The 250,071-nt window shown below is 37.6% G+C and overlaps 2 protein-coding genes and 1 long non-coding RNA gene across 10 annotated transcripts; 1 reads left to right on the top strand and 2 right to left on the bottom strand.

Moving 5' to 3' along the window:
• Window positions 1–3,896: 3,896 nt before the first annotated feature.
• On the bottom strand, window positions 3,897–28,302 carry MFGE8 (milk fat globule EGF and factor V/VIII domain containing). Of its 4 annotated transcripts, XM_007479360.2 has the most exons (10): window positions 27,976–28,302; window positions 25,093–25,218; window positions 23,655–23,798; window positions 20,432–20,542; window positions 19,582–19,763; window positions 14,292–14,447; window positions 13,418–13,562; window positions 6,946–7,130; window positions 5,552–5,707; window positions 3,897–5,164 (listed from the first exon to the last, which is right to left on the bottom strand). In XM_007479360.2, the coding sequence occupies exons 1-10, from the start codon at window positions 28,046–28,048 to the stop codon at window positions 5,021–5,023; spliced, it is 1,422 nt and encodes a 473-aa protein (XP_007479422.2). In that variant the 5' UTR covers window positions 28,049–28,302; the 3' UTR covers window positions 3,897–5,020. The 4 variants fall into 4 exon arrangements, with proteins under 4 accessions (XP_007479422.2, XP_007479423.2, XP_007479424.2 ...); XM_007479361.2 differs by lacking the exon at window positions 20,432–20,542 and having other exon boundaries at window positions 27,976–28,219; XM_007479362.2 differs by lacking the exon at window positions 25,093–25,218 and having other exon boundaries at window positions 27,976–28,218.
• Window positions 28,303–103,235: 74,933 nt separating this feature from the next.
• On the bottom strand, window positions 103,236–103,973 carry LOC103097476 (uncharacterized). The gene is made up of 2 exons (XR_008913731.1): window positions 103,830–103,973; window positions 103,236–103,525 (listed from the first exon to the last, which is right to left on the bottom strand). It is a non-coding gene; the product is annotated as an uncharacterized LOC103097476 (long non-coding RNA).
• A 23,370-nt stretch (window positions 103,974–127,343) lies between these two features.
• On the top strand, window positions 127,344–249,278 carry ABHD2 (abhydrolase domain containing 2, acylglycerol lipase). 5 transcript variants are annotated; one of them, XM_056806601.1, is made up of 13 exons: window positions 127,344–127,658; window positions 144,984–145,102; window positions 159,509–159,588; window positions 164,858–164,939; window positions 168,471–168,671; window positions 206,019–206,194; window positions 208,294–208,461; window positions 223,371–223,554; window positions 234,106–234,198; window positions 235,998–236,108; window positions 238,991–239,060; window positions 240,059–240,143; window positions 243,162–249,278. In XM_056806601.1, exons 5-13 carry the CDS (start codon window positions 168,478–168,480, stop codon window positions 243,356–243,358), a joined length of 1,278 nt encoding a protein of 425 aa, XP_056662579.1. In that variant the 5' UTR covers window positions 127,344–127,658; window positions 144,984–145,102; window positions 159,509–159,588; window positions 164,858–164,939; window positions 168,471–168,477; the 3' UTR covers window positions 243,359–249,278. The 5 variants fall into 5 exon arrangements, with proteins under 5 accessions (XP_056662579.1, XP_056662572.1, XP_056662566.1 ...); XM_056806594.1 differs by lacking the exon at window positions 144,984–145,102 and having other exon boundaries at window positions 164,861–164,939; XM_056806588.1 differs by lacking the exon at window positions 144,984–145,102.
• The last annotated feature ends 793 nt before the right edge of the window (window positions 249,279–250,071 follow it).

The raw sequence follows: 250,071 nt of genomic DNA, 5'->3' as shown, positions 1-250,071 counted from the left end.
GCATTTCAAGCTGGAAGTGATTATCCCATCCAACTGGTTCGTTTTACAAATTAAAAACTTGAGGCTCACAGATATGGTGACTCCCAGGGTCACCCAGGTAGTAAGTAGCTGATGCTTCCAACTTGGAACCTTGGTGCTCTGGTTCCCCATCCAGAGGCACAGACAGAAGTCAAGATCGAGTGATGACAGAAGTAAGAAGATTCTTCAGATTTGTAAACTCTAGAAGGTTTAATGGAAAGAGTGCTGCTCTGGGAGTCAGAAAACCTGCCAGAGGTTCACCTCTCCCTCCCACCACTTTGTGACCATGGACAAGGCATTTAATGTCTCCAAGGCTTAGCATCCACATATGTAAAATGAGAATAATTCTATTTGTACCATCTCTCTCAAGGGGTTGTAAGGAAAGCCCTTTGTAAGACACTTTAAAGCACTATATAACTGTGAACTAGTTAAACATTAGTGAATTAATTTGAAAAACTACTAGATGGGTTGAATGGGTCCTCCAAAGTTGACTAAGGGAAACCTGCTGCTTCCTCTTCGTTTTTTAAACCCTTACCTTCTGCCTCAGTATCAGTCCTAAGACAGAAGAGCAGCAAGGGCCAGGCAATCTAAGTTAAGTGACTTGCCCAGCTAGGGAGTATCTGAGGTCAAATTTGAACCCAGGTCCTCCTGACTCCAGGGCTGGCACTCTATGTACTGTGGCCCTTACCTGTGCCTACTGCTTCCTTTTCTTGAAATGAAATTAAATAGATCCATCCCTCCCCACAGCAGGACTTTTCTTGGTCGTTTTTGTTGTGAGAAGGTCCAATAGTCTAAACTGCTCTTTGTAGATAAACTTCAAAGAGCCAGTTTCCCCAAGACAAACTGAAGGTCATCCCTACAGATCTCCTCTTCTACCAAGAATACTCTTAGATATCATGTTTGTGAGTTTTTATAAATTTTCCGCTTCAGTCAATCAACAAACATTTTATATACTCACTACATGCCAGGCACTGTGCCTAGTAAGTGCTGGTTCCCCTCCCACAAATGAACAGGAGGTGCTTAGGCAGCCAGTGAAAAGAAAGCAGGGGATTCTAGATTTAGGGGTAAAATGGAGGAGTCCCAGAACCATCATTTTACAGATGAGAACATGGAAGACCAAAGAGCTCAAGGCACTTGCCTCGATTCACACGGATACTGAGCAGCCATCCTAGGTTTTCATTCCAATTCCAATCCAGTGCACACCAAGTCTAAGACTCCAGCTTCAAATTCTGGCTCTGCTTCTTAACATCTATGCAAGACTGACTTCTCTGGGCCTCAGTTTCCTCACATGTAAGATGAGAGTGCAGAACTAGGTGATTTCCAAAGTGCTGTTTACCTGCCTCCCCAGTTTGTCTTGCCTAGTTAGACACCTTTAAGGGGATGTGCTAGATCAATATTCCATAATGGTTTCCTCCAGGGGCTTTGCAATGATGAGAAAGCAGAAAGCACTAAATAACTCAAGATCATTCAGAGTAATATAAATGAAATGTATATGATGATTCTTTCCTCACAGCAAATCATCCAAATAGACTATGTATTGTTGTTCAGTCATTTCAGGAATGTCTAATTCTTCATGATCCCATTTGGGATTTTCACAGCAAAGATACAAGAAGGAAGAGTTTGCCTTTTCCTTCTCCAGCTAATTTTACAGATGAGGAAACTGAGGCAAATGGGGTGAAGTGACTTGTCTAGGGTCACCTTCAGCTTTGAACTCATGAAGATGAGTCTTCCTGACTCCATGCCTAAAACGCTTCCCACTCAGTCTCTTTGCCCAGACTATGTATTAATATTCACATTTGAGGAAACCGAGGCAACAAGAATTTAAGTAACTTGCCCAGGGTTGGAGAGGTAAGAAATTAAATAGAATTTAAACTGTCTTCCTGGTTCTGGCTGATATTTGGAGAAACTGAGGTTAAAGCATTAGGTCATTTCCCCACAGTCCCAGAGTGTTAGGGTAGGAACTTAGACCCAGGTCTCTTGGCTCCAAAGCCAGGGTTATTGCCACATGCAGTGCTGGAAGGGACCTCACAACCCATCTAGTTTCACTCCCTTATTTTAAAGATGAGGAAACGTATCTATAGTCCATGTTAGTTAAGTGACTTGCTCAAAGTCCCACAAGTAGTAATTATAAAAGGTGTGGATTTGAACCCAAGTCCTCTTACTCCAGAACTCTTTCCACTGTATTTCTTAATAGTCCAAGGTAAATTGGTGTGGAGGAAGAAGAATGCATTTTCCCTCACGGAGCCATGGACCACTCCCCCCTTTCCCATTTAACTCCAGGCATTTTACAATTCTGTTGGGCAGGTGAAACTGGCCAGGTCAGTTTCTCTAGGTTTTTTAATAACTGTGTTGCCCCAAGCTTGTTGGTGAGGCTTCAGATCCCAAAGGAAATGGAAGTTCTCAGAAGTTAAAAAATAAATCTGGTGGGTCTGGTATTCTGGGAGCCAGCATTCCCCTAAGGGCTTGGAAGAGAAACAGAGGAGATCCTTGGTATGAAGTGGATGGGGAGATCTGAACTCTTCCTGGTAACCCTCTTCATCACAAGGAAATCTAAAGGCGCTGCTCCCAAAGTATCCCCCTTTCCAATAGGGATCTACCTGCCACCTGCCCAAGGGAGAAGCTGTGGACAGGAGAGTTGGGAGTTATGAGATAAGTGGAAAGCTTGCCAAGAAAATCTTTAGTGTGCAAGCCAAAGGCCTGGGCTCTCCTCCAGCCATCAAGTGGGAGACAAACTGGGTTAATGTACCAGGATCTGGAACTAGCTCCATGATTTTTCTTTCTCCTCACCTGTTGCCCAAATTCAGCATATCCTCTAGCTTCAGTGCAAAGGCTGTCTTCACCCATTCCTAGAGTTCATTCCCTCCTTACTTGTGCCTTTTCATAATGGCTACATTTATACATTATTTTAAGGTCCTTGAAGTACTTTACAAGTACTTTCTCAATTTTATCCTCACAACAGACCTAGGAATTTGTTGCTGTCATTCAATCCTGACTCTTCAAGATGCCATTTGGGATTTTCTTGGCAAAGATACTGAAGCAGTTCGCCATTTCCTTCTCCAATTCATTTTACAGATGTGGAAACTGAGGCAAAGTTAAGTGACCTGTCCAGGGTCACACATTTAGTGTCTCAGGCCAGATTTGAACTCAAGAAGATGAGACTTCCTGATTCCAGACCAAGCACTCTGTCCATTGTGCCACCTCAAGCTGTCCAGTAGGTGCAATTTTTATTTATTTATCCCCATTTTTATAGATGAGGAAACTGAGGCCAATACAAGTTAAGTGACCTTGTGCAATGTCTGAGTCCAGATACAACATTTTATCCTCTGCACTGCCTTTTAGAATCCCTTGCTCTCTTCCAAATAATTCATATATTACATCCTTCTGGGAGGCCTTCCTCATTGTTCCCACTTCATCTCTCCCCATCCCCACCCAGTGCTCTCTCCTTCCTCAAATAATAATGTAAACACATATCTTTCCATATGGTAATTCCCCTAGTAGAATATAAGCTGCTTGAAGTCAAAGAGAGATTATGATTTTTGTCTTTGTGTCTCTAGTGTTCACAGTGCCTGGCACATGATAAGTATTGAATGAAACCTTTTTCGATTTGGATTAGAGCTCTCCAGTTCTAAGTAGGTGAATGGTGGGGGAATAGGACAGGGAAGGGTAGCTCCAGAAAGACTCTCAGCTTCAGAGTATGAGAGCAAAGCACTTGTAAACAAAAACAAAATGGCAGAAACCAATGGGATGGGAGCAAGCAACTAGTTTCTGGGAGTGTGGAGAGATGATTTCTCCCTCCTTTCCACACAACACAGCGGACTGGGGAAACCCAATAAAACACTTCTGATTATGCGCTTCCAATCAGACATGACACCAGGAAATGGAGAAGTTGGTAAGTATAAATATATTTTAGAAATTACCCATCTTGTGTTACAATCACCAGGGTATAGAAAAGACATCAGAGCCCCCACATCCATCTGACCCCTCTCTGTCAGCTTTTTAAAGGTAATAGATTAATCCTTTGGCCCCAGGTGATATTTTTCAGACCTTTTTTCCTGAGCCCTTTAGAAATTCCCCAATCCCATCCCCAGTTCCTTCTTAAACTCTTTTTTTTTAACACCCCTTTCTTCTTGAAATCAAAGCAGAAGACAGAAAGTAAACAGGAGAGTCTATAGGAGATAAAGGGGTGGAGGCAATTGTCTGCCTGTTGGAAGATCCCCTCCCCCTTCTGTCACTCTTGCCTAAGAATGTATAACTGACAGGTCCAGGGAAGACCCCTGCTAGGGGTTATCAGAACAGAAAGTCACTGCAGATTTCTTTTCTTTCTAGACGGCTGGGGGAAGGAATGTTGGGGAGAGTAGTAAGAACTTGCAGAGAAGAATAGGTCCTTCTACCACTGGTTCTTCCTATATTTCTGGCTCTAAAGCAAGCCTTAGAGGGAAAGAAGGGTAGATAGAGGCAGGAAAGCAGGTACCACACACACACATACACACACATCCATTCTCCACTGCAATTTATAACACACGAGCCCTACTTCTACATGCTACCTATTCCCACACATTGAAACACAAATTTCTTCCACACCAATCACGCCCCTCTCTGTAGAACTCTAAGATTTCTGACACTGATTGAAACTAAAGAGATCTGGAATAACTCCCAATGTAGGGGTTAAGGACTCAGGTCCCCAGTGTGCAACAGCTGTGGGGGCCACAGCAGCGTGAGCATGAGGGTGAGGGTCACCCTAGGCAAAGCCTGTCCCCTACAGAAAAAACAGGGGGCCCCGAAGCCCCTCCCACCCCCCCCATCCCAAGTTTCAACTACAATCAGGCGGTGAACCTCCACTGCTCATCCTGTTCCCAGGTCTTAGGGCATGGGACATGCAGGTGGAGGCAAGTGAGGCATAGAGGCTGGAGTCAGGGTTAGGGGGAGGAAGAAGGCAAGCCCTGGTCTTGGACCTCACATCCTCTTCAGCCCCTGTCCAGTCTCTCTCATAAGTAGAAGGGCTCTACCCCTCACAGCCCAGCAGCTCCACCCTCAAGGTGATACGGCCATGCCAGGCAACAGGTAGGATCCGGACAAACCGGGAGTAGAAAGGGGTTTCAAATATATTCTTCTTGTGGGAGTTGTTGTCTGAGTTTCCTATGAAGATCTGTAGAGGGATAAAAGCAGGTGATTAATGGCACAGACAAGCCCAGGGACTCATGCCTCTTCCCTCTTCCCAGGGTCAGCAGCCTCTGTTCATCCCATAAGTCCCACTCCCCATGCCACATACACACACTCCTCCTCTTCTTCCTCCCATTAATAGGATCAAGTTTTCAGACCCCAGGGAACAATGACTCTTCTTTGTTATGGACCACTGTACCTTCTCCCCACAAGCACCACCTCCCACACACCAAGTAGCTCAAATCTAGGGATTCGGTCCATTCTTCATCTCTTCTAGTTTTCCTAGATCATTAGGAGGGACCTACAAAAAGTCCCTGGGAGCAGAGATTTTTTGACCCCTATTCTTCCAACCCATAGTCCCCAGAAGACACACCTTGCTAGTATTTGTTCTTCTGTCCTTGTATTGAGTCCAAGACTTGCCATCATTACTATAGGCCACTTTGTAGGCTGATACATACTGGATATTACCGAAATCCCGGGCCCCTTGAGTGATGATACCTGTCACCCGCTTCGGGACTTCCAATTCAATCTGTAGGAAAAAATCAAATGTATCTTTCTGCTCGCACAGTGGAAAAACACTGGATGTGGGTGGGGTCTGGAGTCCTGGGTTCAAATCCTGACTGCCACTTACTATGTGACCTAGGGCAAATTATTTCAATCCTCTGTTAAATGGGTGGGTTGAACTAAATGATACAAAGGGGTTTTTTGAGCACTAAAATGTATGACTATTCAATGGTGTCATAGGAAACTTTGTTTAAGATAGCCATTGCAACAGATCCCCTCTATGTGGGCCTAATCATAACCCTGCTCTTTTTAGCCCCAGGTTCCTGGGCTGGAAACCTACAGATGCTTCAGGAGGTTCTATATGAGAATCTATCAGGGTAGCTCAATACAGCAGACAAAAGAGTAAAGGAAGAATCAGGAAAATTGACAGGTAAGTCTTTTGTTCATTCTTCTATTGAGTCAAAATTGTTTTCCTTTAATTGTTGTTCCTAATCTTGACTTCGAATACCAAGAACAACAGGGTGTCATCTCATAGATCCATCTTAGAATTCTTTCCTCAGTTGAAGAAATGTAAGAGGAGTTTGGTTAAAGGTGAAGGAAGATACATTAGACTCAGCAAAAACCTCCAAACCTGCCCACTATTCCTCTTCTCTCCTTAAAACCTCCAAACCTGCCCACTATTCCTCTTCTCTCCTATCTCAACTCAGCCCCAGATACAATAGGTCCTGATCAACCCTAAATGTAAACAATTAATCAATCCACAAGCATTCATTAAGAACTTCCTATGTGGCAGGCATTGCCCTAAGTTCCAGAGATACAAAAAAAAAAAAGGCAAGAGATAGTCCCTGTCCTTAAAGAGCTTAGGATCCAATGGGGAGATAATTGACAGAAACCAGGAAATCAGACTCTTCCTCTTTCAGGAGTTTCTTTTTCTTCCTGGAGATACTGGGAGGTATAGGACTGAAGTCCATCCTCTGCCTCCACAGTATCTAGGGAGGTTCAATTTTCTAGGGGCCAGGGAAAGAAAAAAAGGAAAGGAAGCAGTAAAAGGCAGGATAAAGGAGGTAGGAAATGGCAAACTGAAATTAGTTGTGTTTTGTTTTGTTTTCTGAAATTCTCCCTCCCTGAAGTCAGGAGCAATTACTGGAGCAAATGCAACAAGGACAGTGGAAAGCAGATTCCTTGGGGAAAATAGGAAAGGTTTTAAATTATCTCTAGATCCAATGAAGGAACTCAGAAAGTCAAGGGAAGATTAGGACATACCTGCAACCATTCAGTGCCCTGTAAGCGCTGAGCAGTCCAAGCATTGAATTTGCCTGTTTTGTCCAATCTAGCAAAATAGGGATGCCAACTGAAAGCATCCAGGCCAAAAGTCTTGAAGGTGCTAGAAGCTGTGATCTTTTTGTCAGGGATAGCCATGGACTTCATACCCAGAGGCGAAGAACAACCTGCAAAGTTGAAAATAGTGTGTAATCCAATGGCAGGCACAGAAAGAACTAAGGGGGAGAGCAGGTTGCAAAGATAGGAGGAAGATTAATAACTACACCTCACTCTAGGGAAAGGAGAAGCAATGGTGGTTAGGAACAGAGGCAGATCTCATCACATTTCATCCATTTTCTCAACCAAACCCAGTAGTTTCTTGTTCACCCAAACACCTGTGTGGTTTATTCCCAATTTTTCCTATCTCCACAACCACAAACAAACAACTCTTTGCAAAGCTATCAATGATTTTCTTTTTTATATATGTAAAGATATTTACCAATTATATATAATAACAATTTTCCACATAGGTTTCATGAAGTCATAAGATCCAAATTGTCTCCCTTTCTCCCTTCCCTCCCCCTTCCCAGAAATGGTAAACAATTGGATCTGAGTTATACATGTATTATCATGAAAAACATGAAAAACAACCCCCAAAACATAAACCCAAATAAACTAAAGTGAAAAATCATATACTTTGATCTGTATTCTGACTTGGGTAGCATTCTTCATCATAAGTCCTTCAAAATTGTCCTGGATCATATCAACGATTTTCTAATCACCAATTCCAATGGCCTTCCCTCAGTTCTTATTCTCCTTGACCCCTGCAGCATATAAAAGTGCTGATCACAGCCTTTTTTGTAATTCTTTTCCCTTGGCTTCTATGATGGAGAACTACACAGCAAACCAGGTTTTCCTTTTCCCTCTCTGACCACTCTCTCCTTCCCTAATTTCTCGTCATTCCTACACTGGCTAAGTGTGGGTATCCTCCAAATTGGGGTCGTTGGCCCTCTTCTCTTCCCTTTACCCATTATCTTCTTCAAAGATTTGTAGCATCATTCCCTGATAATGACTCTCAAATCTTTATCTTCAGCCCTAATCTCTCAAAACTCTAGGTCTACATCTTCAAATGTTTATCAGGCAGTTTCAAAACTAAAGTTCAACATCATCCCCAAAAAGTATTTCCAAGTCTATTATCTAAGCTTGAAATCATCTTTGACTCGTATTCCAGTTGCCCTCACTTCCACATCTAAATAGTCACCAAATGACTGATATTTCCTTCATGACCTTTCTTCCAATTCATCACATCTGTTCCATCCCTTCTGCTACATCTCTAGATCAGGTCCTCCTACTAAGACAGTTGCAGGAGACCCTAATTGATCTCTCCTCCTCTAGTCTAGCAGTTTTCATTGTGTGATCTCAGGAACCCTAGGAGTCACCAAGACCCCTTCAGGAGGTCCATGAAGCCAAGTTATTTTTATAATAATACTAATGTATTTCAAGTTTTACTATAGTAGACATTGATAAATATAATCCACATAATCAAAAACTCTTTGGGGAAGGGGATCCTCAAGAATATTTAAGAGTATAAAAGGAGGCATCAAGGTGTCTCAATGGATTGAGAGCCAGGTCTAGACATGGGTAGTCCTTGGTTCAAATATGACCTTATACACTTCCTAGCTGTGTGACCCTGGGCAAATCACTTAAACCCATTGCCTAGCCCATACTGCTCATCTCCCTTGGAACCAATACACTATATGGAAAAAGTAAGCTTTTTAAGGTGGAAAAAAGAGGGTAAAGGAATCTTGGGACCAAAAAGTTTAGAAATCATTGGTCTAGCCCATCCTGCCTACCACTAACTCATTCTAAAAGCATTTGCTAATTATTTACTATGTTCCATGCACAATCACCTTAGGAATGACCTTCGTAAAATATCACCACCATATAACATTTCTGCTCAAAGAAAAAACAAAATTCAATAAAAACTCCTATTGCCTAGAGAAAAAAAAATCCAGACTCAGAATCAAGGGGATCTCAGAATCAGAAGGGATCCAGACCTGGTAAAAAAAAACTCTTTCTCTGTACTAGGATATATGTACCTTCCTGACCTTAACCTCTACTCTCTCCTATATGAACCCCAGACTCCATATACATCTTGTGTAGAATTTACTCCATACTATCTCTTACCGATGTTTCTTGTATCTTATCATCTCCCCTTTCACACTACAAAAACTTCAAGGGCAGGAACTTTATGTTTTCATTTCAAATCCCCAAAAACTAAAACAGCAACTGCCCCTTCCATAAATGCTAGATAAATGAAGAGGTAAGTGAATAATTTTGCCCCAGCCCACCAAAGCAAGAGATTATTATCAATCCCAGAGCAGTATTTGGGTCCAGACTACCACAAAAAACAAATATCACAATAAAGTGAGCCACATGAATATTTTGGTTTCCCAACACATTTAAATGTTATGTTCATACTATATTGTAGTTTATTAAATACTCAATAGTATTATGTTTAATAACACAATCTAATTTTAAAAATACTTTATTGCCAAATAAGCCTTCAGTGAGTCATAATCATTTTGTTGGTGGAGAGTCATGCCCCAATGATCAGAGAGGTGGTTGCTGAAGGTTGGGATGGTGGTTAGGGAAATTTAAAAAAAAAATTAGACACTGAAGTTTGCCACTGTGATTGACTCTTCCTTTCACAAAAGATTTCTCTGTAGCCCAAAATGCTGTTTGATATGATTTTACCCACAGTAGAAATTCTTTCAAAATTGGAATAATTCTCTCAAAACCCACTACTGCTTTATCAACTAAATTTATGTAATATTCTTCAATTCTGTGTCTCAGGGAACAGGGAGACCCAAGGAAAGGGAGAGAAATGCGGAAATGACTGGTCTGTGGAACAGTCAAAACACACACATTTATCAATTAAGTTTACTATCTTATTATGAGTGTAGTTTGTGGCACCCCAAAACAATTACAATAGTAATGTTAAAGATCAGTGATCACAGATCACCATAACAAATATAATGACATGTAATAATAATGGGAAGTTTTGAAATATTGCAAGAATTACCAAAAGGTGACACAGAGGCACAATGTGAGCATGTACTTTTGGGGAAATGGTGCCAATAGACTTGCTTGACACAAGATTGCTTTAAATCTTCAATATGTAAAAAAATATATAATATCTGCAAAAAATAAAAGGAGCTATGCCTAACATCCTCACAGCTAAAAGATACTATTTTACATAAAAGTCTTAAGAGATATCTATTTAAGCCAGTTTTACAGTATAGATGTAAAGTGGTAATAGTATATAAAGTACACAGGAATTAGGACATCTAGGGTCCAAGTCCTAACTGTGCCAAAATCTACATGAGACATTGTTTGAGCCACTTCAGTTCTCTAGGACCTTGTTTTCCTTTCCTATTAAAAATGTTAGGTCTCTAAGATTCCTTCCAGTTCTAAGTATAGAAAAGTAAATTCATGATTATTGGCTTAGAGAATATCCATTGGGGGGTTATCTGCAGCTAGTGTTTAAACCTAATTCTCTGTCGATCAGTCAATCAATATTTATTAAACATCCACTATGTACCAAAAACTGTGCTAAGCTCTAGGAATACAAAAGAAAAAAGCTAGAGAGTCCCTATTCTCAAGGAGTTTACAGTCTAATAAGGAAGACAACATACAAAAAACTGCACAAACTATATAGACAGAATAAACATGCAGTTACTTCCTTTTATCTTCAGGCATTCTGTAGAGGAAAGAAGAGTGAATTTTGTGTCAGATAGCCTGGATTTGACCATACACTCCAGCACTTCCTAGTGCCAGGATCTTGGCAAGTTAATTCACCTCGATCACAGCTTTTTAGAACTGAAAAACCTTAGATAGTTTTCTGATTCTAAAGCATTTTTTCTCACTGAAAATCCATGAGACAGGTATAAAAAGCATTATTACCTATTTGACCCAGTGATACTAGAGGCTGTTTTCTGAACAAGACACTCCATCTTCCAGCTCTCGGAATTTTTTCTGGCTGTTCCCCATATACGAAATGTTCTATCACCTCTGTTCTGACTACTGACTCCCCTGGTTTCCTTAAGTCCTAACTAAAATCCCATCTCTTACAGGAAGCCTTCCTCGACTCCTCTTAAATCCTAGTACTTTCCCTCTTTTAATTATTTCCTATTTATCCTGTATAGAGCTTATTTTGTATAGCTTTATCTCCCACATTCTCTTATAAGTTCCTAGAGGGCAGGGACTGTCTTCTGTGTCTTTTGCTATCCCCTTCCCTTAGCACAGTACCTGGTACACAGTAGGCACCTGATAAATGTTTCTTGAACTGAATTGAATTATCTTCATTTAAAAATTGAAGAAATGGAGGCTCATAGAGGTTAAATCAAACAGCTAGAAATTGCTGGGGTCAGGATTCAAACCGAGGAAAATAAGTGGAAGAGGATGAAAAGGAAAAGGAGAATAGGAAGTGGGAGAGATAATCAAGAAACTACATCACCGACAAGAAGGCAAAGAAAGAGGTGGAGGAATAGAAGAGCACAGGTGGTTTCATAGTGTCAGGGCAGGAAACAGGCTGCGGTTCTACTTGTAGCCATGAGGTGTCAGTGTGGCCACTGAGGGAAGGAAATTCTTTCTTCAAGCATGGTGGGGGGGAACACAAGAAAGCAAACTAAATTAAGAGAGGATGGACCAGATGGGTGGGATGGTGGTGGAATGTGGAGAGAAAAGGAAGGATAACCTCCAGGGCAACTCTGACCACCTAGGCACCCACCGCCATCATAAGTCACCTTTCTTTCCAGTTGCCCTCTTCCAACCCAGCACTAATCTTTCATCTTTATTCTATTCTGACACCAGAAGCCTCCTGATTTGGGAGGATATCATCCCCTTCTGGAGGTTTTGGGACTCTCTCTCAAAGGACAGAAAAGAGCAGAATCCAGCCTCATGTCTAGAAACAATGGCACCTTTGGTATCAGAGAACCTAGCTTTGGCAGCCTCAAGCAAATCACTTTTCTTTTTCTGCAGAACCAAAGGGATTGGACAAGATGGCCTTGAGAGTTTTTCCATGCTGATTTTACTTCTTATCCTTCCAAGATTTCTTCACATTCTCTTGGCAGTGTCATCGCAGAAAGGATTTTCTTGGATTATCCCACAGACTATCAGGTGAGCTCTATTGAATATCAATTTTCTCAACTTGTTAGACTTGACCAGGAGTGTGCAAAGTGTGGTCCTTGGACCCAGCACCCTTTCAGAGGGTCCTCAATATCAAAACTATTTTCATAATAATATGACATTATTTGCTTACTAAAATATTCTACTTTCCAACTACACATCTGTGTAAAACCAAATTTTCTTCACATACTTCAACTGAAACCATATTTCATGACAAAGAAAAAGCAAATATGAGAATCCACTTGTCTACTATTAAGTCAGACACTAAATATATTTGTGAAACTATGAAAAACAATATTCTTGCTATTTTTTTTGTTTTGGAAAATATAGTTATTCTTTACAAAAATTTGGTATATTAATAAATGATGGGTTTATTATTGTTATTTTTCATGAATCAACAAAAAATATTTTTAATGTTATTGGTTTTCATTTCCAATGTGGTAAACATTTTAAAAATATAACCCATATATTAAAAAGCTCTTTGAGATCATCAATAATTTCTTCAGCTCATTTTACAGATGAGAAACTGAGGCAAACAGGGTTATGTGACTTGCCCAGAATCACACAGCTAGTAAAGGTCTGAGGCCAGATTTGAACTCAGGGAGATGAGTCTTCCTGACTTCAGGCCCAGCACTCTATCCACTTCACCACCTAGCTGCCCACAGATATAAGCATGGCAATAATGCCTATCATTTATATAGCACTTTAAGATTTGCAAAGTGCTGTATGAATCTTATCTCATTTAATTCTCCTAACAACTCTGGGAGGTAGGTTATATTACTGTCCCCATTTTTTACTGATAAGAAAATTGAGGCAGGAAGAGATTAAATCACTTGACTAATGTCATATAGCTAATAAGTGTCTGAGGTAAAATTTTAATTCAGGTCTTCCTGACTCCAGATTCATTGTGTGCACCTATTCCTTTTATAGTCCTAAGAATTGAGGACCAACATGCCCATGTTTGTCATACAAAGTCTCTCTATCTGACCCAGATTAATTCAATTTATAAATCAATACTCCAAAGGATCAACTATCTCATAATACTTCTGCCACGGATACAAAAAGCAACTCCTCCATATTTCTTTATTCAGTGCATTTCTTGTCCATTTCTTTCTATAAACTCTCTATAGATAGAGGATCTACCCAATAGGCTAGAGGCCTTCCTCTAATTCTTTTAGCATTATTTAGCTAGGAAAAAAATAAAGTATTGAACAATATCTTTTGCTTTTCCAATTCACAAGCCCATACCATCCTCATCCCACCCCAATCCTCCACATTGACTCACCTTCCACTTCACAACCATAAAGTTCAAACCGGAGGGTACAGGCTCTGCGACAGACAATGGGCACGATCCGCACAAACTGGGTCACCAGAGGTGGATCAAAAACGTTGGCCTTTGGGCCATTGTTGTCTATGTTTCCCACAAAGACCTGGCATGATGGAATGAAATGAGTGGAGCAAGTGCAGGACTGTTCATAAGGGATAAACTTCATGGATTTGGTTGGTCCAGATCCCACAACAGCCCTGATACTAATATTAATTCTTATGTTCTTTGCACTTTTCTGGAACTCCCATGTGCCTTCTCCATCTATATAGACACTTTCACACACCACACACACACTCACACAAGTCAGTCCAACACTTCTAGTGCCTTGATTGCTCATTCCCAGCTTGCAAGAAGAGCTCAAATAGACATTTCAGTCAGACACGGATATTCTGAGTTTTCCCAAATGCTATTAAGTAATCATGTCTATGTGCCAGACATTGTTCTAGGTGCCATGGATATAATTATAAAAGCAAAGCAGTCATGTCCTCAAGGAGCTTACATTCTATGGGAGGAAAGAACACATAAATAGAAAAACCAATAAAAAATATTTTCAAAGTAATTTCTTCAGGAATAGAACAGGAACCATCCTAAAGATATGGCCTAAAAACATTTGAACTCCATCCATGCTCCCACTAGTGACTGGCACCTTAGACACCTCTTTGTTCTTCTTGTATCTTTCTCCTTCAGGAGTTGCTTATGTCTCATCAATGTGGCCCCCAAAACTGTCACCTTCATAGTAATAGTCCAGTGTGCTACTCCTCAATCTAAAATGCCCTTCTTCCTCCCATGACAGTATCCCCATCTCTCCTCCCAATACCAGTCTGTCTCTTACCTGGTCTCTGAGTTTACTTGGCTCCTGGATGAATTTAAAGATGTACCCGTCATCGCTATATCCCACTTTGAAGGTCCGCAGATATTCAGAACTCCCTGTCCGGCTGGCTCCCTGTGTCATAATGCCTGTTATTCTCATCTTCCGCAAAAGGTTCACCTGAGGACAGAGCAGAGAACCCCAAGTTTTGGGGGAGATTTCAATGAAGGTCCTTCTCATCCAAGACCCCATTTCCTGGTTGCCATTTCATGCTGTCCTCTGCTGCAAGGGGAACTTGGCTAAGATAGACAATAGCCAAGCTCTTCTATCAGCAAATAAATCCCTTTTTCAGGTTAACCACCCTACCAGAGCCAGACCCCTCACTGGCCTCCTAGCTCCACTTTCTCCAACCCAACCTCATAGAAATCTGAGTTTGCAAGATTTTATCAGGTCCTCCATGTAAAGTCTACTCTCTGAAACCTGTTCCCTGTAGACCATATTCCAGGTCTCTGAACCTTTGTCTCAAAATGCTTTGCTGAATCGACCTCGTTTCCTCTGGTGCCCTCGATAGACATTCCACTTTCTTCCTACTGTCTAGGAAGACATAGCTTGAAGTCTCCACCCATTCCTTAACTAGCCTCCTCTTAGACTTAAACATTCCCATTGATAATCATTGTAACACTAAAACGCATAGTGCCTTGAACCTCTGGGCTCTCCATCTCTATCTCAGACATTCACAGTGGTGTCACATCTTAGATCTCAGGATCATTTGAACTAGTGCAGCTTCAAAGATTATGAACTCTGAAATCCCTCCCCCAGCCCAAACATAGTCTCCTATCCTTCCACTCCCATCAATTCCCATTAAACTTGCTCTTTAGTGACCACTCACCCTTTTTCTCATCGTCTCTCCCTAACTCTGACTTCACAAGCCTCCATATTCAGCCTCTTCCCAGTACCCTATCATTTTAATGAATCACTAACCACTTCCCTGGAATGCCTCACCACCACTCCCACATCCTACCCCAACCTGCCACTCTTAAACTCAACCTTAGATAACCTCCATTGTGTAAATTCTCTGCTCCTACTCCCAGAATACTGAGCATCGCTAGGCAAAAGGTATGCTAGTGAAATGGTTTTACCCACTAGAGATTTATGGTATAACCTCAGTGAGGCCCTCCCTATGGGATACTAATTGCTTTCTTTGCTCAATCTCCACAGCAATTTTTCCAAATCATTCCCTCTCTCCTCAACCCCAAACTGTACTCCCCGTGCAGATAACTTTCTCTCCTTTATTCCCTGCAATCTAGGTTCAGCCTGCAGAGCTACACTCGCCTGGTTCTTCCTATACTTCTCCAAATATCTCCTCTCATTGATAGCTCCTGTTCCTGAACCTTGAAAGTAGGAAATCATTCAAGATACAGTCCTTGGCCTTCTTATCTCTCTTGTCAACCTCATTCGCTCTTACAGCCTTAACTCTCATATTTATATATTTGGCTTCTCTATCTCTAGCTCTTGACCTTCCAAGTATCTGACCCATCATTTTAACTGCTCCTGTCTATCTCTTCCAAATGCCTCAACAGTGCCTGAAAGCTCAAGTCTAAAAAAGGGCTCTTTGTCTTTCTCCCTAAAACTGATTTCTTTCTAAAATCTTCTTCTGATTTTACTATTTCTGCCAGTGGCACTGCCATTAATCCATCTTTTTCTATTGAAATCTTAAACGTTATATTCGACTTTCTTGTTTCCTTCACTTCACACATCCAACCAATTACTATGTTTTGGTGAGTCTACCTTTAAAACACCTCCTATATAATTTTGCATGAAAATACATGTATAACCCAGATTGAATTGCTTGACACCTCCAGGAGGCAGGAAGGAAGGAGAGAGGGAAATCTTATAAGTTCCAAAAACTTATAAAGAAATTTGTTTTCTTTATGCAATTGATAAAAATAAAATAAAATAAATAAACTATCTCCCTTATTCTCTAGTTCTATTATTACCACCCTCCTCAGGTGCTCATTATTATCCACATGGAACTCTGTAATAACTTCCTAATAGACCTTCTTGATTCTAATTTTCACTTCTTCCACCCTGAACCAATCTTCTTACTACTGCCAGATTAATTTTCTATATTTATATAGCAATGTCACTCTTCTGCTCATAAATCTCCTATGGCTCCCTAGTATTGTATACCAAGTAAAAGTCACACTTTTTCATTGGCTTTAAGACCGTCAGCAATATAGTACCACTCTACCTGTCTAGCCACTTCTCATGCCACTTCCCTACCATATATCCTATAATACAGTCAAAATTAACTATACTATATTCCCTGAGACACATCATTCTCATTCCCACCTCCATAGTTTGTCCAATGTTCCTTATGCCATGAATATCCTCCTTCCCCTACCTGTTTCATCTTTAAAAGATCAATTCAAACAAAGTCTCCCTGGGTGGTCCAAGTCTGTCAGGATCTTTCTTTCTCCACTAGTCTCCAATATCATGCAGGGACACTTTTCTTCCCCTCTCAATTTATATTCATTTTCCTTATCGTTATATATAGGTATAGTTTTCAAAAGCTCTTCCAGACTAGGAACTCAATGAAGGAAGGATTTGTGCCTTCTAAACTTTGTCTCAGGCAAAGAGTGCTGAGCCTCAAGTCAGGAGAACTCATCTTCATGAGTTCAAATCTAGGTTCAGACACTCACTAGCTTTGTGACCCTGAGCAAATCATTTAACCCTGTTTGCCTCAGTTTCCTCATTTATAAAATGATCTGGAGAAGGAAATGGCAGGCCACTCCAGTATCTTTGCCAAGAAACCCCAAATGGAGTCACAAAGAATAAGACACAACCAAAAAATGCCTAAACAACAAAAACTCTCCCAGCACTTCATACAATTCTGTACACAAAGTAGGTGATCAATTTGTTGAATTTTATTTGTTGAAGCGAATCATCAAATTGCTTCAGAATTCAGGATTCTGACTTACTGTGCCAATTCATCAAGCTCATTCTGCCCTCGATTCCCTCCCTTAGGGTCAGCCATGCCGATCCAACATTCTCTTCCACACTTGAATCCCCACCCCCCATTTCCACTCTGTTAACCCTAAACAATGAGTTAGAAGAAATCATGAAAACATTTGCCATCTAGCCTCAATCAGGCTCTGACTGATGTACCACACTCCTTTTAGAAGTCTTTTAATGGCTCTCATACTCTCCATCCTAGTATTGTAAATCTTTCTCTTAGTCCTCCAGCCCCCCAAACCACCACCCTTTATTCTGAGCAGATGACATTGCCTGCTACTTCATTGGTAATATTAAGACCATAATCTTTCTAAGCCACAACAGCTCTGATGGTGACACGTCCAATCAAAAAGCTTTCTGTGACTCTCTGTTCCCTCTAGGATAAAACACAAACTCCTCAACCTAGCTTTTAGAGTTCTTCTTGGTCTGACTCACACTTACCTTTCTAAGATTATCTCACACGGCATTTTCACACATTCTATGTTCCTGCCATCCTGAATTACTTGGAATATCAAGGCAGGATAGGAAACAGTTTGAAATGTTAAAATGAGGTATTAGAGGATGAAAACTTAAAAGACCACTGAATTTGGTACTAAGAAAGTGGTCTTGATATTCCTTTCTTTCCCAGATTCCATGACCCCATTCTCAGGGTTCAATTCCTATCCTCTAATTCCCTTCTTGCCTCCTTTGTTGGGTCCTCAATTTTAAGCCACTTCTTAAACATGGATGTTTCCCTAAGTTCTGTCTTTGGTCCTCTTTCTTTTTTAAAAACCTTTATCTTCCGCCTTCGAAAAAATCCTGCGTATTTGTTCCAAGGCAGAAGAGTGGCAAGGGGTAGGCAATGAGGGTTAAGTGATTTGCTCAGCATCATACAGCCAGGAGGCATTTGAGGCCACATTTGAACCCAGAACCTCCCTTCTCTAGGCCTGGCTTTCAATTGACTGAGCCATCTTTTGGTCCTCTGTTCAATACTCTACTTGCTAACCTTATCCACTCCTTTGAGTTCAGTTACCACGTCTATAAAGATGCTTATTTCCAGCCCTGACCTCTCAACAGAGTTCTAGCATCACATCGTTTGCCTAGAGGACTTCTTTACATGGTTATGGACACAGCAAACTTCACAGGAGCAAAACTGGACTAATCATGTCCACCGTGCTTCCCCTCCACCTAGAAAACTGGTTGCTCCCCATAACGTCTTCGTTTCTGTTGATTATATTACCATCGTCCCAGCACTCAGGGTCAAAAACTTTGGACTCATTGTTCCCCTTCGTCCCCCACATCCAATCAATTACCAAATCTTATCAATCCTATTTCCATCGTTTTCCTAACATCTGTTGCTTTCTTTTGCTCCTACCAGCACTATTTTTATTTTCAACTCGAATCCCCTTTATCTTGGACTACTATTTCCAACTCCAATGTCTATCTCTTCTCCAATCCTTTTTCCATATTTCCTGTTCATTTTCCCTAAAGTAATTCCTCAACACAAAAAACCTTCAGTAGCTCCCTACTACTTTCCAAATTAAATAGAATTTCCTTTTCCTGACATTCAAAACTCTCTATAATCTAGCTCTAACCTACATTTTGGACTTAATTTTATATCATTCATGTTCACGTATTCTACATTCCAGTCAAATTGGACTATTTGCCATTTCCATTGTTGTCCAGAATCCTCTCATAGTAACACCTTTGCTCTCAGTGTTCCATGCCTGGAATGGACTTTCTATTCTGCTAAAAGTCTGCATTTTTTTCAAGACCAAACTCAGGTGTTACCTCCCCTGTGAAGTCCTCTCTGATTCGACCCCCCCAATCCTGTCTCCCCCTTCAAAAAATATCTTTCTATTTCTAAAAACATATTTTGGATCTCTCTTTTACATATATTCTGACTGTATTGAAATTCTTTGTGAATACATCTTATTCCAGCCCTCCCCACTTCCCCATATTAGATGATAAGATCCTCAAAGGCATGTGCTAGATCCCATTTCACCCATGTATCACCAGTTCTAAGCTCAGTGTCTTGTACACATCAGATGCTTAATGAATGCTTCTTAAATGCATTAAGCAGATACTTCCCCTAAGTTGTAGAAAGCAGGTAACTTCTAGCTTAGACTCCCAAGGCAAGAAATGTCTATTAATAGCCCCCTATGTGTGCAGGGAGAAGGACTGACAAAAAACTCCTGACTTCCACTTTGATCATGCCAATTCACAAATACCTCCAAACCACTTTTCCTTCAGCCCGAGCATTGGGCCCCCCAAGTCCAGTTAATGACCACCCAGGGGAGTCCCTGGTATTCTCCAGCACCTGTATCCAGGGGTTCTTGTCATAGGTGCTGGCAGTCCAGGCATTGACAATCCCTTGACCATTGAGCCGGGCCAAGTCTGGCCCCCAGCGCTGCATCCCCAGAAAGCTGTAATACGTAGATGAGGCTGATAACTGGAAATCAGCAATGGCACCTCCTTCCATCCCCAGTGGCATGTTGCAAGCTAGGGTAAGGGAAAAAAAAGTCAATCAGGAGGTCAACAATAGCTCAGTACTGCCCATGTGTTGAACCACTAAGGGGGTTGAATGGGACAGTATACCAAAAAACAAGTAATTTTCCCTGCCCTACTCTCAAAGAATATATAATGTAATCAAGATGGGAGATGACATACATACATACACACAGACATAGACCTTAAAGATATTTTTAAAACTATATAAAACATATAAAATGCAAGTTATTTTATAAATAGGAACAGCACACCAAATAAATGACATAACCAATCAGGATTGGTTGGGTAGAACTAATTAGACATGGCCTCCTTGAGGCCTTAAGGAGGTATAGTATAAATGTGAAATGAAAAATAGACTGGTCAGGAGAGCTGAGAAGACATTCTAGCAGGGAGTCATAATATTAGAAAGATGATAGATAAGAGGCCTTGAAGGCCAAAATGAGAGGAAAATGTTGAGATAAAGAAGATATAATTTTAACTCAGTTTATTCACTATCACCCAAACCCCATACTCCTATTCTAGCTAAATTCAGATTCTTTTCTAGGCCCCAGGCTCATAGATGCCCACCTAATTCCTCTTTCAGGATACAGAAGGGTTTAAGACTACAAGACAGGAAAAATAAATGGGACAAAAGAGATCAATGCCAGTCAAGCACTTACGGGACTGGCAAGACTTTCCCATGAATGGGGAAGGACACTCGCAGAAGTAACCTCCTTCCTGGTCAAGACAGGTACCACCATTCTTGCAAGGCTGTTTGTTGCACTCATTCCCTGTTCAGGAATAGATGGGTTGGGGGGAGGGGGAGAGACAACAGAATTGACTCAGCTCTACTTCCTACCAGAGTGAGGTCCACCTCCATTGATTTGTTGTTCAGCCATTTCAGTCACATCTGACCCTTTGTGACCCCATTTGGGGTTTTCTTGGCAGAGATACTGAAGTAGTTTGCCATTTCCCACTGCATCTCATTTTACAGATGAGGAAACTGAGACAAATAGAGTTAAAAAGTGGCTTGCCCAGGGTCACACAACTAATAATTATCTGAGGCCAGATTTGAACTCAAGAAGATGAATTCCTGATTCTAGGACTGACACTCTATATCCACTGCTCCACCTAGCTGGCTCTTCCATTGATTAGAAACATCCAGGAGAACCCAAATTAATCTGACTGGTCCTGGGAATTTTAGAGAAAAGAATATTCAAGTTCATTAGATGTCAATTAACATGTAATTAAATATTTTAAAGCAAATTTATATCTATCATTTTCCATCAAAAGGGCCCATGACAGCAGTTTTGTTCTATTTTGACCCTCTAGCAGCTTCTCTACTAGACCTCACATAAATTAGAACAAACTGAACCAACACTGGGGAGGATATCAATAGGATATTCTCTGTCAAATACTTCCAAAGGTGAGATAGATTCCAAGCTAACACAGGAAATTTTATTTCTAAAATAAATCTTTAGGCTCATGGTATCCTAGATCTATAGTGCCTTGGAACCATCTCATCACTAAGAAGTAGGAATAAGAATTATGAAGTGGAATATCTTTTGGTATTCAAATATGCATAGTTGTAAAAGATAATATCTTAAATACATATCTCATTGGACCCTAAACCGTTACCTAATTAGAGCCCAGATGGTTGTGGTTCATGGGATTATAGATTTAGAACCAGAAGGAATTTACAAGAGACTATTCAGTCCAACTTCCTCATTTTCCAAATGAGGATGAAGGACATGTCCAAGGTCACAGAAGCCATAAATAGCATAGTTAAGATCTGAACCTACATCTTCTGATTCCACATCTTTCCATGGTACCATTTTTACGTTTCTTGTTGTCAAGAAAAGATTCCTTAAGTTTTCATAGAAGGTCCTAGAAAAGCACAGCTTTGCCTCCATTCTACCCCCCAAAATACAAATCAGAAAAAAAAAGAGAGAGGTTAAGGAGGATTGTTGTGGAACCTCTTCTGGGACCTTACAAGTCACTTGCCTGTGTAGCCAGATCTCTATTCTCTGCCTCTATGTGCTTCCTCCAAAACCACTTCCTCTAGGAAGTCCCCAGAGAGACCCAAGGAATGAATAGGGATTTTCATGAATAGGGATATACTGCCAGGGACTCCCAGCTGTAGTTATATTCTGCTGTCACATCTTCCTTAGAGGAGGAGACAATGGTAATCAGAAGCCAACCTCCAGCCTTATCTACAAACTGATATCATGAATAGAATCACAGGATTGAGAGATGATGGGACCATAGAGGTCTTTTGGTTTAAGCCCTTTATTTTACAATTGAGGACCAGAAGTTAAGTGACTTGCTAAAGTTCATATGGGCAATAAGTAGCAGAGACAAGATTATTTGAACCCAGGCCTCCAAATCCAGGGCCCCTTCATGGCCTCAGTAAATAGCCTTTGGCAAGAATATTTAGTGAAATTTGCTTGCTATAAGAGTTTCCAAGACTATCTTGGATCCTGTACCAAATCAGACTGGAGGAGCATCATCTCAGGATCCTTGTTCACAGCCTACCTTCTCCCCAGAGTAAAGACAATGAAGTGTTCCAGATTGCTTTCTCTGGATAGTCAGCCTAGTGAAAAGAATTTGTCTCTCTGGAGATGCTGAAGAGATACTGGTTCATGGAAGGTGGAGGCATCACTATAACCCTCTCAAAGAAAGGAATCCAAGGTATATATTTTGGGCTTTAGGTTACCTTTAGGATTAGTATCAATGGGCCAGCTCTGAAGTGTGAGAGAAGGAACCCTTGAGCTAGGATTGCATGACTGCAAGATTGTAAAGTGGGGATATTTTTAGTAGGGTAGAAGTTTATGAAGAAAACTATTCTCATCATCAGGTTCTGACCATGGCCAAAGACATAACTACTATGCATCCACACACAACACTATCAAAGATGGGGGGGGGGGGGTGAAGTACATAAACATATGACAAATTCATTCAGATAGAGAATCTAGAAATATTAATTGCAGCCAGCTTTCCCCAGACTTCTTCTCCTCCCATCATTATCCCATGACAAGGATATTACAACTTCCTACTATGGGTCCTTGATTTAGGTGCTTCTTTGGATTCATCAAGATTTAGCTTGTTTTGTTTTGTTTTTTTAATTCCTGCCTCCAGCCAGAAGTCTAAGAGAATGAACCCTAATCCTGATCCTTTGGCCTTGGGCTACATCAACCTCATCTCTTTTTAGAAGAGACCTATACAGAGCTCCCAATGACTTCATGTGTCTCCACGGAAACTCACCTGGGTACAGGAATTGGCCTGCTGCCTAGAGACATGGAACAAGCCTGTGGGAGAATTACCTTGTAGAGAAAGGATTCAGTTGAATGGGAACCTTGGCTAAAAAAAGAAACTCAACCACTAAGTCATCCAGAGTATGGCTGAACTAACCTGGTCTAGGGAAAGCCTTTAAAAATAGCTTTAAAATGCCACTATGACTGTTTTCCCTCTTCTTCTTGCTTGGTATCCTGGCTTTCCTGGATTCCTTCCAGGTTCAGCGCAAATTCTACCCCATCCAACCCCCCCAATGCTAGTGTCTTCCCTCTAATTTAACCTGTAAACTGTTCAAGTTGTTTACACCCTTCCCGCCCCCCATTAGAATCTGAGCTCCTTGAGAACAAGGGCTGTTTTTTGCCTTTCTCTGAATCCTCAATGTTTTAGCATAATGCCTGGCATATAGGAAGCATTTCAAAAAACTTATTAATATATCCTCTCTCTACTACTACCAGCCTATGGCTAAATCTAACCAAGTCCTTGCCCTCTTCTTAGAAGACTTATCCAAAATCTACCCTATAGAGGAATCAGCATCATCACCATTCTTAGAAACATAGGATTGCCCTTTGTTCCTTCCCACCCCCCAATAACAACTCTGTTGGTACTCACCAGGAGAAATTGATTTCTGGCAATGAGGGCCCTCATATCCTTCAGGACATTCACAGACATACTGGGCAAAGACATCTCCTCTACGGGACTCCGTCACCACTCGGCACCGGCCATTGTTTAGGCAAGGATTGGGGGTGCAGGGCCCTAAAGAGAAACCAGAAAAGACCCGGTGATTAGGTGGGATCTGGGAATAATCATAGGACTGAAAAATCAGTAGAAACAAAAGCACACTTTTCCTAAGAAGATTCCACACTACCAGCTCGAGTATCTCAGTACCTGGCCCAGAAAATAGAACTAATGAATTCCTCACCCACCTAGGGAAAAGGCCTGGTTGGGAACCAGATGAAGTCAAGCAGAGTTTATGTTAACATTGAAGGCTGACCATACAATGGAGCAGCCACTTGGAACAGAGGTTACAAATGTCACCTCCTGCAATTTGGAACTATGCCCAAAGGGCGACAAAAGAATATCTACCCTTTGACCCAGCCATAGCACTGCTGGGTCTGTACCCCAAAGAGATAATGGACACAAAGACTTGTACAAAAATATTCATAGCTGCGCTCTTTGTGGTGGCCAAAAACTGGAAAACGAGGGGATGCCCATCAATTGGGGAATGGCTGAACAAACTGTGGTATATGTTGGTGATGGAATACTATTGTGCTAAAAGGAATAATAAAGTGGAGAAGTTCCATGGAGACTGGAACAACCTCCAGGAAGTGATGCAGAGCGAGAGGAGCAGAACCAGGAGAACATTGTACACAGAGACTAATACACTGTGGTATAATCGAACGTAATGGACTTCTCCATTAGTGGCGGTGTAATGTCCCTGAACAACTTGCAGGGATCCAGGAGAAAAAAACACCATTCATAAGCAAAGGATAAACTATGGGAGTGGAAACACCGAGAAAAAGCAACTGCCTGAATACAGAGGTTGAGGGGACATGACAGAGGATAGACTCTAAATGAACACTCTAATGCAAATACTATCAACAAAGCAATGGGTTCAAATCAAGAAAACATCTAATGCCCAGTGGACTTACGCATCGGCTATGGGGGGTGGGGGGGGGGGGAGGAAAAGAAAATGATCTATGTCTTTAACGAATAATGCTTGGAAATGATCAAATAAAATATATTAAAAAAAAAAAAAACAAATGTCACCTCCTCTCTTCCCCCAAATAATTTTCACAACAAAGGTATTAAACCTGGTCCCAAATTGATCAACAACTAATCAATACTTATTAAATAACAACTATTTGCAGGCACATAAATGCAAAGGATACAAAAGAGGCAAAAGGCAGCCTGTGCCCTCAAGGAGCTTACAATCTAATGGTGGTATGCCAGTGCCATCTGAGAGAAATTTAAAAAGGAAAAAAAAAAGCCCTTAAAACCTAGGACTGATTTCAGAGAAAGCTCAGCCAATCAACCTCTAACAAGGTACCTTGCTCAGTCTCGCTGCAATTCTGCCCAGTGAATCCATCAGGGCAGAGGCAGTAGAAAGTGGAGCTCTCACTTCCATTCAGGCAGGTACCTCCATTCAGACAGAGGCTAGGATCACAATCCTCACCTGGAAGGCAAACTCTCTGTTAGAGACAACTTCCTGCAGGAATTTTGAAACAAGACCCTCCATGAAAACTGTTTCCTGTATATTATGATTCCTGAACCCTAGAGGAACATGATCATTTCAGCTTAAAACTGGATTTAAAACAATAACTTAGCAATAAGAAGCCTCAATTTGTTAAATGCCTTGAACAAGTTTGCTCAGCTATAAAAGGAACAATTTAGACTAGATGATTGTTAAGGTCCTTCTAAGCTCAACTGATTTTAAAAACCCAGATTCCAAATTCATTCCATCCAAGACTGGTGTGATCTTCCATGTTTTCTTTTCTTTATTATTCTTTTGAAACCCTTACCTTCTGTCTTAGAACTGATATTAAGGATTAAGTTATGAGACAAAAGAGCCATAAGGGCTAGGCAACTGGGGTTAAGTGACTTGCCCAGGGTCACACAGCTAGAAAGTATCTGAGGCCAGTTTGAATCCAGAGCCTCCTATCTCTGGGCCTGGGTCTCTATCCACTGAGGCACCTAGCTGCTCCAGTCTTCCATATTTTTAAGGGCACCAGAAAGAGAGCCCTGGAGTAAGAGGAATAGAGGATTAGAGAGGTATACTGTCCTGAAGAGCAGAACTCTCTCAGCTCCAGCTCATAGGGCACTAAGCTCAAATCAACTCTTAATAAGCTATTAGTCATTGTTCTTTAAATAGCAGGTTAATCCCATTTCCTAACCCTCCAGAGGGTTAAGAGACTGTAGCAGATGGGCACTAGACTATAAAGAGACTAGCAGGGTGACCAAAGAGATCCTTAAGGTTTATATCAAGGAAGCTACAGCCAACCAAATCCAAGTTCTCCTCAAATACCTGGCCCCAGGGCAAAGGCATTTACTAGCAGGTAATGAAAGTGAAAGAGAAAGATTTCTAATACACCTGGATCACATAGCTGAGAAGGAAATAAAGTATTTGATCTGGCCTTTTTTTTCCCAGCAGATGAATTAGAGATTCTTGCCTTTTCTAGCAAAGAGGAAGAGGGACATTCTACTGCACAGACTTCTTCTCCTGACCTATGAAATTCTATGGGAAAGAATCAGAATTTGATCAGGATTTCTCATCTCTCCTATTTTGCATGGCAGTGATATCTCACTTATTAGCTGTGTGATCTTGGATAAGTTAATTCATTTCTATGCACTTTCCTCCTCTTGTTTTTAAAATAAAAAAAAAATTGGAATAGATGAACTCTAAGGTCTGTTTCCAGGTCCTAAACTCTATGAGCACACTTTAAATATTTAGCTCAAGGTCACAGAGGTTCATGACTTCCTGATTTATTTTTCAGGGACAGATTCATCCTAAATAGTCAGAGGAAGATAAAGCTCCAAAATTCAGAGGTTACCTCCACTGGGAACTACGGGAAAGGAGCAAGAATTTCAGTCTTTTACTTCCTCTCCTTCCCTACCCACTCACCCAAATCCTTTCTATGACATCCTTCACAAATATTGGAACATCTAGTGCTTTCCTTATATAACTAAACTCTAGGCCCTTGGGACCTCATAAAGTATGAGACCTTCATGTAACTTAGACAAGGGCTGGCCTGAAGCCAGCCTCAGACTCCCTCCTATCTCACTGGGAAGTAGCTAGGGATATCAGCTGGTCTTCAACTCAGGAAGTCCTGAGTTTTATTTCTGCCTTATCTATTAACAACTCTATGGCAGGCATACTGAGCCAGACACAATTTCTCAGCCTCAGTTTCCTCATCTGTAAAATGGGGCTGATAAACAACACTCTCCTCACAGGGTTGACAAAAGGATCAAATGAGAAAATATATGTAAAACACATGGTAAATTTTAGAGTCCTGTATAAACAAGAGCTATAATTATCTTAGTAAACCTTAATCCTAACCCCATATCCATTTCCCTCAGAAAGAAATGGATGGGCTAGTGATTGGAACTCTTGTCTCCCTTTTCTCTTCCTCTTCACTTTCCCATACACACCTTTCCCAAACACATGAGTTTATCCTTAACAACCATCTGAGCACACCCATATATGACTGATCAATTAGATCAGCAAGGCAGGGGAATGGATCAGCACAAAAAAAGGTGAAGATCAAGAGCCTCATTCACTCCTTCTAACTCTGGGGACCAGCACTCGACTTACCCTATCTGCAGAGTCTGCCCAAGATCACCCAGGAAACAAATCAGAATTCCTGAGCCAACCTCCCATCCAGGAGCTCACTCTTTTTTCTAGATCCCAGCTCGGGATTCACCCCTTCCTCCCCCTGGGCTTCACCTCTTGCTCTGCCAAATCCCTGGATCATGCCCTATTTGACTGCGCCCACACCACAACAGACCTGTCTCTGTCGGGCATTCTTGATGGGGGCGATGGAAAACTTTGGGGTAGAGTTGAAATATACACAGTCTGACTCACTCTTCTCAAGAGAAATATAGTTTGGGAGGGACCCTTACAGGGCACATCGCTGCTCATTACAAAAATCAAACTGGAAAAGAAAAGTCAGGACCATTGCACTGCGTTAACTCCTCTTCCTTTCTGGGCAAGATAAGATGGTGAAGGAGGCTAAGCAGGAGACCGAGTCCTGGCTAGAGTAGCAGGAAAGCAACTGGGGATCTACAGCCTGGTGCTTCTCCTCCCACCCCAACCCCACCCCACCCACCCAGCCCCCCAGTAGCAACTGTTTTCCTAGAGAGTCTCCAAAGCGTCCAGAAGTCGGGAACATTTCACAATAGGGACAGAAAGTTAGAAGAGAGCAATCAGACTCACCAGAGGCAGCCAAGACCACAGACAGGGAGAATAAGAGTCTCCAAAGTGTCTGGAGAACGCTGAGGCCCTTCATGCTATCTAGCAGGAGCTGAGAGAGCAGCTCTTGCCTGGGCTTGTGCTCAGTGGCCCCGCTGGGCTGACTCTGCAAGCTCTTCAAGCCTGTTTGTGTTTTGACTTCTTCTCCGGGGACGGGAGCCACAGAATGAGTCAGTCAACCGGCTACTCCCTCCCCTACTGAATGCTGAGCCTGAATATTATAGGGCCCCCGGTCCCGCCTCCTCCCTAGATGGACCAATGGCCGGAGGGTGCTGTTAGGATGGGCTCAGCCAGCTGGAGGGGCTGGACTGCCTGCTGCTGTGGGGGCAGGGTGGGGGCACGCCCCACTTGTGCTGCTCCTGCTAGGCTAAACTCCAGGGCTCTGGGAGCAGCAAGGGTCCTGGGGAAAGAGGGGCACTGGAGCCTGCCAGAAGAAAAGTTACTCTCCAAGTGCAGAAATACAGCGGGACACCCCCACTTCGGAATTAGATCATCAGCAATTCCAATCATGGACAAGCACCCCCTCTCGGCTGTTGCCCAGTTCTGGGCAAGAATAGAAACAGAAGTTCTTGTTAGGAGGGTCCTAAAGAAAATGCAGATTGGGAAAAGGATGTGCGAACGCTTTAAGGAGGGGGTCCTTGGACAATGGATTCCCTGCCAACTAGTGTGGCCCATCAGGAGTTGCCCAGAATTCAGTTTAAGATTTCTCATCTCTTTTCTCTTCTGCCTTATCTATCATCCATCTGACTAGCAATGTACCTCTCTGTAGATACAGAGATGCAAGGCACTTTGCTAGGTACAATGTAGGATACAGAGATGGATAACATCTAGTATCAGCCCTTAAGGAGTTTACAATCTCATTGGGCAGCAAGCTCAAAGCACAAGGCAGTGAATCAGTGGTAATGAGGGGTATAAAAGTTAAAGAGGTTGATCTGTGGGCTGGTGGTGATCAGAGAAGGCTTCCCAGAGGACACAGGACTTAAACTAGGCCTTGCAGAATGCAAAGAATGTAGATAGCTGGAGAAAGAAGAAAGGAGGCAGAGACTGTGTCCTTGGCTCCGGGCTGACGGTTTTTATCAGACTTGGATGAAGTCATAAGTTATACTTATATTTGTAAATAATGCAGAGCTGGAGGCCTAGCTAATATGTTAAATAGAAGAAGTAAGATTCAAAAAGATCTCTGGCAGGCTGGAATACTGATTCCAAACTAGCAAGATGAATTTAACAGCAATGAATGTTAAGTTCTGGTTTTAGTTCCAAGAAATCAACTGTATAAGTACAGGGTGTCTGAGACCTGGCACATCCTGAAAAAGTCAAGCCAAGCAGGTGATCAACAGCATTTATTAAACACTTACTATTTGCCAAAGACTATGCTAAGCATTTGGAGACACAAAGTCAAAACACAAAAGGGCCTCTGAACTCAAGGAATTCAAGGGAGACAATAAGCACACATCTATGCACAAACAAGATATTTATTTATTTTTGAAAACACAGAATTTAATAAATACTTTTCATTTTACAAAATCACAAGCTTCTTCCCATTAAATATTGCCCTCCATGTGTACCTTTGTATATATACCAGTCCTGTAATGGGGGCTAATCTAACAAAACTGACAAAACAAGATATTTAAAGGATAAATAAGAGATAATCAATGAAGGCACTAGCATTAAGGGGGATCAGGAAAGGCTTCTTGTAGAAAGTTGGTTTTAGCTGGGACTTGAAGGAAGCCAGGGTCATCTGAAGGCAAAGGTGATCTGAGGAGGGAGAACATTCCAGGTATGAAGGACATCCAGTGACAATGCATGGAGTTAGGAGATAGAGTGTCCTGTGGGAGGGACAGCAAGGAAACCAGTGTCCTTGCATCAAAGAATCTTCAGAATAAGTTGTGAGAACACTGGAATGGTAGGAGGGTTTCAGCAACTAAGTGGATAATTTTATATTTGGGTCCTGGAAGCAATAGGGAGCTACAAGATTTGTTAAATGGAAGGATGTGGGGGAGGGAAGTGATATGGCCAGACTTGTGCTTTAGAAAGATTAATTTGACCACTGAATGGAGAATGAACTGCAGTGGGGAGATAATTAAGGCAAGGAGATCAACCAGCAAGACATGGCCATTTTTAATGGATTAAACCATTCTATTTCAACTTTAACCATCTCTGTAGAAGAAGAAAGGAATGGAGACCTTCTAGGTGCTCTTCTTTCAAACATTAAGAAGTTTTGTTTGAATTGAATCGAACTTAATTTTCCTTTTCTCCCTCCTCTCAATCCTTTCTAGTATGAAGAAAAGCATTCATCACATGAAATTTTAGCAAGTGCAAAAAGACTTGACATATACCTCCTCCTTTGGTGGAAAGGTGGGATACTCCTTGGATAGAATGTTATATAAGTTGCCAGACAAGGTTTCTATATTGGATATTTTTCCTTAATTGTCTCTTTCATAAGGAAAGTTTCAGTGGAGGAGAGAAATGAGAAATGATTGTGATGGAAAGGCATCAATTAAACATTACATGTGTTTGTGTGCTTTTCTTAAATGAACCTCAGATGTAATATAAGTGAATAAAGTGATGATGCCCTCTCCCCCCAAAACTACTGAAATCTTTAACTGTACTACAAGTACATGGTGTCCCAAAAAGTCTTGGTGCGCTTTTAGGCCATTAACACTTAAGCTTTGAGTAAGTAGTAATAGATTTGAGATATCGGAGAGACTGTGCTTGTATGCGAAAATCTCATGTGATGAATGCTTTTCTTCATACTAGAAAGGATTGAGAGGTGGGAGAAAAAGAAAATTAAGTTCAATTCAATTCAAACAAAACTTCTTAATGTTTAAAAGAAGAGCACCTATAAGGCCTTCATTCCTTTCCTCTTCTACAGAGATGGTTAAAGTTGAAATAGAATGATTCCATCCATTAAAAATTTAAAACTGCTCTAAAATTTTTGGAACTCATGGCATACTGTCCAGATTAGAGGATCATAGGATTTAGAGTTAGAAAGAATCACATAGTAGCACCTCTAATAGGTAGCCTACTATAGTGGGAAGTATATGGACTTTTGAGTCAGAAGACATTAAGTTTGAACCCCAGTCCCCACTATTCACTGCCTACTTGGGTAAATCTCTTAAACTGTACCTCATTTCCCTCATCTAAAAAATCAGGGAGTCAGACTAAATCATCCCTAAATTCCCTCTCAGCTCTATACCACATGGTCTCCCTCATCAACCAAGAGTAATAAGCCCACTGTAAGCCTGTTTGCCTCAGTTCTTTCATCTGTAAAATGAGCTAGAGAAGGAAATGGCAAACCATTCTAATATTTTTGCCAAGAAAACTCCAAATGGGGTCACGAAGAGTCAGGAATTACAAGTCAGGCACAATTGAAACAACTAAACTACAAGAGCAACAAAAATTCTGCACCAATCAGACTGCATCTGAAAGAACTGAATTCCATTTGGGACACTTCACTTTAAGGGGGAGATTGAGAAATTGGAACATGTCCAAAGGAGCATGACTAAAATGACCAAGGTTCCAGAATCATGTCAAATAAGGAATGAAGAAATTGCTGATGCTTAGCTAGGGAATAAAATACTTTGGGGGGAGGGTATGCAATGGTTGTTAAATGTTTAAAGAACTGTTGGGTACAAGAGGGATTTGACTTACTATGTGTAGCTCTAGCAATATGTTGAAGTCCAGAGAGGTAAGTTTTAGCTCAAGATAAGGAAAAACTTTTTTACAAGAAGTCTTATAGATGAGGTAAAGAGGGTTGGGAGGGAGGAGATAATATAGATTGCAAAGTGTCAGAAAATTGTATATACATATAATCTGGAAAAAAGAAAACTTTTTGAAAAAAGAAAAAGAATGAGTTGTAATTCCGTATGACATAGCAAATTTCCTATCCCTAGAAGGATTTGAGCAGAAACTAGATGATAGACTATCCATCAAGGATATTATAAAGGGAATCCTTATATTGGGTGGGAGATTCACTAAGACCACTAAGATCTCTTTCAAATCCAAGATTCTGTTTCAAATGTAACCAATTCTATAGGACAGAAAAGGAATTGAGACCTTCCAGGTGCTCTTCTTTCAAATGTTAACACAGTTTCCTTGAACTGAATCAAACTGAATTTTCCCTTTCTCTCTCCCTCCTCCCAATCTCTTCTGGTATAAATGAAAGCATTCATCCCATGAGCTTTAACATGCAAGCATAGACTCTCCCACACCACAAATATAGCACTACTTACCCAAAACCATACTCTGACAGCACACATTAATCCACAAGCAAATATATAAACTCATGACCAAACAGCATCCTTTTTGTCCCCAAGGGCTAAAGATTTTGCTTTCCAAAGAATTATGTTTCCTTAGGCTAAAAGATTTTTCAACCAGACTCCATGTCAGTTAATTAAGTATTTACTTAGGCACCTCAATTTCACTTTTCCTGTAATAATCAAAGTTTGTGTTCATCCTTCCTTCCCTAGACCTCATTGATATTCCTTTCCATGATTTTCATTCTATACACAATTCAGCACTTATTTAAAGGCTATCTTGAATTATCTGATGTTAGTCTTGCCTCCTCAAAGACAACAAAAATTCTACATCTTGGTTTTTCTGTGTCCCTAAATAATAGTACTCCATGCTCAACAAAACTGTTGTTTATTTGTCTGATTAATAGTGTCATTATTTACTTGTCCTTCTCCCTTTATAATAAAGAATGGGGGAGAAAGAGAAGTGAAGGATTCCAAATAGTCCATTGTGGGAAGAAGGGGAAAAAAGGATAGGGTCACCTGGAACCCATTCACAAAGATAACATTCAATTGAAACAATGTCTGTAGACCAGCACATGGTTTACAATATTTGGCTCCCTAAGGTTATCATAGAACAGCAGACAGAAGTTTTATAACTCAGCAGTCAGCCTATACTTCAAAATCTGGGGAGTAAAGAGACCAGGAATTCTAAAATCCAATTAGACTTTAGTGAAAGAAGATTTCTGAATATCCAGTATTTATTGGACCAGTTCTGATGTATCTTAAGTAAGACATACTAAAAGTAAAATTCTGCCAAAGAAGTCCATGGAGTATGGAGAGAGGAGGGCAGAGAAAGGCCGAGTTCCTTCCAAACAAAGTATTCCCTCTTTTGCCTGTCTAGTAGCAATAAGTGACTAAGGTTCTATTGAATTATTTGTTATCTCTTGGTTGTCAATGAGCTTTCTCTCTTTATGGCACTTATTTCTCTGTGTAAATGTTGCATCCCCTGGTAGTATATATGCTCCTTAAGAGCAGGGACTGTTTTAGTGTCTTTGGATCACACAGTTGCTGGTCACAATGCCTTGCAAATAATAGGTGTTTAATAAATGTTTACTGAGTTGAGCTGAATATTTATTAAAGTTTTTTGGACATCATATAATTCAATGGTTTCATTTTAGAAATGAGGAAAATGAGGTCAAGATTCAGAGAAAATTTATTTGTAATTTATTTTATTCTGTATCACTGCTACTGTTGTGTAGAATTGCCTAAGCTGTGTTTCTTTGTCTTTGAATAAAGTTAAAAAATTATCTTCCTCTCTGAATTAAGTTTAAAAGTTCAGTTGTCCTAGAAATCACTTTAATTAAAAGAAATCTGTTATCTCTATACCATTAGCTACCACCCTTATGCAATTAGAGCAAACCTGTTATCTACATATTATTGGTTTTTCTTAAAGGTGGACTAAATAATTTGGAATTTCCTAGTAAGGTAGAAAGAAGGTTGTTGCCAACCCTATATCCCCAATTTCTGACCATTCATATTTTCTGCATGCCTTTGATGTCATAGGATTTTTAATCAATAGTATTATTTCCCCCATCCATGAAGCTGCATTCTAGTATTGTGATACTTCTCCCTTTTGTCTATAAAAATGATCTGTTAGCCCTCATTTTGGCTTGCCAAGGAATTTAAAAAAACCTTTATTATTATTATTATTATTATACTAGCTTTTATGAGTAAATTGAGCTTATTCAGAACTTTGTTGATTCCATTTATATTCATTTAAGTTGTGACAATTCCCACCTGTCAGACTGCCCCTTCTTGAGCCTCCTTTGCTGGATTGTCATCAAGGTCATGCCCATGGCTCCATCCTTGGCCTTCCTCCCTTCTTCCTATATCCTTTTTCACTTGATGATGCCATTAGCTGCCATGAATTCAATTATCATCTCTATGTTGAAGATTTCCAGATATATTTATCCAGTCCTAACTTCACTCCTACTCTCCAGAATCATATCTCCAGTTGTCTTTGGACATCCCAAACTATATGCCCTATAGACATAGTAAACTCAACATATCCAAAACAGAATTCATTATCTTCCTTCCCACTTTGCTCCCAAGCCCTCTCTTCCTAGTTTCCTTGTTACTGTCCAGGGTATCACATCCTTTCAGTCACTCAGACTCACAACCTAGGTATCATCCTAAACTCTCACTCCTCCCCACTGCTCTCCATCTATTCCTATCTGCTGTCAAGTCCTGTTCATTTTATCTTTGAAATATTTTTATATATGTCTCCTTCTCTCCTGACACTGCTGCCATCCCAGGGTAGATTGTCATCACCTCAGTCCTGTATTATTGTGAAAACTTACCTGTTGACCTCCCTGCCTCAAGTCTTTCCCCACTGGAATCTATCTTCTACTCAGCTGTCAAACTAAGCTTCCTAAAGTATATATTTCACCATATTACCCCCACTTCATCCCATTCAATAAATTCACATTACTCCCTATCACTTCCAGGACCCAAATATAATTTCCTCTATTTGGCTGCTAAAACTTTTCATAACTTCCTTCCTTCCTTCCTTCCTTCCTTCCTTCCTTCCTTCCTTCCTTCCTTCCTTCCTTCCTTCCTTCCTTCCTTCCTTTCTTTCTTTCTTTCTTTCTTTCTTTCTTTCTTTCTTTCTTTCTTTCTTTCTTTCTTTCTTTCTTTCTTTCTTTCTTTCTTTCTTTCTTTCTTTCTTTCTTTCTTTCTTTCTTCCTTCCTTCCTTCCTTCCTTCCTTTCTTTCTCTATCTTTCCAGTCTTTTTCCCAATCTATCTTTCCAGACTTCTTATACTTTTCTCTGGAGACTCCATGATCCAATAACACTGGTCTTTTTGCTGTTCTTCCCCCGGGACAGTCCACCTCCTGATGTCATGAATTTTCACTTACTGTTTTCTATTCCTAGTATGCTAGCCTTCTTCATCTTTGTCTCCTGACCATTCAGGCTTCCTTCAAGTCCCAGCTAAAATTCCACCTTCTATAAGAAGCCTTCTCTGATCTTCCTTAAAGCTAGTGTCTTTCCTTTGTTGATTATTTCCAGTTTATCTTGTCTAGATCTTATTCATACATAATTATCTGAATTCTTTCTCCCCCATTGGATTGTGAACTCCTTGAGAGCAAGAATAGTTTGGGGTTTTATTTTGTTTTGGTTTGGTTTTTTGCCTTTCTTAATCCTCAGCACCTAGCATTGGCACATAGGAGGCATTTAATAAATGCTTATTGACTGATTAGATAGATAAAATGGTTTTTCTCAATTCACCCAGACACTAGTTCACATAATTTCTTCTGATTTCAAATTGTACTATATTTAATAAGATTTGGGTACCTACTGAATACAAGACAATCTATTCAATTTTATTCACATACACTAAAAATATTTACTTTGGCATTCAAAATTTCTATAGAAGTCACCATCAGCTATAGAACAGGAGAATGCATAACCTCAGACATAGGAGAAACTGGTGTGAAGAGTTAAAAGTGTCATGGAAGAAATTTATTGTTAAATCTATTTTTGAAAGTTCCATGGTTAGAGGCCTTCTAACATGGCCAGGTGGACATCTGGAAAATCCATTTCACTACTGTAGTCTACAGAGAAGCCATTTTGGAAAGAAATCCAAGTTCCTTCAAAAGATCACAGCCCTGGAAAAGGTTTAGAGAGATACTTTGGTCTGTGTAAAAAAAAGTTTGGGATTAGGGCCTAGGTTTATGGGTGTGGAGAAAAGAGTGATGAACCAAGTAAAAGTCCAAAGAGGCACTTGAAATAGGAACAAGCCTTTGAGGGAAGTAATGCAAGTTAGGAAAGCACCTTTTAAATTGCAAAACTTTACATAAAAGTGAGCTCTGATTACTGGTCTATGCCTACTCCCCAGCATAGCCACTGTGCCCATGCATCTCGACTCTCATTTCATAGACCCAAAGAATGTCAAAGTGAGTATCAATACAGTCAAGAGAGAAGGGCGGTGTGGGATGAAGAAGCAGAAGGGGGGAAAAGTGACATCTTGCCCAACCTTCTAGAGAATCTCTTGCTAGGATATTCCCATGACTTCAGAGCTACTGGGAATAAATGAATAAAATAGAGGGTGGTTGTGCCAATGTTTCTACCAGGGCATTTAGGGAAGTCAGAGAGTAGTAATGTAGCTGGTGTATATTGATCTGACTATAGTTCAGCCAGTGGAGGTAAACAGAAAACACAATGGTATTGATACTAGTGAAACTGGGAGGAAACTATCACTGGTGTGTTCATATTGTAAGGGTCAGTATCTTATGATTTTGTGGGTGGGTGATATGTACACAGGTGTCTCTGCTGGACCTGGATCACAGCCCCAGGTACTCCATACATAGCATGCAGCAGGACCAGAAAGCAAGTGATTAGAATATCCAGCCTGTATTTCCACCTAGTTTATTTGTATCAGCTGAATTTATTCCCTATCCTTTGTTATTAAAGAAGGGGTGCTCAGATTAGGATGGGGATCAGAGTATAATAGATGAGGGCTTAGAAGTTATGTCCAATCCTATCATAGTTTCAAGAGATCTGAAAGGCTTCTCTTGGAGCTTTTTATGCATGAGGAGAAAAGGCTTCTAACCCTTTTTAGAGAAAGTAAGATTTTTCCCTACCTCCCGCTTTTAATTCTCATTACCCTAACTACTGCTGGGTAGAACAGTGATTTGTATTTTCTGACATATTTTTTCATGTTTTTTCCTAGCTCAAACCAGTTCTTCTTGTGGATTTCTTCTTTGAGTTGATCGAACCCAAGACATTGGGTTTTCAGAATCTGAAATATTCTGATTCTGCCAGTGATTTGCTCCAAAACTAGAGCACCTCCTTTACTTGTTCCATGTGACAGATATTCCTCTGCAAAAATGGGGCAGGACAGCTAGGGGGCTTGGTGGATAGAGAGCCAGGAGTAGAGACAGAAGATCCTGGGTTCAGATCTGGTCTCAGACATTTCCTAGCTGGGTGACTCTGGACAAGTTACTTAATCCCATTGCCTTAATCCCTTACTTAATCCCTACTGCTCTTCTGCCTTGGAACCAAGTATTGACTCTAAGTATTGACTCTAAGACAGAAGGTAAAAGTGTTGTTTTTTTTAAATGAGACTAGAAAAAAATAGTTTATCTCACAAAGTGAAGACTATATGCCAATAACTGAATGGGTCCATGATCCCATATGCTAAGGATAGTCTCTTAAAAGTATACACTGTAACATATCCACATGACTTATCCTATCCAATTCCATCCATGTCCTCCTTACATCTTCTGTAGGGGATCTGCCCAGTGTGCTAATGGTCTTCCTTCATGGGGGTGAATAGGTGACAGCTTCTAGTGTAATCCTGGGGCCATTCTTCTGTTATCCATTGCCCAGATTATATGATCAGTTCACCTTCGTATCTGATCATACATTTCTGAGATAAGGTCCCTCATTCTCTGTGGAGAGCCATCATACCCCTACTATCTGACATAGTTGCAGTTCAGGAAATGAAGTCTGCAGAGCAGCCTTCAGAAAAGATGAGGCGTCCACTCAGTTCCCTTTTTGTGACTTCTCCCTCTAACTTCCCTTACTAATGGATTTGTTCTCTTCCTAGTACAGGAGAAATAATATAAGAGCAAATACTTACAGGGTTAGCACACATATGTCCCATGTTAACCCACCCCCCCAGATTATTACCCTAAAAAGATTACATTCACAGAATTAAAACCTAAAGATCATTACCCATTACCCCTCCCTTTTCTCTCTCAGCAGAGGTACACTTAGATGCCCCACACCCACTGGTAGCCAAACACATAAGCACCATAATCAATCACTCCTCTGAAGTACAAGCTACTGACATACTTCACTAGTTCATTATGTTTATGATAACCAGGCAACATTGCTAAGGTGTTTTGATGCCACACAAGAAAAATGTTACTTAGAAATTGAAATTCCTGATTTTGGTCTGTCTTAAATTACCCTCCAACCCTGTACCTAGCTACAAAATGCTTTGTTACCCATCTTCTAAGTTACTGTGATTGATTGTTAAAGCTGATCAAAAGCAACAGTGATTCTCCTAGTTGGTCATCCCACAGGTCAGGGGGAACTAACCTCCAGATCACCCTATCTATATCATTCACCATCACAACTATTTCTGTTGTAGCAACATGGTAAATGATCACAGAATATTGATTAAGTGATTTGTTAATGTGTGACACATCCAATTATCTATAGAACATGTATGTTGAAAAATGATTATGTTCCAGAAAAGCATATACTCACTGAAGCTATATAATAAATGAAAACTCTGTGCCAAGGCAGAACAACTGTCTGACACCTAAGCACAGGTCTGAGCACTCAGTTGTCTCTCATCTCTTCATTATTCACCTGACTGCTCCAACTAGACAGAAGGACCTCCAGCTTTGAGAGACCGCAGGCTCAGCTCTCAAAAATTCTCCCCTGCCCCTTTTTAAAAAATCTTTTGTTTTAGTATCAGTCCTAAAATAGAACTGCAGTGAGGGCTAGCCAACCAGGGCCAAATGACTTTACCAGGGTCACACAGCTAGGAAGTGTCTGAGACCAGATTTGAACTCAAGTCCTCCCTACTCCAGGCCTGCTTCTATATCTGCTGTGCTACATAGATGTTCCCCTCATGCCACCTCTAATGAAACCAAATGAATATATGATAACAAAAAGAATTATAAAATAATTTTAAGTGGAAAATTGGATGAAGTAATTATATGTGTATATATGTATATGTATTGTGCCAAAAACAGATCTAAACCTGTCAGTCAATGCTAAACCGTGGCACCATAATTTCTAGACCCTGAATCTTGGCTGCCCTGATACTTGATTTGAAATTGACAGTTCTTTGATTCCTTGTAAATGAATGAATCAAAGGAGCCATATACAAGAGCCTAATCTCACTTCTTATACCCCCTCACTTGTGATCTATGGCCTTGGAAAAAGATTCTAGTCCTCTCATTCCTCTGCTACATTCCTCCTTGCCATTACGCCATCAATAATGCTACATGCCCAATTTGATTGTTTAGACTACACAGAAACTTTTGTTTGTTTTAGACAGAAAGACTGATCAGCATGAAAATAGCATTCAAATGGTTGTAACACTGTAATAGTGGTGGGCATTTCTGTAGCACCTCATGGGCAATATATTTTATTCTCACGGCAACCCAGAGAGAGAATATAGTACAGTGGCCTGAGAGCAGGCACTGCAGACAGGAAAACCCATGGTTTAAGTTCTGCCTCTCACATATACTGGCTGTATATAACCCCAGGTAAGCTATGGATCCTCCCAGTCCTCCAGACAACTCTGAATGACTAAAAGTTGCAGAGAAGGTATTGGACTTTCATTGGGAGAAAAAATTATGTCCCTCATCTATGAGTTCCCCATATCACTGAAACCCCAAAAAGTAAGCATAAGAGAAAAGACTCAAGCCCTCCACATCTTGAAGGACTGTCCTTCATTGCCTCAGATAAAGTGTTGATAACAAAAGTCCTGCCATGTACAATTTAGAATAAGTCCCTGTAACACACAATGACATTCTTCAATTCTGAATATTGCGGTTCAGGTTCCAGAGACCAGACTTTCTGGAGCTCAAGTATTTTGGTGGCTTATAAGAAGTCTTATGCACACACACACACACACACACACACACACACACACACACACACACACACACACCCTACTCCTTCCCTCTGGATCAGTGAGTCAACAATTTCTCTGAGCTTGGTTTTACAAATTTTACTACCTGGATCAAGAAAACAGATTTTTTGTCCTCCCTGCCTCACTTTATCTCCCTCAACTCAAAGATCCAATATAATAAATATTTATTGAGTGTTGTAGGGCTGCAAGGTGGTGCAGTGAAAGAGCCCTTGGCCTGGATTCGGGAATATCTGAACTCAAATATGAACTCAAATACTTACTAGCTGTGTGATTCTGGGGAAATCACTCAATCCTATTGGCCTCAGTTTCCTCATCTGTAAAATGAGCTGGAAAAGGAAATGGCAAAGCACTCCAGTATCTTTGTCAAGAAAATCCCATCTAGGGTAATGAAATTGGATACAACTAAAAGCTACTGAAAACAAGCCCAAAAGTCCCTACTATGTGCCAGGTACTATGCTAAATACTGAGATGAGTTCTTTGGAGACTCCAATCAGGTCTAAGTTGGAAGAGAACCCAACTGGCTAGATCTTGTAAGAGAAGGGGAAAGATTCCCAGAATCTTTTGGAATTCATATACCACCACCCCCACTTCAGAAACAGCTTTGCTGGCCAGGAAGGATCTTTATTATCTTCAAATGTTTAAAATTTTTGATTGGCATCCCTTTATTAAGGTCTGCTTATCTGGGCACAGAGAAGGGAATGGCTTGCATATCATCCCATTTTCTGAAAATCATAAGTCCTGTCTCAAGGACATAGTTCTAATACCCTTGACCTACTTGAAGCTTCCAGTTTTGTTGGTATTCTCCATTTGTCTTCCTTGAATTAGAAAACTAGATAAACAAGCTAGTGCCCATAGGCTACCACAAAATTATTATAGATAGTACTTTCTAACAAATAGTTACACGGTTGCAAAATTGTGACTCCTGAAAGTTACAGATAGAGGCATGATTTATAAAGCAGTTCATAACAATTTGTATCCAGCACTCCCTCCAGCTCCCTCTACTTTCCATTACAGGAAGGCAATTTTGGTTCTATTTTTTCCCCTTAATAGTTGAAAATTCATCTCATTCAAATTTTATCTATTTTAGGGAGCTCTTGCAACCACACCAGCCTGTTAACTTGGAAAAACACAGAACCAGTAAGATGGTCACAAAAACCAAATCTTTAATCAGGTAAGAGACAAGCTCATAATATTTAGCCTCCACACAGAGTCAAGCTCTTAAAAACCACACAGAGCCAAGGGCCCTGGGACTCTGGGAACAGGGTCTCCGAGAGAATGCATCACCCCAGATGATTCTCCAAAGAGGAACAGAACTTGGGGGTCTTAAATACCTTTTGGGGGGACAAGGACAGGGAAGAATGATTGACTAGCACTACACTGGATACAAGGAACGGGTTGACTGACAGGAAGAGGCTGATATTTTGCACTAGCTACAAAAAGATGTTTCCAGCAAGGGGCCTGACTACTGGTCAATGTCAATAAACTTTTAAAACCAAACAAGGATACCTAAGGCTTGATTGACTTCTAATCTTATCCAAACTGGAATCATTAAGTACCTCAAAGTCTATTGTTCAGTTCAGAGGTAGGGTCAGTCAAGCCACTCAGGTCAGTCACGTGCTTCCCCCAGGGAGAGTTCCTAAAGGACCAGGGACAAAACTTGGGTTTTCCAGAAATAGAGTTGACAAACCAAAGGACCTTTATACCTCCCTTCCTTCTCTCCATCCCTTCCTCTCTCTCTCTCTCTCTCTCTCTCTCTCTCTGTCTCTCTCTCTGTCTCTCTGTCTCTGCCTTCTTCTCTCTATGTCTCTCCATCTCTGTCTCTACATAGCTATCTCTGTCTTTCTGTGTTTCCCTAAAGTTCAATGGCACTTTGGGACATCTGTCATCTGTGCAGTATACCTTGTTTTCAGTCAGAATAGCACAATGGAAACAATAATGAATTTAGAGTCATAGTACCAGAATGAGTCCCTATTCACCCACTTACTACTTCTGCCTTCTTGACAAGTCCCTTAATTTCTCTGGACCCTTGTTTGCTCATTGGTAAAATAAAGAGTTGAACCTACATGAACTCTAAGGTCTCTTCCAACAGTAAATCAGTGGTTAACCTTCCTGGATCTCAATTTTCCTACCCTGTAAAATGAAAGGTTTGTCCTAGGTCACCTCTCAGGTCTACAACTTCCTGGGTGTCAATTTCCTGATCTGTAAATTAGGTGATTGAACTTTATTACCTCTAAATTCCATACAGCTTTAAATCTATGAACTTGAGATTTTATGTCATCTGAATTAAATGGTTGGCTTTTTTTTTATTCATTGTAACAAGAATTTATTAAGTGCTTGCTATGTTTCAGGCACTGAGAATACAGAACAAAAACCATGTCTTGAATTTCTTTTCATTTCCATCTAGTTCCTGAATGTAGGAACTCAAAAATAAATATTGATAAAAATAAGAATGAAATCTGATCATGTATACAACAGAAAAGGCCATTGGTAAGCAAAGGAGCAAATAAAATACTGTGTTCATTATGTGGTCACATAAATGTATTTGTGCCTTAAAATGAGGCTTGGAGTTTTTTATATTGCATAAGATTTACTTTTAAAATATGGTTGTACAAGGAAATCCCCAGGATCTACCAGGCTGGGCCCTTGCCCACTTGAGTCCTATAGGGTTTGATGTTTCTTTAAGTGTCCATTTTACTGAGTTACTGACTATGTAGTAAGGCAATATTGATATTCAAATTAAAGGTGAGAGATAATTAAGTGAAACCATAGAGGACAATATTAATGATGTCATTCTAATTGGAAATAAGCTAAAAGAAGTAAATGCCTTGTGCAGAGGAAGTTGAAAGAACCAGGGAGCAGAGTTTACTTGATTTGGCCTAATGGATAAATGAAAGAAAGAGGATCCTGCTGATGCTTCTGTGAGTAGGAGAACTTCAAAGGCATGCAAACCCTTTGGTTTCTCCAGCTGGAAATCAGTCATTAGCCTAAATCAAGGCAATCATCCTTAGTGGGAGTGAGATTGAATTCATGGGGGCTCAGAAACAGTATAATAGAAAAGAAGAAAGCAAGTATTTTTTAAGTACCTACTATGTACCAGAAACTGAGCAAAGCACTTTACAAATATTATCTTGTTTGATCCTCACAATAATCTTGGGAAATAAGTGCTATTATTATATCCATTTTACAAATGAGGAATCGAGGCAGACAGAGGCTAACTTGCTCAGAGACATGTGGCAAGTTACTGATATTTGAACTGATTTTAAAAATAATCAAGTCTTTCTCATTTTACAGAAGATGAAACCAAGATCTAAATGACTTTTCTAAAGTCACATGGTAAATGACAGAGAGAAGATTCAAATCCAGATCTTCTGACTACAAACCCAGTGCTATGTCTATCCAAACATGAGCCCTTGAAGATATTTTTTAATTCAATAATTCAATTTGAGTCTTTTGTGTGCATAGAACTATGGTAGGCATTGAAGCATTGTGTTGGGTTCTCTAGGGAATGTCTTACACACAATCCCTACAACTGAGTCCTTCTGGGGGGGAAGTTTGGAAATCATGGTCATAATAACTGCTCAGATTTATCTAAAGCTTTAAGGTTTACAGAGTACTTTTCTCAAAACAACCTTAATATTCACAAGCATCCTAAAATAGAATGGTTTCCTGCCAAAGGAACTAGTGTTTTCTTTCTTCATGGGTTTTAATCTAAGGTTGGATCTCTAGTTTTGAAGAATGTTGTAATGGGAAGGCTTAGATAGTATGGATTAAGCTAGATGGTCCCTGAGGTCCCTTTCAACCCCTGAGGTTCTATGACATAGGCTTTGCAAGCTAGTGTCACCCCTGAGACTTCAGTGGAAGTCTACCTCCCATTGGTATTTCTAGGATTTGGGAATCCTAAAATTTAGAATTGAAAGAGAGCATAGAGGTCATCTAGTCCAAGACTCTAATTTTTATAGATAGGAAAAATGAGTTTTACAGAAGTGAAGTGAAGTGACTTTCCAAAGTGACATGAGTGGTAAATGGCAGAGCTGGGGGGGGGGGGTAGATCTTTTTCTAGGCTCTGTTCAAGAGGTCAAGTCAGAGTTCTTGAACTTGTGGCTGTCCCCCCACCAAATGTAGAGCCTCTGCTAGTAAGGGAGTTTAGCTCAGGAAGCAGACTTGGGCAGCACAGGTGGCCATTCAGCCTGAACTGTTAATGAGAGAAGCAGAGTGACAGGGAAGCCCAAAATGAAACTCATTGCTGGGGAAAGCATAAATAAAATTTTCACTATGAATGCAGTCTCCTAATTAGTCAAAGCTAAGCAGTCCCCTATCCCATGCATTAACACATCAGAGCTGCTAAGCTCCCAGAGGACCTGGTTTGAGGGTTGGGTACAATGGGTCTTTTCCCAGAGCAGCAATTAAATCCAGCTTGAAGAGCAGATGAGCATTCACTGAGAGGCAAGACTTCCTTCATCCCCTGGCAGGGGTCTTCCCCAGCTGCCCATCTCCCAGCATGAACAAAAAGGGAAGCCTGAGAGCCAGTTCCTTGGAGGGGAATACCAACTGGACAGGCCTGGCATCAGGACTTGGCAGAGAGTCTCTTTTTGCTCTTTGCAGAGGAAAGAGAAAGCAGGCACAGCCAGGCAGCCCTGCTCCTGCCAGCCATAGGGGGAGGGAGGAAACAAAGCACTCTTTCTCTGGGTCCCCAAACTGACTGTTGAGCCAAACCATTGGTCAGAGCTGTGCCACCTTCCCTTGGCACTTCATGGTCTATAGATCAGAATTTCTCCAGGGCCTATCAAAGAGCTACCACTAGTAAAGACTTAAATTTTCTATGGATGTTAATCTTATATCCTCAGCAGATTCATTCGATTACTGAAATAATCTGATGGTGGTTATCTAGGCATGAGTTTCCCTTTCTTTACAACATTTATAGAGTTGTTGTGCTATTCTATGAAAGACTACATCTTTTTTTGAGACTTAAAAGGTATACAGGGCAGATGTTGACCTCCATTTTATAGATAAGGAAACTAAGGTTAAGAGAGATTAAATTATTTGCCTACAAATATGGCAGTGCCACTCCATCTCCTGCCTCCACCTTGGGATCCAGAGAACATTTATGGAAATAAATAATATTACTATCTTAATTAATATCATAACCAAGCTTCAAATGAAAAGCAACTCAAATCTGATATTCAAGATTTGTGAAGGCAGTGGAGAGATAAATTTTTAGGAAGTGAGAAATCTAGAAAAGGGATGAAGTATTGGCATGATGGCACTTGAGGCTAGACATAAATAATCCTATGCCAGCTAGCTCAAATCCCAGTAGGGTCAATTAATACCATAACCAGATTCCTCTCATACAAGTTTTCTGACTACCTCCTCCAGGTTAATCCCCTACTCCCAATTACTTCATCATCTAAAGATGATTCCCAGATGAATGGCTTTCCACCACCAATTACACATTACTTAAATATATAAACACTTGCATGTAACAAATGTGTGTTTGTATATATATATATATGTGCATATATATCTCTAATTAACAAGAAGAAGTTGATTGGTTGATAATCCAACTATTTATTTTGCCTTTCCAAGATTCCTCTTCTCATCATTATCAACAACATCATGCTTAATTGAGGATCACATGTGAGTCATTGAGAATACAAAACAATTATTAAGACCTCATCTCTCCCCTTGATAGACTTAGAGTCTAGTTGGGGAGAAAGGAAGCAATCAATAATAGTGCAAGGAATCTTGTACCAAGTGTCAATGACTACTATCAACAATGTATACTCTAGGACTTCAAAAAAAGGAAGAGATCATTGAGAACTGGAGAGATCAAGAAGATCCCACAGAGAAGGGAAGACTTGAGCTAGGGCCACAGGTCAGCTGGAGTCAGCTCACACTGGTTCCTAAGAACCTATTTATTGTTAGGGGCAACTAGGTTCCTCAGTGTATAGAGCTCTAGGACTAGAGATAGGAGGTACTGAGTTCAGATTTGACCTTAGACATTTCCCAACTGTGTGACCCTGGGCAAGTAACCTACCTCCAATTGCCTACCCCTTACCACTCTTCTGCCTTGGAACAATACTTAGTATCAATTCTAAGACAGACGGAAAGGGTTTTAAAAAAAGAACCAATTGTTAAATTTTCAGTGTGAATATTTATGCCTCAGAAATCAGAAAGCATTATAAATCAGGGTGTGATTTATTGTTTTGTTGATTTCTAGACCTAACAAAATGATGGAGAAAGTATTAGTAGATTAAACTTAAAAGTATTCCATAAATACAAATTTCCTTTCTATTTGTCTCTTCATGACCCCATTTGGGGTTTTCTTGGCAAAGATGCTGGGAGTAGTTTGCCACTTCCTTCTCAAGCTAATTTTATAGATGAGGAAACTGAGACAAATAGGGTTAAGCAATTCATCCAATGTCACACAATATGTATCTGAGGCCAGATGAATCTTCCTGACTCCAAGCCCATCACTCTACCCACTGTTCCAAATCTAGTTGCCCATTTATTCTGGAGAGCCAGTTGTCACACATTTGCCAACATGCCACTAGATAGACCTTAAAAGAAAGCCTTGATTGAGATAAGAAGAAAATAGGAAATATACTCTAATCAAGGGGAACAGGAAGCACAAAGATAATATAACATTTATAGAGATGAATAATAGGAAATAAGATTCAAAAGACAGGCTGGTACCATATTATGAATGACACTGAATTCCAGACTAAGAAATTTTATCCTGTGGGCAGTAGAGAGCCATGGAAGATTTTTGAGCAGGGAGTGACATGTACATGGTACTTTAGGAAGACTAATTGGTCAGTAGAGTAGAACAGAGGTACCATACTCTTCACCATTGGCATTTAAAGAAGGGGAAATTCACAAATGTGGCCCAGATTAAAATATAAATGAGAAATGTTTAAATAAATAAAGTTATAATATAGAATAAGATAAATTAAAATGTAATACAACTTAGATAATGCTAATTTGTAGTTTTCTAAGTCAATATGCAGTCTATAAATATCATTGCTATTTGAGTGTGACAACATAGGTATAGAGAATGGATTGGCATGGGAAAACTGGAGTCAGGGAAACTAGTTAAAAGATCAGGAGACAATGGGAAAAGGAGCAAGAACATTCTGTGGTATTACATGGAGCTAACTCAAGTTTGCCAAGCACATACATATATCTATATCTATATCTATATCTATATCTATATCTATATCTATATCTATATCTATATCTATATCTATATCTATATCTATATCTATATCTAATCAGCATTTTATTTGCTTGGCACTTGGACATGGGAAGCATTTGTGAATGTAAACATCTCTGGAACTGGAATTCTTGCCATCCTTGATAACATTAACCTCCACTCCCCTACATCCCATCTGTCCTTAAAAGGCTTCTTCAAACCCCCCAGCTTCTTTCTTAGTTCTACATGTGCCCTCTGATATCCGGTGCTCACTTGGCATTAGCACTTTATTTTCAGATTGCAAAACAGTAGCTAAAATCAAAGTAGCCTAGTGAGTGAGTCCTGTGTTAACTAACCTATTATCCACAACAGGGAGAAATGAAAACTTCTAGAACATCAGAAAGGGCCTTGTCGAGGAAGGCCAGGGTGGAGACCTGGGGTCTTTAGAGATTTCAACTCCATCACTGTCTGCAGGACAACAGGATGTTCCTGCCCACGTCTGTGTTCAGAAGTCAGCAGCTGTAATCATTCTGTACAGAATCTCCCCTGACCACTAATTTCTGGTTGATAACAAGCAAGAAAATCTCACAGAAAATATTATGCAAGGAGGCAAGCTATTATATTGCTAATAGAGCTAGGAATTGGTGTTATGTTTTTTGAAAGTAATGTGGAATTATACAATAAAAGTTACAAAAGTGGAATACTTTGTGAAGATGGCAGCGTAGAAGCAACGAAAGTTCAGACCTCGGAAACCCTTCCTTACCGATCGCAAACAGAGTGCTCCTAGGACACCGAAATTCAAGCTGAACAACAGGATAGACCTGGGGAACCCTCCTCCTGGACCTGTATCAAAAGGTACCACACCCCAAAAGTCAGAACCGTAGATCACTCGGATCTAAGGGGTAGGCAGAAGGAAGGTCCCAGGACCCACTCCCCCCCCAACCCAGAGTGCTGAGCCCATGGCAGCAGCAGGAACCTCAGGGCTCTGAGAACTCACCTTGAAAGCAACCTGAGCCAGTCTCCAGGGCGCCCAAATTAACAGCATCGAAGATGAAAAGGGGGACATCACCTCTGATGAAGAGGAAATTAAGGCAATCATTAAAAATTACTTTGCCCAATTATATGGCAATAAATACACCAATTTAGGTGATATGGATGAATATATACAAAAATACAAACTGCCTAGACTAACAGAAGAAGAAATAGAATTCTTAAATAATCCCATATCAGAAAATGAAATCCAACAGGCCATCAAAGAACTTCCTAAGAAAAAATCCCCAGGGCCTGGTGGATTCACCAGTGAATTCTATCAAACATTCAGAGAACAGTTAATCCCAATACTATACAAACTATTTGACATAATAAGCAAAGAGGGAGTTCTACCAAACTCCTTTTATGACACAAACATGGTACTGATTCCAAAACCAGGCAGGTCAAAAACAGAGAAAGAAAACTATAGACCAATCTCCCTAATGAATATAGATGCAAAAATCTTAAATAGGATACTAGCAAAAAGACTCCAGCAAGTGATCAGAAGGTCATCCACCATGATCAAGTAGGATTTATACCAGGGATGCAGGGCTGGTTCAATATTAGGAAAACCATCCACATAATTGACAACATCAACAAGCAAACCAACAAGAACCACATGATTATCTCAATAGACGCAGAAAAAGCCTTTGATAAAATACAACACCCATTCCTATTAAAAACACTAGAAAGTGGGGGCAGCTGGGTAGCTCAGTGGATTAAGAGCCAGTCCTAGAGACGGGAGGTCCTAGATTCAAATCTGGCCTCAGCCACTTCCTAGCTGTGTGACCCTGGGCAAGTCACTTGACCCCCATTGCCTAGCCCTTACCACTCTTCTGCCTTGGAGCCAATACACAGTATTGACTCTAAGATGGAAGGTAAGGGTTTAAAAAAAAAACACTAGAAAGCATAGGAATAGAAGGGTCATTCCTAAAAATAATAAACAGTATATATCTAAAACCATCAGCTAATATCATCTGCAGTGGGGATAAACTAGATGCATTCCCAATAAGATCAGGAGTGAAACAAGGATGCCCATTATCACCTCTACTATTTGACATTGTACTAGAAACACTAGCAGTAGCAATTAGAGAAGAAAAAGAAATTGAAGGCATCAAAATAGGCAAGGAGGAGACCAAGTTATCACTCTTTGCAGATGACATGATGGTCTACTTAAAGAATTCTAGAGATTCAACCAAAAAGCTAATTGAAATAATCAACAACTTTAGCAAAGTTGCAGGATACAAAATAAACCCACATAAGTCATCAGCATTTCTATATATCTCCAACACAGCTCAGCAGCAAAAACTAGAAAGGGAAATCCCATTCAAAATCACCTTAGACAAAATAAAATACCTAGGAATCTATCTCCCGAGACAAACACAGGAACTATATGAACACAACCACAAAACACTCGCCACACAACTAAAACTAGACTTGAGCAATTGGAAAAACATTAACTGCTCATGGATAGAACGAACCAATATAATAAAAATGACCATCCTACCCAAACTTATTTATCTATTTAGTGCCATACCCATGGAACTCCCAAAAAATTTCTTTACTGATTTAGAAAAAAACATAACAAAGTTCATTTGGAATAACAAAAGATCAAGGATATCCAGGGAAATAATGAAAAAAAAACACAAATGAGGGGGGCCTCACAGTCCCAGACCTCAAACTATATTACAAAGCAGCATTCATCAAAATAATTTGGTACTGGCTAAGAGACAGAAAGGAGGATCAGTGGAATAGACTGGGGGAAAGCGACCTCAGCAAGACAATATATGAAAAACCCAAAGATCCCAGCTTTTGGGACAAAAATCCACTATTCGATAAAAACTGCTGGGAAAATTGGAAGACAGTGTGGGAGAGATTAGGAATTGATCAACACCTCACACCCTACACCAAGATAAATTCAAAATGGGTGAATGACTTAAACATAAAGAAGGAAACCATAAGTAAATTGGGTAAACACAGAATAGTATACATGTCAGACCTTTGGGAGGGGAAAGACTTTAAAACCAAGCAAGAAATAGAAAGAATCACAAAATGTAAAATAAATAATTTCGACTACATCAAATTAAAAAGCTTTTGTACAAACAAAACCAATGTAATTAAAATCAGAAGGAAAACAACAAATTGGGAAAAAATCTTCATAAAAACCTCTGACAAAGGTTTAATTACTCAAATTTATAAAGAGCTAAATCAATTGTACAAAAAACCAAGCCATTCTCCAATTGATAAATGGGCAAGGGACATGGATAGGCAGTTTTCAGATAAAGAAATCAAAACTATTAATAAGCACATGAAGAAGTGTTCTAAATCTCTTATAATCAGAGAGATGCAAATCAAAACAACTCTGAGGTACCACCTCACACCTAGCAGATTGGCTAACATGATATCAAAGGAAAGTAATGAATGCTGGAGGGGATGTGGCAAAGTAGGGACATTAATTCATTGCTGGTGGAGTTGTGAACTGATCCAACCATTCTGGAGGGCAATTTGGAACTATGCCCAAAGGGCGACAAAAGAATATCTACCCTTTGATCCAGCCATAGCACTGCTGGGTCTGTACCCCAAAGAGATAATGGACAAAAAGACTTGTACAAAAATATTCATAGCTGTGCTCTTTGTGGTGGCCAAAAATTGGAAAATGAGGGAATGCCCATCAATTGGGGAATGGCTGAACAAATTGTGGTATATGTTGGTGATGGAATACTATTTTGCAAAAAGGAATAATAAAGTGGAGGAATTCCATGGAGACTGGAACGACCTCCAGGAAGTGATGCAGAGCGAGAGGAGCAGAATCAGGAGAACATTGTACACAGAGACTAATACACTGTGGTATAATTGAACGTAATGGACTTCTCCATTAGTGGCAGTGTAATGTCCCTGAACAATCTGCAGGGATCCAGCAGAAAAAACACTATTCATAAGCAGAGGATAAACTATGGGAGTGGAAACACCGAGGAAAAGCAACTGCCTGAATACAGCAGTTGAGGGGACATGACAGAGGAGAGACTCTAAACGAACACTCTAATGCAAATATTAACACCATGGCAATGGGTTCGAATCAAGAACACATGTGATACCCAGTGGAATCACGCGTCGGCTACGGGGGAGTGGGGGGGAGGAAAAGAAAATGATCTTTGTCTTTAATGAATAATGCATGGAAATGATCAAATAAAATATTATAAAAATTTTTTAAAAAGTTACAAAAGTGTTCATACCCTTTGATTCAATGACCTCACTAATTGTACTGTACCCCAAGAATATTATCAATGGGTAGTGATGGAGGGGACCTGTTGGTACAAAAGTATTCTTACCAACCTCATTAATAATGGCATTATTCTAAAACTTGAAAACAATACATGAGCCCAATGATTATGATATCTGAAAAATTTCAGTATACGAATGTCATAGAATGGTGAATGTAATTAATGCTTCATTAGGGCATCCAGAGACCTGGGTTCAAATCCCAGCTGTACCATTTACTATTTATGTGATCTTGGAAAAATCATTTCTCTCTATGGGCCTCAGTTTCTTCATCTTTAAAGTGAAGAGGTTAATTAGATGACCCCAAGGTCTGTTACCACCTCTAAATTATGATTCTATAAATATTCTTGCAACATAATAAATGACAAGAGGCAGCATAGAGGAATGCTTAAAGGAAAGATAAGGGCACAGTGGGCATTCTAACCTGGATTCAAGTCGTTCCTCTAATAGAAACTAACCCCTTGATTGCTTAACCTTCCAGCCACCCAGGCAGTCATCACCATACATTACAGATAAGTTTCTGGCCTTCATCTGTAAAGGGAGTATCTACCCTGGGAGTTCCTCACACTGATGAAATCATAGATCCAAATACTCCACCAAAAGGGACAAAGTTAAGCAATTAAGAAAATGGAAACAAAGCAATAATGTACCAACACATCTACTACTTCCACACTTTGATGAATTTATGAGCTCATCAATTCAGTTATCACCTCTAGTAATTCAGATCACAACCTATCTACATTTTTAGACACTATGCAACTTTTATTTCTGTCTTCTCATAAATCCTCCATGGGAATCTTCCATACCATCTGAAGGCCTTTCTTGAGGTCAATTAAAATTATGGGGGTTCAGGTACAATACTTGAGCTATCCATTGTCCCATGTTGCTATGTGATCAACCTCCCACCTTTTCTCAACATATATTTCCAAGATCATAACTTTTGCACTGTTTCTTGTAAGTCATTGTTGGAAGCATGCAGCAGCCTATTTGTGCCCATTATGTGCCTGTACCTTTAGGTCATCCATATTTGTGAGTCCTTGGAGATTGTTCTATTCCATGATTTGCAATCCAAGGCTTATATTGCAAAAGATGTGGAGGATTTTGTTTGTTTTAGGAAGTAGATTGGGCTCATTGAAAGCATCATGCTAGTTCTCCAAAGGAATCCCATTCACTTTTTCTCGGCAATTCTTGTCCCTACCTCACTATTTCCAGTGTCTGTCTACAGCAAGGGCTCTCTTAATCTTCTTAGTGCCACAGACTTCTAAAAAATCCTATGCAAGCTTTGGATCAATTCTTGAAATTATGTTTTTAAATGCAAAAATAAGTTACATAAGATTATGAAGGAAATAAAATATGTTGAAATAGTTATCAAATATTTTAAAATAAGTTTGTAGACCCTCCAGTTAAGAATCCCTGATCTAAAACAAATATATACACAGCTGTTGTTATTTTTAGTCATGTCCAATTCTTTGTGACCCCATTTGGAATTTTCTTGGCAAAGATACAGGAGTGACTTGCCATTTCCTTCTCCAGTTCATTTTTTCCAATTTTATTTTTTTTTCAGTTTCATTTAGAAATAATTTTTATAATTTTTTTGATATTTTAAAACTCATATTTTCTCCCTGACTGCTTCTGCCCCCTCCCCAAGGCAGTAAATAGTCGGATATAGGTTATACTCATACTTTCATGTAAGACATATTTCCATATTACTCATGATAGAAGACACATATCACACATACAATAGAAATCTCAAAATGGCAACATAGTGGAAGATGGCATACTTTGATCTATACTCAGATTCCAACAGTTCCTTCTTTGATTGTAGATAGCATTTTCATCATAAGTCCCTTGAAATCTTGGAGACTTGCTTTGCTGATAATGGTTTAGTATTTCATAGTCAATCATTGGATAGTACAGTGATGGCAAGCCTATGGCATGGATGCCTAAGATGGCATGCAGAGAGTTCTTGTGGGCTTGTGGTCCTCCCTCCCCATTTCCACTGCCCCAGAGTTCATTACTAGAAAGGCAGAGGGACTCATGCACAGTTGCTCACTTCCCCCTCTCCACTGTGCCTGATAACATTTTTTCACATCATCCACCCCTTGGCCCAGCAGCCCAATGGGAGTGCATAGGGGGTAAGGTGGTTGGCTCACAAGTAGCAGAGCTAGAGAGGAACAGAGTGTTCAGGCCACTCTCTGCCCCCTCTCTACTCTTGCCAAGGAAATTCCTCACTTCACTCACCTTTTTCTATTACTGTATACATTCTGGTTCTGCTCACTTCACTTTACATCAGTTCACATAAGTCTTTCCAGGTTTTCCTGAACTCATCCTATTCATCATTCCTTATGGTATAATAAAAATATTTCATTACAAACATATACCATAACTTGTTCATCCATTCCTCAAGTGATGAACAACCTCTTAGTTCTTTGGCACTACAAAAAGAGCTGCTAAAAATATATTGTACATCTAGGTCCTTTCTCCTTATCTCTGATCTCTTTGGGATATAAGCCCAGTAGTGGTATTTCTAGGCCAAAACATATGCATAGTTATGTGGCTCTGTGAGCCTGGTTCCAGAATGGTTGTTATCAGTTCACTGTTCCATCAACAGTTTATTAGTGTCTCAGTTTTCCCACATGTCCTCCAACATTTATCATTTTCCTTTTTGTTCATGTTAATCAATCTGGTAAGTCTGAGGTGATATCCCAGAGTTGTTTCCATTTGTATTTCTCTAATTAATAGTGATTAAGAGCATTTTTATATGACTGTGGGTAGTTTCTATTTCTTCCTCTTACAATTGCCTGTTTACTTTCCATTTTCCAATTGGGGAATGCTTTGTATTCTTATACATTTGATTTAGTTCTCTAGATATTTGAGAAATGAGCCTTTTGTCAGAGATACTTGCATAAAATTTTCCCAAAAATTTGTCATTTCCCTTCTGATCTTGATTGCATTGGTTTTATTTGTACAAAACGTTTTCTTTAATTTAATGTAATCAAAATTTTCTTATTTCATTTTTCATAATGTTCTCTGTATCTTGTTTGAGTCATAAATTCTCCCATTATCCATAAAGATGTATGGGTAAACTTTTACATGTTCTCCTAATTTGTGTATGATGTCACCATTTATTTCTAAGTCAAGTATCTAGTTTTACTTTATCCTAGTGTATGGTGTGAGATGTTGGTCCATGCCTGCTTCCCAGTTTTCTGCCATTTTACTTCCCAGGTTTCCCACCAATTTTTATCAAATAATGAGTTCTTGCCCCAAAAGCTTGGATCTTTGGGTTTATCAAATATTAAGTTGCTATGGACATTAACTACCACATGTTTAGTACCTAATCTATCCCATTGATCTACCGCTCTATTTATTACCAGTACCAGATTGTTTTGAAGATTATCTCTTTATAGCATAGTCTGAGATTTGGTAGTCAAGTCTCCTCCCTTCATATTTTTTTCATTAATTCCCTTGATAGTCTTTGCCTTGTGTTCTTCCAGTTGAACTTTGTTGTCATTTTTTCTAGTTCTTTGAAATAGCTTTGGGTAGTTTGTGTAGTATAGCACTGAATAAGTAAATTAATTTAGGTAGGATTGTCATTTTCTCTGTATTGACTCAGCCTATATATGGGCAATTAATGTTTTTCCAAATTTTTATGTCTTGCTTTATTTGTGTGAAAAGTGTTTTGTAATTGTGTTCATAAAATTGCTGGGTTTATTTTGGGCCAGATCATTTTACCAATGAAGAGCCTAAATCAAACAGGGTTAAGTGATTTGCTCAGTATTACACAGCCAGTAAGTGTCTGAAGTCAGATTTGAACTTGGGAAGATGAATCTTCCTAATGCAGGCCTGGCACTCCATCCACTATGCCACCTAGTTGCCCTTCTACAGTATACACCAAGTCAATAGGATGCCTCTTCAACTACACATGATAATTAAGAAACGTCCTCCATATCTTGGTTATATGTTTAAATCCTTTTATTGTTTGTAGATAACTTTCCAGTAGTGTTTCAGGTCTTGTTGTGATTCACAAACTGAAAAGTCTGGAAAATCTCCCTAGTTATCTGGAATCCCACCTCCATTTTGATTCTGTGTTGGGAATCCTCTCTGACAAAGATAAATGGTTTTGGTCAACATACAGATCCCTTTGGTAAATATACATCACCTTTGATTATGCTATTTAGAAATCCATGAAAGAATCATATAAATGTGTATGTAAATATATATGTGTATGTATGTTCATGTGTATGTATATATGTACAAAATAGTAGAAAAAGAAATGGGGGCCTCACATGTATAGAGGGGTTCCACATGTTGTGAGGGCATGTATTTGTGTGTGGTTCTAGGGAGGCAGGATTTATATCTCTAGCCTTTTCTCCCCCAATGATTGTCCAATGGAGACTTTCATTCCAGCCAGAAGGGGAAGCAAGAGATTGGGGCCCGAGAAAGAAGGAGATGCCAGACTAGAATTATATCTATCTGCTCCTTTAAATATTATTACTCCTGGGGATATGATTGGGTTCCTTTTAACTTTTTATCACTGTCATTTGGGTGGGGGAGGCAAGAAGATCTCAAGCACTATAGCCAAGGCTTGACTTCTTCTCCCACCAAATACCAGAGCCACAATGAACACACAGAGCAAATAGCAAAGAAACAGATTCATCCAAATCAAGCAGAACAGAAACCAGAGAAGGTATAGACAGGAGACAATGTACCAGATGGTACAAAATGAAGGAGCAAGAGAACTCAATTCAATCAAGAGAGAGTCATGGCTCTCACCTAAAAGGAATAATCCCCTAAGTCTCTAGAATAGCAAACTGGGAAAAGGGACATGAAGGAGATGGCCCACTCCTCTTATGTCCTTCCAGAGTCTTTTCCTTCAGCAACCTGAAGTGAGGTTATTCTCTTCCATCTTGTCTCTAGAAACTGGAAGTCAGCACTGCCTATTGAAGAGTCCCCAAAGTGAGGACTGGCTCAGAATTGAAGCTCTCCCCAACGGCATCCCACCTGTCAAACAGGACAAAGTCTTCATCTCCACCAAGAGAGTTCCATACCAATGGACTTTGGAGCAAGGGTTATCTTGCACCTTGATTGAGGCAAGTCCATAAGGTTGCATTTTTTTTCTATAGAATCAAATGATTTTCAAGCCATTCCCCAATCAACAAATGTTCAAGGGACATGAATAGGCAGTTTTCACAAGATGAAATCAAAACTATCATCAATGAGCATATGAAAAAGTGTTCTAAATCCCTCCTGATTAGAGAAATGAAAATTAAAACAACTCTGAGGTACCACCTCATACCTAGCAAATTGGCTAATATTACAGCAAAGGAAAACAATAAATGTTGGAGGGGATGTGGCAAAATTGGGACACTAATACATTGCTGGTGAAGTTGTGAATTGGTCCAACCATTCTGGAGGGCAATTTTGAACTATGCACAAAGGGCTTTAAAAGAATGTCTGCCCTTTGATCCAGTCAAACTACTACTGGGTTTCTACCCCAAATAGATAATAAGGAAAAAGAGTTGTACAAAAATATTCATAGCTGCACTCTTTATGGTGGTAAAAATTTGTAAAATGAGAGGGTGTTTGTCCATTGGGGAATGGCTGAATAAATTGTGGTATATGTTGATGATGAAATACTATTGTGCTAAAAGGAATAAAGAAATAGAGAAATTCCATGTGAACTGGAACAACCTCCAGGAACTGACGTGGAGCAAAAGGAGCAGAACCAGGATAATATTGTACACAAAGATGGATACATTATGGCACAATCTAATGTAATGGACTTCTCTACTAGTAGCAATGCAATGACCCAAGACAATCCAGAGGAACTTAGGAGAAAGAATGTTATCCACATTCAGAGAAAGAACTGTGGAACCAGAAATGCATTAGAAAAAAATATGATCGGTCACATAGTGCAATAAGGATGTGATTGATGTTAAAGAATCACTCTACTGCAAATATGAATAACATGGAAATGGGTTTTGAACAATGATACATGTATAACCCAGTGGAACTGCTTGTCAGTTTTGGGAGGGGAGAGGATCATGAATCATGTAACTATAGGAAAACATTCTACATAAAAGTTTAAAAAAGAATCAAATGATTTTTCTAAATAATGAACAAGCCATGAACCCAATGGAAGTTTGCATCTTTCAATCTGCCTTTTGACCATGAAAATGTGACCTGATGTAAAATTTTCATTTATGAAAATCTATCTGTTTACTTCTCATGCTTTCATTAAGGATACTTTCAATATAAGGAGTTCCAAAAGTCTTAGCTTCAAACTAAGCTTAAAACTGTTGAACACTAAGACCCTTGAGACACCCTGTAAAGCACATCAATTGTTATTATGAAGATTTTAGAGATTAAATAGTCCTGTCAGCTAGTAACAATTATAGATATCCAGTCAGTCACTACTGACTGTAACTTTGTAAATAATAATAACAATAAAAACACGTGAGGAAAAGAAGTTAAAAGGGGGAAGGATGTGAAAGTAAACAGGAAAGCTTTGTTACTAATTTGTTAAACTTAATATACATATTTTTAAACAAATTGAATAAATATTATAATTTTATGTACAAGTTCTTGTTCTTATATAATGATTAAATTAATAGTTTTAAACTTCTTATTTTTAAGACGAGAAAAGGAAATTCCTTCTTTGGGGTTTACTGACATCTTTTTTCTTACCTCTCTGTATTCTAAAACTAGGCTAATACTGTCTAAAAGACTCAGATTCAAATTATAAATGCCACTTATTTCATCCTGCTTCAGTTTCACAGAGCAAGACCGGAATGGTGATGAAAGAGGCAAAATAGATGTTGTAGAACCCCTTTGCCTTGAGGTTTATTGAATCTACCAACTCAATCAACTAACAAGAGTTTATTTAGCAAATATCTTGTGCCAAGTACTTTGCTAAGTGCTGGGGATACAAAAAAGGTAGAAACACAAAAACAGTTCCTGAGTTTACATACTGATCAGGAAGACAAGATGTGAATAAACAGGTACTTTCAACCAACCTGGCATCCAAATTCTGGGCTCTACTATATTGCCAACCTATAATATGATAGCAAAAAATAATTTTTCTTAGATGGATGGATCTCTACTTCTTTCTTTAGACTTTAGAAGTGATGACGTTTGTTCCATTCTAACCTTAAGGGTATGTTTCCCTTTAAGAAAATCCAACTGACCTTATTCAAACTTCATAAAATATATACACTTAGGGATAATTTTACAAAGTTGTCTATTGCAAAATCTTGCTAGGGCAATTTAAATTTCCATTTTAATTACAAAAAAATCTATTTCTCAGGAATTTTGTAAAGTGAGACAATTATATAGCACTTTGCAATTTTTAGAGAAGAGGTTCTGAGAAAATATTTTTTAAAATAATGTGACAGTCCATGTATTTGGATTGGTGTGCAATTGATTATGGGGCAGGGAAGATGATTGGATCCAAAACTTCAGTAAAAACATGGGACTAATTGGAAAACTCTGTACCTCACTATTTAATCCCTAAAGGTCACAAGCCCATTCCTCATATTCCTAAAGTTCTCATTTTCTGAAACCAATCCCTCCATTTGGGACTTCCTGGAATTCCAGCCTGAGTCTATCCAAAGAACAAGACACATAGCAAAACTGATCAGAGCCAGAAGTAGGAATTTCCTGTCTAGGCCTTTCTGGACAGGCTGAGAGACAAATTGAGACAAGATGAAAGTAAGGAGACATGGAATAAGGCATTCCACTAAATCTCAGAAAGACCGATGTTCTGCCTAATTGATCAAATAACTTAGATCATTATGCATGCTGATGCTGGCAAAAATCAAACAAGCAAACAAACAAACAAAAATCAATAGGAATAAAAATTGTCAATATAGTTAAGATTTCCTGATGCCCAAAGCCTGGGTCAATGCTTGGACCAACAGGATGGTCCCCAAAGCCAAAGTAGGCTTCTGGATGATATACCACAACAATAACCTTGCATTGGTACCAGTTAAGTGGTTTCCAGGATGCTGGGAAATTTTTAGAATTTCCTTGAATGAGTTAGGAATGTCTTAAAGAGAAAATAAGATTGACTTTTTTTCCAGAGAGGAAATCCCCTGCAAGATATTTCTACATATCGCCCAGAAATGAACTTTGGGTATTATTTCTGCACAAAGAACTAAAATTATTTTGGGCTTCAGAAGTTTGGACCAGAAGTCATTCATGGCCCAGCACTCACTGAAGAAGTGCACAGAGGTCGGAAACATCAAGATTAACTAGTAGTCAATAATGTAAACTGAAAAATTCAGTGCCTCTCTAGGAGACACTATAAGGTCCAAAGCCATGTTTCTTGAATAGAATTGAACAGTAGCTAACCAAAGGAGAAGCAATGTCCTAGGAGACATGACCTCCACATCTAATATTTCCAAACTGGTGAAATCAGGTTAAAATGAACATCAAAAAAAACTTCAAAAGGGAAAATACTTCTAGCCCAAAACAGGGAACAGAGAAAAGCAATATCTTCCATATTGCTTTGGAAGTATTTGGGAAAGGAATTAATTAATTGTATAAATTGAAAGTTGATTATCTGTTCTAAGGACAGGTTCTCCCAGGGAGAACAAGTAGATGAAAATCACAGAATCCTGAGATCTTAAAGTTAGAAGGGATTTTGATGGTTATCCAGTCTAGATCTCTGAAGAGAAAAACCCTCGTTATAACTTCTCTGAAAGATGGCCATCCATTTCTGCATGAATACCTCCAATGACAGGAATAATGATGATAACATTATTAGACAGCTCTAGTTTATAGAAAGCTCTTCCTTAAAGTAAACCCATCTCTGCCTCATTATATTTTCCATTCATCAATCCTCATTTTACCCACAAAGTCATTATAAAGTAATTCCAATCTCCCTTCCACATGACAGCTCTGCAAATATGTGAAGATGCATATCATGTGATCTCTAATTTTGCCTTTTCTAAATTAAACATCTTTAGTTCCTACAATAATTCCTTATATGGCAGTTAGGTTCCACTGTGGATAAAACACTGGACCTGGAGTCAGAAAACCCGAGTTCAAATTCTGCCTCGGGTATTTACTAACTACACCACTTTGGGCAAATCATTTTATCTTAGCTTCCTCATCTATAAAATAGGAATAATAATAACTTTCCAGGATTGCCGTGAAGATGAAATTATATATAAAGTGTGTGATATAAATATAAGTGTGATATAAATGCTGGGTGGTAGTAGTAGTAGTAGAAGCAGCAGCAGCAGCAGCAGTTAGTAGTAGTAATATATAACAGGTTTTCAGTTTTTTCATCTCCTGGTGACCCTCCTCTGAATCTGTTCCAGTTTTTCAATGTTCCTCTTGAAAAATGATGCTAAGAAGAACTAGATACTGTACTCCAAATATTGTCTGACACTTGTAGAGTACAATGGGATTGTTAATTCTTACATACTGGCTACCATACTTCTATTAGTATAGATGAGATTGAATTAGCTTTATGCCATAGCTGTGACAAAGTGAATACATAGTCAATTTGAAGTCCAGTACAGTTTCAAGTTTATTATATATTAACAGTGCATCATAGCTATAAACTAAAAGAGAGGACTAAGCTGAATATATTGGAATAGAGACAAATTTAGAATACATTAGAAATAGATTTGTGTTAAACTTGGGTTGTGGTGATCAAAAAGGGGGCAGTTAAGTGGCTTAGTAGTTAGAGAGCCAGACCTAGAGATAGGAGGTCCTGTGTTCAAATTTGGCCTCAGACACTTCCCAGCTATGTGACCTTGGCCAGTTACTTAACCCTAATTACCTCATCATTACTGCTCTTCTGCCTTAGAACCAATACTAGTATCGGTTCTAAGACTTAAGGGAAGGTCAATGTGTGTGTGTGTGGCTAATTTTCAAAAATTGCCCACCAGATGATCTTCTCATTGGAATTTAATGGTCATAGCTTATCTGCTGTTCTACCCCACTCTTCTTTTTGTACCTCAAAAAGGCTTTCAACAAAAAAGGAAGGAAGAGGGAGAAAATTGTCTACCCACCTATGTGATGGATGGGAGGAGGGAGGAGAGAAGGGATATTATCTTAGGGTCCCTAAATTTGTTTTTAATTTGTTTTGATAACTCTGTTTCAATATAATTGGTTTCTTCTGTAATCCTATGTATTTTATCTATATATAATGGTAGTCTCTCGTTAACCGAGGATGACGATTGTCTTTGTGCGTTTTCATCTATGGTGTATAGATGAGTGTGCACAAAGACACTTGTGCGTGAAGGAGATTTAAGTGGAAAAGTCGATGCACAGAGACAGTCCCACTCCCTTGGCTTTGGAAGCCTGGGTCCAGTGGCACGAAAAGTCGTTACACCTGGAGACTTCCTCAGCTGCATTGGGTGGCCGTGTTGTCCTTTGTGCTCCAACACACCCTAAGCACTCCACAGTGCTTTGCTGCGTCGCCATCTCAGCCACTGAACCTTCTTGTTGGTTTCTTCCGCCTGTTCCACCAAAGCAGTCTTCACATGCTGGGTGAGCAAAGCCCTGGTATTTTATCTAATGCATTAAAAAAAAAACTCTTATCCTCTGTCTATGTAGACAGTGTTTCTAAGATAGAAAAGTGGTAAAGGCTAGGCAATGGGAGTTAAACAACTTGCCCAGGCTAGGGCTAGGAAGTGTCTGAGGCCAAATTAACATATTTAAAAAATATTATTGAATAAAGAGGTTCATTGTCTTTACCAGATTACCAAAGATTAGTCTCAATCACAGAAAATTAGAATTATAAGTGTACAGTAATTCACAAGAAGAAAAATCTAGGAATACAGGCCAAAAACAAAATTCATGGTGTTGGAGATACGTATATCTCCAACACCATGAATATATATATATATATATATACATACCATATATACATAGATATATAGATATATAAATGCATAAAGAAAAAACAGGAAAATTAGAAATATTAATTCAAGGAGGAAGATTTACTTCAGAGGTGGAGTGGTACTACTGGGGTCCACCTCTGGAAAATTATATCTAATTCAAAAATACAGATACAAATTCAAGTCAAAGGAGAATCTGGGAGAGAATATTTGGGTAAAGATAAAAGGAGGGAGAAACAGAAGCAATATTCTGGTAGGAGTATACTGTCAATCATCAACTATATAGACAAAGAAAATAATGAAAATTTGGGAAACAGATTATAAACTGGACAGGGAAGCAAAATATTTCAATGATGGAGAATTTCCACTATCTGAACACATGCTAGAGTTCTTCCTCTGCCAAAAGCAGAGTGGCTAATATGTTCTAGGCTTGCCTTAATATTTTTATTCATCAAAAGGTAGAGGAATTACCCAGAGGACCCACCATTCTGGACCTAATTCTGACCAACAGAACTGGTTGCTGAAGTAGTGATTCTGAGGACTTTGGGAAGAAATGACTTCTGCATCTTGAAATTTGTGACAGAAGAGAGGAGAACTGAATAATTTTTCAGACATCCTAAATTCTGGGAGATAATACTTTGAAAGTATCAGAGAAAAGATAGCTAGGATTCCATGAACTAAAATTCTAAAGGGAAGTGAGCCCGAGACATATGGAAAACTCTCAAGAATTAATTTCTTTTTCTTTCTCTTCCCCCCCCCCCAAACCTTTACTTTACAATCAATACTGTGTATTGGTTCCAAGGCAGAAGAGTGGTAAGGGCTAGGCAATGGGGGTCAAATGACTTGCCCAGGGTCACATAGCTAGGAAGTGTCTGAGATCAGAATTTGAACCCAGGACCTTCCACCCCTAGGCCAGGCTCTCAATCCACTGAGCTACCCAGATGCCCCCAAGAATAAAATTCTTGAAGGAAGAATGAAATCCTCAATACAAAAACAGGAACAAGTCTGATGAGTAGAAAAAGAGTAGTCTCAAGAGAATGACATGGATACACAGTGAACTAATTAATAAAATTAGGTTTTTAAAAGACAAGCATAGAAGAATGGAAACAAGAGCAGGGAAAGAAGAACTAATCCACAAGCATAGCATGGTCCTGTCAAAATAATGTCACGAAACTTAAAGCTCAAGATAAACTGATGAGGAAACGGAAGGTTAAGGCAACAAAAATATTCTTTCATGTAGTAGATATAGAGTAGGTCCTGAATTAAGAAGACTTGAGTTTGAATCCTGCTCCAGATACTTATTAGCTATGTGGCCCAGAGCAAATCACTTTATCTCACTGCATCTTAGTTTGGTAGTAGTCTCTTGGTAACCGACTATGACAATTGTCTTTGTGCATTTTTGTGCACAAAGACACCTGTGCATGAAGATTTAAGTGGAAAAGTCGGTGCACAGAGACAGTCCCACTCTCTCGGCGTTGGAAGCCTGGATCCAGTGGCATGAAAAGTCGTTACACCTGGAGACTTCCTCAGCTGCATTGGATGACCATGTTGTCTTTTGTGCTCCAACACGCCCTGAGTACTCCACAGTGCTTGCTGCATTGCCATCTCAGCCGTTGAACCCTCTTATTGGTTTCTTCCGCCTGTTCCGCCAAAACAGTCTTCACATGCTGGGTGAGCAAAGCCCTGGTTCACCAGGGGTCGACGACCTGATGGCTAGCCTCACAAGGTTTAGCCGGCCTGTCATGGCCGTTGCCCGAGGTGTGGCCGCTGCTGCATGCTAGCAGCTACTGGGAGCCACAAGTGAGAGCTGGGTGTCAGATGGGGGTCAGAGGCTGGAGAGCTGCCCTAGGAGGGCACAACAAGCCCTCCATACCATCTTAGTTTACTCACATATAAAAACAGGATAATGGTACCTCAAAATAGTACCCTCCAACTACCCTGGGATTGTTGAGCACTTTAGTTGAGTTAACATATATCTATAGCACTTTGAAAACCTAAAAACTCTCTGCATAAATGCTAATTATTGTTTTTTTATACTAGGGAAATTAAAAGAGGACAACCTAGTAGAGTGGAAAGATTGCTGAATTTGAAGTCAGTGGTCCAGGGTTCAAAACCTCATTCTATTATTTACTATCTGTATGACCTTGGGCAAGTCATTTAACATCTCTGAACCTCAATTTCCTACCTATAAAATAAAGGGGTTAGATTAGTTGACTTCCAAGTTCTCTTCTAGTTCTATATCTACAACTTATTTTATAAGAAGGAAAATGAAGCCCCACAAAGAGTAGGAATTTAATAAATGACTGTTGCTTGATTGGTGAAGAAAGGCAGATGTCATGATTTCCTAAAAAAATAGAAAAGCAAGGAGCTACCAAACAATAGGCCAGTAAGTTGGACTTTTAACTTTTGGCAAAATTCTAGTGCTCCCTAGAAAAGGAAGTGATTAATGATTCCTAGAAAAGGAAGTAACCATTGCAGAGATAGCTGATTTCATGTTATCAGTCATGCCAGCCTAACTTTATTTCCTTTTTTGACAGAATAACTAGCTTGAGAAATCTAGACATATTCAATCAAGACTTTGGACAAACATTTGACAAAACCCTTCATACTATTTATTCTTCTCACCATAAGGCAATTTTAGGCTAGGGAATGACAATGGGTAAACTTGGAACTGGTTAAATTACCTAACCCACAGAGCAGTGATTAATTGCTGAGTCCTTATAGAGAGTCGCTAATGTAGTACCCCAGAGGTCTGTTCTTAGCCTTGTGATGTTGTGTTAATCAGTGACTTGGGTAAAGGTATCATCAATGGGCAAATTTGTAGGTGACACAAAGCTAAGAGTGATCGTTAACAGATAGAACAGAATCCGAATCCTAAGACATCTCAAAAGGTTGGATTATGGAGCCAAATCTAATCAGGTGAAATGTAATAAAAATAAGTATAAATCATTTCCTGTAGGTTCAGGAAATATACTTCTCAAGGGTAAGATGGAGAAAATAAGGCAATTGAAGTTTGTCTGAAAAAGATGCCAGGGTCTTAATGGAATATGAGTTCAATATGAGATAGTATTCTGAACTGCACATCAGAAAAACCTAAATTCAAGTCCCTTTTCTGAAATTAGATGTGTGACCTTGGGTAAGTCATTTAACTTTTGTTAGTCTTAATTTTCTCATCTATAATGTGGAAATAATAATACATATAGTATTTACCTTATCAGGTGACTGTGAGATTCAAGTGAAATAATATATGCGAAGCATGTAGCAAGTCATAAAGTGATACACAGGGTGTTCCTAAAGGCTTAGTGCAGTTTTAAGCTCGAATAGCTTGAATTGCTTAAATTTGCACAAATTGCTTAAGTTAAATTAAAACCGCACTAAAACTTTGAGGACATTCTGTACAAATGTCTATTATTATTGTATGATCTGGTTGAGTCAGCCTTCACAATATCTCTTTCATCATTCCCCTTTTCTCTACTCAGTCAACCATTTGCCTTCTTTTGCCTAGACTAGTTTAATAGCCCCCTAATTGGTCCTCTCTGCCTCCAGCCTCTCTCCTCTCCAATCCATTTTTCATAAAACTACCAAAAAAGTTTATGTCAGTACCCTTTGATCCAGCCATACCACTGATGGGTTTGTACCTGAAAGAGATAATAAGGAAAAATACATGTACAAAAATATTCATAGCCACACACTTTTTGGTGGCAAAAAATTGGAAAATGAGATGTCCCTCGATTGGGGAATGGCTGAACAAATTGTGGTATCTAATGGCTATGGAATACTACTGTGCTGAAAGGAATGATGAACTGGAAAGACCTTCAGGAATTGATTCAGAACAAAAGAAGAACCAGGAAAACAATGTACACAGAAAGTAAAACATGGTGGAACAATACAAAGTAATGGACTTTGCTACTGGTAGCAATGCAACGAACCAGGGCAATCCTGAAGGACTTATGGGAAAGAATGCTAACCACTTTGAGAGAAAGAACTCTGGGAGTAGAAATACAAAAGCAAAAGGAATGACATCACTTATCACATGTATATATGGGTATGTGATTTAGGGTTTAGGCCTTAAAAAATTGCTCTATAGCAAAAATGAATAATACAGAAATAGGTATCAAGTGACAACATTTGTACAACCCAGAGGAATTGCTTGTTGGCTCTGGGAGGGGGGAGGGAAGAGGGGAAGGAAAGAAAATGAATCAGGTAAACATGGAAAAATATTTTAAAATAAATAAACCAAAAATAGTTTACATCAGAAGCAGTGTGGTAGTCTGAAGAGTGTTGGATTTGGTCATTTAAGCTGGGATCAAATCTTAACACAATTACTTACCATCTGGGTAACCTTGAGCAAGTTTCTTAATCTTTCTGGACTTCAGTTTCGTTACTTAGAAAATAAGGAGGTTGGCTAGAGGTCTCATCCAGCTCTAAAATGATGATTCTATGATTCTTATAAAATATTGGGCTGCTTTAAGAGGAACAAAATGCCTGATTGAGGGAGGAAGTTATAGTCACAACTATATTCTTCCCTGCTTAAGCCACATCTAAAATACTATGTTCAATCTGGAGTACCACATTTTGGGGAGAATATAAACAAGATAGAGCATTCCAGAAGAAGGCAAAAGAATGGTGAGAGATCTGGAAACCATGTCAAACAAAATCAATTGAAAAAACTAGGGATGTTTAGCTCATAGAATAGAAGACTTGAGGGAAAACATGATGCTATCTTCAACTATTTTATAGATAAAGGATTAAGCTTGTTCCACTGATGTCAAAAGGGCAGAATTAGGAGCAAAACCTCTTGAAAAATGGAATGGACTGTCTCAGGAGGGTGGAGGTTGACCCTTAGTTGAGGTCTTTAACAAAAGTAGATGGGATGTGCACTTGTTGGGGATACTGTAAATAAGATTCTGTTGGCCCCCTTCTCTCCCTCCATCTTGGACTTTCACCATGAGCCTTCCAAGTAAGCACATAAAGACACTTGGACTAAAGTTAAGTTTATCTACATACTTTATCAAGCTTTCATAGTTTGTGGCGTGGGCTTGTGTATATAGCATCTGAACACATGACATTACATTCATTAAATTACATTCCATAGTCCTCCCACCTACATGGTCAGTGTCATTCTTCCCTAAATATTATTCAATCATCTATCCCTGATTTCTCTCATTAGTAGTTGTTTATCTTCATTAAATAGTGATTGAAATGCATAAGCATTGCCCCTTACCTTGTCTCTTGGCAAAAGTTAGTTTCATGTAAACACTTTTCAGCTTTGGGTTCACATTTTGGATATAGTCATAATTTTTGCTCATTATTCTCTTTTTTCTCTTCTTCCTTTTCTAGTTTAAATGATAAAAGAAGTCTTCAATCCTTAGAATGTAGCCACATCTCCTGCCAAACAAAGTTTAGTAAGGGGATGGAAGAACAGTCTTCACAACTTCCTTAAGTTGTGTACATGTACACTATCAGACTTTTTGTCCTTGGACCCAAACCAATTTTTGTCTAGGTCTAGTTTTTAGCCAATTAACTCCTTGGCCAAGAATAATAGATTCTTGGGAAGATATTAATTGGACTAAATGGTTTGGGATGTCCCTTTCAATTTGGAGATTCTTTGAAAATGATATCTCTTTCTAACAAATTCTTCTAGAAACTTGAGGAAGCATTTAAAATATTTAATTTATAAATTTTTCCATGGTTACATGATTCTTGTTTTCTCCCTTCCCTCTTCCCCCTCCCCTTCCCAGAGCTGACAAGCAATTCCACTGGTTGGAATTATCACTCAAATCCCATTTCCATATTATTTATTTTTGTAATCATCTTAAAAACAAAATCCCAAATCATATGCCCATAAAAACAAGTAATTAATCATATGTTTTCTTCTATATTTCTACTCCCACAGTTCTTTCTCTAGAGGTGGATAGCATTCTTTCTCATAAGTTCCTCAGTGTTGCCCTGAATCATTGCATTGCTTTTAGTAGCAGAGTCAATCACATTTGATCATCCCACAATATTTCAATTACTGTGTGTAACATTCTCCTGGTTCTGCTTATTTCACTCTGCATCAGTTCATGTAGGTCTTTCCAGTCTTTCTAGAAATCAAGTAATTCATCATTCCTTATAGCATAATAGTATTCCATCAACACCATATACCACAATTGGTTCAGCCATTCCCCAATTAAGGGACACCCTTTCATTTTCCAGTTAAAGCATTTTTTTAGAATCTTTGAGAAACAGATTTTTGTGATGGTTCTCAATATATACAGGAATTCAAAGGCATGGAAAAATTGAGTTCAATTCAACAAGTATTTATTAAGCATAGAGATACAAAGATAAAAAATGGAAATAGTCCATGACATCAAGGATCCTATATTCTACTAAGGAAAAGCAACACATAAACAAATAATAAAAGTCATTAAAAACCTACTATTTGCCAAGAATTGGGCTAGGTGATAGTGATACAAATGCAAAACTGAGACAACCTATCCTCCAAGGAGATTACATTCTACTGAAAGTATACAAGCATGTCCACAGATAAGTATATAATAGATGTAAAAAGATAGACCAAATTGTGAAGGGTTTTAAATACCCGGAAATTTTATAAATTATCCTTGAGGAACTGGAAAACTACTGAAGTTTCTTAAACAAGAGACTGGCATGATTGGAGCTATGTTTTAGTTTAGTCACAGCAGTATATCAACTACAAGGAGAATTGATCAAATTAGAGGAGAGACCAGATTCAGATATTCCTATTAGGCTTCATATTAATAATGGCAAGTGATAATGAGGGCCTCAATTAGGCTGATTGTAAGAGAGGAGAGAAATAGACAGAGGTAGAATGATTACAGATTGATGTGAGAGATTTTCAGGAGGAGAAAGTGGTAAGATTTGACAACTGATAGAAAATATGAGGATTAATGAAAGTGAAGAATAGAGGATGACTCCTGAGTTGTGAATCCAGGTGGCACTTTAGACAGAAATAGAGACATTAGATGTGAGTTAAAGCCTCTTTGTGACAAGATCAGGCTAATCAGATACTTGTTCCCAGGACAGTTTCTAGAAAAAATAGAAAGGCTCATCTGTTTCAAAACAAATTTTTGAATTAAAGTTGTCTCTCTAGCTATTTTCTTGAAATGTCCTTCTTTTATACATTTTGTTATTCATTTGAGTCAGCCTTTCTCCCCTTTTCTTTCTCATCTCTCTTTCTCTTGTTTATATTTAATCATAGAATGTCTTAGTTGGAAAAGATCAGTTCTCCTTTTTCTTCATTTTCTTTCTCCTCAATTCAACACATGGCTTAAAGCCCTTTTGATTAAGACTCTTCTCAATGGTGGAGATGGATTACTAAATGTTTCCTGTCTGCATAAGGAGACAGAGTTGTTAAGAGCTTGGGAAAAGAGAGATCTTGATCTTTGGGCTTCTAACTTCAAGAGAAAAGACATTTGGCTCTAGATATCCTTCAGTGAATGGTCTCTGCGCTCTCTCTCTCTCTCTCTCTCTCTCTCTCTCTCTCGTTGGCTGTTTCTCTCATGTTTCACTCTCATTAGGAAAATTCATTCACTCTGTGTATTGTCTAATATAGCCTCATCTATATACTATCTCTGATTTTTGCTTGCTGTCAACTTAGATAAATGAGTCTATTTGCTATTCATTATGAGGTTTTTTGGAACGGGCATCAATGGAAAGGGAGTGGAGATCTAGATATATAGCTTGGGGAACTTTTTCTGTTAAAGAATAGGGATTGGGAGCTCAGTTTAAACATAAAAAATTATTTCCTCTAGACTAATAGTTACAGTACAAATATAATTCAGAGAAATATAATTCTACATGGCTACCCTTTCTCTGAGAAGAGGAGAGTGGCCAGCCTAGCCAGAATCAAAGTCTCTCTTGGAGAAGGATGGGCAGAGGAGACTAAAGCTATCTATTCATGCTTCCCTGCAAGCCACATCTAGACAGACACATATGGATATGTATAACCCTCATGGGCAAAACTTAGCATGCATACCTACAGGAGCAAAACTTATGATTTATTCTAATTAAAACAAAGTCCTCATATTGTTTAATATTTCTTTTTTCTAGGGAAATTCTTACAAGGATTCTACTGGATATCCTGGTTGGATGTTCCTTCCCTAGCCATATTATATCTGACAATAGGATGTGTAGGATGTGCAGGGGGGACTAGCACCTCGGGAGAAAGTGATTGCCAAGCCCTTTTCAGGGCTGCTCATCCATCTTTGGTGTCCACATTTCACCTAAATATCACCTGTCACTCCAAAAATAGTATGCATTGCAGTCACATCCTGGTAAAATCATCTCAGCAGACAGGCTAATCTAGGCTGAGGGCAACTGACCCATTGATTGGTGAGTTGAGGGATGTCTATCTCAAGCATATGAAGGCTTCCTCTAGCAGAATGGGCAGATGAAAACAATTTCATCCAATGACAATGAAGGCAGCTGAAGCAGGTGCCATTGAGCACTAAGGGCCTGGTCAGACATCAAAGACACCAAGGTCATCTGCTGCATCCTGGACCGTTGTTAGTCATCCTGACTTTAGTCTTGCCATTAGACTTTGATAACTCAGGAAGAGAGAATGAGATGGCTTTGTGCCTTACTTAAATCCAATTCATGCAAAAGTCAAGACATCATCTCATGATGTCATTGGGCCTTTTCAAAATGAAGGATAAATGACATCTGACAATATTTCTTCATTCTAAGCTCATTTTGGCAAACCTGTGGCACGTATGCCAGAGGGAGCTGCTCCCCTTCCCCTCTCTACTGCACCTGAGGACATTTCTCCCATCACCCACCCCTCTGCCTGGCAGCTCAATGGGAGCACTTCTTCCCTCCCCTGTCTAGGGTAAGGAGGCAGTTCACATGTGGCATGAGGGATGCAGCTTGGGCACTTGATCTCTAAAAAGTTCGCCAATGCTGTCCTAAGCCATATTCTTCACCCAACTCTAACTCTCTAACTTGTGCCCTCTATGCTAAGCATAATATTAACCTGCATTTTGCTGTTAATGAAGAAATCTGTTTACTTTGTCTTAATTCTAGTTCATCCCAACTTCCATAGCCATCTCATAGTCCTTGTGACTTCTCCATTAGGACATAATCGAAGATGCTGGTCTATAATACAATATCTTTCCTCTATATTTTTTGAGGCTCCTTGAGGAATGGAGGCTGATTTATAACCACAGAATGGTTATAAAGCAGGGGCCTATAAAATGCTAAATAAATTGATGAGAAGAGTAGGAGGAGTATTGTTCTCTTAAAATGATGTAGTGACTTTTTTTAAAAAATAACCCTTATTCTGTCTTAGAATCAATGTTAAATACCAGTTCTAAGGCTAGGCATTTGGGGTTAAGTGACTTGCCTAGGGTCACATAGCTAGGAATATCTAAAGTCAAATTTGAACCCAAGACTTCTCATCTCTAGGTCTAGTTCTCTAGCCACTAAGCCACCTAACTGCCCCAGTGACATTGCCCTGGTGCCTTAGAAGAACTCTGAGACTGGGAAACCACTGTACAGAGTAACAGCAATATTGTAGAATGATCAACTATAAAAATTTGGCTACTCTCAGCAATGCAGTGATCTGGGACAATCCTGAAAGACTTATGACAGGGAATGCTATCCACCTCCAGAGAAAGACCTGTTGGAATCAACTTTCACATCAGTGTATTTATGGTTTAATTTGGAGGTTCTGTTTTTGAATGAGTGTGCTCTTACAACAATGACCAATATGGAAATATGTTTTGCATGATAATAAAAATAAGATTAAAAAAAAAGAACTCTGAGCAGATGCATCTTTGGGGCTCTTTGTTGCTCCCCTGTGGAAATATGGTGTGAAGCATTCTTTTCCATCCACTTGTCCCATCTCCAGCCTTTCCAGTTTTTTATAGGACTTCTCAGCTAAGCATACTCAATTTAGATGATCCTATTTACTATTCAAACAGTCTTGATCCTTTTCCTTTTTTGCAAGAGTGAGTCTTGAGGTATATTTTAGGTCAGGACACAGAGCTGGGAGGGACTTTAGAGATCATCTAGCCTTATCTTTCTATTTTACAGGTGAAGAAAATGAATCCCAGAGGGGTAAAAATGACTTGCCCAATGCCACGGAGATCACCCTCCTGTGCCCAACATTGTTTTGAAGGGTTCTATTGTGCTGATCCTTTTTCAAAAAGGCTTATTTTCTTTGTTGGTTTTGATTTTTTTGTTTTGATTTTTTTTTAATAAGATGCTTGTTGTGAGTTCAGAAAGTGGAAAAAAAAAATCACCAGGCTCCTGCCTTTTCATCAAAAATGTCAGATCAAATTATTTTTCACTCTCATGCTCCTAATTGCTTATTTGATCCCTCAGTGGTAGCTAAACTCAGCTAAATAGTGGTAGACCCTATTCCGTAGCCAAGACTGGGATTCTAGGTCTAGAGCAGAAAGGGGCCTCAGAGATCCACCTAGCACAATTTCTTTCTTTTACAGAGGAGAAACCAAGGCCTTGGTAGGATACCCAACTTGCTTGAGATCACACTGGTAATAAAATATCAGGGACAGGATCTGAACCCAGGTCCTGAAATTCCAAAGTCAATGCTCTTTCTGCTCTATTTGTAAGCTGCCTCCCTAAGAGATAGGGGTCTGGCTGGAGAGCAGGGGTTGTTTCCTTTATTTATTGTCTTTGTGTCCCCAGTGACTAGTGCAGTAACTACTCTATAGTAGGTGTCAAATCAGTATTTGTTGATTGATTGAGTGATGGTATTTACATAGACTGGAGACTGCAAACCCTCAAGGTCTCTGGCTCTGCCTGTCTTTCCAAGGTCTTCAACAAAGAAGTCTGAAATCCTTTCCCTCCTCCACCATGCTAGCTGAACAAATGGAATTCCTAATCTTCTGAGACCTTTGAACTGTTGCTTAACCCTTTCCATGCAACAGTGAAGACCAAACTCCACCTCCTGAGGTTTGAAAAAAAGGGGACTCACCAGGGCTAACTCTCCCAGTAAATTTACCTGTCAAAACCAAAACCAAGTAAAAATTTCTTGTTGCTGTTCCTGTGAGATCTTGGCTAGTCGCTGACCTATATATGTCCTTTCAGTTTTTGAAAGTCAGATTTCTAAGGTCCTTTCCCAGCTCTCAGATCCTACAAATTCTATGTTCCTTATTCCTTTAAAAAATGTCTTGTGCTCTAAATGTTCATAGTGCAAATATCAATAATATGGAAATAGATCTTGATCAATGATACGTGTAAAACCCAGTGGAATTGCACGTGGGCTGGGGGGAGAGGATAGAAAGAATATGAATCATGTAACCATGGGAAAATATTCCAAATTAAATTATTAATTAAATAAATTTCAAATTAAAAAAATTAAAATTAAATGAAATTTTTAAAAGTCTCATGTAGGGGTTGGGCAAGGGAGTTGGGGAGGAAGCATAAGACCTAGTTTCTTTTGAATTTAAGGGTTCTCCTCTTCTATAGTTGCCAATACCATCTCCTTGCATCCAGATGTTTGCAGCAAACAGAAACCACAGCACTTCCTGTCTTTTCAGAACCTCTGCCGCCAGCTCATGCTGGGTACCCATAGCCAAAGGAGGAATCATCTCAACAGCTCAGATTCCTGTCCCTGTGATTCCTTTGTTCCTAAAATTTTATAACCAACTAGCCTGGGTCCCAGATGGGCTGTGCCTGTGACCACAGTGAGTATAGGCAGACAGACCTAAAGATAAACTTACAGTAGCCTCACCATTTGCTTATAGAGAATTGAGCGTTAAGTAGGAAACTGCATCTATATAATATAACAGGAGGAATGGGATCCTCAGGAAAGTTTCAAGGTATAATCTAAATGCAATAAAACATTTTTAAACAGATATGGACATAATAAAAATCACAGGTAATTTGAAATAACTGCCTTCCCTCTAGTAATAAAATTTTTATTTATTTATTTTTTTTAAACCCTTACCTTCCATCTTGGAGTCAATACTGTGTATTGGCTCCAAGGCAGAAGAGTGATAAGGGCTAGGCAATGGGGGTCAAGTGACTTGCCCAGGGTCACACAGCTAGGAAGTGTCTGAGGCCAGATTTGAACCTAGGACCTCCCGTTTCTAGGCCTGGCTCTCAATCCACTGAGCTACCCAGCTGCCCCCTAAAATTTTTATTTTTATTTAAATAGAAACATCCTCAACTCAGAACCAGTTCAATTTTGTTATTATTTTATTCTGTACCTGGATGTAGGACAGTGAGTCTGGGAAGGAGCCAGAGAGAAGGAGGTAGCTGGACCCAACTGATGCCTCAAAAGACCTAAGGTATACATATATATACCTACTTATACACACACACACACACACACACATGTGTGCATATGTACACACCTTTATGTCACTACCTAGGACTGAAACTGACTATGATTTCATTAATCTCAGAAGCTCCCAGAAAAGAATTTCCTTTTTTTAGTTCAGGTCTGAACAGTCTACAAAGTGCAATCCCAGAGAATTATTTAAGCCACAGAGAGTTTAAGCAACTTGCCTACTGTCACACAGTCAGTATGCATCAGAAGTGAGACTTCATGCTTTCCTGGCTTCCAGGCCATCTCTCTATCCACTATATTACACTTTCCTTATATATATATATATGTATGTATACATATATTTATATATGTATTTGGCCTGGACCTGTGACTTCATAGATGTTGGGAATTCCCAAAGAGGAAATCCACTCTACCAAGGCAGATCACCAACTGTTCTGTAATTTATGGACTTAGAATGTAGACAGGAATGCTCTTATCTCATCATGCTGTATTGTATGAAGATTGTCTGTTGCCCTGCTCTGATTCATGTTCCCTTCTAAGGCTGAATGAGGTATTTATCCTAACTTTATTTCACCTGCATAAAAGTGTGATTTCTCCTTTGTTGTCTCCCTCTATCTCAAAAAGGGCCCTAAGTCCACCAGTAATCTTCATTTTATTCACTCAATACTTCCTTCCTTCCTCCTTCCTTCCTTCCTTCCTTCCTTCCTTCCTTCCTTCCTCTTCCTCCCTCCCTCCCTCCCTCCCTTCCTCCCTTCCTCTCTTCCTTCCTCCCTTCCTTCCTCCCTTCCTCCCTTCCTCCCTTCCTCCCTTCCTTCCTTTCCTTCCTTCCTTCCTTCCTTCCTTCCTTCCTTCCTTCCTTCCTTCCTTCCTCTTCCTCCCTCCCTCCCTCCCTCCCTCCCTCCCTTCCTTCCTTCCTTCCTTCCTTCCTTCCCTCCTTCCTTCCTTCCTCCCTTCCTCCCTTCCTCCCTTCCTCCCTTCCTTCCTTTCCTTCCTTCCTTCCTTCCTTTGTTCCTTCCTTCCTTCCTTCCTTCCTCCCTTCCTCCCTTCCTTCCTCCCTTCCTCCCTTCCTTCCTTCGTTCCTTCCTTCCTTCCTTCCTTCCTTCCTTCCTCCCTCCCTTCTTCCCTTCCTCCCTTCCTTCCTCCCTTCCTCCCTTCCTTCCTCCCTTCCTCCCTTCCTTCCTTTCCTCCTTCCTTCCTTCCCTCCTTCCTTCCTTCCTTCCTTCCTCCCTCCCTCCCTCCCTCCCTCCCTCTCTTCCTTCCTTCCTTCCAGAGTTCTCCACATATTGAATCCAATGTCCAATGAACTTAGAACATGGCACTATGCTAAGTGGAAGATGGTGATTTAAGAAGAAATAGACTTAGAGGAGGTCAGAACCTGACTGATTCTCTGGTCATACAGACTCACAGAATTTTAGAGTTGGAAGATGCCTTCAGGGTTATCGAGTACAATCCGATCAAGAAGCTCCAATACAATACTTGCAACAAGTGGTCACCTAGCCTTAGTGAGAAAAAAAAACCCACTGCTTTGAAAAAGAGTGTTTCAATCTACTCCATCCTAGGATAATACTGTGATGGGAAAAACACTGACTCTGGGACTCAGAGGGCCTAAATTCAAATACTGCATCTGGCATTTATGACCTTGTGACCTTAAAGAAGTCTCTTAACTTTTCTGGACCTTGGTTTCTTCTACTATAAAATGTGGGTTTTAACTGCATGATCTCTGGGGTCCTTCTCAGCTCTAGAAATGTGAGCCTATGGTTGCTAGCTGCCTTGCTGTGCTGGTCTTCATTGCTCTGAGGATCCTACAGTCTGAGGATTAATAGCCTCCAGAGGACAAAAAGAATCTGTGGGAACTTTTTCAGGGCCAAAGAGAAAACTAAAAGAATTACTATCCAATAATTTTAAAACCCCAATCTAGTCTTCAATTCAACAAACATATTTTAAGCACTTGGACAGCATAGCATAGTGAATAGAGGACTGGCCTTGGAATCAGAAAGTGCTGGGTTCAAATTCTGCCTCTAACACATACTAGTTGTGTGACTATGGGCAAGTCACTGTCCCTCTCAGTACCCCAGGCCATTTTCTAAGATTCAGAGTAATAGAAGAGCTGCCATTTTATACAATTTGCTTGGGGGTGGGAGCAGAGACTTTTTAAACTGGGAATTTCCTACCTAATGAAATCAGAAAAAAAAATAAATAAACTAGGTAGGCATAGTACCAGGAGCTGGGAATACAAAGACAATCCTATTATCTTAAAACAGGTGAGGATAAAAAATGAATTAACTTATCCGATACCTTTCAGATAATATCAGAGCTAAAGCTAGAATACAGGCTTCTGGACTCTTCCTACCAGAATGCTCTTGACCTCAGGAGCATATACCTTTGAGTTTCCTTGGGCCTAGACTGTGCTTTCACCATGGTCCACACTTGATGACACTTCCCATTGCTTCCTTTCCTCATCCTAGGGAATGGTCTATCTGTGGATTAGTATTCCTGAGTCCTGGTCTCATTATTCTAAAATGTTTTTTTTTTTTTTAAAGAGCAGGAAGCAGGCCACATGATCTGTACTCTCTGTCATACTCCTGTTATCTTGCCAATTTCAACATCTTAAGGAACTTGGAAAAAGACATCAAATCCACTGGTTGTAAATACCTTTATGGTCTGGGAGACCAATTAGGGTTGCCATTTTCTGAATCATATCCTAATTCTTTCCAAGCTTCTCTATGGTCAAATCTTGGACAGTCTACTCAGCAAAGAAAGAGAGAGAGAGAGAGAGAGAGAGAGAGAGAGAGAGAGAGAGAGAGAGAGAGAGAGAGAGAGAGAGAGAGAGAGAAAGAGAGAGAGAGAGAGAGAGAGAGAGAGAGAGAGAGAGAGAGAGAGAGAGAGAGAGAGAGAGAGAGAGAACTCATCATTTAAAGGAAAATTTTCAATTTTCCATTTTGTTGCTAACTCAACTTCTTTGCAGTTCAGAAAAAAAAGTCCTTTTCAGGATTAAAAAAAAAAAAGTTCCCTGAGCACTTCTTTCATTAACTAGAGCAGGATTTCCTAATCTGAGGTTTATGGACAGATTTCAGGGAGTCTGTGAACTTGAATGGGAAAAGTTAAATATTTACTTCAAGATAATTGGTGTCTTTTTTAACCTTTTTTTTAATTTTATGCATTTAAAAACCTTATTCTGAGCAGGAGTCCAACAAGGCATCATTTAGACTGCCAAGAAAATGAATTTAACATGTAGCCTTGAATTTGGCCAGAAATGATCAGATTCAGTGGTTATCGTAATGAGAGTGTTTCTATCAGTACCTCATACTGAGGCGGTCACAAGTCCAAACCTCTTCTACCTTCTCAGAAAGGTCCGAATCTTAGTTTGACTAACCTGTGAAGCATCCCCAGAGTCCAAGCTACCTGCCCCTTCTTACTATTCTATAGTAGGGCTCCTATATCTGGTACTTGCATTCTAAGACCTATCACGGATAGCTGAAACCAGGGGTATAAAGGAGCACCTGCCTAAAGGTGGATAACTGAATTAGCATATTACAAAATCAGTGGATACCGGAGCAGCACCTCTACTCTTGTTCTTTGGGGCCATCATTACGGTAAATAAGGGGTTTCTTTAAACAAAGGCACCATGATAACAAATGCTTTCAGATAGAACACTAAAGGCAGACTGGAGGAGAGTTTTGCATGGAAATGTATGGGGACAAAGGGAGATGAGTCCTATACTGGGCTGTCAGACTTCATGTTACATCTGGTACTAGCTTGGTCTCTGCTCTGCCGTACTCCTATCATCTTGCCAATTTCAACATCTTAAGGAACTTGGAAAAAGACATCATATCCATCAGTTGTAAAAACCTTTATGGTATAGAACTGATAAACTGCTTTTTTTATTTTCTGGAATTTAACATTTTTTTCCAATTTGTTCATTTTTTCCCCACAGGTAACCCCAAGCAACTGCATCAGCAGATATGGGAACACAAATGTACTTGCAGCCCAAGAACCTGGATTCAAATCCTAACTCTTCTACTTATTTGTGTATCATTGGACAAATCATTCACTTCTCTGATCCTCTCTTTCCCCACTTTTGCAATGAGAATGTTGGGCTAGATGACCTTATATACATCCCCTTTCTGCTTACACTTACACAGCCACTATCTTAGTTCCAGCCCTCATCATCTCTCGCTTGGACTACTGTAATAGTCTTCTTTTTTTTTTAAACCCTTACATTCCATCTTGGAGTCAATACTATGTATTGGTTCCAAGGCAGAAGAGTGGTAAGGGCTAGGCAATGGGGGTCAAGTGACTTGCCCAGGGACACACAGCTGAGAAGTATCGGAGGCCAGATTTGAACCTAGGACCTTGGTCTCTAGACCTGGCTCTCAATCCACTGAGATACCCAGCTGCCCCCGTAATAGTCTTCTAATTGGTTTTCTTTCCGTAAGACTCGTTTTTTAAAAAAGCTTATCTTCTGTCTTAGAATAAATATAGTGTATTTGTTCCAAGACAGAAGAGTGGTATGGGCTAGGCAATGGGGGTTAAGTGATTCACTCAGGGCCACACAGCTAGGAAGTGTTTGAGGCCAAACTTGAACTCATAACCTTCCACCATGCCTGGCTCTCTGAGCTACCTAGCTGCCTTGTACCTTATCCAATCCATTTATCCACTATGCTACTACTAAAGTGATCTTCCTAAAGCTTAAGTCTGACATGTCTCCCCATCTACTCAATAAATTCCAGTAGCTCCCAATACCTCCAGGATAGAATATAAAGGCCTTTGGCACTTAAAGTTCTTCACAAACTGCTCTCTCCCCTCCTACCTTTCTTTTTTTAATAAAAAATTTTTTTCCTTCCTATCTTTCTAATTTCTTTTTCTTTTTTTTTAACCTTTATTTATTGGTTCCACTGCAAAGGAGTGGTAAGGGCTAAGCAATAGGGGGTTAAGTAACTTGCTCAGGGTCACACAAGTAGGAAGAATCTGAGGTCAAATTTGAATCCAGGACCTCCTCTCTCTGGACCTGGCTCTCAATCCACTGATCCCCCTACCTGCCCCCTATCCTTCCAATTTCCTTATACCCTACTATTTTACAGGCATCCAACAATTCAGCCATATTGGCCTACTTGGATTCCTATCACATAACACTATCCCATGATTGGGATGTTTTCCCTTCTCACCATTCATTGCCTCTTAGAATCCTGAGCTTGCTTATAGACTACTATCTGCAAAAGACATTTCCCAGTCTCCTCAGTTACTAAAGCCTTCCCCTCAAACTGATCCTTCCATCTATTCTATAAAACTTATATGTACCTATTTATTTACATGCTGTCTACCCCATTAAAATATAAGTTCCTTGAAAATAGAGATTAGTTGGGAGGAGTGGGTCTTGCTCCTCTTCTTTTGTATCCCTAAGCATTCAACACGTATAATAGATTCTTAATAAATGATCAAAAATTAATTAATTGATGACCTTTAAACTATGAATTTATGAATGACCGAAGCTATGAAAGTAGAGATAGTTAGACTGGAAGATACCATATTAGATAATGCTTTACATCATCAGCCATTGGACACCACATTTGGTTTCTCCACCTAAAAGGCAGGAGTCCTTGATCCCTAGGCATTGAAATTTTTCAGAAAATTTGCTAGTTTGTTCAATTTTATAATTTCTTGCTACTCAGCTCCCTCTAGTGCCTAACTGAGACCTCAGCTTCTTTTTCACCTGGAGTAAATACCATCTCCAAAACCAATTTCAATCAACCTCACTTCCTAGAGATCCTTCTTTTGTTCTGGAAGTCTCTCAGATTATGCTTAACCCTGCTTAATTTTCATTACCTCTGCTCAAGAAATAGTCCAGTAACAAGTGAGTTGCTAACCAGCCCAGACTCTGTCAGCTTCCACTCTGTTTTGGTTTGTTTTAAGACCTATTGGATGAGCCAACAAGGCCAGTTCCATTTTCTAACTCATGGTGATTGGCTCATTTTTGATGCCTGACAAGCAAGACTCAGAGTTTTCTATGCCCCAGTCACACAGGACACAAGTTAAAGCCCCTGGAACACATCAGGAGCCGTGTTTTCTTTTAGCTTCTAGTTCTGGTCCTGGACTTCTGGCACAAGGATTTCATTACAGTGGGACCTTGTCATCTATCTGACTCAGCCTTTCTGTGGCTTGTTTGTTCCTGATGATCTATCATCATTTGTATCCCTCAATTGTATAATTGAGAACTTTCTAATGCTACCAGTTAATGGATCTTCTAATGGTACCATCATCATTGAATACCTCTTATGTACATCTGAAGCATTTATTTCACTAGCCTTTAGAAGAGATACAGGAAAGCATGATTCTTGACCCCCTCGCACCCTCAGGGACATTCATTCATTTGGTCATTCATCAGGCAATTATGGAGAGCTCACTCCCAACTGGGCTCTCACTGCAGCCTTTTATACCTCCTTAATTAAGTTACTCTCCCACTCCCCATGGCAACTTTTCCAAATGTTTTATTCAAACTCAAATCTCCCATGGCTCCTTCTCCCCTTCCCTCTCAGTTCATGTCTGGAACTCTCACCCTCTTCACCATCTGGCTTCCTTCAAGCCTCTTTTTTGCAAAAAGCTTTTCTCAGTCTTCCTTAATACTAGTGTCTTCCCTCAGTCCATTATTTCTAATTTGCCCTAAATATATCTTATTTGGACATAATTGTTAACGTGGTGTCTCCTCCATTAGACATTGAGAGCAAGGACTGATTTTTGCCTTTCTTTGTATCAATTGCCATGCTTGGCATATACTAGGTGCTTAATAAATGTTTATTGATTTGATTTAGTGGCCTTCTTTGTGCCAGGCACTGTAGTAGATGCAAGGACTACAATGACAAAAGATGATACAGTCACAACATAGCAATTTTGATAGGGAGAAGAGGTAAGAGTAATAATGAGAGTGATGTTTTTTTTAAAAAAGTAATTAAAAAACTGTCTACAAGGTACTTAAAAGGGTCCACAGAAGAAAATAGAAACAGTTTATATAGAGACACAGACAAGACATCGTACGTATCATTTATTTTCTTTTCTTTCTTTTTTTTTTAGCCCTTAACTTCCATCTTAGAGACAATATTGATTCTAAGGCAGAAGAGCAGTAAGGGTTAGGCAATAGGGATTCGGTGACTTGCCCAGAGTAACACAGCTAGGAAGTATCAGAGGTCAAATTTGAGTCCATCTCTAGGTCTGGCTCTCAAATGAGCCACCGGGGTGCCCCTTTTGTTTATTTTCAAAAAGGATACCAGCTGAATGTAATTGAGATTTACTATGCAATCTCCCTTTTCTATTCTTTGTATATGGAAATGGTTACATTTGTTGGTGTTTATCAAATTGAGAATAACAAAAAAATTTTTTAAAGAAAAGAATATATGCAAACAAAAACTAATACCAATTAGAAAGACACTGAATAGGGCCCAATATTTGCTCTCCAAGAGCAAGCCTAGCTAGCTACATTTTGTTGGGTTTTAAAAACAATTTTTTATTGTCATAAAAGAGACACTTTTATGTTGGTCATTGTTGTAAGAGCAAAGTCATATATAACCAAAACCCTCAAATAAAACCAAAATTACATGAAAGAAGACTCCAACAGTTCTTTCTCTGGAGGTGGATAGCATTCCCCCTCATAAATCTTTCAGGATTATCTCAGATCACTGCATTGCTATAAATAGTCAAGTTTTCACAAATAATCATTGTCCAATTTTGCTTACATACATACATACATACATACATATATATATACGTATATATATATATATATATATATATATATATATATATATATATATATGTAATGTTCTCCGGTTCTGCTTATTTTGCTCTGTATCAATTCCTACAGATCTTTCCAGCTTTTTCTGAAATCATCTTGCTTATCATTTCTTATAGAACAATAGTATTCCATCACCAACATGCCGGGGACATCTATGGAGTCGCAATAGGGGACAGTTAGAACTGTCGGGGAACAGCTTAGAGCTGTCGGAGAACAGCTATGGAGTTGCAAGAAAGAAAGACTGGAACATTATCAAAGAGGGATAATGAACGTTTACTGTAAGCAACACACCAGATTTAAAGCTCTTCTCGAGAGACAATCTATCCTCCCCAATCCTCCCCAGAATGTGAACAGGGGAGTTAACCTGTTCCCAGGAGATCTTGGAACTGTTCATGCAGCCTTGAACTGAGATTACTATGTTTTGGCACACTCAGCAGGAATGGTATGTAACAAACACCTGGGAAGAGGAACTCTATTCCATGAAGTCATGAATGGTTCACTGCACCAACATATATCATAATTTGTTCATCCATTTCCCAATTAATGGACATCCCCTCAATTTCTAATTCTTTGCCACCACAAAAAGAGCAGCTATATATATTTTTACAAGTAGGGCCTTTTCCTGTTTTTATTCTCTCTTTGGGATACAGACCCCGTAGGGGTATTACTGGATAAAAGGAAATGTTCAGTTTTATAGTCCTTTGGGTATTATTCCAAATTGCTCTCCAGAATGGTTGGCTCTATTTGTAACTCCACCAATGATGCATAAGTGTCCCAATTTTACCATATCTCCTCCAACATTTACCACTTTTATTTGTTGCCATATTGGCTGATAGGTGTGAGGTGGTACCCAAGAGCTGTTTTAATTTGCATTTCTCTAATCAAGAGTGATTTAGAACTTTCCCCATATGATTATTGATAGCTTTGATTTCTTCATCTGAAAATTGCTTGTTCATATCCTTTGACATTTGTCAATTGGGGGATGGCTAGCTATATTTTGGAAAACTTATCTCTAGAAGGTTGTCCACTGAGTCATTAATTTCTAGTCACAGTAATTCATAGAGGAATTATGATCTATGTAGGTAGAGAGAGTGACCATGGAATACCACAGCTCCTTGAAGAATTGAAATTCATTCTGGAGACATAGGGGAAAGCCAATCAAGTGCAAGCAAAGGATTTGTGGAGCATAGTAGTAAGACCAGAATAAATGGGACAAGGTTAGAGACAGACCAAGAAGCTCCTTTAATCAAGAAGCTCAAAGGAACTTCAATTTTATAGCATAAGATATGCAGAAGACATGTAAGGATTTGAGTGTGTGATGCCATCAAAATTTTAGAATTTTGATTCTATTAGAATTAGAATTAGACATATTAATCTGAAAATTCAGGAAGGTTTGAGGAATGAGAGGTAAAAAATGGAATGATATATTAGAAAACTAAAACAACAATTTTGGTGGGAGGGAATAAGTCCTCAAATTTGTGTGGTGATAGCAAAGTTTTTTAACTAGAAAAAGACTCTTCTCCACAGGCTCTTTGTGTTTAGACATACTTCCCAGACTATTATATGTCTGGAATCTACATTGCCTTTCTGGCTGGGGCCATATCTGGTCTGGAGGAGCAGCATCTCTCCAGGGGGCACTGCTCTCATTCGCTATTTATTCTGTTACTGAATGGATATATTTCACTCCTCTCCCTTTCTCTTCTCTGAATGGAGGACTAGTAAGTACCATTCTCCTTTGCTCCCAAGATGTTGGCATTCTGAGACAAAGCAGCAGTTGCTTTGCCCTAGTTATAGTTATGGTTAACAGTGGGAATAAGAAAGAAAAAGATGACTGTGATAATGTAATGGAAAATGCAATGGAGCTAAGCTACTACATAGATATAGGAAGATGAAAAAATGGGAAGAATCAAATAGGATTGTAAGGAAGGATCAGATCTAGACTCAGGAATGTTCCATGTGAACATTTGCTCCAAGGAAAGCTGAAAATACTTTAAATCAAGTCTTGATTTATTGTTTTGTGGATTGTCTAGTCTGAGAAAGTTATGAAGAAAATGTTAATAATACAAATTAAACTTAAAAGTGTATCATACATGCATTTTTTTCCACTAGGAAAAAAAAACCATTTACCAGCGTACCTCTGGCTAAAAGAGACCTTAGTACTTATCTGGTTCACCTCCCTAATTTTCCAGGCAAGGGAAATGAGGCACAGAGAGAGAAAATGACTTTTCCCTAAACCTACATGAGCAGTCCGTGTCCAAGACAAAATCTGAAGCAAAGTCTTCCAATTCCAAATAAAACATTTTTCATTATACCATGCCACATAGTGGCAATAATCATGTAGCATCCCTCCAACAAAATTAAGGGGTTAGAGTCAATGTAGAAGAGGGAAAATGAATAATAGTAATTATCATAATATAGTGAAAAAAGCAGCTGTATTTAGAATTAAATTACCTGGATTTAAATGCTTGTTCTGCTACATAGTATCTGGCACTCAGTTTCCTCATCTGTAAAATGAGAATATTGACCTACATGAGCCCTAAGGTCTATTATAGTTCTAAACTTATGATTTGTGGACCTTTCTTAATACAAATACTGTATCATGCTGCTGAGACTTCCTGAAAACAATGCAGTTTCATTCTTGATGTGTGCCCCTTAGTGGTGTGCTAAGGGAATAACTCCAAAGGGGAGTATGGACAGAGAACTTCGATGGTGAGCATAGTCTCAGCTCTAAAGGAGATCCTGGACCTTCTGGAGATAAACAATGACCATTAAGACCAAGCTATGTGAAATGCCAGTCTATCGTGATTTATTCAACAATGAGTACGAGGTTTTTTTTTCCTTCTCTAACTCCAAAGTAACTATTAATCAATGAACTTCCAGGCTATCTGATGTGGTCAAAGTTTTTGCCCCATTTCTTACCTTGGACTCCTAGCCTTAAATCTGATAAAGGAAGGGATGGGAAAAGGAAGCTGTTCCAGGAAGACATTGGGGCTAACTTCAGACAAGGTAAAGGTGAAGAGAAAAACCAGGAATCCCATATGTGCCAACAGAGCCAATCTTTAGCAGGATTTTAATTGGTTAGATCAAAAATCTGTATTTTGGGAGACAGGTAGGTTGCTCAGTGGTTTGAAGGACAGACCCAGAGAACTTGGGTTTAAATCTGACTTCAGATACTTCCTAGTTGTGTAACCCTGGGTAAGTCACTCACCCCCATTGCCAAGCCCTTAATGCTCTTCTGCCTTAGAACCAACACACAGTATTGATTCTAAGATGGAAGGTAAGGATTTTTAATTAATTTTAATTTTAAAATACTTGATTTTAAAAGTCTATGTTCTGTGAAGTTCCTCTGATTTTATCCTCTTGTGGTTTGTATTCTCCTTGTTCCTTAGTAAAAGTTATTTTTTTAAAGCATAAACTTTGTCTCAGGCAAATTAAGAGGAAAAAGGGTTTTTGTCTTTACTTTCTTCCTCAGGATGTATTAGGGAAACAGTCGGTGAGCAGGGAATGGTGGTGGCAGCAATAGAATTGACTCCAGATCTGGGAAAGAAGCAAAAAATCCAGGATAGACAGTGGGCATCCAAAGAGATTTGGGGGATTTGGTCACTTCTCTGCCTGAGTAATAGTCATAGGATATCAAAGTCTTTTACAAGTCCTGTGACTAGAGATCACATAATAGACCTACTATGAATTCAGTCAAAGTATAGACAAATCTTAGGTTTTTATGGTAATATTGAATATGACACATACCAGATCTCTATTATTTCTAGAATGAAATACAAACTCCTCTATTAGGCATTTTAAAAATTTAAATCAATTAATAAAAATGATTTTTTAAAATTCTTAACAAACACCAAGAAAAAATAAATATTTCTATATATAGTTGGTTAGTTATTGCCCTTCATACTTTTAGAGGACCAAAATGACATCACTATGTCAGGCTCAACGTACAGTGTATCCAAATAGGGCCTATCAGACCAATATGAGCTCATAAGGCTCTACCACAAGTCAGACACAAATAGCCTATGCATATATTTGGAATGGAGATGTCTCTGTTTACCTCAATTTTCCCAGCTGGAAATCATAAACCACTCCAGGATCTTTGTCAAGAAAAAACCCCTAAGTCACGAGTTGTACACAACTGAAAACAGCTGAACAGCAACAAAGCAACTGTTTCCAGATGAAAAGTAGGTGTAAATACGACATAGAAATATCATCCCTATAGTATTTTGGGAAATTCAAAGATGTGGAAAATTCAAAGTCAGTCAAACCAGCCATCTCCATCTCCATCACCAAATATGAAGTAAAGCATAAAAAGAAGATTGTAGAGGAAATCACAAATCTCTATTCCATATAGTTTGCTTTTAAAAAAAAGTATGATAAATTTAAAACCTTGCTTTATTTCTATATTTTTTATGATGAACTTAAGTACAAAATAAAAATGAGAATTTCCTTATGCATAGCAGAATAGAAAAAGAAGATTGTACATGAATGTTGAATTTATTATGCATAGTTTGCTTTTCTTTTTAAGTTTATGATAAATTCAACATGTAATTTCCAAAGCTAGCCTGCTTGTTTGTGATTTTTTCTAGTTTCTCTACTATTATCTTTTGTACATTTAAAAATGTTTTAATGACCCTATTTTTTTTGGCAGTCCTATCAATTGTTCCCTTCTGCTTCCCATATTACACTCCACACATTTTTTTTTAAAAAAGGAGGCAATCCCTTATAATAGTCAAGCAAAGTAAAATCCAAAATTGTCTCTGTCCAAAAATATACATCCTATTCTGCATTTGTATTCCATCACTTCTTGGTCACAAGATAAGTTACATGTCTTATGTTAGGTACCCTGGAATTGTGTGTGGTCGTTGCATTGATTAGAGTTCTTAAGTCTTTTAACATTGTCTTTACTGTGTTAGGGTTGTATATATGATTCTCTCAGTTCCATTTACTTCATTCTGCATCATTTCATAAGTTTCCCAAGTTCCTCTAAAAAAGTCTTTTACCATTTTTATTATAAACAATGTTCCATTGCATTCACATACTCTATTTGCTTTACCAACAATTATGGTGCCTCTCTTAGTTTCCAGGTTTTTGCTTTTCTTTTTAATGCTTCTTTTAGGATAGCTTATAAAAATGAAATCAGTTTTACTTTATAATTATTCCCTCCCCAAATCAATAGTTGCTCTTAATTCCCTTTTCTTTCCTTATTGAATTTGATATATTCCTTAACCAAATTTTATATTTGTGTGAAAATCTGTGTTCAACCCCACCTTGTTCAGGTCTAACAGTAAGCTATGTGGCTTGGAGGACAGAGCTCCAAGTCTAGAGTCAGGAAGTTCAAATCTGGCCTCAGTCACTAGCTGTGTGATCCTGGGCAAGTCACTTAACCCTGTTTACCTCAGTTTCTCCAACTTTGCCAAGAAAACTTCAAAAAGGGTCACAAAGAGACAGACACAACTGAAATGGCTAAATAACAAAATGAGAGCTAAGTTCATCTGATATTCACTCTTCCCACCTTTTCATATTTGTATAGAATCCTTCTCCTGCATCCCAGTTCTTCCTCCTTTTACCCTATTAATTCCCCACACATACTTTTCTTTCCCCACAATATTATCAGACAAAATTCATCTGCCCCAAGTCTTCTCTTTTTCTCAACTCCCTCAATGTTCTATGAAAGCAGGAAATTCCTAAAAGATACTTGGTCCTTCTTTCTTGACTGGAATAATAGCACTGCATCATCACTTAGCATCTCTTGATCATTCAAGGACATTTACCTTCCTAGTATGGAAAAATACTTAAAACCTCATAAAACTGAAAATAATAAAAAGCAAAGGGATTTTTGTTCAATCTTTTGATTTTATTCTAATATTTCTTGTGCCTGGAGTTTTGTGGTGATTACCCCCTCTTTTTTGGTTGAATTATGGGATATCTCTGAATCTTTGATAATTCTTTGTAGTGACTGGAATCTTCTAATTCATCTTTCCAGTCTCAGTTTCTAAAATGGGGTCTTGTGTCAAGGCCACCTTTACCTCCTGCTGTATTTTTGGCTGGTATGGTAGGCCCTGTGTGGCCTTGACCTGGGTTTTTAGGCTGATATTCATCTTCTAGGATGAATCCATAATTTGAGCACTGCTATGTTTTAGGGGCCCCCACACCCATTTTTGAGATCAATACCATTTCAGCACAGAGTGCTAGGGACAATGAAACCCCTGGGCTGGTGGATATATTGCTGTGAATTCTGGTTCCTGGTTGCTTCCAAATCCAAAAGTCATACTGAGGCTTTCTCGTGAGACTTTCTTCTCTCACTATTTCCAGATAAAGAGCCTTGCACACTACATATATATATCTTGCCCTGCCTTTCTGATGTATCTTCATATTTATCTAGGGAAGGGAAGAGTAAGGAATTAAATTAAAGGTTTGACTAAATATATAACAATTTTAAGATAATACTGTGGTCACCGATTTAAAAATATTATCACTCAAGCCAAAATGACTTTATTTAGTTTTATTTACAAAAAGGTAAAAGGAGTGAAAGTAGAGAAATATAAAAGAAGGTAGAGATGATGTCTAGCCTATCACCCTAAAGATTGTTCTGGTCCCCAGGCCTGGGTGGGCTTGTTAATCCTCAGCCAGAGGACCTGGTGGTGAATTAAACAGAGGGTCCATCCATGCAGCCTCCTCCAAGAAGGGAAGGCCTCTCTGGAACTAATCTTTCCAGAAGCCAGGAAAGGAAGGTCAGCTTCTCATTCACTTAAGCAAAGCTCTGAAGGAGAAGATCCAGGAGCAGCCTTACCAGAAGCAGTCCAAGAGCCAGAGTCCCAGGTTGAAGTCCCAAGTTGTAGCTCCAAGCGGAAGTCCCAGTCCAACCTCCTCCAAGCCCAAAATTCAGGCCAAAGACCCCCTTAGACAGGAAGTTCAGGACTTTTATAGTCCTTTTTCCATGTTACTTCCTGTCCCTTCCTCCACTTTATGGGAGCCAAATGCAGTCTTTAAATTTGCTTAGCACTGCCCATGGGTGGTCTTCGACTTCTAGAGTCGACACCCACTTTTAGCAAGTGGCTTTCAGACCTCCCCTACTTAGTGTTAAGTAAGGGTATTTTTAGTTTTTGTTGATTAATTTAGAAATAGGCAAGGGAGATAATCCTATCTTCACAGAAGGGAACAAGCACTTCATAAGCACCTGCTATGTGCCAGGTAGTGCACTAAGTGTTTTATAAATATCTGATTTTATTCTTACAACCCTAGAAGGTAGGTGGGTCCTATTATTAGTTCCATTTTACAATTGAGGAAACTGAGGCAGGAAGCTATTTAGTCACTTGCTCAGGATCAAGCAACTAGTAAATCTTCCTAATCTCAGGTCCAGAGTTCTATCCGATGTACCACTTGATTGCTTAGGCTGGTACTGGTTTTTCTGGTGGAACCTCCTTTCCTATTGCTTCTGAGTTTCTGATAGGCTTTTTATGAGATGGAAGAAGTCACTCACTGTAGTTTCTTACTGGATTTCTTGATCATTATTCAAGTCTATCCAGTTTAATACTTTTTTTTGCCAAAGTACACATGCAGGAGCTGGGTTGCTTACTTCTGTTTGAGCAATCATCTTGGGTAAACACTCTCTCCATATAAATATTCTCTATATTTATAACTTCACCTCAATTTATCTTCCTAGCCATATAATGCAGTATTCTTTTTTCCAGCCAAACAGATTTTCTCTCTGTTCACACATAATACTGCATATCCCATCTTTGTCATTGCATTGGAGGGCTTTTGCCCAGGAATACTTCCTTCTTTATCTCTGTCTCATAGAATACTTCTCTTTCCTCAACAGATAGTTTTAGCACCAGGTTCTGCATGAAGCCTTTCCTGACCCCCTCCTATAGCTAGAGCTTTACTTCCCTGATGATTATTTTACATTTATATTTTATTTTAAATTTATATCCCTTGTGAGGGCAGCTGGGTAGCTCAGTGGATTGAGAGCCAGACCTAGATATGGGAGGTCCTGGGTTCAAATCTGTCCTCAGACACTTCCCAGCTGTGTGACCCTGGATAAGTCACTTAACCCCCATTGCCTAGTCCTTACCACTCTTCTGCCTTGGAACCAATGCCAGTATTGATTCCAAGAGAGAAGGTAAGGGTTTAAAAAAAAAGAAAAAAATTATATTCCCTTGCAATTATTTTATATTTATTCCATGTTTAATGTCTCCTCTATAAGTTCTATAAGAGTTCTATAAAATTAGGGATTGTTTCTTTCTTGGGAGTTGTATTCCCAGAATCTAGCCCTAATTGTTCATCCTTGGTTCAGAAGACATTACAAAGTAATGTCTTGACTTATGGGTGAATTGAATTTAAAGAGGCAAAATTGAACAAAGTTGCCAACCTCACTCTCTCTTCCAGAGTCATCCAAATCCAGTGGAAAGAAAAAAGTCAGGATAACCGGTGATGCTCCAGGATTCAGTGGATAGCCTTGGCATCTTTTAGACCAAGCTCTAAGTGCTCCACAGTTCCTGCCTTCATGACCACTGGAATAAATTGTTTTTATCCATCCATTCCACTGGGAGACTTTTTCACATGCCTGAGATAGACATCCTCTTAAAACCTTGATGAGTCTGATGTCTGCCAGTCACCTCCAACCTAGTATAGATTCTCTGCCAAGATGGTTTTACCTGAGTGTGGTCAATGTGATTGCTACAGTTTCTTAGAGTCACTAGTGAGAGTTGGGTGAAAGGCAGACCCAAAGGTAGATGAGCCCTATTTAAATATTAATTGACTTACTGCTTAATTAAGTTATCTAGGTAACCTGGAGAATATCTTCTTCTCTGTCTCTGCCTTTTTAATCTTCCACAGGACTGGAATAATTGAGAGGGAGTTTAAGAAAATCTGACACCCTTCTAGCCGAAATAAGATTATTCAAGCATCATGCTAAATGTCTCCAAAATAGAGGGCAGGGGACCATGGCTATAAATTACAGCTTCTTCTTTATGGAGACTTCTGGGCACAGTCAAGAGACAAGTACAACTAAGCAGGAGTTAGTAGGGGCCAACCTAGACCAAGCAGGAAGAAGATGCCACCATCATCTATTTTCTAGGGCTTGTTGTGGGGAATGAGCAGCTAGAAGACCTCCTTGAGGACTGATGCATATGCTACAAAAACATTTTTTGCTTCTTCTCTATTTTCTTGTCCCTAAGAAATATTAAATTCTTTCCCTTCTTTCTATTTGCTATGAACCTCAGGTATAATTGAGGACTTCCCACATACAGAAGATGGGGAGAGAAAAAGATATGCTGTGAATCCATTGAATTTTCCTTTAAACATGGAAAGAGGAGAAATTGAAAGAAATGAGGGGCCAGAGCCCAAATAATTGTTATAATTTATTTAGCTTTTTGTTTAGTTATTTTTCTTTATTATTACCAATTATAATAAAAAATGGCTATCATTTATGTAGTACTTTAAGTTTTGCAAAGCATTTTACATATGTTATCTCATTTGATTCTCCCTGAGAGATAGATGCTATTATTATCCCCATTTTCCAGATAAGGAAACAGAGGATCTAAGAGATCAAGGAGAGATTTGTCTTCACTTTCACTTTTAGTTTTCCCTCCAGGTATAATCTGAACCTTAGTCAAAGGAAGGCAACTGAGGTTCAGGTGGGTGGAAAGAGAAGTTAAAGGAGACCTAAAACCTTTATTAGAACAGAGACCTAATGCCTCCAGCTGATGCAATGGGACCATATTGGAAAGGACACCATTACTTACTCGCTATTTCTGTCACAAATGGTCTATTCCTCTGTTTCCTGGCCACCACCAAAGGGTTGTGGTAGTAGTAAAGATATGTTGGAAGCAGCAGAACAATTGAAGGCAATAGGAAAGAGGGAGAGAAAGAAGAGAGAGATGACAGTGAGGAATAACAGAATGCAGTAGAATCTGATGGTACAAGACAAGTGAGTAGTTTATTCAATATGTCCTCTATGGATCATGGTATCACCTTGAAGTTCTAATCCTTATTCATCTGAAATCTGTAGAAGTTGAAAATCTCTAAGGAGGTTTTGGTGGGGCTAGGGGCAGAGGATGAAACTTATAATTTGTTTTGCCCTCAACTTCCAGCATTGACTACTAGGTGGCACAGTAGATAAGACACAAGACCATCAGAAGACCTGAATTCAAATTCTCCCTCAGACATTGAGGGAGAATTTGAATTCAGGTCATTTGTGTGATCCTAGGTGTGTAATTTAATCTCTCTTTTTAAACCTTACAACACTGTATAAACATTAAACCTTACTTCTTAATTCTCTTGGACATCCACACTTTTCCTATTCTTGTTAGACCAGTAGAAGCCTAAAGACTCACTGGGTTCCATCTTCTAGGGAGCAGGAAGAGATCCCAAAGGAATGTGTTACTACTTCAGGATGGCAAGATAGCCAGTCCCCAAAGGATAAGATCCTACTACCTGATCAGCTTTCTCAATTTTACATAGAGCCCCAAGTAGCAGAGCATTGAAAGGGTATTCCATGGTCAACAAACACCATACACCCTGGCAATCAATCAGTGAATGGGTTGGAAGAGCTTAGGAGATATTGAATGAAACCTTAGGAGAAGAACCAGTAGAAGAAATGAATGCTACCTAGACATAATAAACTGGACATCATAGAAATCTATAAAAGAAAAAGAGACTATACAGAGTATCACCCTTTTGGACATCTGTGTCATAGTAGAGAAAGTGATGGATACAATTGAGTCCTGTGAAACCCCTAAATATCTCTGGAATTCCATTTCCTCTTTGGTCAAATGAGAGGTTTGGAATGGATGAACTCTGTAATCCTTTCTATTTACAACATTCTATATGAATGGATAGATGAACAAGCATTTTTTAACACTATGTCCAAAGCTCAGCCTAGAAGATATAGCACAGTAAGCCACCTTTAAGTACCATCCCTTACCCTCAGTTGTCCAGTTGACCTCATATTTCCCTAATCGTTTTACTCTCACACCTTCTTTCCCTATAAAATCCCTACCAAACTATTCCAAGATCCAGAATTACTTAATTTTTCTTCCCTCACCAAAATTTGAAGTCAAAACACTTCCATTCTCTAATTGGAAGTTCTTAACTTTTTTGAGGGTCATAAACCCCTTTGGCAGTTTGCTGAAGCCAATGGATACTTTTTGGAAGAATGTTTTAAAATGCAAAAAAATAAACTGCATAGGATTACAAAGGAAACCAATTGTGTTGAAATACCAAAATATTATTTTAGACAACAAATTCATGGACCCCAAGTTAAGAACCCCTGATTTTAAGTATAAAGGATATAAGCTAAACAATTTACACATAGATGCTGACATTTCCTTCCACTGGAATTTGCCTTTTTTAAAAAGAAGATATTTGTAAACTAAATGAAAGTCCAATTAATGGAATTTCAGGCCCAACGGAGTACAAAAATGGTTTGGGGATTTATTTCAGAGTTAGAAAACTACAAGATCAATGTAGCCCTGGCTAGCTCTGCTTGGCCAAGGTCAGCTTCCTTTAGCTAATGTTGTGGTTTTTTTTTTTGTTTTGTTTTGTTTTTTACAACTCCCTCCCTTCTATTTCTAACTCTAAGATTTCACTAAAAGCTTCTCTTTGTTTGACAGTGGCTCCCATGACAGCTGTGGCCTTCCTAAACACCGACTCAACCAAAAGAAGTGTCTTTTGCTTCCTTCTCTGGAAACAAACGCTAATGGAGGGAGGCTGGGGAATCTGAGAGCAGGAATTGCTGCCAAGCAGCTGCACTCCTGAGGAAACAACAAAATACATGGGAAGCCATTTGTCTTTCTTCTTTAGCTTGCTGGTTGAACTATCTTCTCCTATATATCTCCGACCCCTGTGCTCTATGGAATTTCCATCTTTGGTGTCTTTGTTTTTGTCTGTTGGAGTGCAAATTATCCCACTAGGCTAACCATACACATAGCCATCTGCCAGATAAGATGTTTGGGAAGAATTCACTCCACTGTTTGTATGCCCCTCAGCTCAGGTACAGACTATAATCAAAACTGCTTATTCAGAGAGAACACCTGTCTGCCCACACCATCTAAATTATATCTCCTTACTCCAAAATGAATGCATTGAAATAAATTGATATTCATAATTTTTCAGTCTCATCTGATTCTTTTTGATCCCACATGGGGTTTTCTTGGCAAAGATGATGGAGCAGTTTGCCGTTTCCTTCTCCAAGTCATTTTATAGATGAAGGAACAGAGGCAAACAGGGCTAAATGATTTGCTATGGATCATAGAGCTAATAAGTGTCTGAGACCAGATTTGAACTCAGGAAGATGAGTCTTCCTGAACCCAGGCCAGGTACTCTCTCCTCTGTACCAACTAGCTGCCCTATTGAAATATTTTAGCTGAGGTTCTTAATCTGTGGTCTGAGAAATGATTTGTTTGTTTTTAAATTTTTGAATAACTATATTTCAATAAAATTGTTTTACTTGTAATCTTATGTGTTTAATTTTTTGCATTTAAAAACATTCATCTGAGGAGCTGGTAGGCTTCACTAGACTGCCAAAGGGCTCCATTATATCCATATAAGTGAAATGATACCCAAAAAATGGTTAAGAACCTCTGCTTAGGAGTTTAACTCCAGTCTTGACCAGCTATCTAGCCCAGTTTATCTCCTTCCTGATCTGGATATACCTGGATTGTCAGAAAATGTCTTCTCTTTCTTCTTCTTTAGATATACTGTGGCCTTCCTAAACTTCCTAAACTTCCTAAACTTAGATTTAGAGGTCTCAGAGGTACAAATGTGCAGCCAGTACTATTGCAGACCTTTGAATACTCTCTGGAAATGGGCAATGTTGTTGGTTCAGTCAAGCCTGAGTCTCTGTGACTCCATTTGGAGTTTTCTTGGCAAAGATACTGAAGTGCTTTGCCATTTCCTTGTCCACTCATTTTACAGATGAAGAAAATGAAGTAAACAAGAATAAGCTACTTGTCCAGGATCACATAGATAGTAAGTGTCCCAGGCTGGGTTTGAACTCAGGTCTTCCTGACTCCAAGACTGACGCTCCATCTACTATTCACCTAGCTACACCTTACTGCAAAAATATAGTTTAAGTGAAGGGGGAAACAGCTTTGAGGATATCTTGATTGGAAAGAGGAAATGCTTGGGATCCTGAGAGTATGAAGGGGGCCAGGAAAAAATATAAGATTAGAAGAATGGTTTGGACCTTGATCCTGTCATACATTTATGCAAATAAAAGCAGCCTAATCATCCAGACACAAAGATAAAATATAGATAAATCCAAGTGAAGATACAGAACAGAAATAAGATATAACTTTACTTCTAAAAATAGGTTAGATTATTCTGAGACAAATAGGAATAAAATCAAGTGTCTTGGAAAAGATACAAATATACATGTATATATGCATACATACATGCATTTGTGTATACTTATTACATTAAATAAATGTCTAGTCGGTAAGATTTAAAACCGAGGAGGTATAAAAATGAGCCTATAAAACTAAGATATTCCAGGATAGGGCAGTGACTAGACCACACATATATGACATATATTATACATATGTCATATAATTGGTATACATCATTCAGTGGTCCAACATGAGCAATATAATTTCCTATAGGAGGAAAGGTACTGCAAATAGCCCATTTGATTTACCAATTACTAACTTAAAGGATTATCATATTCATAGGAAATCAATCTATCTGATTCCATATAAGCCCCTCTTTACATAGATGTAATGGATGACTTGCTAATGAGCCCAGCTCTTATGAACATATGTAAAAATGTTCTGCTAATTCAATTACCATGTAAACGATGATGCTTGTGTAGATATTCAGTAGCTAGTTTTAGTCTACTAACCACATGATAAAGAGGATGGAACCTTGGAACTGAGGGTGTACTCAAAAGACATTCGTTGATCAGAACTTCTTCCATTTCTCAACTTTTTGCTGCCTGACAGCATTCTTATGGGAAAAGGAAGATGATTCTATAAAGGATGAAGCCTTGGGACCTCCTCAATCAAGGCCAACATGCATACCATGAAGAATACCAACTTTAGTTCTTTGCCTTGGCATTTGTTCTTCTGTTTTAGGTGAAGGAGATTAAAGGCTGCAATGTTGTGAGCTTTGAAAGGACAAGAGAATGAGCCACCAAGAAGTTTGGGAGGAGAGTTTTGCTGAAGTTAGCAGGTGGTTGATTCAGCTCTAACACCCAAAGAATAGGAGGGCACCTTTGGAATCAATCCTAGCCATACCTGAGACTTTTTTTTCCAACAGTGCCGCATTTGGACATTTAATTGGTGGGACCAGTGTTATGTATAAGTCGAAGCCCTCTCTCCCCAGAAATCAATGTAATATAAAGGAAAGTATGCCCCTAAAGTGTTGGAGGGAAGATGTTTTTGCCATAGCTTCAAAGTAAATATCTTTTTGTAAAAGTTAATTGAGATAAAGTGGTTAAATGGAACTTGGGAGCTAATTACTAGTAGCTAGTAGAAAGAAGAAACACACAAGAATGGAGGAAAGAAACAAATATCCAGAGGGGTAGATTTATAATGGGAGAGTGAAACCTGAGTATTTGGGACATACATTCTGGCATACATACAAACATACATTTACAAATATATGTATATATGTACATATATATTTGTGCAGAGTCACACAAACAATTGAGTAGATTAATAATTTACCAAGTGCTTCAATAGCACACCATTTTCTTTAAGAAAAAATACAAATCCCTCAACTTGGCTTTTAAAGATGTCTATAATCTGGTTTCTTTCCAGTCTAATTTCCCATTGTTCCCCTTAATACATTCTGTTCCAATGAAACTAAGCTAGTAAATGTTCTCTATGCACAACATTCCATTTCCTGCCTCTGCATATTTTGCAAGGAGTATTTTCATATCTATAATGCCCTTCTTCTCCTGATGCCTTGTAAAATCCCTAGCTTCCTTCAAAGTCTACTTCCAGGGCCACTTTCTTTACAAGGCCTTTCCCGGGCCTGCCCAGCCCCCCAGTTATTATTAACACAGTCTACCTGTTGAAATTACTCTGGTATTATTTTTTGTATTTACATACTTGTATATATGTTGCATTGTCCAGGAGAAGAGTAAATGCTCAAAGGTAGAGATGATTTCATTTTTGCCCCTGAGGCCCTAGCATCTTCCACACTTTATAGGTATTTAACAAACATTTATTGGACTAAGTGGAATTGACTCCATAGCCACCCTCCGGGGAGTTTGAGAAATTATTTAATTACCAAAGAGTATACCCCTTCTTGAATCATGATCCACTCAAACCACTCAAAAAAACTGCTGATCACTGATTCAGTGGGAAGTAGAAACAAGAATACTTGGCTGTCTTGCTGGTGTTGCCATGAACCTACCACACTTTGATGGCGGTGAGTGGTGCTGTGGCATGATTTCTATGGTAACAGGCGCTAACAAGCAATGATAAAGGCTGCTAGGTTGGCAATTTTGAATACTCCCTGAGATTGAAGGATTTTTCAGTTTCTCTTGGCCCAGGATATTCCAGGCTCCCAAATGGCCTCAGTCTTTTGGCAGAGATAACCATTTTGAACAGTGTGAGGGAACATTTGCCTCTGTAACCATGCATGGAATTCTATTCTGGGAGCTGGTAGAGTTGGACAGACTTCCTAAAGTAATTGTAAGGCTGAGAGCCTAGACTGGGTGGGATTAAGCATAGAGGAAAATTTAAAGTGTAAGACTGGACCTAGAAGGGCAATGAATCCCCAGGCTCCGTAGGGGAACTTGTAGGTAGGTCTTTTTGTTGCCAATCCAGTATCCTCTCCTTTGAGGCTGTTCCCTGTTCAGGCAGTTTACAAATAGGAGTGCTGGGTCCCTTCTAAGCTTAATCAAAAGCAGGAGAGCTAGGTACCAGGGAAGCAAAAAATTTATATTCTCAGTGGAAAGAACCACTTCATTTCTGGTCCTAAGAGCCTTTAGGGCAAACACTAAGGGTTGGAACAGATGTTTGTTTTTAATTCTGAGGTTTTCAGTTGATCATTTTCCTTTGGTATCCACAAAGCTGAGCTCCTGTTCTCATGAAGACATGCATAGTCTGGCTGAGTTAGTCATCCCTCCCGGATAAATATCCTTTGGAAAATGTGGCTGAATTCTTGGAAGATTACAACATTTAGAGAACTTTAGGTAAAAATAAATAAAGAGAGGAAAGACCTTTAGATCCAAGAAAGGTTTTTTTTTTTCACTCCTAATATATTATAGGGTCATAAAGATATAACATTTAAATTATCCTAAATTATGGAGTTAATGGGTTGGGTTTTTTTCAGGATAATTGACCATTCCCCAAAACCTCTCAAATAAAACATGCAGGAGAAATACTCACTTCCCACCCCAAAGAAAGTTTCTTGGGCAGTTATACAATTTCCTTGAGAAGCAATCTACAACCTGCTGAATAGGGAATAAAAGGATGATTTATCCTCTGAAAACCATACACCAAAGATCCATAACCTTTCCCCTTCCCTTCTTCTGTAGGACAACTAACCTATACAGTCTATCGCAGCATATTCTATGTATAGTCAGCTTTTGAAAGGACACAAACTGTTTTGTTCTAGTATGAAGTCCTCTTGGGAGTACAAGCTATGCCAAATAAGGAAAGTATATTTGGATCAGAGGTTCTTCACCTTTTTTATGTCAAGGACCAATATAGCCTATGATCCACTTAAATAAAATGCTTAAGAAACCAATTATATTGAAACAGTTAATTTTTTTAGTTCATGGGCTCCAGGTTAGATACATGGTTTCATACTATTCAGTTAATCTTGATTCAGTTTAAAGTTTTGTTTAGTATTTTCTAGGCCATTTTTCATACCTGAGACCAGACAATTTTTTTCTTATGTTTTCTTATATTCTTATTTTTTCTTGATCTTTTTAGTCATGTTGTACTTTCTTTTTTGGAAAAACTAATATTTTTATTGATTTTTTTGTTCTTATACCGCTATCATTTCCATATGTACTCTCTCATTTCCTTTACCTGGGAAATCACCTCATTTAACAAAGATTTAATAAAAGGAAAACCAATTGAGTAAAACTAACTAGAATATTGACCATGTATGACAGTATATACAGTATCAATATCTATGGTTTCCCACTACTGCAAAAAAAAAGTATAATAATATTGTGCATGCACCTATATAAAATATAAGTTCAGGGTATCTAAATGTGGCTCATAAGAGGAATAGATAGTAATCTCTGGAGTCTTCCCCACCTCTCTCCTAGGGAGACCAAGATTCCTGTCTTGAGAGATGTAAGAGAAGAGCCACTAGTCTGGAAGCTCTTTTCTCTAGTCTCTGAGAAAGGCACTAGATTAGAATCATAACTATCTTCTCCCTCCTAAATATTCTTAGTCTAGTGCTACAATAGATTCCAAATCAAAAGCTAATTCTCTAGCCATTAGCCCTTACTGGGGCAGGACAACTCAACCTACATCAATTCGTTTGACCTCTTCTCACTAAAAGACAGTAACACAAATACCAAGTAGTGAGTAACCCTATTTATCCAATCTAGGCAGCAAATAGAAACTGAAAAATCTATAGATTAGAATATCAAAAAAATATGTGAGTGAAAAAGTCCTTCTCGTGGGTACAAGATACAATCTCAACTCAAACCAAGAGAGACCCCAATTTCACCCAAGGAGAAATCGGCTTTCAGAAGTTGCTAGAGAGACAAGCTGGAAATCAGGGATATGCTGAAGCAGCAGATTCCCTTATATACCTGCAGCCTCCAAAATCTTTCTTTCTCCCTGAATTAGGTTCAGAGAAGTCTTTCACTATGAGTTGTTCCCCAAAGCTCTTGAACTAATTCCACTCCACAGGAATACATTCTGGTGTCGGCATAATCTCCACCAATTAGGAGTCTTTTTCTTAAGTGGCATATAAAATAAGCCAAGCTTAGAAGCCTGGGTTCCAAAGGAACTTTCTTAACTCTTTTGGACCAAGCTTGATCATTATGATTATTTACATAGACTTTCATGCTAGTCCTCTATATGATGTGCTCTGAGACAACCATCCCAATTCCCATTCACACTGAGGAATCGTGCTCCCAAAACATAACTACTATACCTAATTAAGGCTAAATTTTCTTTATAATACTCATGGAGTCCTTCTTTGCAAGCTTATCAGTTAATTGATTTAGTCAGGTTTAAGTAACTTTTAGGAAGGGGTATTTATTAAGGGAACTTAGTAAGAAGAGTTGGTATAAAACATCTACAAAAGTCTGACATGGGGCAGATAGGGACACTTCCTAGCTGTGTGACCCTGGGCAAGTCACTTAACCCCCAATGCCTAGCCCTTATTGCTCTTCTGCCTTGGAACCAATACAGTATACAGTATCTATTCTAAAATGGAAGGAAGGGTTTTTTAAAAGTCTATGACACTCATCAATATATACATAGTCTAGAGTCATGTTGGAAAACTTATGGCACATGTGCCAGAGCATGCCAAAAGGTACTGCTCCCTTCCCCCTCTCCACATGCACCTAAGGACATTTTTCACATGATCCACCCCTCTGCTCAGCAGCCCAATGGGAGCACTTCTTCCCTCCCCTGTTGGGGGTAAGGCAGAAGGCTCACATGTAGCATGAGGGCTGTAATTTGGGCACTTGGTCTCTAAAACAGAAAGTAAGAGTTTAAAAAGAAATAGAAGAAAGTTTAGGGTAAGAAAAGCTAACCCAAATTCTCTAGACCTTTTGGAACTCATCCTATAGATAAAAGGGGAGGTGGGGGAAAAAACACAGATTTAGGCCAAAGCCAAACTTCCACTTCTCTACTAAGTGGTTCATTCCCAGGGGGTTTAGCTGGAACATTCATTCTTTATTCACTACTCTGAAATTTGAATCTCTGGAATGACTAGTTCTCAACTATCTTGATAATTTATAGATGACCACTAGGACATAACCTAGTTTTCTCAGCCTATCCAAATATTATTCCTGTGCAAGATATTCCAGTTTCAAGTATATTTCTTCTTTTTTTCACTTAATCAAAAGCTTGTTATTTATTAATCAATTGATTCTTATTCTTACTTTAAGGTATCAGTCTATTTTATAATTTGCTTTAAGTGTAATGAATAATTTGATTTAGTAAATCAGTCAGCCTCATTCTTATATCTATTACTTCCAATCTCTCATCCAAGATGATCTATTTCTTTTATTTCCTGATGTAGATGAGCCATATTTGGAACAGCCAACATGATTGATGATTTCATAAGATTCAGGCATAAGGCACTGAAGAAAACTATACCAATCCAGGGGTATTTTCAGGTTTGACTGCCTTATGATTGATATATGCTTTAAAAGGCCATGGTCAGAAAGCCCTCATACCAGAGATACTTAGTCATTTTGGGGACTTGCTCTTTTTTCAGCCCTTTTCAGGACTGCTCATCCACCTTTGGTATCTACTTTGCTGTCCACCTTTCAGCCAACTCTCATCTGTGGCCCAAGGAAGCTTGTTGGAAGAGAATTTCTCTCTCCATTATGTTGCTTTGTTTAATGGCATCTCTTAGTGACCTGGAGGTCTAAGACCACTGAGTAAATTCAAGTATAGATAAATCCTCAGAGAGAGGAAGTTAAAGAACCAAGGAACCGACGAGACTGGAAACTGATTCCACAGGCACTGCCCCTCTGGGTGGTCCAGGCAAATTAAGAAACTATGGTTGGATTCTGGATGGCAATTTGTAACTATGCCTAAAGGGCTTTAAAAGACTGTCTGCCTTTGGATCCAACCATACCGCTGCTGGGTTTATACCCCAAAGAGATAGTGAGGAAAAGGACTTATACAAAAATATTCATAGCCTCACTTTTTGTGGTGGCAAAAAATTGGAAAATGAGAGGGTATCCTTCGATTGGGGAATGATTGAACAAATTGTGGTGTCTGTTGGTGATGGAATACTATTGTGCTAAAAGGAATAATGAACTGAAGGAATTCCATGGGAACTGGAATGACCTCCAGGAATTGATGCAGAGTGAAAGGAACAGAACCAGGAGAACATTATACACGGAGACTGATACATTGTGGCACAATCAAATGTAATGGACTTCTCTACTAGCAGCAATGCAATAATCCAAGACAATTCTGAGGGACTTATGAAAAAGAAAGCCATCTACATTCAGAGGAAGAACTGTGGGAGTAGAAAGAGAGAAGAAAAACAACTGCTTGATCACATGAGTCAATGGGGATCTGATTGGGGATGTAGACTCTAAGCAATCACCCTAATGCAAATATTAATAATAAGGAAATAGGGGGGCAGCTGGGTAGCTCAGTGTGTTGAGAGCTAGCCCTAGAGACGGGAGGTCCTAGGTTCAAATCTGGCCTCAGACACTTCCCAGCTGTGTGACCCTGGGCAAGTCACTTGACCCCCATTGCCTAGCCCTTACCACTCTTCTGCCTTGGAGCCAATACACAGTATTGACTCCAAGACGGAAGGTAAGGGTTTAAAAAAAATAATAAGGAAATAGGTCTTGATCAATGGCACATGTAAAACCCATTGGAATTGCTTGTTGGCTATGGGGGGAAGGGAAAGGAAAGAGCATGAATCATGTAACCATGGAAAAATATTCAAAATTAATTAATTAAATGAAATTTTTCAACTAAAAAAAAAAGAAAGAACTATGGTTGATTCCTGAGATGTGATGTGTGAGAGCTAGTGGGTAGAGAAAAGTGCTTATAAATAGTGACCAGGAGGTCTTTGGGGTCTTCTGGCTGGAGCTTGGATACTGGACAAACTCTTGTTTGTTAATAGATTAGTAAGCTAAATAACTCTCTATCTCTTTTCCTACCTTTCCCTCTCTTTACTATTTACTTTTTATTCCCTCTCTTTACTATTGACTATTACTACTTTGATTTAATAAAGTTATTAAAGCTACTAGAAGCCTCATGATTTTAATTTTTTATTTTAATTTTAAATTACAAGCTGTAGCATGTCCAATGGCTACTTCCTAATAAAATTGCCTCATTGGTGACTTAGGAGGGATGCCTATCCGAAGCATGTGAAGTCTTCTTGGGTAGATGAAAACAATTTGTTTCCAATGGCATGAAGGAAGCTGAAACAAGGGCTATGGAGCACTTAGAACTTGGTCAGGCATTGAAGATGGCAAAATCATCCACTTCATCCCAGGCCTTCACCAGTCATCCTGATTTTTGTCTTGCCACTCGATTTTGATGAATCTGTAAGAGAGAGCCTGAATGAAACTTTGTGTAACTCTGCTTTACTTAAATCCAACTCACTTGTAAGTCAAGACATCACTCTCATGATGTCACTGATCTTCTTCAAAAATCAAAGGACAAACAAAAAAAGGGCCATGGGGACCATTTGACCCACAATTTGTGCATTTTAGAAACATACCTGATTTATTTATTCCTGAATACAAAAAGGAATTTGAGTCCCTGGCCCTGGGGCTGTTGTGTTACTATCACTTGTATATATAATATATTAAATATATATATTTAAAGTCGGGTCTTCAAATCTTACATAGGCTGGAAATGCAGGGGCTTCTCATAGTGTTGCTAGCTGTACTGATCATAATGGTAGCTTTGAGTTGCTCCATTTCTGACCTGAATTGGTGTGCTCCTTCTTAGGCAGCCTGGTTCCACAACCCCAACTCTCTTCTTGGATGCTCACCATATTAATGCCAAACAGTGTGAAGATCTGCTTAACCATTGCAGATCAGAACTTCAGAGCACAAGAGATCCACCAGCCTCAACCTCCAGGGCAGCAGGGATTAAGGATGGGTGCCACCATGTAAAGCTGTGTTATGAAATAATAAGAAACAATATTTTGACAGTGTCCTAGTTTGAAGTCCCTATGGCTTAATTGAATTAAAGGATTAATGTCTTCCTTTAATAGAAGACAATCAGTTTCATGGACTGACCTTAATTCCCTAAAATTATGAGACTTAGTCTTATTTATAGTGATAAAGTGAGTAGAAATGTCTTTTTAAATCCAATTTTAAAATATTTCTTTGTTCACTCTTGACCAGTTTGAAAGGGAAGAAGTTAAAGAAAAAAATGATTATTTTCAGGAATATTTTTCTCCAAGCGTACATAGATATTGACATTATTCTGTTCAAGCAGTTCAAAAGCCTTAAGCCTAAGATACATACTTTTTGTTTTATATTGTCACAAATTTTGTCTTTTTATATTGTCACAAATATTGTCTTTTGTTTCATGATTACTAAAAATATATGTTGCTTAGGTCAGGGGAATTCCATTTAGGAGGGGAAATTATCCCTTTTGGATCTCTCTCTAATCAAGAAGGTGTGTATAATCCTCTTCTTGAATTAGGCCAGGCTATGGACTAAGGGTAACTACTATAGATAAGTGAGACAACAATGGTTTAGAGAGCATAAATCTTCTGCCAAAGTCTTATTTTAGTGCTCATCATACCTCAGAGGTAATCCTGTATTCCTGAGGTGTTGTGGCATTGGAACAAAAGTTCCAGTGTGTATGACCAAGCTAGAAAGACTTGATTTTGAAAAGAGTATGGTCCTGGCAACAAATTATGTCTGCTACCTAGGGACCATTTTAGTTAAATATAACCTTGGTAATGTATACTAACTGAGAACCAGATAACTTAAATTGATCTAATTAAATGCTGATTAGAAAATAAACAGGTCTAATCTTACATTGCTAGAGTAACAAATGTTTTTTAGAAAACAAACTGGAATACACTAAGAAATGTAAAGCTGTTCATGCTCTTTGACCTAGGATCCCATTAATAGAATTAGTCTCTAAGAGAATTATTGAGAGGCTGAAAAGCTGTGTGTGTATGAAAAGATTCATGGAAACTTGCTTTGGAATGAATAACTGGAAATAACACAAATGTAATGATGGCAAAAATGACTGAATAGATTGTGACATTTGAAAATAAAGTATTGTATTATGTTATTAGAAATGACAAATAAGGAAACAGAGAAAATAAGGCAAATATGTGAAGAGATAGAGAATAAGAATAATACATACTATCACCCTTTTTTTAAAAACAGTTACAAAATCAAGGGGGTAAAGTAACAAAGTAAAACAAATCCAAAGGGAACTCAAAAGCAGAGGATATTTATATTAGCATACATATGTAATGTTTATATTCTTTAACAAATTGCAAACAATGTCGAATTTGTGGTTCTATGCATAATTTTTATGCAAGTTTATTTAAATGTTTTGGTGGTGGTGGTTACTAAGTATATATATTTAAAATAAAAAAGTAATGTTACCCCCCCAAAAAAGATCTCACATTCAAGATACATGAAGAATTAATTTAAATTCATAAAATTAAAAGCCATTCTCCAATATAAACATTGTCAAAGGATATGAACAGGCAGTTTTCAAAGGAAAAAAACCCAAGTTATCAAGCACTGTATGAAAAAATGTTCCAAATCACTAATAATTAGAGAAATGCAAATCTGAGCAACTCAAATTATACTTGACACTAATCAGATCATCAAAGTTGACAAAAGAGGAAAACAACAAATGTTTTAATTGTAGAAAAACAGAAAGATTAACACATTGATGCTAATGACTGTAAATTAGTCCAACTATTCTGGAAAGCAATTCGGAACTATACCCCAAAAGTTATTAAATTGTGCATGTCATTTGACCAAGCAATACCCACTACTAGATTCAGATCAAAGAAAGAAGAAAAGATGCCATGTGCAAAAAACATCTATAGCAGCTTTTTTTGTAGTAAAAAAACAACAACTGGAAATTAAGACAATATCTAACTTGGTAGGATGACTAAATCAATTACAGCATATGAATGTAATGAAATATTATTTTGCCATGAAAAAATGATGACATGGAAAGTTTCAGAGGAAATTAGGAAGACCTTTATAATCTGATGAATAGTAAATGCGCAGACCTAACAGAACAATGTACAATGACAACAACATTGTGGATAAAAACTATTTTGAAAGGCTTGAGAACTCTGATTAATGCAATGATTAACCAGAAATCTAAAAGATTGAAGATCAATCACTCTACCCACTTCTTACCAGAGAAGTGATGGATTTAATACATAGAACAATACATGCATTTTTGCACAAGGCTGATGTGAGAATTTGTTTTGTTGGACTATATGTGTTTATTGTGAACAATTTTTTAAATTGTTCAATGGCATGGGGAATCAGAAGAGGAAGATAATAAATGTTTGTAACAGTTAAAAATGTTTTAAAAAGAAAGTCATAGTGTAATGGCTACCTAGCTACCTCAGAAGAAGCTCAGCAAAGAACTCAATGTCTTTATCCTGTCAAGATTGTTTTGAATCCTTACTCTTGTTATACAGGATGATATTTCTCCCACCCAACTTTGTCACCTGAAAATTTGATAAGCATTTTATCTATGACTTTATCTAATAAATAGAGATCCCTGGAACACTTCACTAGAAACCTTCTCCAAAGCTTACATAGATCCATTTATGAAAGCTCTTTGGATCTGGCCATTCACAAATCAATATATACTATTATTTAACACCTATCTTTCCATATTTTCCAAAACAGAGGTGCTGTTCCAACCTGCACCAGGGAGGCCAACGAACCAGCTGTGCATTACAATCGACGGCACGCAGCTTTCCAACGTCAACACTTTCAAGTACCTGGGCAGCACCATCGCCAACGACGAGTCCCTAGACCATGAGATCAATGCCAGGATCCAAAAGGCCAGCCAGGCATTCGGGCGGCTGCGCTGCAAAGTCCTCCAACACAGCGGTGTAAGCACTGCGACGAAGCTCAAAGTGTACAACGCAGTGGTCCTCAGCTCGCTCCTGTACGGTTGCGAGACATGGACACTGTACCGGAAGCACATGAAACAGTTGGAGCAATTCCACCAACGCTCTCTCCTGTCAATCATGAGGATCCGATGGCAGGACCGAATCACCAACCAGGAAGTCCTCGACAGAGCCAACTCCACCAGCATCGAAGTCCTGGTCCTCAAACCCAGCTACGATGGTCTGGACACGTCATCGCATGGACCCACAGCGAATACCAAGACAGGTATTCTATGGTGAACTGTCAGCTGGACTCAGGAAACAAGGCCGACCAAAGAAAAGATTCAAGGATCAGCTAAAGTCCAACCAGAAGTGGGCTGGCATCACACCAAAGCAATTAGAACTCGCTGCCTCTGACAAAAGCAGCTGGCAAACCCACATTAACCAGGCTGCCACCACTTTTGGAGATGAGCGACGTCGACGTCTTGCCGCTGCGCGTGAACACCAACACCAGGCCACAACCGCACCTCCCGTAACAACTGGAGTCCCATGCCCCATGTGCCACAAACTGTGCGCCTCAGCCTTTGGACTCCAAAGCCACATGAGGGTACACCATAGATGAAACTGCACAAAGACAATAGTCATTCTCGATCACCAAGAGACTACCACTATATCACCTATATCATGCAAAACAAATGTTTCTTAACTATGAGTTTCTTTTTCTCTACTCTCATTTATTCACATCTTAGTATGTCCAATCATAACAGAGTAAGCATTCCTTTTGATGATGATTTTCTTTATAAAAGAAGTTCTAGGGAAAAACCTAAAGGAGCTCATACTTAGATACATCTCTCTGTGTGCATATTCCTCACAAGTTTTTAAACAATCTATTGCCTAATGACTTTTTTAGAAAATTAATCATATCCATAGAGTCATCATTAATTAATCAATGTCAACTTGGTGGTACATCTCTAGTGAAATGCCTCAGGCATCTATTATCTTAGACCCTTGTGCCATATGATCTTTTTTTTATTCTTTGATGAAAGTAAAGATGGCATAACAAGTTGGGTGACAGAGCCAGTATTCAAATTATCTTCATAGGCTGCAGGGCTGAGCTAAATCTAAGATGAAGATAGGGATAGACTTATGGTTTAATTAGCAAAGATAACTTAAAGATGAGGAAACTCCTTCATGCAGATTGGCATTTCCTCTGAAACTTGTATTCTTAGACCAGTGGGTCTCATTAAGTTGTTTGAGAATCCCTTGAAGGTTGCAACCAATGGTTCCAGTGGGTTCATGCTAAAAATTACTTAATAGCATTTTAAGCAATGATTATTGCTCAGTTATGTTACAAATATATACACATATATTTTCCCTCTGTGGCAACAAGCATGTGTATTTTGAAGCATCATAGGTTTGTTTCTGTAGCAATAGTGCCCTCAGTCACCTTTTTTGGGTATTAATGAGCTTTAAGATTTTTTCCCATAGATTTAGTATGTTATCAATTATACTGTTATATCAATAGTTTTAGTTTTAACCCTGGGCCAATTAAGTTTAAACTTCTAAGGGGAAAAAAAGTCTAGCCTGAGTAAGAAAGCACCTTGGAAAAAATGAATCTAGCCTACATGGAAGGGCCTTAATACTGCTTGGAGCACATTGTCTCTTTCTGGGATTTTTCAATCTTTTTGTTTCAACTTCTAAATGAAATTATTATTGTTGATATGCACGTAATTTCTGTTGTCCATTTCTCATTTTCATTTTCAATAAATTTTTAAAGCAATTCAGGGCTAAATTGTTTTAATAGTACATCATAACTTTTTCTTATTTTTTTTACAAATTCTAATATTACTTCTAATAAGTTAATAATCTGATTATGCACAGCTCACTTAGAGATAACTCTCACACCAATAATGTCTTTTCCTTTTTAATAAAATATAGTCTAGTTTGTTCCTTATGGTACAGTTTGTTGCTTTCCTTATTTTAGGCTTGAAAAAAAATTTTTAAGATAATTTTTTTATGATAGAGACATCAGGTATCTGGGTAATCTCCAAGTCTTTGGCTTTTCTCATTATTTTTCTTTTAAACCATATTTTCCTTTATACAGTTTTAGTGCAGTTTTGAAGTGTCAAAGCTTAACTTTCTCTGCTATTTTAAACTCAGCAACTGATGGTATATGTGCTACAATTATATTCATGGTGATCTTTTGACAAGTACCTAACATTTGTACTGAAATATATGAAAACAAAATGTTCAAAAAATAATGGTACTTATAGCCTGTGAGTGTATGCCACTTCCCCAACTCCTTTCTTTGCTTCTCCAAGGAATATCTGATAGTCAGCCTTCCATTTTGAGGGAATTTCCTTTCTTCTGGTTTTCTTTATAGTAAGAATGTCAATACTTATCTCCTCCCTCACTATAATCCATCATTGGTCACTGGCACTCTTAAAAACTGTTCACATTAGTACTCTTGGCCCCATTTCCATAACTCTGCCATTTCGTCACTATCACTGTAGGAATGGAAGGGAACAACATAGAACTGAGAACTATTTTTTATTTTTTATTATTTAATGGATCACCATGGAACAACAAAAAATTTTCCCAGGTGGTCAGTCTACTAGCTATGTCCCTTTTTGAAATTAGTTAAGTTGTTCCTTAGAAAACAAATTCAGGACCTTATTTATATTGTGTACCATTTTATCTACTCTTGCTATAAACAAAACCAGAAGAAAGAATGAAGTTGCAGCTAAATGGAAGGATAAATAACAGGTGCTTCTTGGAGAAGCAAAGAAAGGTGGTTGGTAGAATGGCATTTGCCCAAAAGCTAGCTACAAAACACATTATTTCATAAGACAATTCATTATCACATATTGCAGTAAAAATGGTACTTGCCAAAAAAAAAAAACAAATATACTTTTGAGGTTGCAGAGGATTGAAGACAAATTGTAGCAGAAAGAACACTGAATCTGGAGTTAGCTGACCTGGGTTTAAATACTAGCTTTGCCTTTTAATGTCTTTTGAACATATACAAGTCAATTAAACACTTCATTTATTAGATTCCTCCTCTGTAAAGTGAGGTGGTTTGGCTAGATAGTTCTAAGATGACTTCCAAGTCTATATCGATGATCCTGTGATTCAATAATTGGAGAAAGACTAAATAAATTAAGATACATGAATGTGATAGATTATTACTATGCCAAAGAAACTATAAAATAAGAAGAATATAGGAAAGCATGGGAATATTTCTATGAGCTGATCTGAAATGAAGTGAGCAGAAGGAGGAAAATGGCTATATATATATATATATATATATATATATATACATATATATATATATAATGGCCACAACAAGGTAAATGAAAATAAAAACAGTAATAATTAAAACCAACACTAATTATAATAATTAACCTTAGATCCAAAAAAGATATGAAAAGTGTCTCCTTTTGTTTGCAGAAATTAATGTGGTACACTTTATATACTGAAAATGTTGGTTAAAGTGTTGGTTAGTTTTGCTGAACAGCTTTTTTAATTTTATTTATCTTATATTTCTGATCTCTTCTAAAAATTCTTTGATATAAGTAATGACTTTATAGATAATAAAAAAGGAGTAACTGGGAAATTAGGGTAATGTGAACACAAAATATATTAGTAACAATTTTTAAAGAAAAAAGAAAGTTACAAAAATGCAACTTGACACCTATAGAAATGTTCATTTTTAATTGATGTGTGATGAGGGAAGACTTCTTGTAGAAGGTAGCATTTGACTGAGCCTTTAATGGACAGGTAGGAGTTCAAAAGGTAAAGATATAGAAGAAAAATATTCTAAGCATTGGGAACAGATTAAACAAGAATACAATGTCCATTTGCAGAAGATAAATGTCCAGTTTGATTGGAGTGTAACGTATATGTAAAGAAGCAAAATGAGACAAGACTGAAAAAGTAGATTAATGACAAGATGTAAGGGGCCTTAAGAAATTATTTGAATTTATTTGTGAGCCAATAGAAAACTACTGAAGGCTTTTGAGTAAAATAGTGACACAACAAATTTAATGGGCAAAAAAAATGTATCTTATTATTATATTATATTATTTATTATTATTATTATTATGAAGGATTAGAGTGAGGAAAGAAGACACTAAGGAAAATCTGTAAGGAAACTATTATAATAGTTCAAGTAGATGGTAATGAAAGATCAAACTAGAGTAATAATAATGGGATTAGAGGATATGACATGTGAGAGACGGTATAGAGATGAACCAGTGGCAGAATAGGTATGAGAAATGATGAAAGAAGAGTCAAAAATGACCTCAGGTTAAGAACATGGAAGACCGGAGGGTACAGCAGGCAGATATAGTGAAGACAAAAGAAAGATTGAATCTATAAGCTTGTTAATAAGCTTGCTTATAATAAGCTTAACATAATAAGCTTCATTATAATAAGCCTGATTCTGAATATGTTGGGATGGAAATACCTGTGGAAAATCCAAGCAGAGATGAACTGTTGAAAATGAGGACTTGAGGTCAAAAGACAGGTTCAGGCTTGAGATACAGACTGGGAAGTCATCTAAATACAAGTTCAAACACCTCCACAATCTGTCACAACCTTACGTCTACAGTCTTATATCATGTTATTCCTTTCCAAGCACACTGTACTCCAGCAAACTAGAATACTCTATACTCCCTGAGCTTTTTGCTCATGTTGTTCCTGTGCCAGGAATGTCTCCACCCTCTTTGGTTTCAGTTCCTATCAATCCTTTACAACTCTACTCAATTTCCACTTCCATGAAGACTTCTTTGAACCTACTGATTGGTAATAATCTTCCCATTTGGAGTTCATAGAATACTTTGTTTTGTAATATTTCCTAAATCATGTCATATGCCCAAAAGATATGATATGTGGCTACTCTCTCTACCAATTCCAATACAGTCTATTTATAACTTAGAATTTAGATTCAGGGAGTTGTCTAAAGAGACACTGAGCAGTAAAGTGACTCTCCCACAGTGGTACATCTACTGTCAGACAGGATTTGAACCAACATCTTTCTGACTCCCAATCTAACATTCCATTCTCTGCACCCCATTGTCTGTCATATAATATATTGTGTATTTAAGATCTGTGTTAGTGCTTCATATCCCAATTAGACATACAGCAGTGTGACAAGTAAAAATTCCAAGAGATTGGATTCTGGGTAAGAAAAATCAATTTATTGATTAGACTAGCAATAACCAATAAATTAATGATCCATGATCTCTCTCAGTAATCAGAAACAATTCATCCAGAGCCTTAAATCATTTAAATATAATTCTGAAATCTCATTATTCAGCCCTCCTCTGTAAAGCCCAAGACATCTCTAATTGGTAGATACTTAATGAAGAGGTAATTCAATATTTTCCAGCCCTTCCCTGATCCCTTCATGATGGTGGGGGGAAGTTACATCCCTGATCACAGGATTCTAATATCCTTACTGATTTACATGGAGAAATCAAGTTAGGTCTGGTTAAATCTGATTCCCATTATTTACCCTTTGGAAGAAAGAAAGCATGCTACTGCTGGACATGCTTGGCCAAAATTAGACAGGATGGAGCTTCCATGCTCAATCTTCATTATCCCTATTTTAGAAGCTATTCTGGAGCAAAGGATGTGAGGGCATTCCTATGATTATAAGGACAAAGGAGTGAGGTAAAAGCTTGAACATGGAATGTTAGAGAACAATATTAGGAATCAAATGATACAATATAAAGGGTATGTCTTCTCAGCAGGAACCATCTCTAATCTAAAACTATTAGATATACCTCATGAGCTAGGATGTACTTTACACACACTGCTTTATCAGCGTGGGTTGTGACTGATTGAAGAGTCACTCTACCTTTGGATTTCTAATACTTCTTATAGGACCTTAATACTCTGCCTTTAGTATCTCGTTATTTTGATCCATTCTGGGTACCGTTGATAAATTAATCTTCCTAAAATACTACTTTTATCATGTCACTATCCTGCTTCTATAACTTTAATGGTTTTCCACTATCTATAGGGAAAGGTCAAAACTTTTTAGTCTGGCATTTGTGGTCTTCCATGATCCAAACTAAATTACGGAATCCTACTGATTCCCTAAGGAAATACTCTCCTGCAGCCTAATTATTCTATTTTTGAACATGCTTTGCTATATCTTTTTATTACATGCCAAAATTCTACTCATCCTCAAAGCTCAGCTCAACACCCACCTCTTCTCTAGTCATCCCCGCTAAAGTAAAATGTCCTCACTGATGTCCTCACTACCCTTATTTTTTTTACCACTTGTTTAGCATTTACCTTTATTGCAAGATATTGTTGATTACCTTTTCATAGTTATTTTGTCTTATACAGTATCCTTCCTATTATTCCTATTCTTCCCTCCAGTTCTGGAACCATGGCAAAATAAATTCTGCCATTGGTCCTCCTGGAATTAGTTCATAAATATTCTGTTTTATAAAAATATTTTATTTTCTCAAGTTCATGTAATAACAATTTTCAACATACATTTTCCAAACTCATAAGATCCAATTGTCTCCCTGCCTCCCTTCTCCCAGAGATGGTAAACAATTTGATCTGATATGTATATATATGTATATACATATATATATATGTATTTATGTATGTAATCATGCAAAACTTACTTCCATATTGGTAATTGTTGTAAAAGAATACTTATATAAAACCAAAACCCCCAAATAAAACCATAAATACACTGATATGAAAGATAGTATGCTTTCATCTGCATCCATCTGATTCCAATAGTTCTTAGCATTCTTTGTCATAAGTCATTCAGAATTGTTCTAGATCATTGCATTGCTGAGATCATAGCCAAATTTTCACAGCTGATCATTGTACAATATTGTTGTTACTATGTACAATGGTCTCTTGGTTCTGCTTATTTCTCTCTGTATCAATTCACATGGATATCCTGCTTATCATTTCTTATGCTACAATAGTATTCTATCAACAACATATATTATAATTTGTTCAGCTGTTCCCTCAACTTCCAATTTTTTGCCATCACAAAAAGAACTGTTATAAACATTTTTGTACAATCAGGTCCTTTCCCATTTTTATGATCTTTTAGGATATAGACCCTAATAGGATCAAAGGATACACACAATTTCATAGCCCTTTGGGAATAGTTTCAAATTGCATTCCAGAATGGTTAGATCAAATTACAATTCCACCAACAATGCATTAGTGTCCCAATTTTGCCAAATACCCTCCAACATTTATCACTTTCCTTTACTGACATATTGGTCAATCTGATAGGTGTGAGGTGGTACCTCAGCATTGTTTTAATTTGTATTTCTCTAATCAAGAGTGATTTAGAAATTTTTTTCATATGATTATTGATAGCTTTGATTTCTTCATCTGAAAATTGCTTGTTCATATCTTTTGACCATTTGTCAATTGGGGAATGGCTTCATCTTTAACTTTCAAGACTAAAGGGTTTAAGGCCCTCCCTGTCATTCCTGGACATCCTCCCCCTCCCCTGTATTACATGTAATGTATTCCCATATTGGAACATAATCTGATTGAGGGGAGGGACTGTATTTGATTTTGTGCTTGAATCCCCAATGCTCAGCACATATTAAATACTTAATAAATGATTTTTTTCTATTTGTTCATTCAATGCCTTTCTTTTTTAACTCCTATTTTCTATATTAATAATAATTCTAAGACAGAAGAACAAGGACTAGGAAAAAGGGGGTAAGTGACTTGCCTAAGGTCACACAGTCTGGTATCATGTTACACCTTTCCAAGCACATTGTACTCCAGCAAACTAGAATGCTCTTTATTTACTGAGCCTTTGCTCATGATGTTCCTGGACCAAGAATGTCCTCACCTTCTTTGTTTCAGCTCTTATCAATACCTTACAAACCTACTCAAATTCTACTTCAATAAAACCTTATTTCAACTTACTGATCAATTACAATCTTCCCATTTGGAAGTGTCTAAGGCCCACTTTAAACCCAGGTCCTTCCAATTCCAAACCTAACATTCTAACTACTCTGCTACCTAGCTGTCCCCAATTCAATAATACCTTTTTATTATATTTTAAGCTTATTGAACTAGATGCTATATTTTAGATCTTTTAGATCTTTAGTGCTGAATATTGAATTTTTCACATAGTAGGTATTCAATATATATTTGATGCTTTTCTCATTAAAACAGGAATGTACAACTACACAAAGTCTTTAATAGCCCAGTGATGGGATACTACAGGAGAAAAGCTATGGGCTAAATGTTCTACTGGTTCAGCAATTAACTACTTGGGCAGTAACCCTGTCAGTGTCCAGAGAAGTATGAACTTGATTTTTATCATTGGAATTAAAAGTGATTCTAAAAAGAAATATATATGGTGAATAAAAAGGGATCATTTTTGGCCATTCACCTTTCCAACACTCCCTGCTATATATGATCATAAGATGTTTTTGAACATTTTTATTTCTGATGGGCTACCATTGCAAGTCTAAAATTTTATTTTAGATGTCCAGCTGTCCTGCCCTTGATTGTGAAAGGCCAAACCTAGGTACAGAAGATGTTATGTCCCTCTTCAACCCATCCTTCTGTTCACTAGCCTATAAACAAACCCTGGCTTCATTATCAAGAAGACACTAACCTGGAGATCAGGGTGATGGCTCCTTTGAATCCATTGCTGAGCTCTCACAAGGTGAGGTCATAGCATGATATTGGTTTCATAGGCTACACGTGAAAACTGGCTGCATTACTTTAATATCACATCATGAGTTTCTCTATTGCATACCTTTTGCCAAGCTATATTCTTTATCATTTTCCTACCACTTAGTCTCTCAAAATCCTTAACTGGAGAGTTCTGAATCTATTGTACTTGGGTAAGTTCATAAGGAAAAGAATGGTTCTGACATTGTTAGGGAAAAGCTGTCATGAACCCATAAATGTTAAATATTATAGTTACAGGTACTGGTGATGTACTCCACATGCAGAACACACCTAGTTCTGACATAATGTTTGTTTTGAAAACTTAAATTTGTTCCAACGCATCTGAAATACTAAAGAACAGTTTGAACCTAAAATGAATTTTAAATTTGCTTATCCTAGATTTCCATCATCCCATAAATTATACCACAATGTCAGGGAGAGCACCAAGGGGGTGATCTCAATGGTTGAATTGGGGAAGGAGCATGACCAGCAAGCAATATGGTCTGTGGGAAGAGGAGATGTTCGGCTCCAACTAGGGGAAAGCACCATGGAGAAAGATTCAGCATGTGGTTGTGAGTCCCCTGTCAGGAATATAGTATAATGCTGGGGGATCAAAAAGTTGGGGCCAGGAGTGTCAAGCAGGGAAGAAAAAGAAAGTCAGGAAGACCCTCAATGTGATTCTCTCAACCCCAAAAGAGATGAAACAATGATCCAGCTCTTGTGACCCCTGCCACTGTCAAGCCACTGACCCAAGGAAAAGCCTGACCAGATACAGTCAGAGTGGATTTCAGTGGAGATGGGCACAGAACTATATGTCAGAGGGAGGGGTCCTCTGGGGCACCTCTCAGAAGAGACCATTCAGGTCATGGAGTGACCACATCTATGCCCCTCACCAAACTGTGGCTGGCCTTGTCAGCAAATCAAATCCTACCATAGAGGTTCCTCATGTGGCAACTACAGTGGCTTCTCTTAGGACCAAATTTGAGTGTTGTGCCCTTATCACCATTTCCTTAATAACCCTGTGGTTTTTTTTGTGTGATTTTTGTAAAAGTGGCAATTCTTAGGAACATCTACTTCCCTAAAGGAGAACTACCTACACTTTGTTAGTGTTATGGAGGTGCTTAGGTCAGTAAAAATCACCGCCATTGAAAAAGAAGAAAGATGAAGTGATTTTTCAGTCACAGAATGAGCAGAAAGCAGTGATGGGAGTTTGGCCCTGTCATTGTACCATGTTGCCTCCTAGCAACCTATTATCTTATCAATAGATCTTCACAGGTCTGAGAAGTGAGCTGCTTTGGTGAAGTTGGCAGCCACTTCAGCTTTGGCAAAGAACTAGAGCCATACCCGTCCCAGAATGTGAGTAGGTACAATCCGGTCTTCTAGAGTAGTCACCAAGAGGAATGTTGTTCCTCTTGAATTTTTCTTGTTGAAAAATTGCTTTGTAAACTGGCCCCTCCATGTCTTTCCTCCTCTTTTTATACTTTATTCTTCTTCACATACTCTATGATCCAGCAAAGCTGTCCTACTTGCTGCTCTGCAAAAACAATACTCGGTTTTCCATTACCTTTGTATTATCTATCCCACGTGTCTAGAATGTTCTGTCTTGATATCTGTAGATCTTGGCTTCTCTGACTTTCTTAAAAGTGGGGCTCAAGTTTCACCTTCTTCAAGAGGCCTTTCCCAATTCCCCAAAAGCTAGTGCCTACCCCTCCTGTCTTGCCTTCTATCTACTCTGTAAAAATTATGTATTAATTTTGTATGAACCTAGTTGTCTCTCCCATTAGAATGTACCCTCTTAAAGGGTAGGGACTATATTTTTGTTTTTCTAGCACTTAACATAGTACTTGGCATATTAATGCTTGTTGACTGATTGACTACTCTATCCCAATACTTGTCCATGTCCCTGGCCAAAATGAACTATCAGAAGATTGGAACCTAAGAACCTATTAAACTCAAAGACAAAAAATTTACAAGTCATCTCATAAATCGTCTCTGATGAAAATGTTTTATGGAACTGAAACAATATGTTTAAGTAGAATAGAATAAGAACTCACAGAGAGGGAGAAAATTGGAGCCCAAAGACAAAGGAGAAAACAGATGTTCCTTTCAGGGAGTAATATTGGAAGGCTGCTCCAGGCAACAAGAGCTGCAGAGGAGAAGAGATTTTTCTGTCCTTTCACGAGTCCTCCTCTGCCATGCCTTCTCCCACATCTCATTCTGAATTGCTTTCACATAACTGTGTTTTGAGAATTCCTAAGCTGGAAAGATGGTCCCTTTCTGGAACTTTTGGCCAAATCTCGCTTTCCTAGCAGAGAAAACTGAATCTGCAAATTGTGAACCCATCTGGATCCCACTCATAACAGCTGCTTTTGTGGCTCTGAATCAAGTTTGAGAAAAGTCTTGCCTGATCTCCACAAGCCATTTCATGTTTTCCTTTGCCTAGCAAGTAATCTGTTTCCCAAAGCAAAGGAAGAAGCTAAATCTTATTGGACTGGAACTGTTTGACTAGCACATGTGCAGCCATGTGTAAGGCAATTGAGAAACACTATTTAAAGACACAGCAACAAGGAAATTGTAGCTCTAAGACACAAAAATATCCAAGAAAACGCAAACATTAAGACTTTCCATTATAAGATCACAATCTGTTTAAAACATAAAATTCTAGAATAACATGTTTCTTCTTCACAGATTGGCAGCCAAGCCCAGTAGATAAGAATCCTGGGTTTAGGAGTCAGTTGTTCAGTGGTGTCTGACTCTTTATGACCCCATTTGGAGTTTTCTTGGCAGAGATACTGGAATAATTTGCCATTTGGTTCTCTAACTCATTTTTACAGATGAATAAACTGAGGTAAATGGGGTTAAATGACTTGCCCACAGGGTTACACAATGAGTAAGTGTCTGAGGCTGGATTTGAACTCATGAATATGAGTTTTCCTGACTCTAGAGACCCTACTCCTCTAGTTGCTGAGCCACTTTGCTGCTCACAGGAATTAGACCTGGGATTTTGCCTCTCACACTTACTGTTATAACCAGTGATGAGTTTGACCCTCCTTTTGGGACCTTTTTAGGGAGCCACATGTTTCTGCCCTTTTCTAAAAGATATTCACAGTAGCTTCTTGTTGGCTCTTATACCTGGGAGTTGAGTCAAAATTCATCAGTGACTGGGCCAGGAAAAGGCTCCCTGTAAATAGGATGCCAATTGGGTTGTTTGGGATTTTGTTACCCTGAAGCAATAATGACTGCACACGCATGGAAGCAAGAACCTGCACTTGCCTAGGCAAACTTGAGACCAGCCTTACTTCCTAACAAATTGTGCTATTCAAAAGTGGTTCCTGTTTGCAGAGGTGGTGAGTTCTTCCTTTTTTGGCAATCTTCAAGAAGCTGGATGGTCACTTGTTGGGTATGTTATAGTGGGTTTTCCTCCTGTATGTGGGTTGGAGATGGCCACTAGAGGTCCCTTCTAACTATCATTCTGCAATCGTGATTTTCTTGGGAGTTCTCTATACCTCTATAGCTCATAAGTGTTTGTTGCAAACTTCATCTCTCCTCAAACCTCCCAAAGCTCCCCTAACTCCACTTTCATCTTAGGACCTAGCAATTTGCCACTGGAAAAAAATGAGAAAAAAGAAACCATTCTCTTTTTCCCTTCTCATTTCATATCCTTCTGACATTTTCTTCCACTTTGCTCTCCATCATTTTAGTCTCCAATGAAGAAGGAACTCTTCCTTTTGCCAAGGCAGACACTTCTACATGTTCCCTTGACCCCATGCTATCCACATCTTACCCACTCTTTCCTTAATCTCCCATCTCTCCCTTTGTATTAAATGTTCCTGGTTTGCTACCTACAAACATGCCTATGTTTTTCCCCAACCTTAAAAAACTATCATTTTGTTCTTAACATCTCCATTAGATATCACCCTAATCATATATTCTCTTCTCGTTTATACTCCTTGAGAAAACCATTATACACTAGGTCCTTACACTTCTCGCAGTCTTCCAAACTCAAAGGAATCTGGCTTCTGATCTTATAATTCACCTGAAATTGTTCTCTCTGCAAAAGTAATAATAATCTTTTTTAAATCAATTTCATTTTGAGCTCCATATTCTCTTCTTCCTACCTCTCCCTCCCACTAAAAGAAAAACAAAATCATTACAAACTCAATGGTTTATTAAGCTAAATCTAATCAACTTTTTAAATCTTTGCCCTTTCTTAATTTTTCTGGAACATTGGACACATGCTCTCTTCCTAGATATTCTCTCCTCTTCTGGTTTTTATAGCACTGCATTCTCCTGGTTGTCCATATATCTGGCTAATTACTTCTTTTCCATCTCCTTTGCTGGTTTCCCCCCCTAGGTCACAGCCACTAATCATGAGTGTCAGCACCCCTAAGGTTCTATTCTAGGTTCTTTTCTCTTTCTCCTATATACTGTCTCACTTGGTGATCTCATGGATTCCTCATGATTTTGTGAGTTCATAGATTTAATTCTTACTCCTATGCAGATAATTCCCAACTCCATAAATTCAGCTCTCATCTCTCTCCTGAGTATCAATCCTGCATCACCAAATCCATCTTGCATATCTCAAATCAGATGCTTCCTCAGCATCTCAAACTCAATATGTCCAAGACAGAACTCATCTTTCTTCTCAGACCTTTCTCTTCTCTGAACTTACCCACTACTATATTAGGTACTATCATCCTTTGTCACTCAATTTTGCAACCTTAGTGTCATTCTTGATCACTCACTCTCCTCTTCTCGTGTATCCAATCTTTCGCAAAATCATTGTCATTTCTAACTTCAGAAGTCTTTGTGATATGTTGCTACAACCTCTTTTCTATTTTTTTCTGCATCAATGTTCATTAGGGTTATCATTCTATAGTTTTCTTTCTCTGTTTTAACTTTCCCTAGGTTAGGTTTCAAGGCCATGTTTGAATCAAGCAAAGAAATTTGATAAGACCCCTTTTTCCCCTTATTTTTTGCAAACAGCAACTATAATATTAGAATTGTTCTTTGGAAGTTTGATAGAATTTCTTTGTAAAAACCATTTTTTCCTTCATGTTTCTTGAATATATCCCTTTCTCTCCACTCACAGCCACTAACCCAGGACAAAACTTTGTCAGCTTTTGGTACCTCTGCCTCAAGTCTCTCTCCCTATTACAATCAATCCTCCAGATTGCTGCCAAAGTGATTTTTCCTAAAGCATGAGTTCTTCACCCCTTACTCAATATACTTGTACCCCTACTACCTCTAAGGTCAAATATCAAGTTCTTTGTTTAGCATTTAAAGCTCTTCACAATTTAATCTCTTCCTAGCTTTTCAGTTTTCAAAAACTTTACTCCTTTTCATGCATACAATGATCTAGTAGCCATAGATCTAAATGATACTTCTCCCACAGTCCACTTCCTCTCATTGCCTTTGTATTGATTGATCCCCTGGCCTACATGCCTAAAATGCTTTCCCTCCTTTTAGAGTCCCTGACTTCCTTCAAGACTTAGCTCAAATGTTACCAGGACTTTCCTTGGCCCTTCATTTCTTCTCTTCCCCACAAAGTTTACCTTCTAGCAATTCCATGTATATCTATTTATAATGTAAATTCCTTGAAAGCAGGGACTGTTTCTGCCCTTTTTTGTATCTACTGCTTACTGCAATACTGACATATAAGAAATGTTTTAAAACATGCATGTTGATTGACTAATTGATTTGTTTGTTGGGTTCTACTTCACACTTGGGACAATTAACCAAAAAGTTCAAGAAAAGGCTGATTTTCTTCATTTTAGGGGTCAAGCACTCCAGTCTACTTCCAAGTACCATAGTCTACTTCAGCCCTTTTGTGGAAAGGGACACAGAGGTCACCAATGATACTATGTGCTTAATGGGCAAGTTATCTTTTTATGATATTTATATATCAAAGGCATAAGTAGTTACGTTAAACAGAAGTTCTATATAATTTTTTTCCTGCTGGATTTGGCTGGTAACATATAGAAAAGCTGATGGTTTATATAGAAGCTATCAATTAAATTAATTTTTAGTTGACTCTAGTAAAACATCTTTGTTGTTGAGTCATTTCAATTATGTCCAACACTTTCTGATTCCATGTGGGATTTTCTTGGCAAATGTACTCTAATATCTTTTCCTTCCTTTTCCTTTCCTAGTTCATTTTACAAATGAGGAAACTGAGGCAAAAAAGGTTAAGAGAATTGCCCAGGGTCACATAGTTATTAAGTGTTTGAGGTCAGATCTGAACTCTGGACCTTCTGATTCCAGGCCCAGAACTCTATTCACTGCACCTAAAATAACCTATCTGGCAAAATCATCGTCATCATTTCATTTCTTGTCTATGCTTTGTTTCCTTCATTTCTTTTTGTTGTCTTACTGTTTCAACTAACATTTCTTGCATTGTGTAAATTATAATGGTAACAAAGGGCATCCTTACTGAAAAGGATGCTAGTTTATCCTTATTTCATTTAATGTTGGCTGTTGGCTTCAGATTCTACTTATATTAAGGAAAGATTCTTTTATTACTGTTTTCTGAGGTTTTGAACAAGAATATGTGTTGTTTTTGTCAAAAGCTTTTTCCACCTATTGATATAACCATATGATTTTTATTGTTCTTATTAAAATATGGCCAATTAGATTTGTAGCTTTCCTAATAATAAATCAACCATGCCTTCCTGGTACAGATTCAACCTAGTCATGGCACATAATGTTTTTGTTAGGTTGCTGCAGCCTCTGCAAAAAAAAAAAAAGGTTTTTTGCATCAATTTTCATTATGGATATTGTTCTATAGTTTGTTTTGTTTTGTTTCCATTCTAGCTTCCCTAGTTTAGGTATCTAAACTATGTTGGTATCATAGAAGAAATGTGATAGGTTTCCTTTTCCTACTTTTGCAAACAGTTTGTTTAATATTGGAATGAATTGTTCTTGGTATGTCTAACAAATTTCCTTGTAAATCCATTCTTTTTTTTTTACTTGCCCCTTATTCTAATAAATCTGAGCAATTCTATTTCCTAATTTCCTGAAATATTATATCTAGGCTCTTTTTTTTCCCTCCATAGCTTTCAGGTAGTCCAATGATTCATAAATTATCTATCTCTCCTTGATCTATTTTCCAAGTCAAATTTTAAAAATAGTATACATTTTCTTCTACTTTTTTTTAGTCTTTTGATTTTGCTTTCATATTTCCTGTTGTCTCATGGAATCATTAACTTTTTTTTGATGCCTTTTAATTTTCAAGAGTCTACTTAGGTAAAGCTTTGTACCTCTTGTTCTATGTTGTTCTCTTTCCAAATTTTCCTCCAAAGCTTTCATTTATTTTCCAATTATTCTCTCTAGCACTATCGTTTCAATAATAACATATTAAATTCATTATCATTTTATTTTAGGGATTCTAATTGGCCTTGTGGTCAAACTTTGTGTTTCCCTTTGAGGCTTTGATTATAGGAGTTCTGGAAGTATTCTCCACTTCTGGGTTTGTTTCTTGGGCATCTTTGGCATCATAATAGATCTTTATCATTGTAGGCTTTTTTTTTGTTTGTTTGTTTACTCATTATTCTGGCCTTTTTCACATATTAGGACTTCCTGTTAGATCCAGTCTCTGTACCTTTCTAACAGGACCACTGTGGCCTTTGTATGGTCCCTGGTTTGTCTCTTCTGGGGTCCTGCTACTAGGTTCTCCAGGTACTGAATGCAATGTTCTTCAAGGATCAAAGGATCATAGGGGTGCCTCAGGCCAGGAAGCTGTAAACTTTCAGTGGGCTTTATGAGGTCTGACCTAGGGTGTGTTCTGATTGATGCTATCCTCAGTTTTGCAGTCTCCAAATCTGGATCTAGGCAACACAGTCACAGATTTACCCCCTTGATTAGGCTCCCAGTACTGCCAGTCCCAGTCCCTGTTACTTGCTGGAAATATCTTTCAGGATCAGAGCAACACTGCCGCCTGTTTACCCCTGTTCTGAACCTATGGTTGATTCCAATATCTCATTCAGAGGTAAAATCAACAGCACTTCATATCTGTTTTGAGTCCAGAGTCTAAGCCCATGATTCTGGCATACTCTTATTCAGTAGTTCCTGCCCTAGTCACTTCCCTGCGTCACAGGGTCCCACTGTTGTTTCTCCTTAGATTTTTTGATCACTACTCAGTATGGTGCTTTGTTTTTTTTTTAATCCATACCTTCTGTCTTAGAATCAATACTAAATTCTAATTCTAAGGCAATAGAGAGATAAGGATTAGGCAATTGGAGTCAAATGACTCACCCAGGGTCACACAGCTGTAAGGGTCTGAGGCCAGATTTGTACTTTGGACCTCCTATCTCCAGGCCTGGCTCTCTATCTACTGAGCCACCAAGCTGCCCCTAGAATGGTACTCTTCTTAGACCTTTGTTGGAATAGTCATTGTAAGACTTGAGCTACCCGGCTTCCACCTACTCTGATATCTTTGCTTGTCAGTCCCACAGCAACTCTTTAGGCCTCAATTAAGTAAGGGTTTTAATATAATCTGGGAAAAGTTCTACATCTACACTGAGAGCTGATAAAAATGACAGATCTTACTTCTATTTATTCCATCAGGTACCTTCACTAAAATCTGGGTAAACATCATCATTAGTAAAGCATAGATTCACCTTTTCCAAAAGAGAATCTAAAGAAGACAGATTTACCAAGTAAAAATAATTAGGTTGTAAACAATTGTATTAAAGTAATTTCAATGAAAATCAGAGCCAAATTATATTTTTGCTTCTGCCAGTTCTGGGATAGGCTTGTAGGTACAGGACTGCACTGCTATATAGTTAAAGGGTTTGCTTTGTTGTATTTAGGAGATAGAGCATATTTAAATACACATAGATTTCACTCAATTCCAAAATCTCAAAACCTCAAAAAATCTCAAAAGGTAGTTTTGAGAAAAACCCTCAAAGAGTAGTTGCCTCTACATAAGGAAAGGAATACCTACATGTTCCTTGATATATCAACTTAATGTAGCAGTTACTTCCAAGAGATAATTTCAAATAATTAAGCTAGTCCAAATTTTAGAAGGAATAATTGGTTCCCATATATATTACAATCCAATAATTTTTCAGAAGTAAACAACATTATCAGAGAAATGTATGTCTGGGGGGAAACCTATGGGGCAAAACCAACAGGAAAGATATATTTGTTCCAGTTAGGATATCAATAGAGCTAGAGAAAGGCCTTCAACAAGTAAATGGACTTCTTTGTGTGAAGGATTATGGGAAAACATGGACAAGAATCACACAATATAGGTAGCACGGATAATTGAGATCTGTATTATTAAAAGATATATAAATATTGATGAAATAAATTACATAATGATTTCATGTAATCTCTGAGGATCCTTATCCCAATTCCCACTGGCTTTGTTCATTCAAATCCTAGACCATGATTCCTCAATGGAGTAAGTTTGAGAGATATGGGGAGATTTAATGTCATCAGAGTCCCCACTAGTATATACCCCACTGCTACCTCACCCTAGTCATTTAATCAGCCAAACTTAAGGAGCTTTTAGAAAAGGTTATTTACAAAAGTGAAATTATAAAATATAATTGATACAAACATTCTTCCAAAAGTTTGTGACACTTTTTTCCCACTAGTACATATCAGGTTCAGGGTATAGAGTCTCAAGCTTAGAGACCACTAAGTCCAGGCAGCAAAGGGGTAATTATAGCTCTTGGATCCTAGAAGTTTTTTCCCTCATTTGTAAGATATTCAATTAGTTTCCCTTAGGCATGATGAATATATGTCCATCTAAATCCTTGATACCAAGGCAGATCCAACCTTTAGCTGATTCCTTAGGGATGAAAGAGGAGGAAGAGGGAAATGATGCTAGGACACCAATAGGAAGATGAGAAGTCCAAACTCCTCCAAACCTTTTTGAAGTTTGCAAAATCTTCCTTCAGGCAAAGGCTAGAAAGGGGAAGGAGACCTACCTAAGGTCAAACTAAGTCTTCTTCTTCACCTCCGACAACCCTTAAGTTTCCTCAAAGATATACTCGTAGAACACACTTGTTGCAATTTCTATAATTTTGTCTTCTCAGCTCATTTGCTAGTTTATAGATTAGCTCAGATTATTCAAACAAGAGGCAGATAGGTGGCAAAGTAGATAGAGTACTGGACCTAGAATCAGGAAGACTCATCTCCCTAAATTCAGATCTGGCTGCAAATACTGTGACCTTGGACAAGTCACTTAACCCTGTTTGCCTCAATTTCTTCATCTGTAAAATGAGCTAAAGAAAGAAATAGTAAACCAGGCGAATATCTTTGCCAAGAAAATTCCAAATATTGCCAGGAACTTGGACACAACTGAACAATAAAATTCCAACAGGATTCTAGTGCAATATCATTCCAGTTAAAAACCTTGACCTGGGCTGCTGAACTTGTTTTAAAATATTTTTATATCTATTAAACATAATTGCTTTCCTTTGTAAACCCGTGCATTTTATTTTATACAGTTTAAAACATTATTCTGAGAAAGAGTTCAGTCTTCACCAGACTGGCAAAGGCTGTCCATGACACAAAATGAAGGTTAGGAATCCCTTCTCTAAGGCCTATGATTGACGGATTAGATTGATTTAAATGTGTTCTCAATTAGTTAAGGTATCAAAGTTCAAATAGAGTGGGCCGGTTTCAACCCTGCCTTTATATAAGAATTATTAAATGAAGTTCTATAAAATTATAGATTGTTAGAGCTAGTAAAGATCTTATAAAACATGCCTGTCCTCCACCATGTTTTGGGAGAGATCCAAAATAAGACACTTCTAACGTGTCTTATTAAAATATACTTCCGGAGCTCCTTATAGTCAGAGCACCTTAGAGCAAGGAGGATGCATTTCAGAAGCCAGTGAAATAGATGCCAATCGTCATATCTCTTGTTCAACATGCAAAGCAGATAAATGAAACTACATTCACGACTATTCATTTAGAGAGGCTGAGGTGGTGTGGAATAGTAGATAGAGTTGGCCTTGAAGTTAGACAGCCTGGTGCCTGTGGCCCTCCGCAAGTCACTTAATAAGAGTATTTCTATTACATTTCAGCTTTACACGTCGGCTTATTTGACCACCTCTCCAACCTCTGCCCAAGCCCTGTATTGCTGGAGTTCATTAGAGAGTTCTCTTTATCAACGAAATTCTACGCCCCTTCTACGGGCCTGACTGAAGGGCTGATGGATTGGAGGAAGGTCCCGGAACTACGATGGGCCAGAGATGCTCTCAGCAGCAGTTCTTACTTGTCCTCTCTGCACCTTGGTGCATCCGGAGCACGCGCCACATTGAAGGTGCGTCTCTTATACGGTTGCAACCAGCTAGGTTAGGGTTACACCAGGCCTAGCAGCCTTTTGGGGTTCTACTGCTTCCTCCCTCCAGCGCTACGGTTTTTCTCTTTTATTTCCCGCTAAACGGAGACCTTAAGCCTACACTCTGCTCTCCCGCCTAGTATTGCCCAGCCCTGCCCACCCCCTCTGTCACAATTGCCCCAACCCTCTCGACCTCCCCCACCCGGTCCTTCCCTCAAACAGTAGCCTTCTATTGGCCGAAGACGTCAAAGGAGACCAATTACCAAAGTGTTTTCGGCCTGGGGCCCAACCTCCACTTGACAAGCGGTTGGACTTACCAATGAACTAAAATCTTAGTAGTAGGCGGCACCGATGCAATGAGATCTCGGGACTGGTAGAGTAGCGGCTGTGCCGCCCAATGGATAAACGCAGTCCCGAGATCAGGGGCGTGGCTAAATTGGTCGTTAGGGGGCGTGGCGTTAGTTGCCCGGGAGGGGCCGGTAGCGGCGGGAGCAGCGCGGCACCGGCCCGGGGGTTCCGGCTGCATTTCCATGAGAGCAGCCGGCAAGAGCGGAAGAACTGGAACCGAACCGGTGGAAAAATCACGTCGCCATCGCCAGCCAACGAAGGTAAGGGCCATGATCCTAGCCACCCCGGCAGTCGGGCCTCGGCTCCGGGTACCATCCCCATCCCCCTCGGTGGATTCCCCATCCATCCATTTCCTTCCCTTGGACCCCAGGATGGCTCGTCCCCCCGCCTTCCTGGCCCTGTTTGCCGCTTCCTCTCTAGGGTCCTGCCGACTCTTCTCCACTTCTTACCTAGTCTCTGAGATTCCTCTGCCTTCCGTCCTGGTGTCTTCCCTTAGCGCCTCGCATCGGGAGGTGCTTCCTTGACTGATCCTCCTCCGATATTCGTACCCGGAATCCACAGCCCTTGCGGGCACTGCCTACCCCATCCCGAGGCCTTTCATCGAAGCTGAGCCCCTCCAGGCTTCTGTGTCTCTCTCCTGTCCCGGGGGCCTCCTTGTCCTCACCCCCGGGAAGGCTCCATTGGAACTAGAAGTGAAGCGAGCTGGTGTCCTGATATATAACTCTGCTAGTCCTTTGTCCCTGTCCCTTCTCTTTCTCTCCCTGCTCTTGAGTTCCTTTAGCTTCTGTGTCAGTCTCCACCATCTCCTCCCATCCCCTTGGGGAAGGCTACCGGGGGTATTTGGAAATCATCTCCAATGAGGAACTGTTGAAGGGAACCTGGAGATGTTTACCACAGAAAAGGGAAGACTTAGAGAAGATTGCGTGATAGTTGTATTTTAATATTTGAGTAGCTGTCGTGCAAAAAAGGGAGGCGTACAGGTTTGTTCCATGTCATGCCAAAGGTCAGAGCTAGAACCGAAAGGCTAAAGTTACAGGGTAGGAACATTATGGCTTAATATAAGCCAAACTTTTTTACGTTTTGAGCTGTCCAGCAGTGGAAAGGGAAGTTCTTTGTCAAAGAATTGAGCATCCTATCACTGAAAGTATTCAAGGAGAAACTTGGATGACCATCCCCCAGAGAAGCTGCAGAAAATATTCTTGCACTGGGGTGGGAGGTTGGATGAGATGACCTCTAAGGTCCCTTTCTAGTCTTAAGATTCTATGAGCTATTCTGAGGCCTTTAAAAGGTTCAGTATGCAAGGGATGAATAATGAGTGTTGAAATATGACTTCTGTGAATTTAGGACCCTCAGCTTGGGTGGTAGCAAAGAATATTGATCATATCCCCAAAGACTGGTTTATAAACTACTATGAAATCTAATCATCTGAACTTGTAGATATAGCTATCAATTTTCCTTCCTTCATTGATCCTCCTAACCCTTCAATTTTGATACTACAGCTAGTTTCCCTTTATCATCCTAGCATTCTGCTATCCAAAAACATACATAGTCTTCTAAGTATAGACTCAAAAGAGACAAATTGGAAGGCTATGTGTTTATCAGATTAATTATGATGTCTTCACAATGCTTTCTGGACTCCTGTAGTATTTCATTACTTCTAAATTAAAGAGCCATAAGTATAAAAGAAAACATTGGCCCAGTTCTGTTGTCACTCCGTTCTGTTCTGAGAGAACTATAATGAAGGAAGAAGCTTTTTAAAAATTTCTGAAGGTTATTTAAACTTTCCTAACTTGTAGTTGAAATGACAATGATAAATCAGATGGCAGGTGCAGTAGAATTTCTGTTTTCTGCTGTTGGGCATTAGAATGTTCTACCAACAGGGAGAGTGAATCATAAAACTTCTTGTGGTCTCTTCCCTTCCTGCCTGCTTTAACATATGCTATGCTCTGGATAATGAATTTGGAATTTGATTAGTTCATTCCCACCCTCCATTTATTAGGGTAATCAAAATTTAGAGCTGGAAAGAACCTTAGTCATCATTTTGCACAAAACTCTCAATTTTATAAATGATGATAAAATTGAGCCACAGACAGGTTTTGATTTGTATAGCAAGTCACACATTCTAGGTATTGGGAAATTCAGGAGTAGGAGCTAATTCTCTTCACTTAATAGTCCATGAGAGCATCACATATAAACAATGCCTTTCTACTTAATCTTCTCCCTTGTGATGTTTGAATTGTAGTGTGTTTTTTTGTTTATGTCTTTTACTTTTCTTTTTTATCCACCTGCTATTTTTTTGGTTCTGTCCTCTATCCAGGATTTCACTAGCATTTGCCCAATTATTACTCTGATCCATTAAATGTTATCCCAATTTTTACTTGTAGAGATTCATGTGTTTTTCCCAGGGATAGGGACTGCATCTTTTATTTCATTTGCATAGAGAAATCCTAGGTGAAGAAGGAAACTCTACCAATGAAAGAAGGCACTCTCTTCAACTTGGAGTTTTAAAGTATTTCCTGGAGCCCTGAGAGGTCATGCAGTCTAAGTAAATTATAGTGTGTTTTCTTATTATTTTCTGTCATATATTGGACAACTGTGTTGCCACTAGATTTTATAATGAAATAAAAGTGTTCACTATATCTTTTTTTAACTTGCTTTTTAGCTTGATGAATCAGTAAAGAAAGACCATGTAGACAACCATTTTCAATAGTACTCTATTTCTTTACCCATTGAATTTGAGATTGTTGTGGGTGTTGTCCTTCATTTGGCTCATTTACCAGTCATCTAGACAATGCACTTTGATTCTAAATTGATGAACATTTAAAACCCAAGTTGTCATGAGACATTGATTATATTAAATGCTTTTTGGAAGTCCAGGTATCATCTGACAACTGCATTCAAGCAAAGACTTAGTCATTTGAGTAGGGGTGAAATAAGTAGTTCTATGTCTGGCATAAAAAAGGGCTATGACTTGATTGCTGGGAGTCTTAAGTGTTCATTAATTTATCAGTTTCTTCCCTTTCTTAACTTGTGCTTCAAATGGCAAGTGCAGTAGAATTTCTCTTTTTGACTGTTGGGTTTTCCTTCCATTTTCACTACCACCCTCATCCCAGTGTCACCTTCATGGCTTTTCAAAATAGCTGCCAAAGGTAGTTTAATAAATTTACCAGCAAGGCCCCTTCAAGCTATAAGATACTTGTCATCTTTATTTCATCCAAAACACCAGGCAGCTTTCGTTTTCCTGTGAATATATCTGCTTTCAGGATATAGCTAAAGACTTTAATTCCTGTTTGACTAGCTTATTTTTTTCTTTCTTTTCTTAAAGGTAGATTTTTAGTAGTTTTTAGAGTAGTTCCAGAACTCAGACATTTTAGAATTTCAGAAAATAAACAAAGCCTGTTCTTTTTGTAGGCTGTGGTACAAGTTCATGGGAGAGATGAAGAAAATGAAGAAATAATCCATGCACTTATGGAACTTATAGTCCAGTAGTATAATTTATAGTATATTAGAATGTTCCTTGTTCCTTTTTTTAATTAAAAAAAAATAAAAAGGCTACTTCCTCTTTAGTATTTTTCCTCTGCTATAATGATAAAATTAGTGAAAGGGCTTTCACTTGGTTTTAGTTATTTTCTTTCTACACCTCCTTGAAAATTTTTGGTTTGACTCCCAAACAATCTTTTGGTTTTCCCAGATCCTATATTTCTCTTGTTTCATTCATAATAAGGAGATAAATTTCATCTTTTTCTTTCCTTTTTATCTTTTTCCATGTACTCTATGGCAGGATTTTCTCCATGGCAGAACTACTGGATGTGTGCCTATTTTCATTTAGTTGTCATTTTAGCCAGCACTGTACCCACTATAAAGAAAGAATGGCATAAGGCCATGTTGGCGAAGCTGTGGCATGGTTGTTGGGGGGAGGGCTGCTCAGTTCCTCCTCTCCACAGTGCCTGAGGACATTTTTGCATGTCCCTCCCCTCTGTCCAGCTGCTCAATGCTAGCACTTCCACCCTCTACTGTCTGGGGGTAATAATATGAGGGGGTTACAGTCAGCTTGAAGTTGCATTTGGGCACAAAATCTTGAAAATGTTTGCCAGCACTGGCATAGGGTATTCCTTTGGCAGTATCGCCATGCTTTACTGAAACTTCAAATATTGGTTAATTCATGGGTTAGAAGATTGTAACCCTTCCTGTCTGCTTTGATACTAAAATAGTCTCTTTTAGGAAGATCGTACTATTTATGGATATAGTACAGTTCTGTGTTTTGTGCAGCTTTCTAACATCCTCAGCCTAGTTGGGGGAAAGTTATTGAGCTTCCTTATTGATAGCCCAATAGTACTATTTTTTTTTATCTCGGGGGTACTTTTTTTGTTTTATAGAACCTTTTTTTACTTTTTTTCTCAATTAACAAGAATTTATTTCCTCTCCCCTTCACCTCCCCACCCCTGCCAAAAAAACAAAAACAAATCTTTATAACAGACATGAAGTCAGCAAAATAAATTTCTGCATTAGGCATGACCAAAGGTTTATATTTTACTCTTCTTCTTCAGGTCATCACCCCTCTTCCAGGAGGTAGGCAGGAAGGTTCTTCATCTGTCCTCCATTTAGAATCACAGTTGGTCACACATTGACCCAAGTGTTTAGGATACATTCTAATCATTCAGTGACCATTTGTCAAGCTCCTACTCTTTCAGACTCTGTTAGGTACCAGAAAAACCGAAAGGAAAGAAAAAAAAGAAGGAAAAAACCCATCCTTGCCCTCAAGAAGTTTATATTTTGCTGATATGTGTAAATAGAGACTCAAATGTTTAATCTGGCCTAAGATCTTATATTTCAGGGCCCTCCTTTTGCAGTTAAGAAAAAAAGGTCTAGGAAGGGTTGTGTCTTCCCCAAGGTCATATAGCTAGGTAAATGACAGGCAGTTGTCTCCTTCTGTGCTTTGGACTCAGAACCATTATGTTTTCATATTTAAAGCTTTCTTTTCATGAAAATCATGGGTATGAAATGATCTGACTCATACCTATGCTTGTGGTCTGGGACATCTTGCTATAGTGACACAGCTGGGTGCACTGTTTGTATAAATTAGCAGCTGGAAGAAGGTTCATTCTGTGTTCTCCTTCACTGGTAAAAGAACTGATAAGTAAACAGCTTGTTAGGGAATTGGAGCATTGGCACCCGTGGATTTTCCCTGGTGTGTGTGTTTCTTGTATTTTCCCTGAATTGGGACTCAGAATTAGTTATTATAGTGGTGCTGTTGGAAATCAATAAAATTAACTAGAAGATTTACTCCAAACAGGCCAAGTTGCTTATGATGGCTGCCTAGCTTGAACTATGAAACTTAACCTTTTATGTTTTTAGTGTTATTACAAATAACTCATTGTATTTAGATAGCATTTGTAAATGAAAGTACTTCCCCAATTCCTGGTGGCAAATAATTTCATTCTCCTTATATAAATACAACCTAAACAAATCCAGATAATATAACTTCGCAAGTCATATCATGACTTAGTGAAAGTATCTAGGAATCATAGGGCTGGAATGGACCTTGAGTTACTTGGGGTCTACTGGGTGTGACTACACAGAAAAGATAACTTCAGTTTCTTTCTTACTCTTTAGAAAAGATTCCCCAACCACCTTTGGCATTTATTTTCAGCATTTGTAAACCTTACAGCACAATATAAATGTGAATTGTTTCTTTTTGTTACAGTTTTTTTTCAAAAGGCACTTTTTCCAGGAAGCTGTCCCTGATTTCCCTCTCTGCTTTCTAACTCAGCTAAAGTAGTTTCAATTTTCTATTAATTTCTACAGTAATTTGTCATTCTTATATTACATTTATATTGTAATTTTATTTTAATTTGTAAGCTATTATATCATAATTTAAAAGTTTACGTTTTTTAAATGATAGTATTTTTGTAGATCTGCAACCTTAACCCTCCGAGTACACACAAACCTAAGCAGAATCTGGTCTTGTTTAGTAGTTGGCTGGGAGGCCATCTTGGAATACCAAGTGCTTTTAGGGCAGGGCCATGAATCAGGGACTCATTTTCCTGAGTTCAAATCTGGCCTTAGACACTTAACAGTATTGTGACCATGGGCAAATCATTTAACCTGAGTTGCCTCAGTTTCCTCATATGTAAAATGAGCTGGAAAAGGAAAAGTGGCAAACCACTTGAGTATCTTTGCCATGAAAATCCCAAATAGGGTCACAAAGAGTTGACCACAATTTAAACTGATCAATAACACCTCTTTGAAAACTACTAGCCCTATAAGGGTATGGGGTTAGGTCTTCCTTTTGTGTCCAACAGTGCTTATATGAAGCCATCAATGTGAACTAATTAATATGAGTCTTTTTTTTTTGTTTTATCCTCTGTGCTATGATATGTTAGTATCCACTTGTCCTGCCATTAGTGGAATAAGAGAGAATCTGGTTACACTATTCCTTCATATTTTTGGAAGCTTTTAATTTGGAGTCTTTTAATATATCCTTTAGTTATTCTTCTTTAAATTATTATTAGTAATCATGATATCCAGCACTGATATAATGCTTTAATATTTGCCAAGCACCTTATACATGTTCTATCATTTGATCATTTAATAAAAGTCAGTTCCTTTAGCCTTTTTTTTTTGAGGTCCATTGCCTAAGCCTTTAAGTCATTTTGCTTTTCTCCTCTGAAAACTTTCCTGAGTTCTCATTTTAATTGCATGGTCTGAAATTAAACCTAGCATGCTAATAAAAGCTTTACTGTTAAGCATCAAGAAACTATATGCCATATTCTTCTTTACATATTATAATGTCATTGTACCTTCTTTAAAGCTATAGTACCAAGTTGATAATTTGTTAGCTTGTAGTTTACTCTGACCCCCTCCATCTTGTCTTGCTGTGCTTTTCCAACCTCAGTTCGATTTTCATTGAGTGTTGCTGTGTTCTCCCCTGAGTGAATTACTCTTATCACTTTCCCTATCAAATTTCTTCCTGATTATATCTGCCTATGTCTCCAATTTACAGTCATCTTGAACTTTAATTTGGTTCTTCAAGATGATAGATACTTGATCCCATCTAAAGCCTTTGATTTCTTATCCATGCTCTACTGCTGTTTAGCCAAACTACCCTATTATTGCTAAATTGGTATTAAGATGTGAAATATGAAGCAGCCTAAAATAACACTGTCAAATTTTCTCTTCCTTTTTTATCCTTATAGAAAAAAAAGAAATAGGCTTAGAGAATTATTTACCAAAATACAAATGTATGATTTATGTGTCTATATAATGTTTACTTGATCATGTTGTTATATTTGTTGAAGGAAGAATTAATTTTTCTTTCAGAATTTTGCCTTTAAAAATGTTTTTGATACCTTTTGTTTTTAATACCACAGCTATTTCTCAATACATCCCTTTCCTATACAAGCACCCATAGAAACCTTCCTTGTAACCAAGAAGAATAGTAAAGCAAAACAAGTTGACACATTGACTTCATCTAAGAGTATATGTAATGTTTGGCATCTACATTCCCCTTAGAGAGATATGATTCATGACCTGTTCTCTGGAACCAACATTGGGCACTGCATTTGACCGGAGTTCATTTGTCTTTAACTGTTATTTTCACTTATATTACTATAGTCATCTGTATGAATCTCCTGATTCTATTTTCTTAGCTTTTTATCATTTAATACTAGCTTTTTCAAACTTCTCAAAATTATTCAGATTTTGCATATTTTAATAAACTACATGCTACATTTTGTTTAGCCATTGCACCAACATTGTTTCCTTTTGGGGAAGCTAACAGAAGTGTTGCTTTAAATATATTAACATATGTGGGACCTTTCTTTCTCTCTATGAGAGAAATGGGAATGTGTCCATTAGTGGGATGACTAGGTCAGAGGATATAAACAGTTAATAACTATTCTCATATAATTCCCAATCATTCTGGAATCCATTCACACCTCTACCTATTGTGTATTTGTGTACCTGTCTTCTCACAGACCATTATTTTAGTTTTATATTATCTTTACCAGTTTGATGATACAACAATCTTGGAGTCATTTTAATTTGGATTTCTCATTACTTTGGAGCCTTTTTCATCTGTCTGCAAGCCTGCAAGTCTTATTTTGAAAACTGTCCATTTCTTTTGCCCATTTATCTTTGCCTACTTTTGAAGTGTGACCTTGAGCAAATGATTTAATCCAGTTAGGGATTTTCAGTTTTCCTAGGAGTTAATAGAGATATTTGCAGCCTTCTCTAATTGCAATTAAAAAAATATTGTTACACTGTACAACATACAGAAAAATCAAGCATTTCTATTTTTAAATATTGTATGAGACACTGAAATTTGAAATAATCAGTAATGTGTTTACATAAGATTCTTCTGTCTCCTGAGATGATGACTCTGTTATAACACCTGAGCCAGGAAGTTGGAAAGAGGGAGAGGTTTGGGTTTAGAGGTCTGAATTTGTTGTCATTTGAATGGTGTTCTCTGACTAGTTGTTTGGATTCACATGCTTAATTAAGTTTATAAAATACATTTCCAGACACAAAAGTGTTAGGTAATAATTCCAATTGTTGCTTTTTTTTTTAATTCAAGTAGTTTTTCTTACAGAGATATAATATGGTTACTGTTTGCCATCATAGCCTAGATATGGGAATTTAAGGAACCTTAAGGGTTACAAGGAATAATAAAGATCATCCAAGTCAACCCTGCTACCCACAGGAGAAACTCCAACATTACTGACAACATTTCTATATGAAGTCAATTTGACCTATCTATATTATTTAAGGGAAGCTTTTCAAAGAAAGCTTTCTCTTTGAAATGTATGATATATGTTAGGGGAAACATATTTTGCCTTCCTCATTATGTTTTACTTTTACTAACTATAAAATTTATATTCCCTGAATTCATTCAATAACTGATAGTGCCAGGAAGCAACCCAGAGCATGCTGGATTATCCATTTGTCACAAAAAAGATAACTTGGAGCTCACTGTCAATGACAGTTGTTTCTGAACTGCTCCCTTTGCTCACTGTTGATATAATTGAGCTCATTTTCTTGTGAATTGCAGGGAATTTTATTGGCTTTCAGCAGTGATCTGATTTTGACATTAATCCTACCTAAAAACTGAGATAAATAAAATATAACTAGATATTTATGGTGATTTGGGCTTCCTACTTCTGTGACTGATTTTTTATATCTTAGATGCCAAACAGTCCTGGTGCTGCATTTGTGATATAAACTCAGTGTAAATGAAATCATTATTTCTAGCACCTCACATCTCATTTCAATTTGATGATTATGTGCCAAATACCCTTTGCTTCTAATGTAGGAAATACACCAACTACAGTTCCATTCTCCATTCTAATCATGTAAATCAAGTGCTCCTTCTTATCAGTGACATTGAAAAATATACCCTTCTAAATAGTGACATAATAGAAAATGCCAGATAAATTATTCCCAAGTATCTTTTCCTTACTTAAAAAGCTTCATAAATCACATTTCCTAGCCAGTCATTGTTATCACTAATATATTTATTGAATGCATACCTTATGTTAGGAATTATATAGTATATTCAGTGTGAGGGAGAAGAGGATAGACTTGGAGATTTAAGGAGAGCAGGCTTAGGAAGAGAAGGGAATAGACCTTATAGAGTTCCTACCCTCTCCAGGCTCTGGAGCTAAGTACTTTACAAATACTATCTCATTGAACTTCATGACAACTTTGCAAGGTACTATTACTATCCCCATTTTACAGATGACGAAACTGAAGCAGACAGAGAGGTTAAGTGACTTGTCCCAGGTCATATTAGTGTGATTAGTGTATAAAGGTGGATTTAAACTCAGTTTCTTCCTGACTCCAGATCACAGGTAGTGAGGGCCTATTGGGTTTTAATTTTAAAAAATATTGTATAGAACATGCTTTAAAAATTATCATTTACAGAGAAATGGCCCAATTTACCAGATATTAGTAGGCCATACATAGTCTAAAGTTTGGACTTACGCTAAGTTCCATGTCACCATTGTCACTCCTTGTATACAATTACGACAGAAATAGCATTTTTTCTCTTTGTTAAGCACCTTTTATGAACAATGTTCTGTACTAAATGTAGGAATGGCAGCAAAGTTGAGAAGAATGTACTCTAAAAAAATACCTCATTCACACATAGCTGCTCATATAGTGTCTCTCTCATTAGACTATGAAGAGGAACCACCCTGCCTTTCTTTGTACTCCCAGTACACAGTAGCTGCTTAATAATTAGTGTTTATTGACCAACCGATCGAACTAGTAATGGCAAAGGATGAAAAATGCAAAAATATAACATGTGGTTTTTTAAAAATTACTTTGACAAAAAATATTACTTTGACCTGCTAGTTTGTTTTTAATCTTACGTCCCCGCTCACCCCCGATTACTTCCCAGAAAGCCACTTTGATGAGCCAGAAATTTTTGCCTTAGGCTAATTGCTCCAGTCTCTTAAATTGATTATGAAAATACTAAAATATTTAGGGAATTATTTTCCATTTTTTCTTGAATCTTAAAAGAATCCACTTATGACACAATTTATATTCTTCCAAATCCTTGTTTTATTTCTAGGTTAATTCAAAACTTACATGTTACAAACCAAGGGAATGTATTAAAATATATATTCTTTAGAGAAAATAAAAGGTATCATTTATCATTTTATTAATTAGAAAATCTGTTCTTTTAAGATTATTCTGGTTGGACCAGTGTTGGCTTTGACTCTTTGACTCTACTTCTGATTCACTGTGACATTACTAAACATACATGCTCTAGCTGATTCATTCCTAAATCAAATATACTTTGGGTTTTTTTAGGATGCTTGTAAGGAAAATCATTTGCTTTTTCTTATCTTAGAAATGATAATTCTACTTTTGAGACTATAAACTTACAAATGAGGAAGGGGTTCTAGATGATCTCTAAGACCTCTTTCAGCTTTTCATATTCTATAGCTTTGTGAAATAAAAGGGAAAATTATTTGTACAATTGTTCATAGTAATGCTTTTTTTTTAAAACCCTTACTTTCTGTCTTAGAATAAATACTGTGTATTGGTTCCAAGGTATAAGAGTGGTGAGGGCTAGGCAATGACTTGTCCAGGGTCACACAGCTGGGACGTGTGTCTGAGGCCAGACTTGAACCTAGAATCTCCTGTCTCCTGGCCTGGCTCCCTTGAGCTATCCAGCTGCCCCCTAGAAATGCTGTTTTTGAAAGAAAAAAAGATGTGGGGGGTGTAGAATATTACATTTGTCCCACAATAAGGGAACAGGTTAACAATTTATGGTATGTCAACAGCATCATCATATTAGAGGGAGAAGTAGAAGTAACTGGTATTTATATAGCTATTTAAGATTTGTAAAGTGCTTTACAAATATCTCATTTTATCCTCACAACAATCCTAAAACCCAGATGGTATTATTATCCCCATTTTACAGATAAGGAAATTGAAGCAGAGAGAGATTAAGTGAGTTGCTGGGGGGTGGGGGGTACTCAGCCAGGAAGTATCTGAGGGAGGCCAAATTTAAACTGGCTCTAGGTCCAGTGCTCTATCCACTGCACCACTTAGCTATTAACATGATAGAATACTAGATAATTATTAAAAATGGAAAATATGTAGGTTGTATAGAGATACAAAATCATATTTATGAAATAGTGTTAAGTGAAAAAGGGAGAATCCAATCATGTTTATGCTGACAGCTTATGTAAAATATACATGATAGATATATATACATATATATATGTTTTTAAATTGGGAGATAACAAAGTTTTGTAATAGTTTAATGATCAGTAGGCTTTGCTGTTTAGATTGTTTATAATGAATTTATGTTCAGTGCTTTACAAACCAGTAATCCACATACTTCACCATCTCTTACTATTGGGCATTTGCTTATGATGGGTGTTCCTTTCTATTGATCTTCTCCAACATGTACTTATAGATAATTGTCACAGTTTTCAAACTAGGGAGAAAATATACATTAGATTATCATTTAATGAGGCTTGAACTTGAAGTTTAAAAGCCTGGGGTTAAATTCTGGCTCAAAATTTTAAATGGTCATGGGCAAGTGATTTAGTTGATCCATAAAGAAAATGACAATCTTTGTACTGCTATCTCATGTGCTTATTGTAAGAAAAGAGCTTTGAGAAACTTAGAGCATTCTCTGATTGTAGGTGGTTATCGTTCATCAATGGGAGTTTTAGAAAAAGGAGCAAGGTAGCAGCCTAAGACATGTATTTTAGACATATATTGAAGAATGCCCATTGGTGTACATGGTAAGATCACAGTGTTGTTTTTGTTGGTTTACTCTGATGCCTATTAAATCACACATAGCTGAGGTAGATGTTCTTTAAACACATGAGTCAACAGGTACTTATTAAGCACCTCGAGGGCTTTTATAGCTCCATATGCCTTTTAAAAAAAGTTTTAATATCTTTTTTCTCATTACATTCATTTCAAAATATATCCATCTTCTTTCCATCCACAGAGAGCCTCTATAGCAAAAAAGAAAAAAGGAAAAGAAAAAATCAGTTTAGCAAAAGCAACATGTCAATTGAATCTGAGAATATATATTCCACACCCAGTCCTTCTATAAAAACCTTTCTAAGAGTCCCTTACTCCTTAAAAAATGATTTCCTCTCCTTATTCCTAGCATATACAACATATGCATACTATATATAGAACATAGTTAGGTGCTAGAAAATACATGGGATAATAAAGGTCAGAACTCTTGCTGTCAAGGAGCATACTATTTAACCTTACTCTCTGACTCACCAGTATGATCTCGGACCTGCTGCTATACTGGAAAATTAATGTGATTATCGTATTTATCTGTTTAGCTACATTTTGACTTAGAGTCCCAGTGAATTGGGGAAACTTCCTAGAGAAAATAAGTGTTGAGTTGCAGGTTAAAGGGAGGATGTGGTCTGTGCATGAGGTAAGAGGATCCCTCCTGGTACTGTAGGAGAGAGTCAAGAGAACAATCTTAGCTGGACTGGAGAATGTCCATTGGGCTAAAACAAGCAGTAGAGTGGCCCCACCTAATGTAGAACTCTGGAGACCATGTTAGTATTGGGAAATCAGAATAGAGATGGAGAGCCAGAGTATTGTAAGCAGGGAAGTGACAAGAACAACATCTGTAGAGTGATTTGGAAGAAGGAATAGAAGAAATTGTCTTTTTCATTTGACTGTTTTTATAGACAACTGGTATTCTGTTCATAGATTGGGGCCTGGTTTCCAATCTTTGTCCCTTACTGCCTGCTGCAACCCAAAGATGTACTTTTTCCTTCAGACAGTGTTTCCTAAAACAAATGTACTGTATGTATCTCTGATTCAAACTTATGCTGTTTTTTTCTGAGACAGATGTAGATGGTGGGAAGGCTGAGAATAATCCCAGTGTTTGAGCCTTTCAGTGGGATGAAGTGAAGCTGTTGGACATTAGCCCTTATTTAGAAGGGAAGGGAAGGGGAAGGGAATAAGTATTTATCTAGCTCTTTTGCCCCTGTCATTGAGCTAAGTACTTCGAGAAATATTTTCTCATTTGATCCTCTTAGCAACTCTGAAAAGTAGGTGCTGTTATCATTGCTATTTTAACAGTTGAGGAAACTGAAGCAAACAAAGTTTAAGGGACTTATCCAGAGTCACACAGCTAGTAAGTAAAGCTAAATTTGAACTGATTCCAGGCCCAGTGTTGTATCCATTATGTTACCAGCAGAAATAATAGTCCATGCAATGAAACTCTGAGACTTCTCAGAATGTTAGAACTCTTTCATTGTTATTTACATATACTAAAGCACTTCAAAGAAATCTGGTTTCCTGGCTGTAAGGGACTTCTTTAACTGACACAGATTACAGCCTTGCTCCGTGTAGGGTAGTAAATTGCTGTAACTAGAAAATAAAAATAAAATCATCACTTGGTGGCTAGTCTTCCCAAGCTTAGCTGGCCTGATCTTTAAACAACAAATATTTTACCTGTCATCCAGCCTTGTACTGAAGCTTTCTCAGTTTGGTGAAGAGATCTGCTTGAGTTCAAATTCTACTAGCATAGCCTTCAAGAACCCAGGATCATCTTTAAGCCATGATGAGACATCAGAGAAGAACTAGTTAGAGTCATTACTGTATATCTGTTAGAAATAATTCATAATGGGTTCATTTTACTCAGAGCTTAATATGATGACCTAATGAAAAGGAAATTTTTGAGTAGTTTGAATGGTGATTTCTTAGAATCAATCTCTTTTTTTTTAAAACAGGCACTTACTGAACATACTACTATAATTTAAATTTCTTTAAGAGAGTATTTCCATTAAAATGAGACATGTAACATTACTGATATGAGGGCATAATCAAAAAGGCACTGGCTAACATTTCTATCAGAGTAAAAATAAAGTCACATAATCTGAACTACTACATTTAAATTAGTCTTGAGAACTGTGTATATCCCTGCAAAGCATCTGTCCCCCTAAAGGACAGTGGCAAGCTATGGAAGGAGAGAATATAAGATTTTTAGGATCTTGGAAAGGATGTAGAGCTGACATGGAAAGCAGTTTTCCTTAAAGTGAGCTAAATACAGAAGTCTCATTTTTTAAGATGATTATATTCTTCTAGTTAGATGTCACCAGGGTGCTCTGTGTAATGTAAAATTGGCAAGTGAGAATGCTTGTCTCTGATATCATGGATGGGACTCTAAGTGACAAAATAAATGCTTCCCATTTTCTCAGCCTTTTATCAGCTCCACATATGAAGAAGCCCTTATGAGATAAAACTAATATTTTAAGTGTATTGCATATGCAGGATACACCCTACTCTAGTTCTCAAGCTGACTACTGGAATTCAAATTGTAAGTGATATCCTGAAACTTTGATAGAATATGTTTCTATTTTACACTACTCAATTTGAACTCTTCCCTTTCATCAGGCCAGTCTCTTCTCTGTGTCCCGAGTATATCATGCTCATTCTAGTTACATGAAATTGTTCAGCTGTTCCCCTTCCTGGAATCGCATCCCTTTTCCTCCACTTCAAGACCCCCTCCCCCATCGAAATCTAAGTTGCCAAGGGTTGAGTTGATACTTCATGATTCTTTCCCAGGCCACTCACTGGATATGTAAATATACCCTTATACTACAACATTTAATACCTAATTCTTTGTTCTTAAGCAATTTTCTTATTATATATTCATTGTCTTGTCTCTTTAACCAAATTATAAAGTCCCTGAGGAAAAGCTCATTCTTATACTTTTGTATCTCCATGTTGCCCCATTCCCAATGCGCTCTCTCCCCCTCCCTCCCTCCTTTCCATCCTACCTCCTTCTCTCTCTCTCTCTCTCTCTCTCTCTCTCTCTCTCTGTCATACATACATACACACACACACACACAAATCAGCAATCTAGCAATGTCTGCCATGGAGTTGTAGGCATTGAATAAATTATCTGTTATTTGATTGAGAAGTGGTAGTGTAAATATGAAAAACAGAATGACTTTTAGATTATATGTTCCTTTAGGATAATGACCATTAAAATTTTTTTTTACTATATATTTCCCTAACTTCCAGAATAATGCATTGTCCATTAGATACTTAATAATAATGTTTAATGAATTTTAATAGCTTGCAAGCCAGATATTTTGTCACTCTCCAAATAGGTATAACTTAAAACAAAACAGTAATTTTGAAATATTTTGAACAGAGCAAAGGTGCTGCTAAGATTTTTGGGAACCATGAACATTTCTTCTTTATAACATTCTTTGAGGAGTTTCAGTTTCTCCTTTATGCTCATTTTACTAAGTGTGAGGGTGGAGGAATGGCAAATTGTGCCTCCTGAATGCAAGGCAAGAATGGAAGAAAGATAGTTGAGGTAAGGAAAAGTATGTAGGGAAGAAGGCTGAAAGAGTTACATTATAAACCAAGAGATAAATGAAAATATTGCAGAAGCAATATTCCCATTAAATTTTAGTATTATCAAATAATATCTATGGATATAGTGTTTTGATGTTATTAATAAATCATTACACCAATATTATCAGTGAGTTATAATATTTTTAGTTGTGCAGATGGTGATTCTTATACTGGTACTTGGAGCATTTATTTTTAATCTTTATGTAGTTTGACTTATTAGCTTAGAAAGATTGCCCATTCCTGTGCTAGTGAATGGAAATATGCAGGTATGCTTGTTGTTGTTGTTGTTGAGTCATGTCCTGCTCTTTGTGACCCCTTGGACCAAACTGTCCACATTGTTTTCTTGGATAAAGATACTAGAATGGTTTGCCATTTCCTTCTCCAGGGGATTAAGGCAAACAGATTACATGACTTCTCCAGATATTATTATCCCCATTTTACAGTTGAGGAATCTAAGGTTAAGTGACTTGTCCATAGTTCTTTCTGCACCCAGGCCCAGCACTCCATCCTCTCAGCCATCTAGCTGCTTCCAGATACACTTTAGTTTTGTGTAATAAATGCCCACTAAAGTTGGATAAAGCACTCTGGCAAATGGAAACATTTTCTCTACATTATAACAGAAATTCATTGTCTTAATGTCTGATAGATTGATCTTCAAAAAGCAATGGTTTCTAAGACTTTAGTTATGAACCCTGCTTCTGTCCCTCCTAAGTCCCCAATTCCTATCCTCCTATCCCCATCCACCTTTGGTAATTATTGATCTGTAAATGATTACCATTGCTGTAAAAGCAAGTTCAGTAAAGGAAGAATCCTTCTTTAATACAAATATTCACTCCCTAATGTATTTGTTTTACGTTCTTTCACACCTGCCTTTATGCTGCTTTTTTATATAGTACTGCTTCTTTATAAAGCACCTATGACATTGTTCAGAAGAAAGAACTACTTCTTGCTCAGAGTTTAGACAGAGAGCATGAACAGAAGTGTGCTCAGGGGAGAAGTAGGTGGCAGAAGGCTGGATTTAACTTGAGTTTTAATGAAGGCCAAGAAAACTTGCTGAGATAAGTGAGTATTCTGCAGGAGAGAATGGGTGTCATAATAACAACATAAACTTTATTGAGATTATGAGGAAAACGAGAAAATTGTGGTTTTACACATGTAAGGTTTTTTTTCCTCTTTGCTTTGGAAGAGGAAGAATATCTTTGGTAGTAATGTCCAAACAAAATGACCTTCTGCAATAGTTATAGATAATATCGATTCTTTGTCCCATGCCAAAAACCCTATCCTTAGGCATATGTTAAGGTGATGTGTACCCTAAAGCATTTTTACAAGGTTAACAAATCTATGAGAAATTTGACAGAGGCTACCTTCAGCTTCTTTCTTTATAGAATCCAAGTGTCTCAGAGTTGGAAGAAATTTTATGATTATTTAGACCAACCTGTGCTTAAACAAGGATTCCCTGTATGAATAAATGAGTAAAAATATTAAATATTAAACCATATGCCAGGCCCTGGTGTGCTAAGCAATGAGAATAAAATATGAGAGATCCAGACAATTGCTGCCCTCAAGGAGCTTACATTCTGTGGAGGGATACATAAAGCAATGGTGGCTAGGGAAGGGTATTTTGGCCTGGGAAGCTAGAGGAGTGATGAGAAGAACCATAATACAATTAATCGTCATGTCCTTTCCCTCTATATTATATCCTACAGATGATTGTTCAGTCTCTTTTTGAGGATTTCCAGTGAGGAGAGGAACCCACCTCCACCCTAGGCAGCCCATTTCTCTTGGAGATTACAAGAAGGATTTGACAAGAGCATGGATTGACTGAGTACAAACACATTGCTACTACTAGGGGAAAAAAACAAGTGAAGCACTATAGTATATGTGCACTACCAACATCACAGGAGACAAAAATAGTGCCTGTCCCAGATGCTAATCATGCCATATCATACTTTTACTATATGTGGCTATTTGGGAGAGTATACTTTAATATACAGTATATCCAAGTCTGTGGTACTAGGGTTCTGTGTATCCTACTACTTTGATTTTCCTTTTTAGATTCCTACCTCTCTGGTCAGAAAACTAAAATATAAATATAAGTAAACACCTAAGTTTAGTGCACATTTCTAAGATTACCCCTTAAGTTCTTTCCTCAGGCTTTTCTATCACCAAAGCCAAAGACTTCTAAGTATCTCCATAAGAATTTGGGTATTTGGTAATAAACACTGAAGAACTAAATTCTTTGGTCTTCAGATGTAAATTCCCTAAAGGCAAGAGCTGTTTTGACTTTTTTTTTTGGTATCATGAGTGCCTAGTGCATTGCTTGACACATAGAAGGAGCTTATTAAATGCTTATTGACTGATCGTGGGTTCATAGACATAGAGACCATTGAGTTCAACACCCTCAATTTATACATGAAGAAACTGAGATCCAGGGTCACATAGATATGAAATCACAAAATCTGCCAAAGGGTTAAGCCAATGGTGATGACTCTTATTTAGGTGGTTCTACAATGTTCCAAAGACTGATTCAGTCAATACAGTAGCTTCCTAACACAGGGTCATCCTCAGTACCTCAGTTCACAAGGCATCTCTCTTCATATGGTACTCCATTCACAAAAGCCTCTCTGACAGTGGCAATCATTTTTGGCTTGTGTCTGTATGTGTACACACACATATACATATATTCTTGTTTTATGCATTCTTTGATATTAATAATCAATTTTATTACATTTACATTTATTACATTTAAAATTTTTACCATGCATAGGAAACACCTTGTCGTAGAGATCCTTTAAGACAGCATTTTGTTATACTAAGTCCATTTAAAAAAAAATAAACTCATTGGATTGTAGATTTAGAACTAGAAAGGACTTTGGAGTTATCTAGTCCCACCATCTCATTTTCAAATAAAGAACTGAAACCAGAAGTGAAAAGTTAACAAATAATCAGACACAATGGGGTTTTCTATTCTTTACACTTTCCAGGCAATTCTGTGACTAAAGATATTGTCTGCTATGGAATATTTTTTATGAAAACGTACCTCTTCCTTTATTAATCATGTCCTTAAAATGTGTATGGATTATTTTCATTAAGATTTTTTAAAAGATGAGAAAATAGATGACAATATAGGTTGGTAGTTACCTTCTCATCTTTCTTTGGCAATAGAATCATAGGCATTTAGATAGGAGATGGAAAAGAATGTTAGAGGTCATCTGTTCTAAATTTTTTATTTTCTAGATGCAGAAAATGAAACTCAAGGAGGGTAAGAGCCTAAAACTTAATGCCTCTTCCTCCTTAGCAAGGCCAATGATCTCTCTAAGTTCATATCATGTCTATGACCTATTCTCATCCTTGATCCAATTCCTGTCCCTCCCCAAACCCCCCCATACACACACTCTTCCAGAGAACCCAACATTTAGCATCTGAGATACTGATTTTTATTCCCCCCCCCAATCCCTCAAGCCTGTTTAGTATTTGGGAATCTTTTCTTCCTTGAAGTAGAAGGGGTTGAGATTGAATTCTGAATTATCCTATCATTCACTGCACAAAATATGCTCCAGATTTTGACTCTAGCTAAAATATTTTCAATAATACTGAAATATTATTCAGCATGTTAGTCCATTACAATATAACAAAGCTGTGGAAATCAAAGTATTTTGTAAGCCTTATTTTGTAGAAAGGATTTTTCCCATTTGCAGCAGAAGTCCAGGGAACAAAAAAGATAAGGGAGTCCAAGAGCTAAGTCCAAAGTTGACTTATAGCAGAAATGAGCTTCCTGAATGGGCGGGGGATAATTACCTTTTGCCACTGGTAGCAAATGTAATGTAGATAGAAATAGAATGGGAAACTCAACTCCTTTGGCATGTCATTAAAACAACCCACACAACTCCTTTAGCTTGGAATCGTTGCTACCAGAAGTTGCAGAGCCAGGCAGGTAGCTCTCAGTCATATTTACTTACCAGTTGGGGAACATACCAACTGAAGGCTCTTTTGTAATTCCCCAAATAGACATCCTAGTAATGGTTGATACTGGTGCACCTTCCCTCTCTTAATTATATCCTATTTGCTCTGTATATGGTGTTTTCATACAGATTTGTTTGCTTATGATATCCCCTTTTTGATTAGGAGCTCTCTGAGGGCAGACACTATCTTATGCCTCTTTTTGTATGCCCAGCTTTAACATAGTACCTGGCAGCTGATAGGCAATTAATACATACGTATTAACTGCTTGATTATTAAGCCTTGAAAATTCAGGATGATAATGGCAGGATTTTTTTACAGGTGGATAACTATCATATGTAAATTTCATCATCCAAAGGTACACTCTAGTATAAATCATTTTTACTCTCTACTAGCCTTCTTAACTAAAATGAGTTCTTGTTAGTCTTCTTAGATATTAGACGTATATTTTAAGTTCTCAGCACAATTGAATCCCAATTCACCTCGGCATTATGCAGTGGGAAAAGAACAAGATGTAGAGTCTAGAGGACTTAGGTTCAAATCCTGACTCTGTCACTCACAAGTCTCTGTGACCTTGGGCAAGTCATTGAATGAGCCTTAGTTTCACTCATCATCTCTAAAATGAAAGCATTGGCTTAGATGATCTCTAAAGTTCTTTGCATCCCTAAATATATGATCCTATAACCTCCAAACCTGTTGTTTTAAAAATTACTTTAAAAATTCAGTGGGCCTCTAATGTATTTTTAAGGTTGTTTCTGTAGCTACCAGAATTTAACAGAGCAGATTGAGTCAAATCTCTGAGCTAGATATTTAATTATAAGGGTTATGTGACCTGATAATAAATGATAGGTCTAATGGTGTTGCCTCCATTTTCACCAAAGACCTGGAGCAAGGACTAACAGCATTATACCTATGAGTAATTACCTTACTCAGTAACATTCTTTAGAAACTGCCTGACCTTCAAAAATTGGGGTCTGAGGCAATGGTTGAATTCATATAATATATAATTCAATCCACATTAAATTTTTTCAGTTCTTCAAATGGTTACCTATAAACATGCTCTCCATCCAAGGTTATTTCATTGTATTATTGTTGTTGTTATTCTTTTTTAGGATACTAGAAGCAATGTAATTACAGTGAAATAGAGTACTTAATTTGAGCCCTGCTAGTGTGGGTTCAAATACTCTCTGGGAGACCTTGGCCAAGTTATTTTACCATTTGGGGTCCCAATTTCCTCATCTACGAAATGAAGAAGCTCAAAAGACTTCTAGGTCTCTTCCAGCTCTAAATCTATTATGATGCTATGATCTTGAGGTAGCACTAAGCCCAAGATATATCTTTAGCAAATTTTTAAAATACCATATGACCTTATAGGAAAAACAGTTAACTATTGAAATAATGAAATAATCAAAGTATTCTCAAATGAAAAACTACAGCAGTGAGCTAGCACTTTTCATCTTTTCAGTCTAAAACATCAGAAGGAACAGACTCAAAGAAGCAGGTATTTTTATTGGATAACTTTGTCAAGTAGTCCTATCTGCTTGTAGATCTAGTTGCTTGCTGCTTTTTGGACAGACTTTGAATTCCAAGTGGGTAACCAGATTATTGCTGATTACACGTTGTTCTCATTAAAATACTTGTGTTTTTTAATAATGTGGTTTTATAGGGGAAATTTTGCATTGATCTTTGTATTCTACTAACTTTGTGTTTTAAGAAACCAAGGCATGATCTAATGATTTAACTTGGTCAAAAAACAACAACAACAACCCTGAACCAGGAGTTGAGAGACCTAAACTCAAATCCTCTGCTAGGAACTAGTATCTGAACATGAATAAATTGATTAATTGCTTTGGGCCTCAGTTTTATCACTTGTAAAATGAGGGGATTATACAAATGCTAAATTCAGCCTACCATTCTACTGTGTAAAACTCTCAAATGCAACCTGAACTAGATTAAGATTGAGAAATGTTTAACAAAAATAAATAAAAATACAACATAATGTTAATTTATGGTTTCCTAAGTCAATATGCTACTGGCAGCGATTCATTTCTATTTGAGTTTGATAACATTAGACCAGATAGTCCTTTCATCTCTTGAGTCTATGATTATATAATAGTGATATTTCAGTTTAAAATTCTAGAATGGAATGTCATGGGTATTTTAATTTTTGAATTAAATGGCTTATAAACTCATATTGTGGCATAGTGAAGAACCTCTATTGAGGAAAATTTGCAGAGACTTAATGTTAGGAGAAACTTTATAACAATTAAGAGATGCCCAGGTGAAATGATCTGCCTGAAGAGGTAAATTTCTCTTCTTTATAGATCTTCAAGCAAAAACTGAACAAGTACCTGTCAATTTTGTCATAGTATAAATTCTCTTTGAATATAGGTTAGACTAGATAGCCACAGAGATCTCTTCTTTGTCAGTTTCTTTGATTCTGAGGATTGCATTAGTATATTTTACAACTTTAGTGTTCCGAATAAAAATTAATCTTATTAATTGAAAATCTTGTCCATCATCCTGAACAAACATCATTATCCAGTACTTTAGATGTTGAAGACTGGGCTGGATCTGTACTGACATCAGAATAAACCCCAAAGGAGGTACCTTTGTAGAATAAATTTTATTTAAGGTGATTTTAAAATGTTTTCTTAATAATAAAAAGTAAATATATAATAATAAATTCTAGTTTTGTTGATTCTATATTCTGTAAGAACATAAGTTTTGTGTTTTTTTTTTCTTTTAAACCCTTATCTTCCATCTTGGAATCAGTACTGTGTATTGGTTCCAAAGTAGAAAAGTAGGCAATGGAGATTAAGTGATTTGCCCAGGTTCACACAGCTAGGAAGTGTCTGAGGTCAGATTTGAACCCAGGACCTCCTGTGTCTGGGCCTGGCTCTCAATATACTGAGCCACCTAACTGCCCTATAGGTTTTTGAATATGATATTTTGGTCTGTCATCTTTCCATGAAGTAACTGTTGACTTTAAATCCAAAACATGCCCAGGAGAACCACCTGCATTTTTTCTACCTGAGAAATAAATGGTTTTTCTGTGTAAAATAATAAATTTGTTTTTAGAATGTACTAAAGAGTTTTAAATTTTCCCTATTGTAGATAAAGTAATTTTTCTGCATGGTTGTTTATCAGACTAAAAGAACAAGTTCATTTCCCCTTTTACTGTGTTAAAAAAGATATATTAAAAAGTCTTCAATTATTTATATATATATATCACATGTATACTATATATGAACAATGCATGCATATTTAATATATACATATATATTTAACTGGGAACTCAATTAATCAAGATAATAAGATAATAGTTTTGGTTTTCTTTTGCCATCTTAATCGAGCAACTTCTTCCCTTATCCAAGTTCCTATTGCTATCATCTATTAGCCCTTTCTTTTTTCTAGGAGTTTAATATCTGATTCACATTCTTCCTTTCTATTACAACCCCTTTCTGATATTTAAGGACTTCAGTATACATGCAGATGTTCCTTCAGACATCCTGACCCTGGCCACATATTGATCTCACCATTAAACTGTTTTACCATAACTGGTTCTACCATCTACCTCCAGAATCCCAAACTTTGAAACTTCTTGTTTTACCCTAGGTTTCTATCCTTCCATTTCTCTCTCTGATTCCTCTTAAACCTATTTTTCATCCTTACCTCAACTTCTTGTCACTCCACTGCTTTCTTAGACTATCACCCCTGCTCTTGCCTGACTTTCTTCACTTCACAATCTTGACCCTATCAGTATCTATTTTAATTATACATTGTCCCTAATGCACTGCTGGTGGAATTGTGAAGTGACACAACCATTCTGGAGAGCAATCTGGAACCACACTCTTAAGAACCATAAAACTGTGTATTCCCTTTGACCCAGCAATACCAACACTGGGACTGTATCCCAAAGAAATCAGAGAAAGGGGAAAAGGATCTATTTTTAACAGCTCTCCTTGTAGTAGCAGAGAACTGAAAACTGAGGGGGTGTCCATCAATTGGGGAATGGCTGAACAAATTGTGGTAATAAGGTTGTAGTGGAATACTATTGTGCCTTTAGAAATGACAGACAAGACGAGTTCAGAAAAACCTGAAAAGACATATGAACTGATGCAAAATGAAATGAGCAGAACCAGGAAACAATGTATATTGTACAATGATCAGGACTAAACTATTATCAAGGTTCTCAAGATAACCCCAAGGGACTTGTGATTTAAAAAAAAAAAATCTCTCCTGAGTCAGAGAAGGACCTGTTGGAATCTGATTGCAGATCAAATCATACCATCTTTCACTTTCCTTCATGAGTTATTTGTTTTATGTGGGATATGTGTCTTCTGTCACAGTGTGGGTAATACAGAAATATGTTTTGCATGAAAGTACTCATATAATCTATCATAGACCATTTGCCACCTTGAGGAGGGGGGAGGGAGGGAAAGAATCTGAATCACAAAATGTCAGAAAATAATTGTTCAAAATTGTTTATACACATAATCAAAAAAGGATGAAAGTTTTTTTAAATGATGTGATACATTGTCCTTTTGTTCATCCCTTTTGAATTCTTTGCCTTTTTCTGTCACCACCCAAACTCCACCAAACCCTAACCCTGTTTACCCCTAACCATTTATCTATTTCATTCCTATTTATGTCCTGTAGAATGCCACAAAAGGAAGTCATATAACAATGCTTCCTGGGTCCACTACAAATTTGTTACCTAACCTCAACTGTGCCTCACTGCTGCACAACAGTATCACATTCCCAATAGCAGTGTTCCAAGCTTTGTCTTCTCTCCTCCAGCTTCTCATACTACCCTTTCCTCCACCCCTTCTGTAGAGCATCTCAACTCTTGCTTTTTTGAGAAAATAGAAGCCATTTATCATGAGCTTCCCTTCTCCCAATCTCATGTCTCAAAATTCTGTTATCATGACCAGTTCTCTCTCTCTCTCTCTTTTTTTTTTTTGCTCATTTTTAATGAAGCAGTGATTGTTCTTCTTGGCAAGGTCATCTCTTCTCTACTTGTTCCCTTGATCTCATCTCTTCTTATCTTTTCCAAGAACTTGTCTCTTAAATCACCTCATGTCTCTGTCTTCAATCTGTTTGACTTCTTTTTTGTATCAGCAACACTTAGCATGGTCCTGTCACATAGTAAATACTTAAATACTTTTTCATTCATTCATTCATCCATTTTAGTTCTCTTTCTAATAATTTCTGTCTCCCAAGGCTCTGTCTGTCCCATCAAATCTCTTCTCCTTCTCCCTCTATACCCTTTCAGTGATCTAAGCACTGAGTGAAAAAACCCATTCCTATGGATTCCATTATGATCTTTATGCAAATATCCAGCTACAGTTACTCTCCTGAGCTCATTTGGCTAGACATATGTCTGTGTCTTGTGGTATCTCAAACTCAATGTGTCTAAATGGAACTCATTGCTTTTGTCACCAAACCAGTCCCTCTTTTAAACTTCCCTGTTCCTATGGAAAACACAAAAACCCATTGTTCCTGAGAATGATCACAGAATCTTTCTTAACTCTTCCTTTCCGTTCATTTTTCATATCCTTTAATTGGCTGTTTGTTGATGCTACCTCCAGAATATCTCTCCCACATGCCCCATTTTCTCTACATTCAGAGCTATCCTTGTATCATGGTAGTTAGATATTTATCACTTGTCTGGCAATGGCATCACCAGTGATCTTGACTTTTGTCTTGCCATTGGACTTCAGAGACTCTGGAAGAGAAATTGAGACTGACATCTTTGTGTAACTCTGCCTCACTTCAATTCAATTCTTTCTCAAGTCATTGTTCCTCTTCAAAAAAAACGAAGACCCTCTTAAACTATTGAAATAACCTGTTTTTAATTTCTTCCTTCTTTAATCTATCCTTCACATGGGGATAGTGAGAGAAAACTTTTGTTCATTTAAAAGAATTAAATTTTTTAAAAGACCTTTCCAGCACACTCCAAATAGCTTGTTTTCACCTATTTCTGTACATAATGTATCCCCAAGAGAATGTAAACTTGTCAAAGGCAAGAACTATTTTTCCTTTTGTCTTTTCATCCCAAGCACCTCACACATTGTCTTACATATAGTAAGCATTTGATAATCACTTGTTGGGAAACTAGATGGCTTAGTGGATAGAGAGTCAGACCTGGAGACAGGAGGTGTCCTGGGTTCAAATATGACCTCAGACACTTCCTGGCTGTGTGACACTGGGAAACCACTTAATTCTAGTTGTCAAAACATTCAATAATGTAAGGTAAGGGTCTTAAAATAAATATATCATTTGTTGTGCAGTTCTTATCATTGAATTGTTGAAAGTCAGGAATGTGTTGAATGTCTATGTATTTATGACTGTGAATGAATATAGTCATATAAAATTATTATCTTAGAGTATTTGCATTAAAAGAAATTTTCAAGGTCTTCTCAGCTAAATTTGGTCCTTTTTGAATAGATTTTTTTAATCCTTACCTTCTATCTTATAATTGACACTAGGTATGGGTTCCAAGGCAGAAGAGCAGTATGAGGCTAGGCATTGAGGTTAAATGACTTGCCAAGGGTCACACAGCTAGTAAGTATCTGAGATCAGGACCTCCCATCTCCAGGCCTGGCTCTCTATCCACTAAGCTGCCTAGCTGTCCCTTGAATATATAATTAATGGAGGTTCAATTCTCTGCAAGTACCTCCATTGTTGTTTATGTTTCCTCTCCTCTTTTTATACTTTTTTTTTATCTACTTTAATGATGCTTGGTTATTTAGAATTGAGTTCACTATCATCAATATTGATTTTGCATTGCTTGAGCAAGATGATTATAAAATATCATAGAAATAGATTCTTCCAAGTTGTTGGGAAATTACAAAATATTTATTACCTAGTAATTAAATATGATGGGAAAACTTCCTAATAGAATGGAATGTAGTATTTTAAGAGGTAATGGAATTCTCCCTCAGGAAACATCTTCAGGCAAAAGTGGTGAGACCAGTAATGGGTATTTTCATATAGGTATGGTTGAACCAAATGACCTCTGCAACATTTCCAAATCAAATTCTATGATTATGATCCTGACAAAGTCTTGGCCCAAATTCAAAAAGGGGTAATTGCTTTCTCTTGCAAAAAGATGGCTGACTTCATTGTTGGCAGGATACTCTCATAATGTACTAGTTGTGTCCCACTTATTTGAGTCAGCTGCTTCCAAAACCAGGTGTATCTGGTTTGTTTGCGTGTTCTTTGAAGGAACTAATCACACATCTTTTTTTGGTACAGGAAAAAAAAAAAGAAAGATAGCACTGTGAACTTTTTGCACAGATTATTTTCTGAAGAGACTTAAATGTCTTTATGAACTAAAATTGAGAAAAAAATTAATCCTACTTGTTGGGATGTTTATACCCAGTTGTCCTGGTAAATTGGCACATGCCCTAAAATTTTGGCAACACCACTAAAATGTTTCCATCCTCAAAGGCTTAGAGAAAAGATAAAAAGCCCAGGTGTAGACTGACTTGGCATTCTTAGAGCATCTTCCAATGTTTGTTTCTTGTCCATTTCCTCATAGCAAAACTTCCCTCTTGTATGCTATCACCCTAGTCCACATGAAAGTAATCACCTTAGTCTACATGAAAACAATGACTTCACCAATTGAATGGCACCCCAAAGGAGAAACAGATAAAACCACAATTTTTCTCTCTGATCTCTTCTTTTCAGAGGTATTGCATTGTATGAATGCCTTTAAGCAGTAATTGAATAGGCTGCAAGTTCAAGGCTGAGAAAATAATGTTTCTCTGGGCTCTTTTTCTCTGACATACTGTGCTCTGCTAAACCCCCTTTCTCCTGACACCCTTCCAGTGCCCTAACAATTCCAGTTTAAAGTAAAGCAGTGGACTTTCAGAGACAGTGCTCTGCCAGAACACTAAGACAAATCATTGTCAACATAGTGGGATTAATCCGTGAGGTAAGAATGTATTTGCCTGATGGAGTTTTTTTCTAGGTGAGGATGAGACTGATTTTATATTTTGTAGGATCAAAAAATGCTTTTCAGCAGGAGTTTTGGGAATTCTGGTCTAGGAGTATGCATATAAATATTTAATATCCAGCTCTCCCTTCCCCACAAAAAAGTGCCCATGACACACTTTTAAATTTAATCTACATTAGTAACATTTTTAGCATTACTAACATTTAAAATCTAAACTTTAAGGTTATCTTTAGTCTAAACAACCAATAAAACAATAACTCAAGACCTGAGGTATAGCTATTTCATTCATTTGACAGACATTTATTTATTGAGCTGCTAGAGACAAATCATTGTGCTGATAATTAAAAGGAAAGAGCAAGAATAGTTCTGACAACCAGATTTCATAGAGAAATTTAATTGGTAATGAATTTGAAATGATTCAGCTACTAGCATCTGGTTAGTCATAGTCAATCTACTAGTTGTGTTTTGGTGAAGTTATTTATTAGTGCTTGTCAGAACAAAATAGCAAATTTGTCAACTACTCATCCAACTTTATGAAGGGAAAAATTAAGTAGAACTTCTACAGAATCTTGGGAACTGAAGAATTGAATTAATGAGTAATGAAAATTAAGACTGGCAAAAACTGAAAGCAGAAGGTCTTTGCTTGGAGATTCTGCCAGCTCCCTACAAAAATAAGTATTACATTAGTTTTCCCCCCAAATATGTGGAACACAGTGTTCATTTCTCTCAAATCAAGTATCTTTAATAGTTCTGTATTACTTGGGACCAGGAATGTTATGGGGTACCTGAAATCAGTGGTATGCCACAGGCAGGTAGATTGTCAGCATTACTGGCATAAATATAAAAAAGAAGGAAAACAGCATTTTTCTTTCTTGGAAAAATTCTAGTTATTAGGAGAAACAGATCTCTCCAAGAACTTGTACTTTTCATTTGTGTGCTTCGTTCCTTAACATTGTATCCAGTAAAGTAGCACTCAGCCCCTGTCTCTGGAGAGAGAGGATGCAGAGATTTTTCTATTCCATGGCTAAAGAGACATAATCTTTACCCTCAGCATTTGTCTTTCAATTCATGTTATTAGCGATAGGAGACCATTTAAGCATTTAGGTAGCATAGAATAAACCATATGCTGGAAGAACCAGTCATGCACATACTGCCCACTCAGGGAAAACTAAAAGTTCTTTTGGATGCCCTAGATGCTGATGAGGCAACAACATCCTTTAGCAACAGGCTCTTTTTGAACTACTATCCCTTCTTTATGACTATTATTTTCCATCCCACTTGGAAAAGAGATTAGAAAATGTGCCCTAAGTTTTTCATATTATTTTACCAAGTAAACAGGGCTGATGGCTATGGTCTTCCTTTAAATCCTTTCCCTCGACACCTACTTTTGCCCTTTCACTAATTTTTTTTATTCTTAAGTGCCTGTTATATAGAGTAAGACATTGTGTTGGACTCTGGAAGATAACACCTCAAAGGAGGAGACTATAGGTAAAAAGAGGGCAATAATACTTGACCCTCACATATAATCAGCTCAGTAGTCCTTACCATCTAAGATACAAGATTACCTCCTTCCACGTCATGACTTTAAGACCATTCTGTACTATTCTGTGGCTTCTTTTCCTCTGCAAAACTGTCCTTGATGTTCTTTTTAACTTGATTTTATCTGTATAAAAACATGGGGAATGGAACATGATATGACTTGCTTTTGAAATGACTGGTTGCACTGAGCCCAAAATGATCAAATACTTCAGAAATGAGTTTTATGTTATATAATTGTCCTTTGCATTGGAAGATAATTTCACTTATGACTATTATTTGGATACAGTGGTTATTCTGTGGCATTCAGCAAATACTGTCGATGGCAATATCCTCTAATATTAAAGAACTAAGATGTGACTTAGAAGTCTTATAGTTATATGAAGCATTATGGGATTATAGTCAACAGATAAATATTGGAAACAAATCTTTGTTGTTTGCATTTTTTAATTCCAATGAGAAAAGTCCAACTTAATTATCTGAAGCAATATTGAATTTTTCAGACTGATTTTTATGCATAAAATTTTTTGGTTTGAAGCTATAATGGAAAGTAAGAAAACTAGAGAGAATGTTATGAGTATATCTATCAATGTAGAAATACCTATCCATGTAGAAGGACAATTACTTTCAAGTATCCCTGCAGTTAAGAATTAATGTCTTTTTATTTACTGTTTCAGTTAACTGTGTCCATAGATAGTGCCCTGCTATGTTTCAATAGGTGAAGTGGAAGATATAGAAAAAAAGAAGTAAAGAAGAAAATGATAGAAAAAGAGGGTCTCCCACAAAATTATGTAAACAAAATATGAAAATGTTATGTTTAAAGTATAGTCTAGAACTTTGGAATATAGTAGCAAATTGTGCTTTAATGCCAGAGCAAAGAGTGGGCTAGCAAGTAAGATAGGAATTGACAGAACAAAGATAAGCTAAAGTGACACTAAGGATCTAAGTCCAGAAATATTACAAATCACAGAGTTGCTTCCCCCCCAAAAAATTACTAACACATGAAATGTGTCTTTTTTCTTCTAGTTTACATCACAAAATTCATTTCAATTCAAACATTTATTAAGTGCCTACAGTGTACACAGCACTATGCTAGGCACTGGGGAGCTACATGATAGACACTAAATGAACCTTTCTTGAACTGAATTTCATTGAAGAACAAAAATGAAATAGTCCCTGTCTTCAAGAAATGCTCCTTCACTCAAAGAATTTATATTTAATGGGTCCCAAGTATATAAGAAGAAAGTAAAATGAAGTCATTTCAAAAGGAAAAGAGCACTACCTACCTGGAAAGACAGGAATGACCTCATGTAGGAGGTAGCACTGGAACTATGCTTTTAGGGAAGGTACTCCAAGGCCGAGGTGAGGAAGGAATGCAGGCCAGCCAAGGGGATCCCACTGAGGAGGTAGTGTCAACTCATGTAATAGGGCTAAATCAATTGGACTAGAGAAAAGGAAAGTGAATGAAGGAGGAGGTGAGTGAAATGAGATAAAACAGGAAAGGTCAGTGCTAACCAGACCGGCTTTAAATGCCAATCCGAGTATTCCTTATTTATCCTAGAGACAAGAGGGAACCCCTGGAAATTTTTAGAGTAGAACAAGAGGGAAAATTAGAGATCATATTGTCTAATACCATAAATCCCACACTTTCTTCAAGATCTAACTCCATAACATCTTGGGTATTAAATTCGCCCCTCAGTAATCTCTCCTTCAGATAACTGAAACATCTTTAGAGTATAGAACATGCAGCATCTCACTTCAGGTTCTCTTCCCATATATTGTTCACTAGCTGTTTCACTCATGAAAGCCTTGAATCCCACCAATGCAGGAGCTGTCATCTACTTCTCTATTACCCAAAAAACTTTGACAACACTGGAGCCCACAGTAGAGGATCATTACATATAATGATTGGTAGGTAAGGTTCTTCTTATTGTCATAGAGCCTTCCTTTGCCACTCAGGTATTCCACAGAGTAAATTTATGAGAAAATGGGCATAGTGCTTTTAAGTATACAATCTCTACCTTGTCAACAGATGTTTGGGTTTTTTTTCCACTTAAAATCAGTTGAAAAAATCTTCTCTAGCCTTTCCCACAGTTCCTTATCTGATATCTTTGATGGCAATTAAAACTGGTAGCCGAGGGGGCAGCTGGGTGTAACTCAGTGGATTGAGAACCAGGCCTAGAGACGGGAGGTCCTAGGTTCAAATCTGGCCTCAGACACTCCCCAGCTGTGTGACCCTGGGCAAGTCACTTGACCCCCATTGCCTAATCCTTGCCACTCTTCTGCCTTGGAGCCAATACACAGTATTGGCTCCAAGACAGAAGGTAAGGAAGGGTTTAAAAAAAAAAAACTGGTAGCTGGAAGGAAGCAACTTAATCTGCTGAAGGGTTCATCCTTAAAATCTAGTACTAGCAAGTTAGCTTTCTTTTCTCCCTAAGCCTTTGTTCCATTTCTTTTAAGAAGCAATACTGATTTGTATAGGCACTGTAACATTTAAAAAAGAAAAACAAGCGCTTCACTGGATCTGTCCATGAAGTAGCTTTTGCTTCTTTAGCATTACCTGTGAATGGAATAGGTCAAGAAACACTACTCATGGGCACTCATAAAGTGGGCTGTGGTTCTTTGCTTCTGTCTAAAAGTTCATTGCAGTAATCTTCTTTTGCCTTTCAGACAATTCCTTCATTATAGCTGTGCTCATGTATTTGTGTTTTGATTAGGCTACCTCCTTCACAATCTTGAAAAACAATAAAATATCTCTTTGACTTTTAGGATAATTTGACTATCTCAGCTCAAAGGCTTCCTAAAAACGACAGTCAAGAGTTTCTGCCATCAAAGAACAAGTGAAATCGGTAAGATTATTTTGCTACGGGTATTTTCTCCCTTTCTCTTGGGTTTCTCAACACCATATTGATCCAATAAGGTATTGACTTGAGAATCTGTACTTGTTACTTATTTACTTTATGAAATAGAATGAGGGAAAAGAATCTAGTCAAACCACATTAGACTATGTCTATTCACTTTCAAACAAAAAAGGGTAAAGAGAAAACTCCCTTTGGTTTAGTTCAATTCAATCCAAGAAATATTTATGAGATATATTCTCTGTGCTGGCTATGTGCTAGTGCTACAAACACAAAAAATGGTGTAACTCTTGCCTTTGGAGAGATTTATTCTGACTGTACATGAGTGGAGATGGAGGAGGTTGAGGGTATCCAATATATAGATATAGATCCAATATCCAGTATAGATGAATAAATATATATTAATTTGAAAAAAAAAGAGAGCATTGACAAATGCTGTTTGATCTAAGCCTGGAAGGAAGAGATGGATTTTCAGAGGCAGAATTGAAGAAGGGATCACATTCCATATACGGGGGGAATAGCTTTTGCAAATGCATTGGAGGAAGGAAATGGAATGCTGATTTCAGGAACAGCTGGTAGTACATTTTGACTGGAACATTGAATATGTGATAGAATAATATGAAATTAGGCTACTAGAGTCATTTGAAACCCAGTTATAGAGAGCCAGGATTGGTGAGTTTATAATTTAGCCTAGAGGAAGTAGGGCAGAGGCCTAGAAGCAATCACCAAAAGTTAGTTTAGTAGGACAGTAGCATGTTGAAACCTATGCTTTAGTAGGACTTTTTTAGGGGTGGTATGGAAGATTGATTGAAAATAAGAAAATAACTTAGGAAAATATGATGGTTAGTCAGGGTGAGATGTAATGAACTGGAGGCATGAACTTGAATGCTGGCTATAGGAATGGAGAAAAGGAGATGGATACAAAAGCTGTGCAAGAGGAATCCCAGAAGAAGGGTTTAGCAAGTAATGAATAGGGTTGACAGGAGGAGGAAGAAAGAAATCTAGGATGAGAAGGTTCAATATAATAATTATAGTTCTATTCAAAGGGGCCTCTGACATACTATCAGTGCTTAGTGAATTTGAGGAGAAGACATTATTCTTTTGGAAAGTTTAAAGGATGCATATGATAAAATTATCCAGAGGCATCTTGAGTTTTAAAGTGATATTCCAGAGTCTTCTGCTGAAGTCACACTTTAGCTGTCATTGTGATATAGAGGCTCTCAGGCTCTCCAAAGCTTTATTAGTAGAGCACAAGTTCTGATGGGCTCTTCAAATTATAATGACTTGAAAGTTAGGGACTCATTTTTCAAGCTGGCTAAATATAAATTTGTTTATCACCAGGAGATTGTTCTATTATCACTCAATCACTGAGCATTTATTAAGGGCATGCTATATACCAAGTTCTGTGCTAAGAAGCTAGAATACAAGGACATAAATGAAACATATCCTTGCCCAAGAATCTCATCTTCTATTGGGGGAAATATGTAAGTATAGATATAATAAATATACACAGACTAAAGGCAAAATAAAAATATAAGATAATCAAAGACCAGGTAGAGGGAAGGAGGACATTAGCAGTTGAGTAATCTAAAAGAGCATCTGCATCTTGAAGGAACAGTTTAAGTGGGGAAAATCTGTTTTTGTCCATAGCAACTAATGAATTGGCCTTGTGATCCTCTTCTGTTTCCATAATGAAGATAGTCAAGTGGAAGGAAGAGGAGATAATGGTACTAAGAATCAGGTAGCCCATAGTTAACTAGTGGTTACAACTGGTCATATTGTTCAATGACCAAGGAATTAGTGTACTAATAAAGGACCTAAGCCACATCCATCATTAACATTTTTGGAATTGCATACATTAAGAAAGTGCCAAGGGGTCACATTAAGTGAACAATATACCCTTACATGGATTCTTCAAAGTACCAGAAAGTGAAAAGTTCTGCTTTCCATACTTATGATGTGAAAAATGGGTTAAAATCTGAGAAATAGGAGCAGCTAAATGATTCAGTGGGATAGAGTGCCAGGCCTGGAGACACAACAAGTCCTGGGTTCAAATTTGACTTCACACACATCCAAGCTGTGTGACCTTGGACAAAAAGTCACTTAACCCCAGTTGCCTAGCCTCTACTACTCTTCTGCCTTGGAATAAATACACACTATTGATTCTGAAACAGAAGGTACAAAGTGTTGGTTTTTTAAGGCATCAATAAATATATTCTTTTAAAAATGAGTTTTAAAAACTGAGAAATAGTCAATATCTTGCTTTTCTCAATGAATTGTGTTATCTTTGGTGAGGACAGATGAGTAGAACTATTCACTTCTGCACTCCTGCTATTGGGCAAAGGATTTCTTTATTCCTTTTTGCTAGTCTTTGCTATAGGATATTTTCTTGTATTGAGTCTTGATCGGTTTTTGAAAATTAAGTAACAATTGGCTATTATTTGAGATTTGGGAAAATGCTTTCTTCTTGTCTCTGTTCATTAGTTTATCTCTTTATGATAAATTTTCTTGATGCAAAATAGCCTAGTGGTAAACCATTCCATGGAAATCTAGTATTAAAGCTACCTTGCCTATGAACTGATATTCTTCTAATTTTTATGTTAGCAAGAGGAAGAAAACAATATCATTTCATACATGTTGGAGCTACTTCAAAAGACAGAAGAATAGGAGATTCTGGAAATAGCCAGATACAAACATGTGTTGCTGTACTTCTGATCTCTTTTTGTTTGGAATTTGGGCCAGATAAGTGGACATAATCAAAATATCCTTCCTGTTGGCTATCCCCTGGGAAAAACTGGCAAGAATTCCATTTCCCTCTCCCTGAAATCACAAAGAGAGAGAGAATTAAATGGGCTAGAGTATGAATTTTCCTCTAAGAAAAAGAGAAATGCTATGGAATAAATCCCAGAGAAATCAGGCAAAGATGGTATTGTTATTGCCTAATTGTAAATTTATTGTGGAGAGCTGGAATATCTCAGATAGTAAACTTATACCTGCAGTAAAAGCACTTCATTCCCTTTGGCATTTATAAAGACATCTTTTCAGAGGACACACTTAGCAAACACCTGTTACTTAAGGCTGTTTTGCAGATCCATAAACAGAAGCTCATAGCATTCTGACATTCTGAAGGCTAGTGATAGTAGCAAAATGTTAATCTTGCCACAAGTTGTGAGGATGTACACATTTTAGAATCTGGTAGGAAAAAGCCTTCCCTTTTCCTATTCTTTTGTTCATAGTTAGTCTTGATTTTCTTGCCTATCTATTTTTCAAAATGAATTTCAATATTTCTTTGAAAAAGCCTATTGTCACTATATAAAAATCTAAAAATTTTCCACATACTATTGGCATTTGGAGGGTCCTCAGCTGCCATCTAGTTCAACCTATATTCAGAATGTATCAATATAACATCTACTACCAGTGGTCTTCTAGGTTCTGCTTAAAGACTTTTGTGAAACAGTGAATCAACTACCTCCCAAGGCAGCTAATTCTTCTTTTAAGACAGCTCCAGTTAGAAAAGTTTTTCTCACTGTAAGCCTAAAATTGCCTCTTTGAAAGCATTTATTAAACTACTGTGTACTAGGCACTGTGCACACTAAGACAAATGTATATGCCAGATAATGGACTAAGCACTAAAGACAGAAAAAAATAAACAATCCTTGACCTAAACGAACTTCCACTCTTATTTGGGGAGACAACCAATACATTGAGGGAAGTGGTGACCAAGAAAGGAGGTTCTGACCTAAAGAGTCAGAAGGATCCATAGAGCAGTCAGTTGACATAGGACAGTCAGCTGACTTGCCCTTTCCCAAAGTATTTGTGGGGTTTTGATTCCTATCCCTAGAACAAGGGGTGAAAAGAAGGTAGAGTAACAATGTAAGCACATGGCATTAGGGCAGGTATCAAAATGGCCTAAGTTGGTTGATTGGTATATAAAGTATAGTCAGGCTGGAACCAGCTAAATAGATAGCTCAGGTTAAACCAGCGGTTCTCAACCTCTCAGTTTGTAGCAATGAGAATACATAATGCATATCAGGTATTTACATTCCGAATCATAACTGTAGCAAAATTACAGTTTTGAAGTAGCCACCAAAATAATTTTTTGGTTTGGGGTCACTGCAACAAGAGGAACTGTATTGTGGGGTCACGGCATTAGAAAGGTTGAGAACCACTGGGTTAAACAGAATTGTGATAATCAAGATAGTTTGCCCTATAGCAGGAATTCCAAAGTGGAGTAATACAACTTTCTTAGAGACTAGGACTTGGATTGTAGAAGTCTGTTGCTGGGTGCTGCTGATCTAGCATGAATGGCTAAATGGAAAGTGAAATATGGCATTTTTCTGAACCTCCGATTCTTCATCTATAAAATGAGGGGTTTAGAGTTAAGACCTCTGAGGCTTCTTCCAGTCCTAAATCTCTAATTCTATGATCCGGTTCTTTTCTCCAGATGATATGTCCCTTCTTCCTTCAACTGATCCCTTCATAATATGGACTCAGGACTCTTCAGCATCCTAGCTTGCCCTCCTTTGAATCCTCTCCAGTTTTTGCCTGACTTTCCTAAACACCACTACCTAGAACTAAGCACAATGCCTGCTATCTTATTTTATTCCTTTCTCACTCTCTCAAGATATGGACATTTAAGTTATTTCTAACTTTGTGTGTCTTAGGAATATATATTAAGAGGGGGAAAAAAGCACAATACAACCCCCTTTATGTTATGTTCTATTTTAAAAATATTTTATTTTTCCTCAATTACATGTACAATTTTAACATTTTTTTTATTTTGAGCTCCCAATTCTCTCTCCTTCCCACCGTCCTTATCTCATCCCCTTCTCTCCTTCCTCCCCTTGAGATATGAAAAGCAATCTGATATAGAGTTTACATGTGCAGTCATGTAAAACATTTTTCCATACTATATATTCTTGTTTTTTAAAGAAATTTTGATGAGTGATTGTAAAAGAAGTTAAAATTCTAATGGGGATCTACTCTAAGTAAATAATTCAATTAAATATTTATTAAGGGGAGGAGTTAAAAATTTAGATAAGTTAAGTTCTCTACCATCTTGAAGCTTATTGTATAATGGAAAGATCTCACAACATAAATAAACATGTCATAGTTATTATTATAAATAAAAATTAATCTGGAGGCTTATTGCCAGATTTATAAGCATTTATTAGTAAAGAAAGAGAAAGATTCTTTCTCTATAGAGAGATAGGGGCCTCAGCCTTTCTAACTTTAGGGATAGATCTGATTCTCTATTTAGCAGGCTCAGGCCACTGCTTGCCAAAGATTACCAGATAAGATAAGAAGCAGAGGGAGCAGCTGCAGAGACCATTCATTCAAAGGTCAGTTAAAAAAATATAAATAAATAAATAAATAAATAAATAAATAAATAAATAAATAAATAAATAAATAAATAAATAAATAAATGAATGAATGAATGAATGAATGAATGAATGAATGAATAAATAAATAAATGGAAAGGCAACTCTCCTTACCAAGCTTGATTTTTAAGCTTCACTAATTCCTCCCTCTGTGGTGACATCATGCTAGCTCTGGCACATTGATACTTCAGATGTCCATGCTGGGGGAGGGGGGTAGAGAACTCAAGCATCAGGCCATCAGACATGACTATGACTCTTCTGTCCTGACACTAGGGTGCTTAGAATCCAAGTCCCCTATATAATTACCTCACACTTATTATCTATGACATGTACTTTAAATAGGGGGAGGGAGGAAAGCATTTATTAAGCACCTACTATGTGCCAGATACTGTTCTTTACAAATATTATCTCATTTAATCTTTGTAACATCCCTGAGAACTAAGTGCTATTATTGTATTTATTTTACAGTTGAAGAAACTGAGATAGATAAAAGTTAGGTGACTTGCCTGGAATCACACAGTTATCTGAGACTAGTTTTGAACTCAGGTCATCCTTATTCCAGGCCTAGCACTCTATCCCCCTGAATTACTAACTAATGTTTATAAAACAGAATGCTAGGGGGTTACCCACCAAAAGAGGATCAAAGGAGGCTTCTCTGAGAAGAAATAGCAGTTTAGTTTAGCAATAAAGGATTAGTTGGAATTTAGTAGGAAGAAGCAAGAACATTCCAGGAATAGTTAACTGAGCCAGAGGAATGGGCAGAAAGCTTTAAGGGATGATGTAGGAAAACAGAGTAGGCCAGTGCCTGGAGAATGAATTATATAAGAGGTGAAGTCATATGAGTTGAGGTTGGAAAAGTTGGGTGGCACCAGATTCTGAAAGGCCCATGGCCCCCAGACAAAGAAGGTTGAACTTTATCCAAGAAAGGCAACAGCATGAATGACAATTTTTGGGGAAAATGCTTAATGTGACCAGATCTATACCTAATGAAAATAAGTGTAATGGTACTCTGAAAGATAGAATGACAAAGTAGAGGTAGAAAGGCCTGTAAAGAAGCTAAGTGGTAATAAGAGCTGGTAATAGGATTGTAGCAATAAAAATGGACTAAAAGAGGAGGATGGAATGGAAAGGAGATATAGAAGTAGGAACAATAGGTCTTGGTATCTACAAGCAACAATAGGACTTGGTAGATGAATATAGGATGAGGTTATAAGATTAGAAATAAGAGAGGATGAGAAAAGAAAGAGGCAAAGGTAAACATCAAGCTTTCAGTTATAAAGAACAGGCAAATGGTGTCGTTGGCTGAAATTTTGGTCAGAAGGAGCTCATTTAGATGGAAAGATGTTGGTTTAGTTTTCAAGATGGTGAATTTGAAGCAGCAATATAATATTCACTTGGAGGTGACCTACAGATGGAGGTTAAGAGTAGCAGGTCTGGCATAAAGGTCAGGACTTAAAATGTAGATGTGAGAATCATCTTTGTACATGTGGTTGAAATCAGGAGAGTGAATGAGATTGCCAAGAAATAATCAGAGAAGGGAAGAAGGACTTATGAGGAAAACCTTGAGAGAATTTTGCCTTAGGGAATTAGGAGAATGTGAAGTCAGTGAAAAAATACAGGGGAGAACTTAAAGAACTATATGTATGCATTGCTTTGTGTGACCATATCAAATATATCAAGATTATAGTTTCTCTCGGGCATCAGAAGTTGGAATCAGCAGTCAGAGAAAACTTACTTGCTAATGTTCAAATTGGTATTTTATTGAACAAAGAACATACAGGAACAAATATGCCACCTCTTGACTGTGACTGAGGTCCCAGTATTTCCATAATCTGGGATACATAGTGACACAAATATTGACAAAGTTTTCACCAACCTAAAATTGCCTAATTTCTGCTTGGAACCCACAACCTTTGGCTGGAGTGACCCACTTGCTGGTGCCACAAGTATTTCAGGTCTCTCAGCAAAAACCAAATAGAAATGGAACATTATAGCACAGATCAGTATGAATGGATTAGGTATGATTACACTGATTTTGTGTAAGAACAGGAGATAAAGAAGGCACACAATATTCCAAAAGCATCAAAGCACACTGACTGGCCATTGAATAGCTTCCTTAGACCTCCACGGGCCATGTTAACAAGGCTCCCCTTGGACTGGCATACTTTGTGTGCCTTGAAGTGCCATATAAATGCCATCTCTTTTCATGGGAGCATAACATAATGAGGGGAAAAACATGGAGTCAGAGGAAATCTAGATCTGAATCTTTTGTTGTACAGACATTTTCAGTCATTTATGACTTTTAGTGACCACATCTGGAATTTTCTTAGCAAAGGTACTGGAGTGGTTTGCCATTTCTTCTCCAGTTCATTTCACAGATGGGGAAACTGAGGCAAACAGTGACTTATCTAGGGTCACACAGCTGTTAAGTATCTGAGACCATATTTGAACTCAGAAAATTGTCTTCCTGACTACAGACCTGGCACTTTCTCCATTTTGCTACCTAGCTGTCCTGGATTCTGGCTCTGTGACTATGGGCAAAATCATGTAAGCTCACTAAGCTTCTTTCTTCATCTGTAAATTAGGAATGATAATAATAGTTGATATTTATGTTGTGTTTTAAGGTTTGTATACTTTATAACATCCCTGTAAGGTAAGTAGGTATTATTTTCATTTTACAAATGAGGAAACTGAGGCTCAGGGAGATATTAAGTGACTTACCTAGGGTTCCCAGCAAAGATATAATTGAATCCTTTTCTCTCCTGATTCCAAATCCAGCGTTCTTTCTACTACACTATATCCCCTTTCAATAATAATACTATCTGAAGGTATTATTGCTTTGCTGTAACCATCAAATAAAATAATGTATGTAAAGTGCTTTATAAATTGTAAATGTTACATAAATGCCAGGTATCATTAGGAAGAAAGCCAGAAGAGAGTGTAGTCTTTGAAACCAAGGCAGGAACACATGTCCAGAAAGAAGGGGTGGTCAGCAGTGTCACATGCTGCAAAGAAGTAGGAGGAGGCTTGGGAAATGGCCATTGGTTTGGCAATTGAGAAGTCATTAGCAGAGAACAATATTAGTTGAGTGGTGGGGCGGGGAGCTAGATTATATGGAGTTGATGAAAAGAGGTTTGTGAAGAAGAAATCTTCATATTGGATAAAGAAAGCTTTTTCTAGAAGTTTGGTAATGATTAGGGAAGAGAGGAATAATAGCTGCTTAGAGACAAGGGCCAAGGGAAGGTTTGGATTTGGTGGGGATTTTTCTTAGAATTCTGGGAGACCTGAGCATGACTGTGAGGAGCCATTGAAATTGCTGCCCCTACTATTTCCTAGGCATAAGTCTATGTCACTGTTTTGGCTCAGCCGTTAATCCCTGAGAAGCATCCCATGCTTCTTTGGTGAGATTAGCACTTGGCACCTCTCTCAATGTGACCTACAGTAAATGCCAAACTTCTGCCTACCCTTTTTTCATATGCCTCTTCTCTGCAGGCTCAAGATGAATGCAATGCTAGAAACCTCCGAGCTCCCTGCTGTGTTTGATGGGGTGAAGTTAGCTGCTGTGGCTGCAGTGCTCTATGTGATCGTCAGGTGTTTGAATCTCAAGAGCCCAACAGCCCCACCCGACCTCTACTTCCAGGACTCTGGGCTATCTCGATTTCTACTGAAGTCTTGTCCCCTTCTGACCAAAGAGTAAGTGATTACTGCATTCTTCTGCCCAATTATGTTGCTTGGATTTCCAGAGAGAAGCCTGCAGTTAAACCTAGTTCATTTATGCTTTGAAATTAAGTTGACTTTTATACTATAGAAAGCAGGAGGGTTGATCACTATTTGTGACTTTAAATACGGGCTTTGTTAAGGTTAACAGCAGGTGCCACAATTGCATCTGCATTTTACTATTACAGTACCAGAGTTAGAAATAGACGCAATGAAGTCTTTTTCTTCCTTCTTTCTCCTTCTTTAACAAGGTGGTACAGTCAGGGTTAGGGACTTCACAAAAGAAACAGTGGTACTTTAGGAGCAAAAATAAAGCCTGGGCAGTCTAAAGCCATTTACCAAGTTCACCATTTCCCATCCTAGATAGGTGAAGTGATCATAAATATTGAGCACAAAAGCCATCGCAGCCTAAAGTATTTTAATGAGAAAAGAGCACAGACTTACTGGGTACTTGCCAGTTCTCTTATGGGAAAATGTTTCAAACTTCCATTAGCTAATGAGAACATTTGCTTTTAAATCTAGACAGGTTTGGTAAGATCCCAAGTGAACTAAACCATTTTTCCTTCAATTTATATTTTGGAGAGAAGGGAATACACTTTAAATTATTGGGAGGTTGGATTAGAGTGTGTGCAGTGAGCAGCCTTGGGTATGAGTCACACAGGAAAAGGAACTGCCATTTTCTAGGGTTAGGTAGTGTTAAAAATTTTGAAGAACAATGGTAGAAAATTCTGCAATATTCCAGTATTAGGATGGAGATGTTGGCAGAGGAAGCTGATTGGTTAAATTTCCAGACCAACAACAGAGACATCTCGCTCCTAGTGTTCTCGTTCTTTGAATCCTGTTTGGTGGTTCAGTTCATGCTCAACTGGCTACCATAATACAAGTTTTCTAATTGCTTCTTGAAACAGTTTAATTTCCTAAATAATTTCTTAATTTGTACCTACTAGTTAGAATCTTTTTATATCTAAAGCTCTGTTAATTTTCTTTCTAGTACATGAAAATGGTACTCCAGTACTCATTTGGGAGAGGAAGGCACAAATATAGGGGCAGCTGGGTAGTACAGTGGATAGCTCTCCAGGCTTGGAATTGGGAGGACCTGGGTTGAATTGTGGTCTCAGACACTCCTAGCTATGTATCCCTGAGCAAGTCATTTAACCCCAATTGCCTAGCCCTTGCTGCTCTTCTGTCTTAGATTTGATTCTAAGACATAAGGTAAGGGCTAAAGGAGAAAAAAATACTTCTTACTTTTCTTCTCTCCTTGATGTAATTTAACTTTTTTTAGCTTTTTTAAAATAATAAATCACAAAATTTTAATGTAAGAAAAGGGAATAATGAAAAAACATATCAACTGCATGAGATTAAATAGGAAAACTCTTCAATTTATTTTAATTGTTTACTTCAGCACTGTAAGGTCTATGATTTTTACCATTAGATTTGTGTTTCTTCCACTAATCAAGATTGTTACTATAGTACCTTAAGAGTGGTCTTAGTGAGATGCAGTGTCTCATCCCCTTCTAGTGAGGAACTCATCTGAATTATCTGGGCTGGTCCTTGGAGGACAAGCTAACAGTATATACTTATAAAACCATTGTAGTACCACCCCCACTCCCACTCCCACACCACCAGAGAGCTTCTACCTAAGGTAGGGCATTGATAGAGTTTTAATGTCTAGCAAATAAACAACCAGGATATTATTTTAGAAAACAAGTTTGTGGGAAACACATTTTAGCCCTTTGGAGGCTAGCAAGTTGCTTTCATGTGATTTCCCTAGGAAATTCACTGTACTTTGGGTATTTGTATCTTCTATTGCTAATGCTAATCTCTAAATGCAGAATTTAAAAGCCATGGGAGTAAATCTTTTGGGAAAGACTTTTCCCCCTAAAGCACTGACAGATTGCAACATAAGACTTTTCATCCATTTTTTCTGATTTTCTTTTTGAAAGGTGGAGACTGAGGATTTAGCGATTTCACTATGTCCTCTCTTGTAAATAAAGTTAGAAAGAAAAAAAAACATTCATTTTCTAAATCCCTATTGTTTCCTGGTTCTCTTTCAAGAACTTATGTCCAGTTTGCTTGGGGTGAGGCAACACATTCTTCTTCAGAAACATAATACTAAGGAAATACCAGTGCCAAGAGAAATTATGTAACCAGATAGTAGAAGATAATATCGATGTTTATTCTGTATCATATAGAACTTAGATAATATATAGAATGCCAAATGAGGTTACAGTTCCTTCGAAAGAGACAGAGTTATTAACTCAGGCATTAGGTTAGGTGAAAATTAGGATAAGGACATTAAAAATGTTTATTGCAACATTCAAAAAGCATATCAAATTAAAATCTTACCCTTAAGTGAATTGTGCTTACACAATAGCCTTACTCCACTGATATGATATTAGATGATTTTCCCTCCTAAGTTGAAGAGTGGTGCTTCATGAATTCCAGAGACATTCAGCATTGCTAGAAATGATCAGATTAGAGGAGTTTGGGGTTATTTGAACTTTTCCCCCTACCTTTCCATGTCCATAGCCTTACTCTAATTGACACTGGAAATGAGTATTCCCTTAAAAGGGGGAATGGGTGGTAGTGAAAGGAGATATCTAGAACCTTATAGTCACATTTCCAGAGAAAGAGAAATGTATTTAAAGCTCTGTTTATATGCAGTTTATATATCTATATGCAGATCAGTGCTAATTTCCACCAGAGTGTTCACCCATGTCTAATTAGAAGAAGCTAGAGGAAAACTGCTATTGTCCAGTTTCCAGTGAAATATCACATAAGGTTTGATTAGTTACTAATTGTTCAGAGTATAAAGGAAAGCTGATTGGGCTTCTTTCTTCCAATAGCACCCACATCCCATTTTTCTCACTATAATAATACAAAGGTTTTAAATGTTTTAATTTTTCTTGGATATCCCCTTTCCAACTGCATCTATTTTATGGGCAGAGATGGTCCTGGTTATCTATGACATATAGAGAGCTATAGTTTCTATAGTGCTCTATGATGGCTTCAGTGAAATAGCCTTCATTGTGCCTCAGCTGACTTCCCTATATGATGTGGAGTGCCCTCTGATCCCTTGGATCCCATTTGGCAACACAGATATTTGAAGAGAGATTAACTACGTGAACCAGTTACATCAAGTTAGTTACTGGCCTATTGCCATTTTAGCTCCTACTTAGGTCAGATTTGGGCGTTACCTGGGAGCTGCAATTGGGCTAATATTTGCACTTTGGGAGTTGCCTAGAGTTTCAGGGATGTGTTTAATGAATAACTCTCTAACAACAATTACCTTTCAAGATCCGTCCCTTTGGTTTAAATCTTACTTTTGTGCTATTAGGGGATTGTACTAAAATAACTTAAAACCTCTAATACTCAAGCACAAACTTCTTTGTAAAAAGTGATCAAAGGGAAAAGATATTTTTAACCCCTCTCCATCTTGGATTAGCTATTTTAGCCTTTCTTGCTTTGTCCTGTTAGCCCTCTTGAATATTAGGATTGAACTGCAAGGATGCTTAGTATGAAGATGGGGCCTGCTAAGGGACAACTTGCCCAAATCTGGAGTTCAAGTCAGGATTGAGATCAGAACTTGGGCCTTCAGATTAGATTCTCATCTCACATTCATCCATGTGGCTGGCGCTTGCCCAAAGCCACTTTCTCTTTATAACTTCCCATGTAACATCCTTGTGGCTGTGACAAATTTTTTGAAGCCATGGCAGGAAGATTTTCTGTCTTGGACCTAAGTGGCCATTCCAACAGCTAGATCACAAGAGACTTTCTAAAGGAGCAGGAGTGCCTATAGCCTTTTTCACTAACAAATCTCCTTCCAAGTTTGAAGTATCAACAAGGACAATTTATAATCAAACTGTTGTTCTTGGTCAGCTCTACCCACTTTGAAGAAGCAGTTCTTGTGAATTAAGAACCAAATAAGAATATATATTATTTTTATCATCCTTGTTTCAGCAGAAGTCTGCAGGAAGGTGGAAGAAATTGGAAGAGAGGTGGTTTAAATTTCCATATGTATGGCATTAAAACTTTTTTTAAAATGTGACTCTGCATGGGGAAAGATAAAGGGTTTAAGTTTCAAATGAATTCATTTGTGGGTAAGCGAAAAGTCTGATTAAATGGAATGGTATAATTCTGGTAGAAACAAATGAGTAGATAGTTAGTAATTTCTTTTTATTCCTGGGTTTACTTTAGTCTGGAACAAATAGACTAATACTCTGCTTAAAATTATAAGAAAAGCTAATGATTATACAAATTTCTTAATAGCTTTCAGCTATGTAATATAAAGAGCAAATGATGAGACAGGAGATCTGGTTTCTAGTTTCAGCTCTATCACTAACTTGCTGTGTGTGATCATATCTACCTGGGCCTCAGTTTCTCCATCTGATAAATAGGAACCTCTCAAAGGCCTCTTTCATCTTGAATATTGCATGATCCTAGTAATGTAAGTTTTTATTGGGTATCAGCAGATACACACTTGCTTCCTTTTTGAGAAGTGGGCTGTCAGACATCATTAATGCAAAAGTTAACAAGCAAATATGAAGATGAGATAAGCTTTCCTAGTAAGATACAAACTGAATAAAGCTGGTGGGTTTACAAAGAGAGAATAGTTATGGTTATAGGAAATCTGGGAATAACAAGAGGTCAAATCCTATTTATATCCTTAAAGAAACAAAAGAAGACAAATCGATTTTCATTGTTGCATTAGACTTCAGAAACTGTTTTGGGGGTAGAAGACCATGCGTGGACTTAAACCCAACATTTAGGTGAGCTCAACTAGCTTATCTTTATCCCCTGATTTTAGAATTTTCAACAGTGACTACCATCTTGAGGAGTCATTTTCATATCAACTAACTGAAAGAGAGAGGGAGAACAGTAAAACCACAAAATTGTGCAGAAAATAAAATATTCAATAAAGTATGCTCAGAACAGCATGTCTCAGGGGAGGTCTCCTGAGGGAACCATGCCTAGACAACTGTCTCAGCTATCACCAGAAGAAATGTTCTTATCTTGGAAATACATTCTGTAGGTAAAGAATTAAGGTTAAAGGCCTGACAGCTACAGCACTTGTAACAGAGGACTTAGTGAGTTCCCTATAGATACTCCCTTGTTACTAGAGACCAAAGCATGTTCTTTGGATTGTAGACAGATTGAGCCTCTGTTAATGGTGTTGAGAGTAAGCAAATTCAAGATTAGTGGCCAAACAGATTGAGCAAAACCTATGCCAGTTATGCATGGTCATTAAAGGGAAAGCCAGACTATCATTTTCAAAGTGCCTACTGCCCCACATTGAAAGCACTTCACTAAAAGGCAACTTTGAAAGACTTAAAACCTTTGATGAATGCAGTACCCAACTATGACTCCAAAGGACTGCTGATCAGTGCTGCCTATCTCCTGACAGAGAGGTTATGGCTTTGAAATGTAGAATGAAGCATATATTTTTGGTCTTCAACAATGTGAGAGTTTTGTTTGACTGTATATTTTGTTGTAGGAGCTTTATTTTTCTTTTTTCTTTTTTAAATTGTAATGCATAGGAGGAAAAGAAAATAAATGCCTGTTAATTGAAAAATGAATCAAAATACAAAAAATGTCTGTGGATTGACTGACTGGTACCATAATTCAACTTACTACCCCTGGAACCTTGGACAAAAGCACTTTATATCCTTGGGTCTTAGTTTCCTTATTTGTAAAATGACAGGGTTGGACTAAGTGATCTCTGAGGTCTAATTCTGACATTCTGTCATTTCTTCCAAAAAACAAATTTGTATATGATTTTTGTTAGCTCTATAGCATAAAATGCATTAGTATTTATAATTGCTAAATAAATCACCAGGTTACCTTGAGCTCATCAAAAGTCATGCTATTCTAAGTTATAGATCTAACTCAATAATGAATCAGCCTTTGTGCTCACACATGTTAGGAACAGAGTATTTGAAGAGAGAAGACAGTTTTGTGGTTCTGTTAGGCAAGGCCTTACATTTTAAAAACTGTGTCTTTCTGCCTACTGTGTTCCACAAATAGCTGTAGGTGTTGGTCTGTTTTTGGCAATGCTGTGTATGCCTTGGAAAGAGATACAGTGCAGTTATCCAGCCTGTGAAACGAAACAACAGGGTTGATCAGTAGAGCTCTTGGGAGTTTCTTGTTTGTATATCTGGAACATTTCCATCCCTATAACTGGAAATATTTGGAGAGTGAGGAACCTTAAAAAATGTTAAGGGTTTTGGGGTGGCATTAATCAACTCCTACTCCCATTAGAGGCAATAGAGAACAGAGGATTCCACTAGACCAAAAATCAGAAAGACTTTCAATTCATTTTAGATTCTGAATCTGACACTTAGCAGCTGACCAAGTCATTTCAACCCTCAAGCCTCAGTTTTCTTATCTGTAAATAGAATAAGAGCACCCTTAGTAAACCTTAAGGAGCTATATAAATGAGTTGTCATTATTATTTATATTATTATTCTATATACATCCTTTAGAATGTATAGCTCTTGAGGATAGGGACTATATTTGCCATACTTTGTATCCTATTGCCCTCTGGCCTTCCATTTCTTCCTTGAATTTGAGCCCAGATCTTCTGACCCCAAATGTCATGTGTACTCTTTCCATTATAATAACACCCTGCCTTGAGGATGAGGACAGAGAAGAGACTATTGGATTTGACTATTAGGAAGACCTAGGAGGGGGGTGACCTTGGAGAAAGCAGTTTCAAGGTTAAATAGTGAAGTAGTAGACAGACATTATTGCTTGAGATGGAGAAGTGAATGGATGTACTGTATATAAATATAGATAATTAATCTTTCAAGGAATTTTTATTGATCAGCTGACGGGTAGGAGACAAGATGATATCTTGAAAAGTGGAACAGTACCACCAAGCAGGCCACAGAGAAAGAAGTTAATCGGGTTTTTCTTATCCTCACTGCATCTCCCCCCCCCCCAATTTTCTCCCAGATTTTTAAAATACAGAAGGGAGACGGTGACTTTGATAGGTTTTTAGGACAGTTGACAGAAAATAGAAGAGTGAATGCCACACCCAAAGAATGACTAGTTGTGCCAGCCAGCTTGAAGAAGTTCATTCTAGAAATGTAACTGAAACAAAAAAAAAATGTATCTAATGACAGAAATGTCTCCTTAGGACAGATATGGCTATAACACCCCAAAGATGTCTCTTTGGAATCTCTCTTCCTCCTCTAGTTCTCCTAGTCAGAAGAAAAAAGACATTGGGGAGAGTAGGAAAAGGAGGGGCCATATGTACAGAAGATTACACTGTACTTGGTTTGACTCCATATTTTAGACCTAACCTTTTATTTCATTAGTATTGGAAAACTGATGAGGAAATTCTTTCAATTAATACAGTTTGGCTTCTGCTTTATAATTTAATATCTTAGAACAGGACTTTTACCATTTTTATATCATGGCAGTCTAGTGAAGTCCATAGATTCTCTCTTAGAACAGTGTTTTAAAAGCATAAAATGTAATATATACCTCATGAAAGAAATAAATTATATTGAAATATGGTTATCAAAATAAAAGTTTCAAATTCACAGACCATTTGAAATCTATCCTCAGACCCTAGATAAAGAATGAATCTTAAAGAAATATTTGAGAACTGAGTAGTTATGAATTACATAGGAAATAGTCTGTGTCAGAAGCAAAACTTGAAACTAAGACTTTCTCATTTTGATTCCAGCTGCCCCCATGACTGCAAATAGTTCTAGTAAATTGAAATGTTGAAAGTAAGGCCATAGCTGAAAATTTTAAGGGACTTGTCTTTTAAACATGGAAGTTCAGGATTGATAATTGTCATCACATGACAAACACGATCCCTTTTACTTGGCCCTTTTGCTTAAAAACCAACTAAGTTATTGGATGATTTAAAAAGTTGAGAAGGGAATTAACACAACAAATAAATGCTTTGTTGATTTCTTTAACAGGTACAGATTGTATCATATAGATAAGATATTCTAGTGCAGGATGGACTGAAACCAGATTTCATCTCACTAGGTTTAGAGGCCCTGAGAAAGGACAGAGAAAGTGGGCAGTTGAATATGAAGTTGTATTTAGGGAGCAAACCTGTGATTTGAACCCAAGATGTTATCTCCATTATAACTAACTCCCTTTTCTGTACTGTAGCACTGCCCTGGGGTTATTTCTTTATTATGTTGTATTTTCTTTATTGGATGTTACTGGTGAAATATATATCTTTTTAAAAATATTCCTATTAAGAATCAGAAGGAAAGGAGAATGGCAGGAGGGATGACTTGGGGATGAGAAGACAGGGCACAAACAAGGGCAGAGCAATTGATTTGCCTGGCCTGAGGCTTAGCTATAGATGAGGACACTTTGGAAAGTAAGATAGAGAGTCAAAAAGCTTAGGATCATGAATGCATTTTATTTTATCCAAGAAACAATTGGGAGCTGTGGCAAGGCTCTCATGATCAAAACCCTAGCAACTTATTTTTTTGATCATCTCTCACTGAGAGATAAAAATGTAATTGGTTCCTTTTTCAGACCAGCTGCTGGCTGTGTTAATGAGAAGCGTTGGATGTTATTGTTACCTGTGAACCTAACAGATACCTGACACTTTAGGGCAGGCATCCAGGCAGGGTGCAGCAGGATCTGGTGATAATGGCAGGCTATAATATACCCTGTGGCCATCCCTGAGCTTTTTATTTATTTATTTATTTTCATTAGGGTTGTTTCTGACTCCTGTCCAGTAATAGAATGATAGAAAAACCTTAGATTTCTATTAATCTTGAGTATTTTCCTTGTCAGATTGTTTTCCTTGTCAGATTGTTTTATCCATTTCTTTTTTCTTTTCAAAGTTCTTAAGCTCTAAGTCTTTCGAAAAATGATGCTCTGGTGTTAATTATTAGCCTTTTATATTTAATTTCTTGCCAACAGTGGTTCCTATCTACTATGGTTTTGATTCTGTATACTGATCAGTAATCTCTTTTCTACAAATTCATCTCCTTATTGTTTCTGCTAAGGCAAAGTAAGGCAGTTTGCATCTCTTGTTCCAGACCTCACCTCCCTCTGCCTCTGTGTCTCCTGTTAACTGTCTTAACAGCAAGATTACTTTCTGTTTGATCCTCCCCTCAGGAGCCAGGCTCATCTCATATGCTGTCTTTGCACATATGCGGTCTGAGAATGTACATTTCCTAGAGCACAAAAGGGAAGTTTAAGTTGAGGCATCCCTTAGCTTTGCTTTATAAAATTCAAATTATCATGGAGAAAGCATAGCTATTTGAATATTTGTCTTATATTTTAGTATGTAATATCCCCAGAGAAATAGATCACAGGCAACTCAACCTATATATCCTCACTTCCCACTCCACCATTCTCAGTTTATCTTGAAAAGCATCCTATATAAAGTTTTTTTCTTTTTTTTTAAAGAATAGAAGAATTTTATTTTCTTGGGCTTAAATTCCCTTTAATTTTCCTGTGCCCACAGAGACTTTTCAAACTAGATTGGTTTGAACACTTTCTCCCCTCTTCTTTGATTTATTGTCATTTAAGCTGAACACTAAGGCTTTGTCCTTTTCTATGTTCAGAGTAATTGCTCTAACTCTCATTTTTTCTTTGAACTGGCTTCATCCTTTTTTAGGAGCTGTATAAATATTTACTTGGATGTTTGCAGTAAAATATTAAACATTGATGAAGTGATCTAGGAAGCAGTGATCTGATTATACAGGCCCCTGAACTTCAAGGACTTGCTTGGCTAGAAACCCACATTGATAGCAAGTTCTTAAAAGATCAAAGATGCAAGACCATCACTATGGAAAATGAGAGGTTTATGTTGTGATAAGAAAAAAGATAGCTTATATTTATGTGGCGCTTTACTATTTAACTTTATAATGATTTACTATACAACTTCAAAACTTGTAAATTATTCTCATTTGAACTTTACAACAAACCTTGAGGTAAGTAGTAGGAGAATATGCAATTCCCTTTTACAGATGAGGAAATCGAGATGGAGACTTTAGTTGACCTGCCAGAGATCACACAGGGAGAAAATTGGGATTTGAACCCAAGATGCTTATCCATTATAATAGACTCCCTTTCTGTACTCTTGTACTGCACGTAGGTCATTTCATTATTATGTGGTGTTTTCTTTATTGAATGTTACTGGCAAAATATTTTTTAAGATACTCCTAGTAAGAAAATAGGGTTATTTTGTTATCGTAGGATTTAGGTATTCCAAAACAGGAAACAGAAATAATGATGTTAGTGGGATTTGTGGTCCTAGAGACTTCTCTCTTTTTCTCCTTAGCCAATATTATTTGTTAGGATATAGGGAGTTTCCTTACTTAGGAGTTCTTTCTAACAATGAAAATCACAGATCCTGCCTCTATGTCTATCCCTTGTTCATAGTAAGGTTGTTAGATAAGTATATGTTTGTTACTGGGTTCAGATTATTTTGCCCTTAATCTGAAATAACTTTTTTTTGTATCTACTGTATCATGTAGCCCAGAAATAACTTTTTTTTATATCTACTGTATCATGTAGCCCATTCAATAGGCCAACCAAACCAGAAAGAAAAAACTGCTGCTAAACAGTAACACCATCTCTGAAACCTGTTTTGTTAAATCACTGCTAGAGTAAGCTAAATTAATTGCTGGCTTGATCTTGTAGTAAGCCTGAATTTGAGGTAGCCAAGTATGTTCATGAGTGCATACCTTTCCAAACCAAAAGATATAAAGATATAAAAGTTTCAGGCTATGTTGCTAAAGATTGCCTGTGGATTACTGCAAATTAAGGAAGTATCTTTTTTGCTTCATCATTCTCACCATAAATTATTATAAATTATATAAGTGAATTTAGGGTCTCAAAATTTGTATTGTTCATTTCACTTATCAAATTCACCTTGAGCCATAGTAATGTCCTGTAATTCAGGATTCTTTTGCTTTAAAAACAAAACAGATAAACTCTTCTCATTATGTTATGGCACCTTCTACCCACCCACCCAAATAGTATCACAACCCAGACAAGTAATATTGCCTACCAATTTAGATAGAGGTCTTTTCAGTTTCTAGAATACTCTGGGGTTCAGATCAACTTTGTATCATGGAAAGGACACTGATTTATTTGGAGTTAAGAATACCTGGGTTCAGATTCTGGCTCTTTGAGACTTTGGGCAAGACCCTTAACTTCCTACTCTAAGGCATGAATTTTCTCATCTGTCAAAAGGCCGATGGGGGGGAAGGGGGGAGAAAAAGTTCAGCTAGACATCCTCTAAGGCAGAGATGGCAAGCCTTTTAGAGATCTAGTTCCAGGTCCTGCCTCTACCCCATCCTCCAGACTGAGTGCCACACTGCCCCCTTATCCCACACAGGGGAGAGAGGAGGTGCACCTGTTGGGATGCTGGGGTGGAGGGACAAGTGAAGTGAGGAATGTCCTCAACAAGTTTAGAGAGGGAGAGGGAGTGGCTCCAGTGCTCGGCTCCACTCCAGTTCTGCCACCTGTGAGCTGCCTACCTTACCCCTTGGGCACTCCCACTGGGCTGCTAGGCAGAGAAATGGGTGATGTGAAAAAATGTCATCAGGCATAGTGGAGATGAGAGGGGAGCAGCTCAGCCTAAGTCTCTCTGCCTTTCTAGTAAAAGGCTCAAGGGGAGGCAGGGAGAGGACGGCCAAGTTCCCACAGAGAGAATTCTGCATGCCATCTTTGGTACCTGTGCCATAGGTTTGCCATCACTGCTCTAAGGGGGTCATCCTTCATTAAATCCAATGATTTGGGGATATGAGCTTAAGGTTCCTTCTTAAGTCATTTTGACCAATTCAGTGAATATTTATTGAATGTATTAAATAACTTTCTTTACATGGATCCCCTAGGTTGCAGAATGACCTAGCAGACTTTTTTGGAAATACAATTCAATAAACTAAAGTAATTTATAATAATTATAAATATTTATTAATAAAATACATCATTTGTAACAAATATAAAGCATTGTTCTGAGGATACAAAGCAAAAAGTGAAATCATCCTTTCTCTTAAAAAAAAAGTTTACATTTTACTAGGATCTGATCAGCCCTACCTTTCTCACCAAGGGTTCCAGTTAAAACTGGACTTAACTTCTAGATTACAGTTTAGAACATTTTCCAAAAGGTTATCACAATTCTAAGTGCAGTCAACACTCAAGTTTTATATACATATCAAGATACCTATTCTGTGAATTGACTATATCTAATTTTTAGCCCCAGACTTGCCACAGTTCTGCTGCCCCATGCCATTTGTTAGCATTTAGGTGACCCTTTGCTATTTGTTAATGTGTAATTTATACTCAAGGAATTCAAACGAATTTTAATCTTAAGCCTTAGCAAAATACAATTAATTTAGCTTCCTAATTATAAAGATAAACTAGATACCTTCCAAAGAAAAATAGAAATGATGTTTGGATTACCTACTTTGTTGGATTATCTCTGCTCCTATGTTAGGGGGCGGGATGAGGTAGTAATTAAGAGTTGATTCTAATTTGTATGTCTTTATAGGAATATGATGAAACTGAATGGTGAGAGTAGTCTGATTAGATAAAGGCAGGCCCTTTTAGCAAGAAATACCTACTGTGTAAAGAGAGATTGTTTAGTAACCAGGCTTAGAATCAGTATTTCTTTCATGTTGTAATATTTACATAAGGAAAGTATATTTCCCTTGGTTTGTAGGGAAATGTGTACCTTCCTTTGAGGGCCTTTTGGCCATTACTGATACAGAAAACTTTGATTCTTATGAAATTTGATGATACATATTGACAAAACCTGGGTTGCAGCTCAAAAGAAAACTTTGCCAGGACTCTACACACTATTTTCCATTTTAGTAAAAATTAATTAAGCACCTACTTAATTATTATATTAATCAAGATAGTAATAAATCCTAGGTATGTAAAGGTGAAAAATTATATACCCTGACCTCAAAGAGTTTATAATTTAAGCTGGGAATAGTATGATATATGCACAATGGGCAGCTAGATAGAACAGTTGATAGAAGACCTGAGTCACCAGCTATGCAACCTTGGGCAAGTCACTTATCCCTGTTTGCCTCAGTTTCCTTATCTGTAAAACGAGCTGTCGAAGGAAATGGCAAACTACTCCAGTTTTGTTGTTTTTGCCAAGAAAACCCCAAATGGGATCACAAATAGTCAGAGACAACTAAAAGGGCTAAAAAACAACAAAATGATACACAGTAGAATATAATGAAAGGGCAAATGAGAGTTCTAGACCAAGTGCTCTGATGAAATTTGAGGAAATTACTTTCACCTGGGACAATGGTGGGGTTGAGTGGGAAAGGCTTTATAGAAGTGCCTTCTTTAAGGCCTCATTGAAGAAGGAATTTTCTACAGGTAAAGATAACAGTTCATTCCAGAGATAAAGGAGAAAGGTGGGAGACCAGGAGAGGTCAAGTAACTTTTGTGAATTCATGAAGAAGAAAGAATGTAGGATAATATCCAGGAACTCTAGACCATTTTACCTAAATGTCAAACTCAGGGGAGGGACTAGTGTGAAATAAGGCAAAAAAAAAGTAGGTTGGCACTATATTGTAATGTAAGTTACCTTAAATGTCAAGCTTAACAGTTCATGTTTTCCCTTACCAGCAATATGAAGCAATTGAATATTTTTTAGTAGAAAGTGACATGGTTAGATATTAGAAAGATTATCTTGGCATTTGTGTGAAGGATCAGTTAGCAGAGAGATCAGAAGCAAGAAGGCCATGTAAAAAGCTTTTTAAAAAAATAGGCAGAGATGTCCATCATCTCATCTGGTACTGAGAATGTAAATAGTGAGGACATGACAGATGTGAAATTGTAGATATAGAATTGACCAGACTTTACAACTGATCGGATATAGAGGTGAAGCAGAAAAGTAGAGTTATCCTACACTTTAAGGCATAGGCAACTTGGAGAATGGTGACAACTATCAACAGAAATGAAGGCAGTTAGAAGGATAGGAAAATTTTGGAAGATATCTAATGATTTCCATTTTGGTCAAATTGAGTTTGGGGTATTTCTACAACATGCACAATAAGCAATATCACTGGAGCAAAAAAAGAGATCTACAGAGTTGTTTATGTACATAGATATGGATGATAATAGAGATATAAAGATATAGGTGTATTTGTGAGTCATCTACATAGAACTAACCCTTTCAACCCTGGGAGTAGATGATTTCACCAACAGAAATAAGAGAGAGAAGGGAGCTAAGGATAGAGCCTTTGATTAAAAGAATCAGCCAAAGCTGGCTACCCATAATTTAGGGTTATGTCATAAAATGGAAATGAGTCAGTTGCTACTGTAGGGAATGAACCATCCTTAAAGTTCAGTGCATGTGTCAACTACTAGTCATAGGGGTCATTAGGTAAAAGCTTTTGGGCTTGGTAAAATTTACTTCTGGGATAGTCACTTAAAAATGTGAAATATATAGCATGTAAACACCTTTCTCCCAAAGATCAGTGGTTGAATTCAGTAACCCTATGTTGCTGATTGGAAGCAGATCAATGAGACTAAGCAAAAAGTATTCATTGTGCCATATTTTTACAGTGTTAGTTCTCAAAATAGCTTTACTTCAGAAGGTTTAGTTAGCATCATTATCTTCCATTGGATAGTCATGACACAAACTTTCCTAGACTGACTATGTCTGATATTTTTATAGTATTGGACGTGATGGTTCCAACCAGATGACTAAAGTTTGTGATCACTCATTAACATGGAATGAAGAGCTTCACAAAAGTTTGTTCAATATAAATGGTGCCACACCTACTGCCCTAATGCAATTCCCTTCTCCTACCTACTTTTCTCAGCTTTACATACATACTTGGATACAGGAAAAGGTCTGATTCTCCAATCACAGATGTCTGTGTTTTTTTTCCCCAGAAAAATCAATTCAGAGAGTATTTATATTAAACCTCCTCTCTAACTGAATTGGCCTGCTCAGTGTCTCCAGAAACATTTGCCTGCCGCTGTGCTTATTCTAAATCCTTGAAGGCCCTTCTCAAAATCCTCCTGAGATATTAAAGCACCCATTGTATATGTTACCCATAGGACTTTAGACCTGGAAGTGACCTTAAGTGATATCTTTTCAACCCCCTGGTTTTACAAAGGGAGTATACTTAGGTCTGGAGAAATTTAAAGTGGTGGATTTAACACCCAACTCAGGAGCTTGTTTCATGAGGCCTTGACCAAACTTCTTCAGCTCCCCACTCTTATTTTTTCTCCTATTAAATAAGGAAGTTGATAGCATGCTTTCTAAGGGTTCTTACAGCTCCAGATCTATGATCCTAAAAAGTAAGTGACTTTTCTAAGAACACAATTGGGGACCTGACATTTTTCACATTTCTTCACAAATTTAACATTCCCAAGCTAAATTTAATAATTTTTCTCCCAAGTAGTTCTGTCTATAAGTTTAAACCCTTTGAAGGCTAATTTCATCATGTTACTCCATATCCCAAAACATTTGCATTCCCTCTACTCCCACCATTGCCTATGAAATAAAAGCTTCTTTGCCTAGAAGATATTAGAGAGAATAGATCTAGACATTCCTGCAGGATGGCTTTAGTCTTTCTAGCAAATAGTGAAATGTAAGCTCTTGGAAAGGAAGGACTTTTCATTTTTGTTTTTCTATACCTGGTATTGTCTTAGTACAATGTCCATTACAGAGCTGGCACCTAGCAAATGTTTGTGGCATTTAGTTGAATGGGAGGGAAAGATGATTCACAAAGAGTCAGAGTGGGTAGGTGTTGGGAATCGTATTTTATTGAGTTTAATATCATTTACTATAAGAATATATGAGCTCTAATTGAGTGTGATTTAAAAACAAACTGTAAAAATATTATTATAATTATAGACTTTATCACACTATTCTGACCTTTGCACTTAAAGATAGGAAATTCATGGAATACAGGAAGCTGCTTTGGAATCTCCAGATTCAGTCAGAGAACTTGCTCTTCTTATATTATAATGTCATTCACCTAGACTACCTTATTAGAAGCCACTCAACTAAAATACTTAAATGTCTTAAAAAGGTGCTTTCTGGACAAAAGTATTAGATAATCCTTAAAGTGCTATGTAAATGCAAGTGTAATCAATAACACATTACAACTCTAGGCTCAGACTAAGGTCATCTGGATGGATTCCCAAGAGTAGTACTTAATTTTGCCCCACCCATAAGCCTACCTCTTACCTCCAGATTCTAAATGATATCTCTCAAGATCTCAGCCCCGCTGCAAGCAATAGGACCAACCAAGTCATTGACACAGAACAAGCTTATTAAAAGTCATGTAAAGAACATAGAAGAGGCTATTATCCTAGTTAGTAAGGAAATAATTATTGCTACCCTCCATTGTGTCATTTCCATCTCATCCCCCCCCCAAGGGTTAGAGTCCTCCCAGAAAATTCATAACTTTAATAAATGAATAGAATTGAGGACCTCATTGTAAAGCAATTGACAGTATCTCTCCAACTGTCTTCTTCTCCCTGGAGTTAACTTGCCCCGTCATCTATTAATTTAGTATCTGGCTCATCTTTTTCAGAATTTGGTATTATAGATCCACAGCCCTCTGCATTGTACAAGTACACTGGAATGGCTTTAGCAACTCATGGTTTGGATGAAAACTCTTAGCACTTGACCAACAGCCTTTATCCTCTTGCCATCTCTTTGACTCTTCCCAAGAACCCCTTGCCTCCTCCCTTCTTTATTTATATGCATCTAGTCTTTCCTTCAATTTGCATGGAAGAGGCAAAAGGGTCAGATCCTCTCAGAATTTCTCAGGTCTTTCTCTATGAATTCTTTCTAGATATCTGCTGCTTGAATTATATTTTGTTACTATTAATTTTTTCTTGATTCAGTTCTGTATTTTCAGTTGTGTAAGGAACTCCTAGTGAGGAAACTCCCTATGCCCATAGAGATCGGTACCTTCTCTGAAAGTTTTAGGCTTAGAGTTACATGGGAACACTGAGCATTTACACACCTTGCCCAGTAGCACTCAGCCAGTGTGTGTCAGAGGCAGGACTTCGACCTTCATTCAAAATTTTGATTCTTGTAGCTAACATTGCTCTGACTGATAATAACAATAAAACGAAGAACACAATTATAAAACTGGAAGAGTCCTAAGAACAATCTCTTCAATTTAATGGTAAATAAACTGAGGCCTAAAGAGGTTGTGTAACCATATCAAATTCATAGTGCTAGTTGATAGCAGTGTCAGACCTAAAAGCCAGTTCTTTGTTCACTGTCCTGCTTTCTAATTGTTTTATTATGTAATTCATACCCTTAGCAGAAAGAGTTCTTGAAATTGAAAGCAAATATATATCAAATATCAAATATAAAAAATATGTCAAATATATAATCATTAAGACTTCTGATATTTACTTACCTTGAAAAAAAGTAATACAAGATAGACTTAACAAGAATTTCAATTAAAATAATTTGCATCTTGTATGGTTTTGAACATATACTCTAATATGATACAAAGGCATGATCAGCCATGAATCATAATTTGTTGTCTTTATGAGCTGCTTCCTCATACAGGAATAGAATTAGGTCCCCTCTAAAATTACCAAATTTTCTTCTGCAGAACTGCCCTTAATTTCTGAGGGTTCATTATTATCCTATTATTATGTCAAGAATAATCTGGACATGAATGTGGCATATTATTTTGATGAAGAAGGTGATGTTTACAATTTTAAGGTTTGTTTGTTTGTTTTTTTACTTAATGCCAGAGTCTGAAAAGAATTCTGTTTTGGCAAGTGATAGACCATAGGAGAGTAGCCAAAGCTTGTTTCTATTCCTTGGCACTGTGTTTCTCTTAGAAGCTAACAGGCCATCTTACTTTAGCTTAAGACACCCTTTTTCAGAAATTTATTCTAAATGAGTTCTTCACCTTTTTTTGTTTTGGCAATTTGATAAAGCCTATGCATCCCTTCTCTTTAAATTCATAAATAAAATACTTAGTATTACAAAGGAAACTAGTTACTTTGAAATATGTATGTTTGTGCCTTTTCTGGCATTCAGAGCCCTTCAAATTCTTCCATACACACACTTTTCCTGTCTTCTTACATCTTACAATCCTCTCCCCATCCCCCACATACTCTTTGATCTAGTGACTTTGGAGTGTTTATTGTTCCCTCAAACAAAACACTTCAAACACCTAACTTTAACCATTTACTTTGGCTTCCTCCCATTCATAAGATGTTCTGCCTTCTTGTGTCTGCCTCCTGGTTTTCCTGTCTTTCAAGTCTCAGCTAAAATCCCACTTTCTAAAGAAATCCTTTCCTGAACCTTCCTAATTCTAAAACTTCCCTCTAATTTATCCTGTGTATAGCTTGTAGAGTCCAAGTTCCTCAAAAGCAGAGACTGGCTTTTTACTTTTTCTTTGTATTCCCAGTGCCTAGTGCATAGTAAAGCACTTAATATTTATTGACTGCTTTATATGTATGTATATAATACATAAGTGTTTTTATATGTAGGTATGTATATGTATTTATGTGTATGCAAATATATGCATGTATATCTTCCTGCTATGGAGATCGCCATGTTCTATGAATTATAAGCCATAAAGCATCAGATCAAAAGTTACCAAAAGGTCATCAAAGAGCCATATAGTAGATATGACATGCAGGCTACAAAACATCACAAAGAATTACAAGAGTAGTGATATAAAGAAATGAGTGGAGAGAGTGAGGGATAACCAGTGGATAGCCCACATGCTCAATTGGTATGTATCCTACAAGATCAAGAAAAGGCTAGGAAGGTTCTTAGCACACTGGAAGGGCCCCAGTGGTAATTTTATGGGAAGATCCAGTCAAGACTCACTCAGGATGAATCATCATGGATGAGTTGCAATCTATCTATATCATAGACCATGCCCACATCTGTGATATCACAGATCTGTCATAATCTGCATTCTGTGTGTCTTTTCTGAATTTGTTAATTTATCAAACACATATGCAACTATTGTTCTGAGCCTACCATTTCCCTTCTTGAAAACCTTCAGTGTCTCTGAATTGCATATAGAATTAAATAAAAACTCCTTAGTTTAGAATTCAACATCTTTCATCATTTGGCTTTACTTGGCTCTGCCTTCCCAGCCTTATTTCATAACACTATCCTTCATCAACACTATAGTCCAGAAGCCAAACTAGCTGTTACACACACACACACACACACACACACACACACATGCATGTATATATAAAAAGTATGACTTTTAAAAAATCCATATATACACACATACATATTATACATATATATATACATATAAACCTTATCTAATAGTTTTGTGTGTATATGAGAGATAGAATTCTATATTGTGCAATCCTATGAGTATGATTTGATGGGCACTAAAACTGAGTCCATAAAATACTAAGGTTCTTTATGATGAGGCTTTACTGGATTTAGGTTTTGATATGCTGATCTCAGAGATTTAACTAAATCACTTTATACTGAGTTAAAACCTTGGATGACCTGGTTAAACTGAGTTCAACTTGCTCAGACTAATAGTAACATCGAGTTTCTTTCTTCAACTTTAATGTTACAGAATTATGGTTTCTCTATTTTGCAATAGCATTTTAATATAGCCATAGCTACATTGCTGAAATAAATTATGTGGTTGTTTTGTTGTTTTTAAACATTTGTGGTTAAAAACATGTACAGTAAAAACATTATAGACCTTATATAAGGATAGATTTTGCCCGGTGTTTATATTTGAATATCTAAGTTACATTAGGCAAGAAAGATTTCATTTAGTTTCCTTAGTCTCCTTTTGTCTCTTCAAAGAGAAGGATTCTCTGTGGTGGAATTTTCCCATGCATAATCTTGTAATTTAAGAACAGAAGGACCTTCATACAGCATCTAGCAAGAGCAATGAAAATATAATATGTGACTGCCATGTAAATATCTGTGTATTCAATATGCTATTTTCAAAGGATAAAGCTGATTATTCTATTAATAAATATTCTGAAAAGCCGAACATTTTGCTAATAATATTGCAATGGGTCTGAGATGTTTGATCCTAAATATACTTGTCATAGGAAATTTATCATTTCCTTATCCCCAACTTTCCTTACCTCTCTAGAGTCTATGTGATAAACTATGTAGATTATGATGTGCATAGCAACCCTCTAAAAGGAAGTAACCACAAATTATATATTTCTTGCTCTTTGTGTCAGCGTATCACATAAAATATGGAAGCCTCAGTTCTTTCACCCAGTGCATAATCCATCAGGAACCCGGGCACACCAGAGGGCTGGGTCAAGATTTGGGAACCTGGTGAGATTCTCTCACTTCCTGTCACTAACTGTTATCCAGAACAACCTGGAGCTACCTACCATATTGAAACTACTCTTCCCATAAAATCAGTGCTTTGGAGCTAAAGTCATCCTCTAGAAATAGAGTTTTTGAGGAGATGGCTGAAGTCATACTGAAGAAGGAGAAGAAGCCCCAATGTAGGTTTGTCCCAATAGATGAAAAGAAAGACCTAGTTACTTTTTCATACAATTTAAAACCATCTGGTTGTGTTGTAGTCACGAAACTGGTATTGGAAGACAAAAAGTATAGCTTAAAAGGACAGAATTGACCATATTTCAAAATATAGAGGTGTTATTATGTTGGTGATATTTGCTACTGATAAATTCTTACCTTCAGAAAGAAACTTATTTTCTTGGGGGGAAGGAGTAACAATGCTAGATATGAATTTATGGTGAAGATGAAAAGGACTGAGAGAAATGAGATCATTTATATTCATATGTACATATATGTTACATATAATACACACATATGTATTTTTGGAGGAATTCCAAGTACAAAGGTTTTTTAATTCCATTATCTGGTTGGCCTTTTTACCCACATTTAGTCTGCTCAATTCCCTGTCAAAGTGTCATGGAAAGAAATCATAGACAAATCACTTAAACTCTCTGGACCTCAGTTTATCCATCTATAAAATGGAGTTTGACCCTAGATGATCTTTAAAGGTCCCTTCTAGCTTTAAACCGTATGACTTTATAATCTGTTTGTTAGTCATTCCAGGCCCATATCTTAATACTAAAAATAAATCCCATTACAGGAACAAAGGTCTTCTAATATCTTTGTTTTTCTTGGTGAAAGATAACATTTCTTGTAAAACTGAACATTTTGCCTCTTTACTGAATGTTAGTCCCTGTTAAAGCAAACAAGTCCCATTATGATGGAGAGTCTCCCTGAAAAATAGTGATGTGAATGAATGAAAGCCATTTCTCCTTATTCACTTCACATTAAACCACTCATCCCACACACATTAGCCTGCCTTTTAATGCTTTACAACATTTGAACATGATGGCCAAGAAAATCAGTTGTTTGCCAGCTTTTAAGAATGAGCTCTTTCAGGGGGAAAGTGGAATGGAGCTTCATGGCAAAGCACTGAGGCTTTAAGAAGAGTCTTTTGGGAGGATAGTGTCACTATCTTATCTGAAATCCTCTACCTCCTCCCCCCATCTGCACCTACAAAGGACAGAGAGAGCAAACAAATTGTCTGACTTTGCCCAGTTCACAGATCAGGTTAGGAAGAAACCCCAGGTTTTCTGGCTTCCAGTTCAGTGTTAGATTCACAAGAGGTTTTTGTCTAGTATAACCATTAAAATAATCTCTGTGCTAGTATAAAACCTTAAAAACCCCAAATCCTGTAGGAAAATTATTCCAATATCATCATAGGTCTTTTTTTTTTCTTTTAAAGATCAGATGAATGAGTTCTGAGTTTTTAGGCACACCAGGTGGCTGCTGTGGGTAATTTCTCAAATTATGAAGATCTGGGGTAACTTTCTACTGGGTTGTAAGCAGTTATTCATCACTCCTTTTAAAAACTTTTCTGTATCTAGATTTAAGCCATATTTCCTCTCTAAGGCCATCAGAATCCAGATATATTTTGGGTGGAGCAGAAATAAAAATGAGTGAAGGTTTACTTTTCTCATGTCACCACTTGCTATGATTATTGCATTGATGACTTCTGAAAATACACACACACACACACACACACATACACAAAATTGGGGTTGTCTGTTTCTTCTTTATTCTCCCTTCTACTAACATTTGACTTAGGGATGTCTTTCAGTTGGTCTTCATTAAACAAGTCAACATTAGAACCAATTTCAGACTGTTACTGAAATATCTCTGGTTAGTAGCCAACAAATAGTGAACAATCACTTCAGCTCTTGATGATCTTAATCTTATGAAAAGAAATATACTTACTGACTTCGCTTTTTTTTAAGCTATAGATTACACCATCAAATCTAAAATAAATTAAAATTTCTATTACTGCTGGATCATCTTAATCAAAAAACTTTTTTTAATTATTGAAACTATTAATCTCTGAAGTGAGAACAACTAGATGTTCTTCTCGATATGTTTAATGATATATATGTGATATATAGTGAAAGAGGGCACTGGACTTAATGTCAAGAGACCTGAGTTAGATTCCTGTATGGTTATAACAAAGCACTTAACTACTGTGACTCCCACCACCACCACCACCACCACCACCACCACCACCACTTAACAGTATTATTGTGAGGATCAAATAAGATAATGTATGTGAAAGAACTTTGAAAAACTGTAAAGTACTAAACCAACACAAGGTATTATGTGATTTATATCATCATATGCTATATTCAAGAAGGTAAACAAAGAAAATGCATAGATGAGAGAAGAGATCTCTAACAGGTTATTTTTTCATTTTAAATTTTAATTTAATTCCTTTTCCTTTAATTTCTTTTTAGAAGTCAAGAAAAGTCAGGATAAATACCTAATCTCTTGAGTCTGACACCATAGAGGACAATCATGCTCTTACAACAGAGTATTATTATTCAGAGATAAAATACTGAATTGGATATAAGCCAGTATGGCATTTCTTATGTGTTCTTAACATAAAGAGATTCCAGTTATACCATAATCCCTTGTAAAGAATTTTTAGACCAAAGTACCTATATGATATAATTCTTATTCCTGTGAAATAATTACTGTTATTGACCCAATTTATAGCTGAAAAAATAAGCTCCTGCAAGTGTTGTTTGAGTAGAAAATAAGATTTGACTAGCCATTCTTTAGACCAGCAGACACTAAGCTGATGATAAAATTGAAATTCCTATTCCTCAGTCAGTGTCTTGTATTTTAATCCTCATTACTTGGTGTTTTTCTTTTATCAATACTGTTGCCATATATTGGGTAAAAAAAATTGATTAAGGAGTTCAAATGCAACCTCAGAGTCAGCATTCCAGAGTTTCTCATCTAAAAATGTTACTTCCAAGATTTTTAAACAGTCTTAAGACTGGTTCTGCTACCTAATTCAAAATGTGACTGTAGACAAAGCACTTTACAACTCACTCTTCATCATCTATATAATTATAGACTTCGTGATTTTTCAGGTCCCTACTAGCCCTAATACTTTATCATGTCTACTTTCTTGGTTGTCTCCTACCTATTGATATTGTATTGGAGAGTTAGGTAGGGGAGAGACTATAATGACTCCCAGTATAGCATGATGGAAGTAGCTCTGGAGGCCCGAGTTCTTTCTTGTTCCAGTTCTGCCTCTGATCTCTTTGGGCCTCAATTTCTTTCTTTATTCTATAACAGGATGACACGATTGGACTAAACTAATTATAAGGAATAACAACAGAAAGAGGTTGAAGCAGAAAGAGGGCTGAAATTAAAAGTCAAAAGAGACTTGGGTTCAAATTCCTACTCCTATACTTATTGGTTGTTTAACCTTAAACAAATAATTTAATTTCTCTGCTCTTTAGTTTCTTCATCTACAAAATGGGAATGATAATATTACTTCATATGTTGTGAGGAGCACAGCATATAAATATTAACTACTTCTATTAATGCTCTTCCAGGTTTAAAAATATGACTCTTCAGATAGAAAGTATAGAGAATTTGAACATCAGCAATGGCACAGTTAACCACAGTTCTTATCTCTTACATATGTTATTGCAGTGAAAAACTGAAGCAGGGCAAAGTCCCACAATTTCAGAACCCCAGAGCATCAGAAAGGAAACAATTGAATAGGTTGGCATTTTAGATTCTATTTTAGATATCAAAGATATCTTAGAACCCATGGTTCTCTCTCTTGATTCCCCTCCCTTACACATATAGACACAAAAAATATTGTGGAACAGAATGTTCCCTGATCTGAGGCACAAAAACAATCAAAATGTCAGTGTGGGGTTCAAGATGCTATTGAGGCCCCAAAATGTATAAGAACATGTTTCATCTTAATGGTTGGTGATCTGGCAATGAGGGAGGGAGGGAGGGATAAGGAGAAATAAAAAACTTTTTTAAAGACTCAGGTGATTGAAAAGTATGAACTATAGACCTCTGGTCCATATCAGTAGCAGAACCCATTAACTAATCAGATACAGGTCATTAAGAAAAGAATTGAAAGCAAAGGGGCACTTGATGAGGGAAATTTGTCCAAATACAAAGAGCCCAAGTAAAATAAAATTTCTTATCTTAGGACTTAATAAGGAGAGAGTAGTTAAAATCTAGGTAGAATTAACTCACTAAGGAAGAATTAGAGAGAAAGAAGTCATGAAACTGAAACAGGGGGTAGATCTACAAGTCAGCAAGGATAGGAATGAATAAGGCAAGGATTTGTGGCTAAAGGCTAACCAGAGAGTGAAATGTCATCATCACCTCCTGTTGTCAAGAGCCTGGCAAATGAGGTAAGAAGATGCATCAAGTCTGATAAAGACTGGATTTTTTAAATTTATAAATGCCTTGATGTATTTCTAACACTATATTAAAAATAGTTTTCAGTTTTGCTGGTAAGATACTAAAGAGATAGGGGTAGTAGAAAGAAATAAAATGAGAAAGGCCATAGTCCTATGGGTAAAGTCTAAATCAACTATCAAATATCTATTTGCAAGGTACTGTTGGAGCAACACAAAAAAGTATAAAACCTGGCCTCTGCCTTCAGGAAGAAGTTAGTTGAGAAGAAGATATACATGAGAGAAAGATTGGAAAAAATGAGAGATCATTCAATACAATACAAAGGCTGTCACAAAGTAGTCCAGGATTTAGTTTGAATGCTCATAGTATAGTATAGTATTTGGAATGAATGGGGCAGACAAATGTGTTAGGAATTCAAAGAAATAAAGAGCATTGTGAACTACAGTGTCAGCCAATAAGCCTTTTTTGAGTATGGTAGCAGCAGAACATTGGTGACCCTTTTGCAAGAAAGTTACTGGAGGTCCATTTTGCCCATCCCAGGATTAATTCTCTTCCACCTTTGCCTATTTGGATGCCTGGTTTTATGTCAGAATTTAAGTTTAACCTGAAGTCTTGGTTTCTTTTGTTTTTTGCTTAATTTTTAGGCTTTGTTTTGTTTTGGGTTTTTTTTTTTTTTGGTTAGGTTTTTATTTCTAAGAGTCTTTTAGTTTTCTACTATATTTTAATTGTATCTTTTGATTACTGGATTGTCATTTCCCATTCCTGACCCTCCCCCCAGAAAGTAATTAAAAACTCCATAGTCTAATGGGATTTTTTAAAATGGGCTTTTGAACTTGAATAAAAAATTTTACACGGTTTTCAAATCAAGTTTTTTTCTGTCCCTTCATAAGTTAGAAAAAGTCACAGAGAAAAAAATATCTTCTTTTTGGGTCAACAGAATTTTGAGCCATATCTGTTCCTTCTGGCTAATCTAAGAGATTGTACAGTTTTGTAATGAGTTCTGCTTGTTTGAAAATAAAGAACTGTGCTATGTGTGCATTATGTCCAACTGAGTCAGTTAGAATTTCATCTGTTTGATAAGAACTTTTCTTTTTCTTTTTACACAGTGATCTTTCATTTTTTATATATGGCTTACTATACTATAAACTATTGTTATCAGAGTGCCTATTACCAAGGACTTAAAAGTACTTTCTGGATATCTGGGATGGTTAAAATCTAGTCTTGCCTAAAAACAAGGGAATGAATCTGTTGATGCTTCCAAATTCCTTCTGATACTTTATAGTATTTGTTACTTATTCTTAATGTTACTTAACATATTCCTGAGTTGAATACCTACTATGTGTAGCACAATGTCCAGTAGATGACAGTAGAACAGTCTCTTAGGGAGCTTACGTCATAGTAGAGTTGAAAAGGCATTCACAAATAACTATAACAAGGTAGAATATTTAAGTGTAATGACGAAGAACAAAATGTTTTAGGAGATTAAAGGAGAGATTCTATCTGGCTAGGTAGAGCATTGGGAGGGTGCTGAGCCAGAACAAGGGATGAACTGGGCCTAAGGCAGAACATTTTTTAAATTACTTTTTGTTATTATGTATTTTATTACCTGATCTCCATGGCACGAAGGTATTTTGTGTTTAAGTCAAATCACGTTTTACAGTGAAGGTTTAAAGCCTTCAGTGGTCTGTAACACACTTGGGGCTCATTCTTCAAACATTGCCTACAGCACACAAGTGACAAGACCTAATTTTACCCTTAGGAAAGTTGGGAGGGACAGAAATTTTCATAAATACAGACTTTGTATCCTTTTTTCACAAAGATGAAGCAGTTCCCATTCTTTCCCCTCATCATCTATCCACCTGTTCTCATCCATCCCAAACTCTTTTCTCAACTGAGGTGTATATAATAGCACATCATTTTCTGTGTGTGCAAAAAAAATTTCCAAAGTTAATAATGATGAATGGTGGCATACCTACTAGAAACTGTAACTAAAAAGTTATGGATTTATTTTTTTAATGAGACATAAGAATTTATGAATTCAAATTTATATTCTCCTTGAAAATAGACTTCTTTGAAGTTAAACAATTATTCCAGCAGTTTTACCATTGCTCAAAGAGTTTTGGGAACTTCTATACTATAACTACCTTGGAACCATTTTTGCAAACCATATAAAAAAATCAGTCTAATGCCTTTACTTTATAGCAACTTCATTTTTTAAACAAAAATAATTATTGCCCAGTTTGACCTCCTCCCAATCTCATTCACCTGACATGATTAATATCTATTTTTGCCATTTCCAAAAATCAAGTCCACCTCCAAAAAGATAAAAACTTAACACAACCGATGGTAGTCAAGAGTTATGACTCAGAGGGGAAAAAAAAGAAGCTTCAGGATCTATCTAAGGACGAGGGTCTAAAAACTATTTCAAACAATGGCATCTTGCTAGAATAAACAACATCCCAAGGACTCTCTTTTGAAATAAGCAAAATATTTATTTTAATATATAAACTCTAATGTGTTTGGTTTTTTAATTAGTTATATTGCCTCATGGTGACATTTTATCATTCAGAGAGTTGAACTCGATTTGAGATATATTAATCATTAAGTTTATAGTGGTTCCATTAAACTGGTTTTGGAAACTTTTTAAAAGAGCATTCCTTTTTAATTTGATGAGTACTCTAGTATTAAAAAGAGGAAGTGAGTAGAAAAGCCTCCTGAATGCAACAAAAGTAGTTAATTCTAGATCATCTTTGCAGCTCTCCAAAATTTGTTTCGCTCTTTTACTGTGTAAAAGAATAGACAAAATATTATTTTTCTGTATTAAATAATAAAAAAAATTTGTAAGACCCATCTTTTTCAGTTTACATTCTATATCCTATGGTTTCAAAACTTCTAATTAGTAATTTGACTTTTTGTGCAAAAGAACTAAGTATTTATTATAACTTTTAAACCCCATACCTGGAAACTTAGCCCTATAAGTCAGATAAAATTCCACTGGACTTTTTGAGACAATAAGTTCTCATTATATATAATTAGCAGTGTTTTTCAGTTTAACAAAGAGTTAGCAATAAGGACTAGGTTATGTTTCTCCTCTTTTCCTTTACCCCTCTCCCTCAACTAGACTTTCCTTCTACAACACTTAAGAAGGAGCCTCAGATTTTATGAACATTGGAAGAAGTACCCGCTTTGGTTCTTGGGCCCAGTATGCCTTCCTGATTATTATAGTTCAAGGATTCTACTTTCTTTAACATGTTTCTTTCATTCTTTTTTATTTTTGTTTCTTAAAATTTCACTAATCATTATCCTTTTACCCTGAAATGGCATTTGCATATCTCATCAGCAAAGTACTTGAATAAAGGATCTTGCAGAAGCATTCAAAATATACTTATGAGTCAATGGGGTGTGTACATTCTTTTCTCTGAGTCATTGTAGATTCCATTGCCCCAACTAAAATATAAAGATCATTCTTTTGGCAGGGGTGGGGAGACATACCCAGAACTAACGAAAAGTCAATATTTTCTGCTGCTTTGAGAAGTTTGGGAGGTGGAAGATTGGGGGTAGGGAGAGGCAACAAGTAATGGAATTCTTTGAATTATGAACAAATGTCAATTTGAGGATTTAATTTTCTTTCTTTACTCTTGTTAAATATTTCCTCATGTTTTATGCAGTACCTCTCCCTACTGAGTAATTTTCCTTGACTAAGAAATTGATGATGTTACCTTCTATTCATTTAAGCAAACTTTAAGGTGTTTTTATGTTCAGAGGCCTTTCCTGGATACTATAACACACTGATTTTCTCATTTTGCAGATGAAGAAACAGGTACAAAAAGTCGTAAGTGATTTGTTCAAGACAGACTAGGCTATATATCTACTGATCCCAAATTAATGTTCTAACCACTACCTCTAACCTCAGGCAATTTCAGTTAAACTGGAATTTGTCCTTATTTTTTACCCAAAGGCAGTGAATTGTATTATTTCTGGTATTCTTTTGGCATCTTGATTTGATAGGTAAACATTAAGGTTTTTCAGGCCCTTTGGTTTTTTTACACTAATCTCCCCACCTTTCTTTTATATTGAGCTTTCTCCTAAGATAAAGAAAAACACTTAAGAAAATAAACTGGGGCGGGGGGGGAACATAGTTGGGTGGCTCAGTGGATTGAGAGCCAGGCCTAGAGACAGGAGGTCTTATGTTCAAATCTGGCCTCAGACCCTTCCTAGCTGTGTGACCCTGAGCAAGTCACTTAACCCCCATTGCCTAGCCTATACTACTCTTCGGCCTTAGAACCAATACATGACATTGATTCTAAGACAGAAGGTAAGGGTTTAAAAAAGAAAGAAACTGACAAAATGAACTATACTTGTCTTTATACAAGAATTCACTTCCATTGTCCTCTCTATATATACACCAAAAGAGAGAGAAATGTATTTTCATTACTTGTTCTCTACCATCAAGACTGATTTTTTCAGTTAAGATGAGTTCAGCTGCCTTCAAGTGTTTCTTTCATTTACATTGGTATAGCCAATATGTGGTATTCTTTTCATTCTACTAACTTTACTTTGGATCATTTCGTACAAGACTTCCCATGTTTCTCTGAAATTCTTCCATTCATCATTTCTTGTGAAATATGTTTGATTATATCCATATGCCACAGTTCAGTTATTCCCTGATTCATTTTTTTTGCTACCACAAAAAATCCTACTGCTGATATATATGAGGCCTTTCTGTCTTTAACCTTCTTAGGATATGTGCCCAGTAATATGATTACTGAATAAGATTGGAATCATTAATATTTGCTATGAAGAACTTTTGATGAAAACACTTATGGAATAGTTTTTAAAATCTGTGGGCCATTAACATTTTCTTCTACCCTAACACTGTTAGCCATCTATAAAGCATTCACTATTCCTTTTTAGAACTTAACAAATTGATAGTGAGAATGTCTGCAGGCAGTCAGCCTCAGAAACACAAACTAAAATGCCAGTGCTATGAAGTCCCAATCACTATTTTCAGTCAGAATCTATTTGTTGTCATCTAAGTGCAAGACATGCAGTAGGCACTGTAGGGTTACAGAGACATTCTAAGACCCTGCTGTTAAGGTATTTATACTTTAGAAAGCTGTCAACTTTTTGTGTGTGGATCTGAGGAGAAAGAGGTGCACATTGCAGCTAAGAATACACTTCCAATTACAGCCAGAAAGAGCTCTGGGCTTAGAAGTGAAAGACCTCCGTTTTAAGCCCACCTTTCACTTAAAATTTTGTGACACCCACCTCTCTGGAACCTAGAGTTCATCCAAACCAAGGCCCTCAATTTAGTCCTAAGGAGTATCCTAGCTGCAATGCTACAAGACCCCCTTTGGCTTTAATGCTTAGGACCCCCATGGAGAGCAGCTTGTGGCATCACCATACCCAGGCAGAGCCACTGTTTGATGTGCTCCAGCATGTAAAACTAAGAAAATCCTGGTTCTTAGAACCAAGCTCAAGTACTGCCTTCTTCTTGAATCCTTCCCTAATTTCCTAGCTCCTGCTGCATTCCCCTGTAAAGCAGGAGCACCTATCTGGGCCAGGCTCTATGCCAAGCACTTTACAAATATCACAGTTGAGCCTAACAATCACCCTGCAAGGTAGATGTTGTTATCATCCCCATTTTACATTTGAAGAAACAGGCAGATAGTGACTTGCCCAGGATCACATAGCAAGTGTCTGGGGCCAGATTTTTACTCTTCCTCAGTTGAAGCCCAGTGTTCTATCCACTGTGCTGCCAAATTACTTTGTGTTTGTTTTGTTTGTATTTTGTGTTCACTTATCTATTCCTGTATCAGGGGTTGAGATCTGCTTCACTGTAGAGAACTCTCAAAGTGTTGAGATACCTCCATGTTGTCTCTCCCCATGGAGGGAAGGTCCTAGGGGCCAGGGCTGCTTCTTTATTTAATGTGTAACCCTCACACCTGATATAGAGGAGGCAACAATATATTTGTTGATTATTAAGTAATACCCCAATAAAAAAATTTTTTCAAACCACTCAGAGGCAGAGTGGATAAATACTGGGTTTGCAGCCAGGAAGACCAAAATTCAAATCTTATTCGATCTACTTATTAGCTGTGTCACTAAACTTAGCCAAGTCACTAAACTTAAAGTTCAAATCTTGCTCAGAAGTTTATTAGCTAAGGAATCCTGAACCTCTCTCAACACCAGTTTCATCATCTGTAAAATAGGGATGATGACAGCATTTACATCACAGGGATTTTGTGAGGGTATAAGCACTTTTAGGACTTCCAGACAAGATGGCATTATGGATGTACGCAGAATACACAGCTTCTACATACCAACTCTAGACTTACTAATAAATGAGAAATCTAAAGAGAAGAAACTACAGTAAGTGAACTTCTTTCACCTCAGAAATGTAAAAAAAAAAAAGGCTGAGCCTGAAGTCTACAAACTATAAGAAAGAGACTTATCAGAAAAGCCAACATCACTGCCAACAAACAAGCCCATAGTCCACCCAGCATAACCAGAGATGTGTAGCCTGAATAGCTCTGGATCTGAAGGCAGCAAGAGCCCCTGGGAGGTCAGGGTGGGGACCTTAGAAAACTTGGGAAGAAGCAGAGATGACAGTGCCGCCATGCCCACACAGGATTGACCCGAGGACTCCAGAGATCTGTGGTCTGTAGTATTGAAATGTCACAGAAGACCCTGATATTATAGCACTTAAAACCTCAAAAATCCAGGGAGGCCCAAATCATAGGAGGTAGCAGAGATCCGGGAAGAAATCCAGGAGACCTAGGGCAAGACAAAGTAGAACTGATCACCCCATCTGAAAATACAGTGAGAAACAGATACTGACCCTGACACAAAGCCCCAAATCAAGAACTAAAGCTAGAGAGAGAAGCAGAATAAGAAGGCACTGGCCAGTGTAAAAAGCTGTTGTAGATCTAGACTTCTATCCAAAGAACACTCAACAACTGCAAGCAAACCAGAGCCTCAAAGGGAAAAAATGAATTTTCCACCCCTAACTATATTGAAGAAATTAATCATGAGGTTAAAAAGATGAAATAAAAGTATTGTTGGAAAGAATTGGAAGACTAAATAGTTTAGAAGATAAAGTGGTAAGTAGTAAGCTCTACCCACATAACAAACTCCCTGAAAACTAAAATTGACCAAAGAGACCAAATCAATGTCTCCACAAAGTAGCAAGAAATAATTAGAATAAAATCAAAAGATTTAAAAAATAAAATAAAAAATAAGGTATTTGGCATCAAAAACAATTGACCTATAAAACAGGTCAAGGAGAAATCATTTTAAGAATTATTAGAATTAGGACAGCTAGGTGGCTCACTGGACACTTTCTGGCTATGTAACCTTGGCCAAGTCACTTATCCCCAATTGCCTAGCCCTTACCCCTTATCTGCCTTGGAAGCAATACTTGTTATAAATTTCAAGATGGGGTCAAAGTAAGGGTCAAAAAAATAAAAAGAACTGTTGGACTTCCTAACAATTATGATTTTTAAAGATCTAGAACCTCATATTTCAAGAAATTATAAATTTAAACTCCCAAGATCAATTAAAACCAGAAATAAAAGTAAATATAGAATCTACTGATCACCTCCTCAAAGGAATCCCAAAAGGAAATAGTGAGGGCAAACAAAAAAAGGGCCATTGAAACTTTTTCAATGCACAAAAGAAGTTCAGAAGGAGGCACAGATGTACCAGACAGTTTTTAAAGTAGAATGTGAAATGTTTACTTTTTTCTTTTTTTAAATTAGTGATATGAAATAGAGATGCCCAGTTTCATATGTAACTCTTTTGTGTGGTCCACTGTTTTATGGAAATATTCCTTTTTTAATGTTTAAGTTCAGAATTTAAAAATAATTTTTAAAAATGTTCTGTATTGTTTCCATGAGAAAACTATAGTTTAAGCTACTGTCAATTGAAATAATGTGATTTTGAGCGTTCTCTATATTTAGTTGTCAAATGAGTGATGCAAGCACTTAAGAGAAACACATGTTTAGAGGCAGGAGTGATTAAGCTTCACAGAAGAGGTAGAACTCCAGCTGGGCTTTGAAGAATGGATAAGATAGAGACAGATGGAAATACATAATGAGGACATTCTGAACAGACCCAAGAAAAAGGGATGAAAGTAGGTGCGTTTGGGGGACAACGACTAAACAATTCTGCCTGGTGTATGGGATTTAAAATTTCTTAATGGCCTACTGTGTTATCTCAGAAACCCAGAGCAGAAGAAAATTATGGAATTCTAGCTCTAGAGATCATTTAGGCTAGCCCTGTCATTTATAGAAGAAAGCAAGGACCAGACATGTTCAGAAATTTGCCCACAGTATCATTACTAATTATTGGCAAGGCATGAACTAGAACCCAATTTTCCCAATACTGAATAGAGTCTCTATTTGTTTTGGAATATGCTGCCTCCTTTGAATGAAAAGCTGGATTCTTAATACTGAGAAAATCAGAGTATTGGTGGTAAATAATTTAAGAACTTCCAAAATTAGTTATAAAATCTCTGCCCTTAAAATTCTTTTTATCCTTTCTTGCCTGACCCCCCCCATAAAAACACAATAAGGTATATACTACATTATCTTCCAAAGTCCTTCAGGTTCTGTGATTTTGTAATTAAAGCAAGATGTTGATTATAAGTCCACTGGGCAGAGACCTAATTAACCACTATGTTGTTTAATATCCAATTTGTTTTAGTTTGTGTAGTTAACAACTTCAGTGGGCACTCGAATAAATTTTTATAGAAAGAATGAATGAATTGGGGCAGTTAGGTTACTCAAGGGATAGAGCCAAATGTGGAGACAGGAGATCCTGAATTCAGTTTTGGCCTCAGACTCTTCCTAGTGATATGACCCTGGGCAAGTCACTTAATCTCAATTGCCTAGCCCTTACAACTTGTCTGCCTTGGAACTGATACTTAGAATCAATTCTAAGACAGGTAAGGATTAAAAAAAAAGATTTTTTAAAATTTAGAATGAATAAATAACTCACAAAGCATGGACTGCATGCCTACTATGGTATCTACTGAATGTTAATTGGATTGAATTGCAGGATACTGGACTAGCTAGCCACTGTGGAGGTTGATTACTTTTAGGTTGCCAATCTCAGAAGACTGTCAAAAGACACAAAGGAGAACTTAGGGAAAATGTTTTGTAAACCACAAAAGACCTTTATAAATGTCAATTATTATTATTATTACTACTAGTAGTTCTGTCATTGCTAAAACAATTTACATAGTTCTATTGTCCTATTTACTTTTTAATTGGGATGATGATAAAATATACAAACATGACTTTGAGAATGTATAAATCAATACATGAACAAGTATTTATTAATTTAATAGAAAGTGGCATGCCAGATATCAAAGCCATAACTAGGAAAGGGATACCAGGACTTTGTCCTAATGTGCTAAATTATTTAAAGGGCACTTAACTATTTAAAGGTCTTCAGCATCATAGACATAACAAGGCTTAGCACTTACTTAACAAGAATAATTAGTTTAAAAAAGAACCCACCACATGGTTCTTCCTCCTTCCCACCTGGCCTAGATAGATCCCTAACACCCATCATTCACTAGGGCTGGCCTAGGGCTAGATTTATGGTACTAGTCCCAACTGCAAAATCTCCTAGTTAAAGCTTTTCCAGTTATTAGTGGGTGCTAAATAAAAGCATGAACAGAATAAGTTGAGATACTTGAAGAAGGGACACTTAAGAGATGATTAATTTGAATACAGCTTTGAAGAAAAGAAAGATGTGCCTTAGCTGATCTCATTTTTGACTTTTAATAAAGTACCCTGCATCATATAATAGATTACAAATTATTTTAATAGACAACTATACGTTTATAAATATATACGGTATAGGTATATCAAGATATAGTGGGAAAGTATATATGGGTATCGTGGGACGAGATTTGGAGTTAAGAAACAGAGATTCTAGTCCAAGCTTTGCCCTTTATTAGCTGTATAATCTAAGGAAATTGGACAACTTCTTTGTACCTTGGTTTCTTCATCTATAAAATGAAGAAGTTGGATTAGATGAATGCTGAGGGCACTTTGGGCTGTAACATAATTTGATTCTATACTCTAAAGAACAAACCATTTTATATTTTCTTTTCCATTATGAATTTGATAATAATCAACAAACATGAACATATCCACATACAAAAAAAGAAGAAGAAAAAGGATTATACATGAAACTGAATCTCAGTTGTAAATTTTTTTTAGTTTTTTAAAAATATATTTACATTTAACACAATAGTAACAAAATTGCCCTGTTTTATATGCCCCTTTCCAGAATTTCTTTTTGTTCTGTGTACATTTTTAATGTCTTATTGAGGTTTCCTCCTTACTTCATCTCCCATCACTAACTCAACCCAAAGTACAATCAAGCAAAGAATTCAACACATTGACCACATCTGAAATTACATGTTTCATGCTATTCTTCTGGTATCTTACCTGGATGGCATGCCTTCAAACTTCAGCCAATAGCTCCAGCAGGGAGAAACTAATACTACCAAAGTAATTTATTAACCTTGTACTTTTTCATTGTTATTAACTACAAATTCAAATCTGTTAGCTTGTACCTTTAGTTATTACTTTCATTAACAATCATTAATAAGACATAATCCAATAATTATTTTTTGTATTTCCTATCAGGAACCTATCTACCTCAGTATTTTTTTTTAACCCTTACCTTCTGCCTTAGAATCAATACTAAGGCAGAAGAGTGGTAATGGCTAGGCAATGGGGGTTAAGTGACTTGCCCAGGGTTGTCCAGTTCTATTCAACAAATTACTCATGGGTCAATGACCCAGGATGAGAAAAATGATTCTGGGATTACAGGAGGGCCAAACCACCAGACAGAAAGACACGCAGACAGCCTTCTAGCTGGGCATGACAAAGTTTAATGAGTTGGGATACACACTTTATAGGGGAAATGATGTAGGCTAAGGGATTAGGTGCGCATTTTGGAGGGACAGTGGTTAGTAATGATTTACAAGATGGTGACAATGGATTTAGATTACCTCAGTGGTTCTAAATAGAATTTTCTATAGGATAATAATTCAGTATGTATGGGTGTGACTTACCTACCTGGGTTTCTCATAGAATTCTTGCACCAGTAATTTCCTGTCAAGACATTTGGTCTTTTGGGAAGGGGGGAAAGTTTGCTTTTCTCATGCTGGGGAGCATATCACATGCTTTACAATTCCTAAGCTATGGCTTTGATTTTACTGGGGCCTACTCTCACTCCTGGGGGCTACACAGGGTCACACAGCTAGGAAGTGTCTAAGGCCATATTTGAACCTAGGACCTCCCATCTCTAGGCCTGGCTGTCAATCCACTGAGCCACCCAGCTGCCTCCTCAGTATTTTCATATAGTAACAGTTGCATAAAGGCCACTGTACCTTGCTTGAGCTTAGTAATTATCCTTTCCAATAAAATTTTGAACAGAACTCTAGTTAATTGAATTTGTTATTTGGACTTACAACATAGACATGAAATTTGGGGTTAGCATCTAGCCTGTAATGCAGTGATGTAATTAATGCTAATATGCCCCAGCAGTGGGGGAGTGGGGCACATTATTTAATTAGATCACTACCTTGCTACTAGTAGAGAAGTCCATTACATTCAATTGTACCACAGTGTATATCAGTCTCTGTATACAATGTTCTCCTGATTCTATTCCTTCACTCTGCATCAATTCCTGGAGGTTGTTCCAGTTTGCATAGAATTCCTCTGGATCATTATTCCTTTGAGCAGAATAGTATTCCATCACCAACATATACCACAATTTGTTCAACCATTCCCCAAACAAAGGGCATCCCCTCATTTTCCAATTTGTTGCCACCACAAAGAGTGCAGCTATGAATATTCTTATACAAGTCTTTTTCCTTATTATCTCTTTGGGGTACAAACCCAGCAGTGTTATAGCTAGATCAAAGGACAGACAGTAGCACCCTTTGGGCATAGTTCCAAATTGCCCTCCAGAATGGTTGGATCAATTCTCAACTCCACCAGCAATGAATTAATGTCCCAGTTTTGCCACATCCCCTCCAGTATTCATTACTTTCCATTGCTGTCATGTTAACCAATCTGCTAGGTGTGAGGTGATCTCAGAGTTGTTTTGATTTGCATTTCTCTGATTATAAGAGATTTAGAACACTAAAAGTTATTTCTTGCTCTTTCTAAATGTTGTAGTACAATAGAAAGAATTTTGGGTCTTCACAAAGGTAAGGTTTCGGATCCTAGTTCTGCTACTTACTACTTGTATAATCTTGGTTGAGGTAATTAATCTCCTTGGGCCACACTTTCCTCATCTGTAAAATGAAAAGATTGGATTTGGTGACTTCTGAAGGCCCTTTTGGGGCTAAATTTGTGATCCTCTAGTTCTTTGAATTAAGTTTGCAATATGTGTAGATCCTTGTGGGGATTCTAAAACCACTTTGGAGCTAACGTGCAATATGGCATATATTGGGTCTTAATATGTCTTTATCTTATATATTTGGGTTCAGTACACAGAGTTTTCTTCAATGTTATAAAATAGGTTATGAGGATAGTGCTCTTGAAGACTTTTGAAAGCTTATGATATGTAGGAGAAAAGTAATTCTCAATTTTTTTCCTCTTTAGATATATTCCACCCTTGATATGGGGGAAGAGTGGACATATCCAGACTGCTTTGTATGGGAAGATGGGAAGAGTAAGGTCACCTCATCCTTATGGCCACCGAAAGTTCATCACCATGTCAGATGGAGCTACTTCTACTTTTGATCTCTTTGAACCTTTGGCTGAACATTGTATTGGAGGTGAGCCAAGTTGGTTTGGATGGTTGCATCCTTAGTTAGAAAGAATGGACTTTTGAACAAGTGAAAATATTTTAACATATCTTACTAGACAGTCTATAATTAAAACTAAAAGGCTCTTATGAAACATTGTGATAGAGAATTGAGGAACAAGTCTCCAGGATTGTATGAGGAATCTTACAAATTATTAAAATCATTTGGTGTATATATATTTCTATATATGTACATATATGTGTGTAAGTACTAGAACTCTTTTCAATTAGTATTATGCAAGTCCAAAAAATTTCCCCACCTAAATTATTTTTGTTGATATCTATTAGGAGGGACAAAGCAATGACTATGGAAAGCATTGTGGCCTCCTGAAAAGAACACCAGCCTAGTTGTGAGCTCTAATCCCCACAAACTCGTGATTATATGGCCTTGCTTTAAGTCATTAAATCAGTTTTCTCACCAGAATCACAGATTCTGGCTGGCTCTAAAATTTTATGAGTAGGGCTGTTCATATGATACTCTTGACCTTATTTATATCTGATTAAATCAATATGTCCCAATCACCTTGTATTTATACGCCTGTGATATATGCTCATAGATACATGTATCTCCTGATACCTCCTCACATATAAATACAGCCTTGTGTTGATGTGTGATGATATCCCCATTATACTTCATTGCATATAGAGTACTTTGCTTTTTTCTGAGTCCTACAAATAAGAGTTGCATGTAAACCAAAGAATAGATATTCAAAGAAGCGAGGGCAAAGGTATTCTGATGTGGTAGGTGAGTGGAAGTATGAGGATAGAGCCAACACTGGACAAAACTAGAAAAAAAGATTGTATATTTATTTTGAATACTCTTTCTCCTGCCACTCAGTGGCTCCTGTCTTTTTTGTGTGCCCCCTCTAATTATGTGAGCAACCTCTGTGAATCAATTTTTTTAAAAGACTAATTCTTGAAAATGGGCCCTCATCTCTTAGCATGACATTTATATGCTCTATACTCTAGAATCTGTCATGAGTGCTTACAATATTTAAGATGGAAAATTATAAATAATGAACCCAAACTTCAGGTCATTGAAATTCTCCAGAATTATCAGCCTCATTATTGAAAAAGAAAGCTTTGCTTCAGATTCCACATTTTGGAACCTCATTTTGCATACCCATTAGTTCACTAGCATGATAAATCAGTAGTTTATTTCTCTTAAGAGAGAAAACTTGAAAACTTGTCCTAGCATATTTTTACCTCCTACCTTATTTTATTTTCAGTTTATTTTAAACTGAATTTGGTGTAGCCAGCCTGCTTTGCCAAGAAGAAACCAGCAGTGGGAGAGTAGAAAAATGAGAAATACTTACAGTTTGCTTATAGTTTCTCTCCTTAAAATGCTTACATTTCCAAGTCATTTCTTCCTAGGAAAGGTTCATGGCTCAAGAAAATGACTCAAGGATAATTTCAGCCCAAAAAAAGCCTTGATAGAAGCTTTTATTTTATTTTATTTATTTTATTGACTTTGGGAAAGAATTCTTGTCGGATTTAAAAAACAAGCACTAGTTGCCAATCCTTTAGGGCAGTATTTCCAAAATGAAAGAGTTAACAACTCATTCATTTGGAGAGGCAAGACAGTATAGTAGAAAGAGGGGATCTGCTTTCAAGTCTCAATTCCTATACTTGCTAGCTGTGTAACATTGGGCAAGTCACTTATGTGAGCCAGCTTCCTCATAGCAAATTTGAAATAATTTCAATTTACCTAGCCTACTCCATAGGAGGGAGAGAGAGAGAGAGAGAGAGAGAGAGAGAGAGAGAGAGAGAGAGAGAGACAGAGAGAGAGAGAGAGAGAGAATATGTAGTGTCAACGCTAAAGCACTCCACAATGTAAAGTAGGTAATGTTATAATTTTAATACATTTGTAGACTATAAGATTTGTCTTCTAGAAGAAATGTCTTCCAAGACATTTGGAATTAAATTTTTTTCTCAGGCAAGGTGATGAAAACTTTTGTTTGATTAGAAATTAGGGAAATACACCCATTTTCTGACAAAATCAAATTTTAACTTTTCCATCTAGCATATCATCATTGATCTGGTCTTCTAATGTCTTTCTTCAACCTTTAGATGATGTCACAATGGTCATTTGCCCTGGAATCGCCAACCATAGTGAGAAGCAGTATATCCGAACCTTTGTAGACTATGCCCAGAAAAATGGCTATCGGTGTGCTGTGCTGAACCACTTGGGTGCACTACCCAATATTGAGCTGACATCTCCTCGAATGTTCACTTATGGTAAGGACAAAAACATATGAAGTATGATTATTCAGTTCTTATTCTTGCCATACTACCCTATGCAATAGCAACAGTAGAGATACACTGTAGCCCAATAGCTGAAATGTAGCTTTAATTATTTCTGTGTCTCATAGCTAAGAAATTACAGTATTTGGGAAAGGATCAGGACAAATAACAGTGCATTATAAGTAGCTGCTTAAGGAGATCTTTTAATTTGCCTTCCTATACCGTCCTCATCATGGCTATAGCTTTATTTTTCCTTCCAATTTAATGGCCACCATTTTAAAAGTAAAGTTTATACTCTGTATGAGCTTTCTAACATATAGCAAAGCCAGGGACTAAAATTCTAGATTGTTTGGGCACTACCCATGGCTTATTGCAAAACTAGTCATTGCCTTAAGCCAGATGTTTTAGTTCCAGGATAACATTTCTAAGAGATTACTTTATTAACTGCCAGCCTCAGGCAGAGAACTAATTGAATCTAGGAAGCTCCTGACTATGCTTGAGGCAAAATAAAACATGTGAAGGTGTCCCTATTTTGTCTGAATTCCTTCAAACTCCATTAGAACAAATCAAAACCTATAATTAAGAGATCTTTAAGACCAAGGCATCATAGAATCTCAAAGGTTCAAAGGTAAAAGTACCTCAGTTTATCTAGTCAAACTTATATATAAAAGAAATCCCATCAGAAAATCCATAACAAATAGCCAACTTAGTTTTTTAATTCTTAAATATAAAAATATGTAATCGTATTGACCCTAACAAGCTTCTGAGAAACAAATAATGTATACATGTATGTATGTATATGCGTTTGCACATAAGAGACAGACAGATACTATTATCCACTTTCTGCTTGATGTCTCAGGGTATGATTCAAATTCCTATTATGTCTCTTAATACCTGTATAACATTGAAGCAGTCACTTAATATCTCTGAACATTAGTTTTCTCATCTGTGAAATTAGGGTGCTAAACTCATAATATTTATGGTCACTTCCAAATCTAAATCTGTAACTGTGGGGAGAGTTCACTTTCTCAGAAATGCACCTACTCCACTTTTCCAGAGCATTAATTATTAGGTTCCCCTTCATCTCCTTACCTCATCCCCCGCCGCCCATCATTTCAAACTCAAAATGTCCAAAATTGAACTCAGGCAGCAGTTCAGAACCTCGGAATTACCATAGACTCCTCACCCTCCCTCACCTCACTCATTCAATAACTTGTCATTTCTGGTCATTTCCACATCCAAAACTTCTCTCTCATCTGACCCTTTCTCTCTGCTTATACAAATGCCACTTTAATTCAAGCTCTTATCACTCATTTGGATTATTGCAACAGGTTCCTGATTGGTCTCTTACCACTCCATTCTACTATATGTATTACTGCCAAGTGATTTTCTTTAAATGTACATCTGACAAAGTCAATCCTCTGCCAATCAGCTCCAATGGCATCCTCTTCCCTCTAAAATAAAATATAATCTCCTCTATTTAGCTTTTAGCCTTTCACAATCTGCTCCCAATTTATCTTTCCACCTTCATTGAGCATTATCCCTCCCCCTGCACTACACTAGATCTAATCAAACTGGCTACTCACTCTTTCACCTTCCACCTCTCATCTCTGCTTTTGCACTGGCCATCTCACAGACCTAGAGTCTGCCTCCTACTTATCTTTGTTCATCAAGACACAGCTCTGATTCTATCTTCTGCATGAAATCTTTCTTGATCCCCTGAACTACTAGTGCCCTTCCCAAAATTGCTTGTTTTTAACTAAGTTGTATTTCTTTGCATTCATTCTCTAAATTTATTCTCTATATGCTTACAAATGTACTTTTTATCTTCCCAATTAGATTAGCAGCTCTCTCTGTGTAGGGATTGTTTCCTTCATTGTATTTGTATCTCCAGCCCCTTGGAACAATTCTTGACACAGAGCAGGCACTTAATAAATGCTTGTTAGTCAATCAATTCATTTTTTCTACAAGGATATATAGTGAGAGATGTTTTCGAATACCTTAATGAAATCTAGGTATATTGTTTCCACTGCCCTTCCCCTGATCTGTCAGTCTGGGAACCCTGTGAGAAAAGAAAATAAGGTTAATTTGGCATGTTTTTTTTTAGTCTATGCTTAATGTAGTTTGAATGACCATTTATTTTCCTTCCTAAATGATCACAAACTATCTGTGTAATAATGGATTCTAGAATTTTACTTGGCCTCAAAAGTCAAGATTATTGGCTTATACTGTAAAGACTCCATTTTCTGCTTTTCAAAAATCCAAACCATAGTTAGCTACCTCCATGTTTGTGGTAAACCCTCCCATTTTTCATGATTTTTCCAGAGTTACCTACAACTCAGAAATTATATCTTCAAATTATTCCAGGACCCTGTAATTGAGTTCATCCAATTCTTATGACTAGAATTCAGTTGAGACCAGCTGGGTGCTCTGTTATCTTAGTATCCAACTCTACATTATCTCTTTTTGCCCTATACTTCCATTCTTTTAAAGTTCATTCTTCTTAGTGTAAAAATAGAAGCAAGTCAGGTATGCAGTGATTCTACTTAAATGAGCATTAAGGATTTCCAAGAGAGATCATTCATTCATTCATTCAACAAAAATGGTAGAGGGGAAAAGAATGGTGGGTTTGGAGCCCAGAGATCTGGATTCAAGTCCTAGCTCTACTACTTACAATCTCTTTGGTAGCAAGGTGACAAAATGAATAGAGCACAAGGCCTAAAGTCAGGAAGTCCTTCAGACACTTACAGTTGTACAGCTATATGACTCAGGCTGAGGCACTTAATTTCTCACTTTCTGCCTCAGTTCCCCCATCTATAAAATGGAGTTAATAACATCTCAAAAAGTTGGTGTATCAAATGAGATATTTGTAAAGTGCTTAGTACAGTGCCTGATACATAATAGACACTTAGTAAATGCTTATTTCCTTCCCCCTCCCATATGAACATATTTGAATTACTTAACATCTACAGTCTTAGTTTCCCCGTCTATAAAATGAGGTCCTTAAAACTAAGATTATCTCCAAGGTGCCTTCTATCTCTTAATCTAAGAAACTGTTATACTCATGACACTGTTCATTGTACTAACAGGGTGTAAAACAATGAACAAGACATAATCCATGCTTTCAGAAATCTTATAGGCCAGCAGGAAAGATCAGATTTATACAAATAAATATAATTGTTTTTTTTTTCCTTTTGGTATGGACCTATAATTTCATCTGTATGGAAAACTTCTTGTATGGAAACACACTGTACTAATGCAGATTTACAGCTTGTCTACAATTTACAGTTTTATAGAAGTGCCTAGGGCACTGAGATGTTAAGTGATTTACCCAGAGGCAAGATTCAAACTCTGATCATCTCTCTACATGCTATGCTACTCCACCTCACCCACTATAGGAGGTCTAATATGACGTCTCAGAAAAGTCTTGGGACTTGAATGCTTCCTGACTCTGCTCTTGCAGTCCCTCTTTCTCATTGATGAGTTATTCCCAGAACCAAAATTCTGGGTAAGGGTTCAAACCAGCCATCCCTGATTCTCTGGACTTAGCCACCATGCCACCTAGCGGATACTTCTCTTTTCTCCCCTCTTTACTCCTCAACTCTCTTTTTTTTGTGTGTGTTGTGTTCCTTGATTAGAATGTAAGTTCTTTGAGGGCAGGAACTTTGTTGTTGAATGTATTTATATCCCATTGTCTAGCACAGTGCTTGATGCTTAGTGAGTATTTAATAAATATTTGCATGTTGCTTGATAGATGGTCCACTTGTAGGGTGGTAAAAGGAGTTGAGAGGTGGTAGTGGGGGGAGAGCAGAATATGACCATGAGTATACTCTGATGAGGCTTAAGTGAGACTTAAGCCAAAAAAGTATCAAAATGACTTCAGGTAGAGTAATTAAGCAATCCTAAAGTACGGTATATATTAATTTAGTCTCTAGAAAACAACTAAAATGAACAAGGTGGTTTTAGGTCCTGTTCTTCTATAGTTATTATTTTTCAATTAAGGTTGTTGTCTATAAGAGTTACCCCCCAAAAAAATTGGGCAAGTGTTTTCTGCTATAGAAGATAGTATCCTTGCAATTATACCTTCCCTCTAATCTTATTCTCAGTCTTGTAATTAGGAGAAATGACAAACTTATTTGAAAAATCAAGATAACAGTCTATGTACAACCTGACACAACTGAATATCTAGAAACATTTCCAAGTATTAAGTTGAATAGCCATTCAAGACAACCATGTGTGCCATAATAAGGACTTAACCCATGAAGAATGTACTTTGTACTGGAGACCAGGGATTACATGATGGAATTTAAAGGGAGGGAAAGGAAAATATTTGTTTCTTCCTCTTTCCATTGCTGGTGTGTTTTCTAACCCATATTCCCATGCCAACCAAAACAAGTACCTGCTCTGAATTTCTACTTAGCTGTGTTTTGAGTGATGATAAGTCACTTGAATAGATTTTCCAATACCATGGCCTTCACCATTTTTATCCTGGTAAATTCTGCTGCTACCTACTATGCATGAGTCATACCTATCCATGACAGACAACATATGTTGGTTCTTTATTCATTGTTATCCCTTGCAGTTATTGGTAGGAGTGTTGGTTTCCTTCAGTTAATTTTTGAAATAGTATTCACCCAAACTGGTCTTCTTAGATAGTTAATTGCTTAATATCTTTCAGCCAGGCTGCTTTTTGATTTTTTACCATTTCTGTGAATTGGATAGTGGGTCCAAAACCCATCATGCATGATCTAAACAAGTTGAGCAGACTAAAAATAAAGTCTAAAACTCAGGATGAGTAATAGACCCAGTGCAGTGTGACTTCCAAAACAATCATTAAAGGAAAGAAAAAAATAAATTCTATCATATCATGCCAGGACCACATATATATAAATCTCCATAGCATTTAGATAGGATTGGTCATTTGCACTTGGCTACAAAGGGGAGCTGTGAAAATCTGAGAAATTCTAATAGAAATATTTTTTTTAATAAATAACAGCCTTTCAAAGGAACAGTCCAGCAATAGAGATATGTTGGCTTAATTTATCTTGTTTTTATAACCTTGGATAGTGTTTGGAATGTACACTTCCTATCAATGGCCTTGAAAAAGGTCTAGTAAAATAAAGAATGTGTTCTGCTTTTTTTTCCTTCAGATGCCTTCCACAAGTAGTTTAATATTCTGGTTAGTGAGATACATCCCACCAGCCAAATAAATTAATTTTAAACCAGATTGTGGATTATTGAGGTGATTTGAGTCAGGATTTTTTAAATTGTCTTTTAAAACTTTGGTAGTTTTAGGAACAAGAAAGCAAGATGTCCCCCTATATGTCAGCTGTGACAAGATGTTTTCTAGGTTTGGTCTAGATTCAAGAAACTGGGAAGTTGGGTTTGTCTTCCTTTATGTATCATGTTGAAAGGGATAGAAATATAACCTGACTTCTCTTAAGACCATGAGCCTATTAAGTACTTAGTGCCCATCTCTGACCAAAACACCAAGCTAATGTAGGTGCTCTGCAGGGATTTAAATGGCATTACTAATATTACTTCTAAGCTCTTAGTTTCTGGCATAGACCAGATAGATGACAAGAAGCAAACAGGAGGGCAATATTGTGTTCTGATAGCTAGAGGAACTTTTCAACCTCCCTCCCATCAAGTATAATACTGGACTTTTTTTTCATGATTCTCTTTGAATTTTCTTTCTCCTACTTTTGAGACTTCCTCTATAATACCAATAAAGCCTTATGACCAACCTGCAAGAACAAAGGTGTTTTAATCATAAAAAGAAGGGAGATACTAAAATTTAGGCCATTATCCAAATCACTAGTGTTATTTGAGAAGAAATATTATTCTAAGTTGCTGCAAAAGGATATTTTAGGAACTACCACACTGCTTTGACCTCTCGGTCTATTTCCCAAAGCAGAACCTTTTTTTTTAAGGCAGATGAATAAATCATGAATAGATTCACTATCATCTTGGCATCTTAGGCATTTTAATGGATTCTGGCCTGTTGATTCCTGCCAGTTCGGGTTTATAGGAAGGACTCCCAATGGACAAATATGAACTATGCTTGGCTCCACCTCTTATCTATCCTCTGCTTAGTTGGCTGAGGGCAGTTATACAACTACAAGAAAGCAAAGTGAAAAAAAAGAAAAAAACAAAGTGAAGAGTGCTGAGTTTAGTGTCAGAAAAGCCTCAGAAGCTATATAGACCAACCAATACTGAAGCAAACATCTCCTTTACAACATAACCACCAAATGGTCAACCAACTTTTGCCAGAAGGCCTTAGGTGAAGGGGAGCCCAAATACAATCCAGTGCATTTCTGCATAGCTCTAATTGTTAATAAACTGTTCCTTACATGGAACCTAAATTTGCATCTAAACTTCTACCTATTGGTGCTTTTACCCTTTTGAGAGAAACAAAAGAAATCCAGACCTTCTGAACAAAAGCCCTTCAGATAAATATCTAAAGACAGCTGCCATATCATACCCTAGTTTTCTTCTCCAAGCTAAATATTCCCAGTTGCCTTAAGTGATTCTCATAGGCATAAACTCAAGTCCCTTCTACACTGTGGTTGCCCTCAGCTGAATACTCTCAAGCTTATCAGTGTCCTTTATGAAATGTTCCAGCTTATCAGTGCATGCCTTGAATTCAGTGTGCCCAGACCTGAAAACAGCTCAGATGTAGCCTGATCTGGGCAAATGATAGCTGGACTATAACCTCCCAAATCCTAACTTTATGCTTTTGTTAATGCAGCCCAAGTTTGCATTAGCCCTATTGGCTACCATGTCCTATTGTTGGCTTGTATTTAAACTTCCAGTCCACTAAAACCTCCAGATCCTCCAGATCTTTTTCAGAAAAAAACGTCATCTATTTATGCCTCCCTCGTATCTTGTACATGTGAATATTTTTTGAGCCCACATGTAGCATTAAGATTTAACATTATTAAATCTCATTTTCTTATATTTGATCCAATGTTCTAGCCTCTTTTGAATCTTGACTATAATCTAGTATTCTAGCTTAGTATCACTTGCAAATTTTTGATAAGCTTGTCATCTATGCATGAATAAATCTGAGACATTGGTAAAAATTTTAGCCATCAGAGAATCAAAAACAGATCTCCAAAAGCACCCTGTTGGAGTTTTCCTTCCAATGACTACTCTTTACATCCAATCATTCAAACGATTCTAAATACTCTGAATTATACTATTGTTTAGCCCATATCTCTCCATGTTTTCTACAAACCTAGCATGAGTTCAGCAGATGTTTTACTAACATGTATATCCTACCAATTAAGTAATTCTCTTTTTTTTTTAAGGTCAAGTGACTTGCCCAAGGTCACACAGCTAGGAAGTGTCTGAGGCCAGATTTGAACCTAGGACCTCCCTTCTCTAGGCCTGGTTCTCAAACCACTGAGCCACTCAGCTGCCCCAATTCTCTTTTTTTAAAAAAGCTGAATTTGGCATGATTTGATCTTGATGAAACCACATTGGCCTTTTGTAGTCACTGCTTCCTCTCTAGATACTTATCCCCTGTAATAATATTTCTAGCCAGGAATAAAAAATCAGACCCACAGACCTATAGTTTTTGTACTCCATTCTCTTCCTGTTTTTGAAAATTGGGCAGCATTTGCCTTTTTCCAGTCCTATGTCTGGACCTCTGCTATTCTCTGTGATTTTTCTAAAATCATTCACAAGGGTTCAGTAAATACATCTGATGTTTCTTTTAGTGTAATCTAGCATATAGTTTCTCAGGAGCAGATGACTTGAACTCATTCAGGATAGCAAAGCTTAGCTCTCCCTTACAATGTTTATATTGATCTTAGGTGACAACACCCCTCTAGCCCTTTTTGTTCTGTCTTATCCAGGCCAGAAGTCATCCCTCTTGGCTAAAAAAAACAGAGGCAAAATAAGAATTAAATAGCTCAAACTTCTAACTTCTGGCCAGCTATCACAGTCCCTTCTCACTGGAGCAGCAGCCCTACCCTTTCCTTGATTATTCTCTTTTCTTCAACATTACTTTTTAAAAGCTTAGTTTTGCTCAGTTTGCATTAGCAGCCTTGTACTCCTGTTCCTCTTATGAAGTCTGAACACTTATGACAATTGGCCTGACAGGATCATGCCACACTTTGGTATTCATCTTTTGTTACTCATCTTTGCTTCTATCTTTGTACATTTCTTAAAAAAAAAAAATCTCAAATGGTTGGTGAGTTCAAATTCTGGCACTGCCCCCTTATTTGCCTTTTGTGACTTTGAGCAAATCATTTCCCTTTTTGGGGCCTCAGTTTTCTCATTTCTAAAATTAAGGGATTTATCTAGATGGCATGGAAGATCCCTTCTAGGTCCAAATCTGTGATCTTATGATTATACTTTTTTTTTCCTCACAATGTGACTTGTATAAAAGTGTGGCCTATAATCAATGTTCATTTACTCATATTGTTTTCCTTTTAAAAAGTCTCATTTTAGGGGTGGTACCTCTACATGGCCCAATATAGTAACATAATATTTCCTGTGTAGGCACAGTCTAGATTAATTAATTATATAGCATAAGGCTCAAACTTCCCCAAAACTAAGCTTTTTCACTGAACTGAACCGAAAAGGGCTAAAAACAAACACAATGTGCCAAATTAACCAGATATAAAAGCATACACCTGAATCTCTGACTCCTTTCGCACAGAAACTAAATTATCTGTCCACTCTCCCTAGGCCCACAATTAAGGCTACCATCTCCCCTAGATCTTAGAGAAACTGATTATTGACATTCAAGACTTCCCTTTGCAAGCTAATGCTGGTAGGCTGAACATTCCCCAGCTCTTCTTTAAGAGATACAAAACCTGATCCGAAGTCTACAGCTTTCTGCCCTTCCTTTAGAGGAATGGATTAGTCCCACTCTTTAGTAAGCATGGGGTGGGATGAAATCTAACTATCCCTGCATTCCTTTAATCAAATTCTTGATGGATCCCTGAGGTGTGAAAAGCCTTCTTCATGTGGAGAGTGTAGGGAATGAACTTTAGAAAAAGAAGGAGAGAAATTACAGGCAAAGCTGGAAAAATTTACTAGGTGGACCTTGGGGACCACTCAGCTCAAGGTAGCTCAGCTTCTGGTCTGTAGAGAATTGAGGGATTAATAGAACTTGGCAAAATATCCTCAAGAGTATTAATTTCTTCTTTCATTTTTAGAGGTATGATATTTGAATAAGGAGATTTTGTTTTCCTATTGGGCTCCTTGGAACTGTTAACCTGTGGAATTGTAGTCTAAGAAAGCAAAGGATAATAGATTTAAATCCTACTATTGGCCCCATTCTCTTTAGTTCTCTGACCTGGTGGTGACTGATTTCATTTTATTTTTTGCACTAGAATGGGAACAGAGATGGAAATGGTACCTAGCAGGTAGAAAATATCTGATTTCATATGGAAAATTAAGATATAAATGATAATAAGGATCCAGTAGGAATGGAAACCAGAAGTTGAGTGAAGAAGGGGACTTAATGGAAAGGAAAAAGGGGCACAGGTGATGGGGTTGTTCATTTTATTTTTAATTTGATTCAACAAATATTTGTCTTAATGGTTTCTGCATTTTTAAAAAATTTTATTATTTTTCCCTCCCAACTCTACCAACAGCCGTACTTAATTTCCCCCAACTAGATATTCAAAATTAGAATTTGGTTTCTCATTACCAAATCTGTGTATGTACATACATGTACATGCAATGAGTATCACAAATATTATTGTCTTATTCTCCAGATTTTGAACTTAGTGTATTCACAGTCACTCTGAAGACATCTCAGTACCCCTGAACTCTTAACATATTAAAATGGAGAGCATCATACTTTTCCCACCTGCAAACAGTTAGTGAGCCCCTGAGTCAATTTCTCTATTTTAAATCTATGATTCTCTGAAGATGTTTCAGCTGTGTTTTCCATAGCTTTCCCCCCTTAAAATGCTCAGGACAAAATGACCATTTTTGTCCCATTTCCCTATAAAAGTGGGAGCCTCAGGAATTTATTTGAACAACTCATAATTCTGAAATGCAACTTTCAGTCTGCCAACTCATCCCTCTGAGGATAAGCCCCCTACAACTTTTCCTTTCTCCCAATTCTCAGGCACAAATGAAAGACATCTACCCTTCCAAAAAAAAAAAAGTATCATATTTGGAGAAGATTCAAATTCACAAACTTCAGCTACAGGTGTGGTTTACACAGTCTGAAGAGCTTCACATCACTGAAGGTGGCTATACTGTCCTCTAGAGTCCCCAGAATGTTGTTGCTCTAGAGCAGCATTGGCAAACCTTTTAGAGTTCACATGTCCAAACCACAACTTCAAGTCACCTATAAGCCCCCCACATTACCCCAGACAGTGGATGGAGGAAGTGCTCACATTGGACTGCTGGGCAGAGGACAGGGCACGCAAAAGATGTCCTCAGGCACTGTGAAGAGGGGGAACAAAGTAGCCCCTCCAAGATACCAGGGCATGCGTACTACACCTTTGCCAACATGGCTCTAGAGGAACAAAGCTAAATGAAAACTCTTTAGGTATATAAAGATTTTCTTCCATGCAGTGCCATTTCTTCCGATGTGCCATTTATTATACTTTGGGTCCAGAATTTTTTTTGTCTCCACAGCTATTTTCTAACTGAATTATTCAGTCTTATAACAACTCCCCTATAGCTAGTAGACATGACCTAATAGTGACTCATACATTTTTACTGGGAATGACAAAAGGCTTCCAGGGCTCCCACCCACCTGAATGAATCCTTGTTGTTATTTTCGCTATCTTAATTTTCCAGATCATCAACTTGAGGGAGAAGCATATTTATCTTCTTTTCTCCTGTCTTACAAAAGCTCTTTGACTTTTATATATGTGTATATATATATATACACAACCTGTGAAATATTAAGTATTACCAATGTTATTATTCCCTTTCACATGTGGGGAAATTGAGACTTAAAGAATCTGACTTAACCAAGGATCACAGTAAGTGAACATCAGAACCTGAACTTGCTTTTTCTATTTTATCATACTACCTCTATCTTTATCTGTATAATTTAATCTTTATTTTTACTACTCTGGCCTGAATGTTGAACTTCTCTGTCCTATTGGCCCCATTTGGGACAACTCTTCTAAAATGAAGTGGATCACAAGCAAATTTTGCCTGAAGGGCCTTTTTTCAATGTCCCAATAGCTGGGACATTAGGCCTACAAATCATTCATCTTTCTGTTCTGAGCATTGTTGGCTCTCAAGTGTTGAATGGTAATAATCAGTTCTTTGTGCAAGGCAATAGTCAGTGCCCTAGATTTCATTTCTATTACAGTTGCATTATATTAGATATCTGAGCAGTTGCTACCAATGCTAGTCCCATAAGGATTAAATATGTAGAATCTCATTAAGAATTTCTCTTATGCTGGAAAGTAGATTAGAGTCTCTTTGACATTTGTATTACTTGCAGTGGAATAATCCAAGGAAATGGGTCCCACATTTTTGAGTTATGAGCTCCTCCAAATCATTGAAACCTGGGGCATCCCTTTAATTTACAACAGTTTATGAATTTAGGAGGAAACATCTACCTATATAAGAAATACTCAGGGATGGAACTGTGGAAGATTCATTGTATAACTGTTCTTCCAATACTTATAAGGCATCCAGGTTTGGGGAAAACAGCTATGACAGTATGCCAAGAGATAGAATCATTCCATTTCTCAGATTAGATGTGTTTGGATTTAATTCAATTGTAAGTCCCAATGTACTTATATAATTAGCTTCACTGTAACTGTTCCTTGGTACCATAGCAAATCAATTTTGCAGCAACCTTAGTGACATCTCCATGTTTGTCTTAGGTCATAATTAATTAAACTGTAGCTTTAATGACACTAGGATCTAATATCTAAAATTGGAAAGACTTTCAAGTGTCATCTAGTCCAACTCTCACTTTACAAATGAGGAAACTGAGACCCAAAGAACATTATTTGAATCAAAAAGCAGATAGTGGGCAAGTCAGAATTTTATTTTAATTTAGGATTTGTTTTCTTTTCTTCTGGATCTTATGACTGCATTGCTGTATGGAACTATCACGTGTAAATTGTCTCCATGGTTGCAGATCTACTTGTATGTTAATTAAAGGTCAGAGAGAGTTGTTGGTATGCTGAGTAATTTGCCCATGGGGTCACACAGCTATTTCAAGTCAGAGATAGGAATTGCATTCCTCAAACAGGTCTTCATGATTCTAAGACTGACCTTCTAGTCTCTATAATTATTTCAAGATTATATTAGAAATCTCAAGATTATTGATAGATAGATAGATAGATAGATAGATAGATAGATAGATAGATAGATAGATAGATAGATAATGGTTCATTGGATATTTAGTGGAATGGAAGGAGAAAATATCTGATAAAAGAAGTGGATACAAATCAGAAGACTGTATTCCCTGATATAAGCAATGCTATTGTGCGCTAATAACAACCCTGCAGAGAAATTGGTTTGAGGGAGTCATTTAACCTCCTTAGCCACAATTTCCTTATTTATAACAAGGTATGAATTGAATGATTAACAAGGTACTTCTGAATTTAAATCCTAAAATGTGTAACCCTGAGCTCTCTCAAGGCTGCTGTATCCATCTATGGATAGGGAGAGGAAAGGTAATGTTGTGAAAAGGGAAGTACAGGTATTAACCAAAGCTTAACCTAACTAACTTATGAGGAGGCTTATCACCAGAAAGTTTTCCACCAAGGGTTCAGTTTTTTTCAGCTATAGCAATTCACTGAAACCATCTATAGCACACAGGGGCTTTAGTCTGCTTCAGTGGAGGGACTGAAATTATGTAATTTTACTATTCTCTTGAAGGCTTAATAGGAAGATGTCTCCCCAAAAGAGAACTGAAGATCAGAAATAATAATCTCATGCTAACCTGAAGATTTTTTTGAGAAAAAATATTTGCTTTGATATTCAGGAATGAGTGTGAACTTAGATACAAAGTATAGTCTAGAGATTGGCTCTTTAAGTATCCAGTTGTAGAACTAACAGAATCATCTGCCCATATGGAAGCAGGTAAAATCAAAAAAAGCAGACACATCATTTACTTAAGGCCTAACTCAATAGGCTTACCATATTTCCTTTAGCCAGGTTGCTGAGTGCTTGGCTTAGGAGGGAAGCATATGTAAGAGAAATAAAAGGTGGCCTCACTTTCAGCCTTCTCTTTTTGGAGGATGAGCCACTTAGCTGGCTTACTTAGATTAAAATTCCTGTGTTTTTGCCAATATTAACAAGCCTTGATCTCTACCATAGATCAATAGTTTTCTTCTTATGCTACTCCACCTTTTGTGCCTCACTTTCCATCTCTCCTACCCCCAATATTTCCCTATGCTTTTTAAAATCCGTTCCCACAGAGGCAAACCTGGATCTTTAGAGGGGTTGAGAACACTTCTTCAGTGTATAGTAATGGACTTCCTCTTGTTAAAGAAACCTGTGTGATATCTGGACATGGGCTGATGTCATCTTTCCTGATAGAAATGGAATGCAGACATCCTCTTTCTCAGAAGCATCTCTTCTGGATTACTGAATTGATTTGTTTCCCTCTGTTTGTTACCATTGAATTACAGAGAGTGTTTTATCCAAAGTATATAAAGCATCTCTGCCTTCCCTCAACATTAAAGATCATCCTCTCTTGTTCCCATTCCCTTTAAGTATATCCTACAAAGGATGCATCAGCTTTGTACTTTCTTAACACCATAAAGGCCAACAGATTTTATATTCAATTTTGTATGTATTTTTATATATGAACTAAATATTCTTTGATGATGTTTGAAAATGGAACAGATCTCCCTTAATTCACTAAAAGGAGTAATAGACCAATGTCTGATCATCAACATAACTGACCTTAGAGACACTACTAGTTCCTTTAATAGCTAGAAACTTCTGCTGAAAAAAAAAGCTTACCATTTTCCCAATATCTTAACTCCTGTTTAGCCACTCTTAAGTCTATAATATGAAAGAACAAAATTGTGTATAATGAGGATATCACGAAGGTCTTTAAATTAGGTTGAAAAAAATCAACATCACAAATAAAAGACAGGAAAACATGACTTGACAGCAGTTTGTCTGAAAAAGATCTTGGGAATTGAATGGACCACAAATTCAGTGAGTTAATAGTATGACATGGTAGCCATTAATGCTACTGTAGTCCAAGAGTGGCAAATGGTTTAAGACTAGGGATATGGGGGGCAGCTGGGTGGCTCAGTGAATTGAGAGTCAGGCCTAGAGATGGGAGGTCCTTGGTTCAAATCTGGCCTCAGACACTTCCCAGCTGCAAGTCACTTGCAAGATCCTGGGCAAGTCACTTGACCCCCATTGCCTAATCCTTGCCACTCTTCTGCCTTGGAGCCAATACACAGTATTGACTCCAAGATGGAAGGTAAGGGTTTAAAAATTAAAAAAAAAAAGACAAGGGAGATGATTATCCTTTTGTACTTTACCCTGACCAGCCCACACAGATAGTTTCCGGTGTCACATTTTAGGAAGAATATTGATAATTTATAGCATATCCAGAAATAAGCAACTAAGATTTGATTTATTCCGTTTAGTCCCAGACAGCAGAACTGATAGCAGTAGATAGAGGTTCAAAAAGGCAAATACAGGCTTCATATAAGGAAAAACTTCCTAATATTTAGACCTATCTAGAGGTGAAATAAGCTATCTCAAGAGGTAGTGGGTTTCCCCTCACTGGAAGACTTCCAAGAAAAGTTAAATGACCACTTCCCTGGAATGTTGGTGTGGAGAAAAGTCTTATTTGCATATGGATCACACTAGTTCGCTTCTAAGGTTATTTCCAGCTCCGAGATTCTGTGATTATGTGTGTATATGTTTTTCATATCCATTGCTTCAAAACTTATTTGTGAACTGGTCTCTACTTTTAGGTTGTACCTGGGAATTTGGAGCCATGGTGAGCTACATCAAGAAGACTTATCCCCAGACCCAACTAGTTGTAGTGGGCTTTAGTCTGGGTGGAAACATTGTGTGTAAATACCTGGGTGAAACCCAGGCAAATCAAGACAGAGTCCTTTGCTGTGTCAGTGTATGTCAAGGATACAGTGCATTAAGGTAGGTATACTCTTCTGTTATTCTGTCATTACTTCTTCTGGGGAAAATCAATCCAAGGTTATGCAGAAAATTCTGGGTTTTGATAAACCATGTTTTGTTGCTAGATTAGGTCCTTGAGAATGTGTCCATGGCTTCCTGCTGTTGGAATGTATAAATCAGTGCTGTTCATGTTTCTATCCCTCTGGATCGATATTTATGAAGGACAATATAGCCAGAAGACTTCCTATGTCCTTAGAGAATCAAATATCATCCAACATGAAACTAGAAAATCCCAGGTTGTTTATGAAAGAACCATATGTGGCTCAATAGCTAAGATATTAGTGTCTTAAATTGTCTAGTCCTTTTCACTATGGAAGAGGAAAAGATTAGCCAAAAAGCACATACAATCACTATCATTCCAGAGCTATCTCTGCTGTCATACTGTGTCAAGGAAGCTCATCCCTTCCCCCTTCCTGAGTAACTTTACCTGTCTATCAAACATTCCTAACATACCACAGTTGCACCAGGGTTGCATCGGTGTATGTTCTGTACATCAATAAAAGTTAAGGTTTGGGGCAGAACTGGGGGGAGATCAGAGAGACCAGAGAGACCAACAAGGAAACTGGGGAGACTGACAAGAAGACCATGAGAGAAGCATGAGGAGAAGAGACAGGAGGTGAGGGAGAATAAGGAAGGTACATGCAGGCTAGGCAGCATGCAGTCAGGTTACTTAGGAATGATTGTCTACCCTTCCTAATAAACTTTATAAAATATATATCTCTGGGTAGTAGAAATATTATTAATTTTTTAATGATTATAATACTTAACAACCATGGTTGGCCTATGCATATAGCCTCTTGCCAGCAAAAACCCATGAAAGAGCATATTCTCCCTCACTTCAGTCTTAAGGATTAAGAATTTTTCAGGGGGGCAGAGCCAAGATGGTGGCTTAGTAGTAGCAAAAGCTGAAACCACCCTGATAATCCTTCCAAACAAAGCTTTAAAACCAAGCCTTTAACAATAGGTGTCAAACTAACAGCAAGATGGAGTGAGGGGGCTCTCCCACAGAAAACAATGTAAAAGGTAGGGAGAGAAAGTCTTATATTCACAGAACAAGGGGAGACTGGGAGTAAAACTGCACATAGAGAGTGCTGGCCAACCACCTCCCCACCTGCTGTGCCAGGTTCCAAGCCTTGGCATAGGCCAAAATCAATATCCCAGAACCCTGGTCACACCAACAACAGATCACACTATACCCCATACCCAGCTCTTGAAGTCCCAGACCCTGGCATGAGCCTGTAGTGAGGCCTAGAAGTCTGTACTGCTAGGCCCTTTCAAGCCTGTATCATAAAGCCCTTAACCCCAAGACAAAAATAGCTTAGAGTACTGAGTCCTGAAAGCCATCAGCAGAGGAGACAGAATCAGCAGCTTTCAGAACTCCCAGGCCACAGGCAAAAAAAAAGGCTGAGAAAATGAGCAAACAGTAAAAGAAATACCTAACCTTAGAAAAATTCTATGAAGACAAAGAGCAAGGAGAACCATAAAATCCAAGAAGCCACATGCAAAACTTCAAAGAAAAATGGGAATTGGTGTCAGGAGCTGTAAGAACTCAAAACAGAATTCAAAAATCAAATAAGATAGGTGGAAGAAAAATGGGGGAAAGAAATAAAAGTAATGTAAAAAGAAAATAGCTTAAAAAGCAAAATTGGTCAACTTGAAAAAAAGGGGCACAAAAGTCCAATGAAGAAGAGATTCTTAAAAAACAGAATTGTCCTACTAGAAAAAGTGGCCAAAAAATCCAATGAAGAAAAGAGTTCTATGAAAAGTAAAGTGGACCAAAAGGAAAAGAAAGATCAAAAGTTCATGGGGAAAAAAATGTATTTGTTAAAAATTGGAATTGGGCAAATAGAAGCTAATGATTTTATGAGTCACCAAGAAACAATACAACAATCAAAAGAATGAAAAAAAAAACAGAAAAAAAATATGAAATATCTCATTAAAAGAATAACTGGCCTGGAAAATAGATCCAAAAGAGACAATTTAAGAATTATTGGATGACCTGAAAGTCATCATTAAAATTTTTTAAAACCTAGACATTTATATTACAAGAAATTATCAAAGAAAACTACCTTAATACTCTTGAACCAAGAGAGTAAAAAAGAAATTGAAGAAATCCACAGATTACCTCCTGCACAATCATAACTCCCTCAGATATTATGGCCACGTTCAAGAGCTCCCAGGCCAAGGAGAAAATACTGAAAGCAACCAAAAAGAAGAAATTCAAATGTCATGGAGCCCTAGTTAGGATTACACAGAATCTGGCAGCTTCCAACATTGAAGGATTGGAAGGCTTGGAATATGATATTCCAGAAGGCAAGGAAACTAGGTTCACAGCCAAGTATCCCTTATCCATCAAAACTGACTAGTCTTTCAGGAAAAAATATGGTCATTTAATAAAATAGAAGATTTCCAAGCACTTCTGAAGGAAAGACCTGACTTAAACAGAAAACATGATGTTCAAATTCAAAAGAAACATAAAAAGGTAAATAAGAAAGAGAAAAAATGTAAAGGCCTCAATAAGGTTGAATTGAATTATTTTTGTTCCTATATGGAAAGATATTTATAAGTTAAAATTTTTTATCATTATCATAGTAGTTAGAAGAAGTATACATAGAGAGTGTTGGTAGTAAGATGTTTAGGATGATATACAAAAAAAAATCTAGGGGGTGAAAAAGAGGATTGGGAAGAGAGAAGTAAAATGAAGTAAAGTATATCACATAAAGAGATGCAGGGGGAGGAAAAAACTATAACTGTGGATGGGGGAGGACAAGGGTGGTGTCTGGTTTAATATTTAAATTTTTAAATTTATTAAACATTATTAAACGATATTTAAACCATACTCTCATTGGAATTGGCTCAGAGAGGGAAGAACATACAAATTCACTGAGGTATAGAAGCCTTTCTTACCCTATACAGAAATAGAAAGAGTGGTAGGGAGGGGAGTAATATAAGATTTTTTCAGCTGCCCTTCATTGAGATTTGATGGTTCCAACTTTCATAAATCTTATACATTTCATAAATCTATGGGCATTTTGATCCATTTGTATATTCTGCCTTCTGATTGATGAGTCCTATAAACTCATTAACTCATTACAAATGGGTCCAGTTTTTAAAGAGATATTTAAAAGGAAATAGCCAAAAATCTCCATTAGTAATCTGTTCTAGTGTTAGAAGACTGAAATTTAAGATACCTTGAAGAATCATACATATTTTGTAGTTATTTGATAGACTTTTACCTTCAAGTATTAATAGCACTTATGAAAGTGAATCTTTTCTCTTTACCTAAAACCTTCAGGTTTCAGTTTGTCTTATTTTATTGTCTGTCTTCAGTGGAAATAAATATTAAAATAAAAACACGGGAATTTTTGGTATGGTACTTATTGTCTTAGTACTGATAATCAGCCTAGTCAGTAAGCACACTGAGCCCAAGGTATAATCCCTTACTATAAAACTTAAATCTAATTATGAAGGCTTCTTGTGTTACGTCCACCTCCAGAGAAAGAACAGAAACAAGTAAAACATAGATTTATATATAATTTTTTTTGGCCAAGTGATGCCTTCTCTGCTGTAGGGAAGGGAAGAAGGAAAGGAAATACTTGGGACTTTTTTTTTTCTTAAACCATTACCTTATGTCTTAGATTCAATACCTAGTATCCATTCTAAGGCAGGAGAACAATAAGAAGTAGGCAGTTTGAAGTGACTTCCCTAGAGTCACTCAGCCAGAAAGAGTCTGAGGTCAAATTTGAACCCAGGACCTCCCATCTCAAGACCTGGCTCTCTATTCACTGAGTAACATTTCTTCCCTGATACCTGGGAATTTTTAATGTAACAAACAAGTTTTTAAATTTCCTAATAGTGAAAGGAATCTTAGATTCCCAGGATCAGTTTTCATGTGTGGTTCTATAGCTGAGTAATAAAGACAGAGGAAGCTGTGAACTCCAAGACAATACCTTATACAAGACCGTCAGTATCATGATAGCTTCATATGAATTCCTGAATACCCTGAAAAGAGACTGCGAATAAACCTCTCTCCCTAAGCTTTAGTCCCACAGCCTGAAAAGTATCTACAAATTGAGAGGATTATACTGAAACTCTTTGGTACTTCATAAAAACAATCTTAGAGACCATCTAGTCCAAACACTCTTTTTATGGAAAACTAAAATCTCAGAGGTGTTACTTGATTTGCTTCTGGTCACACCTCTAGAATAGTGGCAGAGAACCAGAAATTAGACCAAGGCTTCCTATGTCCTGGTCTGTTGTTCTTTCTACTGCCTCTCCCTCATTCTTCTATTGGAATTCCCACCCTTTTCTTCTCCATTCTTCTCTTCACACCACCAAAAAAGTAAAAAATAAAACCACAACCAAGCAAAACTATGAAATCTGCTAGAAAGGAATATTTCCCCCTTGGTTTTTGCTTGAGATGTTCTAAATCAGAACTTTCAGCTCACAAGTGATATGCCACATATCTGGAAACAAATACAAAGTATTTCATATGCTGAAAAGACTATGCAAATACATTAGCAATTACTGTCCCACCAGAGACTGACTTCTCCTAGATTTTATTTTCATTACGCCATAGTATAATTTTTTCCACAATAACCATCCCATGTCATCAAATAAAAGGAAATTTCTACATTCTCTGACTTTAATATGTATAATATATTTTGCATAGGTTTTCATTTAATTAAGGTAATACCGAGGTGCTTAATCGTTTTTTAGTGAATAAAAATATTAGAACAAAAAAAGATAAGCCAGCTCTTTGGAGAATATAGAATACCTCTTTTCTGAATGATGATGAGTAAATGAGGTATAATTCCACTTCAAAGACCATCCCAATATAATTTCCACCATCCTGAATTTAGGTTTTCCTTTGACTTTCTGGAGCCTAACATTATGTTCCACAGTTATGACCAGCTTTGAAATTAGTAAAATGGAGGGAAGTCATAAGTTTTACTTCTGAATTTATGGACCCAAAATTGCCTGGCCTCCATTATGATATCTACAAATATGACCTGTCTTAAACTGAGGAGACACATGCATCAATTTGACTTTCAAAGCACTAGCAAAATATTCATTAAGAAAATGCAAAAATGTTTTGTTATATTGATTAAGAGGGAAAAAGCCAGACACTTCTGCATGAGTTTCATTTCTTGGATGGAAGCCTCATTTCATTCTGTTGCATTAACTTCCTTTGTTTGAGGCAGGAGCACTCCATGAGTCGATTTATGACCAATGTTTATGTGTCAGGTAGGGAAAAAAACTACAAAAGTCCATATATGATGAACTATAAATTTTGCAGCTACATGTAGCATATTCCTCCGGAGACACAAAGAGCTTCATATGTTTTATTTTATTCATCCTCACATCAACATCATAAGATATGTCATGGGTTTAACCTTTGAGGAATAAATGTCCAAGGTCACCCTTCTTCCAACTTCTTCCAACTGTTAGCTCAGGGTTCTTTCCATTTAACTTCCCTGATGGTCTTTTAATATGTTTTCTGCCCTGGGACACATTCCCACCTGATATTGTGAATTATAATTTTAGGGAGGTGAACAAGACACTATTCTAATTATCATTACTTTAAAAGCTTTCCTTCCAATAGCTCGGCACCGTAGATAGTGTAAGAATGATTTGCCCAGTCACACACTTGAGTAAAGAGATGGAGTCTTTACTTGTGCCTGAGGTCTTCTGATTCTAGACCAATATTCTTATCACTCCACTCATGCCACTTTTCATTGTGAAGTGCTCATAAATACATTTTGTTTGAAGCAAGGATTGTTATATCCATTTATAAATGAAGAAGTGAAGTCTTAGATCATTTTAGTATCTAGACTTGCCTCAGTCTTTCATCAAATGACCTGTCCCTCAGCATAATATACGTGAAAGCATGATTTGAACTTGGGTCTTTCTGATATAAGTCCAGCACTTTGTCCATGGCACCTTCTATTTCTCTCAAATCTTCCCTTTCTGCTAAGGCTTGAAAGTGACCAACATTATTGTTACCTTTCATCTCCACTCCCATCCTTTTTGCCAAAGTTGAGTGGGGAGGGCTCACATGCTTCAGAAGTAAGTATCTCTACCTTTTTGGTAGTAAATCACTCATAGATGAATCTGGAGAGCCTTTCGGGTAGTGACTGCCACTGTTTGTTATCTATGACCATTAGTATACCCTTCCTCTAACAAGGAAATAAGAAGAGAGAAAGAAACCAGCTGCCTGCTTTCTATAGTCAGTAGAGTCTAGTGGCTATTGAATGACTTCATGTTTTATTATGGGTTAAACCAATGAAGAGACAGCGCAAATTACTAAAAACCACGTGGTATGTCTCATGCTCCTTGTGATCATTTCTCGGCATAAGCAGCTGTTGCCTAAGCCAAGGGAATTTGTGTGGTGCTAATCCTTGATTTAATTCGTTGTTTAGCCCATGTGTCTAAAGACATCTGAGTGTAAGTTTCATCCCCTTTAGCAACTGTCAAGCCAGAAGGCGAGTTAGAGAGCTTGTCATGCAAATACAATATGCAACTCATGCCAGTTCCTTACTTCGAAGAACCTGACCTACATGCTGAAAGGTTGGGAGACCCCCACTGTCTCTTAGCAGGCAAAATGAGTTTACAGAGCATTTCAACAGGCCTGGCTATCTTTTCAGAGAAAGCCCCTAATAGTCTCCTGGTAATGTTGAACAGTAACTACACAACTGCCATCAATAATAAAACAGCTTTTTTATTGAGCACCTTTTGTGTGCAGATTATCCTGAAAGGATATGATTTGGGCAGCCAATGGCTGTGAATGTTGTGAGGATGAAGGGTAAAGAAATGATCAGCTAGGTTACAATTAATTAGAAAAGAATTCCAAGAGGAAGCGAGACAGAAAAAAGAGACGCAGGTTAGAAAAGAGAAGCATTAACAACTTGGCACAGGTTCTGACTCTGCATTGCCTTGTGGGAACCAAAGACCCTTTGAAAAAAAAACAATACCCGAATTATCAGATGCACATTAAGAATCCCCACTAAGTGCGGTTATATTCCCTACTAAATCGGAATATATGCATTGGGGCTTTTGAGTGTGAATTAGATGAGAGGCAGGACTGTACAGAGGAAAAAACAGAAGACTTGAGTCAGAAAACACCTGGAGGAAGGACAGCCTGAACCTGCCAAATGTGTGAAATAGAGACTTTTTTTAAAAAAGTATCAGACTAATGGAGCTTTAGAGGTACTCCTGGGATTAGCTTTATTGTAAATAGTACTTGAGGATACTTGAAAAGTTTGTTCTCAAGCATTTTAATCATTCCTTCTTTGAATTGTTTACCCTGTTAATTTGTGCTATGCATTAACAATTTGTTCAGAATAGATGAGTTTCATTATAGCCTTATGCAAAATCAGAATTAATGGTTTGTTAATTAATCAGATTTTTACCCTAATTCCTAGAACTGATTCACCCAGTTTTTACTAAGTTGAAGATCTATACTAAATGCTGCAAACAAAGATAGGAAATAAGGCTCATTCCTTTAGGCAGTTTACAATATAATAAAGTAGTTCATAACAGCCTTTCCTTTAGGTAGTAGTTCAGAGTACTTTTAAAAAGAATTATATTTTCTCTTACAACACTCCAGAGAAGGGAGGAGAAATTAGAGATGATCTAGATTTTACATATGTGAAAAATTAATGCACAAAGGCAAGAAAATCACTAGTCTTCAGTCATTGGCAGAGACAGCATTCTTGCTAACTCTTTGTGATAAGAAAATCATTGGTCTCTTTATGCCTCAGTTTTTCATTTGTAAGATAAAAATGATTCTTCTCTCACTGGTTCATAAGATTGAAGTGGGGGAAGTTAAATATAAAGAAGCTTTGAAAAATTAATGTTATTCAAATGTAAAAATGCTATTACTAATATTTTACTTCCACCACATTTCCCACTAGGAAAATCCTCCCAAAAGAACAATAGAACCTTGTATATGTCCAGGTATCTCAGGACAAGAAATAACCTGGATATGAAACATCCAGATAGTCCTGACCAACCTTGACTGTTTCTTACTCTCTTTCGAGCCCTTTCTCACCTGCATTCAGCTACATTCTCCTCATTGCTCCAGAACCACTCTGCTCCAGCTTTAGTCTTGTTCTCCTATTTTCCTGCAATTATTTCCAGCCCTATTAAAAAACAGTCCAAAATCTGGACATATAGAAATAAGATAAGTGTGGTTCCATATTACTAAATGCATTTCTAGTAATACAACACAGATGACCTGTATCACTGAAAATGGTAGTTAGGGCTTACTTTATTGTATTTTGAACAACTTTCTCGTGAACCTCTTCAACCAATTTCCCAAAGCAAAGCCAACTCTTGATTTCAATGGAGAATAGTTATGTGAGTAAAATAACGTGATACATAATTAAACTATATTGAGTTGGCTTTAAGACCACACTGGTTTGCTTTGAAGGTTGGCAGTTTTTGGTGCGTGTGTGTGTATGTACGTGTGTACATGTAACAAGAGTGGAATCATTATGGTTATATTTTAATTAGACAAATATTTATTACAGTCTTTTTTGATTAGACAAGTCATTCATTGCTTAACGTAATAGATAGCACCTGATGATAAGGGAAGATGATCTGGAAATATGATAGTTGGGAAGAAACCTAGTTTGGGATTACATATTTGTCACAGATAATCAGCATGAAAACACTGAAGTCAGCATCTTATCCCAACACTTAATCAAACCTTAAGTACCTAGAAGGGACCAAAGTTCTTCAGCTAATTTATTTTTTACTGAATCACTTTAGGACACATCTATTCTTAGGTCTAAACACTCTATCTTTGTACATACCTTCCTACCTCCACCATTCCCATATCAAAGTACAGATTAAAAAAAAATGGAAAGGAAACTGTCAAAGAGAGACAATATAATATCTGGACAGGTTGTCTGAAAGTCAAAGGACCTGAGCTGGCAAAGAAAACAAATTGCTATTCATTGCTTAGGTATGTGGCCCATTGGGTCCAAAGGAAAGGTCTCAAGGGTCTTGTTTAGCTTTTCAGTTTCTTCTGCTACAGTTTGCACAGAGCTTCCAGCCCTTTGGGCCTCTTGACCTTTGTGTCAGTAACTTTCTTAACAATGAGTTTTAGGGAACATCTTAAAAGGATTTTATGTCTCATTTAATCTGAAAATTATTTCATTTCTCCCTGTTATTTTTAGTGTCATTTCATGGGAAAAGTTTGCCTCCCCCACCCCCAAAAGTTGAGGCAGTTTATAGGGGAAATGATTTTCTGGGGTCTGAAAAAATCATATCACCCATGTTCCTTACTCTATTCTTTGGAAGATAAGTTTTTTTTAAGGACTTTGATAGCAATATGTGAAACCTAAGTTAATATATTAACGTACATCATAAAATTGAATTTTTTGATATTTGTTAACATTAAAACAAGAAGGGATTTTATTAACTCAGACTCAGTAAGCAGTGGTGTTATGATTTACACTGATGGGAAAGAGTCATTAAGTAGGGGTCGCTGAGGAAAATAAGCCTCTTAAAATAGTCTGTGAAACAGCTGCTATTGGCCTATTAAAATGTGTATTCACCTCATGCTGACAGTTCCCCTAGGCCACCTCCCCAACCAAGATCAAGAATTGACAAATATTTATTCAGTATTTACTGTGTGCCAGGCACTGTGCTAAGCTTTAGGGATACAAAGAGAAAGATAAAGCAGCTGCCTCTTCCCTCAGAAAACTTACATTCGAACAAGGGCACTTGGCACATAAATGTAGAGGTAGGAACAAAACACACAAATAAGATATGAGGTAATTTTGGATTTATTCCCTAGTTGTCATGCTTGGAAAGAATTTTCTCATTTTCAGTTCATTTCTATTTTCTTGTTCCCTGTCCAAAAGTTCTAAGGCTGGTCATAAGAGAGTTTATCAGTTTGGGATCACTCCAATTTTGTGAGTAGCCAAAGGCTAAAAAAATGGAAATTCATTTGTTACTAAGAAAAAAGGTTTACCTTCCCCATGCCTTTCTAATATAGCCAAATGGTGTTTTTTAATGTAAAATTACATGTTCACAAATACACATACTTATAAATACCAGTCATTCATCATTGTACTGTTAATAAATGTAGGATAGAAGGCAATCAGAGTGTTAAAAAAATGGTTTTTACTGTCACATCGATGGTGTTCATCTCTGGCATGGTCGACAGACTTACAAGCAATTGAAATGGAGCCTCTTAATGAGTGGCACTGACCAAAACAAGATGTCTCAGACACCAGAGCATCTTCTTCCTGGTGCAGTCCTTACCAGTAAAATCATGAGTACCCAGTGGATTACTCAAAAATTAATGGTTTTGGAACCATCAATCAAAGTTCCCTTTTTCAAAAGCCAAAGTCAGCAACCTTAAAGGCTTCTGCTGCCTGTTTTAAGCATCTCATTACAAATGAAGAGACTCTCTGGCTTATTAGCTTTGCCTGACTACTTCTCATTTGTAAGCCTTTCTTCCATCCTTTCTAATTGTTATTTTGTGATTTGATTTAGGGCACAGGAAACCTTCATGCAATGGGATCAGTGCCGAAGATTTTACAACTTCCTCATGGCTGACAACATGAAGAAAATCATCCTCTCTCACAGGTACCATTGCCCTTCCTTCCTTCTTTCTCATGGGGCTCATATTCATTTGCCGCCTCATTGTGATAGAGGCTGTTAAGAGGCTCTGGACCCTCATTTCTACATCATCAAATGGTCTGAATGGCCTGCTAAGATTCACAGGCCCAGGTATTCCTGCTGGCCCTAATGATTGCATATTTCCTCTGTTAAAAATTCCATTTTCCTCAACTACCAAAAGTTGACTAGATTTTTTTCCACTACCTTTGAGTTTAAGTAAATCCAAGAAGGGAATGGCTCTTACATCATAATACTTTAACTATAATACATAAACATTGTTAGCATTTTTAAGAATTTATTCGCAAAGCTGATCAAAGCACATAGTAATAAAATAGCCAGTGGCTTAATACTTGGTTTCCTGGCATCCCAAAACATGCTTTTGCCATATTTATTCATATTTAAACATCTCTTTCATTATGCTATTCACTTGCTCAAGAAAACTTGAATAGCTCCCTACTTTCATTTCATCTGCCTAGTTTTTAATCCCTACATAATCTGGGTCCACCTGTCTATCCAGTTTTCCTACTATTCCCCAACATATACCCTATGCAGCTTTGTCATACACACACAAAAAGCCCAGAGTTCAATTGACACTTATGTTCTCTACATCACAATTATTTCCCAGCCTTCAAGGGCTGTCATGAGGAACAAAGGAGGTATGTGTAAAAAGCAACCCATATATATCATTCATAGGATACAATTTAGAACTCCGAGGAATCTTAGAAATTTTATCCCCTAAGGGTTCAACCTCAGTCACATACCCAAATGAGGAAGCTTGGGCCCAGAGAAGTGAAATGTCAGCCTGAAGCCCCATAAGGAGGAAGTAGCAGAACTAGAATTTGAACCCAGAGCTTCTGATTCTATATCCAGGATACTTTCTGCTACATCATGCTGGCTCTTGATTTTAGGCTGCCACATCATTCATTATTGCCTTATAGGTTCTAGTTCTGTCTCTGCAACAAGACTGATTGCTTCTAGAGCTTATAAAATGGGCCCTGGGTAGGGCCCCCAAACAAACTCTAAGCACCTTTGACCTTTCAGGGTGGGGAGCAGAGCTGCTGTTAAATAGTGTAGTAGGATTTACAGCTGCTATGAAGATGGAATAGCAATAATGCTCATTGGAGCCTGTCTAATGAGAGTTCCTTCATTTTCCTTTGTTAATCTGTAGCATATCTTCTATAAAGGGAGCTACATTCTTAAATATGGTGTTTAATATTTTCTAAGCATGTATCCTTGGGTTTAGCTTCCCTTTTGGGTAAGTTAATTGTTTTCTTTAAGAGGGAGTATGTAGTAAATATCAGTTTGATGACATGCCCCTGGGCAAGTGCTACCTACACATGCAGCCAGCCTGCTGCCTGGCACTCCTTCAGAGCCGACTCCACAAACATCCTGCCCTCGAATGAGAGAGATAATTCTGAAGGTCCAGAGCTGTCTCAGTTTCAGTTTTTTAGCCTTTTCTGAACTGAATCCACCCACTCCACTGAGAGTATCTTTGTCCTTGAAAGAGCAGTGAAGGTCTCAGTTTACCTTCTGCCCCACCCCCACCTCCCCACCCCGTAGTTACTCAAAAATCAACAATCTGAGCTCAGTCGCTGGCAGACTCTGAGAGGGCTACAGGAATCTATTTCGAATTGACTCATCTACACTTTGGCCAAGTCTCACTTTTCCGGACTGCCTTTGGGCAAGGTAGGCCCCTCTTGCCACTCCATTCAATTGCTTATTCAATTTTCATCCTGAGATTGTGTCTCTTTTTGCTTTTATTCCAGACAAGTTCTGTTTGGAAACAATGTTAAGAAACCTCAAAGCCTAGAGGATACTGACTTGAGCAGATTGTACACAGCAACGTCTCTTATGCAAATTGATGACAATGTGATGAGGTATGTATAGTATAAGAGTTTTGTTCTCTTATAATACCTTCCTCTAAGATATCATCAGTTGTTCAGTGAGATTAGTCTTAGCAAAGAAAGGTGAAGTTACCTCCTGAACTTAGTTTTTAGAAAAACTTAAAAGGTTCTATTTGATGATCTTTTAATGTCAAGAGGTCTTTAGGAATTATCAAAAGCAGGCTAGCATTGATCTTAGGTAAATATCATCCCTAGAGGCTGAAGTTTCTTGATTCTTATGACAATAATGACCCTCTTCTACCAATAATATCCATTAAGCCTTGGAATGGTCTCTTATTTAGTGAGGGAAAGTGGGAATCAGGAAGCTTTCAAAATGAACTGAGAAGCAAAATGGATTTTGTTAACTATCTTCATTTAAATTGTTGGGCATATGACATAATTATTGGTTAGAAATTTTTTAAACCAAACTATTTTATGTTTCCCACAAAACCTTTATTAAAATTTGTTAGCCTAAAAAGAAATTTTAAATTTTTTTAATTTTAAAAAAATTGATGGCCTGTCAGCATGCAAACACTTTTTAGAAAGGAATTAATTCCTTTTGATTCAATTTTGACAACAGGGTAAATTACTACAACTGACTTTAGTTGTCTTGTGAAAAATGCTTTATCCAGTGGTACTACTCAAAATGTGGCTTTAAAATCCACTATAGATTTGGCTAAACTCCATAGGGATCTAGATTCCACAAGCAAATCTCCTTGTCCCCTTTTTTTTCCTGTTTTTCAAAGGGTTTTTTTTATACTAGGGTAGACTACAAGGCCTTACTGTGGTTTATTCCTAGTGTAGAAAATAATCCAAAGATTTAGTTTGGTTATAGTAGCAATCTGGAACTTTGGAGAACCAGACTGGCCGAGGAGATCCTACACTGAGCTACCATTAAAACATAGGTAAATAGTGTCCACGGAGGATGAGGCTTCTTCTGATTCTTCTCATCTGACAATAGTGAACCTCTCACACCAATATCTCCATTAAACCACCAGCCTTAGAAACATTTCCTACTTAGTGAGAGATAGTGGGAATCAGGAAGCTTTCAGCATGAATTGAAAAGTAAAATGGATTTTAACTGTCTTTATTTAAGCTGGGGACATTTTGGTGCTTTGGAAAACCAAATTGACAGAAGTCCTACACTAAGCCAAATCTCCCTGAGAGTAAATTTTTGTTGTCATTGTTTCTTTTAAAATTGAACAGAAAGAAAGAAAAATAAAACCCTTGTAACAAATAGACATAGTCAAGCAAAGCAAATTTCCTCATTGGCCACATCCAAAAATGTGTCTCATTCTGCATTTTGAGTCTGTCATCTGTCTTTCAGGAGGTAGGTAACATGCTTCCTCTTTGATTCTCTGGAATTGTGGTTTATCACTACATTGATGACAGTTCTAAAGTCTTTCTGAGTTGTTCTTTATAATGTTATTGCATAAATTTATCTTCTCACTTCATTCTGCATCAGTTCACACAGGTCTTCCCAGGTTTCTCTGAAATTTTACATTTTGTCATTGTTGGAGCAAATCTGAACCCCTCAACATCACTGGAAAAAAAATAGTTTCCCAGGAATCATCTGGACTAGGGATGTTCTGGGTCTGTATCATATTCTTAAGCTTTAACCAGGACAGACCTGACCCCCAAAAGTTGAAGGTCAGAGCTATTATTTGTTGTGATGTCCATCCCATAGCATGTTATATTTTTGTTAGAAAGTAGTCTGTCCTATGAGGGCTTACTTGAAAAATCCTACAGAATCAACAAAGATACTAATTGAGACTATAATTTCAACAGAATTGCAGTCTATAAAAATAAGCCCTTAAAAATCTAGACCATTTGTATATAATAGAAGGGAATTCCCATTCCAGCTCATTGTAAAGTTCATAAAGGATCTAGAGATCAGTCCACCAAAATATTAGTTTGTATTTGAATATATTCACAAAATGCTTATATGTACTCAATTGCAAAGTGTTCCTTAAAAAAATAAACAACTTAAAATGGATAGAAAAATATTCAGTGCTTGTAGCTGGGCCATGCCAACATAAAAAAATGACAAATTACTATCAAGGTTCATTTATACTTTTAATATGCTATACAGATCAAGTTATCCAAGAGATACTTTACAGAACTCTATAAAATTATGGCAAAATTCATTTGGAAAAATAAAAGATCTAAAATGTCAAGGGAAATGATGAAAAGAGAGAGGTAAGGATGCTAGGAGAATAGCACTTCTAGATTTCAGGCTTTATTATAAAGCAGCAACCATCAAAACCATCTGTTAACTGATTTCAAAAAAATAGAGAGGTAGATCAATTGAACAGAATAGATGAATTGGAAACAATGGCATCTGGAAAAACCAAAACCATAAATAACATAGGAAAGAACTTCCGATTTAATAAAAATTACTGGGAAAACTGGAAAATAGACTGGCAGAAATTAGGCTTAGATGAACATCTTACATTATATCCTATAATACATTCTTATTAGATAATACTATAAAAAATTAGAACATAATCTATCCCTAATTACTGCCTCCTGGGTAAACAGGACTTGGAACTTAGCATCCATGTCTCCTTCTTTGCTCCCTAATTTATGTCATCTCATCCTATGGCAATCTTAGGTCTAAAGACTGTCCTGTATTGGAAAGACCTCTGTTGCAAAAATGCTTTAGCAACCTCAGAATTTCCTACCCTCTCCAATGATGTCTAACTTCATTACTAACCTGGGCTCAAATAGCTGGTCTTTATGACTATTACAAAAAAAAAATTAGCTCTCATAGATGAATGTGGGGATTAAAAGAAAGATAAAGCAGATTAGTGTTGAGGCCTGAGAAAAAGTATCTTTTCCTTACTTATATTTTTCCCTTCTTTGCTATATCTCAGAAAGTTCCATGGCTATAATTCCCTGAAAGAATATTATGAAGAAGAAAGCTGTATGAGGTATCTGCACAGGGTGAGTTAATAGAACTGACTATTAATAATAACACTATTTTTGCATTACCCTCAAACCTAAAAATCTTGGAGTTAGAATTAGAAAAGACCTTGGAGTTGGTCTAACCTTCCAACTCTCATAAGGATCCCTACTTTGCATTATCTCTGATTATGGTCATCCAGATTCTGCTAGAGTACCTCTAATGGCAGAACATTTACTGCCTTATAAGGCAGCCCACTTTATCACTGACGCATTCAGACTGTTAAAAAAAATCCTGGGGGCAGCTGAGTGGCTCAGTGGATTGAAATTCAGGCCCAGAGACTGGAGGTCCTGGGTTCAAATGTGGCCTTAGACATTTCCTAGATATGACACTTAACCCCATTGCCTAGCCTTCACCACTCTTCTGCCTTGGAATCAATACACAGTATTGATTCTAAGATGGAAAGTAAGGGTTTAAAAAAAAATTCTTTCATGTATTTCACTGATATCTGCCTTCCTCCTAACTAAAATTGGATTCATTTTTAGCAGCCTTACCACTCTATTGGCTAATAGTTAGCTTTTAGGTAACTTAAACTCTCAGTTCTTTTTCACATCAACCTGCTTTCAGTCCATGTTTTTATTTTTGTTTTGTTTTGTTTTTAACCTAAATGGAAGATTTGGTTTTTATAAAATTTAAAAAAGATTATATATGAAGCAGTGAACTTCTGTTAAATAAGTTCAAGTATATATTAAATTTAACCAAAAAGCAGCAAAATTGCCTTGTTTTTTTGTGCCTCCCAAAATATTTTTGTAGTGGAATGAATATACTGACTGTATCTCCTCCAGTTGGTATTATTAAGTTTAGTCAAGGTCATTTTTGACTGTAAATGGGCAAGGCATTGATCCTTGTTCAATCCTTCTTTCAAGAAAGTCTTAAATAGCAAGTGTCAGGGTTTGGCTACCCAAGAGCAAGGATGGCTATACACAGAGAAAGCTATTGTTTTACTTTGGTTTGTTTTTTATTATTATTATTCATGCAGATTTATGTTCCTCTCATGCTGGTGAATGCTGCTGATGACCCGTTGGTGCATGATAGTCTCTTATCAATCCCCAAAGCTCTTTCAGGTAGGTGTTTCTTTCTCTTGGTCCTTTTCCACACTCATCCTGACATGGTAAATCCTGTATCTTCCTCATGAAGTGATCTCCTAGAAATATCCATTATGTAGGAAGGCTTTCCTTATTCACATGATTTTTATCCAACATTTTGTTCACATTCAGAGAATCTCAGGTAACATTGCTACCTGAATAGCTAAACAAAAATGTTATGGCTTTCCTGCCATCCTATAGAAAGGGGTCAGAACTATTAAACCAAGAACTGTTGCTGCTATCACCTAGTGCTATGGGAAATTTCCTGGTAAATTATGATTCTTCCAAGCGGGGAGGTTTGATGTGGGGAAAGAAAGAATTCAGAACTTGAGCTTCAGGGTCACCTGGGCAACTTAGTAGATTGAGAGCCAGGAGGTCCTAGATTCAAATCTGGACTCAGACACTTCCCAGCTGTATGACCCTGAGCAAGTCACTTGACCCCCATTGCCTAGCCCTTACCACTCGTCTGCCTTGGAACCAATACACAGTATTGATTCTAAGACTGAAGGTAAGGGTTTAAAAAATGAATATAAATAAATAAATGAAAACAAAGAGCACATGTTTTAAAGGGGATAGATAACATGTAAATAACTAGATAAGTACAAAATATATAGAGTACATGGAAAGAAATCCCAAAGGGGAACACATGAGTACCTAGGGAAACTGGGAAAGGCTTCTTGTAGAAAGTGACATTTTAGCTCAACTGTAGAGTGTATGGAAGGAAATAAAGCCTGAGAAGACGGGGAAAGTAGGAAGGATTCAGGTTATGAAAAGCTTTAAATGCCAAACAAAGCGGTTTATGACTCTGGATATCATAGGGGGTCACTGGAATTTAGTGAGTAGAGAGGGGACATGGTCAAACCTGGGCTTTGGAAGAATCACTTTGGTAGCTGAGTGGAGGATGGATTGGAATCCAGAGAGAATTGAGTAAGGGGGAATAGTTAGAAAGCTATTGCACTAGTCTAGGTGAGAAATTATTAGGGGGGCAGCTGGGTGGCTCAGTGAATTGAGAGCCAGGCCTAGATATGGGAGGTCCTAGGTTCAAATCTGGCCTCAGACACTTCCCAGCTGTGTGACCCTGGGCAAGTCACTTAACCCCCATTGCCTAGCCCTTACCACTCTTCTGCCTTGGAGCCAATACACAGTATTGACTCCAAGATGGAAGGTAAGGGTTTAAAAAAAAAAGAAAAAGAAATTATTAGTACCTGATCTAGGTGTGGGGTTTGAAGAAAAGGAGAAAGATAAGAAATGTTTTGGAGGTAGAAACAACAAGATTTAGCAACAGAATGGATATGGAGGATAAGTAAAAATAAGGCATTTAGGTAGGTGAATGGCAGAATGTTTGGGCCCTGGACAGTAATAGGAAGGTTGAAAAGAATTCGTAAATTTGAAGGGAAATATGAGTTTGTTTTAGAAATGCTGAATTTGAGATGCTGAGAAGACACCAAGTTAAACTTGTCCAAAAAGCATTTGATGATATTGAACTAATAATACTCAGGAAAGAAATGATGACTCAGTATATAAATATAGAAATCAACTATATGAGAGTTGAGATTACCAAGGGAAAGCATAAGATAGTCCAGATCAGAGCCTTGGAAAAACATCCACAATTAATGGGGGTGATCTAGATAAAGATCCAATAAAGTCCTCTGAGAAGATAAGATAAGAACAAGGAGACAGTAGTGTCACAAAAACCTAGATAGTAAAGAATATCCAGGAGGAAAAGGTAGTCAACAGTATCAGATGCTGTGAAAAGAAGGTCCACAAGGGTAAGGAGTGAGAAAATGCTGAAATTCTCCAGTCTGAGGGCAGTAAACTCATTGAAAAAAGAAGGAGAAAGTCCTAGAAGTGGATTAATAAGAGCCATCAGGATCTAGATTGGTGACAAATTTAGAAATCATGAAATTCACAGGAAGAGAAATTGCTCAGGTATTGTAGCAAAAGACAAGTCTGGAAGCTTCTTTACGGAGCAAAGGCACATTCCAACTCTTCATCTACAATCAGTGAGTCAGGGGGTATGAGAGAAAATGTAACTCAGTGCTGGAAAGGAAAGCCAAAGAAGCAATCATCAAGAGGGAGTCAATTCTCAGTAAAGCCTAGAAGATAGCAATCTTGTTAAATTTGAAACAGATGTCCCAGAAGGCAAAGTAGAAGCAATGAAAAGATTGGGAATAGGACCTTGAGGGGGTTGGTTTGAGATGGATCTGGGAGTAAAGGAGGAGGCAATTGGGGATGGGGACAATGAGATCTATACTTTGGTAACCAAGGTTTCAGAATCACTGGAGTGGGACATGACATATAAAAAGGTGGGAATGCGTTAACCATTGAAGGAGATAGTTGAAAAGACTTTTCAAGATCCTCCCTTAAGGTCCAACTTTGTGGCAGATGATGATAGTGATGAGGTGTCCTGGAAGGCTCTTCCAGCAGGCAAGAGCTATACCCAATATGGAGCCAGTCCCTGGCATTAGATGGTACCTGGGAGGGCATGGTGCCTTCCAGCCTTAAGGCTATGATCATCCTCTGTTCCTGAGTAAAGCTACTTTAACACCTCCAAGGATCATATAATGATCAAGTAGGCCACAGTCCCATTTAAAACAACATCTAGATCTCTAAGCCAGGATTATAAAAACTGTATAAAATAGCAATCAAAAAAGCATGCCTATCTATATTATTAATGTACTAAAAATATCTTAAGCCAGATACTGTGAACTGATAGCCTTTTGCCTTTTGCATGATAATGCTCCTAAACCAAGTTACCATATAAAAAGCTCAGCAGAGTCTTAGCCTCTTGCCTTCTCCTCAGCAATTCCCCTTTCTCCTTGAAGATCATGGTATGATTTAGTAGAAAATCAGGGTTACTATTTGGGATGTTCTCTTGAGCAGGCAGGTGCTATTAGTGAGCAATCTAGAGAACCATTACACAGTTTCTTTTATCTGCATCCAGAGGGAGCCAACTAGAATCTGATCACTCACACAGATGCATTTTTCTCCTTGCAGAGAAACGAGAGAATGTCATTTTTGTGCTGCCACTTCATGGAGGTCACTTGGGCTTCTTTGAGGGTGCTGTTCTTTTCCCAGAACCCCTGACTTGGATGGATAAGCTGGTGGTGCAGTATGCCAATGCTATTTGCCAATGGGAGTGTAACAAATCCCAGTGCTCAGACACAGAGCAAATGGATGCCGATTTGGAGTGATGCCCTTACAGACTCAGAAGCACTCCAGCGGTCCCTCCCTCTGGAACTACTCATCTCCTTCAACCTGCTGCTTCAGGTTTTCATCCTTCTCAATAACCTGGGTATGTCAGCAGGGAAGCTTCCCACCCAGAGCGCCTCTCGCCAAGGCAGAAGGCTCTTTCCCAGGATCTTCAGGCTATTTTTGTGCTTAGGTTACTGGTTTTCTTTATTGCATTATTGGCCATAATGATGAGTGGCGGGATCCTTGATCACCTGTCCAATTTCAGCATTTGATTAAGCCAATTGTCATCTAATTTCCCAATTAAAAATGTATCTGAACAGCATCTTTGATTTGCCAATCAAAAAAATCTTCCCAAGAATGTGGCAAGATGTATCCTAAAGTTTTGTTGACTATACTTTGTGCCGTTATTTCAGCCCTGAAAGAAGAGCCTGTGGTTCCAAGCCAATATTGGGGAGAGGGAACTTGGACTACTTAGCATGGGAGTTTGGGGAAATGTGAGCTCCAAAAGCAAGAAAAAAAAATCAACTTCTATAATAAGCCAAGTTTCCATATTTACCACATTTCCTAAAGGGTCTTTCACCCTGTTCAACAGAGCATTTAGGTTAGAGCTATCTTGTGTTTAGAAATCTTTACTGAAGTTTATAACCAGAAGTGTCTGAGTGTCAAGTGACTATCAACTTCAGACATTGTGAAGGCACATCATTTTGGGATTGCCTTTTGTGCATTTGCAGTAGAGTGTGTATGGATAGAAAACTAGGAATCCTAGTTCTGCTACAATGACCTTGGGCAAGTCATTTAACCTCTATAAGCCTCAGTTTCCTCATCTGTAAAATGAGAGAGTTGGACTAGTTGATCTCTGGGGGTCCTGTCCAACTCTAAAATTGTATGATGATTTATATTTGGCCAGACTTTGAGAGAACAGAATTCCAGATGACTTTCTGTTCTTTGAATTCTTGCCCAAATCAAACAAGTAGCCTTGATCTGATCGTTTGCCTTTCTTTTATTTCCTCATTACTTATATAGAGGATTTTCTTTGGCACTGAATCATGTGGTGGTGGTGATTTTGTTGTTGTTTTGTTTTGTTTTTAACCCAGGTCTCCTTAACACTGGCTCAGCAATTCAAATGTAGAATTTAAATTTAGAGAAAGTTAAACATGTCCATTTAGAAAGTCTCTTTTGGAACCAAATTTTTATCATATCTTCTTTACTTATATACTGTTATATAGACTTTTCCAAAATCTCAAGTCAAAAAATATTGGTTGGGATTTGAGATTTCATCCTTTTCCCTGATCTATTGGCACTTGTGTATTTAAAACCACCAGTGATTTCTATAATATAACGTCACTAAAACCAGCAGTTACTATATGGGCTTGTACGGCATTCATATTGATACTACTAGACATCCTTTTCAGTCTTTTACCTTCTCTTAACTTCTTTGACTCCAGCAATAAGTAGAGGCTAAATTGAAAAGCTCAGCCGGGGAGAACTCGGGCACTTTGAAGGCATCTTTTTACGTCCATTGACAGAATGATAAGTGTATTGCCCCAAGTGGCCATGATGATAATGACTTTCTACCCTGAAGAAATTCTGTTATGACAATCATTAGATCACCACCCTATTAGAATGAACAACAGCCGGTATTGAAAAATATTGGAACTGCTTTGGTCTCAGTTTTGTTTTCTGATTATTGCCCTGTTTGGTTTATTGTAATCTTTTCCAAACTCTATTCTTTATTGCCTTTCCTATAACACTCTTTTAGCACCAATTAGCACTTTATTATATTAGCCTTGATTTGGCAGTTAGCCACTTTGGTTGTGGTTAAAAAACCCATCCCCTCCCAATCCCCAACCCCCACCCCCACACACACACACATACACACATCTGAAATCTAGACCATTCATAGACAGACTTCCTGGTATTGCCATTACTTCTCTAAACTTAGATTAGTTAAACCAAGCAATAATTTTATAACAGTTGAATTACTATATCAAAAATGGTAGACTCCTTTTATTTGCCTTTGGCCACCTTTTCAGGCTTATTCTAATAAATAACTGGCACATATTCATATGCTGCTCCATTCATTAGGAAAAAGGATCTAATCACCATAACCCATACCCAAAAGACAAAGGGAGGGGAAAGTTCAATCCTAGTAGGATCCCATCTTTTTCCTGTGAGGACTGTTTCCGGTGACTGGTTAGCATGACCATTCTCTGTTTGCTTTTGTTGAGGAAGGGTCACATCTGTCTTTCAGCCTTTGTGACTGCACAGCCAGAATTTAGCATGCAGCATCCTGTAGACTATGTCCCAGCTAAAATCTTTTGTGCGATGTGACCGACAATGGCATTTACACTCCATTTTGACCCAAGTAGAATCAAATGAAACCCTTTATATAGGTTCCAGTCTCTTCAACACGGAAATGAGGCTATGGATATGGTTTAATGTTTTATGAGAAAATTCTTGTTATTGTTTGTTCCTGGGGTGAATCTAGGTTGGCATTGGATTTAGAGAAATGCCAGCTCTGCTGTAAGCCATGGGTTCGGCATAGCATTTCATATGGAAATTTTCCTTTCCTTCAGGCTCCTATTTCACTCTTTCTGGGCCACCCAGCCAGTAACCATTACCAAGAAGTGGGGCTTTTTTTTCCCTTTGCTTTCTAGTCTGCCACCCCAGTAATCTATCTGCACTTGATTGGTGAGTCCACATTTCATGCATCTAGGGAAAAAAACATTTTTGGCCATTTCCTAAACCTATCTGTTTTAAGATATTCTTAATATAAAGTAGCAAGGGAAACCTGAGCTACTTTTCAAATGCTACTCTACCTCACCCTTAACCAGAAAGAATGCCTGTACCAATAGGGGTTAGCATAGCCTGGACTTCCAAATTGTATTGGAAGTGGTGTATCTACTTTAAAATCAGATTCTGAGCACCTGCCATTCAAACACAGGGGCAATGGTCATATGTTAAACCAAAGTGTAATGAATGTTCATATTTCTTCCTGGGGTATTCTTTCCACCTCAAAAAGCAGAAGTAAGACACAACTGAGTAACTCATCCAGGCCAGCTTAGTACTTGGTATAGTATAGGTGAGAGCAATTGCCACTTGGAAAGTAATATTAAGTCCCGTTGATGTACTTTTGTTTAAGGATACTTTTAACAGATTTGGATTATGAGCATTTTGTCTCTTCAGGAGGGAGACTCCAATCACCAGGGCAAAATAAATGCAGAAGAGATTTTTTTTATTTGTTTTGAGTCCTTAATATAATACCTTTGCTGCCATCTTTCATCTTTTAATGTGTAGAGGTGTACTTCCAATGTGGGAGCTCACCTTTAGAGAGATTCTGCATTCTTGAGTCTCCCTAGTAAGACTTGACTTATTTACCATGTCTAGTTGCTGGTCATTGGTGGTCAGCACAGTTTCATTCCTCTAACCTAGCTCTGTTTACAGATCCTTCAGGCTGAATCTGACCAATCCTACCTTCTCTAGATAGATTCCTTGCACGGATTACATTTATGTCAAAGTTCACCTTGATAAGGTTTGGAGAAAGAACTATTGTATTTAAAAAAACAATTACTAGTGAAGGCCAGTGGCACTGGCTAAAGTACTATCTCCCTTCAGGATCTTCTGTAGTGTGACCATTATTACCTTAAACCCTCTCTCAGTTCAAAAGTGTTTGTACTCTTGGTCCATGTTTCATTGGGACCAGTTGAATTTCATCAATGAAACTCTTTCTAAGGTAGAAAATTCCACATGCTCAGCCATTTTTTTTCCAAAACCAGCTCTAAAGTTCAATGATTGAGTTATTAAAGCAATTTGTAGTCTTCAACATAACTAAACATAACTTTTTGTATAGCCAAGCTTCCCTGGCCATGCATCCAAGTTGCAGATCTCTTTGTAATGTGACTTAAGATCTGTAAACTCCAGGGACACAATGGAAATTTTGTTCCTATTTGTGCTTTATAAGGAAGCAGATGTATGGGATCTGAGCTGCTTTTCTTCTTCTATACAGCACTGATTCTGATGTAGGTCTGAACTAGGATTATTGAAATATCATGCTAGGTTAAAAGCTCTCACAGGCCTTCACCCTTCAAGGCCATTTAGTACTATTAATTGCAGTATCCTATCAAATATATTTGGTAATGTCTTCCTTCACACACAGAGCCTCCAGGAAATCCTCTGATTTCTATCACAATATTGTAATGTCTTTCTGCCATGAAAGAGTGGACCAGAACCATCATAAGGCAGAAAATCTCATTATAACCAGTCTGGCTCCCAGGATCCAATCAAAACTCCTTAAGCATTCAGACCTACAGAACTCTTTCTGCCTAGGCTACTGCCTAAACCACCTTGGATCAGATAAATGATTCTGATATCAAGATTGGGTTTGCCCCATTAGAGATATAAAGATTGGACTGCCTCCAACCTTGGGAGAATAAGCAGCTAAGGAAGTTTTCTTCTTCCTTATCGCTAAAGCAAAAGAAAATGAACTCTCTGTGCCTCTTTGGGATGAGGATCACTATTGCCAAACCATACCTGAGACAGAAGAGTACAAGCAGGGGCAGAGAGCTAGGAGACCTTCTAGTCTAAAATGCTGCTGCTTCTGACCACTGTCACAACTTTCTTGTGACTCAGCAACACTGCAAGCATTTCTCTTACAAGAGGGTCTGGCCAGAGGGTAGTACTTACTCCAAGATGGGAAAGCCAAACCAGCCAACCCTTTTTTCAGGTACCAATCATCAAAGAGCTGCCTCTTCGAGGATATCAACCCTCTCTCTAATAGCCCTCAATTATTTCCTAATTTCCTAATATAATATTGATTAAAGCTTTCATATATTTTAATGAGTGGACATATAGTTCCTAGCCATTGGGTTAGGTCAGATATTCTAATTTTCATGAAGCCTCTAGATCTTTGCTTCACTTTGATGAATAATAATGAAACCTTAATATTCACTTAGCTCATGGAAAATAATTGTGTTGACATTAGCCAAGAGATCCACTATTGCCATAAATTTAAGGACAGCCTTCATTTGAGGGATCTGCAGAAGCGCCTTCCATCTTAATATCCAGCCTTCTTCTAGGCTTCCCATGATATGGCAGCCAATAGGCCATGAAAGTCTAGCCACCCAACTGAGGCCTGAAGAAACCCACTCACTTTACAAGCTGTTCATGGCCGTGAATAATTTTTCTTTATTCCAAAAGTTGTTTTTTGAGGGGTTGTTTTTGGGGGGTGGAGAATGGGGGAACAAACCCTTTTCATTTTTCCTAAAGCACAATTCAAAGTAAAAATCTCTCTCCTTCCACACTGGTTCCAGATGATGGGATAGTTCATTCTGCCTCAGGAAGACCTACACTGTACCTGAGCTTTTTGACTTTTGCCACTACAGCGGCCTTAGCAAAGCTGGGGGTGAGGGGGAGGGGGGAGGGCACGGGAGGGGGAGTGAGTGTGCATCTCTTTCTGTATTTTGATTGGACCCTCTTGTTCAACATAGCGTCTTATTTTTGACATATCTGCTTCCAGATAGGTTTTTAAGTAACTGTCACTTCCACATTCCTATTATGTTATAGGATTTCCCCCACCCCTAAATTTAAAATGTTGTCCTCAAAAAAAAAATTAGTTTGTATACTGAAAACCTTCCAGCTTCTGGATCTTAAAGGGGGGAGGGGAATTGAATCCTTCAACTCTAAGGCATTTAAGATTTGCAACTAGCAATGCAATTTTTTCTAAACACGGCAATGTTTACCTTTATTAAGAAAATTATATCAATTTTATGTCCTTGATCTTTTTATTTTCTCATATTACTTTTGAACCTATTTTGATTCTGTGTGGTGGTAAACAAAGATCATTGCAAACAAAAATGATAATTTTGTTATCTTTGATTCAATGGAATTTCTTTACTTAAAATAAAGGACAAAATCAACCAACATGTGGCCTGGGTGCTTTTTTTGTGCAGTTATTATTTTCCAGGGACAGCATGGAAAAAAGATCATTGGATCTGGAATCAGAATAAAATGCCATCTTTGCTGGCCATGTGAATTGTGGGGGAACCACCCCAATATATCTGAGCCTCAGTTTCATTGGCAAAGTGAAGATAATGATACCAGCACTCCCTATCTCACAAGGTGCTTATAAAGGAATTGTTTTGTAAGGTTAAAACACTATATAAATGTGGATTATCATTATTCTAGCCAACAGTTCCTTTCCAAGTTATTTAATCTAAAACCATTGCTAAGTTTGCATGACTTGGCTCACAGACTTCTCTTAAGCAACTGAGTGTGGGATGCATGATTTAGGAGTGGGCTTGAAGCAGAGATGGAAAGTGCCAGGCTCCACAGCAGAGCAACTGCTCTTCTCTGCTCTCCTTGGAAGCTAGCTCCTAGAAGAAAAGGGTAAGACAAGCAAAACATCAAGGTCTTTTCACTGTTGATTTAAATTCAGACTTGCAAACTAGATTTAAAATTACTAATCCATAATTATTTTTATTTACCCTAATTATGAATTCCTCATTCTTCATTACTTTCCAGTAACAAATGCACCTACTTACCTTAGATTCCTTATCAAGCTTCTTTCATAACAGTAAGCTTTAAAAGACTGGGTACAGCAAAGATGCTTAACATTCTTTGTGGCATGGACCTATTTGGCAATCTAGTGAAACCCAAGGATCCCTTCTTAGAATAGTTTTTTAAATGTATAAAACAAAATAGGGAAGATTACAAA

Source organism: Monodelphis domestica, chromosome 1 (genome assembly GCF_027887165.1).
Source record: "Monodelphis domestica isolate mMonDom1 chromosome 1, mMonDom1.pri, whole genome shotgun sequence".
Classification (NCBI taxonomy): domain Eukaryota; kingdom Metazoa; phylum Chordata; class Mammalia; order Didelphimorphia; family Didelphidae; genus Monodelphis; species Monodelphis domestica.
Note: the sequence above shows the minus strand (reverse complement) of the source record. Positions and strands in the feature narration are given on the sequence as shown.

What these genes read in the sequence shown, in the direction of transcription:
- MFGE8 (XM_007479360.2), bottom strand. Translation starts at nt 28,048, where the DNA reads ATGAAGGGCCTCAGCGTTCTCCAGACACTTTGGAGACTCTTATTCTCC. An exon ending in CAAGTAAACTCAGAGACCAG is followed by an intron (nt 13,563 to 14,291) that starts GTAAGAGACAGA and finishes CCATCATGCCAG; the next exon opens with GTCTTTGTGGGAAACATAGA. An exon ending in AGGGCACTGAATGGTTGCAG is followed by an intron (nt 5,708 to 6,945) that starts GTATGTCCTAAT and finishes TTTTTCCTACAG; the next exon opens with ATTGAATTGGAAGTCCCGAA.
- ABHD2 (XM_056806594.1), top strand. Translation starts at nt 168,478, where the DNA reads ATGAATGCAATGCTAGAAACCTCCGAGCTCCCTGCTGTGTTTGATGGG. An exon ending in TCCTCGAATGTTCACTTATG is followed by an intron (nt 208,462 to 223,370) that starts GTAAGGACAAAA and finishes CTCTACTTTTAG; the next exon opens with GTTGTACCTGGGAATTTGGA. An exon ending in AATCCCCAAAGCTCTTTCAG is followed by an intron (nt 240,144 to 243,161) that starts GTAGGTGTTTCT and finishes TTCTCCTTGCAG; the next exon opens with AGAAACGAGAGAATGTCATT.